Below are 288,358 nucleotides of genomic sequence, written 5' to 3'. Positions count from 1 at the left end.
CCACATACTCTTGTGGCCAATTTTTGCTTTTTTAGTTTATTTATATCTTAATGTCCACTTTTCTATAAAATTTCAGCAGATCTCTAGTGTGGCAAAATAAATTTATATATTTTAGAATCTGCCTAGTTGATTCTTAAGATCAGCTAATTTGGGAACCACTACAATAAATACCACTTTGCATCAAAAGTACATTTAGCCTCATAGTGAATCCTGTGGTTATCTTTCTTTCTGTTAATTTGGTAACTACTTTAGGATTGGAACACTGTGTTGTTATCTATTGATTTATTCCTAACGTACTAAAATTGTAGTCTCCTACATATGATGGATGTTAACTAATTACTTAATAGAGAAAAATAGACTGTAAATATATAGATACATACATAGTCGAATTCAGAAACAACAGTTGGAATGCAGATTTTCAAATAATTAAGTAAAATTTGCAATGTAGAGTCCAGTATCTGGGTATGAGTTTATAAGAGGATACCTAATCTGAAGATTTTTATTATTTTCAAGATATCTTCTCTCTCCCTTAGTGATATTCTTAGCCTTAAAGTGTAGAAATAAGGTCTTTGATCCACATCCTCACGTTGACCTACTTCCTCAATTATTTCTTATGAACCTAAACTTCTGTTATTTCTGTTTTCTTTTAGCACCTCTTTCTAGTCAAATCTCACTTTATCTCCTCATCACAACTGTTTCCTCAGCTGTCACCAAACCTTTTGATCTAAGGAGTTCAATTTACGACAAACAATTTTTCATCGTCTAATAGCTCCTTTCCAAAGCTGCTTCCAAAATGCATACAAAATATAATATACGACACCACAAACTGGAAATGAGTAATTAAAAGTACTTTACTAATTAAGTTATGCAACTAATTATATATTGTAATAAACCCCAAATCCTACACCCAAATTTAACAGAATTAGTTAGATTGGAAATTAAACAGATGTTCCTTTTGTGTTGGTCTTCAAACATGACAGTGGTCACACTGCTGTCTTTTCATAGACACAGGCAGTGAGAATCTGTGCATTTAAAGAATAACGACTTCCTTTTCTTAGGCTGCTCAGCGTGTCCGAGTGAAGACACGACTACAGAGCAGTGGCCAGAAACTTCAACAACACAATCCAGTATGGAACGCAGCATTCTGCCTCCTCCACTCCCCCCATATTCTCTACATTCTCTATGTTGTTTCTCTATGTTCTCTTTAGTCCTGAGTGCATCCCTTAATCAACACATTTTTAAAGCACCTATTATGTGCTGCATAGGGTTACAATGTTAGGAAAACAAAGCATTTGTCCTTGAGAAGTTCTCAGTATAATGGGAGATATAGGAATAAAAATGCTAATTAAAATGCAGTTCTTTCATTGCTAAAAAGTATGTCTAAAGGATTGTGACTGAAAAAATTCATTTTGATATGATTCACTTTATCAAGAATTTTCAGAAAAAAAAAATCTTACGCCTTATGATCACAGTAACTCTTTGAGGTGGGCACTACTTTCACCACTAGTTTCCACATGAAGAAATGGACATTTAGAGCAATTCAGATGTTTTTGCAGATTTATATGTCTAGTGAATGAAGAAAGTTAAATATAATTCCCAAACTGTTGAAATCTAAGTCCAACATTCTTTTCACTTCTACATTGGAGTTGTACACTCAGAAATATTAGTTTAACTATCCTAGACTTCCAGTGAAGGACGTAGGGAGGAGTTACTTTGGTGCACACACACCTATAAGAATGCACACATACACACCACATTTCTGAGAATATGACTTCTTATATAAAAATCAGAATTTAGAGTAGTAAAATGTAAACCCAAGCTGTTGAGAAAATGTAGGATTACAAGGAAATTATTTAATTTTATTCAACAAATGCTCATCAATTTTAAAAACTGTCTACTTTGCTAGACACCAAGGTTTATCCCTTCAACATTTGTGCAACAAACTTGCACAGAGAAAGTTCTTGACCAAAAGAGGAAACAAACAAATTTATAGAAATGTATTATAATAAATTCTATTAACAGGCAGACACCCTACAAGCAAATGAAGGATAAGGAAAACCATCTTATTCCGTTCAGGGTATAGGGAGTGGGAGTTAGGCAAGCTTTCGCAGAGAAGATAGTACTTACATGAAGTTTTGAGAGTATAACAGTGAAGAAGAGTTACTTATGAGACAAATGAGGAAATAATAATATTATTCTAGGTTATATCACATGCAAAACAAGGAACTTAGCTCAATTGGTAAAAATATAATTTATTGAGAGTATTTGCCATCACTTTTAAATGATCAGTTAGTCAATTTTTGAGAAGCTGAGAAGCCTCCAAATAACTTATATGCTTAATGTTGAACTATCTTCATGTAATTTTTAGAAATTTCACCTTGTCACTCAAATGACAGAAAGATGATTGTTAATTGCCATGTCCCCTTCACTGCTGCCAGTGACACCTCACGCTATGGAATAGTTGGCAGATAGCATGCTCATCATAGCTGCCAAGAAGTTCCAGAGCTGGAACCGGAAGATCTGCCGCTGTCATACCGATTATTTATTCTCTTCTTTTTCTTAGAAGTCATTGGTCAGGGATCACAACTACTCAACAGCCTACCAAAGTGGAAAGCATACTCAGCCTTCTGATTTCACAATCTTCCTTAGTTCTCAAATAGAACATTTAGCTGGCTAATGGATTTTTCACTTTTCAACCAGTGGTTCAGAGGTCATAGTCACAAAATGCATTTTTGCCTTGGTGGTTAACACATGGTATTGTACCAGCAGCATTCGGCCATTCAGGAATGTTATTTTCCTTTCTGAGTAGGTTACCTGGCTCCTATTCCTCTTGTTCACTGGGGAAGAAATAATTACTCATCTCCCAGCTCCTTTGATGAGTTAACAGGACATACATTGTAACCCCAGAGACCTAGACAACTCTTATTTATTTCCTTTGCAGGTCAAGGCACAGTTCTGCATGATGTGGAAGTTAAGTCACTACTTAAATTACTTCTTGTAAATAAGACTCATTAACCGTGGTGACCTGAGAACACTTTCAATTTAAGATGCTGCCCAGTGAGGAGAGGCCATAGATTAATCCTGCTGCTGCTGCAGATTCAGCTTCTCTCTGCTTTTTACTCAGACACTCACGTTTGGCTCCCTAGCTAAAAGAGAAACTCTTTCACCTTCCTCCACATCTACTTACTTCTTTTTATCTGAACCTGAGATTTGATGTTTACGTTTAAAAACAGAAAGAGGAAATGATCAAGAAATGTGGGTTTGGTGTTCTGACGAACCATGGGAAAAGGCCATAGAAATTAACTTCACAGGTGCCAAAATCCGTGGTGAGGTATCATTCTTGGGAACCACTCAGGAAAACACCTCAGCCACATAATTCTGAAATAAATATTTCAATTTTAAACTTAAAAAAATACATAATTCAATTTTTAAAGTGTCCTGAAAAATCTCTAAATGTAGAGTAATTTATTTTAATAACAATCAAACTCAACTTATATAACTTATGCATATTTTATTAGAAGAGACAAATTTTCAGAGTGGAAAAATCTTTCAAATTTCTTGTCGAAGACAGAAAATAAGGCATCTTTGTGTTTACAAAACTGATTGACACAGATGTTCTTTTTGTATATTTTAATGGACTGTATGTAATAGAAAGGTGAAATTGACCTGGAAGCCAAAATGCTTTGGACTGAGGCAAAAGAATACCACAAGTGAAAACTGGAATTACACTAACAGCAACCCTTAACTGCCATTGTCATTTCCAATCTTTTCCTGAGAATAACATGTAAAACCAGGTGTGATTCTTATAGACAGGAAAATAAAATAAAATAAGTACTTGTTTATGCTAGGACCAATTCTACAGGATTGTAAATCTATTTCTTTCCCAGTCCTCCAAAAAGTTTTTATTTGTATCAAGTTATAAAAATACCCTAGACATACCTATATGTTCTAATGCAATATTAATCTTTTACCTTTGAAAACATCCTACAACAACACCAAACACTAGGTGTAAATGAGTCACACATTTCTGGAAGTTGTGATGTAACTCCTGTCTTGGCTGGAGAAAGAAGATTTTCTGCCAAGACGATAAGAAGAGTACTTTCTGAGAGTGGTTTTATAGTGATCAGCCTTGTTGAGGGCAAAAAAATCGTGTCTAAAATGAGCATGATCAGAAAGAATATTAACTAGAAGAGGTGGATAGCATATGGTGTGTTTTCAGAGACGCTGCAAACCCCAGATTACCAATATACTTGAAATTTCCTCTATGATAGCTTCTCTTTGGGATAAATCATTATTCTTCATCTCTGGGAAGATCAAATGCTAATCCGGGAGATATTTATAAGTAGACATCAAATTCTAAATATCTGTAAGTATCAAAGTACTCATATATATGATTCCATCTTTTACCAGGTTTACCAGCGTGCCCAAGAGGCAGAATCTAAAATATATAAAATAATTGGACAATAATCACATGTTAAACAGTGTGAAACTCAGGACTGTAAAGAGCTCAGATGTAAAAAATACTATCCTGCACTAGCGTAGGCATAGGAAATTGCACTTGTAAATAATATGTAGGATTTACACAATCCAAAAAGACTAAAACCAGAATTTCAGGAAGACGAAGTAGTATTAGTGGGAGAAAAAATGGTTACAGGAACCCAGAATATATGACAGAAAGTAAGCAGACTTACTTGACCAAAATGGAGTTTTAGGAGTTAAAATGTTTTGAAAAATACTGGGAAATACAAGTCACATTCAAAGCTGGTGCTAGAGAACTCTCATGTAAACATATGGGATGATTTTAGATCTTTACACTAGTGTGTTTTGACAAAATTATCCAGAAGTGACATGGAAGAAGGATAAGACAGAGGGAGTGACCCAGAGCCAAAGTAACAAGGTAGATACTTTATACTAATCTGGACCATGATTATTATTTTCATTGTCTGGAAACCAGAACAGTGTCTGCCTCATCATAATTCTTAAATAACATTTTTTCCTTTTGAATTAATAACAAATGTACATGTCCTTCCTGAGTCACTGGGATTTTGAAAGAACCAAATTGAAAATGCTTTCAAAACCGTAAAGCACAATCCAAATATGAGTTGTCATTGTATTAAATAAAGAATAAGAGGACTAGATGTGGAAGTTAACAGTAGAGCCATCTCAAAATTTGTTAAATGAGAGAAGACAAAAGCTCGTGTCCTTGCAAAGTAGTATAAAGTGGGCTTGTTTTGATGAGATCAATGAGAAGCAAAATCTTTAGATCTCACAAGAAATAAGAGCATATCTCATGAAGATGTTTTATGGAGTAAAGCGCAGGTGAGAGATCCGAATATAAACAGAGATGAGAGTAATAGGAAATATTCACAGTTTAAGATATGCCAGGTATCATGACAATTACATTAATATTGCGTTCATGATGTTAATTGTGTCCTGTAGTTCTGACACAACTTTAAGAGGTGGATATTGTCACTTATTGTCAACATCTCCCCTAAGGTTCCAGCAGCTCTAAGAGGTGAAGTTAGGATTCATGACTAGCCAGTCTGATTCAGAGCCTATGCATGTGTCACTCCACTCAAATAGGGATGGTTATAATAGTGGGATTAAGCTCACAAAGATAATTTGATACATGCAGAGAGTAAGCCAGATCTGTAAACATGGCCTCTGTATTCACCTATTATTTAGGTTCTTAGAAAAATAAGTATCAAAAAGTCAGGGAATAAGTGCTTAGGGAAGAGGAGGGGAAAAATGAGGAGAATACGATGCCTTGAAAACCAAAATGCACTGCGTTCATTATAGCCTGCTTGTGTATAACATCCTTAACAATTATAGAGGTAATCTCTTCAGAAAGGTAGGCTAGGGAATTGGGAGACTAGACAGGTAGATCCTAATGAGCATGTAGGTTGTATAAATCAGTGGTTCTCAACTGAAGCAATTTTGCCACCCATGCAATAGTTAGCAATATCTGAGGATGCTTTTGATTTTCAAAACTTGGGTGGGGGAGTTACTACCATCTTGTGAATAGAGACCAGGAATGCTGCAAATATCCTACAATGCATAGAGGACAGCTCCATAACAGACGGTGTCCATGCCCAAATGTCAACAGAGCCAGGTTGAGAAATCTTTCTATGGATGCGTCTAAAGTCCAGGTAGCAACTCACAGAGCAAAAGTGGAGTGTAACACTGAAATACCCTGGGCATTTAGGAAAAGATTATGGAATGTGAGGGTCACAAAGTGCCAAGTCTAATGTGTTGTCTATACCAGACCTACCTTAGGCAGCTCTGGAGCTTCTGTTGGCCACATTTCTCCCTAACACTGTGTTGCTTTGCTCAGTGATATGTTCTGGTTCTGTGCCCTCACCCAAATCTCATCTTGAATTATAATTTGAATTGTAATCTCTGTGTCTTGGGGAGGCACCTTGTGGGAGGTGATTAGATCATGGAGGGGGTCGCCCCATGCTGTTCTCATGATAGTGAGTGAGTTCTCATGAGATATGCTGGTTTTATAAGGGACTTTTCCCCTTCACTCTGCACTTCTGTCTCCTGCTGCCATGTGAAAAAGGACATGTTTGCTTCCCCTTCTCCCATGATTGTAAGTTTCCTGAAGACTCCCCAGCCATGTGGAACGGTCAGTCATTTAAACCTCTTTCCTTTATAATTACCCAATTTCGGGTATTTCTTCATAGAAGCATGAAAATGAACTAGTACACTCAGCCTTAGCTGATGCTTAAAGATAATTAACTTTGTTTAGTCTCTTCAGTCTCACTGTCTGTGGCTGGCCAATATCATTCGCCATGTTTCTAGCTCATCTCTGCACTTCCTCACTGTATAGACTCCCATGCCATAAGGCAGTGTCTCTGTTCTCGAGATGATGTTGAAGGCAGCACACGTGTGCTTGCTGGACACGCAACGGGTCATTCTATAGCCTCTCGTGAGGCAGTGACCAGCATAATGATGTGGGACCTGCATTGCTCCCCATGCTATTCTGCCTCATAACCCCTACTCTTGCTATCCTGGGGTTCCACCTTCCACTGAAGTATGAGTAATAAAGCTTAGTCTCAGTCGCTGCTTTCTACAGGTCTTAGGCTAAGAAAATAGTCTTCAAATTCACCGAGGAACTTGCAAGGTATAGAATATATTCTGCATTTCAACTTCAGAATATATTGGCAGTTATTAAATACATGAAGACTCATTTTTTACATTTTAATGGTCAGGTCAACTAGCAAAGATGGAGAAAATTTAATAATTTGACAAGCTGTGAATCCCAGCGAACATATAGAAATGTTGTATTAGAATTCTAGAAAGTGATGCTTGAAAGAATGGGAAATAATGGTGGAGCTTCCCTGTTCAAATTACCAACCAGAACAGACTTAGTATGTCATTTAAAGAATATAGACTGCCCAAAACCCTCAGATATAACCTTCTTAAACAGATATTTGTAACTTCCAAAGAAGAGTATTCTGCTAGGGCCACTAAATAAGCTTGAACCAGGTTATATGAAATAATATGATAGTTCTACCATAGGTACTAGTTTCAGTAATTTCTTATTAGAAATACGGAAAGCCGTTACATCAAATATTTGCAATCAGTATTCATTCTTGTATATAAATAGGAAAATATCCTAGCATTTAAAATAGGCATTATAGAATCATCTGCTTATAGAATATATCAACTGTTGTCTTTAACATTGTTGCCATTTTACATTTCTCATTTTACTGTCTGGAATAAGGCAGTTGTTGCTTAATCTACAAACATGGTTATAGTATTCAACTATACCTGAAAGAAAATTCAGATAATCAATTTAGCTATAATAGGGGAGGATGATCCTTCACATAATTAAAGAATGATATTTGTTCCAACCATGCACAATTTTCCCCACATACCGATGCAGACTGCATTGTGCCTTTGCCCCGCAAAGACAAGATTGTCCATTGTTAAACATTATCTGTAAGTATTAATATATTAAATGTTGAGTGTTTATTCAAGTCATCTGAAAAGTCATGTGTTTTCCTGAGAAAGCCATTAATATCACTATGCTACATCTAACATAAAGGGAACATAGTCGTTGATGTTAGGACAAAACAGTCGGTGATGTTCTATCCAGGAGGAATATGCATATACAGAAAACATGATTCCTTTAAATTAATTTTGGCCAATTACTCAGAGTTAAAAAATACAAACTGCATGATAGTCCTAACAAAAATTAGCTGAGCATGGTGGTGTGCACCTGTAGTCCCAGCTGCTCTGCAGGCTGAGGCAGGAGAATTGCTTGAACTCAGGAGGCTGAGGTTGCAGTGAGCCAAGATCACGCCACTGCACTTCAGCCTGGGCGACAGAGTGAGACTCCGCCAAAAAAAAATTTAATTAATTAATTAATGATGAAGATTATCATGTTAGTTATTAGGTGTGATATTTATTGAAACTTCAGAGCATAAAACAGGATAAAAGTAAAATATTATTTTGTTATTTTTTCATATAAAGTATTGCTAGTCAGTGTGGCTTCTGAACCACCAGAATCACTCTCAGCACTACTTCTAATTTCTTTATTTCTCTAGTATATCTAACATTGATGAGTTCAAATATTTTATGTAGTTATCTCCTATTATAAACAGAGATAGATGATAGATAGATATAGATACATGTCATGAAATTTCCTCATTTATTTTAACCTTCAATTATCAATAATGATGCCTTAAAATGTTTTAGGAAGTGCAAACATTTTTTGGTATGTGTGTATATATATATATATATATATATATATATATATATATATATATATACATATAGATTTTACAAATAGACTTATACCATTTTGGAGGAAATGTTTTTTAATGTAATTTTCAGAAAATTCTATATATACTTTATTACGACTTCTGAATTAAAATCCTGGCAAAATTCTACATCTCACTTCACATTCACACATCATTATTTTTCAGAACAGACAATCTCCTTTTCATAGATTCATATAAAGCAATAACTATGAAGTGGAAAAAGTATATCTATTTAAACATGCCAAATTCAAAATAATCAAAATACTCAGGCATCCCAGGCTGAGGTGAAGAAGACCTGAACAGCAAGCAGGCTTTGTCATCAAGACCCTGCTCCCCCCATTCTGCCTCATTTCTCTATTTCTACAAGTCTGAAACATTTGGTACCCAATACCTTACTTCTCTCTCACATTTTGGCTGTGATATAATCACAAACCTTCCATCAAAATATTTTTGTAACCCACGCTTACAATGTGATAGACACAGTGAGTGACACTCTCAGCAAGGTATTTGCAGTGCCACAGATGCCAAAGTCTGAAGTTCAGGAAAACTTTCTGAAATCAGATGGAGAAAGAAAAGTTACTGATTCTTCATATTGTTGTTTTAAATTTTGTTGAATTCTATTATTTTGTTTCTGGTATGTAGGCAGATCAATTGGCCCTGAATCAATAAGACTTCATATGAAAGATACCATATCTAATTTTAAAAATAACAGTGATTAAACTGGAGAACTGAAGAAAAACACAATAAAAATGTTCTACTTTGAGACATTCAACCAGAAACAGAAAACCACGTCGCAAATCAGCAATTATTTTGCAACATTAAAATTGTGTGTTAAAATATTAGAATTACCGTCTCTTTTTTTTTCAGATTTTTTCTCAGTGTAGTCTCAGTATAAAGATGGATTTTCTATTCATTCAAATAAACAAAATTTTGATTATTCAACGATAATCTTATAAATGTTTTAAATGACATTTAAATAAATATATTTAAAAGAAAATATCAATATGTAATTAATCATAATCCTTTGCTTTGGAAACATCACAAAAGTGATTTCATTTTTCGTGTTTCTGGTAAAAAATTAAAGTCAAAATTCATGTCTAAATATTTAGAAATATCTAGTCACATGTGTGGCATATTCAAGAAGTGAAAAATATAGAATTAATCATAGATTGCATCATGAATCTTAAATTTTCATTTGTTTCCATATTTCTAATAGCCTTATTAAAGGGAAATTTTTGATTTATAATAATTGTCATTATAACCATGTCAGCTCTGAGAGCTAAGTATCCTTTTGGCATTTCAGCTATTTCCCTTTCACCTTCAAATGAATTTTATCTTGATTTTCTGGTTTATGTAGGAAGGTAGCAATATTTTAAATAGACATGACAAATATTTACTCTTTGAATGAAATCAAGATATCAATGTAGGTATGCCTTCATGCTGTAAAGTGGAATGCATGTTTGACTATGCAGAAAATAATTTTTCACACACAAATTGAACATGAGGTATTGTGACAAAATATTACCCATTTTCAAATATCTTCCTTTTTGTCCAAACACCATTCCTATTGAATCTATCAGGAAATATGTTGCATGGCTTATTTGTTGTATATTACTAATGTTTAAAACTTAAGTCTTGCTTCATATCTGGAATTTAAAAGACAATAAAACTACAAATCAGTGCATTCCAAGGATGTTTCAGCCAAACAAAAATGCAAAAACTCAAATAACCTGTTTGATTTGCTTGTTGCCACATATCCAGTTTTATTAAATGTGAACACTGCCTGGTTATATATGGATTTTTATATATAGCCCATCTTTTGAGCAGCCCAGCCTGAATAGAACAGTGTGTGTCTTCTGTACATGTGAGAATATCTATATAAGCAGGGATTTGTCACTGTGTTTTTATTAATGGAAATCATTTCTTTAGGTATAAAAATGTTAATCTCAGTTCAAATTGAACAAAATATTAATATCCACAAACTGCTAGTTGTAAAAGACAGTGGAATTTAGATTCAGTTTTCCCCAAACAATGAATGCTGAAAGTGTAAATTTATTTAAGGAAATATTGAATTCAAAGGCATGAGTTTGGGACTGGAAACACAAAAGCTGATAAAAATGTGAATGATGTAAAATAAAGCTCAGTGAATAAAATATAAATTCTCATGTTATTTATACACTACAAATTCTGGTCAGGCGCTTCTAGTTTAACTTTGTGTGGTTTTTATTTGAAAGTTGCTAACTTCTCCTTAGCATAGGAGAAGCTGCCAGATTTAAATCAGATTCTCCTTATTCTTTCCTAAGCAAGAATGCTGAAGTGCCTCCTTCAGTTGTGTACATGGAGGGAAAGTAGTGACTGTTTTCAAGGGTGATTTTGTGGCGGGACAATTTTCTGTTGAGACTTCGCTTGGGCTGTGTCTTATGTAGTGCTTGATGTAGAGTTCAAACATTTCTGGGAGACATGGGGGCATGTGGACATGAGCTCTTCTTTACCAATCCAGCTGCCACGGTCTGAATGTTTATGTTTCATCAAATTCACATATTGAAGTCCCACCTCAACAGGTGATGATCCTAGGCAGGGGGCCTTTGGGAGGTGATTAGGTCACGAGAGTGGCGCCCTCATGAATGGGGTTAGTGCTTCTTATAAAGGGGACCCTTGCCTGTTCCACCCTGTGTGAACACAGGGAAAGATGATCACCCATGAACTGGGAAATGGGCCCTCACCAGCCCCTGAATCTGCTGGTACCTTGATCTTGCATGTCCTAGCCTCCAAAACTGTGAAAAATAATTCACGTTATTTATAAGTCACGTAGTTTTTGGTGTTTTGTTACAGCAGCTCGAAGGGATTAAGATACCAGCCATTCTAGGGTGGTGAGTTTTCTTGTGGATTTTTCCACATGCAAGGATTAAACACCAGACCCACAATGGGAACCCTCATACCCACAAGGAGTGGTGAAAGAGAGTATCCTCTCTCTAGGAACCATGGTCGTGTGTTCAGAGACAGGTGCTAGCACTTGCACATAAACTGCTGCAACATGGAGAAGCTCAATGCCTGGGCAGAGAGCAACCAAGCCCAGCCCAAGATTGGTGACAGAGACGCCTCTACTTCCTTCACAACTTCCGGCAGAAACACTGTAGATCATTACTAGAGGCTGCAGGCAAAACCCAGTTGTTGGTGTCTGATGTTTATCACGGTGAAGCTGTGTCACAGAGTGGAGTCCCTGGAAGCATATGTTAGGAAAACTGTGACTTTAAACTGTGGCTTGTCCCTGGGGCTGTGCAAGTCCCCAATTTTCTGGACAATTCAATATAAGAGTTAGACAAGACCGAATGATTAAGAAAGTATGAATTCCTGCTTACTCTGGCATACAGAGGATGAAACATTAATTTGAATATTAAAAACAAATATGAATTTGCTTGTTTCCCATTCTGAAGATGTGGATATTCCATCTGTAATTATAATTATCTCAAGAAAGATACTTAGAATTTACATATTCACCTGAATTCTGTTTCTCAGTCACTTAAAGAGGGAAAGACTGAGAGCAGTGTACATATATTGAGTCCCCATTATTTCTTACCATGGTGCAGAGTTCTCACATTTTTTTCAATAGGATGTTAATTTGTTTGAATATTGTGCACAATGTCTGCCATAAATATAAGCCTGGATGGTCAGACTAAGTAAATAGATTGCAGCATTTTATTCTGTCATTTTGACACAGACACCATCAGAAATGAAGAGAGACATGATTGCATGCTGTTGCTGATGACGGTCGCTTCACCAGGACTGGCTCAGGATGTTGTCGCCTACTGTGGCAGAGCATGCGTCTTCATCCACATCACAAATACATAGGTGCTGCTACAGATCTTGCTTTCAGAAGGACATTCCTTGTGATAGAAGCTTGAGGTGGGGAAATTAGACCGTGATGAAGAGGCTGTAAGTTTGTCCTTGAAATGAGTTTTACAAAGCAACATGTTTCTCCCAGCATATTTCGGCCAATGTCGTTTCATGAATACCGTGTGTATTAGTTCCTACCCAGGCAATTGCTCTTTGAACACTGTCCCATTTTGGTTACTAATGAGTTTCTCAAGGAAAACTAGTACAGCCAGATGCTATTTACATTTTTTAAATCACAGAATGTAACTATCGGATGTGTTTGTTAATACTTTTTAAATCGGTTGAATTTTATAATGGAGATATCTGTCCGTTAATTTAGATTTCAGATAATGTTTTTACTTTGTACGCATAAATCAAGGCCTACACATTTAGCTGAATTGGTACTGAATTTCTTGTAATAATCCACTCTGAAGAGATGGAAGAGTGACTTCAAGAAGACATTTGTAAAATCAACTAAAGGAAAAAAGGTGTAGAGAGCTCAAACATTGAAAAATATTTTATTTCCTGTTCAAATTTGAGGTTTGCTATGTGTAGTTTGTGCAGATAACCTACAAAGTTAAACTATAAACCATAAAGTTTAATATCTGATTTTTAAATTTTTCAGTAATAATTTTTGTTAAAGATAAGTAAGGTTAAATATGGTGGTTCTGATGAGAGACAAGGTGGCTACTAGACTCCAGTTACCTTGGGGAAGTAACAGTGTTTAAAGATTCACTATTTCAAAGAAAAGTGCTTTGACCTCCTTATTGATTTATGCTAATTTAAGAATAGACTTTCTTGATAACTTAAGCCACTTTAATTTTGGTGTGATTTTATACTTTACAAAGAAAGGTCTTTGAACTAAAATATATTACTAAAATAATATATCCATTGTTCCATATTGTTGTCCTGTATTATTCATGGGTCACTCTACCTCTGTATATATTTGTGCTGAGGTAAAAGAAAATCTATACAGGCTTATCCTTACATTCCCTTTAGCCGAGTTTAGGAATCAGTGCCTACTAAAGAGGCCGTAGTTAATCTGCATGTGCTCTGCCTGTGTGTGTGTTTCCTCGAGTTGTAATTAGGCTGGATGTCGGCAAGAGGAGGTGGATAGCATGATGCTGGAGAGCAAAAGTGGTGACTGGTTCCTGGTCAAAAGTCCAAATATCCACAAAGATGAGAAAATTGGATCTAACAACAACTAAAGCTTATCAGTTAGAAGCTCTGTGGTACGTCATCAGGTATGACACACATAGAAAGATGATGAGATGATAGATAAATAGGCTGGCCATTTAGTCTGATATTGCTAAGTAAGCATGGGTGATTACTTTAAGTCACTTTTAATAGAAATTGTTCTAGAGTGGCCGGGCGCGGTGGCTCACGCCTGTAATCCCAGCACTTTGGGAGGCCGAGGCGGGTGGATCATGAGGTCAGGAGATGGAGACCATCCTGGCTAACAAGGTGAAACCCCGTCTCTACTAAAAATACAAAAAATTAGCCGGGTGCGGTGGCGGGCGCCTGTAGTCCCAGCTACTCGGGAGGCTGAGGCAGGAGAATGGCGTGAACCCAGGAGGCAGAGTTTGCAGTGAGCCGAGATTGCGCCACTGCACTCCAGCCTGGGCGACAGAGAGAGACTCTGGCTCAAAAAAAAAAAAAAAAAAGAAAGAAATTGTTCTAGAGTGATTTTACTACATGTATGTATATATGTTTTTAATCTTTGAAAGTTCAGATTCTAATTAAAACCTCATTTGGTATAAAACTGAGTTTTTCAGTATCTGTATTGTCATTTTAATTTTGTATGGTGCCATATTTATAGCCATGGTCAGCCAACATTCACAACATGAAATTGATTATGCCAAATAAAGAATATGTATTCTTCTTGGTTTATAAATTTAGAATATTTAAAATCAATTAATATTCCAAAATTAATTAGAATGTATTTCATAGCTCAAGAATCTCACAAATAAGGCCCTCATTACAAGAAAGACATAATGAGGTATTCTGGTGACAAGATAATCAGTGCATGCTCTATCGGCTTTGTACTTTGTAGCAGAATAATATTTTAGTATCCCAGGGAAATGTGTTTCTTGGGTAGGTTTTACTTATGGAAACCCAAAGGAGAGGCGTTGGTTTGTCAGGTATGAGAGAAATTAACCACATCATTGTGAGTCAGAGTCCTCGGGAAGAAAGTCTATTTTAGACTCTGAAAGAAGTTATGGCATAATTTAGACATGTACCTGAAGGGTAAAATCTTAGGAGTCCTGTGGGAGATTGTTTTCCCCAATGCCGTGATAGTCACTCTCCAAACATGGTTTCTGTCCTTCGCTTCCTCTCTGCTGGTCCCGACCCTTGCATATGTGCTGGCCCTTTTACTGCTCTGACAAATAGAATCATTTCAAAGTTTCCTGAGCCCAAGCCTTAGGATGATTGACAGAATGCACGTCCTTCCCGGAAAGCTCCTTCTTAGAATCCAGCCTCCTTGTTGGAAGTCCAAGCAGCCAAATGGAGAGGTCCCAGTGGAATTCCCAGTGAGCAACCAGCAGCCAGCACCAACTTTTAGTCATCTGACAAGGTGATCCTGGTCCTTTTTGCCATGGTAATGCTGTAGCTAACACCATCTGAAGCAGAGGACATATCTGTCCAATCTGCAGAGTTATGATATATAATACATTGTTGTCATTTAAAGCTACTAATTTTTGGTGATGTTTGTTACACAGCCAGAGATAACAAAGCATCTTTTTTCTTTATTATGATACTTTAAGCTTTAGGGTACATGTGCACAATGGGCAGGTTTGTTACATATGTATACATGTGCCATGTTGGTGTGCTGCACCCATTAACTCGTCATTTAGCATTATTCACAATAGCAAAGACTTGGAATCAACCCAAATGTCCAACAATGATAGACTGGATTAAGAAAATGTGGCACATATACACCATGGAATCCTATGCAGCCATAAAAAAAATGATGAGTTCATGTCCTTTGTAGGGACATGGATGAAGCTGGAAACAAAGCATCTTGTGTTATAAAGAATGCTCAGTTTAAACAGAGGTGTTTCAAAGGTTAGATTGTTTTGTTAAAAGAAAATTATTTCATTTATTTTGTTCATTTTTTATATTGGTCATTTACTATAATACAAACTATCTTAGGGGATTTAAAAACTCATACTAGATCGTATTCTAAGGAAGAAAAAAATTATGTAGTGATGTCCTAGATTTGAGAATCAAGCACTTCAAGAAACAGCAGTTTTGAGGGAGAGTAATCTCCAAGAAGCCCTGGGAGAGGTTCATTTAGAGAACAGAAGCAAACCCAAGAGAAGTTTTTAATTTAGAGACTTGGTAATCCCTTGATTGAGAAATATGTACATTCTGGGATACTTTTTGGTGAGGAAGGAGGAATGCAGAATTATGAGGATAATTCCAGAAGGGACAGAAAAGAAGAAAGTGGCTCATCTGTAAGGGAATTGCATTTGACATTAGTGCAGATGTGCCAGCTGTAGTGGGGTGCCTGTGTGGAGTCTGAAATTGGACCAAAAGAGAGACACATGTCTTGAAGGGAACTCTGTAATAAAGACTAAAGAAAGCTAGGAGGCCGCCAGAGAGGACCTGCTAAATCACGTGCTATATGCACTTCACTGAGGAAAGCTCCACATGGCTTTGAAGGATAAACTGCCCTCACTCACTTTTTTTTACCTCTGTAATGTATGCTTACTTTTCTCAGTTACATCTGTAAATACATATGCTTAAAGATGCATATTAAGGTGGCTTTTTATTTACATCAAACGTAAGAAATATACCATAATGTGTTCCGTCTTTTGTTTAGCAGTTCAAGTGCTAATAAAATCTGCAGCAATTTATTATTTCTCTCCTAAAAATGATGATTCACTCTTATACGTACAGAGCAAATGTAGGTTTCAACATATTTTATACTAGATAAAAATCTCTCAATAGCTTAGCCTTCCCCCAATTTGCTTTACCTGTGTCTTTACAGAATATAAAAGTATTTTGTCTGGATGAGATTTATTAACAGCCCAAATAAAATGAAATTACAAGGCACTTTACATGTCAGTGTTTTCAGTTGTACAGTCTATTTACCGGGGCAGATAAAATCTTCTCTTTCAATGAAATTTCATAAACATTATAATAGTTATATGCTGGACATAAAAATAAATTTGTAAGAGTGAAATAGACATATACTAACCGCACTATATTGTTAAAAATTAATTTTCTGAGTTTCGACATTTTTTTCAAATATATGTGCTATATTTTATTTAAAATGCCTCATCAATAGTGGTTATTCAATGAATGCTTTGAGAAGTATCATCATTTTTTTCCTTACCTTGGACCCGTGATAGCCAATAATATCTTCTGCATACAAGTGAAATTATTTTAGCTGTGATCCCTACTTAACCCCCTCTACCCACTAGTAGAAAAGCAGGCTTGACAAGGAAATTACTAGCTGGATTGATTGCAGTCTTAGAAGTTCATGTTCCAGCTTATATTTGCTAAGTGGCTGCAGGGTGAAAGGAGTGACTATAAAGTATGTAATATAAACATGATCTTCAGAAAACAAGATTACACTCACCATAAATTGTAATCCTTTACTCGTGGACCACCAGTCCTAAAACCGTTCACTTTCTATTAGTTAGAGTCCTATCATTTTTGCAGGAGTTATTTTAAATAAATGAATTTGACATTATGAAAATATTTTATTCTGATTATGTGTTCACTTGTTTAATTATATAGTTTCTTTAATACAGTATGACCTAGAGGATTTTTTTTTTTTTTTTTTGAGATGGAGTCTCGCTCTGTCACCCAGGCCAGAGTGCAGTGGTGCCATGTCTGCTTACTGCAACCTCCACCTCCCAGGCTCAGAGGGTTGTCTCGCATCAGCCTCCCAAGTAGCTGGGATTACAGGCGCCCACCACCAGGCCCAGCTAGTGTGTGTGTGTGTGTGTGTGTGTGTGTGTGTGTGTGTATTTTTAGCAGAAACGGGGTTTCACCATGTTGGCCAGACTGGTCTTGAACTCCTGACCTCAGGTAATCCACCTACCTCGGCCTCCCAAAGTGCTGGGATTACAGGCATGAGACACCGTGCCAGGCTAGAGGAAATTGTTAAAGATGTTTTTTGATACAAAATGTAAAGAGAAGTATTTTGTTTGAGACAGAAGTATGTTGAATAAATAAATAAAATCCATTCATTTTAGAATTGAGTGACAGCCCTGAGTTTCTTTCTAGGCTTGGACTAATGAAGTATACTCGATGCTAGAGAAACACACACAAAAAAGATAATTAAAGCTTTGGCCATTGAGAAGCTCATTCCTGCAATCTAGGAAATGAATATGTTACTCTGAATTTTAAAAGAGAGAGAAAGGAAGCTGATAGAGTTGCTAGCCCTTAGAAGGGATGACAGTTCTCTGGTAGTTTCTGACTTGAAGACCACTTCACAGATTTGAAACTGGAGAAACATTAACAAGATTACCATGAAATAATCAGTTGATCATTATATAATTTACTTGTCTCTATAGGGAAAACTAAGATGTCCTCAGACCTGGCCTAGGCATAGCCTGAGATTGTAAGAAAATCTTTTGTGCTACTGCTATTTGGAAAAAATAGAACATCCATCTAAGGTGTTTCAAAATGGCATCTTCTCAAGGTGGTGTTCCTTAGTTTTCTCACTTTGTGAAACAAAATCCATACTGCAACAGTCAGGCACCTCCCACTCATCTCAGCTGTCTGTGCAAACACCCAAAGAAACTGTTTAAAATAGAACTTTATAAAAATGGCCAAAGAATATGTCCAAAATGATTGAGTCCACAGGGCTTGCTATAGAATTTGGAGATGGGAAGATGAAAACTAATCTGGCAACTATATTTGGATAATTATGTCCAATTGCTTTTGGAAGTGGTAATGAGGAAGATGTCAAGATAAACATTGGTACCTATGGGAGAAAAGTCATGGACAGAGCTTCTCCTTTTTTCTTAGAATTCTGGAATTCTTCAAGTTCTGGGGTTTTCTATTTTCCATCTCAGTGATGACAGCTACATGTATTTATTTGACAACAAATATATATGCTGGTATACATACAAAGGTAGGAAGGACATATTACAATTTTAAAACTACCCCTGACTTATATTTTTCTCCAGCCGTAATAGAGGAAAGAAAAGCAAATTAATTGAACTCTTAACAAACTTCTCTATAAACTGGCCTGAGCAGGATGATCTATGACTATTTGATCTAAAATTATTTCATCTGTGTTCCTGATCAAAATTCACTGGGCATATATTCCATTTTTGGAGCTCCTTATTCTTAACTGTGCTTAGAGCTTGTAATCATTGACAATATGTCTGTCAATGTTAACAGTTGACAGCTTAATGTGTTAGCCTTCTAGTGGGTTTACATTTAAGTAAAACATTATTGCAATCATCTTTTTTTAAAATTGGAGTAAATCTTTACAATTTGAATTATTGGTTTCACCTCAATAGAGACAATGGGGAGAGAGATATGCTTTTTTAGATAGGATTTTCCAGCCACTACTTTCTATATCGTATTAAAAATTGATATAATACAGTGCTTACCAGCCACCCACCCAACAAAATTATCTTATATAATTTTGCTTGAGTACTCCAGGCCCTTTAGCATAAGTATAGAAGTAAATGTGCCATGTTATAATTCGTATTGAATTCCAATCAGCGTTTCCTCTCTGCATTGCTATCCCTTATCAGAAGAAGAGGATATTTTAGAATAAATAATCTTTAAGATTCATTAAAACTCTCAAATTCAGAGATTTCAACAGAGGCTATAATTTCATGTTCTAAAAGATGTCTTTCCAAGCTTTCTTTCCCAAATCTTGATTCTACCTATCATCTATTGCATTAGTCTTTCATTCCAGCTTTGTAAGGTAAAATTTTGATAATGCCAAATGTTGACATTCGAGGTTCTAAAATTCTGATGATCCTGTAAGTGATGATGAAAATACAAAACAAGACTTGGTCAAGGACAGAACCCTCTGGAGTTCCAACTGGACACTTGTTACAAGAAGTAGTTTCCTTTATTCCAAGAATATTAGAAATCTATACATTTTAACCACATAGCAACTCCAGTGTAGCTACATGTTACAAATAGGAAAATTGAAGTTCACAGAATTTAAGCAAATTTTTAAAGAAATCTCAGTAAGCGTTAGACTAGGGATTCAAATTCAGATCTTCTCTACTACAAAGATTAAGATGTTTCTAGAACACAAATAGTTTATTATTTGTTCCATTGAGATTCATCTCAGGTGGAAATAGACAGGCTGTGACTGGAAGACCTAGAAGGGAGACATCTCTATAAATCACCCCTTCACTAATCAATTAGTTCTACTTTCAACATATATAATACATAAATAAATTATATATATATAATCTCTTTATTAATTAAAGCTTTAATGTGTTGAAAAGGATCTATCTGTTAAAAGTCACATCAGTCAAATATCTTACTCAATATCCAGATTTTTCACAATTTCAAGGACACAAGTAATTACAAAATGGGTCTGGGACTCCCAGTGCACATCCACAGAGCCATCCTCCCCACAGAGGGCAGTAGCCTAGGCTGTTTTTCAAGGTCCTTAAGTAATACGAGCAGTCACATCACTGACACACAAAATACAGATTTGGATAATTAAACAGCTCGGTTTTATACTTGGAAGATCAAATAATTTACCTACATTTTCCAGACTGCCAGGCTTCATCAGTCCATGCACTTCAAGACCTCACACAAATTTTACAAATCCTACGTAAAGCTTTCTATAAATTCATTCTGTAGGTTGCGATGAAAATACAAAACAAGACTTGGTCAAAGACAGAACGTTCTGAGATTCCAACTGGACACTTGCTATAAGAATTAGTTTTCTATGCTCCAGGAGATATGTTAGAACGTTTAAATTTTAACCACATAGCAATTCCAGTGTAACTACATGTTACAATTTGTAAAATTGAAGTTAGTGAATAGTTTGTTAGTAAATACTTTTCAGTAAATAGTAAATAGTTTTTAGTGCATTTGTCAGTTTGGTCAAGAGCAAGTTTCCAAGGAATTTAACCGGGTCACCCCGTTTTGTTCTTTCCCAGGGAAATTTCTTCCCCTGTAAAGAGACAAATCGGGAACTTCCACGGTGCTTCTTAGCACTTTCTTCCCAGTTTCTAAAGCTGAAGTAAAAATGTGAAAACCGTCAATATCTACAGATTACATAAAACCTTTAATCAGCACTCATTTAGCCAATTAAGCCTTGAAGTTTTAATATTATTACTTTTATTTAACCCATTTTTCATCCTCTTGTCAGACTTGTCCACCAAATATAAATGTTTTTCCAAATGAAATATAATTCTTTTTCAATATTTTTATGTCTAAGTGTTTCAGCATTTTCTATGAATAGCAGAGGAATATGGATTAAATTATTAATACAATATAATAGTTATCATTAGCTAGTACAACTCATCAAAATATTCTCACACTATCCATTTGATAAGTTCTAGAAATTTTCCATAATTTGGCATCAGCCTATATTTTCAAGAATATTTTCTTTCTCCCCTCTAACAATTGGGATATTACTTTACTTCCAGTCTATGAGCATACCTACTATTCTGTAAAAATTTCAAAAGTGGTGGTAGCTCAGTTATAAATCTTCAATTTTGCTTAATGCCATGACATATAATTAGACTATATCCAGTTGAACCTATTCACTAAAAAGATAAATGTATTCTTGTTATTTTCTTAATCTTTTCCCCGTTTGCCCCAAGAATATTTGCAAGCAATGATTGCAGCTGCACCTGAGATAATTTTGCCACAAAATATCTCACTTTTATTGTTATTTTCATATCACTCTAGTATATTGACATTGGAAACAAAAGACATCATTCTATTTCTAGCATTCTGTTTTTAGTAGTGATATGTCCTTTTACAAAATGTAGTAATTTTCAATTGCTGAAAATGTCAAATCCTAGTAAACGTAGCAATCCCACCCATGACGTTAACATATTTCTCTAACACTTGTTGGCAGAAGATTTGTTTGAAAAATCAGATTTTTTTTCAAAGTAGATGATTCTGATGATTCAGATGATTCTGATGTCAGTTTTGATTAGAAATAACTCCAAGAACAGTTTTTATATTTTATTTTCATGTTGAAAATCAGTCAGATTTACTTCAGCCTCAAAGAATGTGTTTATGTAAAATTAAATGAGTGCTGACAGCATGCTGCATCTTTATTTTTCTCAACAGGAAAATGGTTAACTACCTTAGGCTACAACTTCCATATTTTTAAAAATTTTGGTTTGATTGTTTTATTTAATATGAAAGGAATATTCCCACATAAAGAATAAGAAATGCACAAAGTTTTTCTTATTTAATTGCTTTTTAATCCAAGAACCATTGATTTTTCCCCATATTTCTAAAATGACAATATATAGTACAAATTCATCGGAAGGTCACATATACAGATATACTGTTGTTTTATAATTGTTACTGTTGCTGTTTTTCTTACTATTTTCTACTTTTCACTTTTGTAATTTTTGCTGTTTTATACATACACACACATATATGTGTAACATCATATATATATTTATAAAACGTGTGTATATGTGCACATGTGTGTCTGTGTGTGGATTCTTACAGAATCCTGACTTTTTGGTATCATTTACTGGGCTACTTGGATAACTGTTTTTAGCTGAATCGCTTGTGTCTTCCAGTTTGCTAAAAGTGAGTCTAAAATGGTTATTTTACTTTTTTCTTTTTTATTTATTTATTAATTATTATTATTATTATTTTTTGAGATGGAGTCTTGCTCTATTGTGCACGCTGGAGTGCAGTGGCATAATCTTGGCTCACTGCAACCTCTGCCTCCAGAGTTCAAGTGATTCTCCTGCCTCAGCCTCCTAAGTAGCTGGGATTACAGGTGCACACCACTACGTCCAGCTAAATTTGTACTTTTAGTAGAGATGGGGTTTCACTGTGTTGGCCAGGCTGGTCTCGAACTCATGACCTCAAATGATCCACCTGCCTCGGCCTCACAAAGTGGTGGGATTACAGGCATGAGCCACAGCGCCCAGCTTAAAGTGGTTCTTTCTTTCTTTTTTTTTTTTTGAGATGGAGTCTCGCACTGTCACCCAGGTTGGAGTGCAGTTGCGCAATCTTGGCTCACTGCAACCTCTGCCTCCCAGGTTCAAACGGTTCTCCTGCTTCAGCCTCCTGAGTAGATGGGATTACAGGTACCCGCCACCACACTCGGCTAATTTTTTGTATTTTTAGTAAAGATGGGGTTTCACTATGTTGGCCAGGCTGGTTTCGAATGCCTGACCTTAAGATCCACCAGCCTTGGCCTCCCAAAGTGCTGGGATTACAGGCGTGAGCCAGCGTGCCCGGCCTGAAGTAGTTCTTAAGTACAGTGTTTATTTATATGTCCAGGCTGCTCATACCCCCATAAGATGTTTTCAAGATACAATTCCATTGTCTTTTATACACTTGTCTCATGTCATAACACCTATTTTATCTGTGGTGTACTTTTTGATACAACATTAAGAAAATTTAGTTTTTTTTTTAATTTGTCATTTGCAATAGTCTGATAAGCAAAAATTTTTGTGATGATAAACATCTCTATATTTTTTTTTCTACAGTAACATTGAGAAATTAGTACTCATACTGACATTTGCCTTAAGTTTTCATTAGGTACAAAGCAACACATCAGCCTATTACTATATGGACAGGTCTTTATAACTCTTCCATCACAAAAGCAAAGTAGTGTTGATGCTGGATTGTATCTAGTGTCCTTGATACTGTGTACTCAGCACGTTTGTGAGTATTTTAGCGATTCATTTCTAAGACGACAAAAGGAAAAGGTAGAGATGAGACAGAGAAAAAGAAAACAAATATTTTTTAAGTTATCAAAGTTTGAGTATAAGCTTAACTTGGTATAATTGAAAAAATGTAATGTGGAATGGCAGGACTAAGACAATGATTTAGGTAAGGTGTAAACTGATTTGGCTGAAAATATATCAAAACTCTTCAATTTTGTTGAAACATGCTTTACACATCTAACTAAAGAATTTTAAGTACTTATATTTTGTATTATCTGGGCCATTACAATTATAGTGAATTAAACCTTATGAGTTATATTCATACATATGAAATATAAATTTAGAAAATATTAAAATATTAGTGTATATAATTTTAATAGAAAAAAGTAATACAAGGTTTCATTTAATAAAATAATGAACAAAAATTTATTCTTGCAAGGATACTTTACTGCTATTTGATGACAGACATTGGTGTGTAGTTGAAACAATTGACATAAACGATGCATTTTTTATTCCTTTGAGAATATAAGATTTTACCCATGTAACTGATATGAGCGAATTCAAAACAAGGTGATATGTCTGGTAAAGAATAGAAAATATTAAAGTTCTTCGTTAAAATATCCTGTGATATTAATATAAATATCTTATATTTTAGAAAGTTAACCAGTTTTTGTTTTTACAAGCAAAGTTTCAGAAGTTCAGAAATTTTTTACAATGTTCAGGAATAACAAATACACCTCAGACTTCTGTCAACTCTAAGATTAGCTCATGTATTGCTCATATGTTATGAGGCATATTAGTCATCCTATTGATGAATCAGTACTCTAACCTTATGGTAAGCTGAATTTTCTATGAGTTGCATTGATTGGACAGTATCATTAATCTGAATGGTTATACATCCTTAATTCAATTGCCAACTCATTAAATGAGCCTAAGCACTAATTCCACTTAACTTCATTGTGATTAGCAATCATATACTTTTAAAAATGTTCTTTGTGCATACAGCAAAAACCACTTTGGGATAAAGTAATGGTTAGGAGACAACAGCAACAAGCACAAAGCTTTATAGTTTTATTTCAAACATCTTTAAAGCAACTAGAGGTTTATATCTTGGTCACAACCTCTCTCTGTGGTTGACTGCAATAGGCTAAAGGATTTCAGCAAACCTTACTCTCAAAGAGGGCATCAGATAATGAGAGTGAGAAAATCACAAATGGCAAAGCCAGTCTGAAATTCAGGCTTGCGTGTGTGCTAGGCTCTTGTGGTTAACCGACCAAGTTTCAGTTATAAGTTATGTGAGAGAAAGTTATCATTTACACTAGAGTAATAAATCTACTTTGTCTCTGACTCTCTTTCCTCCCTAATCCATCACTCCCCATTACAGGAAAAAGAAAAGATTACTGAAGAAATTCAAAGTCATATATTTAAAACAATCTATTACATTTTTTTGATGGGGACTTTTCTTAAGGTTTGCAGGGAAGATGAGCCAAATGCTTAAAAACAAGCCTCTGATAATCTTCTTCTCTATTAATTAATTAATTATAAAGCTAACTTTAAGACACCAATATTGCTAAATAAACAAATGATTCAGCAAGTTTTTAATTTTAATATTATCTTTCTCTAACTTGTTTTTTAAATAATTATAATTATATATTTATTCAATTATTACTTTATGCAAGATATTATTCCCCATGTTTTTAAAAAATTATTACTGTGGTAACAACTTCATGAGATTTTCCCTCTTCACAAAATTTTAAGTGCACAATATGGTATTGCTAACTGTAGACACAATGTTATATGGCAGATCTTTATAACTTATTCATCTTTAAAAACTGAAATCTTGTATCTATTGAACAGCAGCTGCCGGTTTCTCCTTCTCCCTAGGCCCTGGAAAACACCATTCTACTTTGCTTCCTATGAGTTTGATTAAGTGGAATCAACAAATCACAAAGAAAGACAGAGAGAAAAAGAGACACAAATAATTACAAAAGACATTGAAAACTATTAATAAAATGACAATGAGTTTTAAGCTATCAATAATTACTATAAATAAAATGGATTAAACTCTCTAATAAATAGATAGAGTGGGTGAATGGATAAAGAAATAAGATCCAGCGATATGCTGTCTACAAGAGACTCACTTTAGAATCAAAGACATGCATAAGCTGAAACTGAAGGTATAAAAAAAATTATTCCATGCAAATGATGACCAAGAGATAGTAAGAATGGCTACACTTAAATTAGACAAAATAGACTTCTTGTTAAGAACTGTCACAAGATACAGAGAAGGTCTACATAACCCTGTCATCTGTATAAGGAACAGCATAATAATAAAATTAATAATCCATCAGGAAGATAGAATTATAAATATATCTATAAATATGTAAGCACCCAACATCAAACACCTAAATATATAAAGCAAACATTGAAAGATCTGAAAGAACAAATTGGCAGTACTACAATAATAAGAGACTTCAATACCCTACTTTCAACAATCAATAGAACATTCAAAAAAAATCAATAAGAAAAAAGTGGACTTGAACAACACTATACACTAAGTGGATCTAACAGACATCTGCAGAGCACTGTAACCAATAGCAGAAGAAAACACATTCTTCTCAAGTGAACACGTTCCAGGATAGCATACATATTAGGTCACAAAACAAGTTTCAACAAATTTAAGAAGATTGACATCTTACCAAGTATTTTTTCAACCACGATAAAATAAAACTAGAAATTAATAGCAGAAGAAAACTAAAAAATTCACAAATATGTGGAAATTTAACAATAAGGTTTTTAAAAATCAAAAGGGAAATTTCCAAAGTATCTTGAGACAAATGAAAATGAAAAGACAACATACCAAAACTTATGGGATGCCACCAAAGCAGTACCAAGAGGAAAGTTTACATAATAAATATATATCTTAAAAAAGAAAACATCTCTAACTCATTCTAATTCCAAACAATGGATTAGGAAATGAATTTAAAATGAAGGAAAATTAGTTACACAAGCCACACAAGTAATAAAACAGTTAAATGAGAAAATCTTAGGAACCTAATCCACCAGACAAGAATATGCGTAGCAGAAGCAAGTCTTTGGAGAGAGAAGAAACAGTGCTTGATGGTAAGAGAGTCTTTCCATACTACTCAGGTAGTTGATGAGGAAAATGAAAAATCAAGTCATATTTGGAAGAGCAAACTATTTGAATATATACTATGTATTTTGTTGTTGCTCTTATGTATGTAGTAATTTACAAACATTTTCAAGCATTGTTAGAGAAAGGCATCTAAAAAAACAGTAAATTTACCCATGGCCAATTTGGAAAGAAGAGATCATGAACTCTTATGATTTACAAATCACTGACTCTGGTACATCCTATTTATATTATTTACATCTATTAAGATGTAAATAATACTTCAGTGTATGCTGGTTAATTAGGATCTATCTTAAAGTTTGGATAAAAAGAGATGAAATATTCTGAGGGGAGAAATGAACATATTTGGCATACAGTCAGTATTTGTTGAATAATTATAGTATCCAAAAGATGTTATTGGTCAGATCGTATTATAACAACAGAAATCTGACCCACATACTCTGTAGCTCTGTCCAGAAAGCCAAACCACTGCTTTTGCAGCAATCAACCCAGAATAGTCAGGACTGTCAGCTCCCCTGTTCTTTTGTCCTTCTTGCAAGCCAGGACCAACTAGAGAAAAACAAGTGTAATTTCAAACCTAACACAAAATGCCCAGCTTCCAGTTAGCTCACCTCCAGCTTCTGCATGCAAACAACCTCTGATCAGAGTGTATTAGAACCATTACTTTTTGTTGCTGTTGTTCACTCAATGTATTTCCTTCCAACATGCATCCTTTGAGTCTCTGCCAATCACAAGTGGCTGACTCCCTTGCTATGGCAAGCTCTGAATATATATTATCTGCTGCTGTCATTTGGATGGTCTTTTTTTTCTTCCATATCTGTAATCAGTTACTCCTTTTATTAGGTTTGCTTTGCAAAGAAATACAATAGTTGGTTTGGAGCATAGAAGGTGTATAAATCTGTTAACCTAATGCAATGGAATCTATAGTCCTGAGCTTCCCTGCAGTGATTGAATAGCTATCACAAGCAGTCCCAGGCAGTTTAGGATAGATAATTTTTCTTGGTTGAGTTATAAACATTTTAATTATCTCCTAAATTTTATATTGTCTCATTTTTTAGTTATGAACTCCATCTTGAATAAAAGTTTCCTTTTTTCTCAGTTATTTAAATGGCTCTGAATTATCCTGTGCTTAGCCATACATCAATAACAAATATAATAATCTGTGCTATTCAAAATATTTAGAGAATGGGCAATTATTATATGCTACATGTTTTTGTCAATAAGATATCCCACTTCCCCTATACCGCATACAATTTAATCATTCTCAATGATTGAGAAGGCATTTCCAAATTTGTCTTTTTTTCAGAATTCATGTTCAAAATGTGACTACCAATTCTAGTAGTTGCATAAAAGTGCAAAATATATTTTAAAAAACTATAGAAATCCCTGCAACAGAGAGGGAATGCAACATTGTTTGCAAATACATGGCTAAGGGATCTAGTGATCAGATCAGATGAGAAGTAAATCTCCAAAAAATCTTAACAGTGCTTTAAGCAGCACAAAAGGTTACTGAACAGTGGTGCATCTGAACCACTTCAGATAGGTAACATCTCTGTGAGCTTCTCAGCATGCATATGAAGACCAACAAGGACAGTGATACCAGATTAAGCAATGCTAATACTAAGATGACAACAATATCACATTAACAGCCACTATCATAGCTATTACAGCTTCTGTGTCTAAAAGAACAAGTAAATAGCAGGAGATGATAAAGGAGTTTTTCTCATATCATTATGCAAAAAATATATATGAACACAATCTAACATAGCATAATGTATTTTACATATAAGAAAATAATTTTAATTATTTTTAACAAATGTTAGCGTTTACTTCTCTTTCTTCACTGAAGTTGTAAAATAAAATAACATGGTAGAAAACCTCGTATTTAAACAATGTCAAGTGTAAAAATGGAAAAGTGGAGCATAAGCTTTCCCATCACTGAACCATATAATATGGGTGCCTTCCTTCCCAGGCAATTGCTTGACATTAGGTAGTCATTAAATACAACCGAAATTCTGCTCCTTAATGCTAAGTGTTCTTCACTGCAGGAAATACTATCCAAGCCAGAAGACAGGCAGTGCTCTCAACCTAAATTGCAGCCGACATTAACATGGGATTACATTCAGAGACATTTATTTTATAGTACAGTATATTGCTTTAAACATAATTTCAGGCCACAATTTAAAAACACACATATGGTATAGTTCTCATTAAAATGTCATCATCTAAATAAACCAGGGTGGGAACAGACATTCATGGGGGATGTGATCATGAGGAAAGGGGAAGCAGGGAATGTGGACCAAGTATAGGAGATTTTTGTGGTCTAACGGAGATTAAAAGCTACTCTATCTGTAAATGTGCTGATTCAAATCATACAATTTTATTGTAGAATGAAAATACCTTAATAGCTCCAGGTATATAAATGGAAAAAAGGTGAAGCTATGACATCTGTCTTCTCCATATCATTGATTGACAATGGAAAATTAATCATGTGGTATTTTCTAAAAGCAAGAGAATTATACAGTTATAGATCTACCTAATTCCACTTCTTTTTTCTCTTTTTAGACACATAGTAAAATGACACATTACAGCCTCCCTGAGTTCTGGTGGAAGGAATGTAAGCAGATACTATATCTGCTTACTTACCCATGCTAGGTCACAACAGTTGTCTGTAACCCTCCAGCTCCATTTCTTTCTTTCTTTGAGACAGAGTTTTGCTCTTGTCACCCAGCCTGAAGTGCAGTGGTGTGATCTCGGCTCACTGCAACCCCCGCCTCCCGGGTTCAAGCGATTCTCCTGCCTCAGCCTCCCCAGTAGCTGGGATTATAGGCACCCACCACAACGCCTGGCTAATTTTTTTTGTATTTTTAGTAGAGATGGGGTTTCACCATGTTGGTCAGGCTGGTCTCGAACTCCTGACCTGAGGTGATCCGCCTGCCTCGGCCTCCCAAAGTGCTGGGATTACAGGCGCGAGCCACCATACCTGGCCCCCTCCAGCTCCATTTCTATGCCATCGAGACCCTGGACACCATATGCTGAGGTGACTGCAACACAAGGCAATGGGGTTGGCTATCCAGGAGGAATGTGCACCTGGGGAGACAAGTAAAACCTTCTTGTTGATCCACTAAAATAATTGTAATTATTATGTTACTGCCACATAGTCTAATCTATAGTATAAATTAGATCATGGAAACCTCTACCTTGCATATTTGCAACTTCTTTTAAATAGGCATTTCACAACCTCATGTTATTTTAACATGTAGAATTTACACTAAGTTGTAGTTAGGTAAAACCCTGAAAACAGAAAAATTGCTTTTATAGATTCTTTATGCATCAAAATGTAATTATATACCTAAGAAGACTGATGATTTAATGAAATAAAACTATCTTTTATTAAACTTTCATTATCTAGAGGTTCTTGTGACAGATATTCAAAGATAATTTTCATAGAAAACATTCAAGAAACTGCTTATAATGTGATGGAAATAAAACCACCAAAGTAATTATGTATATTCAAATCATCTTTATTTTCAGGCTCCACGATTACGGGATAATTCATTTTAAAAACTAGAATATTAGAAATACACCCGTGACTTACAGGAAAAAAGTGGAAGGAACTGCTTTTGAATTTGACACAAAGGAAAGCCAAGTCTTCAAGTATATTGAGTTTATTTTCCATCATTTAAATAATATATTAGATGTAAGTCTTTCGAGAGTCCATCTACAGTAACAGAAAATATACCTTCCATGAGCTGAAAACCATTGTTTCAAAATTATAATACCCGTTGTTAATATTGAATAACTACCGTGTGCCTGGAAATGTGATTAGTGCTATAGTATTTATTTCTTTCCTTATTTATTATAAAACGGTGGCTGCCAGGATCGGTTAAGGGAAAACTTTATCTGTAGTTCTCTGTAAAATATATGCATTATGAATTCAAAGTACTACCATAATATAATCTTTACCATATTTGTATAGAATTCTGATTTGTTTTAAATTTCTTCTAGGCCAGGTGTGGTGGCTCATGCCTGTAATCCCAGCACTTTGGGAAGCCAAGGGAGGAGGATCACTTGAACCCAGGTGCTCGAGACCAGCCTGGGTAACATGGAGAAACCCCATCTCTGCAAAAAATACAAAAAATTAGCTGGGCATGGTGGTACGCACCTGTAGACCCAGTGACTCAGGAGGCTGAGACAGGAAGATCACCTAATCCTAGGAGATGGAGGCTGCAGTGAGCCATCATGGTGCCACTGCACTCCAGCCTGGATGATGCTCTAGAGTGAGAACCTGTCTCAAAATAAATAAATAAATAAATTTGTTCTAAAATTATAGTATCTGAGATCTTTAAAGCCTGTAAAAGATAATTGAAGTAATGATGTTAAGTATTATCAATGCATCAACTTAAAATACGCATCAAGACGTAAACAAACTAACCCAACAGAGCTTAGGTTGTCTACAGTTACATCTCAGCTACTGGCAAACACCATGTTTGAGCTACAGTCTTATTTGTGATCCACCACTTGTTCTTTACAGCTAGCTGCCTACTGTAGAAAATACTCTAATTTCATACTTTCTGTTGGCATTTACACTAATAAAGCCTACATTTTAATTAAAAATATTTTGATAGCCTCATAAAAACTGTGAGAAGATATCTTATACAAAAGATTTCCAAAAGTGAAGAATTTTTTGACCACATAAAAAAAAATGTTGGTGATTAAAAATGCCTAAAATACCAAATATATATTTAATATATTAATATAAGTAATATTAAGATGTATTTCATTGCCTAAAATAAGGCTTCAATGTTTATTTTGAAACAACTGTGTTACCCCAAAAATATGATTATTCCATAAATAATGACATCTTTAAACAGTGGGCTTGCTTTTCACAGATCATTAGATCAACTTGCTTGAAAATAACTTCTTATAAACTAAAACAATATTATCATATTCATGACTGGCAAGAAGGGAAACAATTTGATTTGGAAATTTCATTCAACTTTATCCATTGTGAACCTTGAAAAAACTATTGAGTGAGCAGAGAAAAGTGTATGAGTGAATAAATGCATTTGTTCCACTTTTCTTTCAATCATTTATTAAAGAATATTAACTTAAAAAGGGAAAGAATTAGAGTATCTTTTGAAGGATTGAAGCTCAAGAAAAGTGAATGCTTTGGACTGAATATGTCCCCGCCCAAATTCATATGTGGAAGCCCTAACCCCGAATGTGATAGCATTTGAAGGTAGGACCTTTGGGGGTGATTAGGTTAAGGTGCGATCATCAGTGTAGAGCTCCCATTATAAGAGTGGAGCTTTTATAAGAAGAGGAAAAGATCAGAGTGCTCTCTCTCTCTTTACCGTGTGAGGACCCAGCAAGATGTGGCTACCTGCAAATCAAGAAGAGCCCCTGGCCGGGCGCAGTGGCTCACGCCTGTAATCCCAGCACTTTGGGAGGCTGAGGCGGGTGGATCACGAGGTCAGGAGATAGAGACCATCCTGGCTAACACAGTGAAACCCTGTCTCTACTAAAAATACAAAAAATTAGCCTGGCGTGGTGGCGGGCGCCTGTAGTCCCAGCTACTCGGGAGGCTGAGGCAGAAGAATGGCGTGAACCCGGGAGGTGGAGCTTGCAGTGAGCCGAGATCGTGCCACCCGCACTCCAGCCTGGGCCACAGAGCAAGACTCCGTCTCAAAAAAAAAAAAAAAAAAAAAAAACAGAGCCCTCACCTGACACCAAATCTGTTGGCACCTTTATCGTGGACTTCCCAACCTCCAGAACTATCAGAAATAAGTGTTTGTTGTTCAAGCTCCCAGTACCTTGTATTTTGTTACAGCAGCCTAAACTGATTAAGACAGTGGGGAACTGTTAAGACAATGCTTTGTTCTTTCAATAAATATACTTTAACTTCACATTACTAGGAAAAGGTTATTCACCATAACAGGAAATGTAAATCTTTAAGAGAAATTAGGAAATTATTAATATAACAGAAAACTGAAAGAGAAATATCACTATTTTCAAAAGAAAGAGTTTAGATATTCTTTCCTTCTTTTGAAAATAGTGATTCAGCACACTGATTTGATGTTATTTGGTGAGAAACTTAAAGTTACATGCCTTCTAAAGAATGTATCCTGAAACATTAGCACCCCTGAGAGCGTTGAGGGAGAATGTACCCAGAGTTTTCTCTGGTAAACTTGGTGTTAGAAATTCCATATATTATGCAAACTGTGTAATCACAGTAGACATATACCATAAACAATATAAGAAATTCTGTTAAGGAACATTCTCTTAAATATATATGATGTATTATATTATTAAATATATAAACACATTTGTTTACATATGAAAAATTTATACGCACACAGAAACACACAATCAACCCATCATATCCTAGGGTTCCACATCCACTGATTCAACCAACTACTGACTGAAAATATTTGAAAAAATAATAATGCAACAACAAAAAGTAATACAAATTTTAAAACAATACAATATAACAACTATTTAAATTTCATTAACATTGCGTTAGGTATTATAAGTAATCTAGAGTTTATGGAAGGATGCCAATATGAGGGATTTGAGTGTCTGAAGATTTTCATATCTGCTGGAAGCAATCCGCCTTAGATACAGAGGAACAACTGAATATTCCTTTGTTGGTTTATTTATGCTGGTTTTTAGTGATTTCCAACTCTTGTTTCATGATTGACACACCTTTTTTTAATTAACTCAACCACTTTTAAATCTAACTTTCCTCACCTCCACCCCATCAGCTATGGCTGGAGAAAAACAATCACCAATCATGCTAAATGGCTTTACTTTAAGTTCACAGCAATCAGCCTCAATTAGTCCCTTGTCATTGACAATCTTTTTTTTTTAAATTTTTTTTATTATTATACTTTAAGTTTTAGGGTACATGTGCACATTGTGCAGGTTAGTTACATATGTATACATGTGCCATGCTGGTGTGCTGCACCCACTAACTCGTCTAACTGCACCCACTAACACACTAATACATCTAGCATTAGGTATATCTCCCAGTGCTATCCCTCCCCCCTCCCCCCACCCCACAACAGTCCCCAGAGTGTGATGTTCCCCTTCCTGTGTCCATGTGATCTCATTGTTCAATTCCCACCTATGAGTGAGAATATGCGGTGTTTGGTTTTTTGTTCTTGCGATAGTTTACTGAGAATGATGGTTTCCAATTTCATCCATGTCCTTACAAAGGACATGAACTCATTTTTTATGGCTGCATAGTATTCCATGGTGTATATGTGCCACATTTTCTTAATCCAGTCTATCATTGTTGGACATTTGGGTTGGTTCCAAGTCTTTGCTATTGTGAATAATGCCGCAATAAACATACGTGTGCATGTGTCTTTATAGCAGCATGATTTATAGTCATTTGGGTATATACCCAGTAATGCGATAGCTGGGTCAAATTGTATTTCTAGTTCTAGATCCCTGAGGAATCGCCACACTGACTTCCACAATGGTTGATCTAGTTTACAGTCCCACCAACAGTGTAAAAGTGTTCCTATTTCTCCACATCCTCTCCAGCACCTGTTGTTTCCTGACTTTTTAATGATTGCCATTCTAACTGGTGCGAGATGGTATCTCATATTGATGGGACATATTTCAAAATAATAAGAGCTATCTATGACAAACCCACAGCCAATATCATACTGAATGGGCAAAAACTGGAAGCATTCCCTTTGAAAACTGGCACAAGACAGGGATGCCCTCTCTCACCACTCCTATTCAACATAGTGTTGGAAGTTCTGGCCAGGGCAATTAGGCAGGAGAAGGAAATAAAGGGTATTCAATTAGGAAAAGAGGAAGTCAAATTGTCCCTGTTTGCAGATGACATGATTGTATATCTAGAAAACCCCATTGTCTCAGCCCAAAATCTCCTTAAGCTGATAAGCAACTTCAGCAAAGTCTCAGGATACAAAATCAATGTGCAAAAATCACAAGCATTCCTATACACCAACAACAGACAAACAGAGAGCCAAATCATGAGTGAACTCCCATTCACAATTGCTTCAAAGAGAATAAAATACCTAGGAATCCAACTTACAAGGGATGTGAAGGACCTCTTCAAGGAGAACTACAAACCACTGCTCAAGGAAATAAAAGAGGATACAAACAAATGGAAGAACATTCCATGCTCATGGATAGGAAGAATCAATATCGTGAAAATGGCCATACTGCCCAAGGTAATTTACAGATTCAATGCCATCCCCATCAAGCTACCAATGCCTTTCTTCACAGAATTGGGAGAAACTACTTTAAAGTTCATATGGAACCAAAAAAGAGTCCGCATCGCCAAGTCAATCCTAAGCCAAAAGAACAAAGCTGGAGGCATCACACTACCTGACTTCAAACTATACTACAAGGCTACAGTAACCAAAACAGCATGGTACTGGTACCAAAACAGAGATATAGATCAATGGAACAGAACAGAGCCCTCAGAAATAACGCCGCATATCTACAACTATCTGATCTTTGACAAACCTGAGAAAAACAAGCAATGGGGAAAGGATTCCCTATTTAATAAATGGTCATTGACAATCTTAAAACCTACTTATTGTCTTTCCACTCCCCAAGTAACCCGAAGAATATGTCAAGGCTTCTCCTCTCCCCACAAACAGATAATAACCCTCCTGCAACTCCTCCTCACTCTCAACTGAAAAACAGGAAGTATCCAAAGAGAATTGCCAAGCATTCCCCACACAGTCCTACTGTCCACCTGCATCTGTGCCTCTATCTTCTGTCTCACCTCCTGATTGGATTGGTTACCTCATGTGCTTCCAACCGAGGCAGTTCCCTATTGTGCCCCAGATTTGATCCATTGCTGACTACTCAGTGATTTTGCACCCATAATTTTCTCCTTCCTTCTCTTCTGCAGCCATCAGTGGAAAATTTGTCTTTTATACCATTTTAATCAGCATGGAAACATAACGTGGAACCTGACAGCATTAAAAATAGAAGGCTACAAATTGGGTTCAGTGTATATTGCTTGGGTGATGGGTGCACCAAAATCTCACAAATCACATGAGTAAAGAATTTACTCATGTAACCAAATACCACCTGTTCCCACAAAACCTATGGATATAAAAAATAAAATTAAAAAATAACATAAATAAATAAACAAAGTCTCCTTTGGCCCCTAATTCCTCTCCAGTTACCACTCCATTTCCTCCAGTTTACAGAAAAATTCATTAAAGAGCTGACTATACTTACTGCCTCCTAACATGAGGTGCCTTGTGAAACTCTCAGCAGAGACCTTAGTGGAGCCCACCTGGACTCATGATCTACCGAGCTGTGAGATAATGGGTGATGCTTTAAGCTGCTAAATTTGCGGCGATTTGTTTTGCAGCAACAGAAAACTAATGCAAGTGGGGGAAGAACTGTAGTTTTTAAAGGTATAGCTGTGGAGGAGACATGAGAACCATCTTTACAAAGCTGAAGGACCTAATTTGGTGGATATTTGGGTAAGAAGGTTCTAGGCAGAGAGTCAGCCAGTGCAAGGGAATAGGGCCAAAGCCAGGAAGCTGGAGGATGAGCTTGGAGGCCAATGTGGCTGGAACAGAATGAGCAGGGGAAAGCCGGGAGAGAAGGGAGCAAAAGAGGCATCCGGGGCAGATCATGTAGAGCCTGAGAGGTCGTTCTAAAGACTTCAAATTTTCACTAGGTGAAATGGGAAAACAACCCAGGATTTTGTGGTGGAGAAACGTGGCTGCCTTTGTATAACTACCGTATTGCACAGGAGCATGATAGAAGCAGGGAGAGCAATGATAGAAGCAGGGAGAGCAATGATAGAAGCAGGGAGAGCAATTGCAGTAACTCAGGTGTGAAGGAGATTGCATCATGGTAGGAGCAGAGGAGGTGGAGAGAAGTGTGTTGGAATGTGAAAAATTAATCACTGACATTTGAAATTCAACCAAACAGAAGTGGCTCACTGCAGGCAAAGTAATGACTGGGTGGTGTTGCTTTGATCTCATGCAGGATAGTGGTGATTAATACTATATGTCCACTTTGCTGGGTGACAGTGCCCAGGTATTTGGTCAAAGATTATTCTATATGTTTTTGTGAAGGTACTTTTTAGGTGAAAATAACATTTAAATCAGTAGACTTTGAGTAAAGCAGATTGCCCTCCATAATGTGGGTGGGGCTCATTAAATCTGTTGAAGGCCTTAATAGAAAAAGACTCACCTCTGCCTCAGAAGTGGGAATTCTGCCAGTAGACAGCCTTTGGATGGAAATTGCAGCATCAGCTCTTCCCTGTGTTTCCAGCCTGCTGGCCTACCCCGCAGATTTTAGAGGTCACCAGCCTCCACAACTATGTGAGGCAATCTCTTAAAATAATCCCACTTTCTAAACACACACACACACACACACACACACACACACACACATTCTGCTATTTTTGTTTCTGTGGGGCACCCTGACTAATACAAGGGTCTTTGGTACACTGCAGATGGGGGCATCTGAATAGGCTGGAAACAATGAAAACCTTACCCTAAGTTCTTGCCATGTGTCAGATCTGGGATAGTTTCCCCGGAGATGGAAGGAAGAAAAAGAGGAAGAGAAGATCCCTGTCCAACTTCGACACACCATTCTGTCATTTTGGAAGCACTACTTAACAACCTAGATTTCAGGATCTTTGTCTAAAAATGGGCATATGACTAACCTCTCACAGTTACTGAGAAAATTAAATGCTTATAAAGTATCTAGTCATGTGCCAGGCTCGAATTGGGCTCTTAACAAATGACAGTATTATTATTACTGTCTCCCATTCAAAGGGCATTTTGTGGCTGTCATGACTGTTAATAGTACAGGTGATGAAGTGATAATAATAACTTACAGTGATTTGACTCATGTAACATTTTAAAGCACTTGCATATATTATTTTATGATGCCACTGGTAAGCTGTGTAGATTATTGTGCTTCTAATATCAATGGAAACCAGGAAAATGTTACATACTTTTATACTCAATCAAGTCTAGGGAAGTATCTGTCTGTAGGTGTAAATCTGGCACTCTGCATAGTGTGGATGAAAATTTATTTGGCTTTTGTGATACGTAATTGTAGTTGAAATAATTATTGCATCAGAAGCCAATAAAATACCCATGGAAAATTGTTTTCAAAAAGCATACATAATTGTTGTAGGAATATTTAAAGAAAAATCTGTAACCTTTTTATTGAATTTTTAAAATAAATAAACATAAGTTTTATGTATCTTAGCACCTGGTTGTGCGTATATTGTGTCTGTCTTTAATGGAACTTTACAAAATTTCATCAAAAACAATGTCAAATTTTCTTTAGGGATTTTCAAAGAGTTTTGCACTAGAAACTGTTTCATTATATTTTAGTTGTTTTCCCAAAGAATACACTGGGGGGAGGAGCCAAGATGGCCGAATAGGAACAGCTCTGGTCTACAGCTCCCAGCGTGACCGACACAGAAGACGGGTGATTTCTGCATTTCCATCTGAGGTACCGGGTTCATCTCACTAGGGAGTGCCAGACAGTGGGCGCAGGTCAGTGTGTGCGCGCACCGTGCGCGAGCCGAAGCAGGGCGAGGCATTGCCTCACCTGGGAAGCGCAAGGGGTCAGGGAGTTCCCTTTCCGAGTCAAAGAAAGGGGTGACGGACGCACCTGGAAAATCGCGTCACTCCCACCCGAATATTGCGCTTTTCAGACCGGCTTAAGAAACGGCGCACCACGAGACTATATCCCACACCTGGCTCAGAGGGTCCTACGCCCACGGAATCTCGCTGATTGCTAGCACAGCAGTCTGAGATCAAACTGCAAGGCGGCAACGAGGCTGGGGGAGGGGCGCCCGCCATTGCCCAGGCTTGCTTAGGTAAACAAAGCAGCCGGGAAGCTCGAACTGGGTGGAGCCCACCACAACTCAAGGAGGCCTGCCTGCCTCTGTAGGCTCCACCTCTGGGGGCAGGGCACAGACAAACAAAAAGACAGCAGTAACCTCTGCAGACTTAAGTGTCCCTGTCTGACAGCTTTGAAGAGAGCAGTGGTTCTCCCAGCACGCAGCTGGAGATCTGAGAACGGGCAGACTGCCTCCTCAAGTGGGTCCCTGAACCCTGACCCCCGAGCAGCCTAACTGGGAGGCACCCCCCAGCAGGGGCACACTGACACCTCACACGGCAGGGTATTCCAACAGACCTGCAGCTGAGGGTCCTGTCTGTTAGAAGGAAAACTAACAACCAGAAAGGACATCTACACCGAAAACCCATCTGTACATCACCATCATCAAAGACCAAATGTAGATAAAACCACAAAGATGGGGAAAAAACAGAACAGAAAAACTGGAAACGCTAAAACGCAGAGCGCCTCTCCTCCTCTGAAGGAACGCAGTTCCTCACCAGCAACGGAACAAAGCTGGATGGAGAATGATTTTGACGAGCTGAGAGAAGAAGGCTTCAGACGATCAAATTACTCTGAGCTACGGAGGACATTCAAACCAAAGGCAAAGAAGTTGAAAACTTTGAAAAAAATTTAGAAGAATGTATAACTAGAATAACCAATACAGAGAAGTGCTTAAAGGAGCTGATGGAGCTGAAAACCAAGGCTCGAGAACTACGTGAAGAATGCAGAAGCCTCAGGAGCCGATGCGATCAACTGGAAGAAAGGGTATCAGCAATGGAAGATGAAATGAATGAAATGAAGCGAGAAGGGAAGTTTAGAGAAAAAAGAATAAAAAGAAATGAGCAAAGCCTCCAAGAAATATGGGACTATGTGAAAAGACCAAATCTACGTCTGATTGGTGTACCTGAAAGTGATGCGGAGAATGGAACAAAGTTGGAAAACACTCTGCAGGATATTATCCAGGAGAACTTCCCCAATCTAGCAAGGCAGGCCAACGTTCAGATTCAGGAAATACAGAGAGCACCACAAAGATACTCCTCGAGAAGAGCAACTCCAAGACACATAATTGTCAGATTCACCAAAGTTGAAATGAAGGAAAAAATGTTAAGGGCAGTCAGAGAGAAAGGTCGGGTTACCCTCAAAGGAAAGCCCATCAGACTAACAGCGGATCTCTCGGCAGAAACCCTACAAGCCAGAAGAGAGTGGGGGCCAATATTCAACATTCTTAAAGAAAAGAATTTTCAACCCAGAATTTCATATCCAGCCAAACTAAGCTTCATAAGTGAAGGAGAAATAAAATACTTTATAGACAAGCAAATGCTGAGAGATTTTGTCACCACCAGGCCTGCCCTAAAAGAGCTCCTGAAGGAAGCGCTAAACATGGAAAGGAACAACCGGTACCAGCCGCTGCAACATCATGCCAAAATGTAAAGACCATCGAGACTAGGAAGAAACTGCATCAACTAATGAGCAAAATCACCAGCTAACATCATAATGACAGGATCAAATTCACACATAACAATATTAACTTTAAATATAAATGGACTAAATTCTGCAATTAAAAGACACAGACTGGCAAGTTGGATAAAGAGTCAAGACCCATCAGTGTGCTGTATTCAGGAAACCCATCTCACGTGCAGAGACACATATAGGCTCAAAATAAAAGGATGGAGGAAGATCTACCAAGCCAATGGAAAACAAAAAAAGGCAGGGGTTGCAATCCTAGTCTCTGATAAAACAGACTTTAAACCAACAAAGATCAAAAGAGACAAAGAAGGCCATTACATAATGGTAAAGGGATCAATTCAACAAGAGGAGCTAACTATCCTAAATATTTATGCACCCAATACAGGAGCACCCAGATTCATAAAGCAAGTCCTGAGTGACCTACAAAGAGACTTAGACTCCCACACATTAATAATGGGAGACTTTAACACCCCACTGTCAACATTAGACAGATCAACGAGAGAGAAAGTCAACAAGGATACCCAGGAATTGAACTCAGCTCTGCACCAAGCAGACCTAATAGACATCTACAGAACTCTCCACCCCAAATCAACAGAATATACATTTTTTTCAGCACCACACCACACCTATTCCAAAATTGACCACATAGTTGGAAGTAAAGCTCTCCTCAGCAAATGTAAAAGAACAGAAATTATAACAAACTATCTCTCAGACCACAGTGCAATCAAACTGGAACTCAGGATTAAAAATCTCACTCAAAGCCGCTCAACTACATGGAAACTGAACAACCTGCTCCTGAATGATTACTGGGTACATAACAAAATGAAGGCAGAAATAAAGATGTTCTTTGAAACCAACGAGAACAAAGACACCACATACCAGAATCTCTGGGACACATTCAAAGCAGTGTGTAGAGGGAAATTTATAGCACTAAATGCCTACAAGAGAAAGCAGGAAAGATCCAAAATTGACACCCTAACATCACAATTAAAAGAACTAGAAAAGCAAGAGCAAACACATTCAAAAGCTGGCAGAAGGCAAGAAATGACTAAAATCAGAGCAGAACTCAAGGAAATAGAGACACAAAAAACCCTTCAAAAAATCAATGAATCCAGGAGCTGGTTTTTTGAAAGGATCAACAAAATTGATAGACCACTAGCAAGACTAATAAAGAAAAAAAGAGAGAAGAATCAAATAGACACAATAAAAAATGATAAAGGGGATATCACCACCGATCCCACAGAAATACAAACTACCATCAGAGAATACTACAAACACCTCTACGCAAATAAACTAGAAAATCTAGAAGAAATGGATACATTCCTCGACACGTACACTCTCCCAAGACTAAACCAGGAAGAAGTTGAATCTCTGAATAGACCAATAACAGGCTCTGAAATTGTGGCAATAATCAATAGTTTACCAACCAAAAAGAGTCCAGGACCAGATGGATTCACAGCCGAATTCTACCAGAGGTACAAGGAGGAACTGGTACCATTCCTTCTGAAACTATTCCAATCAATAGAAAAAGAGGGAATCCTCCCTAACTCATTTTATGAGGCCAGCATCATTCTGATACCAAAGCCAGGCAGAGACACAACAAAAAAAGAGAATTTTAGACCAATATCCTTGATGAACATTGATGCAAAAATCCTCAATAAAATACTGGCAAACCGAATCCAGCAGCTCATCAAAAAGCTTATCCACCATGATCAAGTGGGCTTCATCCCTGAGATGCAAGGCTGGTTCAATATACGCAAATCAATAAATGTAATCCAGCATATAAACAGAGCCAAAGACAAAAACCACATGATTATCTCAATAGATGCAGAAAAAACCTTTGACAAAATTCAACAACCCTTCATGCTAAAAACTCTCAATAAATTAGGTATTGATGGGACGTATTTCAAAATAATAAGAGCTATCTATGACAAACCCACAGCCAATATCATACTGAATGGGCAAAAACTGGAAGCATTCCCTTTGAAAACTGGCACAAGACAGGGATGCCCTCTCTCACCGCTCCTATTCAACATAGTGTTGGAAGTTCTGGCCAGGGCAATCAGGCAGGAGAAGGAAATAAAGGGTATTCAATTAGGAAAAGAGGAAGTCAAATTGTCCCTGTTTGCAGGCGACATGATTGTTTATCTAGAAAACCCCATCGTCTCAGCCCAAAATCTCCTTAAGCTGATAATCAACTTCAGCAAAGTCTCAGGATACAAAATCAATGTACAAAAATCACAAGCATTCTTATACACCAACAACAGACAAACAGAGAGCCAAATCATGAGTGAACTCCCATTCACAATTGCTTCAAAGAGAATAAAATACCTAGGAATCCAACTTACAAGGGATGTGAAGGACCTCTTCAAGGAGAACTACAAACCACTGCTCAAGGAAATAAAAGAGGACACAAACAAATGGAAGAACATTCCATGCTCATGGGTAGGAAGAATCAATATCGTGAAAATGGCCATACTGCCCAAGGTAATTTACAGATTCAATGCCATCCCCATCAAGCTACCAATGACTTTCTTCACAGAATTGGAAAAAACTACTTTAAAGTTCATATGGAACCAAAAAAGAGTCCGCATCACCAAGTCAATCCTAAGCCAAAAGAACAAAGCTGGAGGCATCACACTACCTGACTTCAAACTATACTACAAGGCTACAGTAACCAAAACAGCATGGTACTGGTACCAAAACAGAGATATAGATCAATGGAACAGAACAGAGCCCTCAGAAATAATGCCGCATATCTACAACTATCTGATCTTTGACAAACCTGAGAAAAACAAGCAATGGGGAAAGGATTCCCTATTTAATAAATGGTGCTGGGAAAACTGGCTAGCCATATGTAGAAAGCTGAAACTGGATCCCTTCCTTACACCTTATACAAAAATCAATTCAAGATGGATTAAAGATTTAAACGTTAGACCTAAAACCATAAAAACCCTAGAAGAAAACCTAGGCATTACCATTCAGGACATAGGCATGGGCAAGGACTTCATGTCCAAAACACCAAAAGCAATGGCAACAAAATACAAAATTGACAAATGGGATCTAATTAAACTAAAGAGCTTCTGCACAGCAAAAGAAACTACCATCAGAGTGAACAGGCAACCTACAACATGGGAGAAAATTTTCGCAACCTACTCATCTGACAAAGGGCTAATATCCAGAATCTACAATGAACTCAAACAAATTTACAAGAAAAAAACAAACAACCCCATCAAAAAGTGGGCAAAGGACATGAACAGACACTTCTCAAAAGAAGACATTTATGCAGCCAAAAAACACATGAAGAAATGCTCATCATCATTGGCCATCAGAGAAATGCAAATCAAAACCACTATGAGATATCATCTCACACCAGTTAGAATGGCAATCATTAAAAAGTCAGGAAACAACAGGTGCTGGAGAGGATGTGGAGAAATAGGAACACTTTTACACTGTTGGTGGGACTGTAAACTAGTTCAACCATTGTGCAAGTCAGTGTGGCGATTCCTCAGGGATCTAGAACTAGAAATACCATTTGACCCAGCCATCCCATTACTGGGTATATACCCAAAGGACTATAAATCATGCTGCTATAAAGACACATGCACACGTATGTTTATTGCGGCACTATTCACAATAGCAAAGACTTGGAACCAACCCAAATGTCCAACAATGATAGACTGGATTAAGAAAATGTGGCACATATACACCATGGAATACTATGCAGCCATAAAAAATGATGAGTTCATGTCCTTTGTAGGGATATGGATGAAATTGGAAACCATCATTCTCAGTAAACTATCGCAAGAACAAAAAACCAAACACCGCATATTCTCACTCATAGGTGGGAATTGAACAATGAGATCACATGGACACAGGAAGGGGAATATCACACTCTGGGGACTGTGGTGGGGTCGGGGGAGGGGGGAGGGATAGCATTGGGAGATATACCTAATGCTAGATGACACGTTAGTGGGTGCAGCGCACCAGCATGGCACATGTATACATATGTAACTAACCTGCACAATGTGCACATGTACCCTAAAACTTAGAGTATAATAAAAAAAAAAAACATTAAAAAAAATATATATATATATATATATTTGTCACATATATAAAATAATTGACTACAAATTATATGATGAAATAATCACTTAGAATGAACTGATTTATATATATTGTTATGTAAATTATGTTATGTATTATAATATATGCTATTTTACACATATGTTATAAATAATGTGCGTAACATATCTTATATGCATATATTACATACATTATTATATACATATATTACATGTATAATATATACCTATTGTATTAAACTATGTTAATTATTAATATATTAATCATATTATTATATATGATATGTAATACATATATTAGTAGTAGTATATATTATATATAAATCAGTACTTTCTAAGTGATTATTATATATAATTATATATATATACACACACACACAAAAATCCACTCCAGACCCATTGGCTCATATACTTATATATATATATACTCATATATATATATATATATATACACACACATATATATATACACACACACACACACATACATAAAATCACTGGAAATGATTACTTAAAAGTATACTATTTCATAGAATTTTCATGTCAAATTCATCAATACCGTGGAATCAAATAAAAGGCTCAGCTTTCATGATTCTGAAGCTGAAGCATCTTAAGATGTACAAGAGGAATTGAATACTCTTCAGAACGTGCAAACAGGTACCAAACTGGTTGAACTTGTCTGTAAAATTGTTTCCAACCCGTGCATTCTTTTTTTCACAGGACTTATGTAATACACATCAGTGGAGTGAATGAGCACCTTATACATCGTAACCGCGAAAGCAGTGCTCATGCTGCCCCGCCATGTATGGTGCTCCCCTGCACACTCTCTGTCCTGTTTCTTACTGCCTCTGGGCTGTCCCACTCCCGAACGGAGGGGATGTTTAACTGAGCTCCCAGCCCACAGACACCTTCTCTCCATTGCCTTGTCACCCACAAGACTTCATGATGCTCAACTTATCTTTTCTCTCCAGTAATTTATAACCACTCTGTATGCACGGTTAGCCAAACACACAGTCGATGATACTGATAAACCACGTTTGTTGTTTGATGGATGTTTACGGACACAGAAAGGTATTTGATTTTCTAATGTTCACTCTAGGATGAGCCAGTATAAAGATCCAGGCTTGCAAACAATGGGAATCTCAAGCCAGAAGCAGCCATGTTTTGATTTTAGGAAATTCATTATGGAAAATAACCTACCAAGTGCTAATTTAAAGAGTATTAATTTTAAAACCGAATTACTCTGGGCTGTCCAGAATCTTACAGTCTAAAAGGAAGCACACCACATAGAAATAGGGACAATTCCAAACTCAGACAAACACACAACAGCAGGATAACTGCCATTTTTAACCCTTTGACTCATTTTTAAATTATTTAATATAATTATAGAATCTCATGGGAAATTTATCAAAAATATGCCTTAAAAAGATATAATATCAGCTGGGCATGGTGGCTCACACCTGTAATCCCAGCACTTTCAAAGGCTGAGGCGAGTAGATCACTTGAGCCCAGGAGCTCGGGACCAGCCTGGCCAACATGATGGGACCCAGTCTCTACTAAAAACACAAAAATTATCTGGGTGTGGTGGCGCATGCCTATAGCCCCAGCTACTTGGGAAGCTGAGGTAGGAGAATCACTTGAACCTGGGAGGGGGAGGTTGCAGTGAGCTGGTATCACACCACTGCACTCCAGCCTGAGTGACAGAGCGAGACTCGGTCTCAATATATATACATAATATATATGTAATATCTTTGAAAAATTATTTAGCCAACAGACAGTGCTCACTTTGCATGACTCAGTATTAACTGAAGCTTCCTGCTATTAGAGCAGTGCCCTCACATTGCAGAGCTGAAAGCCTGGGTAGAGCGTAGACCACATCTGCTCCCGACCATCCCTTGACACACTCAGACCCAGTTAAGGGTTAACTGTCACTGAGTCTTCTAAACCCTTGTAGCTGGATACAAAAAAAAGCCTCACCAGAGAGTGTTAACGGATCAAGTTATGCTTCCCACTGTTCCAGTTAATCTCAGGATCATATCTTAGAGTCATCCTCTCATTCTTCCTTCACTAACTCTGCATAACTCTCACCCTCAGCCAACACTTTGCTGATGGATGCTATTCGCACAGTGAAACAGTGCCTCAGGGTTTCTGCACCTGTTTATTATGTTGTTGGCCACCATTGCAGCAACTGCATATCTACAGTTATTTCTGGAACTGGAAGCCCACAGCAGGTACCCAAAGGACCTGCTGAGTTCCAGATACTTCTCCCTGCTGCCATCATGAAGGAGCAAACCTCTCTCCTCTTCAAAATGTCAGTCAATTGCCCAGCAGTATATTAACTCTTTCTCTGCCTAATGGCCCACTATCATGAGGAACCCAGCATGACCGGATCTGGCCATAACTTTGAATTTTGTGGGTCACTTTCTATGTCCCTGGGACCAGCATGTCTTCTTAGGGAGCCAGGACCCCTGTTCAACCAGAGCCTGAAGTTGAGAGGACAGGAAGCCCAAATTACCCAAATAGGCTTTTTCTGTTATCTTCTACTGGCTGTTGGGTCAAAGTATATTCTATATCTAATAAAACATTGCTCATAAAGCCCCACCTTCTTCATAAAGCAGATTTCTTTGTCTAAATGATGCTGGATGAGTTTCTGTGACAATTTTCCATCTGTGAGTATGCACACAGCACTGCATAGTGCAGTGGCTGGCTCTGCCACTGCAGGGAAGGAAGGCAATCCCAGGACATGACTCCTTCTCCGTGAGGACACACACTTCCTGCTGTAAGGTGGAAAGTGTCTGGCAAAAAAGACTATCATCACATGGCTAGCTGGTCTCCTCCAGGATTGGTGCCATATCAAGGATCAACTTGAGTCTCTGCTGCTGAATGCACGCATCGCTTTTCCATAACTTTATATCTCCAATCTTTCAACCTTGCTCCTTGAACGCTCCTGAATTCCCAGCCAAATCATTCCTCACTGTCCAGGAGTGGATTTTTTTTCCTTATCACATGTCCCTTCTCCCAAAATATGAAGCTGATGACAATGTGTATTGCTAACGTCTTTGCCTAGGGGAAGGATGTCCTCACCAAGATCTGTCAGGCTCACCTCTGAATGCAAAGTTGATGCTATACAGTGCATTTTGACCTGCAATTATCTATCTATCTATGGCTACTTATATCCCATTCTTAATTGAGGCTCGAGGTGTTTTCTATCAGGCAATTGAAGAGAACCTTCTCATCACCATAGGGCCAGAGGGGTGAGCTGAGTGAAAAATATCAGTGCTACAAGGGCAGATAGCATGAAGGTTTGGACTACCTTTTTGTGTGATGTCATTTTGTCCTTCAGCCTGCTTAAGCCTGATTTTGAATGTGCAATGTCCCTTGCATGAGGGATTCCTGTAGCCTGCCTGACCATCAAGTCATATTGAGGGGTGTAGCTGTAACCATCTGATGACGAGCAGCTCCAATTACACTGTCGCTTGGCTCCCTGGGGTGAGGAGTTCAGTCTCTTATTCTCTCTCAGGGCCTCATAGTCTGCCAGAAGCAAGGTTTGGAATGTACTCTGCTAAAGATGGCATTGTATATCTAGCTCCAGAATCATAGTGTCTGCATTTTAGCTTTGCTGTTTGGGCTTTCCAGAGATGCCACACCACTTCCTCATTACCACAAAATACCAGGATCTCCATTGCATCTGCTGGATCTAAATGCCCAAGTGGCAGTGTCATAGTCCATTTGGGCTGCTATAACAAGATGTCATAGACTGAATGGTTTATAAACAACAAATATTTAATTCTCACAGCACTGGGGCCTAAGAAGTCCTAGATAAAAATTCCAGAAGATTCAGTGTCGGCCAGGCGTGGTGGCTTACGCCAAAAATCCCAGCACTTTGGGAGGCCGAGGTGGGTGGATCATGAGGTCAAGAGATCGAGGACCATCCTGGCCAACATGGTGAAACCCCATCTCTACTAAAGATACAAAAATCAGCTGGCCGTAGTGGCACATGCCTGTAGTCCCAGCTACTTGAGAGGCTGAGGCAAGAGAATCGCTTGAACCTGAGAGGCAGAGGTTGCAGTGAGCCAAGTTCGTGCCACTGCACTTCAGCCTGGAGACAGAGGAGGAATCCTTCTCAAAAAAAAAAAAAATTGTCTAGTGAGGCCCCACATTCTGTATATAGACAGAGTCTTCTTACTGAGTCCTTTCGTGGTGGAAGGGGCAAAAGTTCTCCCTTGGGACTCTTTTATAAGGCTACTAATCCAATCCATTAAGTCTCCACCCTCATAACATAATCGACTCCCAAAGGCCACATCTCATAATTCCATCATAGATGCTGAGCATCTAGAAAGAGCAGTGGGAGCTTAGGGTACTCTGGCCTGGGGGTGCTTCCACACCTGCTCCCAGCTTGGCAGTGCCAAGTTTCTGCTAGGGCATGGCAAACAGTGAATAGAGCTGATTCTCTGCAATAGTTATCAGGGGCTGGCTCATTTGGCAACAAAAGGTGATGGCCATGCCCAGCAGCTCTGTCCATGGCAGTGACTTCTTGGAGGCAGGCAAGAGAGGAAGGGCCAAATTCTAGGCTCTGTTAGCCCGAGGTCACCTTCTCACTTGGAGCAAGCAAGTCTTGGCTGAAGCTGAGCACATAAACAGCCAAGACCAAAGGGGGACAAAGATATTCACATGCTTATGGCCTCAAGGTTTTGAAGTGTAATGCATGAGCAGACGAGACCTGGAAGGGCCCAGTGAAGGGTAACTGGGCCACTGAGTACTCAGTGCTCAGACGTTAGTTTGTAATACCATTCTAAAAAGAGAAATAAGAATCCTTGCAGAAATGGCTTGTTTTAGGGCTGGGGAAGAGAACATAGAATATGAGCCTGTAGCATCTTATAGTACCAGAAAAAAAGGAGTTGCTCAAGAAAAAAATACAATAATGGGGTTATGTCCACGAATAAAGGATCCCACAGAAAGGGGTTTTAACAGGCAGAACTAGGACGACTTGAGCAACACAACAAAAAATACTCTTGGGTTGCAACCCCAAATGTAAAATACGTATCTGTGAGTCTATGCTGATGAATAAATTGTAATTAAGTACATAAATGGGAGAGAAGAGATACATCACTCATGCCGGAGAATTCCTAATAGCTTACGTAGACATTCTGCCCTCAAGGTGGCGGGACCCAAATCTCTACTGCCTAAGTGTCAGTTGCATGTTAGGATTCTCTCCCAAAGTGGGCAATGTGGAAAGGAGGAAGAAGAGTAGCCACACACTGGATAGATCTGTCAGGCACTTCCTCAGCCAGGAGGTAAAGTTTAATATCAACAGCGATAAGGCTTGTCATTAGGATGTACCTGTGGTGTGAGGTGAGGAGAATGTGCTTGATTCCATGGCCTTCCTTCTGGAACTGACAACCCCATGTTTAACCACAAGGAAAACACCACGCAAACCTAACATGAAGGATGTTCTATAAAATAGCCGAGCAGTACTCTTCACAATGGTCAAGGTCATCCCAAACAAGGAAAATCTGAGAAACTCTCATGGTATAGAGGAGCCAAAGGAGACTTCATGGTTAAAGGAGATGTCTTGTACAAGATCCCGAAATGGGTAAAAACTGAGGAAATTTTAACAAAGTGAATAATTTAATTATTAATAATGCATCAATAGTAAGCTTATTGATTATGAGCAATGTACCCTATTAATGTCAGATGTCAAGAATACAAGAAACTAGGTATGAATTATATAGGAACTCCATTTACTATCTTGGCAGCATTTCTTTAAACCTAAAGATACCCTAAAATAACACATTTATTTTAAAAAATAAGTAAGGAAAGTTATACAGGAGGCAGACTCAAAAGAAGCCTAACTTTTTAATGTTTCCCTTACTCACAAAAGGTTCTGTCGGCAGAGGATGGAAGTCTTACTGGCTGGTCTAATTTCAGCACAAATTATTTCCGATCATTAGCTAACCCCTAGAAATTCCTACATAAAAGTAAAAATAAAAGTACATACAAATAAAAAAAAACTTATGGCTACTTATACAGAAAATGTATACTTCATTGCTTTAGCCCAGGCATGCTACTAAACAAACAGACACACAAAACAAAACACAACAATCTTCAGGAGAAAAATACCAGACTCCCTGCCTGCCTCCCTTCCTTCTTTCCTTCATCTGCCTTTTAATTTATTTAATTAAATGAAAATATTAAATTTCTGTCTTCTACCCCTTCTAGCCTGTCTTTCCTCCAAAGTTTCTTGAAAGGCAACTATATGCTCACTATAGAACTAAAGATTTTTTAGAAAACGATTGAGGCTTTTAGACCAATCAAAACTTGATTTCCAGATCCAAAGATAAGAAAATATTTTTTTCTGTAAATGAGTATTCACTTACTCAAAGCAATAGACTATTAAAGTGTGACTAATATAAAATCCAATTTTAACATTACCTCTTATTTCTCTAAACCCACTGGACAAGTTGGAAAGATGTCCTTGGCTCAAGGGCTTCCTTATGCCTCTGGCTTCTTATTAGCCTAGTAAAGACACGGCAGAGGCTGAGGCAGAAAAGAGGCTGAGCAAAAACCTAGCAGTTCAAATTATCCAACTCTAACATTTCATACGGTGAATGTGGCCAGAATTAAACTGGCGCATTACAGTCAAGTGCAGGCTTTTAATTTAAGGCCTAGGGATATCAGCTAATTTAAGGTAGGAGTGATAAAGTCTATTGCAAACTGACAGATATGCCAATGACACATCTTCTCTGGCCACAAGGACCTCACCATCTCATTTTAAAAGAAATAAACCAATGGCCACAGTACAGTAGGATCATAGAGACATTTCTAAGGCTTATGCAACCCAGAAGGGAATCTTCTCCTGATATTCAGGTGGAAGCTTGGGTTTCTACCTGAGTTCAAACAGGAACCTACAACTTATTATCACAGAGGCCTAATAATGGATTGTAGAAATCACAAAAGACAATCTATAGATAAACAGGAAGTAGTAATTTCTAACTGCAGAAGGGATGATTGCCAATAATTATGTGCTCAGAGTTTTCATCCACAATTGCTAATTGTATTAAATCTTCAATCTAATTATCATTAAACACATTTATTACACATTTAGAGAGTTAAGGATGCAAGAAGTGCAAGAAGTTAAATAACTTACCCAGGATCATGTGACAGGAAGAAAAAGGATTGGAACCCATGTCTCACTCACCTGATGTTGCAGCCTTTGTCACTGAACCACTCGTCTGGCAACCACTAAATGTAGGTAGTAGAGCTCAAATAGCACACTCTACATTCATGTACAAGATGCCTACCTAGCTATATGAAGCAGGGTCCAATTAGGACACTGAAACCATACCAGTTGTCTTACAATTTAGGGAAGAATGTCATATACACATACACGTTATTCAGCTTTTGAGGTCTGCAAAGGTTAAAAATAAGACATTAAAAAGTCATCAGGTGCAATGCACAAAGCAAAAAATCTGTAAAAGTTTGGAAGGATAAAAGGTAAATGTTTGGCTTATTTTTAGAATTTACAAGTTTGAAAGATATGCCTTTTAAGCAGGAACACAGATGTTTACTGAAATATCTACTTATGATATTATGCAGAAGCTCAAAGAAGGGATTCCATGTATTGGTAAAAGAAGAAATGTGGTTTGAAGAGGCCGGTTCTTGCATCCTAAAGCAAAGTGTATCAAGATGTATTTGAAGCTGAGGTACAGTAGCATAAAAATGGATATGGTTTGGCTGTGTCCCCACCCAAATCTCATCTTGAATTGTAGCTCCCATAATCCCCACATGTCATGGGTGGGACCCAGTGGGAAGTAATTGTATCATGCAGTGGGTTTTTCCCATGCTGTTCTCATGATAATGAATATGTCTCATGAGATACGATGGTTTTATAAAAGGAAGTTCCCCTGCACACACACTCTTACCTACCATGATGTAAGTTGTACCTTTGCTGCTCCTTCACCTTCTGCCATGATTGTGAGGCCTCCCCAGCCATGTGGAACTGTGAGTCCATTAAACCTCTTTTTCTTTATAAATTACCCAGTCTCAGGTATTTCTTGATAGAAGTATGTAAATGAACTAATACACTAAATTGGTACCAGGAGTGGGGTGCTGCTATAAAGATATGCCAAAATGTGGAAACAACATTGGAACTGGGTAACAGGCAGAGGCTGGAACAGTTTGGAGGGCTCAGAAGAAGACAGGAAAATGTGGGAAAGTTTGGAACTTCCAAGAGACTTGCTGAATGGCTTTGACCAAACTGCTGATAGTGATATAGACAATAAAGTCCAGGTTGAGGTGGTTGCAAATGGAGAAAAGGAACTGGTTGGGAACTGAAGCAAAGATGACTCTTGTTATGCTTTAGCAAAGAGACTGGTGGCATTTTGCCCCTGCCCTAAAGATTTGTGGAAATTTGAACTTGAGAAAGATGATTTAGAGTATCTGGTGGAAGAAATTTCTAAGCAGCAAAGCATTCAAGAGTTTATTTGGGTGCTGTTAAAAGCATTCAGTTTTATGTATTCACAAAGATATGGTTTGGAGTTGGAACTTGTGTTTAAAAGACAAACAGAACATAAAAGTTCAGAAAATGTGCAGCCTGTTGAATTGATAGAAAAGAAAAACCCATTTCCTGAGGAGAAATTCAAGCCAGCTGGAGAAATTTGCATAAGTAATGGGGAGCCAAATGTTAATCCCCAAGACAGTAGGAAAAATGTCTCCAGGGCATGTCAGAGACCTTCACGGCAGCCCCTCTCTTTACAGGCCTGGAAGCCTACGAATAAAAAATGGATTTGTGAGCTAGGCCCAGGGCCCCCCTGCTGTGTGCAGCCTAGGGACTTCGTGCCCTGCATCCCAGCCTCTCCAGCATTTGCTAAAAGGTGCCAAGGTACAGCTCAGACCATGGCTTCAGAGGGTGAAAGCCCCAAGCCTTGGCATCTGCCATGTGGTGTTGAGCCTGTGGGTATGTTTAAGTCAAGAATTGAGGTTTGGGAACTTCTGCCTAGATTTCAGAGGATGTATGGAAATGCCTGGAGGTCCAGGCAGAAGTTTGCTGCAAGGACGAAGCTCTCATCGAGAACCTAGGGTAGTATGGAAGGGAAATGTGCAGTGGGAGCTCCCACAGAGTCCCCACTGAAGCACTCTCTAGTGGAGCTGTGAGAAGAGGGCCACTGTCCTCTAAACTACAGAAGGGTAGATCCACTGACAGCTTGCCCTGTGTGCCTGGAACAGCTACAGACACTCAACACCAGTCCATGTAAGCTCTCAGGAGTGGGGCTGTACCCTGTAAAGCCACAGAGGTAGAGCTGCCCAAGGCCATGGAAGCCCTCCACTTTCATTAGCATGACCTGCATGTGAGACATGGACTCAAAGGAGATCATTTTGGAGCTTTAAGATTTGACTGTCCCGCTGGATTTCAGACTTGCCTGGGGCCTGTAGCCCCCACATTTTGGCAAGTTTCTCCCATTTGGAATGGGTGTTTTTATCCAATGCCTGTACACCCATTGTATCTAAAAATTAACTAACTAGCTTTTGATTTTAAAGGCTCATAGGTGGAAAAGACTTGCCTTGTCTCAGATGAGACTTTGGACTATGAACTTTTGAGTTGATGCAAAAATGAATTAAGACTTTAAGGGACTGTTGGGAAGACATGATTGGCTTTGAAATGTGAGAACATAGATTTGGGAGAGGGCAGGGATGAAATGATATGGTTTGGTGGTGTTCCCACCCAAATCTCACCTTGAATTGTAGCTCTGATAATCTGCATGTCATGGGTGGGACACAGTGAGAGGGAACTGAATAATGGGGAAAGTTTTTCCCATGCTGTTCTTGTGATAGTGAATAAGTCTCATGAGATCTGATGGTTTTATAAGGGGCAGTTGCCCTGCACATGCACCCTTCCCTGCTGCCATGTAAGACATGACTTTGCTCCTCCTTCTCCTTCTATCATGATTGTAAGACCTCCCCAGCCATGTGAAATTGTGAGTCTATTAAACCTCTTTTCTTTATAAATTACCCAGTCTCAGGTATTTCTTTATAGCATTATGAAAATGGACTAATACAAGAATCAACACACTCACTGCAGCTATATTTCTGGAATCTCAGATGCTCTCTTTGCAACTTGCAGAAATTTTTCTCATAGATGTGACTACAAGGATCACCACCATTACTGAATTTATCAGGAGGTGCAATAAAGTATTTTGTTCTCAGGTTGTCAAAATTTTCCCAAATAATTCAGAATGTAATTGATATAGTTTATAATTCACGGTAAATTTTACTTATAAAATGATAATTTTTATTTGCATTTCAAAATTAGTGCAGGGATGTTGGTATTTTAATCCACAGACTCATGACTGAATACAGTTCCTCTGCTTCAATCTTATATAAAATATTTACTTAAGTATAATTATACCACAAAAGCTTATTCAAATGCCAGGCTCCTCTAGGAGATTTTCACAGTTGTCTTAAATCTAGACATGAGGGTTAATCATAGTGTAATTATTCTGATATTAAGCCTCATATACCTTTTTATATACCATGCTATTTATAATGCATTTTGGCAGACTAGCCTTTCAAATGCATAGGAGTCTTTTAGTAAAATGGATTCTCATTATTCTCATCAAGAGTACGTAGACATCAGTAAGACACAGTTACTGGACATCACCTAAATGCACTGTGCTTTTCTAGAGACACAAAGAATTATAAAGAAGCTTGTAGCTCGCTATGAGCTCATATTCATGGAGACACACATGAAGACCTGACTTACAGTATTTAATTAGAAGAAGATACATGCTATAATCTTTAACTGCTACACACATTGAAAATAGAGAAAAAAAATTCCCTATAACACTCATTGAAGCTTTCCAAATGAAGTGGAATTTTAACTCAACCTTGAAGAATTATTGCTGTCTGCTCTCTTTCACAATTCACGCACTGACCACAGTAGCAGCACTTAACTTACAGTGTGTTGTATATGTCCTTTTCTCTTTCTGCCATAAATCTCTGAGTTATTCAGCGAAAGGGGTTTTGCCTTATCTATCCCTGAACATCTAGTATAACACGTATCTATTATTCAAATATTATATTGTAAGATGCTAGATAACATTAGGTTCAAAAAGCCATTAGCCCCTATTCTTGCAACCTGGTAGCTCAGAGTCTCACCAGAAAGAGAGGCATGTTCTACATTCAATGGCCAAAACAATGCAAAGGCAGTGTGCTACATGCTTTGGCAAAAATATCCACCCAAAATAGAAGGAACAATTTACCAAGTAAATTTATAGTATTCAACTGAGTGAGTTTGACAAATGTGTTCATCCATCAAAACACCATGGCAGTCAAGGTGCAGAATAGTTCCATCATCCCCAAAAGATTCCTCATGTTCCTTAGACCTCTACCCCACACTCTGCCTTCATCTATAGGCAACCACAGTTTTGCCCTCTGTTGTTATGCACTAGTCTGCATTTCATACAAATGGAATCATAGAGTATGATGTACATACATGTACCTTGTATGTATGCGATTTTGTGGTTTCTTTTATTCTTCACAATAATTTTCAGTTTCATCCATGCTGTTTTGTGTATCAGTAGTTGGTTCCTTTTTATTGCTGAGTACTCAATTGTATGGTTTATATGTCTTTTCAAGTGTTGATGGACATTTATTTTTGACTATTATGAATAAAGTAGCCATGAACTTTTGAGTACATGTCTTCCTATAGACATATATATTTTTTCATTTCTTTTGCATAGATACAACAGTTCCTTTTTTTACAGCACTATTGTTTCAGGCCATTCAGTTGTAGCAGCTGAACTGATATCCAAACAATATTGTTACATATTATTAATATAAAAGCTAGATCGGATCACTATGTATGAATGTATTAGAATTGCATTTCCACTTGAATCTTTTAAATATTTCTGTTGGTCATTCTTATTTTTAAATAGTTAATATTATTTTTGGACAAGCAGAGAACTATTTATGCATAAGAGTAACTACATAACAGAGTAGCTCAAAAACTAAATTTAAAAAATAGTTTTAGTTTTACAAAAATGTCTCATAATATTATATAGAAATTGCATTGAATCTGCCAATGGCTTTGTGTAGGACAAACATTTTAACAATATTTATTTTTGTATGTTGATTTTGTATCCTTAATAAAGTTGAAGAGAAAAGGAATACTTTATAAATTGATATTCAATATTAAATGTTGTTTTGAATAAAAAGCATCTAAGTGGGCAGTTATGGCACACAGCAGTAGAGTGGCATAGCTGTTCAAGCTGTAAGATTAGAATTGAGTTTATTTCAAATGACATTTTCTCTAGGTAAACTTCCCTATCTATTGGCAAACCAGTTGCCTCTACTTTTCTGCAAGCTATTAAAACTTCTATCATGACAGTTACCTAGATAGACTGTGTAATTGTCTGTTTACTTGTTTTTGTGTCTGTTAAATAAAAACCACAAAAGGTAAGTGATCTGAAAAGATCTGTGTAAAGAAGAAAAAAGAGATTAGGAATAAGTACAGGAAAGACCACAGTAACTGAATATTCCAATCACTCCCTTACATTTCTCCAGACTTCCTTGGAGTTGGATTTCAGTCATGCAACCCATTTGGGCAATGGTTTGTACATGGGGATGCTGTCATTTTGGGGCTGAGGGGTTAAAAATCCAGTGTTCTAACAGTGCCTGTAGAGGACTCAGGATGACATGACGAGATGGTAAAACCCCCAAATTAAAATAACCTAAATCCCTTTGAAAGTTGCCAAACCCATGTAGACTTTTGTGTGAGTCAGAAATACATCGCTATTGTGTTTAATCAATAAAATTTTGTGGTTTGAATGTCACAGCAGATATCAGTAATTATTCTACTTGAAATGCATATGTTACTGACGAGCTTAATGCTTGTTGCTATTGTTTGACTCTCAAAAATATTTAGAATCTTGGTTAGGGCAAAAATAATAGTTTGCTAGTACTAAAACTGAATATGCTAGTGCAGTTAATATTCATTTTTTAACTACCACCTCAACTTCAGTGTCATGTAGAGAATAATTATCATCAAACATATCCTGAATTCAAAGGTCAAGGCAAAAAATAAACTTATCTGAGTAGACATTTATAAGAAGGTCATGCAGCTAATATTACATGAATAATTTGAGATCTTGAACTTCTAATAATCCATAATGATATGTCACACAGTTAAGTAACAAATCAGTACTTCCAAAATTCATTTATGCGGCAATTCTTATTGATTTATTCTATGAGGGCTCAAAATATTCTTGCTGATATAAATTTAGCCATTATCTCTAATGTATCACAGGTATTACTAAATTTTTTCACAAAAGCACTTGAATAGATCTGTCACATTTGAATAGAATATTTTTAATAGTTCTTGCAAATGTATACAAAGAAGAAATTATTTTTTAAACCTGAAGAGTATTATCAATGCAGCTGAATTACTTTTGAGTAAAAGACTTGCTTTTGAGACCTCGGTGATCAGTGATGTATGAAGGAAAATTTCCTTGCCATATTTTGCTAATTACCTTTCAAAAAGAACTTGTTTCCTGGGTTTTACATTAAGAATTTTTTAAAATAATATATAACATAACAATACACTATTGTTTCTCTATCATTATTATAGTTGATGTATCTGTAATAGCTGAACATGAGTATCCCATGTGAATTGAACTTAAATCACAAGGGAAATAAGACCACAGAATCAAAGGGATCGTGCAGAAGAACGTTGACAGAGCACGCCTGAGGCTGCTCTCACTTAAAAAATCCTGCCAACAAGTTCGACCCTTGGGTGATGTCTGGGAACTCGGATTTCAGGACAATTCCCATGATTCCTTGATAAGGGTGACTCACTGTCCCTAAACTGTTTATGCAAGCAATATGGCTTCTCCTCAAACTGCTTTTCTTCTGAGAGTCTAGAATTATGGCATGTAGTACACACAGGATGGCTAAGCAACCAGCCCTATAAAACCTGGGGACTGAATCCTAATGAGCATCACCTGAAGGCATTTCTCATGTGCTGTCCCTCAGCATGGCCCTGAGGGATTAAGTGCATCTTGCGTGACTCCACTGCGAGAGGATTCTTGGATACCTGCAATTGGTTTCCTCCGACTTCATTCCATGCATTTTTGCCCTTTGCTGACTTTGCGTTGTGTTCTTTCATGGTAATCACTTATAACCAAGAGTTGAGCGTGTGAGTTCCGAGACCTCCTAATGAATCATGCAGTATGGGGGTAGTCTTGGAGACCCCTTGACACATGGAATTTTAAGTCATCTATATAAAACTTCAGGATTTCTGCAACAAAAGCTTATTATTGGAGTTTGTTGCTATAATGTTAACCAAAGTTGCTAAAATTATTCACGTTTGTGGGTACCTTTCTCTATGCACCTATTTTACATATGTGGTACAGCCATGGTCGTTGTTATGTACATGCTCAACTGGAAACTGGTGGAGGCCCTGAGGACAGGAAATAAAATTTATCCAGAAAAATAAAAACATAATTAAAGTGATTTCTCCAAAAATGAGTTATGTACAAAATAATCAATAGGAGGCATGGTTAGGGCCCAGCTTAGAAATCTGTCCTTAAAAAAAAATAATGCCCATAAATGTCTTCTTTTATATATCAATTTGTTGTTTTACAAGTCTATGAGCAATTGATCTGCTAGAAAAAAATATTTTTAAATAATATGAGCACATGGACTGACATGCGATTTGTTTTCAAGATATCTTTTAGTATGCATGCAATTTCTAGGCTTTTATTTTGCTCACTCCATCTCTTAACTTACATTGTAGGTGATGTTCAACTTCACAACTGAACTAAAAACCCCTTTAACTCAAAAGAAGTACTACTCTGACTTCAAATAAGGACTTATTTAACTGTAATCTACAAATTTGAACTTTGACTATAGGGTGGTTGAGAAATGAAATACCACATTGTAAAAGAATTCACAAAAGCTTTAAGTTAGTTATAATTTGTCTCTATTACCACATTGTCAGCTAAAAGGTACCAAGTACTGAATAATATAATTTCTCTAAACCCACCCCATACTATCATGTGCCTTATAAATGTTTTGTTGTTTTAAATTGTATGTCACATACATTTTATTTGCATTTCAGCTGATAAGTTTCTTAAATGGAAAACTCTGACATATTTTTTCATTTACTCAGCATCAAATTAGTAAAACTCAGACCATATTTTGGAGTAGGCTTTTAGTCCTAACTCTTTTACCACACATTCCAAGGGACACGTGAGTCTTTGACCACAGGACAGAGGACAGGAGGGTACAAATGTGGATCAGTCCACTTTGAGAACAAGAGTGCGTCTAGAGAAGTATGCCAATCTCTTAGAAGAGTAATGTGAGCGGACAAGGGGTGGGATTGCGGGGGGGGGGAATCTTATGGTTTTAGCTTTTGGACTCATTTGTTAATTTATACGTAATTTCCTATTATATAAAAATTATTATAAGGCCAATAATTTAAGCTTCCTCTTTTCATATTCACTGGGTCAAGTAATTGGCACCATTTAAGCAATCATTCACATGTACCAAGCAATTGTACATATAAAAGAGACCTGCCTTTTACTAAGAAAAAATAATTTATTATTAAAGCAATCACCCATCAGAAATGTGCTTAGTGAATTCATATCTTCCAAATTCTTACTTATTTTTATGTGTGCACAGTTTCAATAAAGAATGTCATTGCTCTAATTTATTTGATTTCCTAAAAACAAGTTATTTTTATTTTCTCTTATTTCACTACGTGATAGCTAATTTGCATTGCATGGTCTCCAAAATGTTGCCAGACTAACATGTATTATGTGATCTGGGATATATTGTTCTGGACATGATTATCAATTCCTATTTTTCTCATGCTAATTGAAAACAATATTTAAAGTACTTGGCATTCTTCTTCATGCATCAGTACTCAGTAGTTGAGCACCGATAAATTCCCGAAGCACATTGATCAAAATTCTACTCAACACTTCTGAAATGTATTTGTCAGTCAAATGAGGATTGAATACCTTTTTATCCTGGATTATTATTCTTCCATTTTATTACTTACACATTCTAACACAAATGTGAGTTTACTGAAAAGGAATAAGAATAGTGGTTAATTGACCTATTTTGATTGTTTTTTATAAAACAAATATTTTTAAATTTTATGTTTAATTCTAGAAGATCAACTGTCCCACTAACAACAGCTAGAAGAGCTATAAAAGCAATTTCAAAAATCTATTTATAGGCATCAGCACACCAACAAAGTGACCATGACAATAGGACCCATCGTTATGGAGGGAAGGAAGTCCACAGAGGGGCGTCCTGACCTTGGCAACATGTTGGTCTTTGGGGCATTTGCCCATCCTAACAAGCAGCTGGAATTGTGAGTAGAGCTTTCTGCAGTGTCAAAGAGATGCATCCATGGTAGGTCTTCAGACTGTCATCTTCATTTGTTGAGGAGTCATCTACATCATTAATTCAACATTTCTCTGGTTGTTGTTAAGATTCCTTCTTTGTCTTACATTTTCACAGTTGTACTATGAGGTGCTTTTGTAGTTTTCTGTTTTTATTTTGTTAGAGATTATAGAGGTAGAAGTAGAAATGGAATTGAATTCAGGATTCTGCAAGAAAATCTGCTTCACTAAACAAATCAGGCTTTTAGTTCAGATAAAATAATCACCACAGTAGGAACAGAAACAAACCCGGATAAGCCCGTTCTCATAAAAACTGAGGCCAGGTTCAAGTAGATCAATCTTTACTTGGAGCAAAATTACCTGCCCTTATCCTAACTGACTGCTGGAAGTATAAGTCCTCTCTTGCAGAAAACAACATCATCCAGATTCTTCAACTGTCTTTATAATTTTTCAGACACAGCTTGTCATTTAATCAGAAAAGGGTATGCATTAAAAAGATAGGCATTGACCGAATTCAAAAGATTAAAAATAAGGGGAAAAATAGAGCCACAGGACTTCACAATATTGCAGTTAACCAACAAGAACTTCAAAGTAACTGTGAGTAATATCGAATATTTTGAAAGAATAAAACACAGTACAAAATAATCAAGTGGAATTCTACAAGTGAAAAATAAAACAGAAATATGTGAGTACATCACTTTAACATTAGTTTAGACACACCTAAAGAGAGCAATAGTACACTAAAGCTAGATCAGAAGAAAATTTACACATCAAGGTATGGAGATAAAAGCAGGAAACATACAGAAACAAATGGAAGAGATAAATATATGGAAAGGTCTAACATAACTGTGATTACAGTCTGAGAAAAAGAAGGGAAAGCAAAAATGGGATAGAAGCAACATTTGAAGATGTAATAGGTGACATACACCTCAAAAGTATTAAAACTCTCAATGAAAATATTTGCAAAGCTCTGTAACCTCTAACAGAGTAAATACAGAAAAAAACCCCACAAAAGTACGTTATAGAATGTTAAAATGTAAAACAAAGAAGGAATCTTAAAAACATCCAGAGAAAAGTTGCCTTAAATGATGTAGATGACTCCTCAACAAATGAAGATGACAGTCTTAAGACCTACCATGGATTCATCTCTGCTCAGAGTCTATGATACTGCGGCCCCAGATGCCTGCTGAACTCTGCTAGCATCTGGAGTCACAAGCAAGTGACTTATGAAGGACAGAAGGCAATTGATACTTTTAATTTTTTCCTAATAACTGAAACTTCTGATATAAATTGTATGTGGATCTTCAGAAGACTTTTTCAGAATCAAGCTCTATTTTTCTACGTGGTAAGTAGTTAGGTAATTTACTCTTGTGCTAGGTTTCCTGCCTTTTTCCCTCTTCTAAACCTCTACTCTGCTCCCTAATATTACTTTCTTTTCTCAAGTTCCACTTTCAGGGGGACCCAGGTTCAGACAGGAGGAAATGAGCTAACTAGGTTTAGAAGGCCCTGTTCTCCATATTATTCATTCTACAACTTATCTTTTTGCTTTGTAGTAGCTATTATGAATCAATATTCGAGATGCTCTTTCCGGCAATTAAAAGAGTTCTAGTTTATTTTATCTGTTTATGTTAAATTTTATTGTTTATCTTAAAATATTTAAAGTTGCCTTGGTATCTCAGTACATGCACCATTATAAATATTTTGTGGTTACTAAAAAAAAGTGTTGTATGTTCCATGAGTGTATGTTATTGCATATTAAAGTAGATCAATTAGGTAAAATTATTTTGGATGGTGTCATCTTCTGTATCCTTTTTAATATTTTTCTCTGCTTAATTAATCAAATCCTGAAGATATGACAAAATTTCAAGCTGTTACTATAGATTGATCAATAATCCACATATAATTCTGTTTTTATTTTTAATTTACTAAAGCTATATTTCAGGTGACTACCTCTTCCTGATAGATTTTAATTTTTTCATTACTTAAGGAAATTTTTGATATTGTCATAACATTTGCCCTTTTTTTATCGTTTTGGCCTTATTTCCCTGTTTATTAATTATCTTCATGTGCAGTTTACAGTATATTCATTTTAAGTAGTATATTTGGCTTTTGTTTAATCCAATATTACAGTTTTTGGTTTCAGTTTTAATGTTTAAGACAAGTGCCAGTCCTAGACGTTTTATTTTCAAAATAGCCACTGAATTTCCTTTTTTTGGTGGGAACTGAATATCTACTCAAGTTATAATTCTGTAATTTGTTAAGAAAAGAGTACTGAAAGATTATAAACATGTATCTTCTTTGGGGCAATAATCTCTCTGTAAGATAACCATAGTCATCTTTATTCTGCTAAATGCAACTATATAAAACTAATTCTACTTATTTCTGCATGCCATTATTGAGAACCTATTGTGTGAAACAATAAGCTTTCCCACTAATTCTATCTTTCAAATTTTGACTGTTGGTAGAGATATCATGATTTGTTTAGGTTTCCAGAAATGATTTGAATTTCTACTTTAATTCTCAGAGCCTTGAGAAGTTACAAATAATATTTTTCACTTGCATAAAAACTTCCAGTAATCAGCTTTAAGTGTATGTACATATATGCAACCCATGCCAATATCTAATACATTTAGTTTTTTTGGACATTAGTGTATACTTACTACACTTATTTTCCTTATCCTTCTCTTTAATTTTATATACACATCAATGTATCCTTTAGAATTCTCTCTTCTACAAATTTCAGTACTTACTTTATTTAAACTTGTTTTTTAACACACAAAGTTTCTGTCTTTACACTCAATTCTTTTTTTTTTTTAATATACTTTAAATTTTGGGATACATGTGCAGAACGTGCAGGTTTATCACATAGGTATACACGTGCCGTGGTGGTTTGCTGCACCCACCAACCCGTCATCTACATTAGGTATTTCTCCTAATGTTTTCCCTCCCCATGCCCCCCACCCCCCAACAGGCCCCACAGTGTGTGAGGTTCCCCTCCCTGTGTCCATGTGTTCTCATTGTTCAGCTCCCACTTATGAGTGAGAACATGCGGTGTTTGGTTTTCTGTTCTTGTGTTAGTTTGCCCAGAATGATGGTTTCCAGCTTCATCCATGTCCCTGGAAAGGAATTATTCTTTAAATAAAAAATATTTAGTGATGTCTTTAAAATGTTTTGAGTATATTCATATCTTAGGAAATAAAAAGGATAATAAATAAAATGAAAATAGCTATGAAGTTCATGTAAACATAGAAAAGCCTATAGAATCTACAGAAAAAAAAACTGGAAAAATCAAAAATACACCAGAGACGTGAGGCACAAGCTAGTTCACGTTGCACTTGCTCTTGTGATAATACTCCTGAAATTAAAGCCTTCAAAATGTGTGACTCATTAACATTAAAATGAAATTTTGTATTATTGTGCTGAATTAGCACTTAAAGAAATCTAAACTAAAATTACTACAAAAAAGATCATGTTTCAGATTCAGTGATTGCTAAGTAATTTATAATCAATAAACTGAACATCATTTCTTATTCTATTCCATATACCCTACCCTATGTAGGAAATTACATGTGACTTATATTTTAATGACATTGAGAAGTTTTCTGCAGGATGTAGAGTCTTTACTATTTATTGTTTCCAATTAATAAAATGACTAATGTTAAAGATACTTTTAATAAAATTTAAAGTAATTATTTCTATATTATATCTTTACATTTTAAATAATATAAACTTTTTAAGGACTTAAAAGAAATACTTGATTGGGTAGGTGTTTCCTTACACTTTGTCAAAGATAATTTATTGAAAGATTTCAATCTACAAGTCATGGATATTATGTCTGTAATGAATTTCTATTTATTTATTTATTTTTTGACATGGAGTTTCACTCTTGTAGCCCAGGCTGGAGTGCCATGGTGCGATCTTGGCTCACTGCAACCTCCATCTCCTAGGTCCAAGCGTTTCTCCTGCCCCAGCCTCCCAAGTAGCTGGGATTACAGGCCTGTGCCACCATGCTCAGCTAATTTTTGTATTTTCAACAGAGATGGGGTTTCACCATATTGGTCAGGCTGGTCTCGAATTTCCGACCTCAGGTGATCGGACTTGTCTCGGACTCCCAAAGTGCCGGGATTACAGGCATGAGCCCCCGTGCCCAGCCTGCTTATAATGAATTTCTAACATTTACCAAAGACAATAGTGAAAGAGCATGGGACACTTCTTCCCGGGTGCCTCTCCTTCCTCCCCTCACAGCTGTCTTCTGTCCTAGGCTCCCGGCAGGGAATGCAGGGCGTGAAGGTCCCTCCTCTCTGCGCAAGGCTGGACTTCCTTATGTCCAACATGCTCGTGCTGGGACCTCTGACTCTTGATAGGTCGTTCTGTATCTTATTTACCACACATAAACAATGGTTTTTAGAGGGCTATAGGTTTTTAATGTTCTTTGAAGTTATAATTTCAAGTATTAAACGTATTAACCATCGACAACACTGAGTAGTGTAGAAAATAAAGATTAAAATGCTGTGAATGTTAGAGTATTACCAGATTTCTTATTTCCTGGGCTTATGCTCATAAACGAATTTTAATAGATATTCAGTAACTTCAGCTTGTAGTTGTATCACTTTGCTGTCCATTATTCCTGACTTCTCATCATATAAATAAAATGTTGTTTTTCCGTATCAGTTTTTTGGCCTGACATTGAATGATACAACCATGAGAGTGAAAACGAGCAAGTTCTTGGCTTGGCCCAATAGGTGAAAAGTTGTACTGTGTAGGTCTGCTCTGACTACTGTTTAGTGGATAAACCAAACAAATAGTTAATTTCTACAATGCCAGAAGAAGAGTAGAAATTTTTTTCTTTGCTTAATTTTTGTATTATAGGTTCTCACAGAATGAATGGTAACACCCTGTATAATTTTAGGGACTTTTAACTAAAAATATTTTACCTTCCTTCTTTTATCCTGAATATTTCTAGAAAACTATTGCCTCAATCTTTTGTCTAGGGATTTCACATTCTCAATAAAAATTGGTGTGTGTGTAAGTGTGTGTGTGTGAGAGAGAGATTGCATACACAGAGAATAAAATAACATTCTTCATATACACTAAATTTAATTTGATATTAGGTAACGTACAGAGAGCCAATGCTCCTATAAACTTCTGAGTAGGTACCCACAGTATACACGGGGACACTGGGCCAAATTGTCATGAAAGAAAACAGGAAATTCATTTTTGTGTGCTTTGCTTCCATTATAAAATTAGTGAGAATTTTCCATTGCTTTGACACATTTGATTATCCAAAACAAAAATCTATTTCTTTTTCCCATAGATTTGAGAAGACTTCAGCAGTATTTTTCAGTCTTAGCAAGTTCTGAAACCACTTAAGTGAGTATCATTAGCTCATAGAAGTTTAATTTTAGTGATTTGTGGAGTCCATTTTACATTTCTTACACTTATATATTGATGGGTTTATTTATTTATGTTGAATATAATTTAGGGGGAACTCCAAGCAAATTGGCAACTTCAACTATGTCACTTTTTAATACAAAATGTATATCCATATGGAAGTTTACAATTCAAAATAATTCATGATCAATTATAACAGAAAACTAGCCACATCATCCTACTTCTGAGAAGTTAACATGATTATTCTTTGAAGTTGAAATATTTTAAGCTGAAATTGAAGAGGTGTGGAATTCCTTAAGTTTACACAATAATATTCAACAAGGACTCTTGATTAAATATGCTATATACAGTCTTGAATATATGCTAAGACTTTTTATTTGTCCAACTAAAACTTATATCCAACTATCTTGAAATTCTTGTTGAAGTATTCTGAGTAAGCCATCACGTTTTCTAATCAAAATATCAGTAGTGTTTTAGAACTCATAATAGTCAGAAATTTAAAAGATATTAATAATGAAAAAGAAGATTCAGCTTAACCTATTGGGAAGTTGTATGGATAGTTTCTCTGAGATGTAGATTTCAGTTGGCTATAAAGGAGCTTTTATCAGGGCTAATTTTGGCTGCTACATCATGGAACCCAACTTAAAATCATTGCTTAGGCCAGGCGCGGTGTCTCACTCCTGTAATCCCAGCACTTTGGGAGGCCGAGGCGGGTGGATCACGAGGTCAGGAGATTGAGACCATCCTGGCTAACACGGTGAAACCCTGTCTCTACTAAAAATACAAAAAATTAGCCAGGCGTGGTGGTGGTCACCTGTAGTCCCAGCTACTCAGGAGGCTGAGGCAGGAGAATGGCGTGGACCTGGGAGGTGGAGTTTGCAGTGAGCCAAGATAGCGCCAATGCACTCCAGCCTGGGCAACAGAGCAAGACTCTGTCTCAAAAAAAAAAAAAAAAAATCATTGCTCAGCTCTCTCTGCCCTAACCCCATAGCAAAGTCCTCTTGGATCTGCCTTGATGGTGATATCACTATAGAATGATGGTTGACATTGGAAATGTTCTTCTGATTTTTTTTTAAGTCATTTCTTACTCAGTTGGAATGTGAGAGTTCTTTCAGTCCAGGTTACCTGCCACTGGCCACAATCCTTAAGTTGACTTCTAGATAGAAGTAGAAAATAGGGTGGAAGGCTAACCCATGACTCATGAGAAACGAGGTCAGCTCCCAGGAAAATGCAAAAGAGTGGGTGTCTTTGTTTCTTCCTGAAGTATCATCACCTTGTAGAAACCTATGTGTCCAAAGCCACTGAATCCATCATTCTTTTTAAGAATGCCACATAATACATTAAGAGTTATATGATGATTCTTTAACTAGACGTAACACCAAAAGAGAACATGCTGCTTTCTTAATACTAATTTAATGTCAACTGTTCTTGTGGACATATCATTTAAATACATGTAAATAATTTATATGGAGAGTTTCCTTCCTGTAGGTAGAGGGGCTGCAAATGTTCCCAAGACACAGTTCATATGGAAGAAAGTATTTCTTAATCATGGCATTACAAAGCTGTGATCAATGCCGTGGAATGGAGAATAAAGGCTTCAGAGGATATAAGTAAGAGAATGCTTCCCAAATAAAAATTAACTTTAAGAAATAATAGTGAAGAGTAGTAATTACCCAAGCAAAGGGGACAAGACAGGGCCAGAGGCAGGTGAGGTTTTGGTAAAAGTTTCATAATAGCATTAATCATAGTAGCTAAAACTTGTGTCACACTTACGATATATACTAGGCATTCTTTTAAGTACTTTTCATGATTCATAAGATAGGCACTATTTCCATTTCTATATTGCAGATAAAGAAGCTTAAACACAGAGATATCAATTAACTTGTCCAAAATTACACAGCTAGTAATTGGTGAAGCTCTCCTGAGTCTTGTTATGGCCATTGTCCCAGGGAGTAAACCTCACTGGAGTGCTAGACTTTTATTTTCCAACCGAAAAAAATCCTTTGCTTAAGGTACATGTGTATCCCTCCCATCTTATTAAAAGGTGCATTTCCAATGAAATTTTGCTCTTTATGCTTAAGTATTTACTAAGCATTTTATCTTTATACCAATAATAATAATAATGATATTTTGGTTATCCTTATAGAATAATAATGGTGATACTGTAATACCATTGGGCAGAAAAATTTCACAGCAATGTAAGATCACAAGAATATTTTAAATCATATATATATGCATAACATACATATATACATCTATTTGCAAAGAAACATTATAGATGGTCAGTAAAATATTTTCAAAAATAAAAGCATATTATATTATGATGTGATATTGTGGGGAAGATAAAATGCCATTAGGAATTCAAAAAGGAAAATGCAACAATGTAAACTTTCTGACTGCTGAAGAAGAGATTTTTTTCTGTAAATTTTACAAGGACTCTGGTATTGGAAATAAAATGGTATTGAATGACATTGGCATTTATTATCTATGGCATATATGTCAATAAGATAAAATAATTGTGGTTCATAATGTCAATATGTAACATTGCAAAATTTGCCCTTTACAACTATTTTAACTTGTGATAAGAAACATAAGATGCAAATTTAAATGTGAGGGAAAATATTTAGGTTACCAAAGAAATTAGCAAAATATTTGAAAACCAACGTTTGAGACAGTTGGGAAAATAAGCACTTTTCCGCATCTTAGGAACCATGGCCATGGCCAGGGCTGATGCTCTAGCACTTCACGAAAAGCCCAATTTCTCTCCAAAACTTAGAGTGCTTTCTTCCTGCCTCCTTCCCGTCACACTGAAGATACCCTCAGATTTAGTGCTGTCCAAGAAAAGGTTGCAACTAACCACCCAGAGGGTATTAGGAGAAATCCATTGCTCATGAGTTACTAATACGAGTTACTTAAGCTACAGAGTATGAGGAATTGACTCTATTTTGTTTTTTGGTTTTTTTTCTGAGATGGAGTCTCACTCTGTCGCCCAGGCTGGAGTGCAGTAGCGCAATCTCCACTCACTGCAACCTCTGGCTCCCAGGTTCAAGCGATTTTTCAGCCTCAGCCTCCTGATTAGCTGGGATTACAGGCATCCAACACCATGCCCAGCTAATTTTTGTATTTTTAGTAGAGATGGGGTTTCACTCTGTTGATCAGGCTGGTCTCAAACTCCTAACCCCATGATCCACCTGCCTCGGCCTCCCAAAGTGCTGGGATTAGAGGCATGAGCCATCGCACCTGCCTGACTCTTAATGGTTAAATTACAAATGTCTTTGATGCCTACATCTTTGCAGGGTACGCCTTGTTGAATCCTTCCAGCTTCTCAGGAACAATTCATATCTGCTGATGGGACATTTCAGCAAATGGTGTTTTAGAGAAAAAGACCCAAGAGACTTGTTCTCCTTTTCATTTTCACTTAACTTCAACAGTCGTAAGTCACTTATAAAAAGTATTTGGCAATGTATCTTCTAAGATCCTTAAGTGCTTTGTAATGTCTATGCCCTGGCTGGCTGCCAGATCAGTATTCCGGATTCACCAGATCAAAACGGGTTATGTAGAAAGAGCTACCCAAGAGTGACTTGATAATGCTGATTATGTGAAGCTGCTCCTGAGAGTTCAGTACACTCTACAAGCTGCTGTTGCCCCTAGTATTTGGTGCGACAGAACTGCTTAACTCCCTTGATGCTGTAATTCTAGAAGAAGTAATTGCTGCTTTCCAACAGTGGAACATTTAGTCGCTTCAACTCCACCTCATGGCAGAATCCTCAAAGAATAAAAATGGTTCCCAGAGCCACTGTCTTTTTTATTATTAACTCACAATAGCAAAGTAACCCTAGGTTAATAAAAACTTTAAAATTAAAAAATAAAAGTGATAATTTCAAAGTCCAACTTTCAAAATTTCTAAAAGCAAACTAAATTCTCTGGGTCAGTGTGGGACGCGTCGATGTTCTGAAAATGAGGCTCCTGGACCAGAGGCACCAGTATCACTTGAATTTGCTTAGAACAGCAAATTCTTGGGCCCCAGCCCTAAGCTATGGGATCAGAATCACTGGGGTGGGACTCAGCAGTCTGTGTGTTCAACATGACCTCCAAGTCACTCTGATGCATACTTAAATTTGGGAGTCACTGATAGAGAGATTCATCTGTGCTCTTTGGAGTGATCAGGCCCTGGATTTTAATCTCAGCTCTGATATTTACTGTCTGTGATGGTAAATACTGAGTGTCAACTTGATTGGATTGAAGGAGGCAAAGTATCCTTCCTGGATGTATCTGTGAAGGTGTTGCCAAAGGAGATTAACATTTGAGTCAGTGAACTGGAAGAGGCAGACCCACCCTTAATCTGGGTGGGCACAATCTAATCAGCTGCCAGCACAGCCAGAATAAAAGCAGACAGAAGAACGTGGAAAGACTAGACCGGTTTAGTCTTCCCATCTACATCTTTCTCTCGTGCTGAGTGCTTCCTGCCCTCGAACATTGAACTCCAAGTTCTTCAGCTTTGGGACTCAGACTGGCTTCCTTGCCCCTCAGCTTACAGATGGTCTATTACGGGACCTCACCTTGTGATCGTGCGAGTCAATACTCCTTAATAAACTCCCCTGTATGTATGTATCTATCTTATTAGTTCTGTCCCTCTAGAGAACTCTAATTAATACACTATGTGCAGAGCATCTGCTTACTTACTGATCTGTGTTTTAATTTTGCCATCTGTACATTGGAGACCGTACTTACCTAGACAACATTTTTGTCGAGAGGATGGTAGCAAAACACCTGTGAAAATGCTCCCATTGCTGCTAGATCACCGAAACTAGAGGAGCCATAGATTAGGATGATGAGAGTGGCACCTATTTGAAATCCTAGAGCAGCAGACACTCCATGAACAGAGTTAGATGTGTGGGTACATGCCGGGTTTGAGAAAGCAAGCTACCCATGGCAGCTGCTTTTCACAGATTGCCACCAACCCACCCATTCTGCAAGGGTGACGTTTCCAAAGATTGACTATGGACTTTCCCCACCTGTCAGGCACATTTCCTGAAAACAGCCTGGAATGTCATGTAAGGGACCCCAAGATTAAAAGTGTGCCCATCAGCATGGGGGAGATAGAACGGACAGTTTCTTTTCTTGTTTTCTTCATCAGATCAGGAACATAATTTTGTTTGGATTTTAGTGTCAATCGGTTTTTGAATTCACTTGAGTGGAGCTCCCTCTGCCCAGACACTGTAATATAGGATATGTTTGGGGACAGGTGTTGAATGTGTTGTGAGTATTTCTTATTCACTACTTCTCCAAACTGCTTATTGGAACAAGCACAAACTCAGCTAAATTAGTAACTATTTAGGATTTGTGAGTTAGCCTGGGAGCCCAACAGCTATTTGTTCTGTTTATTTTAAGAGAAAACATCCCATTTTCAGAAACAGCAGGTGATTTATTCAGAGACAAGACATTCAGAAATTGGGACATCTCTCTGGTCATGAAGAAAGCTCTTCCCAAATCAGCCTGATATCCTTTAGGAGTCTGAACAAAGCATGCTGCATCAGAAAACCTTTGCCCACAACTCTATTTCATATTTAACCTGCCTTTCCTTTATACCCCTTTTTCTTCTGCATTTTTCTTCATGGTACTCCCAATATCTGATCTTTTAAATGTTTATTACTAGATGCCTGTCCTTTACAAGGCAAGAACCCTGTGTGTTTCTTCACTGCTGTGTTGCTAGCACTTAGAAGAGTGTGTGAATATGGTAGCTGCTCAATACATATTTATTGAATGAATAAATGAATTAGGCTCCTTGCTATTTTTGCTAACATCTTGCTGTTAACCAATTCACATTTTTTCATTATATGATTTTATTCAAAACAGTCATAATGCTACTTACATTTTCTCTATTTTAAACACCAATGATTCAAAAAATTCTACATTATCAGAAACCTATTATTCTTATATGAGGGAAAGTTAAGGATCCCTTCTTAATTAGAATTAAGCACTGTAGCTCATTTTCTTTTTATTCCAAGCATTGCAAAACCACCACCTAAGGCATACTCTTTTGATTCTGCATCACCCTCTTCTCTTGATATTCAACATTTGAAAATAGAAAATAAGAGTACATGACACCAAAATACAGGGGAAGGCAGTTATTGTATTTTCTACAGTAAATCTCTATTTGGAATAATAAAAAAGAAAGTCATCAATGCACAGATCTTATAAAAAGAAACAACTAGGAGAAACTGCAGAGACTAGAGTATGACATCAATTTGCTTTACAAACTCTCCCACAGGACAGTCAAAGAACATCAAAAAAAAAAAGAAAGAAAGAAAGGAGGAATATAAGAGCAGTAAGGCCGTGCCTAAGAACTAGTGGCTCCGGAAAGAGGAGGATGTGAGAGTTGGCCCTATGGCGACACTGGGGTAAGTATAAATCACTGCCTTATTCAGAAACACACTCACAGGATGTTTCTTGGAAAAGTAGCCAAAAACCTATCACACAGTGAAGTTGTTCAAGAAAGAAGAAAAAAAAATCAAGGTTTATATTTATGGCTCTTCAGGCTGAGAAACATTTAAACTATTTTAAAGGAGAAAAAATGGAAGGAAATAAAGGCATGAAATTTCTGATTTTTGTTAAGAAAGGGACAGAAAGAGATTAACTTTCTTTCGTCTTCACATGGGTAATGTAGAATTTGTCACTGAAGTAATCTTCTTCCAGGTTTCTTTTATTTATTTTTTCCCAAGAATGTCAATATCTTATCCTCAAAACTATTAGAATGGGGCAGGGGAGGAGGAGAGATGTCTCTGAGACCATTGTTCACAGGTTTGTATCTTACCAATGATCCTGTCACGGACTTTGGGGGCCAGTTTGGCGGGCAAGGTGAGGTTAGGGACACGAGCTTCTTGAGCCTGAAACCATCAGTTTTATGAGCAAGAGTATGTATTAATTATCTAAAAGTCGATCAGGAAGCCCTTCCAAATCATTTTGCTTGGACAAAATCCTGTATTTGATTACCATATAGACATGATATTCCCCTAAACCATCCCCTCGCTTCGAAAACACAGCCTGGGTTTCCATAGGATAACCTCAGCCCATTCCACACTATAAACCATTGCCCACTGCAGCTTCATCATGCACACTTTCTTTCGTGGGTTGTATTTCCTTTACAGAAACTTTTATACACCCTTCTCTTTGATAGATCCTTCGATTAAATTTAAACTGCTTTAATTGGCAGATGCCTCCAGTGTAGCAAGCTTGATTAACAATATTTATTCTCAGTTTCATGCAGCTTGAGGATCCTTATTTGTCTGAAAAAGAATAATTTGGATATGATATTACATTTTTCATTCCTAAGCAAGTAGCGATCACACTCCATTGATGATGTTGAATAAAGTCAATTTATACAACAATAGTTCACGTAACTTCCAAAAACTTATGAAGGTTCTGGAAGCATATTACCATGTATGAGCCATTCATCTATGGAGCATACAGGATAAATCAATACAAATCAACAAGTAAACACTCTGTCTTTCATAATTTAGCAAAATATGTTTTGAATTAAAACTAGCATTAGACGTAATACAGGTGGATAACAATTCACAGTGAATTCACACTGTGAATTAATACTCAAGAAATAATAATCAGATCTCTGTTAATAACATAAAAGTTCAAAGAATTTGATAGATATTTTATAAATATTTTGTAAAAGTGAGAAGACAAGTGAGAACACAAAACATCTTCTATAGAAACCTTTTACTATGTCCAGAGATCTAATGCAAACTTTTGTTGCTCTCTATTGATCTCCTTCAACACCATTCTAATATCTACTCCCAATAAAGTTTGAATTAATAATTTAAAAAATTATGCAGGGCAGCAGACCTAAACTACAGTTCTATACTATTTGTGCAAATAATGTTGGGTTCTTGTGTTTGTTCTACAGGGTCATATTTATTTGAATATTTTATTGTAATATTAACACTGTAAAATCATCATTTAATCTATGGTGACAAGATGGATTATTCAACAAATGTTGTGACAATTTGGCACCCATTTGGAAGAAAATAAGAATGAATCACAAATTCACAAACCTTTACCAAAATAAATTCCAGAGGCATCAACTGTGCAAATCAACCAAAATAAATCATGAGATACTAAAGGAAAATACCAATTTTGAAAAAACACTGGAGTATAGAAGATCTTTGTAAGCATAAACAGAAATCAAGAATCAGTTTTGAAAGATCAATAAAGGTCATTACCTAAAATATCACCATTTTCTTCATGGCCAAAAAATCATCACAAATATATAAAACATGAAAAAAATGGGGAAAATCACTTATGACAAATATGACACTGTGATTTGATATTCCTGAAGATAAATAATAACAAGAGTTATATAAACCAATAGAAAAATAGCTAAAGGAAATGCCAGAGTTCTCTGAAATCAGAAATGATTTCAATCAACATAAAATGTTACTAATCTCATTCATAAGAAGAAAGAAATGAAAATGACAATAAGATACAATTTTACAGAGCAGTTAGCAAACATCAAACTATTTGACAACTGTTGTTAAAAGTGTGAGAGAGTGTGAGGAAAGAGGCATTTTTGTGTACCATTTTGGTTACTAAGATGTATTTAACAAAAGGACCACAAAACGGAGTGTATTGCAAAGGACTGATGTTTACTTTTTTATTGTGTCACCTCCACCCAGGTCAGGGTCATGATGCAGCTCTTCTCCGTGAAGTCACTCAGGGATCGAGGTTTAAAAGCCCATGTCATTGCTCTTCCACCCGCTAGGGAGAGGCCCTCCTCTGCACAGTAGAAGAGTCACTGCTACATTTGCATTCTCCTGGAATGGAGGAAAGAAAAACAAGTCCAGGGCTAATAATTTCCTCCTATCCCTGCTCAGCACTTTCACCACTCTGTATCAGAAACATGGGCAAACACAGGCATTAGAGAACACCAGAATGATCACAGAATAGCTGGACTGAAAATATCTGTGTATCCACCAAGCGAAGTAAAACACTCATTTTCCCTTAGAGTATGTCTGAACTCCCTGACCCTAAGCCAAAGAGAAGACAGCCAGCAAGTGTGATGAGTTTTCTCTCCACCTGAGACTGGGGTCGAGCTGGAGCCCAGGAGGCAGAAGCTCAGTTTTTTTGCCTGGACAGTGACCTGGAAGTCTCCTGACTACCAGCTCCTCCATTACAAGCCTCGGGGCAGATACCATCTACTATAAACCTCAAGGAACAGACAAGGAAATCCTACCATCAAAGAGTACAAACCTCACAAAATGCCCATAGTGACATAGAGTAGACAAAGGTGACATGTGACACCTACATAAACAAACAAACAAAAAAACAAAATTTCAAGAATATATATAAGGATTCAAGTACAGGCTCCATGAGCGATATTGTGGAAATAATTTTTCTAAAAAAATTATTTAAAAAATGATATAGTATACTATATACTATTTTGTGTAAGTGTGTGTATACACCTTGTGTGACTGTGGGTATATACCTCCTTAGGGAAAATTGATCATGCATAGTTTTGTAATTAATATCTTAATGGGTTTTAAAAAGCATAGATTTTAAACCATAATTCAATAAAACTAGAAATAACTAAAAATTTCCTAAATACCTTGATTATTGGAAACTAGAAACCTGTTTGTTGATAAGTGCTAAAGAAAAGAACATAATTGAAATAACAACCTAGCTAGAAAACAGTAAGAAATTATAAAAAGTAAAACAATTGAAAGAGCAATAAGAAATTGGAAAAAAAACAAGAACAAAAACCCATTAGACATCCAGAATTACATATATAATATACACAAATGATTTGTCATCTGTGTATTGCATATAGCCTATATGTCTTTTTATACAATATTTTTGAAATGAAAAATTAATCTAAAAGCTAATTATTTAAAAAGATTATTAAAATAGATACATCCCTTGAGGAAGTTAAGAATCAAGAAAAGAAAAAAGATCAACCTGATTTGGAGTGAGAAAGATTAGCCAGCTACAGTTATAGAAAATATTAAAAGAATAATGAAGGACATTATGTAAAATATTATTACAACAGAAATGTAATATTGATTTAACAATGACTTCAAGTGTATTATTTAACACAAAGAATCATTAATCAAATCAGATTAACAGGAAACACAATTTTACATGCGTCTTGATTTACTAGCAGTTTCAAAGGCAAGTAATCAGGAGAGAGAGCAAAGGAGGGAGGGATCTGAGACCATCAGCTGAGCTCTCCTCTGGCCTAGATGTACAATAGCAGTCTCTAAGCAAGTTATGCGTTTCATATCACCTACATAGAAGAAAGCTATTTAGTCATGAAAACATTTTATACTCAGTTACATAAGTTCTGTGAGCTTATGTGAGATACTTTCTAAAGAACCATGCCCCATCCACCCTCAGAATACAAATTTCTTTATTGTAAATAATCCCAGACATCCAGGTGTATCCTTCTTAAAGTGTTTCATGATAAGAACTCTCTTGCTAGCAAAAACTATTAGCTTGCTGTGAGAGGGTCCAATAATGAAATGTTTCCAAGGAGACAGTTCACTTGCCTTCTTTATTCCTGGGTACACCCACTGGTACTGGGAGAATTGCTGCTTAATCTTTCCATCCCAAAGAACCATATTTAATTGTCTCCAATTGTGTCAAAAATACCACCTACAATATTTTTTTCTTATGACTCACACAGGCTATTTGATTTTCATGTCTCTTTATTTTAATCAAATGTAGAGAAATACCTTGTATATTTGTTTGTCTTTTATGAAAATATTATGTTTTTAAAGTCCAACTCAGTTGTCCTGCAGACTCTCCCACATTCTGGATTCTGGATTTCTCTTCTTTGCTTTCTTCTTCATTTTTAGAAAACAGGTAAAATATTGTTGGCATGAACACTACATAAGTGATATTGTACAATATGATTTTTTTTACTTTTGTATTCCTAACCACTTAATTTATTATTAGCTATTGTTAGTAGGATGCACAAGAGATGCTAGTGCCTGATCAAATTGTAAATGACATGAATTAATCATGTTGTAGTAGGTTATTCATTAATACAAAAAAATCAAAGGAACATGGATTTTATATACACCTAAATGCCTCACCAAAATCATGATTATTTAGTTATGCAGCTTTTCTTGGACAAAGAATCCTTATTCTTGTGACTCTAAACAAACTCTGGATTGATAAAGTGATGGGAAAAGTACCTACGTAAGGTGAGTAGTGAGTATGACAAGTGTCATTCAAAGTTTGATTGACATCTCTGAACTGTTTTAAGGAAGATAAACAAATGACTTTCTGGTTATTTCCTATCTATATAGTCCTTTTGCTCTAAAATCTATATAAAGATTTGTACAACCTTGGAGAGAACACTGTATTGATTTTGTGAGCATGTATGTGCCTAGGAGTGTCATGAATTGCTATTTTACCATCTTATCATTTTATTAAACTTTCAGATCATATTTTTGGGGATAATCATAGATTAACCATTCCTCCAGATTTAAAAAGGATTTATTTTCATTTTTATTGAAATTTTATGTGCGTGTCTAAATTGAATGTGAGTCCCATTGCTTTCTGTCCCTTTCTTTCAGTGAATTCTTCAGAGTAGGGTGCTGTGATGTCTTCTTATGACTATAATTCTTATTCAACCCATTGTATTTTTCCATAATACCAGTTGGCATTAAGATTTCATGATTTTGTTACATTAATAATTAATTTTCCAGTGAAAGTCTTCCACATTTCACACCTATAGTTTTGGTCTTTCACTCTCAATGTCATTAAGCCCTTCTAATTTCACTGGTGTATGGCCAACAGGGTCTTATGATACTTTATGCTTTCTCAATATGAGACCAAAATTGTGACGTGTTTGATGATACAAATGTTAAGTCATAATTTTCTGAGAGTAAAGATAAGTAAAGAATGGTATGGGATGTACTATACTGACATTGCCCATTATTATGCATATAAATTACCCAAGATGATAATTCCAGCAGTTATGTTTTTTAACCAAAAGTGAGTTTGTATAATTGGAGTAGGTATTGAGTATTTTTGTTGTTGTTGTTGAAATGCAACTTTTGGTAGAAATATAATTTTTTCAAGTTGTAGAAAATGAAATGCTAAAAAAAATTGTATTTTGGTAGTCTTAGAGGGAATAATTCTTATCAGTTAAGGTCACTGCATTAAAATATAACTTCTTAACACTTTTAAAGAAACATGAAGGTGAGAGGCTATGAAACATTTCTAAAAATGTGACATCTTCATTATTTCCACATTAATACCCACTGGATAAGACTTGTAATGTAGGCAGCTTTCAGAATGGAAAAATCTACTGATAGGATATGGTTCTGAGGCAATGGAGAGGGGCAGCATAAGAATGTAAAGAAAACCCACATTTTGAGAATAAGCCACAGAATGAAGAATAACTTACCACTGGGGATGATGACTGGAGTATTTTGGGATGGGAAACCAAAAGAAAAATATCCACTTGAATCTCACAGCCCAGGACATTATTACAGCTCCTTGTACAGTATAAATTGTGGATAGTCAATTTTCTCAGGATTATGTCTAGGGACATATGCCCTTTGGTGACAAGGTGAGTAAAATTATATTATTAGATTATTTTATCCTTAGCATAACTATCTTCATTCATTCCAGTCCATTTTTATTTTTCTAAAACTTATTGATCAACACAGACTTCAGCATTCAAAATTTAGGCACTAACATGAAACTTTATTTTATAAAAGATTCTAGAAGTCATAGTTTAGTTTGATTACTATTTGGTTTAGTCTCATAATCTCTTCTGTTTGAATGTAGTTGTCACAGGATAAAACTTGCCACACTAGTTTAAAACTAATTTTTATATATTTTAAAATACTATCTAAATTGAGTTTGATTCAATTTCTGCTTTTTGGAATCAAATATTCTATCAAAAAAGCATTTTAAAACCAAATTCCAATTCAGACTTTAAATTTTGGGATCTGTGACAAATGTGTTAATTTGTCATATGAATAACCTCTTAAATGACACAAGGTTGTAATTCATGATACAGTGTGGTTAAGTGACACATTTCAGCACAGCATAAGTGATTACACCCCAAAACTGGTAACAGTTTAGAATATTTGAACAGGTTCAATGCATTTTACTGATAGCTTTCTTTGGGAGGTTAATGGGTAAAATAGACAAGTGAAGTCAATTTCTGACTTTACAGATGAAGTACGTCAAGAATTTTTCCCATTTTATTATTGCGTGACTAAAGAAAAGCACCATATGATCCCTCCTCTTCAGAGTTAAAGTCAGGAGGAAAATTATCTTCCCTAAATAACTTATTATGATTCTCCTTCTCATAACTAAAAGTATCTCTCTTTTTTGCCCTGGTTGCCAGGAAACTTAAATCCATGATATATTTACATATATATAATTTTACCAAACTAGCCTGTATATTATATAACATTTTATAAAATGTGTCTATTTACATAGCTATGATAGGAATCGTTTGTGTTTATATTTAATTGATGTATTTTATTTGTTATTTCTTGCCACATTTGTTCATAAATTAGTTAAAATATATTTATTTCCTAGGACAAAAGAATCTTCATTAACAATAAACCCTATAATCTGAAGCTTCTCTATTCCTGTTCTCAAAAAATAAATAAACAAATTACCCGTTTTAGTATTATAACCTATTCAGTCACAGGCAAGCAAACTCTAACTCTGTAGATGGGAAAATATAATGTGTATAAAATATATTGAAATATATTTTGATCGTGATTTTTAACAGCACTAGAGAAGCTTTTTTTGTAAAAAATAAGAATATGAGATTATTGGCCAAAACCAAGGAGCCAAAAATGGGAAAACTATGGCCCCACTCTCAGTGTTATCCTCCAGAGATTTTCCCAATTCTGCAGTTTAAGTACTGTTTATAGCCTTGTTTTTACCAACCTGAATTGTAATTTCTAATCTAAAGGATAATTGGCTAATGAGTAATTAATTCTGAGTTATTATTACATTTCTGGTTTTCATAAACTGCTATTTGATTTCTCATTGGGAAAATAAAATGATTTTAGCCTTAAAGAATGTTAAATGAGATGCATATGAAACAGTAAACTGGATAGGAAACATAAGCATGAATCTACTATTTTACTCTGGAAAGGGGTTAGTACTAAAGGCTCTGAGAGAAGACACTGGGTCTGAACACAGAAATATCAAAGTTACAGTAGGAACATCTAGCAGCCAGCAGAGATCTAAATATGCCACTGAGTATAACACAGTGGTGGCAAATATCAAAGTTACAGTAGGAACATCTAGCAGCCAGCGGAGATCTAAATATGCCACTGAGTATAACACAGTGGTGGCAAATATCAAAGTTACAGTAGGAACATCTAGCAGCCAGCGGAGATCTAAATATGCCACTGAGTATAACACAGTGGTGGCAAATATCAAAGTTATAGTAGGAACATCTAGCAGCCAGCGGAGATCTAAATATGCCACTGAGTATAACACAGTGGTGGCTCCTTGGGTCTTCATGTCACAGAGTTCACAGGCCATGCTGACCCTTTTTGTAGTCTGGAATCACCCCTTTCCAAAGAATGTTTGGGAAACAAATTTGAATAGAGAACTGTCCCAGATGTGAGAAGTCATGGAAATGCTTAGTTATTTTTCATTGCTCAGCCTCAGATAAAAAGTTTCTCTCTTTCTAGCTACCATCTGGAGGAATCCTTTTGTAAGCCTTTCTGTTCAGCCCATTTAATTTTCTCAGGTGTATAGTATGTCCATCCGCTGACATGGATGGAGTATCAGGTGTGATTGCAGCCGTCAGTAGCATTAGTGGTGGCCTTGGCTACTCTATCTGCCAGGGCAGTTACTCTAATAATAGAGATGCCTCTCTTTTGGGTTTCCCTGCAATGACTAACTGCTGTTTCTTTTGGGATTTGGAAAATATCTAAAAATGTGACGATCTCAGGGTGATGATTTGTGGGGGACCCCTTGGCTGTTAATAGTCCTCTTTCTGACTATATGGCAGCATGAGCATGGAGTAATAAAAACCCATATTTAGAATCAGTAAATATATTGACTCTTAAGTCTTTTTGCAGTTGGAGGACCCTAATTAGAACCATTAATTCCACTTTTTGAGCAGAAGTCTGGAGAGGTAAAGCTTTGGCATCAATAATACCTTGTTAGCCTTGTGTTTTTTGTCTGTAAACCACTTAACATTAGGAATAGGCTGGGGTTCATCTTTAATGTCATTCCTGCAAGAGTAGTTCTGTTCCATAGTTCCCCCACAGGAGTGGATGAATTGAGGATGTTTCTTGGGTTGTGGGGTCCAGCAACAGGGTAGTAAAGTTTAAAACTTGACATACTTTAAGGTTATTGTCTGGGATGCCAAGAAGAAAGGTGTGATATTTAAGTAACTGGCCCCCTCTTAGCCACTGATGTTCTTTTGCCTCCAGAACCCAACACCCCATACTTGGTGGGGAGGTCATAACATCTAATTGTTGTCCCAAGGTAAACTTACTGGATTCTTCTACCTATAGAGCAGTGGCAGCCAAAGCTTGCAAGCATGCTGGCCATCTGGCTGCCACCTGATCTGTTTAGGGAAATAAGCCATTGGTTTAGGAATATTCCCGAGCCTTTTTGTTAAAACACCTGTAGCTGTCCCTTGTTTTTAGCCACGTAGAAGGTGAAAGGTTTTTCTAAGTTTGGGAGTCCCAAAGCAGAGGTCATTCTCAGTTTTCCTTTTAGGGTTAGCAATACCTATTGGCAGATTTTATCCCAATTTAAAGGCTTGTGATCATTCCCTCTTAGAGCTTAATAGAGTGGTTTTGCTAGGATTCCAAACCTAAGAATCCAAATTCAACAGAATTCTGCCACTCCCAAGAGATTCTTAACTGTTTCTTAGTCTTAGGGGATCTGGAGTGCCAAGATGGTCTCTTCATTCCTGGGCCAGGATTCTTGTCCCAGAGTGAACATGTGTCCCAATTATTTAACCTTTTGAACAGAAATGTAGGCGTTGTGGGTGGATACCCAATACCCTCCTTTTCCCAAAAAATGAAGAATCTGAATTGTATTCTTATCAGTGTCTTAGGGCCAGAAATCAATAGGCCATCCACATATTGTAGGAGGGATCCATTTGTTAACAGTAGTTCCCTTAATTATTTTGTCAATGCATTCCCAAAGAGATGCATTCCCTAAAACCTTGGGGGAGGACATTCCAGGTAAAGTGAGATGTAGCATGAGTATCTGGATCAGTCCATTCAAAAGCAAAGATATTCTGGGCATCCAGGTGTAATGATATGCAAAATAAGCATTCATCAAGTCTAATACCATGACCCAATTAGCATCTTCAGGGACTTGGGTCAGTATTGTCCAAGGTTTAGGAACTATTGTGTAGCCTGGGGCTACTGCCTCATTAACTGCCCTCAGATCTTGAACAAATCTGTATTCTCCATTTGGTTTCCTTACATGCCGGATGGGGGTATTACATGGGGACTGACAAGGTTGTAATAGTCCATATTTTCGAAAGTTCTCTATCTGGGGCTGTATGCCCTGTTGTGCTTCAGGTCTCAAAGGATGTTGTTTTTTCTATGGGTAACCAACACTGGGTTTCAAAGTGACCTGGACTGGGGGTAAATTGGCAGCTGTACCAGGAACTTCTATGTCCCAAACAAAAGGATCTACTTGAGAAGTAATATGCAGTGGAAGAGAGGTCGTCTCTATCGGTATCAAGTCAATCATTTAGAGCTAGAAGTAGTGTCCCTTATGGTGAGGCTCTCCAAATTGAACTGTGGTCTGTAACTAAGAAAGTGGGTCCCTTCCCAGTAAAGGAATAGGGCACTCAGGAATAAGCAAGAACCATGGGAAAACTTATGGTTCCCAATGGTACAGCCAATGGGGGTGAGTGAACCTCCTAATTTTTGGCTGGCCATCAATCGCCATTATGGTACAAGGGTGAGGAGGCATTAGCCCTGAGAAATGGGTCAGAACTGAAAGGGTGGCTCTGTATCCAGTACAAACTCAGTATTCTTTTTTTTGTTTGTTTGTTTTTGTTTTTGTTTTTTTGAGACAGAGTCTCGCTCTGTTGCCCTAGCTGGAGTGCAGTGATACAATCTCGGCTCACTGCAACCTCCACCTCCCGGGTTCAAGTGATTCTCCTGCCTCAGCCTCCCAAGTAGCTGGGACTACAGGCACCTGCCACCACGCCGGGCTAATTTTTTGGATTTTTAGTAGAGACAGGTTTCACCGTGTTAGGCAGGATGGTCTCGATCTCCTGACCTCATGATCTACCCGCCTGGGCGAAAGTGCCGGGATTTCAGGCATGAGCCACTGCTCCCAGCAAAACTCAGGATTCTTACCTGCCACATCAAAAGTTACCTGAGGCTCCTCTGTGGAGGTGATAAGGTGTGCTGTGGGAGCCATGGAGGATCTCAGGGCCAGTCAGTCCTCTGTTCTCTTGGCCATAATGGGTTTGAGTGGCTCAGGATCCCTTTGGAGCCTGGGGCAATCCCTTTTCCAATGGCCCTCTGGCTTACAGTAGGCACACTGATTCTAACCCAGGGGCCACTGGGTCAGGGGTTCTCATCCGGGCATCCCAGACACTGATCTCTTGCCACTTTCTCAATAGTTAACCCTGAGGCAGGGGGAGACTGACGATTGCAATTTCTGCCTATTTCTTTTGGTTTTCTCTGCCTTCTCTGTGCTGTCCCTATTGTTGTAAACATCAAAGGTCATGTTTAAGAGCTGGGTCATGGGCAGAGTTTGAGCCAACTCAGCCTTGTGTAGCATTTCTCCTTCTGTAGCTTCCTTCCTAACATCAGTGGCAGATTGAGTAATAAAATGCATACCCAGGAGAGTTCACCCTTCCAGGGGATCTGGGTCTGCATTAGCATATTTCCTAAGTGCCCCATCAAAATGGCCCGGAAACAGAGTGGAATTTTCGCCCTTCCCCCGAGTTACTTCTCTAAAATTGTCACAATATACTGGTTTAACTACACAATTTTTCATACCTTCTGTTAAACAGGTTACAATGTGATTTCTGCATTTGAGATCTTAGGAACCCCTAGGTGTTTCTAGATGTGTTTTGTACACCCCAGCACTCATCCGTAAATACTTCCCAGGTGATTCCCCACACTCTGTCTTTCCCTTTCTGTTGGAAGGATGTCAACATCAAGGTGGCCTGGGAAGCCATCTGTTGAGGATGGCAAAGTTGCCATTAGCAAGATGACCTGTATGAGTGTCTGGGGAAGAAACAAGCCCACTCCCTGAATGTCAATTGTACTTGACATGGGCAAGTAATAAACTTCAATGTTCTTAATCTACTGAGACTTCAGTTCTCTTTTAAAGAAGTTACCATATGCTTTCATGCAATACCTCAGTGTTAGCAGTGATAGGTAGAAAGCAAACTACTCAAATCCTATTTTGTTTGCTTTTTCTTGCAGGAAAATGTTGTTCAAAATGCAAAGGGCAGGACCAACATAAAATGGAAGTACATGAGGGTTAAAAGTACAGCCAGATAATACTAAGGCATTATGAGCCTTATTAGTATCTAAATTAAGTAAAGACCCTCCCCCCAAAGAAAAGATTATAGAAAAGCAAAAATGAACAAATATTTGTTAAAAATTACAACAAAAGAGGTTAAACATAGTTCACTGTTACTTCAAGTTCTAGTAAAACTCTTGAGATAATTAAAACCAATTAAAATGAAGAGGAACCATAAAATATTGCCTGTAAAACGTATTGAAAATTAATTTTATTTACTTTTTTTTTTTTTTTTGAGACAGAGTCTCACTCTGTTGCTCAGGCTAGATAGAGTGCAGTGGTGTGATCTTGGCTTACGGCAGTCTCTGCCTCCCTGGTTCAAGTGATTCTTCTGCCTCAGCCTCCTGAGTAGTTTGGATTACAGGGGCCCACCATCACGCCTGGCTAATTTTTGTATTTTTAGTAGAGATGGGGTTTCACCATGTTGGTCAGGCTGGTCTTGAACTCCTGACCTCAGGCGATCCACCTGCCTTGGCCTCCCAAAGTGCTGGGATTACAGGCATGAGACAACATGCCTGGTAATTTTATTTACTTTTTAGTGACTGATGCTAAACCAGAAAACAAGTAAACGCCCTGGTCAAAGTTTACATTACACAAATTAAATGCCTGTGTATAACAATGGAAAATTCCAGCCTGTGGTTCATAATTGTCTTTTGTTTTCCCTACTCCCAGAGATGAACTCCAAGGGCAATCATTTAATGGGACTTAGAACAACCTATCTCCTAATTCACAAGTCAGATAAAATTGTTGTCCTTCCAGTTTTCCTGAAGTCAACCTGATTACTTGGCACCTGTGTTGTCCTTTGGTAGAGTTCTGCCTTTCATTTCTCTCAAACGGCTATTGGCTCTAAGACGGTAGCATGTTGCCTGTTGTCTTAACCATTCTTTCAGTCAGGGACACTGCCTCAGACTTGTTGTCCCCAGTTACCACTGCATACTAATATGGTTTGAATCTGTGTCCCCACCCAAATCTCATCTCCAATTGTAGTCCACTCATATCAGGGGAGGGGCCTGGTGGGAGGTGATTGAATAATGGAGGTGGACTTCCCCCTTGCTCTTCTCATAATAGTGAGTGAGTTCTCAAATGATCTGGTGGTCTGAAAGTGTGTGGCACTTCCTCTCTCTCTCTCTCTGCTGCTGCCATGATAAGAAGTGCTTGCTTCCTCTTTGCCTTCCAACATGATTGTAAGTTTCCTGAGGCCTCCCAGTTATGCTTCCTGTTAAGCCTGTGTAACTATGAGCCAATAAAATCTCTTTTCTTCATAAATTATCCAGTCTCAGGTAGTTCTTTAATAGCAGTATGAAAATGGACTAATACAGAAAATTTGTGGCAGGAGTTGGGCACTGCTACAAAGATACCAGAAAATGTGGAAGTGACTTTGGAACTGGGTAATGGGTACAAGTTGGAACAGTTTGAAGGATTCAAAAGAAGACAGGAAGATGTGAGAAAGTTGGGAACTTCCTAGAGACTTGTACCAAAGTGCTGATAGTGATATGGACAATGGAGTCCAGATTGAGATGATCTCAGATGGAGATGAGAAACTTATTGGGAATTGGAGTAAAGATCGTTCTTGCTATGCAGAGACTGGCAGCATTTTCCCCCTGCCTTAGAGATCTGTGGAACTTTGATGATATATGACATCTGATGAAAGAAATTTCTCAGCAGCAAAGTGTTCAAGATTTGGCCTGGCTGCTCCTAAGTGCATAAAGCTATATGCATTAACAAAGAGATGGTCTGAAATTGGAAGTTATGTTTAAAAGGGAAGCAGAGCATAAAAGCTTGGAAAATTTGAAGCCTGACCATGTGGTAGAAAAGAAAACCCATTTTCTGGAGAGCAATTCAAGCCTGCTGCAGAAATTGGCATAAGTAAAGAAAAGCTGAATGTTAATCCCAAAGACAACAGTGAAAATATCTTCAGGGAATGTCAGAGATTATCACAGCAGCCCCTCCCATCACAGGCCCAGAGGTCTAAGAGGGAAAAATGGTCTTGTGGGCAGGGCCTAAGGCCCTGCTGCTCTGTGCAGCCTCAGGACATGGCACCCTGAATCCCAGCCATTCTAGCTCCAGCCATGGCTAAAAAGGGTCAAGGTGCAGCTCAGGCTGTGGCTTCAAAGGGTGCAAGCCCCGAGTCTTGGTGGCTTCCACATGGTGTTGGGCCTCCAGGTGTTGGAAGGCAAGAGTTTTTGAACCTCCACCTAGATTTCAGAGGATGTATTTGCATCCTCTGAAACCTGGATTTGCAGGCAAAAGTCAGCTACAGTGGTGGAGCCCTCATGGAGAACTTCTGCTAGGGCAATGCAGAGGGTAAGTGTGGGGTTCAAGTCCCCACACAGAGTCCTCACTGGGGCATTGCCTAGTGAAGCTATGAGAAGCGGACCACCATCCTCTAGACACCAGAATGGTAGATCTACCAACAGCTTGAACTGTGAGCCTGGAAAAGCCACAGACACTCAATGCCAGCCCATGAAAGTAGCCATGGGGCAGAGTCACAGGGCTGGAGATACTCAAGGCCATTGGAGCCTATCCCATGCATCACCATGCCCTGGATGTGAGACATGGAGTCAAAGGAAAGTTTTTTCAAATTTTAAGATTTACTGTGTACCCTGCTGGATTTGAGACTTGCTTGGGGCCTATGGCCCCTTTGTTTTGGTCAATTTCTCACATGTGGAATGGGAATATTTACCCAATCCCTGTACCCCCATTGTATCTTGGAAGTAACTAACTTGCTTTTGATTGTACAGGCTCATTGGTGGAAGGGACTTCCCTTGTCTCAGATGAGACTTTGGACTTGGACTTTGGGGTTAACTCTGGAGTGAGTTAAGACTTTGGGGGACTGTTTGGAAGGCATGATTGTGATTTGAAATGTGAGAAGGACATGATATTTGGGAGAGGCCAGTGGTGGAATGACATAGTTTGGCTCTGTGTCCCCACCCAAATCTTATCTTGAATTGTAATCCCCACATGTTAGGGAAGGGACCTGGTGGGAGGCGATTGAATAATGGGGGCAGACTTCCTCCATGCTATTCTCATGATAGTGAGTAAGTTCTCATGAGAACTGGTTGTTTGAAAGTGTGTGGCACTTCCCCTTTTGCTCACTCTCTCTCTTCTGCTGCTGCCGCCATGGTAAGAAGTGCTTGCTTCCCCTTCACCTTTCCCCATGATTTAAGTTCCCTGAGGCCATCCAGTTGTGAGTCCTGTTAACCCTGCAGAAAAGTGAGTTAATTAAACCTCTTTTCTTCATAAATTACCTAGTCTCAGATATTTCCTTATAGTAGTGTGAAAATGGACTAATTCGCATACCTTATTTTTTATTACTGGAGTTTTGCCTTATAATATACACTTTTCTTCCTGGGTTTTTTTCTTTGATGATAGTCTATGAGATCTCACAATTTCTCTATTTCCTTATCAAAGAGGACACTCCATTTTTCTTATAAAAAATCAGAAAGCATCCCTTTCCTGCATGATGCAGAGTTTGCCGCAGCCTTGGGGTATTTCTCTTGCTCCTACGGATTATTTCTGTACGTCTAACTCAGACCCTATATCAATTCCTACAAATCTCACTTCCCAGTACCCTCTCAACTCTTCTGCAAAAAGCTGCTAAATTCAAATTCTTTCCATTTTTTCTGAGTCTTCTCTGCAGCAGATCTCTGAGCCTTTATATTTCTATGCCTTCATCTTGAAATATCATCAATATATGGCTGAGTAATAGCAGATAGTGGATATTTCAAGAAAAATATGCATTCCCTAAGATTGCTGTTTGATGTGCAAGAGCGTCATCCAGATGGGCTCTGTCCTTGGCTCTTTATTTTAATATTTTATCATTTACTTCTAGGATGTAAAATGCCAGTTAAACAAATACTTTGATAGTAGAAAACTAGTAGGCCGTCATGTAGAATTGTAACAAAAGTATTTGTAATGCTCTTTGAAAATGAAAATGAAAGGCCAAATAAGAAATAGAAAATGTAATAGGAAAGAAGTGTCTAATCATATATAGATAGTGTATGTTTTAAGGAAGAAATATGTGCAGGGTTTAAGAAAGTAGACTCCGAAGTAAAATAGGCCTGGGATCCAGTCAATGAAAGACCGCTATTACTTTTGTGACCTTGGTCAACTAATTTTCTAAGACTCAGTTTTCTCTTTTTAAAATGGCAATGTGAGCAAGACAGGATGCAGAAAGTGTTTAGCATGATACATAACACAAGGTAAACACTCAAGAAATATTAGTTACTATTATAATTATCATCATCGTTATCATTGTGTGGAAGAGCCTGATAAAGTAGTGTATTTTTCCTTGTCTGCCACGTATTAGAGAAATAAGCAACTTACAGGTACTTAAAGATACGATTTTTTTTTTTTCACTTTAAGTTCCTGGATACAAGTGCAGAATGTGTAGGTTTGTTACATAGATATACATGTTCCATGGTGATTTGCTGCACCTATCAACCCACCATCTAGGTTTTTAGCCCCACATGCATTAGCTATTTGTCCTAATGCTCTCCCTCCCCTCGCCTCTGCCCCAACCCACTGGCCTGAGCATGTATCCCCTGTATCCATGTGTTCTCACTTTTCAACTCCCACTTATGAGTGAGAACACGTGGTGTTTGGTTTTCTGTTCCCATGTTAGTTTGCTGAGGAGGATGGCTTTCATCTTCATCCATGTTCCTGCAAAGGACATGATCTCATTCATTTTTATGGCTGCACAGTATTCCATGGCGTATATGTACCACATTTTCTTTATCCAATCTGTCACTGATGGGCATTTGGGTTGGTTCCATGTCTTTGCTATTGTAAATAGTGCTGCAATAAACATACATGTGCATGTGTCTTTACACTAGAATGATTTCTATTCTTTGGGTATATACTCAATAATAGGATTGCTGGGTCAAATGGTATTTCTAGTTCTAGACCCTTGAGGAATCGCCACACTGTCATCCACAATGGTTGAACTAACTTACATTCCCACCAACAGTGTAAAAGCATTCCTGTTTCTCCACACCCTCACCAGTATCTACTGTTTCTTGACTTTTTAATAATTGCCATTCTGACTGGTGTGAGATGGTATCTCATTGTGGTTTTGATTTGAATTTCTCTACTAATCAGTGATGTTGAGCTTTTTTTCATATGTTTCTTGGCTGCATAAATATCTTCTTCTGAAAAGTGTCTGTTCATATCCTTGGCCCACTTTTTGATGAGGCTTTTTTTTTTTTTTTAGATGAAGTCTTGCTCTGTCGCCCAGGCTGGGGTGCAGTGGTGTGATCTCAGCACACTGCAACCTTCATCTCTCTGGTTCAAGAGATTTAATGCTTCTATATTACCAGCATTATTTGTATAAGGTGGCAGGGACCAATCAGAATATTTACCCAATGTTCATCTTCTCTCTTTCCGAAAACCATGGCCAAAATAAAACCACAAAAAGGGTGCTGAAAGAAAGAGTAATTGAAGAGATTGGAAGTTGTAAACATCATACAGTGAGTGATACATTTAATAAAAAGATTATACTGAAAAAGTCAGTGCAAGATGGCTACATAGAAGCTTCCAGTTATAGTCTCACTCATGGGATAACCAAATTGAATCAGTATCCACATGCAAAAAAACACCTTTATAAGAACCAAAAATCAAGTAGGTGGTCATATGGTTTTAACATCATATTAAAGAAATTGGCATGAAGGAGATAGGAAAGACAGTCTTGAATCATCTACACAACCCCTTTCTCATCCCCTGGCAGTGGCCATGTGGTGTGGAGAGAGAATGTGTACACTTATGGGAGGGAGAGCACAGTCATTATGGGACTTTGCATTGGAAATCAGTGCTGTCCCATTACAAAGGAAAACAATACACAGCAGAACTCAGCTGGCTTTCACAGACAGAGTATTTAAACTAGTCCTAGCCAAAGGGGAATCATCCATCTGAGCAGTCGAAACCTGAGTTTCAGCAAGCTTTACCACAATGGGCTAAAGCATTCTGGGGTCCTAAATAAATTTGCAAGGCATTCTAAGCCACAAGGACTGCAATTCCTGGGCAAGTCCTGAGGCTGTTCTGGGGTGGGATCCAGTGAACTTGGGGTGCATGCAACCTAGTGAGACACCAGCTGAGGTGACCAAGTGAGTGCTTGCATTACTTCTCCCCCAACCCGTCAGTGCAGCATGCAACTCCGGAAAAGAATCTTATCCTCTGCTTGAGGAAAGAAGAGAGAATAAAGAAAAGTTCTTTTGCAACTTGGATACCAGCTCAGCCATAGTAGAACTGGACAGCAGGCAGCATTCCAAGGCCCCCATTCCAGCTTCTAGCTCCCAGGCAACATTTCTATATACACCCTGTGCCAGAAGAGAACCTGCAGCCTTGAAGGAAAGGACCTAGTCTTGGTAGGATTGATCGCCTGCTGACTAAAGAGTCCTTGGGATCTGAATAATCAGCAGTGGGAACCAGACTATATTGGTCACAGGCTTTGGGTGAGACTCAGAAGTGTGCTGGCTTCAGGTGTGGCCCAGCACATTCCCAGATGTGGTGGCTACAAGGAAAGTCTCGTGCTTGAGGAAAGGAGAGGGAAGAATAAAGGAAGGGGATCTCATCTTGCAACTTGGGTACCAGCTCAGCCACATTGGGATAGAGCACCAAACAGGCTCCCAGCGTCCCTGATTCCAGTCCTTGGCTCCTGGATGGCATTTCTGGACCTGCTCTGAGTCAGAACAGAGCTCACTTCACTGAAGGGAGAGACTGAAGACTGGTAGCATTCACCAAAAGCTGACTGAAGGGCCCTTGGGAGTTGAATGAACATTGGCAGTATCCTGGAAGTACTTGCCATGGGCCTAGGGTGGTGGTGGCCACAGGGGTGAACTCTCTGCATGAGGAAAGGAGAGGAAAGAAGGACTCTGTCTTGCAGCTTAGGTGTCAGCTCAGCCACAGTAGAATAGAGCATGAAGTAGATTCCTAAGTCTCCCCCACTCCAGGCCCTGGGTCCCAGGCAGCATCTCTGGACCTGCCTGAGGCTGGGAAAAAGTCACCACACTGAAGGGTAGAACACAAACATAGCTGGATTCACCACCAGCTGATTGTAAAGTTCTTGAGCCTTGAGTGAACACAGGTGGTAGCCAGGCAATGGTCATCATGAGCCTTGGGTGACAATCAGTGTTGTACTGTTTTAAAGTCTAACTCAGGGCAGTCCCAGTGCTGGTGGCCACAGAGATGCTTCTGTCACCCTTCCTCCAACTCCAGGTAGCTCAGCACAGAGATACTTCATTTGTTTAGGGAAAAGTAAGAGAAGAGAAAAAGGGTCTCTTCCTGGTAATCCAGGGAATTCTTCCAGACATTACTCAATACCAAAAAGGCATCTCCTCTACAAGTCTGTGAAAACCACAATGTTGCTGGGCTTAGGGAGCCACTAATGCAGATATGGCTGCAGTAACCAAAAACAGATCACAACGCCCATGACCCTGTGACTACCTGGAAAGCCATCCCAAGAAGGACAGGTACAAAACAGCTCAGACAGTGAAAATTACAATAAATACCTATACTTCAATGCCTAGACACTGTTGAACATTCACGAGCATCAAGACCAACCAGGAAAACGTGACCTCATCATACAAACTAAATAAGGCACTAGTGACCAATTTTGGACAGAGATATGCAACTTTTCAGAAAGATAATTCAAAATAGTAAAATTTCAGACAACAGAAAGAAATTTAAAGCCTTACCAGATAAATTTAACGAAGAGACTAAAATAACATAATAGAATCAAGCAGAAAGTATTCTGGAGCTGAAAAATGCAATTGACACACTGAAGAATGTGTCAGAATCTTTTAATAACAGAATTGATCAAGCAGAAGAAAGAATTAGTGATATTTAAGACAGGCTATTTGAAAATAGAGGCAGAAAAGACAAAAGAAAAAGGAGTAAAACAGAATGAAGCATGCCTGTACCAGAGAAAATCACCTTAACTAATAAGGTGAGAGATAAGTCTATCTCTCTCTCTCTATATATATAATACATACTGGAGATTTAGACACTCCACTTTCACCACTGGACAGATCTTCCATGCAGAAAATCAACAAAGAAACATTGGACGTAATGTGCACTATAGAAAATATGGACCTAATAGATATTTACAGAATATGACATCCAATGGCTGCAGGATACACATTCTGCTCCTTAGTATGTGGATCATTCTCAAGGATAACCAAATGTTAGGTCACAAAACAAGTCTTAAAATTCTTTTTATGTATTGAAATTATGTAAAGTACATTTTCTGACCACAATTGAATAAAGATATCTATAACGAGGAATTTTGGAAACTACACAAACACATGGAAAGCAAACAATATGTTCCTAAATGACCAGTGGGCCAATGAAGAAATTAAGAAGGAAATTTCAAAATTTCTTCAAACAAATGAAAATGGAAACCCAATATAATAAAACCTATTGGGTAGAGTGAAAGAAGTACTAAGTAAAGTTTATAGCAATGAATGCCTACATCATAAAAGTAAAAAAACCTTCAAATAAACATCTTGATGTATCTTAAAGAACTAGAAAAGCAAGAGCAAATCAAATTCAAAAACAGTAGAGAAAAAATAATTATCAGAGCAGAAATAAATACAATTAAAACTTAACAACAAAAAAGATCAGCAAAATGAGAAATTGCTTTCTTAAAAGGATAAAGAAAATTGACAAACATTTAGCCAAACTAAGAAAAAATAGAAGAAAAAATAAATAAAATCAGAGTTGATAAAGAAAACATTACAACAGATGCCACAAAAATTTAAAGGATCATTAGAGGCTACTATGAGCAACTATATGCCAATAAATTGGAGAACCTAGAAAAAAAATGGACAAATTCCCAGACATATAAAACCCATGAAGATTGAACCAGGAAGAAATCCAAAATCTAAACGTCTTGACCCCTCCAGTACAGCAGGTGTTTGACCTCGAGGGGCCAGAGAACAAATTCATGAGCCTGGCCCTAGGCCCCCAGGGTTACACCATGCAGACCAGGAGTGCTGAGCTGAGCCTTGGCCCCCAGAGAGCATCCAGAAGCAAAATCAATTGACTGAACCCAACGTATACTACAGTCAAACTCTCAATGGCATCAAAGAATACAAAAGTAAAAAGCCTCATTGAAAGGATGGTAACTTCAAGGATTAAAGGAATATCAGCCCACAAAGATGAGAAAGAACCAGTGCAAGAATTCTCACAACTCTAAAAGGCAGAGTTTCTTTTTAACTATAAATGATCACACCAGCTCCCCAGCAATGGTTCTAAACCTGATTGAAATGGCTGAAACAACAAACACAGAATTCAGAATCTGGATGGCAAGGAAGTTCAAGGAGATATCGGAGAAGGTTGAAACCCAGTCCAAGGAAACCAGTAAAATGATCTCAAGTGGAAATACAGTATAGCCATTTTAAGAAAAAAACAGGAGATCAAAACCATCCTGGCCAGCATGGTGAAACCCCATCTCTACTAAAAATACAAAAATTAGCTGAGCGTGGTGGCTTGTGCCTGTAGTCCCAGCTACTCGGGAGGCTGAGGCAGGACAATCGCTTGAACCTGGGAGGCGGAGGTTGCAGTGAGCCAAGATCATGCCACTGCACTCCAGCCTGGCGACAGAGGGAGACTTCAAAAAAAAAAAAAAAAGAAAAAAGAAAGAAAAAAGAGAAAAGAAAAGAAAAGAAACGAAGCAGAACTTCTGGAAATGAAAAGTTTGCTCCAGGAATTTTATAATGAAATTGGAAACATTAATAACAGAAAAAAACAAGCAGAGGAAAAAAATCTCAGAGCTCAAAGACTGCTCCTCAGAATCAACACAGGCAAGAAAAAATTTAGGGGAAAAAAAGGGATTTTAAGAAATGAACAAAGTCTCCAATAGCATCACTGCTAAATTTTTCCAAACGTTTAAAGAAGAGCTAATATCAATCCTACTCAAACTATTCCAAAAAAAAAAAATAAATAAAATACAGGGGAAGGGAATACTTCCAGTCTTATTCTATGAGGCCAGTATTACTCAGATACCAAACCCGACAAAGACACATCAAAAAGACAGAACTACAGGTTAATATTTCTGATGAACATTGGTGAAAAAATATTCAACAAAATACTAGCAAACTGAAATCAACAACACATTAAAAAGGTCATTCATCATGACAAACTGGGATTTATCCCAGGGATGCAAAAATCGTTCAATATATACAAATCAATCAATGTGATACATCATATAAACAGAACGAAAGACAAAATAAGAACAAGACATACGGTCATATTACTTGATGCTGAGAAAGCATTTGATAAAATTCAACATCCCTTCATGATAAGAATCGTCAAAAAATGAGATAGAAGGATCACAACTCAACACAATAAAAGCCATATATAACAGACCAACAGCTAGTATCAGTGAATGGAGAAAAACTGATAGCCTTTCCACTAAAATCTGGAACAAGACAAGCATGCCTACTTTCACCACTGTTATCCAACATAGTACTGAAAGTCCTACCTAGAGCAATCAGAAAAGAAAGAGAAATAAAGGTCATCTAAATAGGAAGGGAAGAAGTCAAATTATCCTCATTTTCACATGATAGGATCTTATATGTAGAACAACCTAAAGACTCCATCCAAAAAAACTATTATAACTGATAAACAAATTTAGTAAAGTTGTAGGATACAAAATTAACATACAAAAATTAGTAGTATTTCTTTATGTCAACAGTGAACAATATGAAAAAGAAATCAAGAAAGTAATCCCATTTAAAAGAGTTACAAATAAAATAAAATGCCTAAGAATAAACTTAACCAATGAAGTGAAAGATCCTGACAATGAAATCTATAAAAACATTGATGCAAGAAATTGAGGAAAAAACAAAGAAATGGAAAGATATTTCATGTTCATGGATTGGAAGTATCAATATAGTTAAAATGCTGATACTATCTAAAGAAATCTACAGATTTAATACACTCACTATCAAAATACCAATTGCATTCTTCACAGTAATAGAAGAAAAAATTTCTAAAATTTGTATGAAACCACAAAAGACCCAGAAGAGCAAAAGCTATCCTGAATCAAAATAATAAAACTGGAGTAACCACATTACCTAACTTCAAATTATACGACAGAGCTACAGTAAACAAAAGCACAGGGTACTCGCATAAATACAGATACATAGACCAACAGAACAAAACAGAAAACCCAGAAGTAAATCTGTACATCTACAGTTGACTCATTTTCTACACAGGTGCCAATAACATACATGGGAGAAATTACAGTGTCTTCAATAAATGGTACTGGGAAAACTGGACATCCTATCCATATGCAGAAGAATGAAATCAGACCCCTATTTTTCACTGTATACGAAAATCAAATCAAAATGGGTTAAAGACTTAAATCTATGGCCTCAAACTATGAAACTACTGAAAGAAAACATTGGGAGAAACTCTCCAGAACATTGGAGTGAGCACAGACATCTTGAATAATATTCTGTAAGCACACGGCAACCAAAGCAAAAATGGACAAATGGGATTACATCAAGTTAAAAATTTTCTGCACAGCCAGGGAAACAATCCACAAAATGGAGATACGACCTACAGAATGGGAGAAAATATTTGCAAACTATCTATCTGACAAGGGCTTAATAACCAGAATACATAAGGAGACCAAACAACTCAAAAGGAAAAAAAAATCTAATAATCTGATAAAAAAATAGGGAAAATATTTGAATAGACATTTTTCAAAAGAAGACATACAAATGGCAAACCAGTATATGAAAAGCTCCTCAACATCATTGATCATCCCAGAAATGCAAATCAAAACTACAATGAAATATCATTTCACTCCAGTTAAAATGGCTTTTATCCAAAAGACAGGCAATAACAAATGCTGGCAAGGATACGGAGAACAGGAAACCCTTATACACTGTGGGCAGGAATGTAAATTAATACAATCACTATGGAAAACAGTTTGGAGTTTCCTCAAAACTAAAATCAGAACTAACATATGATCCAGGATCCCACTGCTAGGTATATACCCAAAAGAAACGAAATCCATATACTGAAGAGGTATCTTCACTCTCATGGTTATTGCAGCACTACTCACAGTAGCCAAGATCTGAAAGTAACCTATGTGTCCATCAGCGGATGAATGGATAAGGAAAACTTGGTACATATACACAATGGAGGACTATTCAGCAATAAAAAGGAATGAAATCTGTCATTTGAAACAATATAGATGCAACTGGAGGCCATTCGGCTAACTGAAAAAACCCAGGTGCAGAAGGACAAACTTCACATGTCTTCACTTACTGATGGGAGCTAAAAATTAAAATAATTAAATTCATTGAGATAGGGAGGAAAATGATGGTTACCAGAAGCTGGGGAAGGTAATGGGTGGGAAGGTGAAGTGGGATAGTTAAAGGGTACAAAAATATAGTTAGAATGGATAAGATTTACTATTTGCTAGCACAACCGGGTGACTACAGTCAACAATAATTTATTGTACATTTTGATATAACTAGTATAGTATAATTGGATTGCTTGTATCACAAAGAAAGGATAAATGCTTGAGGAGATGGATACCCCCATATTAGGGATACCCCATAACAATCACCCTGATGTGATTATTATGCATTGTGTGCCTGTATCAAAATATCTCATGCACCCCATATTTGTTCACCTAGTATGTACCATAAAACTTTAAGTCACTTAAAAAATTAGACGAGTTATATTAAAATGTAACTATCAAATAAGCTGTCAAATTAAGTAGTTCTGCTATAGTTATCTAAAAATAATTGTAAAGTAGCTCTCAAAGGCCTGAGATTAAGAACTGAGGATAAGCAGCACTGACTGGGAGTGAAGTCTAGGTGGTGTAATCCACACACTAGACTGTATGCTAGCTAGTGTCACTGACTGCTATTGGGTGGTAGTACCCAAAGTGGTGAGAATTAGAAAATTAAGAACTGTAAATGTTCTTTTTGAAATGGAATCTTTCAATTCTGGATTGTATGTAGTAAAAGACGTCATTTAAGAAAGTTTAGCTATACACCAAAATATGGCCATAATAACTTCCTCCTTATCCAAGTAGGTTGATATTCTGAATTGTTTTGTTTTGATTTCTATTTTGATACAAGGTTGTGGACAGATTCGTATTCTTTTTTGGCCTTCATCCCTCATTATTCTCAAGTCAGTTGAATCATTGCAGTTTATCTCATCTTTACTTAGTGTCATGAGGTCTGAAATGATACTTGTGTCAAAAAAAGACTTGTGACCACACAGGAGGAACTGTGGCTGAAGAACTTTACTGTGAACCCAGATTTATTACAGAGTATATTCTAGGATTCCATGAAAATAGGAATGCACTCTTTAAAAATACATCAGTGCTCCTTGAATCCATATGATGGTGGGATTAATGCAAATGGTTCATGCTGCAGACTACAGATAGCTTATTGAAAAGAAACATACACACTTGAACTAATAGAGCCCTCCAGGGTCAGGAAAAGGTGAAAACAGGAAGTTCCCTGAATTCATCCTTCCGGAGCATCTTTTGAAGTATAAAGACAATGTAGGTAAGTCTTCCTTTCAAATAATGCCTATGTCAGACAAATCTGGACAGATCAGGAAAATGAGGTGGGGGTGTAGAACAGCGGAAATAATGCTAACTCTTTCAACTTTTCCTTTTTTGAAAAGAACAAAATACATAGCAGCAACTGTTTCACTGAAATGTACTGTGTGTTATTGAAAGAAAATAAGTATAAGACCTTTAAGATTAGCATAACTTACCCTTAAATAAGCTGCTGTATGCAGAGTGAAGAAGTCACTAAATATATATTTTTAAAGTATCTATCTACACAACTGTCCTTTCTATTTATTACAGTTTGAAACTGTCACATTCTAAAATGGTATTTATTCTATTCTAAGAAATTAACGTGTAGATATCGACTTGAAGCGTGAAAAACAAACACATGCCTACAAATGCCGAAATGCTTGGTCACTGGTCCTGAGAAGGCTCTGAGAATGGTTTTGCACTTAGAAATAGATGTTATGCTTCTGTCTCAGCATTTAATAGTTAGCCTTTCCATCATATAAAGTTGATAAACTTTGCACTGCTATTTCAATGAGCAATTGATCCTTCCCATGTAACACAAACATAAGAAATCTCTCAGTTTTAAATTTAGATGTAACTCTGCAGTAAGAATGATGAAGACAAAATTTCTCCTTGTATATAATAATAATTTAAAGCTGAATTTGTTGAACTACAGTCTTCACACCAGGTTTTTAAAAGTAGTTAGAGTTTCCATTATAATTATCAAAAGTCTAAAGGTTTTGCTTCAAATGCAAAAATTTTGAAATTTGTAACACAAATATGTGGATTTTTAGTTGACTCTCTTTGAATGTGACAAATGTGACTATTATTTTCTACAATAGGAAGTGTTATGTAGTAAAATCACTTGATTTTTAGAACAGTTATTCTTGTGAAGGTTAAACAACTGAATTATTCCCCTGCATTTCACAGATTTTTTTTTAAAGTCACTTCTAAGATTTTATATCTGAATATAATTAAAAAGAAAAAATTTTTCAAAGGGAAATGTCAAACACATAATAGGGGAGATAAAAATAAAGCCTATTGAAGAAAGAAATTTTTTATATTATTACAATTTTTCTGCAGTATCCTATTCTTTAACCTAAGGTCTTTTATTTAAATTGCTGTATAATGTGGTCTTGCTTGTAACCAATTATATGAAGACACATTTTAAACTTCCCTATGAGAATCTATTTACCCAAATTCATCATGCTGTAAATGCAATGTATCCAATATTTAATCCTGGAAGAAAAAAATAAAAGGCCTTAATGGGAGCAATAAATCAGTGAAATGTAAATGAAGTGTAGACTGACGTAGTAGTAGTGTGCCAATGTTGACATCTTAGTCATGATGAAGTGTCATGGTATTGTAGGGTGTTGTCATTTGAGTAGACTGAATGAGGACTGGATTGGAACTCTGTACTATCTTTACAACTTTTCAGCAAGTCTAAAATTATTCCAATATAAAATGTTTATTAAAAATCTCAATACTTCAATCATATATTTCTATACCACTGTTGTGGAAATTGCAGCTATTCATGTTGCTACACTTTCCTTGATTTTTATAATTTGTAGTAGATATAACATTAATTACATGTAAAATCAATTTGTCATGTTTTATCCAAAAAATTTGTTAAAAATAAGGGTTTATATTCTTGTCCTGCTAAATTGTGCCATTTTGATGATAGAAATGTAGATGAGTTCACTAGTTATGAGGAGCCATTTTTATACTTTCATTTGTTTAGTAGACAGTATTTTCTATTTAATGTATTTTATAATATTTTGAATCCATAATACAGCAATCCATGACAAGGTAAAAAAGGGGAAAACATTCTACTGAAAACAGGCTATTCCATACCTCAGATTCTAGAATGAGGATAATCACTTTCAATACTTCACAGCTACAGAAAGTATCACAAAGATCGTTTGACTCACATAATGAAAATACTTTATGGTAGTTTTTGTTTTTAGATCAAATATTGCTACCACAGAATGGTGTATGTACCACTTCCACCCACCAAACAAAGATTACCAATATTTGTCACAGATAATATGCTTTATTTACCAGATGTTAAAGGATTAAATTCATTATATGGATTCTGAATTGATTATAGCCATCATGCTTTAAACTCACTAACTGTCAGGAAATAGACAAAGAGTTGAAGGTTCAATGAATCTGCAGCCAGAACTCTTAAGGGACACGTTAACTTTTACTAACTGTATTTCCAAATGTAAAGGATAGCTGCCTGATTCTTTCTTAAGATCAGGACTGGGAGACATCAGATATGAGCTGAAAGTTTGAGGAACTAGGACATTACTACGAGTATTTAAACTGCCGTGCCAAAGAATGGTGATAGCATAGTGAGGTCACCAACAAAAACAGAAAGAACTTTGGGATGGGCTGGCAAAGACGCAGTTGAGCACAGCTTGGGATCGGTCAGGGCCAGTTCAAAGCAGAGGAGAAAAGAAAAACATATCTCTGTTCTCACTGTATAATAAAAACCAGGCCTATTAAAAAATTTTTATAATGCAGGTCAAATATTCCTTATTTGAATTGCTTGGAGCCAGAAGTGTTTCTGATTTCAATGGTTTTTTTTTTTTTTGGAATATTTTCATCTAAATAATGAGATACCTTGGGGGTAGAATACAAATCCAAACATTAAATTCATTTACATTTTAGATATACTTCATATACATAGTATGAAGGTAATTTTGTGTAATATATTTAGCAATTTTGTGTGTGAAACAAAGTTTGTGTACACTGAGCCACCAGAAAGGAACATATCACTATCTCAGCCACCCGTGTAGATGTCTGTGATTGTTTGGCATTGCCATTATTCCTGACTCTGAATTTAGATACTACCAATAAGCAATCATCTTCTCATACTTATTTACACATAAGTAGTTAACAGTAAAAAATATGTCACACCTGCCAGGTGTGGTGGCTCACGCCTGTAATCCCAGCACTTTGGGAGGCCAAGGTGGGCAGATCACCTGAGGAGTTTGAGACCAGCCTGGCCAATGTGGTGAAACCCCATCTCTATTAAAACTACAAAAATTAGCCGGGCGTGGTGGTGGGCACCTGTAATCCCAGCTCCTCAGGAGGCTGAGGAAGGAGAATTGCTTGAACCCGGGAAGTGGAGGTTGCAGTGAGCTGAGATCACGCCATTACACTCCAGCCTGGGTGACAGAGCGAGACCCCATCTCAAAAAAAAAAAAAAAAAAAAGTCATACCATTAAAACAGTGAGAATAATGAGTTCAGGGTAACTCAGCAGCATAGTAGCGTCACCACAACACCTGTATCAGGTGCTAGACAAGAGCAACAACAAACAATGCAGGCTTCCAGTCTCCACCTACGATGCTGTTATACTTAAAAGGCTGCTGTGCATGGTGTTTATTATTAATTAATTAATTATTGATTGATTTAAGGGAGAAGAAACATGGGAAGCAGTTGAGGGACTGGGAAGTCGATCCTCTAGGGATGAGGAAACGTTCTGCTGCATGGCTTTTTGAAATGTTTCCTGCAGTCATCTGCTTCATTGACAGTGTATTTTGTCTTAGAAGTCTCTCTTTGATTTTATAATCAGACATGATTCCTTGTTCTGTTCCAAATACATTCTGCTTTAGTCCTTCAATACACCTATCACATATCACCATGTCGTCTACCGGCACTTTTTCTGCAGCGTTAATGCCATCGTCATCATCACTGTTATCATAATATCCTTGATTCAGAACTATTTGCTAAAGAATTAACAACTGGAGCCTCATTATTGATATTAACAACTCCCTCAATAACTGCTTCTTTCAGCTTATAGATGAACTCTGAAGGTATGTTTTTTGCGTACGTAAGAAGATAAAGCATTTTTTTTCCTCACTGGACATACAGAATTCTTCAGAGTCACCACCTTGTTCACCATCAGCACTGAACACAGTTGCAGGCCAGAGGTTGTGCCAGGCATCCACAACTGTGTCTTTAGTTACTGTGTTCCAAGCATTGACAACAGCATATATAGCATCCTTCAGGCTAAACTCCATTGGGAACCTTCCACACTCAGACCTCTGCTTACTGCTGCTAGCATGCTGTTCAAGAAAGTGTTTTAATATTTATGGATCTAAGGATACACTGGTCACATGGCTGAATAATGATGCCACATTTGCAGAACAGCACCTGGCATAAACATTATTTTTGATGAGCTATTCCGCTGAAGGATGAGCAGAACAGTTGTCAAGGAATAACAAAATCTGGAAATCTGGCAGTCTTCCAGTCCTGCTTCCCTGCAGTAAGCATGAGCCACTGGTATAAAATGTTTGTAAAACCAATCCGAAAATATTTCCCTGGTCATCCATGCCTTTTTGTTAGCATAACACAGTAATGGACTGGTAAGAAATTCACTTCTTACAGACAGCAAGGAGGCAAACTTTTGCCTATCATAGTAAATTTATACACTTACGTGTGCCTGCTGCTTTAGCACATTCCCACACAGTTATTCTGTTTTTGACATCCTTAATGCCTGTAGGGTTGTCTCATCAGCAGTAGCCAGTGTTTGGGGCACTAATGCCAAAACAAGGGTGTTTGATCTGCATTATAGACTCGTTCTGGTGTCAGATTTTTATCAGTGATGACCTTGGCACAGCTGTTAATGATTTTCTCCTCTGCTTTGTGATGAGCAGATGCTCTATCACCACAAATCGTTAAACATTTAATGCTATGTGATTTCTTAAATTTCAGCAACCATCCTGTTGAATATTCAGTTTCCTTTCATTTTCAATTCATCGTGATAGATCTTTGCTTGTTTCATGATCAGCAAAGCACTAAGTGGCCTGTGTTCACTTCAATTCTAATGGATCAACTTTTTCAATAAATTATCAAGATCTTCATTTTAACTTTTATGTAGTTTCTTTCTGTTTTTCTTTCACTTCTGTTCATCAGTTTGAACATAGAACTTCAACAGCTCATCCTTCCGTTTCTTCAGGTCCTATACGGTGGCCGTTCCAAAACCATACTCTTCTGTAAGTGGTTTCACACACCCTGTTGTCCAGTTTCTTCAACAGTTTGACTCTCCATACTATATAGATCAACATAAATGCTTCTCCCTTGTTATATCACTGTTCCCCATAGGGATATCTTCAGGCCTCTTTGACATTTTCCACAATATCATTACACTGCAGAGCAGAAAATAGGCAAAAAACCACAGTGAGTATTGTGATAGGTCTTGGCTTCATAGGGCATCATGGGGAACCTGCCATCAACCATCCTGCCTACACATGTGCCATTTTATTACCCTTTGTGGGTGCACTTGCCTGGGGGAACTTGGTCATGTAAGGAAAAGATGCATCATAGTGGAAAAGAACTGGGAGGGTCTTTTTTCCCTTGGGGATGCTGAATACACTGTGTGGTTTGCACCTGCTTTTTGACTGTGACCTGTCACATGAGATCAGGTGTGGAATTTTCCAATCATTGCATTATGTTAGCACTCAAAAAGCTTTAGATTTTGGAACATTTCAGATTTCATATTTTTGGATTGGGGTGCTCAACTCGTACAATGTAGCTGAGCAGAGAATTACGATGGGTACATGGAGCTCAGTGAAGATAAGCTTGAGAGGCAAGAGCCTGTGGAAGATTCACTGCAGGTGCTGCTGTGCAGATCTTGAGTTCGAGAGCAGCACAGACTTCAGGCTCTTCATTGCCGCACGGCATCTCTGGTATCTATCGCCACATGTCTGTGTTCAGAAAGTGATCAATAAATACTTTGTGAATTAAGTTGGATTGAACATTTGTTCATTCCTATAACATATTTTCTTAGAGAGACTATCATGTATAAGATATTACCTTAGTGAAAAGGATATATCACTATATTAATGCATGCCCTGGAGTTGTTATTCCAGTGGAGAGAAAAATAAGGAAGACATGAACGAATAAATATACAGCATGCAAAATAGTGGAAAGGACTCCTGTCAAAAAGTAAAGCAGGATGAGGGCAATAAGAAGGGGTAGAGGGAGCTGCTTTTATGTATTGGGTGGTTAGGTCAAGCCTTACTAATAACATTTGACTAGAGATTTGGAGAAAGCAAAGACTTCCTGAGGGAAAAACTACCAGCCAGACTGAAAAGTAAATACAACAGACCTGTTGTACTTACAAAAGGTACTTGGGCCTGTCTGATGAAGTGAATGGATAAGCAAGAAGTGGGGAAATAGGAGTAGGTAAGTCAGAGAAGTTACAGTGCTTTGCTCAACAGGATCCCTTTTGAGAGCAAAGTTAGAGACCAGAATATTAGTTAAAAAGGAAAGCCAGTGGGGTAGTCTGGCCAGGGTGAAAGGATTTGACGTGCCTAAGTATTACCGGTTACAATGTGGAGATCACACCATTCGGATGTCAGATGGCATCAGAAAAACCTTTCAGAAGGCAACTGGATCCACAAAGGCAAGGAACGAAGGTGGGACCAAGACATTGTTAAAGGCGGAAGGAGTTCTTCTCCGAGTGGAATTGAAGAAAGGCTCACAATGTGTGTTGATTGATTGGATGAGGAGTATGAGGGACATAAATTGAGGGTTACAGCCAAGTGTTCATTTGACCAGCTGAAACAGGGAATTTCCATTTGCTCTGATGGCAAAGACAGGCGGAAGGGGAGAGCGGGTTTGGAGCTGTCAAACAGGCAATTTGGAAATCAGAGGAGAGGTGTGAGCTATAATTTAAATGAGAAGAGTAATAGATAGTATGTAAAGCCATGAGTCTTAATTTGGGTACTCTAGAAACAGAGAAGAGTTAAAGATTATGCACTAATACTTTTTATTTGGAAGGTGATACCCCAGGGCAGCAAAAGGGAAAAAGAAAGTGAGGAGTGAGACAGGGAAGGGTGGGGAACATTGCAATGAGAAAGCACACAGAGAGTGTGTGCCCCATCCTGGGACTCCTGACAGAGAAGAGAGCTTGAGGAAGTACAGCCTCTTCTTTGTAAAGCTCATATGGTGGAGAAGGAACAGGCAAAGAAAACACCACAAGAACAGCCAGCCAGAGAACAGCCAGGAGGAAGTGTGGTCCCTTAAGGATGAAGGATAATGTGGCTAGGTCAAGTGCAATGGAGATAAAGAGAATGGGTGGAAAATAAGAAACAATGATAAGGAGAAGAAAGGAACAAAGAGCTTTTCAAAGAAACATTATCACTCCAAGGTGACCCACTCTTTTCCTTCTTAAAAAACAACTTATTTATCAGGAGCATAAATCCTGCTAATTTGCAGTTTATTCAAAGCAGTTTTTAAAAATTGTCAGTTGTTTTCTAAATATGTGAATGCTAATTTTTCACAAACATGCAAGGAACATTCAAACAGTTAAAGCACAGTCATATTACACTTATAGTCATGTTTACCTAGGAATCTAAGAAGAAATTGATTGTTCACAATTGGAATCATCTAACTTCCTAAACTCATAGAAATATTCAATTGTTAAAAACATACACTGACACAGGAATATTTCTGAAAGACTTTACATGGTAACCATAAAACAATAGTAGACAATTAAGCTTGGCTTTAAAATATCATCTATAAGATATCCAGATGTAAAAATAAGTATATAAGAAATTAAATCTTCATCTAAAATAATCTCAGTTAAAATATAACTGCATTTCTTTTTGTTTTTGAGTATATTCTGCATTTTAGAATTTAAAATTGATCAGAAATGGACAGTTCTTTTAGATCTGGACCTTCAAAAATCTTTTAGGCATGGACTTTCAAAAATCACAGAAAGTTGTGAATTAGTGTAGAGGTGGGAAAGATTCCTAATTAATACATTCATATCAGCTTGTGTATCCTTTTTCTTTTTGAAATCAACTGAAAGTAGACGCAAAATATAAATACTAATTAATATGCCCCTCTATTAGTTTCTTGAAGCTGCCATAGCAAATTACTACAAATAATTTGGGTTAAAACAACAGAAATTTATTCTTTCACAGTTCAAGAGGCCAAAAGAGCAAAATCAAGGTATTGTCAGAGCTGATTCCTTCTGGAAGCGCTGAGGAAAAGTCTATTCCATGCTCTGCTCCTAGCTTCCGTGGCTGCTGACGTATCTGGTGTTCCTTAGCTTGGGTCTGCCCTCCTGTCTCTGCCTCATCTTCCTATGACCTTCCTCTCTGTGTCTCTGTCCTCTCCTTTACTGTCTTCTCTAAGAACATTCATCACTGGATTGAGGGTCCACTCTACTACAGGATGATCTCATCTCAAACCTTTAATTACCTCTGCAAAGACCCTTGCTTTAAATGAGGTCACATTCTGTGGTTCCCAGTGGACTGGAATTTTGCAGGGGACACTATTCGACCCACTACAGCTCCCACCGATATACATTTCTTAGCTTGTGGTAAATTCTGGTAGCTTCTTTTGCTCCTTTAATAATTGCCTACACTTCTTTCCTAATCCTCCTTGACTAGTGTTATTTATACTTGGGGCTTATTAGGTAGATGGATTTAAAACAGTAATATGCCTTTGTGACTTTTTTATGACCAGGAGAACTCTTAGCAAGTGTATAGGTAGTGAACAGCAATCCATTAGTATGTATAATTGTTTTAATTAACACAGCACTTTATTATGAATTTCAGAAGCAATTATTTATTGTACTACTTCTCAATTTTATTAGCATAGTATTTGGTTTGTAGTAAAAGAATAGGTAAAACAATGTGCTGTTTATTTTGAGTAATGTATGCAGAATGCACTGAGTCAATTGAATTGTGATTAGTATGCCCAAGAGCACATTGTACACTTAAACATAAAAGTCTGAAATGGAAAAGTTGTGCACTTGAGTCTAGAATGAAAATCACTTAACATCGAAATCTAACCTCATTTTAACATTAACAGTAAAATGATGCTAAATTCCACTCTGACCAGGACTTAAAACATCATTGATTACAAGCTTGCTTCTCTGGAATTAGGAATATTCCATCTTACTAAAAGAATCTTCCACGTTGGGAAAAATTTACAGAATTTACAGTTTCATGAGTTCACATCAGAACCAAATGAATGTTTTCTATGTTAAGAAAAATATCAATTCCTCTTTCTCAGATTCAATGTCATGAAAGCTGTTAAATACTCATAGACTTATCTCAGCACAATTCACAATAGCAAAGATATGGAATCAACCTAAGTGTTCATAAATGGAGGATTGGATAAAGAAAATGTATTACATACATACCCCGGAATAGTATTCAGCTATAAAGACGAATGAAATCATGTCTTCTGTAAAAGCAACATGGGTGGAACTGGAGGCAATTATCTTAATTGAAACAACTCAGAAACACAAAGTCAAACATCACATCATCTCACTTCTAAGTGGGAGCTAAATAATGTGTACAGTTGGACTAGAATGTGGAATAATCAACATTGGAGAATCAGAAGAAGGGAGGGTGGAGGAAGGTAAGGGGTGATAAATGATGTAATAGATACAATGTATTATCATGGTGACGGTAATGGTTATGCTAAAAGCCCTGACTTCACCACTGCACAATATATCCCTGTAACAAAACTGTAATTGTATCCATTAAATTTATACAAATAAGAAAAATACTTGGTGTTTCATGTTATTTACTTGGGGGAAATATAGTCTATGGTATGTAAATATTCTGAAAGTTTTCATTGATATCCATTTAAATGTTCAATTCATTCAAAACAATGTAAACTCAAGTAATTTAATCAGAAGATTGCCCTGTAGGCTACTGAAAGTCCTCCTCTTAAGGGAAGTAGCTATAAGATATGCTTGATACATTTTTAAATATTTAAAATACATTAATTTCACTAATTCTTAGTTTCAGTCAAAATTTGCATTATAATCTTAATAATTAATGTCAATGTCCCATGTACCACATAGTATATTACTGTAAACCTAAGGAGATTACTGAAATTAATTATCAATATTTATAAAGTAGCATTTTGACAAAAGCTCAGAGTTGAAAAGTGGCTAGCATCTTTAAAGATAAATAACATAAAATAGATTTGATGCATATTCTGATAAGATTTATTGTTATTTTTATAAGCCTATACCGTTTCCATAGATACAGCATGAAGCTCGCAATCACCTCTTTAGCTATAATATGCTAAAGGATAACTATAATATTTCTGACAACGTATAACTTTTAATGAATAAACTCTCGTTTAAGTACTATTTTTTATTTTTTTTTTAGATGGAGTCTTGCTCTGTCGCCCAGACTAAAGCACAGTGGCATGATCTCAGCTCACTGCAACCTCAGTCTCCTGGGTTCAAGCCATTCTCCTGCCTCAGCCTCCCAGGTAGCTGGGACTACAGGCATATGCCACCACGCCTGGCTAATATCTTTGTATTTTTAGCAGAGATGAGGTTTCACCATGTTGGTCAGGCTGGTCTCCATAATAATGCTTCATGTTTTGGCACTAAATATGAATAATAATTCTTCGTGTTCATAGGGGTTCTTATTAAAGCAAACTAAAGGAAAGAAAAAGAAATAAAATAATTTAGCTTAGTTGATTTTATCTTATTACAATTATGTAATTTCATTTTTATTTATGTTACTAGAAGGCCACCCGTTTATTTATCCAAATCAATGCTTGAATATTAGCGTACAATTTGTAGTCTCTTACGTCAACTGAGACCTATTGCGTCTTTAAAACAGTGAACATTTGACAGAAGTTCTTTGAATGGTGGTCCTTTCTTTCCCTCCTCTCCCACAGCTCAAATCTCTGGGTAGAGTTGAAATGTCCTCCACTCTACCTTCATCATTTAATTCTACGTTTGTCGTGATTAAGTCACTTCACTTTTCCAGTCTTAACTTTCCTCATTGAAAATGCAGGGAAGACAGAGAAAAGTGCTTGACTTCTCCCTAGCAAAGACAGGAAGACGAAAAAAATAAGATGTGGTGAGAATGAATGAAAATGCAGCTACAAAGAATGTTTTATGCTTTTCAAAATAATGATCATAGCATATATCAGGTTATTTTAACTAATTCTTCAATTTGAGAGGCATGTACAAAAATAGCAAACAAAGGTAAAGAAACATCTTGGTCTAAAAACCAATTGCTAAGAATTTTTATGTTGAACTTTTTCATTCCCATTTTGCAGATGCAGGTTCAGAATAAGATGAATATATTTGCTGCAATTACAGACTTTGTTGAATAACTGTGAATCAGCCAACTCTTCACAAACCATCTTCTACCTATGTCTGCCAGAAATCTTCTCACTGCTTTAGAGGCTAACGACTAATATACAGCAGTCATCTGTTGTACTGCAAAGCCCTATAAACAGATTCAACGTCATTGTTCTTTAATGAAAAAGAAATATGGTCTCTATATGCTGCTTTCATTCTCTTGGGGTAAAAAGATTTTGTTCTCAATTTAAAACAAAATGCTATCATCAATATCCCCTGGAAATTCCACTTAATTAAAATGCTCTAGTCATACAATCTGCCAAATAAAAACTTGGTTAATTTTTCAATTAACTGCATTTAATTAGAATTTTATAATACGGAGGAGATCTGCTTGTGTAGCTTATCCTCATCAAAGAGGTTGTACTTTGGTCAAAATGAAGAGAACATTTAAAACATAATGGATATCAGTAGGATAAAATGTTCTTCTTCCAAACTAATTCCTCATCTGGCTGACACAACAAGATAAAAAAACTCGCACACTCGTTGAATCTGTATGTCCTGGATGCATTCTCATGACTCCAGCCTGCTGCGGCCAAATGCCTGCATGCCTGCAGCTACATGGTTATGGCTCAGATCACAGGGCTGCTTGGTTTCTGCATCCTTTTCAAACCTATTACTAGCTCATTCCTGTGGCACCTACCTGAAAAAGGAAAAGTTAAAACCAAACGAAGACAAAATATCTTCCATGTAAGTCACATCGTTTATGAATTGTCTTTCCTTCAGTTCAAAGAGACAAAAAAAGACTCTACTAGCAATTCAATAACAATGTAACAAGACACTCTCTCAATGTTTAAAAAGAAATAAACAGCTTATGCTATTTGGAAAATTATGTGATCAAGGTCTGTCATCGCCTTTCTCTTGGATGTCAGGGTAATCGTTTTCATGTACGTTGGCAATTCTGAGGCGGGAACATTGTCCCCAGGTGAAAGCACACTACTTTCTGTGCAAATAACATGTATGAGAAAACATGGAAATGGAATGGCCAAGACATTTCACATTTATAACCATGAACTAGTATTTATATATTTGAAAACTTTTTATGTTCATAAAAATCTTGATTTTTCTTTAGAGTGGGAGCATTACTACTTGTTGTTCAAACTAAAGATAATGGGAAGAATAGGATTATATAAAGTAGATATGAAGGCTTCAAGGTTGTGTTTGATCTCACCATGGACAATCAGGTTAATTGGGGAATTTGACAGGAAAAGGAAGAAACCTCATGGCTGGACCTAGGTCAAAGGGAGGACAAGAAGCGCAAACTCCTACAGTATAAAAGTATTCACTCCTGTGACTTAATACAAGTCATTACTTTGACTTTTGAATATGAAAACCATTCTTTGCTCATCAGTCATCCAATAACAAGCCAGGGACCCACGGCTGTAGCCAGCTTACCCCAATTTAGATCCTTAAAGTTGGTGCTAACTTCTGTCATCCCTACTGCTGCAATGCAGTATAGTTTTGATCCACTATCTTGACTTAATTTAAATATTTATCTATTTGCCTGTTTTTGATTTCTTCATATTATTTCTTCAATTGAATTAAATATATTTTAATTTTTTCTATTAAAGTAATACTAACTGCTATATTATAAAATCAGAGCAGAAGTTTATGAATTACTGCAGTCCAACTGGTGACCATTATAAAATGACTTTTTTGGAAGTGGAAGCTGAGATCCAGTGTGATGTGGGAGATATTTATTAGGGATCAACAGCCAGCAGTGCCAGAGAGAAGATGGTAAAGCAGATTGCTCAGAGACAAAAAGCGAAGTGTGATGCGAGTTCAACAAGCCTTGGGGCCAGCTGGAGCATAGCCAGCTAGACAGAGTTGTCCTGTGCAGGCTTGAAACGGCCAAGCCTTTATAACCTGGCTTTAGATTATTTATTGGATGTGGGCTACAACAGGAGAGGCAGCTCACTGCTGCTGAGGCAAAATCCTGAATGAGGTAATAGCTGGATATTGTCTGCTGACATCATCCTCTTTTCTGATGGAACAGGAACTAATATATTTGACCTGTCAATGGTAGAATGGTGTGTAACTGTGCCGTGTTTATCTGCTCTAGCCATTGGGGTTAATATTTAGCAGGGTCCACAGCAGTGCACTGTCACCCTCCAGGATCCACCATTTGTCTACATTGACCAGATGGTCAATTAAACAGAAATGTGTTGGGGTCTTGAATCATTTAAATCAGGGTGGCAGAGTCATTTTTCTGTAAAGATAAATAAAAAAGTACATATTTTAGGCTCTGGGAACCACGTGTAGTCTCTGCAATATATTCTTTGTTTGTTGGTTTTTACAATTCTTTAAAAGTGTAAAAATCATTCTTCACTTGTTAGCCCCACAATAAAAGACTCACGGCCATAGTTAGTTTTCCCAGGATTTAGATCCTGAAAATCAGTGCTGACTCAGCATCCCTATGACCACAGTGCAATATTATTTTATTTGCTCTCTCGGCTGACAGTGGAGGGGAGTTTCTCAGACTTCTGCTTGGACCACCCTCAATAAAACCCATTTATTATCTGGCTCCCATGTGCCTCCATTCTAACTGGGGCCATGATTAAGCTTGGGGTCTTCAGATTGCAATGTTGACAAGTGCCCTGTATCCAGCACACCTCACAATACTTGTTATCAGTTTTTTTTCCAGTATTAGGGGTTGAATTTTGGTCCTCCACAGAATTAATATGTTAAAGTCCTAACCCCAGCACCATAGATTTTGACCTTATTTAGAAACAGGGTCATTGCAGATGTAAAAAGTTTAAATGAGCTCATGCTGGTGTAGGGTGGGCCCTTAAGCCAATATGACTGTGTATTTATAAAAAGTGGAAACTTGGACACAGTTACACACACCAAGATGACCCAATGTGAAGATGAAGGCAGAGAAGAGGATGATGCTTCCATGATACAAACGAAGATGCACTAAAGATTTCAGTGGCCACCAGAAGAAGAAAAGAGCCCTACAACAGATTCTCCTTTGCAGTTCTCAGGAGGAACTGATCCAGGCACCTTGATTTTGGGACTTCTGTCCACCAGAACTGCGAGACAATACATTTCTGTGGCTTATTTTTTTTTCTCACCCATGGATTGGGGTTACTTACATTTCTGTGGTTTAAACATTCCAGTTGGTGGTTGTTTGTTACAGTAGCCTTCGCAAACTAACATGCTGAGTAGGCATTCACCCAAGGAAATGGCTATGGCCCCTGGGCAAGGCCTGCGGACTCCTTACCAAGCACTCTGATTGTGATGGTGTGGGTCCTTCCCTCTGGGAACATGGCTTCCCCTGCAGTCAGTGAGTTCCAGTTCATAAAACTGACTCAGATCCAGAAATCAAGAAAAGGATGTTAACACTTTTGGGCAACTGCCTTCAGAATTTTGGTCATATCTCCTCGATTTCTCCTGACAGTACAAGCTCAGCAGCACCCTGCTGGCTTTCTACCCATGCTGTTTTCAGGGTTGCTGTGCTCTATCATCTCCACAACTTTCAGTGGATCAGATTTTTTGGCTACTGCCCTCCTAAACCATTACGGTCATTGTGACCTTCTAATCACCTGGTCTCTGTTGTTCTAGGGTCCTCTTGTTCCCACTACTATCAGTTTGCCTAATTCTGTAATGACATTTCTTACCATCTGCCTTGGTGTGAAGAAGAGAGCCACAACCAAACATTCAGAGATGCTGGTGCTCTTGCAGCAGTTCATTCCATATAATATAGTTATCCTGCAGGCTTTCTGGTGGATCATAACCATCTGCAGCTCTTCCATTCTTACACAGTGTCCGCCCTAGCATTTTAGCTTTTCCATCCCTTCTTCCAGTATCTGACCCTTCAACTTTACTTAGTGCCACAGATGCAAGGTACAAAGAGGGGTGGAACTTCATCAGAACTGAAAAGAGGAGAATTAATTAAGTCTACACATATGACTGTATGCTGTCATTCTCCATCTTCATGCACAGAGGTTTGCCTGCCTCATGTCTATCTCCTTCCCATTGCCCAGACATGAAATTTAAGGTTTCATCCCTGGGGAAATTAAACTGTCTTCTACAAAAGCAATCCACAGTCTGAAATTTGGTTATTTCTCAGAATATTTACATTTATCTTGCTTCCAATAATTCTAGAACAAATCTGACAATAGACACATCTTATAAATGTACCCAGATGTCCTACTATCTTTTTCTCACCTTATTGTTAGAAATATAAAACAAACTATGGGCAAACAAATATATGAGTAAGTTTTCAACTGGAAGTACACACTGAGATACTTTAGCTAGATGAAGAAAAACTAAAATGTAACAAAGAGCATTCTCATCAAATTTCATGTAATCTGGAATATTGAGAGCATTTTGAACACTTCTAGAAATTTAAAAAATGCAATTACACAGAATAAAGTCTAATAATATTTTAACCTTAACTCTGAAGTACCTTAACTCTAAATTCTTTCAAAATGCTGTGAGAAAATTATTTTTAATTTAAGATTTTATACCTCACCAGACTATCAATGAAATCAATATCCACTAAAGGATTTTCCAGTCATGGAAGAACTCAGAAAATTTCTCGCCTTGCAACCTTTTCCCAGGAAATTACATGATATTTGTTCCAGATAAACAGCCAATTAAACCAAAAAATATTAGATCACATGTATCAATTAGGTCACTTTTAACTCTAAATTACTGAAAACCAAATACAAACTAGCATATGCAGTTCATTATAATCATCAATATCATCATCGAAATGGCAGGAAAATTCTTTATTGATTTGTGTAGTGTTTGTTTTTGTTTTTGTTTTTTGAGATGGAGTTTCGCTCTGTTGCCCAGGCTGGAGTGAAGTGGCTTAATCTCGACTCACTGCAACCTCCACCTTCCAGGTTCAAGTGACTCTCCTGCCTCAGGCTCCCAAGTAACTGGCATTACAGGTGTCTGCCACCACGCCCAGCTAATTTTTGTATTTTTAGTAGAGATGGGGTTTCATTATGCTGGTCAGGCTGGTCTCAAACTCCTGACATCAAATGATCTGCCTGCCTCGGCCTCCCAAAGTGCTGAGATTATAGATGTGAGCCAATGCGCCCGGCCTATTTGTATAGTGTTGATGTTTAGGGGCAAGTTTGGTTTGAATTTGAAGCAATTCCACCTACAATTGATTCTTTCCATCTTTTGGCTAACTGTCTTCTCATTCACTTCTTGACTCAGTTCTGTCTCTTTTAATCTTTCGACTGCAAGTGAATGCAACAGACACAACACAACATCTTCTTAGCCTCGTGTTCATGAAAGGCAAGAGCTTCTTTCCCACAAATATATATATATTTTTTCATATATAAATATATATAAATCAAAACAGTTGTCTAAAAACAGTAGTCTAAAGTCTGACTTTTTCTTTTCCTGGCCAAAGCTAGTAACTTAGGCAAAAAAAAAAAAAAAAAAAAAAAAAAGAGAGAGAGAGAGAAGGTGAATTAGCTAGAGTAAATAATTTTAACTATCCAGATTCCCCTTCTTGTTATGAAGTTTGGGGCAGTTCCATAGAAATTACATTATGTTAAAGTGAGATAAAAGAATTTCTTGGAAAAAAAAAAACATCATGGATAGAGCTAGGGATGAGAAGGAAGCTGGGAGAGCAGCAAATGCCAAATGTGCAGTACACACAAGAAACAGGAAACAGAGGGTCCTTTTAAAAACCAAATGGGTGAATGGGCAAAATAATGTGTGCAGGGGAACTCCCCTTTATAAAATCATCAGATCTCATGAGACTTACTCACTAACACCAGAACAGCTGGGGAAAGTCCCTCTCTTATGATTCAATTACCTCCTACCGGGTGCCACCCAGGACCTGTGGGAATTATGAGAGCTACAATTCGAGATGAGATTTGGGTGGGGACACAGCCAAACCATACCAGTCAGAAACCCTAGTGAAAAGCAAAAATTTTTAAGTGAAAGAAATGTAATCATGATGTAGTATTTGACTTTTCAGTGAACACTATTTACACAATCATATTGTTTTAAATACTAAATATTCATTGCTTGTTTAATTGAATATACTCTGTATCTCACTGAAGGATGAAGCAGGGGAGGCGGTGTGTGGTGAACAGTAGCTAAATTCTTGTCCCTCATAGCAAGAAGCAAATAGGTAGTGTCAAAACTTGAGATATCAATATATAGTAATCTGTTTAGCTTTAAAGATACGTAACTACCAAAAGAAAATCTAAAGGATGACAAATCTATTGACTCAAAGGGAAAGAAACATAGGGGAAAAGAAGATGGGGATATTTTAAAAGGCTTTCAAGATTAATTTAATTTTTATTTTATTTATTTCATTTTATTTTTGAGACACAGTCTTGCTCTGTCCACTAGGCTACAGTGCAGTGAGACACACAGTCATGGCTCACTGTGGTCCTGACCTCCTGGGCTCAGGTGATCTCCCACTTCAGTCTCCCAAGTAGTTGGGACTACAGGCACATGCCACAACACCAGGCTATTTTTTATTTTATTTTATTTTATTTTATTTTTTGTAGAGACTGGGGTTTCACCATGTTTCCCAGGTTTATCTCAAACTCCTGGGCTCAAGTGATCCTTCTGCCTGGGCCTCCCATAGTGCTGGGATTACAGGTGTAAGCCACCGCAGCACCTGGCCTATTTTTATCTATGATCATGTATTTTATGGATAAAATTAAATATATTTTTAAAGATAAGTTCAAGGAAACTCTCTCTTTTTTAAAAAAAATTATACTTTAAGTTTTAGGGTACATGTGCACAACGTGCAGGTTTGTTACATATGTATACATGTGCCATGTTGGTGTGCTGCACCCATTAACTCATCATTTGCATTAGGTATATCTCCTAATGCTATCCCTCCCCCCTCTGCCCACCCCACATCAGGCCCGGGTGTGCGATGTTGTCCTTTGTAGGGACATGGAGACTCTCTCTTAATGGAGTCCCAGATCAACTGCAGAATCACAGTCTTTCAAGTTAAGAATTATCAAATGTTATATAAAGTTATATGAAGTTTCCAATAACTGGAATAGATATTTGTCTTTACTTTGTTTTCTAGCCAAAAAAAAATTTGGAAACAGAATGCCATTTTCTTTCTTACATTTTATTCATTCCAAGTTCTCACAATGGACTAGTCTCATCAGTGGTCCAAAGTTTGTTCGGTCCAAATTTTAGTATAATTAGATTTTGATATAACAGATTAATAACTGAACATAGAACATGGAATGGATAAATGCAGTTTTGAGCTGCTACATTGTTGCAGTCCATGCATGACTTCTGTAGTCTGTGAAATTAAATAAATATTCAGTTCTATCATTCATCTTCTCACCAGATATGAGAAATTGTCCTTAGGCAATAGTGACAGGGAAAGAAAATAAAAGAGATCAAAATTAGCTTATCTGCTTTTTTTCATTTTTACACTTCAATATATCTGAAATGAACAAACCCAGTAATTTTAAATGTGAAAATAGGAAGGCATTATGTCATAAACATGAGCATATTTCTTGAGAGTGAATATGAAAGAGAGAGGAAGGAGTTTTGCAGCTTGCTCCCATCCTACCCATGTTTCTCCTGAACACACATATGTGAAGGCCTCAGCCTGTTTTAGTCCTGACTGGCGGGTTCCACCTCCTTCTCCTCCACCTGTTTCGCTTCTCCAGACACCTGGTCCCTCTTCCAGCAAGTCTTTGCAACATGCATCCTTCAGAAGTGACTCCGTTTATAACAATATTTTTACCATTGAAAATTCCTGAAATGGATGTTTTTTAAAAAGGGAAGGGAAGAAGGCCGATGTGACTTCTGGTATTACCAGCTGCAATGAATGTATTTGATGTTTTATTTCTCTAATGCATAACTCACTTTTTTATGGGTTTCATGGGTTAGTTCCTTAAGGCACCTATGTGTCTGAAGTGTTTTTTTATTACCAAAAGTTGAATTTCCATACAGATGAATCTAAACACAACCTTTTAAACTGTACAATCAGATTTAATATTTTAGTGTGCATTGGAGAACAATTATGCATTTTATGGAAAAATAACATTTGACTTAAGCAACAGTAGCATATTTTATTCACTTACTAAAAATTCTAGAGTTAATTTCAACAGCCCAACTGTTTCATCAACAATCAGAATCTTTCAACCTTTCCATACTGCCATTCTCAGCATATTTTTATCCTTAAATTTTTCCTCTCATGTTCAAAGTGGCCATGAAGCCATCTTTTTATACATGTCTTTATAAATATGGATATGAGAATACTTATATTTGCTGTGGGTTTGCCTCCAGGCAGATATTATAATAACAAAAATATAACAGACTATCGTCTCATGCCTCAAAATTGAGTGTTCCTATTTTAAAAAAGGCAATTATTCATCAATCACCAAGACTTAGAGATACTTTATCTCTTGAAATAAGCATATAATGGAATTTCCTTCTGACTTACATAAAGGATATTTTTGTTAATTCAATTTTCCAAAATTGGTTCTTATTCCCAAAATATTTCTAAATGGAAATTCTATTAATTGAATATTTGAAGAGATAAACGTCACTTCTAAGTCGTATTTTATTATAATCTCACTACTCTTTTCACTCATTTAACCATTAATTCATGCATACATTAATACAGTCATTTATTTATTTAATTAAACAAGTGATAATATTGTGGAAAGACAATGTGATCTAATCTTTAAATATATTAATTCTGCAGCAAAACTGCTTTTGTTTGAATCTGCTTCTTGGTATATCACTCAATCTCACTGTGCCCAAGTGTTTTCATCTGGAAAATTTGAATAAAATACACATACCTCACAGGGTTATCATTTTTATATGTTAAGATACGTGAGTTGCTTAGAAGAGTTCATGGTTTCTAATAATTACTAAATGATTTCAATACAAACAAATAAATATATGCTATTCAAAAGAAAGATACTGCTTTCATAAATGCTATATGTAGTTATTCCTGTATAAATCAAAAGCACAGGAAATAAAAGAAAAATAGAAAAGCATGACTGCACAAACTGAGAAGCTTCTGTGCAACAAAGGAAACAATCAACAGAGTGAAAAGGCAACCTGTGGATTGGGAGAAAATATTTGCAAACCACATATCTGATAAGGGGCTAATATCTAAAATATATAATTTAGATATTAAATTTGTACAATGCAACAGTAAAAAAATACCCTACAAATAGCCCAATTAAAAATGGACTAAGAATTTAAATAGACGTTTCTTAAAAGAAGACATACAAATGAACAACAGGTATATGAAAAGATGTTCAATATCATTAATCACCAGAGAAATTCAAATACAAAATAGAATAAAACATTACTTCACACCTGTTAGGCTGGCCATTATATAAAATAACTTTTTTAAAAAAGGCAGAAAATAACATTGTTGGTGAGGATGTGATGAAATTGGAACCTTGGTACACTGTTGGTGGAGATGTAAAATGGTATCTAAGCCAACCAGTATGGGGTCTCCTCAGGAAATTAAAAATAGAACTACAGTGGGATGTGGCAATCCCAATGCTGGATATTTGTTCTAAATAATTGAACACAGGATCTTAAAGAGATATTTGCACTCCCATGTTCATTCCAACAATATTCACAATAGCCAAAAAGTGGAAACAACCTAAATGTCCATGGACATATAAAAGGCTAAAAAAGGATGCAGTATACATGCAATGGAATATCATTAGGCCTTATAAAATAAGGAAATCTTGTCATATGCAACAACATGAGTGAAACTTGAGGACATTATGCTAATGGAAAGAAGCCTGTCATGTAAGACAAATTCTGCATGATTCCACTTACTTGAGTTATCTTAAGTAATCAAACTCATAGAAGTAGAAAATAACGGTGGCTACCAGAGGCTGTGGAAGGAGGGGAAAATGGGAGTTGCTGGTCGGTGGGCATAGAGTTTCAGTTATGAGAGGTAAAAAATCTTCTAGAGATTTGCTGTACAACGTAGTGCTTATTGCAAAAATACTGTACTGTACACTTCAAAGTTTGTTAAGAAAGTAGATTTGGAGCTTCATATTCCTTTCCACAGTTAAAAAAAATTCAGTTCAAACAAACATTTCAAACCCAGAAAAACAGGTGAAAAAAAGATACCACATAACACAACAACCAATGGATTATCTGTATTCTTCATTTTCAAGTCCACCTCCTGGCAGGACAGAAACTAGAGTTTAGACTCTATACTACAACATCTGCACAACATGACTGCGACTAGATTTTATTAGACAAAAATGCTTTAAATAGTGTTAAATCAGTTAGGATTTCTTTCCTGTGCAAGTAAGGATAAATCTGTGCAAACTAACTTTTTAAAAATTGGACCTATTAAAAACTGAAATTGAACCTATTTTAAAACTAAAAACGCAGGAATAGACTTTAGGCACAATTTAATTCAGATGCTGAAATTATTTGGAATGATTTTCTTGCGTTCTGATTTTCACTACACTGGTTTTACTCTGCCACTCCTTGCCATCCCAGGCTTGTTCCTTCCTCTGTGACAGCTTGCAGCCTCAAAAGCTGCCTGCTTCTTTTCAAGCCAACCTATATTATTAATATCTCATATGATATAGCTTTATAATCTAGTGATATAATGTCTTTTCATAACGAAATAGTTCAATAGGTCCAATAACGCTCAACAGACCATTTAGATATATAGTAAAGCCCTAAGATAAACATCAGTTTGGCTGCTATTTTATGCAGATACCTGGACCAATGGCGTCGATCTGAATATTTGATAGAAATAGTGTAAATAGTGTCATTATATCTCATTTGCCTGATTTGGTGGCATGTTGTGATCAGTTACTTTAACCATCAAATTTAATGCATTAGTTGCATGACCACAAATCCATGTAACCATGGAATCAGGAGTGAAACCAAATTTCTACAATGCTTATCGAATAACAATGGGGAACATGATTCCTCAGAAAAACATCAGGGTGCTTTTACCAGGAAAAAGATGAAAGGATATTGAGTGGCAAAATCCACAGAGGACAACTGTAGTAGCAACTTACTTCACTCTTTTGCCCTCTTAGCCCTAATAAGTGAAATCTAATTCAGATAAAGCCCGTTGATCTAAGTATCTGCATAAAATAGGAGCGAAATGGAGGTTCACCTTAGGGCTTTATGAATATAGCTAAATGCTGCATTGAGTATTATTGAACCCAAAGGACTATTTGCAATGATAATTGTATATTAACCAACTATCTATTTCGTATGCTAGAAAACTACAGTAACAGACTATAAAACATATGTCGGTTTTCAACTCTGCCCCTTATTTCATTTCCTGTATAGCACTAATACCAACTGAAGTTATCTTGCTCATTTATGTGATTATTTTTTGTTACATCTCTTTCTAGAATGATCCTTCTGTCTTTTCAACCACAGCAAACACTGCATCTAAAACTGTACCTTGTGCATGGAAGATATTCAGTAAATATTTGTTGAAGAAATAAATTCTAGTATCACTCCTTGATATGATTTGACTCGAGTCCCCATCCAAATCTCACCTTGAACTGTAACAAGGTGTCCCAGTCTGAAGGAAGTCAGGCAGGAAGAATTTTCTCTTTCTCAGGGGAGAAACGGTCTTTTGTCCTATTTAGGTCTTCAACTGATCAGATGAAACCACCTCACATTAGGGAGGGTAATCTGTTGTTTCAAATATCTACTGATTCAAATATTAATCTCTTCCAGAAACACTCTCAAAGACACAAAGTATTAGGTCATCTTGCATTGCTATAAAGAAATACCTGAGATCGGACAATTTATAAAGAAAAGAGGTGTAATTGGCTCACAATTCTGCAGTCTGGACAGTAAGCATGATGCTAGCATCTGCTTGGCTTCAGGTAAAGCCTCAGGAGGTTTCAACCATGGTGGAAGGTGAAGTGGGAGCAGGCACTTCACATGGCAAAACCAGGAGAGAGAGAACGAGTATATGCAGGAGAGGTCTCACACACTTAAAACAGCCAGAGCTCATGAGAACTCATGTACTATTGTGAAGACAGCACGACAGAGCCACAAAGGCTCTGCCCGCATAACCCAAACATCTCTCACCAGGCCCCATCTCCAGCACTGGGGATTACAGTTCAGCATGAGATTTGGGTGGGAATAAATATCCAAACTGTATCACACTCCCAGAATAGTGTTTGCCAAATATCTAGGAAGCCCATGGCCTAGTCAAGTTGATACATAAAATTAGCCGTCACATCCAGGATGTCAGACTGTGGAATACAGACTGTGTCAAATGACTCTAACTACATTATAATTATAATATAACCTTCCTGCAGGGGATGGAGGGAAAAGGAACTGAGTTGCTCAGTACCGTGGGGGTGGGGAAGGATTCGAGATAAAGAGCAGAAGGCTAATATGAACCCTGTGACACTGGATTAGAGTTGGAGACATCAGTATGGACGCTTGTTTAGCTCAATTTACATACAGATGATTAGATGCGGAGGTTGTAGGGCTGTGTATACAAGGGATACCATATACACAAGGATTTTTGAGTCTTGTCCAGTGACAAGACCTAGAAGAATCGGCATCCCAATAGCAAAGAGCACATTTACTTTCATATTTGGGATTCTAATATCCTTCTCCAATGAAATGAACGAGCTCTCTCTTTTTTTTTTTTTTTCCTTCTTTTTGGAGACGGAGTCTCACTCTATCGCCCAGGCTGGAGTGCGGTGCGCGATCTCGGCTCACTGCAAGCTCCATCTCCCGGGTTCACGCCATTCTCCTGCCTCAGCCTCCCGAGTAGCTGGGACTACAGGCGCCCGCCACCACGCCTGGCTCATTTTTTTGTGTTTTTTTAGTAGAGATGGGGTTTCACCGTGTTAGCCAGGATGGTCTCGATCTCCTGACCTCGTGATCCGCCCGCCTCGGCCTCCCAAAGTGCTGGGATTACAGGCGTGAACCACCGCGCCCGGCCGAACCAGCTCTCTTTAAACAAACAACTGATTATAGGACTAGGTCAGGGAGAATCCACGATGGAGCTTGAAGCATCTTCTTCCAGAAAGAGTAGAAGTATTCGGAACTAGGAAAGGAAAGTTAAGTGCATGTCAAAAAGACAAAGAATTCAACTTGAGAGAGGTCCCAGTAGTGAAAGGTGAAGTGACATAAGAAACACAATGAATAACACAGTATTAAGTTATAACTTGAAGTATAAATTAAATATATGCAAAACACAAAATAAAAAATTGAAAAAACAGTTAAACGTAGATAAAGAGACAAATCTCCCTTACAGAAAAATTCCAAATAGTATAAGTAGCTATTCCGCTTCCAGAAGGAGCTAAATATTCCCACCTGCACTCTTTGAAGGTGGGCAGAACTTAGAGGCTCACAAAGAACAGAGTATGGAAAGAGGGAAAATAATAACTTTATAGTGAAGAAAACTGAAAACGCTAAGCAGTTTAATAAAATTAAATGTTACCATAACAAATTAAACATTACACATAAGACATGTTGTGTGTCATGCATCCCTTAATATGATGTGGTAAAAATGGCACCTCACCTCTGGAATTTCCCCAGAGCCATAACTTCAGTGAGATCATGGCAGAAAACATCAGACAAACCTAAATTCAGGTGCATTCTATGAAATCTCTGACAAGTGCCCACCAAAACTGTCAAGGTCCTGAATAACAGTCTGAGAAACTAGCACAGAGAATAGAGACGTGATAATTAAATGCAACCTGGTATCATGAACTGGATTGCAGAAGAGAAAAATGGCATTCTTGAAGAACTATTAAGATCAAATGAAGTATAGAGATTGCTTAATATTAATGTACCAATACTGCCTTCTTAATTTGGAAATGTATCATGGTAATATATAATGTTAAATTAAGAAAAATTGGGTGAGGACAATGCAGGAACTCTTTATATTGTCTTGGTAATGTTTCTTTAAATCTGAATCCATTCCAAAAGATAAAGTGCATTTTTTGAAGAGTCTGCTTCTTTTTGTGGAAGTTTGTGATGTTTAAAATTTTTTTCTTCACATGAAGAAAATTTTAAACTAAAAGTCAACTATTTCTTGAATATTATATAAATCTCCTCATAAAAGTAGCTGAACCTAATAAATTATTTTGGAAAGGAAGAGACATATTGAAAGAGGATAATTTTTAACAAACTTTTCTATTTTTTCTCACTTTATTGGCCTATTCAGCTTTGTAATGTGTTTTCGGACCATATATGGTCATTTATATTTTACTATGCAGTCTAGATTTCAGATTTCCAGTCCTAAGGATGCTTTTCTTTTTCTTTTTTTATCTCTAGCTTTTGTTTTTACCCATTTTATCTCATAATTTGCATATTTTATTATGTATCTTCTGGTTTGTCAGAATGGTCAGTTTTGACTGAATTTCTGGCTATTTTAAATTTAAAAAATCAGTTTTGCTGCTCACTTTTACTATACTTTTGTCAAATTACTTTAGTTCTGCTTTGTCTGTAGTAATACTTCACGCTTTTTCCCACTTTTTGTGATGTGAATATATTTTTATTAAAGCATTAAACATAATATAGACAGAATGAAAATAAATATCCAGATCAATAAATTATCACAAAGCAAAACAGTATTTATTTAACCCTTGATATAAAAAAAAATATTGCCAGCACCCCAAAAACCTCCATTACATTTCTTTGATTGCCTTCATCCTGCTATTTGGAAACCATTCTCTGGCCTTGTGACTCTATGGGAAATTTTTATTCTTTCTGAATTTTACACAACTGGAATCTTAAAGTGAACATTCTTTGGTGTCTGGCTTCTTTGGCTCAACATTGCTAATGAGATTTGTCCATGTTTTTACTCACAATTGACGTTCCATTTTATTGCTGTGTATCATACCATTTGAAGAATAGACCTAAAACTGTTTACTCATTCCAATATTTTCTTTTTTAATTTTTAAGGTACTTTTTTTGTATTGAGACCTACCCTCTTAACAATTTTATTTTTAAAAATTTTTTTATTCATATATATTGGGGAGAGATCAACTTTCTTTTTATTTTCAGCCTGTATAATTAGCACCATTTTTTGAAAGACTCTTAATTTTCTCCGTTTTTGTTGTTATGTTTGTTACAAATCAACTATACCTTGTGTTCATGGATCTATTCCTAGACCTTATTATTTGTTTCATTGGTACATTTCTCTCTTCATGAACTAAAAACACACTGTATCAATTATACAGATTTATAATAATCTTGATACTTATACTCTCCCACTTTCTTGTTCTTCAGGAGAAACTGGAACATTCCTGGCTTGTAACACTTCTATTTAAATTTTAAAATCAGTTTGCCATTGTCTCAAAATAGTTGAGATTTTCGTAAGGATTACATTGGATCTATATATAAAGTTATCGGCTCCAATTAATGTCTTCACAAATTGTCTTCTAGTCCATGAAAATGTTAAATATTTTCGCTTAAAAAATCTTCTTCATGTTCTCTCAATAATATTCTATCATTTTCTGTGTAAAAGCCTTGCATATTTTTTGTCAGGTTAATTCCTAGATATTTTACATTTGTGATGCTATTAAAACTGTATCTTTATTATGTGTGTGTACATGTGTGTATGTGCAAGCATTATGTTACTTGCAGACATACATACACATATATAATTCTAATGTTGATTTTTATAGCCAGTGACCTTGTTTTACTTTTTTTTTTTTTAAAGACTGAGTCTCACTGTGTTGCCCAGGCTGGAGTACAATGGGCTTACTGCAACCTCTGCCTCCCAGGTGCAAGTGATTCTCCTGCCTGAGCCCCCACAATTAGCTGGGACTACCGGTGCCCGTCACCAGGCCTGGCTAATTTTTTTTGTATTTTTAGTAGAGATGGGGTTTCACTATGTTTCCCAGGCTGGTCTTGAACTCCTGACCTCTTGATCCACCTGACTCGGCCTCCCAAAGTGCTGGGATTCCAGGCATGAGTCACCACCCCCAGCCTACTGACTCTTCTTAATTGTCATACTTTACTGGTAAATTCTTTTGGAATTTCTATACACACAATTATATTGTCATCAAATATTGGTAGTTTTATTTAACTTTGTCTAAATCTTACATTTTATTCTGCTTGCCTTTAGTTAGACTTCCAGCACAATATTGAACTAGTAGAAAGAAATTATTTCAATAGTTTTTCATTAGGAATGCCAACCACTACAGTTTTATCATTAATATATTTATTGCATTAAGGAAGACACAGTTTACTCCCAATTTGCTCCCAGTTTGCTTTTACTGGGGATAGCCTTTGAAATTTTCTTAGTAATTTTTATGCTTCTATTAAAATAATAATAATTTTCCCTTTTTTCGTTAATGTGAGAAATTGCACTGATTTGTTCAAAGATTAAACCAACCCTGCATTGCTGTTTCTGATACAAGTGTCTGTTGCTTTATTTTTACTGACTTGAGCATTCAAAGTATAAATTAAAGCAAACCAGGTACTTGTTTCATTTAAGTAATTGAAAATATCTTTTGTTGGTCTACTTAACAGATTTTAAATGAGGTCTATAGGTGTTCCCTTATGGTGGTAATATTAGCAAAATATTTTTGTATTTATACAAATGCTTTTTTGCATTCATTTTCTTCTTCAATATTTTAGTTAAACCAGATAAATAATTTCTTCATATATATGGCCACACATTTTCCATGTGTGCTATTTAGAAGTTATTTTTATCCTCCTCTCCTTTGACAAAACTAATTTCCATAGTCCATTTAAATAAACAGATTAGTTCTATATAAAGATTATAGATTCTCATTTGGAATAGAGATTATAAATTGACTGCACTTTATGTTTCTCCTAATTTCTCTTATTTTGGCGACAATAAAATAATGGCCTTTAAATGCTACTATCTCCATATTTATAAATCTTTGTGTACTACTTATGTATTGACTAGATGTCAATAAAAATGTCATTTTAAATACATGTTGTCTAAAAATAATGTTTTCATGTTTTAAGTGATTAATTCTGTTGATACATAAATTTAATATAGCCTCATTCTAGTGGACATATATATACACTGACAAAAGAAACTTCTAAGCCAAAAGGCAGATTTTGAATATTGTTTTGAGGATTACAGTTTTGAAACTTTTAGTTAAATGTAAAAGAAGATCCAGCTAATCACGACTTAAACAATAGAGAAATTTTATCTTTTTTTAATAACAGGAAATTCAGGGATCCGGCAGCCTCCAGGTCCCCCATTCCTGGGCTCTGGGTCATCATGGATGTTCTTCTCTTGGCTTTTTCCTCTTTCCTCCATATGTGGGTTGGATCTTCAGACTCAGGATTGCAAGAGAACCATAACATTATTGTTGGAACACAGTTGAAATAGCATAAGATTCATATAATAACAGTTATGAAAGAGAAAGTAAATCTCTTTCTAGTTTCTCTAAGATCAAGGTAGACTTTTCCTAGAAAAATTACAATCGTGTCCAGCACAAACATTGGCAGCAGTTAAAGCATTATCATCATGAATTTTAATATTGTTTGTGCTGAAATTCTAAGCAAAGAAATAAATACCTTCAAAAATTGGGGTTGAATTAGCACCTACAAAGTGAGCAATTAATGACTATATAGTAACTATCAATGCCTATTTCGACTTCCCTTTAGATATTGATATGGTTTGGGTGTGTCACCACCCGTAACTCATCTTGAATTCCCATGTATTGTGGGAGGGACCCTGTGGGAGGTAATTGAATCATGGGGGCAGGTCTTTCCCATGCTGTTCTCATGATAGTGAATGAGTCTCATGAGATCTGATGGGAGTTTCCCTGTACAAGCTCTCTTCTTTTTGCCTGCTGCCATCCATGCAAGACATGACTTGCTCCTCCTTGCCTTCCACTATAATTGTGAGGCTTCCCCAGCCATGTGGAACTGTAAGTCCATTAAACCTGTTTCTTTTGTAAATTGCCCAGTCTTGGGTATGTCTTTATCAGCAGTGTGAAAACAGAATAATAGAGATATACAGCATCCACTCATACCCTTCATCCTATACATACATTAAAATACATGTTTACAATAAATGCACTCATCCCACACAAAATCCCCATGTTTTCACCCTTTTACTGCTTCAGCTTCAAGTTCGGGATCTCATGGCTGTGTATAGTTTGCTCCATCAAATTCCAAATTATTCGTTATACTTTGCTTTCCCTAGGGGAAACAAGACAAATTATCCACTCTCAACATACCCAGGATGCAATGGCAGGGAAAGAATAGGGTAACTAAGTAGAAACTAACATTCATTAAGTAGGAAATGTGCAACACACACATTAATTACTGGACCCTCACCTACATCAGCTCCTGTCCTAAACGAAGAGCGAAAAACCCCTGGACAGAGAGGAAATGGATCTGATTTTTCTGCCACTCATCTTGATTCTTCTTCCCTGACCAGGGACTAATTTAGGCAGGAGTATGTGACTCAGTGATTGCCAAGGAAAGGTGAGGAGGAGCTCACCTCTGTGCTGAGAAGCTTATGCCAATACTTTTCCTCACTGACTCAAAACAGACGATGGGTAGAAATAGAAACTTCTGACACTGGCACATGTATACATATGTAAGTAACCTGCACATTGTGCACATGTACCCTAAAACCTAAAGTATAATAATAATAAAATAAAATAAAGAAACTTCTGACACTTTTTTGGGGTTGGAATGCTGTCTGCAACTGCTAAAGACATACATGAACAGATACATTTCACTTTCTATCATCGCAATTAATATGCTAATTGTAGACCATTTTAAAAGTGCACATAGGCAAAAACAAGATTCATAACATAAACCAATCTGAGGATACATCTTCCCAAAAGTCAGGAGTTTCCGATTGAAAGATGTTGGGGAACTGCATTCTGAATAAAATTGAGAAACGCCTTAAGGTCACCACAGGGAAAAGAAACAGTTACTAAGCTTTAGGAATCAGCACGAAATGTTAGTAATAACTGAGATCTGGACTACAATGAAAAATCAAATTTCTACACAATTATAGTGTAGAATTATATATTTAGTCCAAATATTACTTGAAAGTTGAGAGTAGATGCAGTATTTTAAAAAATAAAAGTTATCGAAAATATATCCATCCTTTGCACGTTTAATCAGAAATCTGTTAGACACTTAATTCTGCAATTTAGAATAAAATCAACATATTAGTTTTTCTATAATTTAATGAAAACAAAGGTTTTTTTAAAGGGCATACACCAGCACCTTTTAGGACAATTTATCAAGAATTGTATTCACCCACTTAGGATAGATTATTAAGCTATTCTGATCACTTAAAACATCTTCCTGTTTTACTTTATTATCTTTAACTAATTGTACCTATATGTTTAAAGTGGGGTAGGTATATCAACCAGTTATGGAATTTATAAATTTTTGAAAGTTACAGAAACATGTAATAAGATATCATGATCCTTGAAAACTGGCATCCTCATAAACTCTCTTCTAAAAGTGAGTTTACCTTAAGTGCTCCCTACCCTAAGTCTCTCTTGGGATGTATCATGATCCATTTGTTTTATGTCAAGACGAATCTAAATGAGAAAAATAATTTGATGAGTTTGACTTTTATTGATTTCATGTTTTATTCCATTGATAAATTTAGTAAGCTTCTTTGTGTGTCGATGTGTTATGTCTTAGCTTTCTTTATCAAATGGAGTTTCCTACAACAAAGAACAGCCAAATCTGATTTCATGCTACCTATTTTTCTCTGATGTACTCTTAAAACTTATTTAAAAAGATGACCTGATAGAGTTGCTAACAAATTCTTATCTCACAGAGTAATTGAGCACCTGGAAATTCTCTCTCCACCTAAGCATGGATAACAGTAAATAAACTAACTGACTTCAGAAGCACAGTCAGACTTATGCTGAGTTATATTGAGGATCATAATTGTAAGAAGAATTGACAAATTTCATAATTTCAGATATTCCTAGAATGTATAGCATAGACTTATTAAATAGCTACTACAAAGGACAAGAGTTGAATGAGTTTGGGTGTTTCTATTAAAGGGATCCCCTTAGGGAACACAGTTTTGTATATAATTTGCACTACATAAATGGGAGTTTCACTAGAATAAAACCAAAATGACACAGAAGACATTTTCAAGATTATTAGCTTATCCAAAATAAAACAGAATTCAGTATAAATCGAAGACTTTTTTATTGTTTAAGCAAAGTACAGACTCATTATATTTTAACAATGATTTTAAAAACTATATTGCATCTTTTATTTTTTTCTCCAAATTCTGCTTGTAGTCACTTTAATTTTGCATTTGGTATTCCAGAAGGGCAGATTTTCTGTTCATGCACTTCTATCCGTATATATGTAGTTATGAATCCTAAGTTGTATGCCTAAAATAAAAGAATATGAGTTAAAGGTATACATTAAGAATACATAATAAAAAATACTTATTGCAGAGGGTAACAAGAGCAATGCATTTTATCTTTAAAGTAATGTAAGCTGGGCATAGTGGTGCACACTTGTAATCTCAGCTATTAGGAAGGCAGAGGCAGTGAGCTATGATCACACCACTGCACTCCAGCCTAGGTGAAAGAGTAAGAACACGTTTCTTTTCTTCTTTTTAAGTAATACATAAGTTTCCTAAGTAAAGATAAAACCTTTATTTCAAAAACATGGATAGGACGGTACTTAGTAAATGCTAGACAAATAAGGTATTAAATTCCAACATAAGATTATTTACTAGCTCTTTATCCACATCTATCATCTATCTTTACACCTATATTTTCATTTAATTCTTTTCCCTATTTTACAGACCTAAATTATCAGAAAACAATATTTTAAAAAAGTAATCTGTACTATGAATATTCCTATTTAAGTTGGTCTTGGTTGTGCAAAACATATTCTGTGGCTGTATAAGAAATTGGAAATCATCATTCTCAGTAAACTATCGCAAGAACAAAAAACCAAACACCGCATATTCTCACTCATAGGTGGGAATTGAACAATGAGATCACATGGACACAGGAAGGGGAATATCACACACTGGGGACTGTTGTGGGGTGGGGGGAGGGGGAGGGATAGCATTGGGAGATATACCTAATGCTAGATGACGAGTTAGTGGGTGCAGCACACCAGCATGGCACATGTATACATACGTAACTAACCTGCACAATGTGCACATGTACCCTAAAACTTAAAGTATAATAAAAAAAAAAAGAAGTGTATTTTTGTACAGCACACTGACTCTACATGAATTAACCCAACTGTATAAGTCCATTTTCACACTGCTATAAAGAATACCAGAGACTGGTTAATTTATAAAGAAAAGAGGTTTAATTGACTCACAGTTCTGCATGGCTGGGGAGGCCTCAGGAAATGTACAATCATGGCGGAAGGTGAAGAGGAAGCAAAGCACGCCTTACATACCAGCAGGAAGGAGAGCTCAGGGGAAACTGCCACGCTTAAACCATCAGATCTTGTGAGAACTCCCTCCCTATCATGAGAACAGCATCGGGAACATAATCGGGGAAATGGATTCCATGAGCCAATCACCTCCCACCAGGATCTTCCCTCGACATGTGCATGGGGTTGACAATTTGAGCTGAGATTTGAGTGGGGACACAGAGCCAAACCATATCACCAACATTCTCTCACTTCCTTGCAAATTTACTTTGTTTATTCAATACAGAATATTATTGAAAAGAAAAGATAAAACTAAAAAAAATATTTTATATATGAGCTTTGTTCTTCCCTGGATGACTTTGTCACTTTGAAAAATAATTCAGGAGAAACCAAAATAACAACAAAAGATAAATACCTACTCACTAAGGTGAGTGTTATGACCACAGATTCCCACAAATAATGTATTGGGCATTAATTTGACCATCACCCGGAATTCTTGAGAATCTTCTCTAACATGTGCTATAAACTTCTATAGATGTAATGTTACAAATATTTTCCCATTTTTAAAGTTGAGACAATTTTTCAGATTGTATATAAGGTTTCATGAGGAATTGTCATGCCAGCTATCTAAATTTTATGAGGAATGCCTCATTGAACTTTGAACGTAACATTGTTTTGTGGGGCAAAAGGAGAAAACTGTGTGTGAATATAATAAACTATGTGTTCGGCGTGAGAAAGTATGACTAGTTCTATTTTCCTATTTCTGAACTCAACTTGATAGTAACAGAATTACTATTAATAGCAAAACCTAGATATAAAGGCAGTTACCAGGCTGGGATACAGGGGTGGTGGGGACAAAATATAGGCATCAGTAAGATATTTTTGATGTTGGGGAACTTGCTTGTGACTCAGGATTGAATTAAGCAAGGACACCTGAAGTACGTAAGCACTAATAATAAACTACTATTAAACTACTGGGAGGTTTCCTTGAAACTTCAAGAAAATAATGGCTCTCAGTGAATCTGCTAGAGATGCTGGTTTTGAATGCATATAGCACCCACAAGATCCATTCTCAGGTTCTGCTAATAATCTTTATTTTTTCCCCAGACAGAAACAGAATTTCCCCAGTGAGGACATGCTGAGACTTGAACCTCATAATTGGTTTAGAATCAATCAAGGGAGGTGAGGTCAGATCTTGAGGACAGCAAGTATAGATTATCCTGTATGGCTTTTGCCTTAGGATGGGGAATTACTGGGTTTGAGATGAGGGGAGGCTGCTATTCTCTAGCAGGTGTAGATGAGACACTTGTGCTGATGCAAAGGACTTAGGGGAATCTGAGCGTTCAACATTCTCAAGCACAGCCACCCTGGAGTCTCCACCCCAGGTCTTAACGTCCTACTTCTTCCCTATCAGAGTCTGACTTTAATATAGAAACACTAGAGATAAGACATAAACCAGGGCACACTGTTCTATTTTCTATCCCAGTTTTCCACAGGCAAAAGCCTTAGCAATTGTGATGGGATAACATGCCGGGGCACTGCTGTTCCAATAATCCCATCAATGGAATGCCTGCTCTATACAGGCAGGGAGTGGTCCACATCCAGAATCCAGCCAGGCAATCTCCCTCCTGGGAACACTTTGGGTACCAATTGCCTTTCCCAAGAAAAACAATGACAAAAACCCTGGGATAAGAATTAAGTATAGTTTTTTCGGAGGTTCTTCCAGAATATACTAGCAGAGACTATTGGGAACTGAGACCAGGACAGGAAGACAGCCATGTAACTGTTTGTTATCAAGCACATCAGTACTATGCAAAACTAGTCGGTCACCCTGCTGGGAACTCTGGAGGCCTGCACTATGTGATGGGTGAGGGAGACAAAACCCCAGCAGTCATTGTTTGAAGGTTGTTGGCACTTCTCCCTGCTGTGAGGCTGAGTAAAGTGGGCTCCAGCAGCTAGAAGAAGCCCTTAGAAAATGTCTGCAGTTGCAGGCCATTGGAGATCAGGTCAATGGACCTTGACATATGCCCAGGAGGATAATGCTGGACACAACACCAGAGTTCGGTGCATCTCATTTTGATGCCAAGGCTACACCACCTTCTTGAAATTAGTGTTACAGTTTTTCCTCTTTTTACAAAATTTTCTGGAACACCTTGTAGGCAAAGGGGATTATCACATCCTTAGAAGTACAACATGTCATAAACTTTAGATGTAATATATTTTTGTCCAGGGACTCATTCATTTGTGTATTCGTCCATTCAATCAGCCTGCAGTCACTCGTTTAGGTATTTATTTTGGTGGAGTGAGAGGTAGTGAGCAGAATCAGCAATTCCATTTATTTACGGTTATGGGTATATCAATAAATTATTTTTTTTCTTCAGGAATGTTTGCACTTTACAGTTTTTTTTAAAAAATAACTTTATCCATTTCATCCTGGTTTTCACATTTGTTTACATGCAGTTGCTCATATTCTCTACGCTGTTTTTATCTCTATTTTCTCAGCATTTCATTCTTTATGTTGTTGGTAGGACTTCTATTTTTTTATTGCTCCTCATCATCTTGCTACAAGTTTATCTGGCTAATTTTTTTTTTCAATTAACTAGAATTTACTTTTAATAAATATTCTTCTTCTATTGGTCTGCTTGAGTTCTAGTAATTTCTTTATGTATTTTTCCTTTTTCTTGAGTTTACTATGTGTTCTATACCAAGTATTTAGTGCTGTTGTATTAAAAACTGAAAGTTTTCGTCTAAACCTTACTTTATAACAGGCCACAGATTCAGACATCTGTTGATGAAAGATTTAGATATTTGTTATTATATACTTGTCATTAAACTATACATAGCAAACTTTCACAATTTCATATTTGATCTAAGAACCCTGTATTAAATAACTGTATTATTGTTGTAAGCACTGTTGAATTTTCAGACCTGTGACATTAAGCTTTACTTTGGATATCAGTTTCTAATATTATTATATCTCATAGGATATAATCTGTATGTTAACTCTTTGAACTTACACTTCTTTTGGCAAAAATATATTTATTTTAAATAAATGTATTATAGGAGTTTAAAATGTGTTTATTTTTGTTGAATTTAAATCCCTACTTATCTAAAATAAACTGACTTTTACTCGTATGTTCTTAATATTTGCTAATTTTAAAACCTGTTTTAGTCAGTTTCTGAGAGGACTGTGTTAAAAATTTCCAACTACAATTATTATTTAACACAATGTCTGTTATTTTTCACTCTAAAAAACAATTCGAGGCTAAACTTTAGCTGCATATGTATTTGGGACAATTATATCAACTTGACGTTTTTCCTGACAGTGTATAAGGACATTTTTTTCTTATAATTGTCTTGCTTTGATGCTATTTGCCTAGTATATAATTGTCACCCCAGTATACTTATTTGACGTGGATGTCTTTTCCAAGTCATATATTCTCAATATGTCTATATGTTGTGTTAAATACATACTTTACACAAATGTTCATGAATTTTATTTTAGTTGATAGCTAATCAGAAATATTTTCTCTTCTCACTGAAACATTTAACCCATATAGGTTTATGATTATTTGTATCATTTTTTCATGTTTTCTGCCAGCATACTTTTATTTTTTAAAAGTTTATTTTGCTTTCATGCTTCATTTATTATTATTATTATTTTTACTGGCATATTCCATTGGGCAGGTTAAGTTTTCCTTAGCCAACACGAACATGTAATATTCTGTTTTATTCTCAGATCAGTCACCTAACTTACTAACATACAGCTACGCTAACACTCTTTTCCAATATCTAGTGATATTGAATATCTACCTTTTTTATCCAAGCAAGACAAGAAATTTACAACACATCTCTCCCTTTTCTTCCCATCTTACCCCTCACAATATATATCAATTATTTAGACAATGAATTTTCATAAGACTTTATTCATCTTTACTTCCAGATTGCAATATCCTCCTGAAGTCATCATTCTTCTTGCTATAATATATCATCTAAGTATTTTTTTAAAATTGAGTATATTAAAATATCTTTCTTTTAAAATTTAAGCAATAGTTTACAGGCATATAAATAAATATTAGGTTCAAAAAGTTTTTCTTTAACATCCTGACAGTACAGTTCCATTGATTCTTTTGTGCCCAATGTCATTTTTCCAAAGATGGTTGTCAGTCTAATTCTTGCTCTTTTCTGAAATAATCTGTTTGTTGTTATTACCGTCTTCTTTTCTTTCCATAATCTTTAAGAATTTTTCTCTGTCTTCAATTTTATTAAATGTTATTATCGTGATTCTAGTCATGTATTTTTTGTACAAAATATTCTATTTAGTCCTCTATGCCTGTTTTTGTTTTGAAGTCTTATGATATTGTATAATTATATTATGAAATATCATTAAGTTGAAATATTCCTTTTCCTTTTTCGTTATTACTTTACCCTTATCACTCTGAGATGGCATTATTACAGAACTATCTCTCAGAACGTCCCCACTTATAGCCCTTAGCCTTCTCCAGTTTCCTCCACCAAGGACACGATTCTTCTGTTTCCTACAGAGATTTTCACATTTTTCGTATTGGTTATTGAGCTTGGCTTTGAGGCATATGAACCTTTCTTGACTTAGGTCTCTATCAGCATTGTTATATTAAACTATAAAAGACATATGCTTGATGATGCAGATAGAGACATAAATACAAATATAGGTGTAGACATAGATATTGAAGTAGGTATAGGTACCTGCATAGTTCTGGGTACACTTATAGATATGGATATTAGCCATCTCTAGGCTTGCATGGAACAGCTTCCATATGCTGCTGTTCACAATCATGGGCAGTACTGACCGTGTTAACAAAACATAAATATTTATTTATATATGCTACCACTGTGCTCAGTGCTTTTGATGTCTTCCCATTTAAACTCTTAAATAGTCCTATGTGTTATTAGGACTGTCTTACAGAGGAGAGCGCATAGGCTAAGAAAGTTTAAGTAATTATTATATACCTAGTAACTGATAGACCTGGTATTCAAACAAAATGTTCTTGACTTCAATGCTCTCAACTTCTACACATCATGTTTTAACATTAAGGATTTAACATCGTATTAAGGAACTGTCGCTTTTCTAGGAGGTCAAGTTATTATTATTCAGCTAGGATATTATATTCCCTTTCTACTCATCTATTCTCTCCTTATACTGCATGTGTGTCTATAAATGTGTGTGATTCCAGTAAGACTTTCAATAACTTGATAATCTCTGCTCTCTCTCATTTTTACCATCTTCATGCCATGGGATTTCTGATCCCTGTGCAGTTCCCTACAATGAATTTGCTTTATTTTTCCCCGATAATTGCCCTTTTTTAATATATTTTTTTCTTTTCTTTTTGGGATCAACTGTCATAAAGCTTATTACATTTGGCAGTGGCCTCGAGGCACTCACACTCTGGCTAGAAGTGAGTGACTGGCAACATGCAGAAAGAATGAGGGCTTTCCCTTGAACTCCGGTGAAATCATCTATGTAGCTTCCCCCCCCGGCCCACCTCGCCCCCCTCCCCAGTATGGTAGAAGGTCTTGGATTCTATCAGTTATGGAGTTACCAAAAAAAGTGGCATTATAGAAATCACTGCACTTCTTTTGGCCTCATTTTCTTCATTTAAAAAATGATAAGATACGATAAGATCAAGGATTGCCAACGGAAATACATACATAGGCAGGGCAAGTAAGACCTAACAAATCACAACTATATCCTGTGTGCTAATTAGTAAAAACTGGTGTCTTAAGAGTTTTGATAGAGATGCAAAACTTCATATTAGTGCAAATGAAATGGAAAGTAGTGTGGATATTCCCCCCCTACCACCCCTTTTTTTTTCTGAGGCGGAGTCTTGCTCTGTTGCCTACACTGGAGTGCAGTGGTGTGATCTCGGCTCACTACAACCTCTACCTCCCAGGTTTAAGCAATTCGCCTGCCACAGCCTTCCAAGTAGCTGGGACTACAGGCATGCACCAGCACACCCAGCTAATTTTTGTATTTTTAGCAGAGACAGGGTTTTACCATGTTAGCCAGGCTGGTCTCGAACTCCTGACCTCAAGTGATCCACCCACCTTGGCCTCCCAAAGTGCTGGGATTACAGACATGAGCCACTGCGCCTGGCTGGATATTTCCTACATAGTGTCAGGGAGTTAGTGAGCGTGTTGGAAATTGTGGTGAATTATCGATTGCTTGTGGCTCACGCCTGTAATCCCAGCACTTTGGGAGGCCGAAGCAGGTGGATCACCTGAGAACAGGAGTTCAAGACCAGCCTGGCCAATATGGTGAAACCCCGTCTCTAATAAAAATACAAAAAGTGGCCAGGTATTGTGGTACGTGCCAGCTACTTGGGAGGCTGAGGCAGGAGAATCACTGGAACCCGGGAGGTGGAGGTTGCAGTGAGCCAAGATCGCGCCACTGCACTCCAGTCTGGGTGACAGAGCAAGACTCAGTCTCAAAAAAAAAAAAAAAAAGAAAAGAAAAGAAAAGAAAAAATATATATACCAAAAATTAACTGCATCTATCAATTATAAAACTATAATAGAGAATATTTAAATAATAATTTACTAAAAAGTAAAATATATTTTGCCTTAATTTTTGAAAATTATTGTAACTATAACTATTTGGCAAAAATTCTGCTGCTATATACATTGCTACTTTCTGAAAATATATTATTTGTAAATTTATCTAACCTAAAACTGAAAACAAAGTTAGTTTATGTTTCATATCTTGTCTTGCAAATGTAAATGGAAACATGGTAGGACATTTCCTTACACATATTAATTATAACAGAGAATGGACACTCAAAGAAAGAATAGGTAAATCAGGTAATTAGTGTTTAAAAAAGGAAGATTTTCATTTAACATTTCCCTTCATGCACAAAAGCTTGGTACTCTCCTCAAAATGTATTTAAGTCAGGTAAGTCCTGGATGTTAAGTCCTACCTTAACATCCAGGGTTACTTTCACCAAGCAAATCATGGCTTTTGTTAGTTTCCAAATCCACATAATAATATATCATAATAAGATTAAAGTATGTGCTAAATAGCCAAAGTTATTAAGTTTATGTGATGCTATTAACTTATATAATTATGAAAAAAGGCTGGGCGCTGTGGCTCACACCTGTAATCCCAGCACTTTGGGAGGCTGAGGCGGGCTGATCACCTGATGGTAGGAGTTTGAGACCAGCATGGCCAACATGGCAAAACCCTGTTTCTACTAAAAATATAAAAAAAAATTGTGCGGGCGTGGTGGCGCACACCTGTAATCCCAGCTACTCTGGAGGTTGTGGCAGGCTTGAACCCAGGGAGCAGAGGTTGTAGTGAGCCGAGATCGTGCCACCTCATTCCAGCCTGAGCAACAGGGCGAGACTTCAACACACACACACACGCACACACACACACGCACACACAAAGTATGTCTAACCCATGAGAAACTTTCACATGTCTGATTTAGCACACTGAAGTAACATTTTGTTTGTATTTATTAATGGTTATTTTGACATGGAATATGTAGATTTACCCTTTAGTTTAGCTTATATTTTCCAAATATGCCGTCTTCTAGGAGTGGAAACTTGTTTTTTCCCTGAAATAGCAGTGCGTGGACTTTGTGGTACAATACTTATACTATAAAGGTGGCTTCTGTACAGAGCCTTTACACTTTTAATCTTGGGGTGTATCTTCGTAAATGTTCCTGAAGTTTATGTTGATTTATAGAGGATGAGCTTATAATTAGTCGAGTGATCATAAAAATAATTGGTATTATTTTTATAAGCCACTGCGAAGTAAATATCAATCAAAATGAAAATTTTTTTTCTGAAGTTTTGATATGGATTGAAGGATCATGTATCTGAAAGTGCTAACTGGCAAAGGAAGTGCTATGAAAGTTCTTTCCCACAAGAGGCAAACATTCTTGTGCTGCCTAAGAATACAATATATTTGTACTTCTAACAAAACTATATTTTATTTTTCCCTAGTGGTGATCATAAAATATCCTGTTTGGTTTAAATGTAAGATTTCAGAGATTTTGACAGGTCTTCTATTTCGTGGAGACTTTCTACTGCGTTAGGATACTCCTATAGATTTTTTGAAGAGAGCTTCTTCAATATTGCTTAAAACCAGCTTCATGTTAGACTATTTCAGAGAATTTTCAAAAAACATTCCTATATTTACCAGCAAATTACTTGTTTTTGAGAAACTAGTATTATGACATATATTGTTAAATGCAAAAACCTTTACACTTCACAACCATGTAAATAAATTATGTAAAAATCAGAAAATATTATTGTAATATGGATGTGTCATTAGCACTATTACATTTGAGTTATTTTTTGTAGCATCACCTCTTTTACTGATAGACAACTTTTAAGATGATGCCAGTACTGGAGATTAATTAACAAAGGAGCCCTGGTAGAACTGTAGCTTTATTTTTTCCTATAGAGAAGTACATGTATGTAGACAAATACTATGTGCATTTGAATTAGAAGGGCTTGTACCCTACGCCAATTCTTTTTAGGATTTTGGAAGTCCATATGATCTTTCATTGTTAGGAAGCTGCAAGCTGAGAAATAAAACCAACTTACTAATGACACCTTCATTGGGTTCAAGTGGCTTTAATTCTGCACCATCTTCTATAGTAGTCACTATTTCAATGCTAACCTTGGGGAACTGCGACAAAGCACCATCTTCCAGGATGGCACACTCAACTCACAAAAGCTATCAGTTTATATGCTCTTCCTTTCAAAATAACGACATCATCTTGTAATTTGACCATATGTTTGCGCAACCTTTTCTGGGAGAAACTGAACTTTTCCCATATGTTGTTTTTTCTCAGAAAGAAAAATCTTATGGGTCCCTATTAGGGAGGTAGCATTACTCAGCAAGTGTGGATTCTGGAACTCAAAAATGAGAAGGCAGCTTGCCAAGTAAACAGGATGTAGTGGATGGTGAAAAGCGTGTATGGGTGTGTATGAAGAAAAATGAATGGAATTGTCAATAACAATGCTACACTTGCAGCCTGGAAAGAGTAGGAGAGTGCAGCGCGGGCCTCAGCATCTGTGTTGGCCCAGTCTCTTGGTTGATTATCAGAGCACCTGAGCTAGCCAGGCCTCTGTCCTGTCCTAGGTCCAGAACGTGCACACTCACTCCCTCAGCACTGAGGTTTCAGCAAAATTTAATGCCTCAGCCCCACGCATTGCCCGAGAAAGCACTGGGCATTAAAGATCAGCGGGAGGCCACAGGATCACTTTTGGCCAGGAGTCTGAGAACAGCATGGGTAACATGGCTAGACCCCCTCTCTAAAAAATATAAAAAATAAAAGAATTAGCCAGGCATGATGGCCTGTGCCTGTAGTCCCAGTTACTCCAGAGGCTGAGGTGGGAAGCTCAGTTGAGCCCAGGAAGTTGGGGCTGCAGCAAGCTGTGATCCAGTCACTGCGCTCCAGCCTTTAATTCATTAAAAAAAGAAAAAAAATGGAGACCACTGTTTATGCAAGATATTTGATTTCAAATACAGGCGTGGACAAAAGGTTAGGACCCTTTCACCTTCCTTATGAGTTCCTTCCTAATTTCCTGTGTCCCATAAAAGGACTACTTGTTTAGCAACGTAGCCCCTTCCTTGGCAGGTTACAAAATCCCAGTGTCCTGGGAAACTGTTCTGGGCAAAGAGGACAGAAGAGGGCAGGTGAATGAGAGCATTTATGGTAAAACCAAGTTTTCTCTGCCTTCAAACTGTGATTGAGAAATGCAGTAACTTTCTACAAATAATTTTAAATGTTGCCACTTTCTTTGTAGAACTGTGTCATCTTCACGAATAACGCATATTTTGGATGTAAAGAAAGTGCCATCCAACCATAAGAAAGATTCCAACATTCAACTGTCAACTCTTGCGACTGGTCCTTTTGCAAGACCTCCACCCTCTCCTCTATAGATGACCCGGATCCCCAAAAGCGTTTTCCAAGCATTCTGTCATCTGCATATCCCTCTGTTGAGCAGCCTCACTGATCTTTGAACTCTTTTGCTTCCTTAAGGCTGGAGAATTTCTTCCTCAACTCCACGACGAACATTGCCCACCACCTCCCACCCCGCGCTGGCACGAGCACCTCACGTGGGTCACAGGACTCCCGCGGGACCTTCTGCGTGTTTCCCCTTGATCTTTTTACAAGTAGGTGCGTGGGCGGATACTCACCAATCTCCCTTCATCCGCTCACCTCTCTCCCTTTGCTCAAGCTTGCAGCTCCTCTCACAGGCCTCCAGCTCTGCTGGACTTGGCGTATTCAGAGGCGCGCAGCCTCTCTGTCCTCTTCCCTCTCCCCCATTTCTTCTGTCCTCCGCCTTCTCGTCTCCCTACTCTCTTCTGTCCCCTCATTCTCTCTCCTGCCTCTCTTTTCTCTCCCCGCTCCTCTTTTCCCTTTCTTCTCTCTCTCCTTTCTCTCTCTCTTACCCTGTCCATGTCTTCCCCCTTCTCTCAGCTTTCTCTCTTTAGGTCTCCATCTCGCTCTACTCCCGGGTTGACCCATGACCCAACTTTCATTACACGGATGCACAACACGCGCGCGCGTATATGCGCGCGCACACACAAACACACCATCCCCTTTGCTCGGTCACTTTACCCCACCCTGGAAATCGAGGAACCAGCACTTTGGTGTGGTGGTAGGAGGCTTGGGGGCGCGTGTGAGACTCTGAATCCCTTCCAGACTTGGGGGTCACCTCATCGTCCCTCATCCCAACTTACTGGCAGGAGACCTCCACCCACTCACAGCCGCTGCGCTAGGCGTGGGCAGGACTGCGACGAGCACCCAACGCCCCGCGCAGCCCCGCGCGCACGTGGGCGCCCCAGCAGCAGGTGCCGGGAAGCGGAGGCCGGGCCAGAGCCGGGAGGCAGCCCCCCGGCCTCGAGCGCTCGCCAGACTCTTCTCATGGCCCTTTCTCCTTTCCTCGGCCTTTCGGGGCCACCCTAGTCTTCACAGCTCAGCGTCTGCTGCTGACCCCCCGCCCCCCGGCGACCCCGCCATTGCCATTAGCTCTTCCTACCCCGGCTTCTTCGCCGCCACAGTCCCCAACCCAAGCCCCAGCCGCGGCGCGGGTGTGGGTGGCCGGACGGGATGGCTTCCGTAGTCCCGGGGTCCGGCGGGCTCGGCTGTGGTCTGCGTGGGTCGCGTCCGCAGAGGCCGAGGGAGGGCGGGACGGAGCCGGGAAAGGGAGGAGGTGCCGTTGCGGCGCCCAGGGAGGGACTCCCTGCACCCCCGCGCGCTCCAGCCCTTCCCGGCGCTGCCTCGCGGTTGCCCTTATTTCGTATTCATTGATTCGCATTTTACAAGCCCGGGCTCTTCCGGTGCTGTTTCCCCGCAACTCGTGTCTCCCAGACTTTAACGCGCCGCGCGAGCCTGTAGGAGGAAGTGGCGCGGGGGAACGGGGGTCCGTGTGTGCCTTGGGGTGGTTTTAAATACCTCGAGGTGGGGGGCTCAATTGCAAGAAGCCCGCGTCTTTGCAGGAGTAATTTGGTGGGGGGACTGGACATCAGGCCCAGTGCTCAACCGCGAAACTTTTACGGCCGCCTTTCCCTGGGGCGCGCCCCTGCCGTGTCTCCCAAGCTGAGCGCGGAGTCCGCGGCGAAACCTGCGCCCCAGGGAGGGAGGGAGAGGGGGCGCCCAGTTCCTTTACGCGGATGGAAAAGAAGGGGTGGGAGGCAGAGAGCCCGCAAGGTCTAACCTTTAAAAAGTGAAACACCAAACCCCACAAGGGATTTTCACACGAAGGCCCCTCCCGCTTCCACGCCTTCCGTCCGGCACGAGGATCCGGCTCGGGATTTGCGGCTGCATCCTCTCTCTGCGCCCTGGCGGGCCGAGCCGCGGATCCCAGCCGGGTCCTCACCCCCTCCCCGCCCCTCCCCCAGATCCGCGCGGCTGGGATGTCCTTGCTGCCGCCGCCGCGGCCCCATTCTGCCGCGCACCAGCCCCGGGGCGCCGGCCGCGCGCAGCCTCGCTATCCCACCCAGGCTCCGGGCTTCCAGGAGGGTCGTGGAGCCCCAAGCCATGACTAAGGAGCCCATTTGGTAACTCTGCCCTCTTCCGGCTCCTTTCTCCTCCCTCCCTTCCCCGCCCCCCGGCCCCCCCCCCGGCCGCCCCGCTCCCCTGCACCGCCCTCCAGCCCGCCTCCCAGACGCCCACCCACCCGCTCCTCTTTCCGCAAGATAGCAGAGGTGGCGCGCAGCCCGGCGAGCCGATGACGGACCCCTTCTTCCTGCCTTCAATGCCTCAGCGGAAGATCCCCAAGGGCTGGAGCGAGGAGCGCTGCCGCTGGACATCCTCCCGGGGAGGCTGCTCCGACCTGCTGCGCGGCGCGTCTGAGACTGGGGACTGAGCCACCCCGCCGCCGCCGGCGCCGCCGCCGCCGCCCGCTCCGTCGCTGCCGTCGGTCTGGACTGGCCCCCACCTCGCTGCGCCCTCTCCCCGGCCCCGGCCCCGGCTCGGGGCGTCCCGGGGCTCGCCCTGCGACCGCCGCCTCCCGCGCGCCGCGTCCTCCCGACCCCGCGGCGGCGACGATGCCCGGGAGGAGGGTCCTGACGGCGGCGGCGCGGATGGTGGCGGCCGGCGCCCGGGTGTGATGCGAGCGTCACGGTGGGGATGCTGCTGGCTGCGCGGCGCTGAGGGCCAGCGAGAGCGAGAGCCCGCCCGGGGCGGAGGACGGACTCATCCGGATCTGGCTGCAGCGTGGGCTCGGAGCTCCCCCTTCCTCTCGGTCTCCCTCTCGGCCCCCCTTTATTTCCTTCTTGCTTTGCGTCTTTAACACCTCTCGACCCTGTCCTCCCCCCGCCACTGGAAGTCTTCCCGTCTCTAAATGGAATTAGTGGAGCCCGGAGCCTCTGGTGTAACGCACAGACATGATCCATGGGCGCAGCGTGCTTCACAGTGAGTACCCTCCCCGCCGCGCCCGTGCGCTCCCGGAGCCAGCCCTCCCGCCCCTTTCCCGGGGCCGAACGCGCAGGAAAAGCCTCTGCGCCGCGCTCCGGCGGACCCTGCAGTCCCGCGCGGGTCGGGGCCGACGTAAACTTTCTGTATTGCAGCATCGTGGAACCGGGCGTGGGGGCGGCGCGCGGTCAGCCGTCGCCGGATCCCAAAACCTGCCGGAGAACGGTCTTTCAGTGCGCAGGAACCCCCCGGGGGTGGAGGATAGCGTGCAGTTCAGGGATGGACACGTGCGGCAGAGATTGGCCCAAGCGAGGGCGCAGGTGGAAAGCGGGAGAGCGCGGATGATACCTAGTGGGGCCAGAGGAGTCTTCCTCTTCTAGGGGCTCCCGGAGCTCGGCGGGCCCCTGTTCGCAGTACAGGAGGTAGCAGAAGGCACACCTGAAGCCAGCGCTGGAGGGAAGGGCGAGGGTCAGCTTCCACCCCTTTCCGCCCTGGAGACCGCTGATGTCGCTTTATGGGTGTGTGGTAACGCGGGCAGTGTAGAGGTGGGAAGGAATGAGAGGAAAATAGTATCACGAGTCATCGAGTAAAAGGCAGTATAAGAAAATGTGTGGTGGAAATGTATCATTACTAAGCAAAGATGAGAGTGTTGATCGCGGGCCACGCAGTTGAGAGGGGTTTGCTGCTGAGTTAAACACAGTACGTGGTCTATAATGTGATTTCATCAAAACAGGAAGAGCGGAGTAAACAAATACACATCCTGATGCTGAAGGATGTGCATACCTGTGTGTTCTGGGTGTGAGCAGAATCATGACAAATTAAATTGATTTTTTTTTTCCTGTGGAAACACACAGTAACAACAGCAGCCAGTGCCTTAATTTAAAATGCAAATGAACTGGCTAGAGCATAAAGTAACACACAATTGACAATATTTTAAATATTAATATCAAGACCTAGATACGTTTCTTAGAGTGATGTTTAAGTATAAATGTATAAGCCTGTGGTGAGCTTTAATTCAGGAAATATTTGTGAATTGTTCTCTCCCCCGAATTCATTTTAAGTGAAAATGTGAAAACATAGACCTTTTATGTCGTTGGATGACAAAATGAATAAGAAAAAATAGAAGAAAAATCAAATTATGAAGACTAGCTTACTTACTATTTTGCTAGTGTTTTGTCTTGTAAAAATGTTGATTAGATCAAGAATACGGAAGTAAAACAAGTTTAGATTATAATGGCATTGCAGATTTACTGTTAAGTTACAGATCACAGTCTCTTTGACACTGGAAACCTGACCCAATATAATGCTTTCGGAAATCACGTTTCTCAAATTAATAATCAATTTCTATATATTGATTTGGTATTAAATCAAGTTAAGGTTAGAAGAGATTAATTTCACAGCTTAGAAAGTGCTGAGGGACGGGGTTACTTGGAGGTTCAGAACATTTTTGTAGGCAACATTCCAATAATGGTGCTTAATGCCCACAATCCACATTAATCTGTTTCTTGCTTATTCTCCTCCTCCACAGTCTGTAGGATTTGTCTAAGTATTTATTTTCTAAAATACAGCCACACTGCAGTATGTCAGGAACAGTCATGGAGCTGTTCTCATTGTTTGCCTCTCCTTTTCCTCCTTTTTACCTTCTGGCCCCTCTCTTCATTCAGAGATGCTGGCAGAGCCATTCCCTAAGGGTAGTTTAGATACAGTGTGACTCCTGTAGTCCCACTGTACTGTGTGTGACATGAGTAAATTGACATGTTGCCTTTAGAGTGAATGATGTATTTGCCTTAGGAGTTTGGGTCTCATCCATTCTTAACTTGCATTAGTTCCTTAAGGGAGTCCCAAGGTTTCCTGATTTGTACATTTCAAATTGGTTTTTGCAAGTTCTGAATCGACTTCTAACAGTTAACAATGAAAAAATTAATCTGCTTTGATATTATTTTATCTTGAAATTATGTTATGTTTTTATGGGATTTGATCATTTCAGTGTATTTTATCTCTAATTTTTCTTTTCTGTTTCAGTTGTAGCAAGTTTAATCATCCTCCATTTGTCTGGGGCAACCAAGAAAGGAACAGGTGTGTTTACTTAGAAAAATGCTAGTGGAAGACCTCGAATTATTTTGTATTTTCCTATTTTCCTCCTACTGTTAATATTCCAGAATATCTGAACCTGTTATAATATGTATAATTGATTGGTTTGGCTAAGACAACATTTAAAAATTAATTTACTAATGGATATTATAAGAATGTCCTCTATTTTTAGTACAATAGAAAATTGGATGATGGCTCTTTTTAAAACTTTTTTTTTTTTTTAACAGAAAAGCAAACCACCTCAGAAACACAGAAGTCAGTGCAGTGTGGAACTTGGACAAAACATGCAGAGGGAGGTATCTTTACCTCTCCCAACTATCCCAGCAAGTATCCCCCTGACCGGGAATGCATCTACATCATAGAAGGTAAGGGGAGACAGTGCCAGAGTTAAGAAAGCACTAAGCCAAAACCTTGCCATCTCTGTGCTTTGGATGAAGAATATGCGTATAGGCATTACAAAATTGATCTGGAGATCATGCGCAAAAATATCTCTTGAGTGAATCAATAACTGTAAAATCTGGAATCAGGCTAATTATTGAGATTAACTAGTAGTGGGTTATGAACAAGCAAATTCTGTGCAATAAAAACAGATGAACAACTTAGGAGTTTATTTTGCTGTTGGCTTAATTGATTTAGAGTTCTCATGCAGTAGAATGGACGCATAGTTGGCACAATATTAACTGTGTAAGTGTGAGAAACTAGCATTTTTTTAGCTCAACAATTAGTAGAATAACTTGCATGTTACATTTCTTTAGTATTATAAATTACAAAAATCGTATTAATGTCAAAGATGAATCTATAATCACATTTTCTAAACACCAATCTGAAAGATAGTTACCTTATTTGTGTTAACAAGTGACATCTCATTTTGAAGTCAAGGTCAGGATTGTAAATTATGACCCTTTATTTCATGACTTTTTTCCAACATGAAAGATAAATGGTGTTGGAAAGAGACTTCTCTTTGAACGTTTCCCATTTACACTAACCTTGTAAACACTTTTTTTTTTTGAGACAAAGCGAGAGTCCCCTGAGTTCCAGCGATTCTCCTGCCTCAGCCTCCCGAGTAGCTGGGATCACAGGCATACGCCACCATGCCTGGCTAATTTTTGTATTTTTGGTAGAGACGGCACTTCACGATGTTGGCCAGCTGGTCTCAAACTCATGACCTCAAGTGATCCACCGACTTTGGCCTCCCAGAGTGCTGGGATTACAGGCGTGAACCATGGCTCCCGGCCAACACCTCTCTCTTAAGTACAACGTTTAAAATGTAGAAGCATTTCATCTGGTGATGGAAGTTTTCAGTATTCCAACTGTTAGTACCTAAATAGCCTAAAACCTGGAAGCACCCACCTTCCCCCCACACACACACACAGGCAAGACTGTCTTAATGATAAAGATAGATGCACTTTCTACTACTTATAAATGGGGACACATTTATTTGATAGATTTTTCAAAGAAGCAGGCTTTCTGTTCACCCAATTTTAAGACTCTCTATTTAGAAATGATTTTTTTTTTGGTAATTATTGGGCCAAAGATCTTCCCCCACCCTTACTACTTGAAGTTGAATTTTCAGCAAAGATAAACCACACTGTAAGAAGGCAAAACAATTAGCTATGCTATTAAAAGGATAACACTGAAAACCTAAGGTCTGGCAGTGCAAATTCCTTTTACAACTGATAGAAAAGGTACTCGCTACCTGCCTCATAGGACTTAACAATATTCTCTGGGGACTATGTCCCTTTTTGTAAACAATCTAAAGGGGCCCTAGGATTAGCACAAAGTAGTTGCGACGGGGAAGCCAAAGAGAAGAATACAGGGAAGAAGAGATGCTCACCTTCATTTCTGAAGAATGTCCAGGGAAGGCATTATTCTCTACATAGAGCAGCGTATGCGGAAGTTCAGAGCTATGATATGGTTGGGGACCTTCGTGGCGCATCCTAGGGCTTCTGCAGAATCTGAGGAAAATACAGCAGGAGGCTGAAGAGGGAAGCAGTCTCAAAGAGGTACCTGGTATTCCTTCTGTGCCCACTGGATAAAATCTTGAACATTATGTTGGAGACAATGAGGTGCCATTGAAGTAATTTAACTTGAGGAATAATGTGAGATTTTGATGATGAAGCAACTGAAGGAAAAGAACATAAACTAAGAAACAATTCCAAAAGTCCAAGTAAATCATAATAAATACTTATACTAAAGAAGCGGCATCAGTGATGGAGTACATGAAAGAACTGAGAGGTATTTAAGAAACTGGATCGCCAGACGTGGTGGCTCACACCTGTAATCCCAGCACTTTAGGAGGCCGATGTGGGCGGATCACGAGGTCAGGAGATCGAGACCATCCTGGCCAATATGTTGAAACCCCGTTTCTACTAAAAATACGAAAAATGAGCCAGGCGTGGTGGCGTGCACCTGTAGTCCCAGCTACTCAGGAGGCTGAGGCAGGAGAATGGCGTGAACCCGGGAGGCGGAGCTTGCAGTGAGCCGAGATCGCACCACTGCGCTCCAGCCCGGGTGACAGAGCGAGACTCTGTCTCAAAAAAAAAAAAAAAAGAAAAAAAAAGGATCATGAGTGGCTGGATCAGGGGATCAGAGAATAGGGTATCCTGGGACTGTTCTAATATTTGTTGCTCGATAACTTGTTAGATAGACGGAATTGCCATCCCAGAAAAGAAATATAGACGGGAAAAATTGGTTTAAAGGAAAAATAATGTGTTTAGTTTGTGTTTATGGAGATGCTCCACAAAAAGATTGGATACATGTAGCTCTAGCTCAGTGGAGAGATAGATGTGTGCTGAAAATGTATATATGTACGTCATAAATATAGAGATTGTTGTTGAGATTGTTAGTATGAATAAAATTATCCAAGAGAATATTTGGAGCACTATTTTTCAACTGCTCTTAAAAATGCAGGTGCCTGGGCCTTTCCCCAGGAATTCTGATTTAATTAACCTTAGATAGAGCCCCAGCCACCATTATATTGTAGTAACCTTCCATTGGAATGCCCGTGGCACCCCGGTGTCTTCATCTAAAATGAGAGAACATAAGATGTAGAATAAATTTTCCAGAAAATAACACATAAGAGAGGGACAGAGTATGGGGAAAAAAGTAATGGAATGAGTAGGAGAAGCCAGAGAGTTAGGCAGGAGGGTCAGGTGCGCACGATGCCACAGCAGCCAGAGTGGATGGGGTCTTGAGAAGCAGGGAGTAGTCAAAGTGCCAGTTGTTACAGCAAAGAAAAATAAGTGAAAAACAGAAATGCATCTGTTACATGAAGCAATTAAGAGTTTGTTAGTAACAACGATGAGCACTCCCATTGGCATAGTGGAGATGGGTGGTTTTTTCTCTTTTAAAGGGGCAGATTGCACATATTTAATTCTAAAATGAATATTCTGTAGAGAAAGGTACATTTAAAATAGAAGAGAAAGAGGGATACATAAGTGGTCAGATTTCTAGAGGTATGACCCATTGTGATGAAGAATACAAGCGAGGTCCCAGTCACGAAAAAGAGGATCCCTTTTTGACTGTCAGGTGGCCTAAACATTCCCTCAAAATGGAGGAAATATTCTGTATATATGTGCACTATCCAGGTGAAAGTGCTCATAGTTCTCAGTGCGTCTGAAGATTCTCAAAGTGGTTGAGACCTCTCATGAACTAACCTCAGTGTTAGATCAAATATAACTTACAGAAATGTTAAAAGGAAGGGCAGCTGTGAAGAAAATTCTTGAAGGTGAAGCAAATTGAAGTTGAGAGAGTTAGAGAGCTTCAAATAGTTTCTATGTGCCATAATCACTCATTTTTAATCTAGCACAATAAGTATGTGGCAAACTTAGTTTTAAAAAGTTATTTCACTACCTTCTAAAATTCAGCTATGTAGGTTTCATTTCTGGTTGTGTGTCATTAACTTCAACATGCTGGACCAAAAGAAAATAAATCATCCACATACAATGTTGCCTACCAAAAGCCATAATGGCGGAATGTTTCCTGGGGAACATCGAGAGGTTGACTCAGCCACAGAACTTATGAAATAATAAGAGCGAAGGTATGGAGAAGTGAATTCATGTTAGATGGCCATTATTTCTTAGTAGGGGAAATTGGTGAGTGCGTGTTAAAAGATGACAGATAGAGTTCTAAGTAAATTAGCTAAGGACTGTCTTCATTGCTCTATCTTTCCCTAGCCTTACGTTATTTAAATTAACCTACAATCCGAAATAATTTGTTTCATCATAAAACTTGTTATACTGATTTATTGTGAAATAAACTGGTACATACATACTATAGGATGATAATGTATGCAAGCGCTATACTTAGTACTGATACATAAATGGGTCTAACTCCTTCAGATTTGCCTTTTTGTTTTAAGGCTGGCACTTTAAGCATAAAACATGGTTAGTCATTTCTTTGGGTACTTTCAAATTTCCAAAAAAAAGAAAAGAAAAAAAAAAACCACGTCATTGAAACTCCCTCAAATCTGTCATTATTGTGGTTACTCATTTGTTCACCTTTTTCATACAATTTAGTGATAGATAAAATATTTTTCTTGCATGAGTTATAAATGTCTCTTTTCAATGTATGAGTCTGAAACTTTTTTAGAAATTAAAGATTATTCATAAAATAATTCATTTTAAAAATGAATTGCCTTTAAACTGTTGATATTTAATTTTATACCTGGGGAGCATCAGAGTTACATTTTATTCTGTAGGTCTCCAATTTCCAAGTTATACTGTGTGTCTCAATCTTACATACATTTTTGAAAACCACGCATACCAGAGTTTACATTTTAGGTCATCATGGATGATGTTCCGTGTATATTTAAGAAGCAATGGGGTGTGGACAGCCACCATTCTGCATAGTTGCTGACCGTAGAGGGAGCAGGCCCGACTGTGCTAAGTCTTAACTTTCAAGTGTCTACAGGGGCTTAGTCCCTGAAAAGGGCCAAGTAGCAGGGAAGCACTCAGAGGGCTTCAGGCAACAGCTGTTTACTAACCGGGATACATATATGTTGACATTTCAGCAAATTTTATGGCCATTCTGGAGTATCCTGGCTGAATGTAAGTCTGAGATGCCAGAATTTTGGACTGTTTTGGACGTACCAGGGGAAGAATGAAAGACCATTAGCAAAAGCATTCATGTGGTGCTGTATAGAGTTGCCAGCCCTATAAAGCTTTCCCTGATTCTTTAGAGAGCTGTAAAAACATTTATGAATATACACTCATTTATAATTTACTGAAAGACTTTTTTTTTTTGGAAATTTTCGATGACAAATACTATGCTAAGCTCTGAGAAAGAAGGTGAGTGAGATATGGTTCTTGTCTTTCAAGATCAGATTTAGAGAGGAGGCTTCTTTAAAGCAAGTCTTTCCTGTGTAAAGAGGAGATAATGTTGGGTATGTAGATATTCAAAAATGTAAGAAAATCCATGAAAGTGTGAAGGAGCTTACTTTCTTAGAAGACAAGACATGTCTGAAGTGGTCTGAGCTCAGGCTCTCTGTGAGGGGATAGGGTCCTGGACGCAGGATATTCTTAACGGATAATGTGTGTTGAATGCATTGATCATGGTCCAGCTGCTGAGGTTGAAACCTGAGAGGGATGTGATCAGGTTTGTGTTGTAGAAAAATTACTCTTAATGTCCTTATATATGCATTTGGATCTGATCTAGACACATGGCTTGGATTATTTGAAAGATTATATTTAATATAACTCTATGCCAAACAATTCTCAAGTGATTTGTTACCTTAAACCTGAGTATTCCTGGAAATATGAGAAAAGAGACAGAAAAATATTCCTTGACCTTCTAACTCCAAGTTAACAGCCTTTCATAAAAATACTGTGCTTTGTTAGTCCTGCGCAAAACGTCAAAATGGTCATCTTGTATCAGAATAATATTTTATGCAACATCATCGGTTTTAAGTTTCACTCCTTAGACATTTTTATGAAAATTGTGTCCCGTAGAATAGTATCATATGCTTTCTTTATATTTCTATGCATATCATCCATAAAGTTTGAGAGAAGATGTACAAATAACATCTGAAATAGAATCAGAAAACATCAACCTGAAGATGTAAGAAATGACCTCCTAGACACAATCTTTCTTCTTTACAGCCGCTCCAAGACAGTGCATTGAACTTTACTTTGATGAAAAGTACTCTATTGAACCGTCTTGGGAGTGCAAATTTGATCATATTGAAGTTCGAGATGGACCTTTTGGCTTTTCTCCAATAATTGGACGTTTCTGTGGACAACAAAATCCACCTGTCATAAAATCCAGTGGAAGATTTCTATGGATTAAATTTTTTGCTGATGGAGAGCTGGAATCTATGGGATTTTCAGCTCGATACAATTTCACACCTGGTAAGTAAGTACTTAAAAAAAAAATTTCTTTTTCTTCCTCATTTTTCTATCTTCATAGTACAAAATCTTGTGTAAGACAACATTATACTTTCTCAGAGAATGTTCCAGTTCTATTTAAAACCAAATCTACAGTGCTTTTTCTTTTCCCTACACAAATTCTGAAAGGAAAAGATGTTTTCCTTAAAACAGCCTATACTAGAGGTAAAGAGTAGTGACTCAAGGCTCTAAATGGGCATCAGCCACATCATCAAGTGGACTTTTGTTATGATGGAATGTGTAATTGGAGAGACAGTCTGTGATAAGGAAACTATACATAGGAGCTGAATAAACTTGAAAAGACAATTGTAGTATTATAAAATATATCCACCAAAATGATCTTTGGGGAACTTGAATCAAAAGTTTATTTGTTCTGAAAATTACCGTGTTTCAATCAAATAGATCCTACTTTAGGAAGTAGTCTGCTCTCTTTTCAGGAAAGCAAATTCTTAAGAGTTTTGATGAAAGGAAAACTGAGACCTGTAACAGCCAAATACTCATTTACAAGGTCTTGCAGAAATTGTGTGCAATTATCAAATTATGCAATCTGTATCAATTTTCCTTTTAACTCGCTAGAATTAAAAAGATCCTGTGTTGTTGCCTGGCCCACTTGATTAAGAGTTACCATTCATTACAATAAAAATAGGATATCACATTTTTTCACTGCAAGAACACTACATGCATTAATTTAAATGGAAAAATGATTCAAATTACATAAAGCCCATTTTTTATATAGTTTGTTTTCAGTTTGTATGTATTGTTTTATTTAAGTTAGGCAATAGCATAATTTCAAATATATGTAAAGTTGGTTGAAGTTTGTATTCCATGTTAAAGAAGTAACATCTAAATACAGCTTTGATACTCAGTTAAAAAACTAAAATTTTAAAAATTATTAATATAAGTTTAATGATGACTTTCATTATGACATCATGGGGTATGTTAAATCAAGTATTTACTGTAGCATATATATTAGCTTTAAGCATTAGGAATGTTTTTAATAATATCACTAAAGGATTGTGGTTTTAATTATGCTTTGCTGATAATGGATTACTCACAGAAATCATGGGTATTTCATGTGCTACAGTCGAACTAATTTGAAGTATTCCCAAAAGGTACAAATGTTAGCTTAATTTGTTTGTTCAGATTATTAGTGCTAGAGTTGTAAATGGGAAGGTAGGTATTTTTTTCTTAACTGATAATTTTGAATATAACCTGTACCTAGAGACAGTGACATACGGCATGTTCTAGGTTTCATAAGTTATATTTTCATTCTGGTTTTGGTGATCATGAAAATAATGTCTTGGATTTAAAATTGTGGTTTCACAAAGAATGTAGTGTCAGCTGTCATGCTTTGTCAACATAAGCAATGCTATCCATGTTTCTGGCTCTATTTGAGATGACATAAATGGTGGCACCCAATCTGTTCTTCTAGGTTTTAAAAAACCTTTTTGTTCCCTGGGTTTTGTTCTTTGCTTTTTGTTTCTTTAGAGCCACCATACTGCATTTATAGAATGAGATTTCACTGCTGCGAACAACTGAATCAGAACGGAACTCTTGGAGATTTTTCCATGAAGTAGGACAGGTTAAGGATGGGCTGAGGCTTCTGTTTTTACTCAGATCAACTAGAGCAAAACTTCTGGGGAAACCTACATTTGGCATATGAGGGAAAGCTAGGACCATAAAAAGGAGACTTGGAAAACTTACATGACAGCAAAAGTTGACATTGTGTGGCCCAAGGCCATTGCCTGAGTGACGTAACCATCTACACCTCTTCTAGAAAGAGGCAGTATTAAGGAAGCCAATTACTTATTGAAATAGGAAGTGGGAAGGGATTAGTAATAATTTAGATAGCATTTAGGGAATCTGAAGCCAGGCAGGCTATAGTTGTCATTTTGGCTTAATTTTTATTTAGTAGTGTCATTCAACTGGTGACCTGGGGAAATTGAAGGAGGAAGAATTTCTCAAGTCAGCTTAATGATTTATGTTATGAAGCGTTACGAGAATTGCCAGGGCTCTGCAGTGAACTCACATTGGAGATGAAATTCCGCCTACCAGTTCATCTTAGAGAGATGATGGTCTCCAGGACAGCTGCGAGGAGCACTGAATTTGAAACTAGATCTGACTTCCAGTTCTGGCTTTTCTTTTCTTTGCATCACGTAAATTTTGAACACGGTCCTTTATATTCTATCTCTCAATATTTTTAATTATAAAATAAAAATAATATTGAGCAACTCACAGAATAGTTTGAGACAATTAACAAATGCATATTTATGAATTTCTTGAGTGCCTGTAAGAACTCAACTATCGATAGCTGTTGTTTTTATTAGTTTTATCATGTGCTTTTTAAAAACAAAGCATGCTTGGTACAGGTTATTGGGAAAACAAGTGTCTCAGACTTAAAAACAGTTCCTGAAATTTTTAGGTGGGTGCACAAAATTCCTACCTATACTACGTCACTTTTTTTAGTCTATGAAATTTAGTTACTTTAGATGAGCCCAGACTTCCGAGTAGGAGTTGTAGTTATTTCTAATGTCAGTCATAGAAAATGTCAAGGCAGTAATAGCAGCAGAAAGGCCTGGTGGTCCCTATTATTTTAATGAATTTATCACAATCTGGAATCTAGATGTAATCTCGCAGTCTCAGAAACTTTATGTAAACACATTGAGAGTGTACCCATCTCTTAGAAATGAATCACATTTGCCAAGCTAACAGGAATGAATATACATATATACACAATATTTATACATATGTATACATACTAAATACACATATACATTTTCATTAAGAATTCTGAGTATTACAAAGTCCATTTCTTCCTGCAAGCAAACATACCTGGGTGGACAGATTATAATCAAAACACTTCAGAGTAGTATGGAATCCAGGTATTGAAGTTGAGATGTATAGCATGCATATTTCATAAATATTGAACCAAAGGTTTGATAATTCATCTTCCTAACACAGGTTGTTTCTTCCAATGGTGGTTTAGCCCCCACACAGCCATGGGTCCCAGTGTCCAGTCTCCTGGTTCCATCTTGCCTGACTGGCAAACTAATTTGTGTAGGCTTTTATCGCCAGAATTTTTTTTCTATTTCTTTGTATCTGAGTCTATGACTTTCTTTCCTACTGAACTTAAAATAATAGCCTTTCAGTCCCAAGCTCTTGCTGTTCATAGTAGCTGTGCTTCTGAATTCCCATTTGTACGTGGGAACAGCCCAACTGGAGGTCCCGCACGGATGTGGAGGATACGGAGGCAGAGCGAGAGAGAATAGAAATGGGCTTAAAGGAGGCCCTTCTTTTTCTCCTGGCACATTTTGATGAATCCTCACTTTCTGGTTTGCTGACGGTTATTTTTACAGACTGTGTCATTACCCAGGTCCACAGTGCAGCGGTGAATCACCTAGGATTATAGTCTAGCATGCATAAGAAGGATTGTGAGATTGAGCAGTAATCAAGGAGAAATCAGCTGGTTCAAATCCTGGGTCTTCAAAGGATAAGAGTGAGGCTTGTAGAAGGGCCAGGGGGCGCAGAGCCTTGTGAGCACCCTGTGGATGATGCCCTGAAGAGTTCTCTTCTTTCTGTGTACTGAGCCTCTCCTCTGCAATATGCTATCCCAGTTCAGAAAAAGAAATAAGTGCAGAATCACCAAGAATGTTAAAAGTTACGCCATGGAATATTTGATAACTCAAACAATTTAATAAAAAATAGAAGACATATCAAAAGTGTTTATTGTATTAGAATTATATTGTTTTCTCATTTAAAAAGAGTCTTTAAACAAGTTTTAAATCAAGTTTGGTATATAAAATCAAATGACTAGAAAATATGTTGTGATAAAAGCAATTTAAAACAATAACGGTTACCTCAGATAAGGGATAGCAGGAAGAGGGGAATAAGGAGGATTTTAGAGGCCAAGATGGAGTAAAAATTGACTCAACTTTATTGATAATGCTTTAATTTTTGAAAGAATAAGATATTTTGGTATTACTTGTATAAATTATTTAACATCAAAAAACAAAAAAATAGAAAAGACTATACTTGATAATATTTAATGAATTTTTAGAAGAGGGAATACCACTTTCCATATTTCACAGACTTTTTTACTCAAACTAAGAATGCCTTTTGAGCAGAATATAACACTTCCCTGCAGCCAACTGCCTTGCCTAAATTTTCTTTGCACTTGAAAATGTAAGGAAGAAAATGTAACAGTATCTACTGTACTCCTCATTCCACTGGCATGACCCAGATCATTCAGATGCTCTGCTCCTGGAGAAGGTGGCCCTTCCAGTCTCTTTAATGACAGGTATCTTTTGTTGGTCTTATAATTTACTTCCTTGTGGGGAGATTTTCTGTCATTTACAGACATAGAATGGGATGTTTATGGACTTTTCCTTTTCAATGATAGTTTTCCTGTACTAGTTTTAAGGAACAAAGTTACACACATCCCACTGGAGAAATTGAAATTAAGGAATAGACCTCAAAGTACCAAATAGGTGAGGACTGAGTTAGGCATTGACATTGAAGTGAGTGGAGTTGTTAAATATATTGAAATTATTACGATATTTTGTACTTAAATAGCACCTTTCATCTGGGGAGCTCAAAGTGTTTTAGGGACTTTTTGCCCAACTCCTAGCCACCTCTCAAGCTGCATGCTTTGATGGACTTCAAAGGCAAAGGGAGAAATACACTGCACTGCAGTGATTTAAATGGAGTGTTTTAAACGGATTTCTATGCATATTAAATGAAATATATTATTAAAATAAAATATTGTCATGGATTCAATGTTATTTCAAATATTCGGTGCAATATTTTTCCTCTTTGGATCAGAAACGTGAATATATATGTATTAACCATTTCGAAAGTTTCTAAATTTTCTTAGCTAGATAATCAGAGTTCTGATAGGTGCTCTGGTAAGAAAGAAAAAAATCTTCGTATTATTTATTCAACAACTAAAGTTTCATTTAAATTTTGCACAAAAATATGAAAAATTAGAAAGTTTTAAAGGCTGAGATTAAAAGAAGACTTTTTTCTTTTTTTTTTTTTTGACATCTCACTCTGTTGCTCAGGCTGGCGTGCAGTGGTGCGATCTTGGCTCACTGCAACCTCTGCCTCCGGGTTTCAGTGATTCTCGTGCCTCAGTCTCCTGAGTAGCTGGGATTCCAGGCATGCAACTCCACGCATGGCTGATTTTTATATTTTTGGTAGAGATGGGATTTCACCATGTTGGCCAGACCAGTCTTGAACTCCTGGCCTCAAGTGATCCGCCCACCTCAGCCCCCCAAATGCTAGGATCACAGGCGTGAGCCACCACATCCAGCTAAAAGAAGGACTTCGATTTTTTTTTCCACATAAAAATAAAAGATTGAAAAAATTTAGGTCAGTATGTGTTGTCTTTTTAACTATGACTTGGTGCAAAAGTACTTGCGGATTTGCCATCACCTTTACCTTTAATGGCAAAACTGCAGTTACTTTTGCACCAACCTGAATGTTCTGTTTATACTACTGACTCAAAATATTCTCATTTCAGCCCTAGCAGAGGCTCTTAAATGGAAAAGGTAAGGAGCATAATCACATTTATTCTTGAGGCATATTTTTCAAGAAATGAATTTAAAAACTTGAAAATCACAGAGAATCACAGCACTGAGAAAATTACCAATGTGTGACAAGGTGCGGTGACTCATGCTTGTAATCCCAGCACTTTGGGAGGCTGAGGCGGGTGGATCACCTTAGGTCAGGAGTTTGAGACCAACCTGGCCAACATGGTGAAACTCTGTCTCTACTAAAAATACAAAAAAATTAGTCGGGCGTGGTGGCAGGCGCCTGTAATCCCAGCTACTCGGGAGACTGAGGCGAGAGAATTGCTTGAATCCGGGAGGTAGAGGTTGCAGTGAGCTGAGATCATGCCACTGCACTCCAGCCTGGGCAATAGAGCAAGACCCTGTCTCAAAAAAAAAAAAAAAAAGAAAAAGAAAATTATCAATGTATTGATATTTTTGAATAATCAAGATATTCATGTGAAGGTGATTTCTTCCATCTCTCACTTTTCTGGCCAGTCCATGACTTGGCTTACCTTATCTGTATAATAGTGGGCTCAGGAGGAGGGATGAGGAATGAAGAGAGACAGAAATCTTGTTTGGTCTAGGTGGGTGTTCAGGAGAAAAGCTGAGAGTGGGAGAGAAAATTTCCAGGATTAGCTCCCATCTGTGCAGAGAATATTGAAAGCAGTGGCAAAGGAAAAGGAAGATTTTTAAGAAGTTTCCCATAAAGAAAGAGTGTCTTCCGGCCGGGCACGGTGGCTCACGCCTGTAATCCCGGCACTTTGGGAAGTTGAAGCCGGCGGATCACGAGGTCAGGAGATGGAGACCATCGTGGCTAACACGGTGAAACCCTGTCTCTACTAAAAATACAGAAAAATTAGCCGGTCGTGGTGGCATGTGCCTGTAGTCCCAGCTACTCGGGAGGCTGAGGCAGGAGAATCACTTGAACCCAGGAGGCGGAGGTTGCAGTGAGCCGAGATCATGCCATTGCACTCCAGCCTGGGCCACAGAGCGAGACTCCATCTCAAAAAGAAACAAACAAACAAACAAACATGAAAAGGAAGAAAGGTGTCTTCCTCATCTTGTTTCCTGGAGAGGTGGAGAAAAGAAGAGTACTTAAGTGTGTTTATATTTATTTATCGGCTAATCGCCGGACTATGTTTTAAATAGAGTACATCTGAGATTGGAACACATGGGGTCCTAGATATATTTCCATTATTGATATATGTTTTCCTTAGATTAGAAAAGACCTTGGAATTTATTTCCTTCAACCTTTCTACTTAAAAATCAAGAGAGCAGAGTGCTAGAGAAAATGTGTGGCCTGGGTTCAGGTACTCTGTAAATATTAAATTACTACTTGTGTATCAGTTATATAAGCACGGTGCTGATACACCTTCTACAAAGTGTTGAGATTATAACTTTAATTACATCACATATTGCAAGTAATTTTAGTACGGTTATATTAAGAAATTTAATTAAGGGATAATACTATATATATCACCCGCGTTTCACCATTAACTGATACATGATTTTAAAATTCATCTTCTCCATGTTGTTTGAAATGTTTTTCCACTCGCAATGTCCAAAGAAAGGATGGTTTTTCGTCTCTCCTTCTACCTCAATTGTAAAATTGTGCCTTCTCAACCCATCTGAGCCTAAAGTGCATGATTCATTTCCTGTTCTTCTCAAATACCTATTATTACTGACATAGTCTTCTGTGTGTACCGTGCTCTCATTAGTTGAAACTTGTGGCTCACATGTTAAATACTCAAGGGGAAAACTTTAGTTTATTTCTCCTAGATCTCCCACGAATTTTGTTTTCTTTCTTTCTTTTTTCTTTTTTTGTTTTGAGGGAGTTTCGCTCTTGTTGCCCAGGCTGGAGTGCAGTGGTGCAATCTCAGCTCACCACAACCTCCTTCTCCCGGGTTCACATAATTCTCCTGCCTCAGCCTCCCTAGTTGCTGGGATTACAAGCATGCGCCACCACGCCAGGCTAATTTTGTATTTTTAGTAGAGACAGGGTTTCTCCACGTTGATCAGGCTGGTCTCGAACTCCCGACCTCAGGTGATCCGCCAGCCTGGGCTTCCCAAAGTGGTGGGATTACAGGCGTGAGCCACCATGCCCGGCCGATCTCCCACGAATTTTCCTGCTCCCTAACACCCAGGTTTCTTTGGGTTTTTCCTGTGATGCCGGTTCCTTTCGCTCACCTCCCACTCCATCCCTCTATTCAGGGCTGCTGATCCCAGCAGTACACAGGAAAGACACTCAGTTGCAGCACAGAAATGAGCTCGTTCCATGCACATTCAGATTCCCCAGAGCAGGGCTCCATCCAGAAGTGGGACTGTTGGCTAATCTACAAAATGTTGTTTTATGGAATGGTAGAGGCCTTGCTTGGGTCAGTCCTAAGGTTACCTCTATGTCGAATCCCATCATCAAATGACCAGCACCCACACCCCTCACTAAATTTCCCTAAAGATAAATTGTATCACTTGACAAGAGAAAAACTCAAGAAACATGACAAAAACAAAACAAATAAATAATTCTTACACTCAATCTCCATTTTGAACTTTCATGCATCTCAATGTCTTTAGTTACTGGGCTTCTTGGTAAAATCTTCTGAAATCTCTGACTAACATTTAACTCATTATTGTATTCAAGAAACATGCTTTTCAAATTACTAAAGCCCTGTATATTTTTCCTAAGAAAATATTGACGAGTCTATTTATTCTCCTAAACATTTCCTTTCATAACAATTTGCAGACAATTTGAGGCTTATTTTTATTTAATTATTTGAAAACTAAATCAAGGAATTATAAACAACCCATAGTGTTCTTTGTCTAGACCAAAACATTTTTCCTATTATATTTTATAATTTGCATGCCATTACAACTACTTGAGTATAACTCATGTTAATATTCTTAAAGTGAATGCACAGAAGACCTTGATTTCTACTAGGTGATATTAGCCACCTACACTTATTTAACAACTGTTTATTGATCCACTATGCTAACACTGTAGAAATATAGTATCTGCAAGACCCTAGCTTTCATACAGTGAGTTCATAGTCTGTTAAAAACTAGAAGCCATGTATAGTAGCCAGATAATATACCCTCCCCACAAGATGTCTATGTCCTAATTTCTGCAATCTATGAATATGTCAAGTTCTATGGCAAAGAGATGTGAAGGTGGAAAGTTGTATTAATAATGCTAATAAGCTGACTTTAATAAAGGGAGATTATCTTGGATTATCTGGGAGGACCCAGTGTAATTACAAGGCTTTCTCAGTATGTAACGAAGGAGGCAGTAGGGTCAGGATCGGGTGATGGGATGTAAGAAACACTCCAGCTGCTATTGTGGGCTTTGAAGATGGATGAAGTGGCAGCAAGCCAAAGAATGTGGACAGCTTCTAGAACGGAAAAGACCAGGTATGACTTGTCTCCTGCAGCCTCCAAGGAAAGGAACACAGCCCTGCAAATGCCTTGATTTTTAGGCCAGTGAGACCCATTCAGATTTCTGACATCAGAACCAGAGATAAATTCCTGTTGTTTATTAAGGTTCTAAGTTGTGGTAATTGTTAAAGCAACAAATAAGAAACAAATACTTGATTTTATTTCCTAAAAGTGAAGTGCTACAGTAAAATAAATAAATAAAAACCTTAAAATTTGGAAATAGTTTTGGAATTAGGCAGTTGGCAAAAGCTGGAAGAATTTTGAGAAGCATGTTAGAAAAACGTCTATATTGCCTTAAACTTACTGTTAGTAGAAATATGAATCTTACTGACTCTGGCACAAGGACACAGAAGGAAGTGAGAAGCATGGTAGAGAAAACATGCATGTCTTAAAGAATACCTAAATCTTCATCAACAGACTATTTGTGGAAGTATGAAGTTTATAGGTGCTGATGACGACAGCTCAACAGAAAATGGAATATGTGTTTGGAAACCGACGGAAAGGGTATATCTGTTATGTTGAATCACAAAGCTTAGTAGAATTATATCCTGGAGTTATATGGATAAATAAAAAAGCAGAACATTATGCAATTAACTTGGATATTTAACTTTAAGGAATTTATTGTCAATTAAAATGTAAGCCCCTTGGATGAGATTGGAAAAGCATGCCTTAGAGAATAAACTGAGCTGGACAACTTTTTGCTGATCCCCTAGAAAGATCAAAAGATCAGAGAATTCAGTCTCACAAAAGGCTCTTTGAAATGATTAGGAGTGTGACTCATAAAGCTCTTCAGTCAGTCATCTCAGCAGAATCCAAAAATAGGATGAGATTATCTAGAAAAAAAATTCTATGAAGAAAATCTTTGGCTAATGGAGTGAATCTGAGGACATACACAGGAGACACACATGGTTCTTGAGAATGTTCCATCAGCATAAAGGTTGCCATCTTGAACTAAAGGAGACAGATATAAAGATTGAAATGGAAAAAGGGCGTCAGAACTTTCAAATGCCTACAAGCAAGAAACATTCTTATGTAACTATTCAGCTGCAGGTGTGCTACTGTGTCAGTAGGCTGACTCAGGAGGCAGAAACCTCAAGTCCACAGGGTGGGGAGTTAAGTCCAGAAGGTAGAGCTCAAATGACAGAGTACAGTCTCAGCCCTTGAAACCAACTGGAATTTGTCAACTGTATTTCACAACTGCTTGGAACTGGTGAATTTCTTTCTTTCTTTTTTAAATTCTTCTACTTTTTCTTATTTTGAGCAGGAATATCCATAGATGTTATTGTTTGCCTGCCCTACCATTGTGTTTTTGGAGCCGGTAACATATTTCTTGAATTTTATGGCTCAACGATGGAGAGAAATTGTGTCTCAGAGTGGATCATGCCCAGACCCTCACTCATACCTGATTTTAATGATGTAGATGGTGTGATGTGGGACTTTTGAGCTGATGAAATTTGGACTTTGAGTTGATGCTGTTGAGACTTTTGGGCAACATGGGATGGGTGAATTTATTTCATCTGTGGGGTTGATATGAATCTTGGTGGCCAGATTTAGGATTGGTAGGAAGAAAAATGACACATAATGGTGTCTGCATTTTGAGTCTGGAGCCTGTGAATATGTTATGTTACATGGCAAAAGGAAATTAATGTCGCCATCAAGTTGACTTGATGATAGGGACATTATCCTGGCTTTTCTGGGAGGGCTTAGTGTAATATAGGCAGCCTTCAATATGGAACAGGGAAGTAGAAGTGTCAGTGCCAGAAGGCACAATGTGAAAAAGACTCAAATTATCTCTGTTGGCTTTGAATATGGAAAGGCCCATTAGCCCTGGAATGTGGGAAGTCTCTTGATCCTGAAAAAGGCAATGGAAACATTCTCCCCTAGGGCCTGTAGTAAGGAACACAGCTCTGCTAAAACTGTGATTTTACCTCAGTGAGATACATTTCAGCCTTCATATCACTTTGAGGAGTGATACAGAATGTAAATAAACAATGTAAGGTTTTACTGGTGGATGGATGGAGAACATAATAATTTGGGTCTACCAGTCCAAACTTTGAAAATACCTTCGTTCCAAATGCACCAAATGCAGGATACACAGTTCTCCGTTCTGGACTTTCCTACACTTAGATTAAAAATCTATATCTAGATAACTGTATGTGTATATCTTTTTATATCATCTGATTTTATATGAATGCCATTTTTATGCATAAATATGGCTAAAACCCCAACAGAATAACTTGCAATCCTTCCCAAAGATGTGCATGGGACAGTGGTGTTTTTGTTTGTGGCAATAATAGCTATTTGTAGAACCTGGCACTCTTTAAGGCTCTGCCTCTTCATGGCATATTTGCCTGATGCCTTTGCTTCAAAAGAGCTATGCTGTCTGTTCTCACTTGCTCAGCTGGCTCGCTTCCCACCATTCCACAGCTCTGCTGACTTGCTTGAAATTCAGCTTCAATGTGTCCTCATGGCATTTTCCCTTTCCAGCTACCTTCAGACACCTCACTTCCACTATACTACCCCAAGAATCACAGAGTGATTACACTAAAGTATGACTGTTCACAATCAGCAGGGCATGTGCCCACGAAAGAACTATAGCTGACTTTTTAAAGCAGGAGGATATATTAGTCATAAATATGTCACTTCTCTTCTGTTTTCTATTCATCATACCCCAAATCAGAAGACTGTTCTATTCCCTGGGAACTTTTCTTCAGAAATTTGCACTTCAAAGCCCCAAGAGTTTTCTGTAAGTAATTCAGAGAGAAATGCAGTTTTACAGGTGTGATAACAAAAACCAGTGCAACCTTAAAACATTCTCCAACTTCCGTTTTGCTTGCCCATGCAGTCTGAAAGGAATGCGTACTTCCTTTGGCAAATTTGGCGCGCAAACAAAGTAGAATTTGTGGAATGGTCAGTGGCTGTCCCGATGAAATAGGAAGGCACAGATGAGGGTTGCCATGGCAATGATAAGTAAGATCTAAAACAGAGAGAATTTCCATGGGCATAAAATGAACTGGTCTTTCAGAGATCTGCTGTTGTAAATAATAGGTTAACTGGTGGGAAAATTATTTCTAGCTTTTTTGCACGTGCACACGACTTTCTCCTAATAATCATCCTTAAGTAATATCTGCGTCTCAATTTTAAATAAAAAAAGATTATAAAAAAATACAAATATGCTTATTTTCTGTTTATAAGTGTTTTACCTTTGACATTATTTCAATTTTGTCCATTTTATTCTTTCTTTCACTTACATAAGCAGGGGCTATGCATCTTCTTTTTTTTTTTTTTTTTTTTTTTTTTTTTTGAGATGAAGTCTCACTCCATTGCCCAGGCTGGAGTGCAGTGGCACGATCTTGGTTCACTGCAACCTCCGCCTCCCAGGTTCAAGCGATTCTCCTGCCTCAGCCTCCCCAGTAGCTGGGACTACAAGAGCACGCCACCATGCCCAGCTAATTTTTTAATTTTTTTAGTAGAGACGGGATTTCACCATATTGGCCAGGCTGGTCTTGAACTCCTGACCTCGTGATCCACCCACCTTGCCCTCCCAAGATGCTGGGATTCCAGGTGTGAGCCACAGCGCCTGGCCGCATCTCTTTTATTGACAACTCCTAGGCTGTGCCTCTTCCGTGGTCTCCTGCTTGCTCCTCTTGGCTCTGAATCAACATTGTATCTTTTGACCCAGTCAGCCCCAATCTTTATTTTTTTGGTTTGCTCTCACATTTTCTGGAAAAAAATCCAGATACAGTTTCTATCTGAACTGTTTATGAGCCTTCAGCGTAGGAGATATGTAGTGATTATACGAATAGACAGGGTATTTAGTTTCCTGTTAAACTTGCTGGCACTGACATTTATGTTCATTGTGCTAGACTTTTCAGTCTCTAGCTTGAATTGGAAATAGCTTTCTATTCTAACAACAATGTATATATTCTCTTCTAGACTGCAAAGTAATACGCCATAAGGGCCAACTCTTAATTTAAGACAATATGATTATAAACATGTGATTTGCTCTGTTGTTTGCAATATCTCACATTTAGTGTATGGTTTGGATGAAATATTCTTTTATACCATGTTCTAGAAAAGTTTCTCAATGGTTTGAAGTTATTTTCCTGTAACCTATACTTCCCCAGAAGGGAAAAATATTACTAATCATTTGAGGCCATACTTCACTATACACATTCCACTAAAAATAATTTTGTTTGAGTTTTGCCATTAAAATATGTTACATGATGCTCGGTTGTTTTGAGACATACTGACCAGATGCCAAATCATTGTTGTGGTCTATTTGTGTAGGTCTTCAGTTTTTCATATTTGTATAAACTTAGATTTTTAGTTTCATATAATATTAAATATTACTATCATATATCATTTATTTTTCTATACTGTATATGTTATATATACAATAGTTGCATGAAACATAGTTAAACATGGACTACAGTGCTAGGTTGTCTGAGGTGGAATTCTGGCTCAGCCACTTTCTGGCTATGACTTTGAGAAGCAGCAATCGACTTAATCTCTCAGAGCTCCAGATTTCTCATGGGATCAGCACTTGACAGATAGCATTACGGATTTTTCTCCCTAATGATACAGTCAGGCTACTTATATTACTTCACAGGTGGTCACATGAGATCACATTGAAACCTCTGCTTCATCATTTCACAGATTCATTCAACAACAGGTTATTAACCCATACTTGGTCATTAAATTATTACTGTATACAAAATGTTGAGATGTTAGAATGGTTGAGATGCAGCATCTGCTCTTGAGCTTACAGTGTGTTTATACCCAGTTTGGTGAGCGCCATGGCATGTGCGTAATGTGGGGTGCACCTGGAGGAGAAGTGGGTAACACTTGATGTCACGTTAAGACCTGCGCTTCAGTGCTGCTTCCCACAGAGCCCTCACTGTGTCCTCAGGATGGATGAGGTGTGTGACGTGCTCACGTAGCCACAGCTCCATCACACCCTTGTGAAGTGCACTGCAATCAAACATTCTTTCTCTATATGGACACCAAGCTTCCTGAAAACAAAAAAACAAACAAAACCCAACAACCTCGGTTTACATCTTTAAATTTCCAGTGCCTCATCAGTGTTTAGCCACAACTGATGCTTAATGAAATTTACCTGAATGACTATCTAAATGAGTCAACGAATGAATAAATGAATAAAATGAAATAAAGCATGTAGAATGAGTGAGACGCCAGATACGAAAAAATCTGTTCATGCGTATCTGGTAGACAAGACCATTTGAAAAGTAGGTGTGTAACTTTGAAAGGAGAGGAGGTTAGGTAAGACTGAAGTCTGATTCAGATTGCGAACAACTCTGGAAATCATGCCAGTGATTCACAGACAATTTTAGAAAGTGTGGGAAGTATATTAATGTTTTAAATTGAATAGTGATGTTTGAGACCTCCATTGGAAGAGTGCGATGTATCAGAATGTGGATGATTGAGCAGAGAGAGAACAAAGGAACAGAAAAATAAGACGATTAAAATACAATTAAAAATGATGCAATAAGAAAGTGTTAGAAGCAATCTTACAGTAGTGTCTGTGACAATGTAGTGAAAGAAGAAACTTGGTATCAATAAAATTTGGTGAGATGAAGTCTGTGTGTTGAGAAAGAGAAGTAGAAACGACTGTGGCTGCTGTTCTTAGTAATTTGGTGGTTGGTTAATGTCATATATTTTGCTGGAAAAATAAAAGAATGTTCTGTTTGCTTTTAAAGACGTTTCAAGAGACGTAACAATGAGATACCTTTGTGAGCATGTCAGATATTTAGAACTGAAACAGAGAATAGTGACCAGAAAAGGTGGAGAGAGGAGCTTGTTGGAGAACTAAGTACAAAACTGCAACTACTGAGACATCCGCATATTAAAATAGAACATTATATGAGTTTGAGCTAATACGCTTATCTAAGCAAATTAGAACACGGTGTTGTGTATTTTGGAATTTTACATTTTATTCAGTCCTAGCCTCTTATCTTACAAACAATCTTAGCGAGTTACCAATTGGCACCAGTTTTTTGGCGGGATAGGTAGACTGACCCTAAAAATACGCTTTATATTTTAAGGTAAGGGAAGAGTTTTTCTTTTGTCCCATGCTTGAAGCTTTCTCCTACAGAGGGACGTTTTTTTCTGAATTATGGCGGTAGCTACTTTCCTGAGGCTGGTTACCAAAAAAGGAGCTTTCTTGGTCTATTTCTGAAAGGCACAAGGGTACACATGAGCTACACCGCATATGAAATGACCAGATCATGTACTAATATTGGGTTTAGTAGTTCATTTTTTTTCCGGTATAACTTTGTCATGCTTCCTTTTAGGAATGGCCTCATTTATTTCTACCTACTTTTGAAAATATCATAGTATCTCTATTATCAGGATGATTTCAGATGTCCTGCAAGATTTGAGGAAATACATTTGGTTCAGCTTTTAAAAAGGAGGGTGGTAGAGAAAAGAGTAACTTTTTTTCTATTCGTTATTTCCTTGTCATTTAGACAATATTTGCTTTACTCCTCTATCTGTTGTTTGATTCTCTCTGCTAGGATTTACACTAATTGCAATTGCAAGCCATAGCACAGTAAAGTTAACAATATTAATGACCGTTGACTACAATTTAAGTGATCGGCATAAGAACGGGTAAAATATTTTGGAAAGCATTTTTGATACATATTCCTACATGTTTACAAAAATAACTTCTTTCTTATCAAGCATGTTTGGTTTTCTTTATTAGATTAAAACATCCCCTCCCAAATTTCCCCATAAAATTTTCCAGCAGAATAATATGTGATAAATTAGGTACTCAAAATTAATTCAAGTGAAATAATGGTATAATGAGGCAGTGATTTCTGCTTTCTAAAAATGCCGTTATAAGAAATTCATCTTAATAAAAGTAATGAATTATTGAGCTCTTATTATATGCCAAGTATTGTTCAAAGCACTTTGTACGCATTGTTTCATTTTAGTTTATAGCATACCTATGAGGTATGCTATACCTATGAGGTGTGCTATACCTATGACGTATTATTGCCATCCTTATTTGGGATTAAAAGACTTAAAATGTTTAAATGAAGAACCCAGATTCATCTCTCTAGCAAAGCTGAGATTTTTACATGTTGAGCTATCCCATTGTCAACAAGTAAATGCCTATTGGCTTCAGGCTTAACTTCTCAAAGACACCAATTTGTTCAATCTTTGTGATTCTATTGGGATGATTTCAGTTGTTCTCGGTGATTCTAGAATTTATCTTTGCTTTATGCTCTTAACATCTTTGATACAACATTAATAATTGTCCCTATATCATGATTTAAGCAAAAATTTCCCCTGGATTTACAAAACCTTAATTATGGTATTATTGACTTCATCATTGGTGGCATCATCATCATCATCATCACCATCGCCATATTAGCCATCAAAAATAATAATCAATATTAGCAATAACAGTGCTTATAAATTATATCCCATGAGTTTATTCGAAACTCGTAACAATAATATTCTTTGTTGTCATACATGTGTATACATATAATATATAATATTTACAACAGGAAAATAATTCCCTCAATCGATGTGTTGTCAACTAGTGGAAAAAAATGAATAACAGTTTCAAATACTGAGGTAATAATTGACTTCAGCCTTCTTTATTTTGAACATTTCCCCCCACAGGCACTACTCTGCATTTTTGCATACCTTAAAACAATTAATTTTGAAATAATATTAAACTTACAGAAAAGTTGCAAATACAGTGCAGTATCTTCCCTCCCTCTCAGGAAACTTCTGTATACATTTTATTTATTTGTTTTACTAAGTGGAAAAATAGCATCATTCAGCTTTACCTTTTCATAAAATTTCAGAAAGAGCTAAATGTCTTTTTTCTTAGTCACATTTCCTTGGCCATGAATTTCAAGGTGGCACAAGCCCTTGGTGTAGTTGTTGCTGGCAGGTGGCAGAGCATGTGACACAGTAAAACAAACACAGCAGATAAAGGAAAGCAGATTTGGAAAGCAAGATGGACCTGTGATTGTTCCATTTCGGGCATGCTCCATCAGTGAGAATAAAGTGACTTTTTTTTTTTTTTTTTTTTTGTTGAGGTAGAGTCTCACTCTGTCTCCCAGGCTGGAGAGCAGTGGCACAATCTCAGCTCACTGCAACCTCCGCCTTCAGGGCTCAAGCAATTCTCTTGCCTCAGCCTCCTGAGTAGCTGGGACTACAGGCGCACACTACCATGCCCGGCTGATTATTTCATTTTCAGTAGAGATGGGGGTTTTACCATGTTGGCCAGACTGGTCTCAAACTCCTGACCTCAGGTGATCCACCCGCCTCAGCCTCCCAAAGTGTTGGGGTTGCAGACGTGAGCCACCGCACCCGGCCAAAATGGCCTTTCTGAGCTTGATTTCTCTGCCAATTGCTCGTTATACTGCTTGATCCAATTTCTCAAGGATTAAATAAGATTCTGTAAGTGTAACCTGTTCGAAAGGATCCTGTGCAGCTTCTTCTCTCACCGTGGACCTGTTTATAGACTGGTCTCAGAAACCATTTCATCCTGCCATCTCAGAAAACACAAATATAATAGCAAAGTCATTGATCCACAATGCAAATTTTGTTCAAGCTTCTCAAGAACCTGGGTTAGGTAATTACTTCAAATACCAAAAAACACATTTCCTAAATATATTTTTTAAACACAGTCTGGCCATCAGCCTGGCTTCAGCTTCCTCCTCTCCATTCCCCTGAAGACCAAAACAGCAGCTAGAAGAAGAGTAGTCACCAAAACAGAAACTTGGCAGTTAAATAAACAGCTGTTGTTCTTGAGGCTTGTGCTGCTAATAGGGGCAAGGAAAGAACTCCCTCTTTTGAAAATTATGTAGAAGAGTGCTCAAGACTACATGGGTTAGTGGGACTCTGCAAATGGTAGTTAACAGCCTTACATTTAACTATCTGATAGTTGACGTTCACCTGTTCTGCTTAGTGTGTACTAAGATTTTCTTTACTGTACTATTGTGATCATTTCTAATATCAGTCACTCTACCTGAATCCCTAAAACAAACATTGACTGGTCTCACTAGGAAATTTACCCTACTTCACCTTACTTTAAACTTCAGTTAGCCACAATCTTTTATCTGAATGGTTGGTTAAGTCTAAGAATATAATTTCCAAGAAGTTCTTTCTTTTTAAAAAAAAAAATCTCTGAATTTCCTGTTGGAGCAAATTCAAATTTCCTGTTGGGTTATATAATGCATGATTTGTGGAAAATTTCTCTAGGCTACTAACAGGCTTTTTAAGATCTTTATAAATCACCCTCAGTAATTGCCCTCCTATTGCTCATATCGTTGGAAGGATGATGCTTGAAATGTGAGATACTTGACTGGCACTCAGCGATTTGTTTGTTGCAGTGTTTGTTTGCCTTTAATTAGTGCTCTGATCATGTGGATGATAGCTTCTGGGCTAGGTCACCTAACTGCCCGCATGTAGCAAATGGAAAGGAGGAACTGTGGTGAGCCCGTGGGTAGCTTCCATTTCTGCACTTCCTCACTTGTCTGCCAGGCTTTCCTTTTCCTCAGTTCTCACCTCAGAATCTTATCTGGTGTCTCAATCATGCAGACATTATTCTGAGCTAGTGTCCTCACTGGAGAATGTCCCTGTCAACCAATCCTTACTGATGAGGAATTTTACATAATGAGGACTTTTATTCACTCCAGCTAGGGCAGTCTGCATTTTAAATGAGGATTCACAAAGACTGAAAACCATACTGTTTTCAAAGGAATTAAATGTGGAGGATATACTTCTAGACTATAAGACAAGCTACAGAGAGGCAGAAACAACTGACCAACAGCATCGCAGCGTTCTTTAGCTCCTATAGTTCATGCATTTATTAACTGGATGTTCATTGAGTACCTACTGTATATTAGGCACTGGAAGCAATGGATAAAAAGTCTGTCCCTCTTCTCCAGGAGTAGCAGACAAACAGAAAATATAATTATGGTAAATACAAAGGGCTGTGGTTAAATTTAGGACAAAAAACTTATAACATGTCTTAAACATGCTTGAAAATTTGGATCACAGGAAAAGTTTGCCTCTTCCCATTTTTCTGTTCCTTTCATGTAGATATTACTCTATTTACACTCTATCTATACCTTAGGGAGGGTGTCTGCACCTTTCATGTGACAACAGTTAAAAGAAATAGGCATTTTAGAGGCAAATGAGTTTTATTGAAATAAGAGAAAGTTATCTCACCTTCAAAGCCCATGTTCTGATAGGCCCTGGATCAAGAACTTGTCCATGTGACCTTAGGAGTCCTTTAGGCACTTAAACCTCCAGTTCTCAAAGAGATGCATAGAACTTTCTGTCATCCAAGAGTGTTGCAGCTTCAGTGTTTTAAAATTGTAAAATTGTTCACTGTTCCATTAAAACTGCTTTTAAGAACATTTATCCCTTGATTTTTCAAAACAAAATTGTATCGTTTTTCCTGTGTTCCTGTTGTATAGATGAATCATTCAAATTTTGGAGTAGTTAAGTGGCTTATGCACATTGATACAACTAATAACTGGAGAGCTAATATCCAAACCCACTCTTTATAACTTTAAATTCTTCTTGCTTCTTTTTACTCATACTGGGATTCAGATTCTTCATTTCATACTCAGTAGAGTTTCTCCTTGATACCCAGTTCTTAACAACAGCCTTGGGATAAAAAAATTGATCATTTATTTTATTAACTTTCTTTTGACATTAAGCAACAGTTTAAATTTGTTAAAGGTCAAGCGGTTGTGAATGCTTAGTGGTACAGTAGGAAAATAATAATAACAACGGGCAAAATCTTTTTAGATCATTTATGCTTTATCTGTTTTAGCTTCTAAAACAATCCTGAAGGATGAATAATTATCATGAGTATAGCAGAGTTTAATTTTCCCTGTTGCTCCAAAATTTTAATGAAAACTTTACGGTTGAGAGAAATAGGTAAATAAAAAAACTTCCTAAAATTCTAAAGACAATTGTTGAATAAAATTTAAGTAAATGAGTTTGTGCTTCATATTTAACTTTTAACTTTCCAATAGGCTTTATTAAATGGAAAACTGAAATTTACAAAGTCTTAGAGTAGAAGCATTTTTATCCTGGCTAGGGATTCTCTAAGAGAACCAGTAGCACCAAGATGCACTGGAACAGTGCAACAAGAGAGTTCATGCCTTAGGGTTTAGAAGCATACAAGCAAAGGGAATGGTGCCCACTTCTTACTAGAAAAATTTCACAGGCTGGAGTCTGGGCGGAGGAGCCTGGGATGACAGTAGAAGTGTGCAGGAAGCACTAAGTCAAGCCTGTACTACCACCTCTTGGTTTAACAATAATGTATAAGTTACCTACAAGCCAAGTGGTCACTGCTGAAACCATCTTGAAAGAACCTGCCCATCCAGGTGGCATATCAGGGAGATGAAACCTAGAGATGTCACAAGACTCATCTTAAGATGTCAGTCAAAGAGAATTGGTCAGGAAGGAGTCCAAAGTGCTCACATAACTATGTCCTCTGAGTGAGAACCGTGATGTAAATACCTGCCACTCACAATGTATTCATCTGAAGCCTAGAGTTAACCACAGATATCACCAGCTAAAGGTACAAACTTTTTCTCCTTTGTCTTTAACCTCTTTCTTAGCTAGGGAGTTGCAGAAGATGAGAGGGGTGAGGGAACCAGGAAGAAGGAGGACAGGCTTGTTTCCTTTTTCTTTCTGTAGGTCTCTCATAGAGATACCTGTCATAGGGGATGGTGATGGGGACGGAGAATGTTTTGTGTGGCTATTGTAGAGATACCTGTCATAGGGGATGGTGATGGGGAGGGAGAATGTTTTGTGTGGCTATTGTAGAGATACCTGTCATAGGGGATGGTGATGGGGACGGAGAATGTTTTGTGTAGCTATTGTAGAGATACCTGTCATAGAGGATGGTGATGGGGAGGGAGAATGTTTTGTGTGGCTGTTGGCTCTTACGCAGCTTTACTATCAGAAAGTGAGTCCTAAAAGGTTTTTGTTGGTGGTGGTGTTTGTTTTTTAAGAACTGAAAATCTATAGGATCCCCCCAAGCTCTCATTCAAGGACAAGGAAAAGGAAATTCTACATTAGCCAGAGCATATAATTGGAAATAAAGTAATATTATTATTCTTTGAATACCATAGAGATAAGTTCAGTAAATCAGTTACATATATAACTATATTCCTATATTATAATTAAGAAAATAGAAGCTTGGGAAAGCTAAGAAACTTTGACCAAAAATCAGCCACTTTAAAAATTGCAGCCTAAAAATTTCCATCTTGTGTTGTCTGACTCTAAACCGTTGCTGTTAACTTCTGTGCAGTTCGTCCTATGAAAATCAAAATGATTAATTAGGTTTAGTCACAGATATTGTCACCGTAAGGAAGAATAATACTTTGACTCAGTTTTTATTTTACTGACCAATGCAATGATTACTTTTTCTTATATCCAGACCACTTGGCATTCGCTTATTTATCTTACTGCATTTTCTATGGAAATTCAATTCAGAATTCAGAGCTATGTACCAGGAATTCCCTAGATGTACCCTGCACATGTTTATGATGTCCAAACTTGCGCTCATTTGCCCCAGATCCCCAAATGAATGCCACATTCTGAAAAATACCCCAAGCACAAGTTTTTTCCTGTTTATTGAACAATAGCACAATATTCTCTTGTGAACAATAGAATATTATTATTCTGTTGAACAATAATACATCTTGATTTATTGAAGATTAGCACAATATTTACACGGAAATTCAAGTCCACATCACACGAGACATATTTGACTTATCCTTTTCCTTCTATCTTCAGTCAATCACGGATTCCTGGGGGATCTGCATTCTAAAACTTCTCATGTGCTTTTCCTTTTCTCCATTCCTACAGGCATTACATTTGTTTTTGTACCCAGTATCTCACCTGATCAAATTTAATAGCTATCTCCTTTCTTTCAAACATCTTTTCTATTGATGTAGCAGAGTTAGATCCGAGATACACGAAACAAAAATCTGATTGTATCCATCCCCGGATTAAAATTGCTCAGTAGCTTAGTATACCGTTTCTTACCATGACAATCAAGGGCTTTAACACTCTCATCCCTGTCTGTACAACCAGCCTTCCTTCAGTATCCTCCCTCTGAAACAAGTCCTCCATTCATGCAAAACGATTTGCAATATAAATATTCTGTGCTTTGGTTTATGTTTATCCTGCCTGTGATGTCCTTCTTAACTCGTTCATTTATTTATACATTTATTAATCAGATAAATATTATGTACTTGTTCTATGTAAGCTTCTACTGTACTAGGTACTGGGAACACGGTGAATATCCAGACCAATGTGGACCTCAGTCTTAAGAACCTCAGTTAGAAATATTAAGTCACATATTTAAATCATTAATTAAAGTTACAATAAGTGGGGTAAAGGAGAAGAAGAAAATGTATAAGGAGAGTATGACAAGTGTACCTGAACTAACTTATGAGATAAGTATAAGACTTCCCTGAAAAAGAGACTTCAAGTTGAGGTTGATAGGTTGATGGAAGTCAACCACGCAGAAGAATGGTGGATCACGGGCTGGCAGAGAAAGGGGGAGCACCCTGGGCAGTGGAAACAGCCTGTGCAAAATTTTTGCTCAGAGGTGAGAAGCAGCAGGGCACGTCTGGGCTCTAAAAGAAGGCGGTGAGTCTACAGCATGGGCTGTGCTCAAATCCAAGTACTGGAAGATGGCCTACTTGAGAAATTCTGTCTTTTATGAATTTTCCCTGAATACTACTCCTTGAGTCATTCCGTTCCTTTTACCCCTTCCCTCTTCCTACGTCAAGGCCAAGAAGCTGCCCCGTCTCAGTGTTATCACTGTAAGAGATATGCATGTTTCTTGTTGCCCTCTCACACTGTGTTGTAATTATCTCTTTACGTATTTATTTGTTTTCCTCTCACGACCCTGTGGGATTTCTAAGGAAGTAACCATAAATCATATGTGTTTTCCAAACATTAGTTATAGTGTCGACACGTGGAAGAATATACATGAAATATAATTTTCTTCTCACCCATTTATTTCTACAGTTACTGCAGTTTTTACTTGAATGTCCCATTTCTTCCTCAAATTTAAGAATATCAATATTTTTGCAAGAAGGTAATGCTTTTGTTCTGCATTTATATTTGGAGTAATGGTTCTGCCAACTTCGGGCTCACCAAACAATAAACCGTAGAAATACCCATCATTCTTCCTTCTCATTTCACCTCTACATCCTTCAGAAAGGCTTTCTAATTATTCCTTGAATCTATGTCTTAGCTTTCTACCTCAGCACTAATTCAGGCTTTCCTAATTTCATACCTGAGTTACTAGAATAGAATAAACAGGAGTTTTAACTTGTATTCCTACTTTGGATTTGCTCCTCCTGTATTACCCAAACAGCTGTTAAAGTGGACTTCCTACAATTCATGCCTGATCATATACTGGTCTAATTAAACTTCTTTAATTACCTCTTTGCCTCCAGAATAAAAGGCAAACTCCTTAGCAGGATCTACAGAGTGTTTCGTGATCTCTCCTTCTCCATCATCTCATCTCTGGATGCTGTGGTGCCCAGAACGTTGATCTAACACCATCTTGAAGCACACATGCTGATCTCCAGGTGCACCACGATTTGTGCCCTTGAAAATGCTGTTTGCTCAATCTTTCTGGAGAAAGTTTGCCACATATTCGGACTTAGTAAATTAGAACTCCTACCTTGAAACCCAGATGAAGGTTCAATTTTCCCCAGGATTCCTTTCCTCACCATTCTCCTATGTGAGGGACTTCTTGTATTATAATCTTTTAATATAATATTATATTTTATGTAATATTGTGTTAAATTATATTGTTTTATGTAATATATTATTTTAAATGTTATTTTATATATGATATTAAAAGATTATAATTATATAATCTTTTTCGATAATTTATTCTTGTATTACAATCTTTTTATTATAATAGTCTCCACTCTCCCCAAAATATTGTGAATTCTTCAGCTGAGGAGTTTTGCTTTAGTTTCTTATCGCCATGGACTGGGAATTAACATGTATTTAACACATTTTGCTCAAACAATCAAACAGTAAAAGCTGAAGAGAGCGTATTATTATTCGCCCATTCCGAGAGAAAGTTGAAGATGACTGAAGAACTAAAAATACATAAATGAATTAAGTAATTATAAACATAAATTTCCTGTAGCTCCAACATGACTTTGATCTGAGTAATAGTGTTGTGAAATAGATTACTACATGATTTTCATTGCTTTTATATTATATATAGTAATTAATATTCAGAATAGTTGATTAACTTTCTTAAGTGTCACATAATTTAAAAATGAAATTGCTGTTTGCCCCAGATATGTTTTTCTGTGTTCTTTTTAAATTTCAGTGAAATTTTCTTATACTCCCTTCATTAAATCTATTATCTGGTTTCTAAACCTTTACCTATTTAATGTCTCTTTTCCTTTCTTTCTAAAAAGTAACTGGTTAAACTACAGTTTTGTCATTTATGAAATTTTTTCTGTTATTATTGTAGGGATAGTCAATATTATCATTTTAAGGATAGTTAAAACTTATTTTGCAATTAATACGTATTTTACAGTACACTAATATGCATATATGTTGTATTTTATTAAAATATTAAAATGTTTTTTAAACAAAAATATTGTCCGAAGCTCTAAATACCAGAGTATTGATTTTAAAGTCTGCCAAGACAATAATACAAGTAACACAACTAAGCCTTTCTTTAAATAATAAAACGAGTATCTAAATGAAAATATATCTGTCTCTTGTAGGTTGGGTGTTAAAATGTTGTATTCACTTTGGACTTGCTAATTTATCATAGGAATGTTAAAGAGGTGGAAGTCGTAAGTGTGAAAATACATATTTTCAAGAAAGAAATTGAGCTAGTTAATGAGATATATAATAATGTTTTGTATGGGGATGCTACACCAGCTATTTCGTGCAGGGACGTTTAGAGTCTTCAGTTGTACACAGTTGTTTTAAAATGAAGACTAGTTTAGTAGGCCCCCAAAGAAGGCATTAATTTTTCAGTTTTTGAAAGTCAGCGGATATATGCACGACAAAAATTCCATGCCATCCCTGAGTCATATCCTCTTCTGGTTCTCACCCCACTACTGAGAACCTGAGATAATAGGAGAGTATGAGCAATGTGGCAGGCCTGTAGTTGGGTTCGGGGATGTCGTGAGAGTCAGAAAAGCATTGAGCAACAGGGAGTTAGTGAGAGACGGTAATGGAGTCAGAATTCATTTACTAAACCAGTTTTACTTCAGAATTATTATGGTGCAAGCATGGTTCAAAATAGGGCAGATTAGAATGAAGAAGATAGAGCTTGTAGTTTAGTGGGAAATGTGACATTAAAGTAGAATAAAGCATTTGGGGTCATACTGGAGAAAATAGGATGATATCAGAGAATACAGCAAAATAACTTAACGGCCTAGAGGTCAGAGAAAGTCTTCTTGAAATATTAGCATTCAAGTACAGATCTAAAGTAGGAGGATTTAACCAGGTGAAGTGCTTAAATGTCAGAAATATCTATGACTCAAACAGCTTGGCAGTGAAAAACGGTAGATTCATATTTTGGGAAAGCTGTTTTGTATGGATGTATCAATATACAGATGCGTCAAAGTTTCCTCCAGTTCTACCGATGATTACAGAGAATTTAAATAACATATATATGGAGTCTTTAAGTTGAATTCACAAAAGTAATAGGTTAGAGCTGTGTGGAGACTATGGAGACTACAGTCCATCTCTTGAATTGATGACCCATTTTTCAACTGAGTGTTGAGAATATGAAGAGCATTAGAGACATTTACATAGCCTTCTAAAAATGTCATCCATTTTGGAAATAGAAGCCTGAATTCTAGACTATATAAATTATGAGACAATTTTTTATAAAGTGTATCTGTCTGTTCAGAAAACATGATTATGATTAATTTGTGTATAAATCTGTATGTTTATTACACTGCTCTACTATACATGTGAAAATATGCATATAAACCTCAACACTATAAAGTTTGGTACTAAAAAGTGAATTGTAATCAACCATACTTCAGCCTGTCCATTAATAGCAGCCTATACAAATGAGAGCAGCAGGCAGAATAAATTGGGTTAGTCTAGTCAAACATCAATCCCTTGGATGACACTAAGAAGCCAGAAAATGTTGTGTAACAGGACTTAGACACATCAACTACCAGATGTTACCTAGAAGCTCAAGAGACAGAGTCGTAAGATCTGCTTATTGCAATGTATGGGTTAATAAAATCTAAAGAGGACTACTTGGCTATTTTTTAATTCTTTTGAAGTATTATTTAGAAGTGGTTTTTCCTGAGAGATAAATGTAGGTAAATAAAATCTGAAGGGTTTATATCACTGAGGGGGAAAAAGAAAAAAACTTGATCTTTATGAGTGTAATGCACCTTTCTCTAATTTCAGACCTGAGACTTACTAACTGTTACAAACAATAATGTTTTTCCCAAAATATTTTGAGTCATATTAAATTTTTTAGAGTGCTGTTGTGGAATTTTTAAATAAATTTTAGGGTGATTTTTATTCTACTTTTTTAAGAATTACAAATTATTTTATATGGCCTCAAATTTTAAGAATTAGGAAATTGGAGAATTAGCAAGAATTCTGAATATATCATCCAATTCATCTATCAATTATTCATTTACTAATGTGCTAAGCACTAGAGTTAACAAATAATTGAAAATCAGACACTATTTATATCCTACTTAGGGAAACAGGGAGTACCATGTGATTTTGTCATAATAAAGATAAGTACATCACTTTAAGGAAGTAAGGGCCTTTAACTCAAACTATGCTACAATATAGAATAACACTTTCAAGAGACAACACCAACACTTATATTGAAGCACTTAGAAGAGTTACCTAGGAAGAAGGCATGAAAGGGAAGTTCTAAACTATATGACTACAATACCCAAAGACAAATACTGGCATTGCTTTTCCACCACAAAAATTGCAAGTGATTTAGTTTGCGTGAAATAAAAGCTTTGCACAGAAACGTAATGAGGAATATGTTTGGAAAAGTTATACAAGATGTATGTGAGTGTTTTTTATGCTAATCTAATTGAGTTTAGTCTTGAAACAATGAAACTGCCAAAATATTTTAGATACGAAAATTATCACATTTGAGACATAGAATCACCATTGGATCACAAGATAGAAAGTATATTGGGAGAGGGTGGAATTGTTGATGAGTTGGGAAGCTGTAAAAGATGTCCAGGTGAATTAAAGTACTAGTGGTAGCATTGAATATGCACAGGGAGATACAGCTTCAGAATTACAGAGATGTTAAAATTTATAACATATGCTGTCTGATTGTCTGAAGGAAGAGACAGTGAGTTATATTGCTACATCTTTCATTTGAGGTACCTTTGAGATATGGAAGTGGAGTTAACCCAGTGTCTTTTATCTGACACACCAGACTGTAATTCTATGAAGAAATAGATCATTTTCATTCATTGTTGTGGCTTCAGTTGTTAAATAGGATTTTACATTGTTAGAAGATGTGGTCTGTGGAATCAGATGTGTTAGTCACTGGTATGGAGGTGGTGGTAGAAATCATGGATGTGGATGGTATTGCTCAGCTAAGAAATATCGAGAAGGACGAAGACAGACCATCTGAGTAGGTTTGCTGGCAAGTGAATAGATGGGCTGTTGTTTGAGGAGCCAGAAATAAATACTGAAATGGCTGGCCAGAAGAGCACAGTGAAGTATCAGGTAGTGGGGTAAGGGGGTCTTGAAAACCAAGAGGAAGAGACATATTCTGTTACCTTGATGAGGTAATAGTATACCTCATCAAGAAGATTTTGCAGTCAGAAGGCATAATTGACAACCCTATCAAGTACAGTTTTTCCTGCAGTGGTAAATGAAAACTCAATGTTCAGAGAAGAAAATAGGGGATAAAAAGTGAACAACTGGAACCCATAAGTGTAGCATAATCTTTCGGAAACCTTTTCTGTGAAAGGAATCTTGTGATGGAAGGATTAAGAAAGAGGAGATGGTGAATTTGAGGGAAAATGCAGTCAAAGTGGAGGTGGTTAAAATTCATCTTTTGTTGCTTTATGCAAGACTCAGTTCAACTAGGAATCAGGATTAAGACAGATTTTCATATGCTTTGCCTGTAACCTGGAGAAATCCATCCCCTCCCCACCACATCCTACCTCCACACCAAAAGCTGCTCCTAAAAAATTCTGGCAGTCTTCTGTAATACATCTGTTCATTGAGGAATTGTAAGCCAACCCTCAGACCTTATGATCATTGTTATTTTTGTCATTTGTGTTTGTTTTTTGGACTCCTTGTTTAGATGCCCTGGTCCCTTTCACCGCCCAGCAAAGGTGATCTCACAAAATTTTTCTGAAAACACATGTGGCGCTACTGATGTCTCTGAAGTTGTGGCCTCCCTGCCAACCCGTTTCTGGGGTTTGGACGCTGTCCAGGGTGCTGAGTGTGTGGCTGCAGCCTCAACAGCCTTTGCCAATTTTGTTAGCACCATGCCTACTCTCGCAAGCCGGCACCAAGATAGCACTGCTGTTCCCGTCTCTTGGGAGGGCTGCTTCCTTCCCTGTGCCGCCGCTTCCTCTATGCTGTGGACGGCTTACATGCATGATCCTCTATGATGATAAAGCCATAGGTTTTATAGTACTTCCTTCATATTTCAGCCACATAGGTAGATGTGGGCCTGAATTGAGGCAATCTCACAGACACACACTATGATCCACCCCAAATCCCTTTATCTTGAACCTTTATTTGTATAACCAAGAGTCTGTGTCTCTTTTTGTGAGTGAAGTTTATTATTTTCCTCTGTGGATACACTGCGAATATATTCAGAAGTGTGCCAACCTGCTGAGTCAATCCTAGGGTAATGCAGTTTTGTCTGAAGCCAGAACTTCATACTTATATATGGTGTGTTGCCTTTAGAGATGCACTGATATGACAGAACAGGAAAGCAAGAGCAGCTCTGTCTCGCACACCCAGCTTAGAGCACCAGCGTGAACACTGTACTCCCTCCATTTAAGAGGTGCCCCCAAAATATTATTTTGTTACTTAGAGTTTTTATTCTGTTCTTATTATTCCATATTCTTTCAGTTTATCTTTTGGCAAAGGAGCAGCTAATTAGCTTGTATTCTAAAAATTAAGCATATATTTGGGGTAAACCAAGCATAGAACTATTTTAACAGCTACTGTAGAACCTAATGTGATATACATTTAAATATACATTTAAATTTCATAGTGTTCAGAAAATGCCAGGTGTGTCCAGGTAAAGTTGTTAAGATTGTAAAACTGCTATCATAGCAGTAATGATAATAATGATACATAATATCATAATAAGATTGAATAACTGATTGGAGTATATTAGATATTTTTTTCTCTTTATCCTGAAAACAGTTAATAATTAACTTTTTAAGTTTCTTTAAGGAAAATCAAGATTGAGATTTTGGTTGGTCTATAGATCAGCTTGAGGAAAGTTTGCATTTTTAGTGTTTTGAGACTTAAATTTCATGAACAAAGTAGATGGTATGATTATTCGCTTATTTAGATGTTATCTAATGCCTTGCACTACCATTTAATCCTAAGTCTTTTAAAATGTCTTCTTCAATCCATTCTTTTTTTATAATGATTGTGTTTTTCAATTTCTGAGTGAAATTATTTTTGTTTATAATTTCTAATATAAGTTGTGCTGTAATAAGGTAATTGGAGTGTTCCTTTTTCCCATTTCATTTGGTCACTCAAATGAATGGTCTTTCTTGCATTTGAGACTGTTAAGGGGTAATTTTCTTTCTTAAGATTTTTTTTTTAGAACAGTTCTCTTGGAGACTAAATTCTCCAGTGTTTGCTTATTCTCTAAATATCTTCCCATTTCCCCTTCAACTGTAAGAAATAATTTTGCCAACTGACAATTCTAGGTTGACAGGTGTTTTCTCCCAGATCTTAGTAGACCTTATTTGACTGTCTGTTGGCTTTCGTTTTCGCTGTTGAAATATCTGCAGTCATCCTGTCATTTCCTTTAATTGACATGGCTTTTCTTTCTGTGGCTTCAAGATTTTATCTTCATCTTCTGTGTTTAGCAATTCTATTGCCATGTGTCTAGGTATGGATTTCCTTTTGTTTATTTCTTTTGTAGAATACATTATACCTTCTAGATCAGTGACTTCAAATTTTTAATCACTTGTCAAAAAATGTAGCTACTATTTCTTTAAATATTGCCAACTTTCAATTATAGTTTGAAAAATTTTATTGAAAATTTCACTTTGAATATCTTTGTTTTTGTAGTTTCTTACTGTGTTACATTTTTGCAAATGTTTCCTTTTAAAACAGTGCATGTATATCTACAGTAGTATTCTGTGTTTGATAATTGCAAACTCCAAGATTTATTGTATGTTGCTTCTGCTAGCTCTCATGTATGATGATGTTGCTTCTGTTTTGGGAGCTCTTGATTTGCTTTTTTTTTTTCTTGAGATGCAGTCTTCTTCTATTGCCCAGGATGGAGTGCAATGGTGCGATCTTGGCTCATTGAAACCTTCGCCTCCTGGGTTCAAGCGATTATCCCCCGTCAGCTTCCCGAGTAGCTAAGATTACAGGCATGTGCCACCACACCTGGCTAATTTTTGTATTTAGTAGAGACGGGGTTTCGCCATATTGGCCTGGCTGGTCTCGAACTCCTGAGCTCAGGTGATCCGCTGGCCTTGGCCTCACAAAGTGTTGGGATTACAGGCGTGAGCCACCACGCCTGGCTGCATTTTTAATTTATTGCTCTTACGTGGACTAATTTTGGAAAATTTCCTCCAAATATGGCTTGTTCTGTTTCTGCAAGTAGCAAAAGATAACATCTGACCAAAACAACTTCAACATAGCTCACAAGTTTTGATGCAGAAAAGACCTCCAAGCCCAGCTTCCCTTTGGAGTTCTTTTCCAAAGTGCAAAATTCTCACAGAAGTATTGCTGTAGGAGTCGTAAGTCAGAGCAACTGTCCCTTTCAACATGCCCAAACAGCAAGGACAATTTCCTGTAATCCTTTTTTCCCCTTTCTTTTTTTTTTTTTTTTTTTTTGAGACAGGGTCTCACTTTGGTTGCCCAGGATGAAGTGCAGTGGCATGATCCCAGCTCACTGCAGTCTCGACCTCTGAGTCTCAGCTGATTCTCCCCACTCAGCCTCCCAAGTAGCTGGGACTACAGGCAGACATCACCATGCCCAGCTCATTTTTTGTATTTTTAGTAGAGAGGAGGTTTTGCCATGTTTCCCTGGACAGTTTCTTGCAATCTTGTTTCTCAAATTTTCTCCTGCTTTGGGCCTGGCCCCTTGCTGTGAGTTCCAGATACTGTACTGCAGGTCCCTCCAACCCAGGCTACAACCCTATGGAGGGGCTCCACGTATGGCCATATGGTTGTTTGGGGCTGGAGGGTCATTCTGCAGTTGCTGAGTACATGGAGGCCTGGACTGTAAAGAGACTACGGAAGGGGCAGCATGTGTGTTTTGCTTCTCAGATTCATTGTCACTCACGTTGCATAAAGTCCTCAGTTGTTTTTAAGTAATTGTTTTACTATGGATATATTAAACATACAGAATAAAAAAGGGAATAAACATACAATTTGGCAAACCCCCTACTGAGCCTTTAAAAATATTAGAAGGTTGATATTAAACCAGGTAACTTACGGATTTGGAAAAAAAAAAAAAAGAAAGCATTGAATATGGCTGGGCGGTTCTCTGGGGATCCTTGGGCAGACCCAGTTTGCCCCGATTTCTCACTGTAGTTTTCAAGAATAACTGTAGGAGGCGGTGGGAGTGCAGCATCCTGAGATAAGGGAGACAAGCCAGAACAGCGCGGGCACTGTTCCAGCCCCCCTAGAAATGGGTTGATCTTCAGTGCTTCAGCTCAGTGTGTCATGCTTCACCCACGATGTAAAAGCCTAGGATCGGAGGCTTCCCCAGGGTTCGTCAGCTGTGGCACAATAGGGCCCATTGCAAATAAGATTCTATTCCTGTCAGACAGTTTCCTGAGTTGTGGGGGAACACTCACCCTAGGCTTCTGTTGTCTCTTCATGCCTGTGTGTTCCTAATCAACTTTTTTGTGTAACTTGTTGTTTTTGAAAGTGTCACCAGCACACAGTGAACCTGTCTCACGGAAACAGAAATACAGTCCATAGTTTCCAAACCATCAGAGAATTAAAAGGAAATACAGAAATCGTTATCAATCAAATAGAAAGCAAGAAAGAGAAAAAAGGAATTGTGAAAAAAAAGTGGTATAAGAAAAACACAAAATATGAGGGTCAAAATAACTAACAAATATAAACAGAATAAATCTACCAATTTAAAAAAACACGAGAAAAGAATTACACTGAGGAAAAAATCCCAGCAAGATAGTGCTAATAAGAAACATTTGAAATTAAAACCTACAGACACACATGTAGGAGGGTTGAAACTTTTAAATATGAAAAGATAAGTGTTAAGTAAAAGAAAGCTACTAAAAAGCTAATATCAGACCAATTATAATTTAGGATAAAAATCATTAATAATAATGAAGGGAGTAACTGCGTAATGGTGATAAGAAAATGTTCAAATAAAATAACAAGCTGTAAGATATCAAAAATGCACCCTTAAAATATATTAATTAAAAACGTATTTAAAACAGGAAACTAGCAAACCACGATAATTGTGGAACACTTGTCATTTCTCTAAATGTACTTATTGTTTTACACTAATACAAGTAAGTTATATGAAAGACTTCAAAAAGATAATGAATATATTTGATCTAATCAATGTGTTTACAACTCTGCACTCAATAAAGGAAGTATATATGATTTTTAAGAATACACAAATTATATGCAATATTTCACCATATATGTCACAAAGAAAATCTCAACACTTACTAAAAAAATCTAGTGTTTTAAATCACATTTTATTTTTTAAACAGAATCAATGAAAAGATTTTTAAAAATTCTAAGTGATTGAAAACTCAAAATTTCACTTTTAAAGATCGCATGGTTACCAGGAGAAAGCAAGATAAACATGACAAAATAGAGTTTTGTGCTAATTCAAGTATTAACAAAGATTTGTGTAACACATCTTTTGGCCTGCACTCAAAGTAGCTGTTAGAACCTAAACATAATTCTCAATAAATAAGGAAAGTATTGAAGATTTAGGCATTATCTCCAAAAGTGAGAAAAATAATAGTAGAATAAATGTTTTTAGAAGTAGATTTATAAAGAATATAAAGATAAAAGCAGAAATTAATGAAATAAAACAAAGAAACTAAGAAATAATAATACATGGAAAATATGGTATTTTGAAAAGAATTAATAAAAATTGATCCAAAAATAAAGGTAAAAATAAATAATATTAATGAAATTACAATATATGAGTACAGTTAGATTAGAAAAGGTGAAGGGTTATCAACACTTTTTGCCAATATATTTGAAAAGTTAAAATAGGCCAATGTTTAGGAAAACAATTATCAAAATCACTTCAGAAGACATAGAAAACCAGCATCAGCTATTATTTGATGAAGTAGAAATCAGTAATACTTCAGGTGATGTGGAAAGCCCCAGGTTAGGGCTCTGAGATGTACATTCCAGTCTTTGAGTTTTCGCAGATTGTTTTTCTTTACGAAGTCACTTCCTTGTCTTCCTCAGGACTAACTCTTGCTAATCATGTTATAACATCATATCCTAAATTGTGACAGTTTATTTTATATCCTCTGTTTAGGATTTGTCTTTCTTGTCTATGGTGGTTGATTTATGAGTCCATGGCTGTAGATTTCTTGTTTTATTTTGCCTTCTACAAGAATAGTTAATAACTTTTCTTGTTCTGTTACTCTAAAATCAAGAGGAACTTTTATATTTAATCCCAAATCTCTTTATTTTTAAATTTTTATTATTTTTTGTTTGTTTGAGACCGAGTCTCACTCTGTCGCGCAGGCTGGAGTGCAGTGCAGTGATCTTGGCTCACTGCAGCCTCCACCTCCCAGGTTCAAGTGATTCTGGTGCCTTAGCCTCCGGCGTAGCTGGGACTACAGGCATGCACCACCATGACTGGCTTTTTTTGTTTGTTTTTTTTTTGTATTTTAAGTAGAGACGGGGTTTCGCCATGTTGGCCAGGCTGTTTCTGAACTCCTGACCTTAGGTGATCTGCCCGCCTCGGCCTCCCAAAGTGTTGGAATTACAGGCGTGAGCCACCACGCCCGGCACCAAATCTCTTTTATGGCAATTCAACTTGCTCTTCTAGTCTCAAGTAATGAAATAAATGTTTGGGAACTATTCTCATGTGATGATAGTCTCAACAGTTAATGAGTATTTCCCAGAACACTTTCTGTTGTTCAAAAGGGACTTTTAATTCTACTGTACTATGTATACAGAGCCAGATAATTATACATTCAATTTGGGATCATAATTCTAAGATAGAGGCTCACAAATGTATTAAAAGAAGAGACACACAATAATAGAATGCCATGGAAAGGAGACTAGAAATGAAGTTTACCTGCAGCCAAATTCCAGCAAAAGATTTGAATGTAGTAGTTCTTTAGTAATTATTCGATAAGTACCCACTAAATTTAGGAATTCTGGGAGCTCTATTTACTGAGATCAAAACAAACAAACAAAAACCCGGCTTATTCTCAAAGTGTGTAACCAATCTATTAGAAGTTGTGGATGAGTAAACATTATTACTTTAGAACAAAATGCTACAACACAGACATGCAGTTGTACAAGAAGTCAAGCTCTTGTTCCCAACACTATTTTCTACATAGCAGCCAGAGTGATGTTTGAAAACGCAAGTCAGGCCAAGTCACTTCTTTACAAGCCCCTCCAGTGGTTTTTCATTTTGTCCTGTTTGTCTAGGACATTGTGTATCGGGAGCTGCAAGCTTCTCCTCTGTTTAGGGGCAGAGAGTAGATATTTGAGACTTTGTGGCCACATGTCTCTGTGGCAGCTACTGGGCTCCATCTTTGTGGCAAGAAGGCAGAAATGAGTGCCCATGGATATGTTCCAGTGAAGCTCGATGGACACAAGCATGTGAATTTTATATTCTTTTCTCATGTCACCAAATATCCTTCTTTGACTATTTTTAAAAATCTATTGAAAAACATAAAGAACATGTTTAGCTCATTAGGTGATGGAGAATCAGGGAGTCAGGGGAATTTTCTGACCCTGGCTCTTCACCACCTGCCCTGCCCACACCTCCATCCTTTTAACTCCCGTCTTCTCACACGGCCGCGGCCACTCGGGGTTCACTGATGTCCCTTTGTTGAACGAGCCTTGAGGTCTTGAAACATCCTCTTCCCTCTACCTGGCAAACTCTTCCCCTTGTTCTCAGGCTGGTTCTCCCTCTTCCCTTAGGTCCCTCACGTGATCTCAGAGGCCTTTTCTGCCCTCTCTGCCTTCCCCTGCTCCGCTCATGTAAGAGTTACCTCTTTCACACCTCTCCTACCTACTACCTACCTACCACCCACTGACTCCTTAATCCTAGCTAATTTTCCCAAAGCACTCATTGCTTATCACTGCATGACACTTCATATTGTCTCTCACTACCAGACTATTAATGCCATGAGGTTAGCAATTTTTTTTAAATATTGCATCCTCAGTATCTAGCATAATGTCTGGAATACGGAAAACAGCCAATAAATATTTATTAAGTAACAAACAAATGGGAAGGACATGAAAGAAGTCAGAAGACTGTGAGATACGTGGGAGGCTTTTTGGGTATCTGTATCTTGTAAAAGTAATGTAAGCGCTTAAGAAGTCAAAACATACAGAGATGCTTGAAGGAAAATATTAAATCTCCCAAACTCCTTGTACTCCCACTCATTTGAGACATTGTAACGATTTGGTAGGTAAAATATTCACACTGTTCTTTGTGCTCAATAGATATGAGTACAATATAAACATATACACACATGTATATGCCTCTCCCCATACTCTCTCTTTTATTATTTTAGAGAATTTATTGCTATTGCTTCTGCTGTTCTTGTGGGGGAAATATGATTATATGTACAAACTTAACAATTTATAAACAAGATTACAGAACAGTGTCTACCGCAAGTGAAGTCTTCAGCTTTTATTCCTATGACAATCCACTTGTTTTGAAAACAACAGCACAATTGATGTATGTTTTACAATTACAAGATGTGCAAAACCCCAGAATAGAAAAATGTCATTCTCTTTTATGTCTGAGCTCACGATTTTGCTTGGCGGTAGGAAAGTTAAACTTATCTAGCGAATTCTCTCGTTTTTCAAACTCAGATTTAAGCTTTGGTGAGTTAGATTCTTTGAAACTGCCCCTGCAAATGGCTCCCGCTCCCTGCTCCGCCTCCCCACGTCCTGCGGGGGGACGGGACGGTGGCGGTGCTCCTGAGCTGTCCTTCTTGTTATCTGTTCTTGTCTGACCTGTGGCATGGTGCCGCCCAGTGCCCGCTTTCCCAGGCAGCTTCCTGGCTTTGGGAGCCCATATGGAGTCAGGCTTCTCACCCAGTCCACCTGCCCACCTTGTTGGCAGCTGTCCCACTGAGCCCATCCTTTCCCAGCCCCTCCACCCTCTGAGACTTGAGCCCTAGTTAAGCTCTCAGATAATTTCTGCCATCCTTTCTGTATCCGTGGGTCACACACAAATTCCACTACAGCTGTAAGGAAAAGTCAGGGCTGATCCAAGACCTTCGTTCCTCACTCTTCAAAGAAGCCTCCATGGTTATCTCGAGTCCCAGGCAACTGTGACAACAGAGCTGTCCAGGAAAAATGCCCCTAGAGCATCACACCTCAGAGAGGGAATAACATGTCAGCTTCTCTGCTCCTCAGTGGCCCCACTCCCACCTGCATAGGGCAGTTTTTGAAAATTAACAAAAAGCCAAGTCTGTAACCCAGTTGAGTGCTGAGGAAGACATCCCATGAAGGCCCCAGGCTTTACCCATTATGATTCTTTTATGTTAAATTTTAGAAAGACATTTTAATAGGTCAGATTATGGCCCTTAGGATAAGATTACCTGTATTCATACTCTGACTTTGCCACCTGCTTGCTGTGTGACCTTTACCAATTTTATCAGTCACCTCAACGTCTCACGTTCTTCAACTCTAAAAATTGAGATGATAGCCACCCTATGCAATGAGTATTGTTTTGAGATTAATGAGATCATCAGTGTTACATTTCTGACAGAGGGCATGGTGTACTTGCTAAGTAGTACATGATTCTTCTGGAGAGGATTCCTTTTTTTTTTTTTTTTTTGAGTTTCACCCTTATTGCCCAGGATGGACTGCAATGGCACAATCTCGGCTCACCGCAACCTCCACCTCCTAGGTTCAAGCGATTCTCCTGCCTCAACCTCTTGAGTAGTTGGATTATAGGCATGTGCCACCACGCCTGGCTATTTTTTTTTTCTTGTTTCTTTTTTGTTTGTTTGTTTTAGTAGAGATGGGGTTTCTCCGTGTTGGTCAGGCTGGTCTCGAACTCCCGACCTCAGGTGATCCGCCCACCTCGTCCTCCCAATGTGCTGAGATTACAGGCATGAGCCACTGTGCCTGGACCCATTTTTTTTTTTTTTTTTTTTTTTAGTTAATATGAAGAAGAGAATGCTTAGAAGAAAAAACTGCTTCAGGAGACAGAAAACGGGGCTAAGGAGAGGACAGGATATAATTTGTCAGCCAGGGGAGGCTGTTCCAAGATTAGGAAGCTGAAAGAGCTGTTTCCCAGGCAAGAGATGGGCAGAAGAGATACGCAGGAGTAGATCATGAAGGCCTTTGTGCCTTTTGTGTATTCAAGGTTCTAATTAGGAGATTTTCTGTCTGCCTATTTGTCTGTCTATCTATCACCTATAAGTCTATCTATCTATCTACCTAGAGATTTATTATGAGGAATTGGTTCACACAATTACAGAAATTGAGAAGACCCAAGAGTTGCAGCTGACAAGCTGGAGGCCCAAAAGTGTAGTTCCACTCTGAAAATCACCCGACTCAAGACCCAAGAAGAGCCAGTTTTTCAGTTTGAGTCCGAAGGCATGTCAAGACCCATATCCTTGCTCAAGCAAGGAGGGAGGAGGAGTTCTCTGTGAGTCATTTTGTTCTATCCAAGTCTTCAGTTGAATGGATGCCGCTCATCCTCGTTAGAGAGGACCACTTGCTTCACTGAACCCACTAATTCAAATGTTAATCTCATCCAGACGCATCCAGAGTAACGTTTGGGTACAGGTCCAGAGATCACCCCCCGGCCAAGTGGCCCAGTCAAGGTGATACCTTTTACCATCCTGTAAGTTTTCAAAGCTATAGTAAAGTAGTCTGATGGCTGTTGAACAAACAGCTCCAATAGCAGGAGATTGAATGGGGTGGAGTGGAGAAGGGAAGAGTTGGTTTTATAATATAGTTATGTAAAAATAACAAAGGAGAATGCGCACTTGTATATTCCATCATTGATTTTGCTTTCCAGTCTGAATGGTTTCCAACATGTGAATCTCTTCGTTTAATTGCTCTACATCTGTGTACATTGTAATCATTTGAAACTTTAGAAACGTGCTTATAAATTTTATCTGCATACGTTTATTGTTGGTTTTTCCTAAAACAAGCAAAGTAAAAATTATTCGTCCTCCTCTCATTGTCTATATATAAATTAAATGAACATTAAAGGACTCTCCATGTGTCAAAAGACCATTTTAAAATTTTTTAGAGTACCTTATGAATTTGAAATTTCTAGTTGTGTAGCTTTCATACAAAACATATTCTTCATTTCTTTTAGGTACAAAAGCAAAATAGAAACCATTTTATCTTTCTGGTGCCAGATGAGTGCCATCTACATGTTTGATTTTTCATTGCATGCATCTCTCACCAACAAAATAAATTTTGCAACAAATTGCAAATTATTTAATAAAATGAGCTAACAGAAATCAGGTCTTAATATAATGTCTGAATGTAATATCCTGAAATTAGAGGTTCTTTTCCATTCTAAATATAAATTAACATTATTTTATGCATTTAAAAAGTATATATTTTTTCACTTTTGGTAAGTTTTACTTAGAACTTTCTCTACATGTAGTGTTTCTTTTTGTGTTTAATATTATTTTTTGGTATTTTTCTCTTACTAGGTGGAAATTTTAGAAAGTTTCCAATAACAAATTTCAGGAGAAGAATTTTAAACATGCAAATTCAAAGATGAAATTGCATTATATTAAAAGTTTTTATGCTATTAAATATTTCAAATCAAAGTTTTTTAAATCCAGATTTCTTTACATATTTTAGTGTCGGCATTATTAGAATTAATTAAATGCTTGATGACTAGGGCAAAGCTTAGGAATGTTATGAAGCTATCTCATTTTGAAATAAATCCAGTATCAACGTCAAATATTTTTGAAATCATAGAATTATCTAATTATAAAATACTAATCAGTTCTCAGAATTTCAGCAATTATAGAGCTCTTTAGAAGCCCATCCTTTTTTGTAACACAAGGAAAGGCAGATATATGTAAAGGTTTGTTATCAATATATATACACCATTCCAATGAAATGTGGTACAGTTTTCCTGAATAATTACATAGGTGGCAGCACTCCCTTATCCTGAACATGATGCCACAAAACAGTCAGAGGCTGTGGGCTTCCACCTAAACTAAGGTGGAAGGAAGTTTGAGAGAGGGAGAGAGAAAGAGATAAACAGTAAGACAGTAAGACAGACAGAAGGTGGGAAGGGAGGAGGGATAAAAGGGAGGAAGACATGGACTTAGATTCACTCATGGCTTTATAAACTAATGTTAGATTAAAAAAATAAAGGACAGCTCTATAGAGTTTCTTATGCAAAAACATTTTCATCTGAAATTTGTGGAAAAATGTAATTCATTTTAAACGTGTGTGTTTTAGGTGTAGAATACACATATACGCCTAACTATATTTCCATTTTGATATATTTAGCTAATTTTTAATTTTTTGTGCTGTTAAAATTGGAATATTATACATATAATTGCAGTGACTATTGTGAGAGTTTTAAAAGAACATGTTGCTTGTTTCTATAATTTAATAGATAAACGAAAAAATGTTTATATAAAGTTATAATGAGCATGATATTTTATGATATGTATTTTTCCCCAAGAAAGATTATATTTCAAGTACTTTTATTATGAAGCCAATCATAACATCTCAATAAGCAGTGGATTTTCTGGGATGAAAATGTCTCGTGCTTGACTTTAAAATCTGGAAAAATAAGGTTGCATAAAATCTTATTTTCCAAAGAATAGTCGTGAAAATGGTAAAGTGAATATTTTTTTCTAAAAATGAAATCACATATGAAAATTTCGAGGAAGAAGCATATGACAGGCTTCTACACCTTTTCCACTGTGCTAGTGTGACCCAAGGTTAGAATCCTCCACAGTGAAATGTCCTCAGCTGCTCATTGTGCCTTTGTAGCGTTTCTTAAATATAGGAAAGCCTGTTGCCATAGGCAGAATCTGTTTTATGTGATACTGTCAATATTTTTCTTAATATCTTGAAATCGCAAGAGTAAAGCACACAAAAGAATTTGGAACATTTCCACTTGCAAATGTTATTACTTTAGGATTCTTCTAACAGTGAATAGACAGCATGGTCAGATTCATTTTATTTAGTACACTTGCAAATTTACAATTATCACTCTATGTGTAAGTATCTTAGTAGTTTTGTTTTTACTGATTGTATGCATTTTTGATTAATAGTAACTACTGAAAGTCAAGCAGTGCAAAGGTTACGAAAGCTGATCTTATTTAACACCAAAAGAAAAAAAAGATGGATGATTTCATGTGCAAGATTTTTATAAGCCCGAGTTGCAATCATCTCAAGGCTCACCTGCATGAGGATCCACTTTCCAGCTCATTCACAGGGCTATAGCAGGCTTCAGTGCTCACTGGCCGTTGGTCAGAAACAATATTTCCATTCTATATGGGTGTCTTCACTGGGCAGTTTACCGTGTATGAACTGATGTCTTTTAGAGCATGAGCATGTTGGGGTGGGAAGGAAAAAGACAGGTCTGAGAGACAGACAGAAACAGACAGAGAAAGAACAAGACAGAAGTCACAATTTTTCCAACCAAATCTTGGAAGTGACATCTAATCACTTTTCTTACTTTCACTGGAAGTGAAGCACTATTTGTTAGAAATGAGTCACTAGGCCTAGCTCACGCTAAGAGGTGATTAGGCATTCGGTATTAATACTTGGTGCTACCTTACAGGCTCCTTCCTATAGGGCGGTTTCTGTCTCCATATGTAGGTTTTTGAATATCAGCAATCTTTTGGTATTTGTACCGAATCTTTACTTTGTTGGTTTAAAAAAAAATCTCTAACATTTAGTGGCTTACACAGTGACAATGCATTATTTATCACATCTTTGTTGGTTGACTAGTTGGTTCTTCTCCATTTGGCAACAGCCTGAGCACTGGAATGGCTGCGGGGCCGATGCTCTCACTCCCATGGTGGGCTGGTGTTCTTGGCCATAGCTGGGAATTAAGCTGAGGCTGTGGGCTGTGGGACTTGATTCGTTTCCATATGGCTTCTGCATGTGATTGATGAAATTTCTTCACGGTATGTTTGCTGGGCTACAAGAGGGAGCATATCAACAGTGAATGTTTCAGAAGGTAGCAGCAGGAACCGCCATGTCTAGTGTCAGAGGCTCAGCATGTTGCTCCATTCTATTGGTGAAAGAAGTCACAGGGTAAACTCAGGTTCCAAGAGAAGAGGAATAAACTCTGCCTCTTGATGGGAAACTGTCATCCCTATAAAGGGAGACGAGGAATTGCTGGAGAGCATCTTTGAATATAGACGTACCGGAGGGTGCCCCCTGGCTGTAATAACCCATATGCCTCCCACAGGCTGCATGCACTCACCCCCTTCGAAGACTCTCACAAGTGTCTTCTCATCACGACATCATCTTAGAGTCTTGTAGCCATCATCCTTACTGGGTCCAAGTGTAGATGGACTCCTTGGCAGCAGCCAATTGGTGCAGCTCTTCAACTGTGGTTTTCTGAATGCAGACTTGAGAACTAAAAAGGCAAGCTCCCCACCCCCAGCCAGCCCACAATGGGAAGATGGTGGGATGATCATAGTAGTCACTCCTACCAGGAAGAGTTAAAATAGGCCCACAGTGGGGTGGGGACCCACGGTGATGATTCTAAAATCCATCCAGGCACGGTTGCCTTTTCCTTTGACGCTGGCAGCAGGAAATTCTCCTTGCTGCTGCCTGGAGAGGTTCTCCATTGCCATTGGTGCTATGCCCTGAATACTTGGCTCTGCTGTCTGATTTACCCTTCCTCCCTTTCCCCCGCTCCCAAATGGCCCATGTTGCAGGTCAGGAGCTTTCCCAGCCTTCTTCCTGACTGTAGGAGGTGGAATGCTAGGGACTTCTTTTCATTTTGAATGGTCTCTGTCCCTTTAGATAAACGCTGGTGTAACAGCCTTTGAAATTTTGTGGTTTTACCAAACAACATAAGTAGTCCAGTTCCTCAGGCATTTTCCAGCGTGCTTTGGGATATCTAAGATTTTTCAAACCTAGTTGAGAAGTTGCATGAATGCTTCTTTTTTACACCTTTGTGTAGCTGTAACAAAGTATTTTACAGCTTTACCTTTGAATTGTTTGATTTGATCTTCCTCTTAAGGCCACACTCAGCTCACTCTCAGCACTCTGAAATTCATCTTTGTCCCCAATTCCAGGCTGGAGAGATAGAGAATTGCAGGGGGAGGGGTGGAGGAGAGGGGGAGAGAAGGGGACAGAGGGAGAGAGAGAGAGAGAGAGATCGATCCTAATTCTGATTAAAAATTCTTCTTATGTTGATCTCTATATGTACCTTACCTCTATCTGTACCTGTCTGCACCTAAGAGAAGACTTTTGACATTTTCAACATTCTGTTGAGTACTCTCATTAGTAAAATGTACAAGTCTATTGTGGATATTTCCTGTCTTCTACCCAGGAGTATTGCCAGACTTTCTGCCACTAAATAACACAGCTGTGTTATATCCAGTAGGATTTTCTTACCTGTTCTCCCAGCCACAACTGATAGTTTTCTCAGGAGTCTTTCAAACCCTACTCAGTCCAAAATCTATGCCAAAATTCGTCCTGCATATGGTTGCAGTAATGTCCACTAGTGTCAGCAGCGGACAGGAGTTTTCATTGTTCCACATACACGTGAAACTCGATGTCGTCAGTCTTACATCCTTTTCTGTTTTGTTGGCTGCTTAATGGGATCACACGTTGTTATTTTAATTGCATTTTGTTTATTATTAATAAGATTAAATGACTTGTATTAAACGTTTTAGAGGCTCAAATTTCCTCTTGTATGAAATACCTGACCAGGACTTTTGCCTGTCTTATGTTGTGTTGTCTTTCTTTTGTATGCTGATTTATGGTAGGTCTGTATATATTCTAGATATTGGTGATATGAAGGCTATAAGTGTTGATAAGGTCTTGCAGTGTGTGGCTTACCTTTTTATTCTCACTCTGGTGTCATGTGGAGGTTGAAAATTCCTAATTTTAATTTGTTTATTACTTTTATTTTTCATATTGTGACTTAATGAATCTTCCCTTATAGAAATCATAAAGCGATTCTTTTTTGTTGTCTTCTAAATACTATATTTGCTTACTTTTCAGATTTTGATTTTTACTGTGTGGTGTGAAGCAGAGATTGAGTTCCGTTCTTTAAACACATGAATACTGAGTTATACCAACATGAGTAATTAAAAATAGATCACCAAGATAGATGCTGCCCAAAATAGTTGAGCATTTTTGCCTTTTAGCACAGGGATTTAAAACTGTAAATATCCCTGTAAGTTCTGCTTTAGCAACACCAAACAAGTTGTTTTTGTAGTATTTTTATAATAATTGTTTTACTAAATAATAATAATTTTAAATTTTTTTTTCTTTGATAAGCTCTGTCCCTATGGTGGTAGATTTTTATTTCTCTTTGAATCCTGGAAATATTTCATTGATGCAATGATAACATTGTACCTATGTTATTAGGTATATATACATTTAAAATTCTTGTATCTCTCAGAGAGTTGAATCTTTTGGAGTTTAAAAATAACTCAGTTATTTGTAGTAATGCTTTTTTCCCTGAAGTTTTTCTTTATTCCTATAATTGCCATATCAGATCTCTTTGGTTTTGAATTTGCATAATTCTTTTCCTAACATTTTAAACAGTTACGTTTCCCTAAATTAGAGATGTTTCTTAGGAGCAACACATTATTAGATTTGTGTTCTAGTCCAGTTTTCTGGTCTTTGTTACTTAAGATTGTGTTTAGTTCATATATCTGGGTTTAGATCAATCCTACATTTTATGCTTTCTATTTGTTCCTCCTTTGTTTTATTTCTTTTTTTTCTTTTTTAGTTTCTACTTTTCTTCTTCTTACTATAATTTCCTCATGCAATTTGTCTGCCTTTATTTATTTTTGGAATTAAATTACTTTTTCCCCTGTCCTATTAGTGGTTACTCAAGAAACTACAACATATACATTCTCTTCTCAAAATCTGCTGTCATTATTCCCTTGAAAAACACAGAATCTTAAGATGTTATCTTACATTACTGTCTCATGATTTATCTGTTATTTTTGCCTTACTCTTATTATTGGATTCAGTGAGTGCCCATCTGTTTACCCACACATTTCTTATTCTTTATTCCTTTTTGCATCTAAAATTGGGGACCTAATATCACTTACCTTCTGCTTGAACTGGAGACTTCAGACATTCCCTTAGTGAAAATAGATTTTTGGCAGATAATTCTAGTTTTCACTTCAGCTTCATTCTTGGATGTTGAAGTCTGGATGAGCATTTTTTTTCAGCTTGCTGAATACATCATTCCAGTCTCCCGGGTGCCACTGAAATCAGGTATCAACCTAATTACCACTCCTTTCATGAGTGTGTTACTCTTTTTCTCTGCATAGTGTATAGATTTTTTTCTTTTTCAACAGTTTTGAAAACTCTAAATAATTATCTCTTTAAATATTTCATGCCCTTCATTTTCTGCTCCCTTTCTAGAAACCTGATAAGATTAGTGTCTCACTGTGTCTTGCCTTTTAACTTCTCCTTTATTTTCTCACTCTTCATCTGTCTGTGCAATGCACTGGAAATTTCTTCGGGTATCTTTGAGTGCATCCTTTATAGTCTTATTAAATCTGTCTATTGAGTTTTTTATTGCAATTACTGTGATTTTCATTTCTACATTTATTTAGTTATTTTTCAAAAACACTGAGGTATTTTTTGGTAGTTTCCTATTCCCTGCAGATATTTTCAGTCTGGTTTGTAATGTCTTAAAACATGATAAACATTGTTCTTTTATGGTCTGTGCATGGTAGTTCTACTATTTGGAATCTTTCAAGATTCATTTCTTCTCTTCGTTTTCACTGTTCTTCCCTCAGGTCTTATGCGCCTGTGATTAACTTTTTGCTGTAAACAACTCATTTTCTTTGGAAAATTATTTGGGGGAATTGTTTCGGGCCTAGAATGAAGTTATATTCCTGCAGAAAGTAGTTGTATTTATTGCAGCCCATGCATAATCCGTGTAACCCTTGTCACTTAAATGTATGGTTTAAGATATTTGGATAATCCGGGTCTTACGTATTTGAGGTGCAGTTCTCCTGTAATGACAAGTGTTGACTGAAAATTCTCTCGCACATTGTCACTCCTCACTCTGCTCAACAGCAAGGCATCGTCCCTCTTATCATTTTCCACAGCCCCTTCAGTAGAGAAGGAGCTGGACAGTCTCACATTCAGCTCACGTAAGTGGTGGTGAATCTCCCTGTTTCAGCTTCATGGAGAGTGGCTCTCTCATCAGATTCCCAGCCTTGGTTAGACATCTGAGGTCCTAAAAACAATTATTATAAAAGTACTATATAATCAATATCTTTTATTACTTTAAAGTAAATCCTCAAAAATTGAATTGGTAGTTATACACAATTTATGTGTCATAGGGAATATGTTATGGTGATGAGAGGTAGTTTGTTCTGACAGGGCTGTTGACTCCAAGAGAAAACTTAGGAGATGGATCTTGAATTAATGTTAGGAAATGTATCTAGAACTTCAAGTTTTATGAGTTATTTATAGGAGAAACTGAATATTTCGGAAGAAGTTGGCAGCATCAGAGGTACATTCTAGAGAGACCGGATTGAAAAATGTTAAGACTGAAATTAGGAGGACTAGGTGGAACAAATGATTGGCTCTAAGCATTACTAAAAAAGAAAATATACCAGGAATTGAGAATAAAAAAAGTAATAAAGGTCAAAACTTCCAAAGAAAGGAATTGATGTGACCTTGGTCATTTTGAGGTAGATGCAAGGAACTGTTAAGAGTGAGGAAGAAACCAAAAAGTCACTAGAGTCTAAAGCCTGGATCACTTAAAATTCAATGATGACGTTGGCGAAAATCACAGGGAAAAAGTGGAAGAAAGATAACTGTGTAAATTTTGGACGTGTTGGTCCTGAAGTGGTAAATAAATGTTCAAGCACAAATGTCAAGACTAACTAGCAGTGAAGCTGCTGCCTCTTTTGGAGGTTTATTAAGTCCATGGTCACAGCTGTGAACAATTGTGCAATCAGACAGACTGTGTTCAAGTACTGACTCTCCACTGACTAAACAGTGCCTTTGAGTCACTTTATAATCTTTCGTGAACTTCCGTTTTCTCCTGCCTTCAATGAGAATAATTGTACTTATTTCATATAATGCAGTGATTTCACCACTTAAACACCATACAGTGAATGTAGGGAAGTTTTACCCACAGTTGTTCCTCAATGAAGATGTTAGCATCACACTTACAATTGCGGTTTTAAGGCTGCAGTCACTGTGGGAACACCAGATCTCTTAATGATATTTGTGTGCTCAGAGCTGCTTGCTTCATTCCCACACACTGTTGAACTAGGAGTCCTCTCCCTGGTACTGAAAGCATGGATGTAAACGAGACAGAGAGCCAAGAGAAAGGTCTCCAAGAACCAAAAGAAGGTTTCAGAACCCCAAATCCATGGATTCATTAATGAGTTACTTTTTTTTTCTTTCTTTCAGACAGGGTCTCACTCTGTCACCCAGGCTGGATTAAGGTGGTACGATCACAGCTTTCTGCAGCCTCGAACAGTTGGCTTCAAACCATCCTCCTGCCTTAGCTTCCCAAGTAGCTGGGACTACGGGCACATGCCACCACACCCGGCTCGTTTTACTTTATTTTGTAGAGATGTGGGTCTCACTGTGTTGCTTAGGCTGGTCTCAAACTCCTGATCTCAAAAGATCCTCCTTTTCTGGTCTCCCAGAGAGGTGGGATGACAAGCACGAGCCACCCCACCTGGCCCTACTTTTTGAAATAGTCTGTAAAAATTTTTAATCATTTAATTTGTAGCAATGTCACTCATTGAAATTATTGAGATCAATGAAAGGTAGTTTGTATTCCAAAACATCCAGAAGAAAGCCATAGCTGATGGGAGTTTCTTTTGGAATATGGAAGCTGGAGAGTTTCTGAGTTGAGAGGAGGCTGTCTGTGTAAAATGGAACCGTAAAGACAATAAAGAGAATCATTGGTAGAATGAGAGTGCAGAGATGAGTCATGGGTTTCACGTTACAGAACAGGTGGTGCCGTTAGGGTGAGTGGGCACAGAGTGAGATACTCAGATCTGGACGTCAGAAAAGTGAGTGCCAAAGACTGTAGGATGGAGGGGCAAAGGCATGGAGACGGTGAGTACTGTGAAGCCTGAGGGTGAGGAAGGCCGTGACAAAGAACACCATGGCGGATATGGAAAGGGAAGGAGGTAGTAGAGATTTTACAAAGAATAATTGCAAGCTCTTGGTATCTTTCTGATGAAGGGAAAGTGTGAGGAAGTAGTCACATTTATTTTGTTTTTGCAGTTTCCAGCTCAGGTTAATGATAGAACAAAATGAAAAGTCTAAAAGCAGTAAAGCAGAAGGCATCCCATAAATCTTCCTCTCTAACTAAATAAGAAAAACCCATTCTTTCCTTCTAACATCACCGAACCTAAAAAATATGATATTGATTTATGTTGCTGCAGACCATTACTCTGGGAAAGCCTCGGATTATTTTTCTCACCTCTTAATGAAATCACCTTCCATGCTCTTGTTCTTGAATGACAGAAAAACGAGCGAGGAACTACAGATTGAGCAGGTATCTCATAAACAGCTGTGTCTTAAGCAGAATTGTAGGAGCAAGTGCACCATTTCAGAGTGCTTTTGTAATGCAGTGCCTTTTCAAAATTACAGATTTTCTAAATGCCAGTGGAAAGAAGTGGTATAACACTGTTAAAAATTCTAAGACTTCCATTTTAGCACTATTTCCAGTTGTATTTGATATGGGCTGTAAGTGGTCTCCATTCTTACAGTCCTTAAGAGATGATACGTTTGCATGCCAAATGCACCCTGGCAGTTAGGTCTGGAGGTCCAGGAATAATCATTCTTCACATTCCCCAAGATGGAGACTATGCTTTCTAGAGATAATTCTTTCAGAGGCAGAATGTGGTCCCAAACTAGCCAGCTGACATGATTACTTCCATTTTCGAGTAGAGTCCCCATTAAAATTACTGGTTTCAGATGCCCGTTCAAACCTAAATTACTGTAATAATTGGGAAAATAAGTACAAAGGAGACAAATACAAGAAATAGAGATGGGAAGATTTGAATATTTTGGTAATCATGTACTTAGTCTGTATTTAAAATGGACCAAGATTACTTGATATTGTAGAATGCAAATAAATCCTTTAAGCTCTCAGATAGTTGTACACTTCCAGGAGATGACCTCTTAAATTGCAAACAGTGACATTAGACACAATGTTTTATTTTTTTAGAAAAAGTTTCATACATATTTAGATTAGCTTGGTTTTACCATTATTTACACTGAAGGTATTATTTTCGAGCTAAATAGACGTAAAAGGGACTTGCGCACCTAGCATATGATGCTATATATTAAAGGAAAAGTGGCTATCTTGGCATGTAGCAAGTATCTATCATCACTTTGATATTTGCAGTATGCAGAAAAAACTATGTTAGGAAATTTTCTGAGGGTATTTTCCTACTGATCTCAGGCATTTGAAGACATACAGTTAACTTCTCTTTCATCTCAACATTAAATGCTATCTAATAAAAATAAGTGCAGTGTGCAGAATAGCCAATGAGGCTACAACAACAGTATTTGATTTGTAAATAAATTTTATAGAGCAGTAATCATATTTGAGATATTCTTTGAATTAAGATAATTTTTATTCATGTATCGAAGAGGTTCGAAATCTGAATTGTACATGCATGGGATAATTTATTTTTACATAACATTTTATACTTTAGCAAATCCATATCCACTCTATTAACTAGTTGATACGTGCAAATACTACTGCTTTGTACCAAGCCTGGTTGATATTTTTTACCCCAGTCTCTTAGAAGCGAGGCAATTGATGCCTTAGAAGGTAGAATTCTGTCAATAAGTGTTAGTTACATACAGGTTCAGCATATTAAATTTTCCTCGTCGGTGGCTTTTTAAGAAATTAAGTATTTGACATACTTTTGATTATTTTCATTTGGGTTTTGAGTCTGTTTTGTTTAACATAATATCATTACAAAAGCTTTTTATCATTTATTTATTGCTTGTCTGGCATATATTTTTTTGCCTTTTTAATTTCTACCTATCTGCGTCAGTATATGCCTTATGTGTGGCTTTTATAAAAAGTGGGTGGCTGAGTTTTCTAGATGTGACGAGCAGAGTGATGGCTAGAACTTACAGATTCTGCCCTTGGTAAAGGAATGAGAATCATAACTTAAAAGGACACATTTACTTTTACAGAATATGATAACTTTACCTCTTTTCCAGACTGACAGAAATTCATGCAGTGCAAACAGCTTCTCCAGGATTGACCAAGAGGTGCCTCATGCATGCACCCGTGCCAGGCTCCTGGCAAGGCACCACTTGGCATTCTGCATTTGCTCTCTTGGTCCCATGATGGATCCTCCACTTGCCATGTGTCCCACTGCTGCCTGGCATGAAAACTCCAGTGTCCTTGCCAAGGGCACCAACAGAGAACACTGCTAAAGTTTCCAGCAAGAGGCTGCTCCAGCTCTATTTAGAAGGGTCTAATATTCATCAAATTCACTGGGAGCACAAAAGGTCTTGTCTTGAAGCTCCGTTAGCATGGCTTGTACAGCTTTATTGTGTCCTTATCTTATTTATGTGGCTGTAACACACAAGGCTTTGCCATGATGCTTAAACGTACATCTTTAAATAATTTTGAGAAAGCATAACTTTTCTTGTAAAATATTTTGCTTCTTGATTTTCATTGACACCATTTATTTAGTTTACAGTGGCATAATTGGGATGGAAGAGGACAACGTGAGATTAATGCCATCTCCTCACCACACACACACTCCACACACACACACACACACACACACACACACACACAAATCTGCAGTGCCACCACTGCTTCCAACCTGTGTGTAGCAGAGACAGCATTTTCCTCCTCTGCAACCTATGTCACGCTTGTAAGCCTGGGTCCCAAAGACTGCACTTCGTTATTCCTAGACACTCATGTAGTTCTTAGGAGAAGTTATGTCTTCTCACTTTTCTGGGCATAAAAGCTCAGCCCCAGTCTAATATCACCTGCCTTGGCATCAGCTCCAGAACCTTCTGTAGCCTGCTGTTTCTCCCTCCTCCTGATTAATTGCCAGTGGTTTCTGTGCTTATCAATAAGCTGGAATTGATAGTGGGAAAACAGTGAATGTGGCATAATTGAGAAAAGAGGATAATAATGGAGGCGTTTTATTCACTAATAGCACTGGCACCACATTTCTGCCAACAAGAAATGCCCTATTAAACCAGTTCTAGTGAAAAAGATGGCTCAGGAGATGGGCTCATGTATTCTTTGTGTGACTTAGGATGAGCAAATAACAGCATTCTGAGAGAATTAAGGGGCAGGGATATTGCTAATAACCAATCAAGAGCGTCCCTGGTTGCCCTTGGACAGAAACAACAACAGCAACAGCAACATACAACAACAACAAGAACAACAAAACTTATTCTATGACAGCTAATTCAAATGTGCAAACTCCAGCATTTGGACAGTATGGGTGTGTGTGTGTGTGTGTGTGTGTGTGTGTGTGTGTGTGTTCTTGTCTTCATTGTTCTGTTTCTGCCCATTTTTGATCGTCTGATGATTTCTTCTTCACTCTATCCCCCACATCTTTCTATGATTATGTTTAGTAAATGCATATTTTCTCTGTAGAACAGTAGTATTGCCTTGTTACTATCTATCAGAAGTAAACATTGTAAAAGCCTACTTAATGTGAACACAAACAAAATCCAACTTCTGTGTACTCGTGTTATAAGAGTTACGTTTTCTCAATTTGTTTAAAAATGTGAATACACGCACCATGAGGAAACTTCAAATTACAGCTAAATAAATAAAATAAGGGAACAAAAAAGCTTTACAAGCCCAGCACATATCAATAATATTTTAAAGGGCTTGAAAATTTTCTTCCTGTAAATCTTGTAAGTTTTGGTTTCTTAAATTTATATATGAATAAAATTTATGTTAAACTAGAAAAGAAAGTCAGGTTATATATACTCTGTGCCCACATGAAAACCATTAGGTAGACAGACTCAAAAAGAGAAGCTATAATTGTCAACCCCATACTTAGAGAAAAGAGTATACCTTTAAAAGAAGTTTAAAACATGGTGATATGAATTTTATACTAGAGCAATGCTGCTTCTAGACGAGTGAATTAACTCAGAGTATTAAAACAATATGATTATGCAAGCTATTCTTTACTCTGCTGTTAAGATTTTTCTGCCATTGATATTTAAAATGGCACTTAAAGTTTGTTCAAATGATTTCAAAAACTACAAACACTCTGGTTTTCAACCTTGAGTAAAAAACAAGGGGTCCAACACCTGTTGCAGACAAGTATGGAAGGATGGAAATAAGAATGTCCCCATTGAAGGGTGTGGTTAGTTTCAAATTAGACATTGTTTCAGTAAAGATGTGTACACAAACATGATGGGACTTTCAAAAGTGAGTAGGAGATTGGATGTGAAGATTGATTATGGATCGCAGGTCTAAGAAATGGAAGTCAGTCATCTGGGAATTGAATGAGAACAAGGAAGAGTGAGTGGACAGTGGGAAGCAAGGTGAAGGAGGAGTTTGCGTTGTGTTATTAGCTAAGAAGGGACTTGAGCAGATTTATTGTCTGAAAGGTTGTAGATAATAGAAGGTAGTTTAAAAATTTTAGGAAGATAATTGATGTGCTCACTACTATGAATAGGGGTGATGAGAAAATCCAGAAGATAGGTAGAGAATTCGATTTAGAGAGATTAATTTTTCAGAATTGGAGGAAGATAATTGATATGCCAACTACTATGTATAGGAGTGATTAGAAAATCCATACGGTAGGTGGAGAATTAGATTTAGAGAGAGAAAGTGTTGGTAGATAGGCAGTAATGACAGTGGATCTGGATGAGTTTATAGGTTGAGAGTGGGAAGTTGAATAACTTCCTAGCTCATGGAGTCTTTGTTGATGTTAATGAGAAAACTAAACATTGTCCCTGATTGTTTTCTCCTTCACTTCCCACACCCAATCCATCAGTAAACCTAAAATAAAGTGATTGGTCATTGAATGTTAACTGTAGGGTTTGTAAATTTGATCAACTTGCTTGAACCCAAATATGATCATATGCTTGGAAGAACTAATCACAGAATTACTGGGCTTCAGGGTGAAAAGGACGTCGTAGGTAATGTCGTCTACCAACCCACCCCCCACGAAGCCTACACAAATACTTGTTTCCTGGGGCAGCATTTAGTACACCTCATCATTAGCTTTCAACACACAGCTCTAATTTATTCCTCTGTAGGACAAATGAAAAAGATTTACTTACGTGGATCTTGATCTCTGAAATTCATTTTTGAAACATTTTGAACATATTTGTGTTTTTAACCATAGCTCCAACATCATACTCAAACATATTTTTCCCCTGCCAAAAAAAAATTGTATTTTATCTGTTTTATATATAAAATTGCTTTAGGTTACGTCACTCCCAAATCAAGAGAGAAGGAAGAACAGCCACATGGAGAGTCCAGACAGGCCCAGTAGACCAGATGACATTCTTAGCATTTACAAGTCTGTAATGAATTCAAATAGAATGTGACAATATGGAAATCTGGAGGTCGACTGCCTAATTCTGATTTCAAGTCCTACCATTTACAACTGTATTCTTAGGCTAGTTACTTAATCTCTCTGTGCTGCCTGTTTTCCTCAGCTATAAAACAAGCATAGCACTGTTATCTACATCATACAGTGTTAAGGAATAAAGGACTTACTATATTTAAAGTAATTAAAATAATATCTGGTACATATTAATTATTGCAATGGTATTAGCTATTTTCGTGGATCTAACTAAATGAAAATAAGAATTAAAATGAGAAACCAGAAAAAACCCTTTTAGTCACGTAGATATATTTCAAACTTGTATTCTTTTCATTTGTGTAGAATATTTGAGAACTCTGTCTCATAAAAATTTGATTCATTTGTATTTTAGTTTGTATTATAGGAAAATTCTTGAAGATTATAGTGGAGTGCTTAAAAATACAAATTGATTCTAAAGTCTGCATTCTCTTTTGTAACATAAATACTAATTTCTATCAAAATACTGGATTCATTTTTCTATGGCCAATTAATAAATGGTTTGCAGTTAAATATTGGTGCTGCATGTTAGCTCATTAAATTTTTGAGGTTTATGAACAACACTGTAACATGGCTTTAGTTTTTCCACATTTTACTTATCATTTATTTGATAAAAATGTAACAGTCAAGACAATTTAAAAATTCTGGCCAGTTATTCAAAGCCAATGCAAATAATAGAGATTGTTAGGTAACTTAGGAAATTAGTAAAGATTTTATTTGATGCCACTTTCAGTGTCTACTTGTCAGTAAAAAGGAGAATATTAAGGATGAATGACATAATTCAGGATGTCTGAGATTGTGGAAATTTGGGGAAAACTATTGTTTTCTAAGACTATCCTGTTAGGTAGTCGAGCTGTGCGTTGAAAATATCACAGTATTAAAGCTGATTTTTATAATCAGAAGGTTTGTAAACATAGTTGTGTCACCTGGTCAGGAAGTGACGTGTGCTCATGACCTGTTCTGGGAATACCACTGTATTCTGTGATATAATGGCATACATGAGTTGTAAAAACCTAAACCAACAACATTCTTATTTCAGTTAAGGAAAATAAGACTCAGAAATATGGAATGATTGGTTCAATGTTCTAGAGACAGCACTGAAGCTGTTTAGGTCTTAGATCAAAACAAGTTGTATTTTTCTAAAGTTGTCAATTCCCTATTTCTTTCATTTATAAAATGAGGAGGCCTCTGATATGATTCAGTTATAATCTAATCAGTTAACAGTAGTTTCCAGAAAGTTCATCTGCAATGTGGCTAGCAGTGTGAAATTTCATTGGATTATGAAATAAATACATCGTGCAAGCCTGAGCTATTAAATTGTAATTTAGAGTTCTTTTAGAAGAAGGTACCCATGATACAAAGATAAGGTTGGTCGGGGCAGACGTTCTGCAGCTTTTTAGTCTCAAAACTCCTTTCCTCTCCTAAGAACTATTGAAGAACTCAAAATGCTTGGCTTATTGGCTGTATCATTCAATATTTATTATATTAGCCATTTAAACTGAGTATATTTTAAATAGCTATTTATTAAGTAATATTCAAATTATACCAATAAACCAATAATGTGTTAAGGTAAATAGCATACTATATTAAAATATAAATTAATATGAAGATATTAATGAATATTAAAATATTAATTAGAAGAATGGCATTATTTACATTTTTGCAAATCGAGTGTCAGGTTTATTATGCTGGATTATCACCCCTGCTTATGCATTAAATCTGTTATGATGTGTTGTTATGGTGGAAGTAGATGAAGAGAACCCAGTCTAACAGAGATATATATGTAGTTGGAACAGCAGGAAAGAGTATCTTTTTTTTTTTTTTTGGTACGGAGTTCCGCTCTTGTTGCCCAGGCTGGAGTGCAATGGTGTGATCTCGGCTGACTGCAACCTCAACCTCCCGGGTTCAAGCAATTATCCTGCCACAGCCTCCCGAGTATCTGGGATTACAGGCATGTGCCACCACACCTGACTAATTTTGTATTTTTAGTAAAGATGAGGTTTCTCCATGTTCGTCAGGCTGGTCTTGAACTCCCAGCCTCAGGTGATCTGCCTGCCTCGGCCTCCCAGAGTGCGGGATTAAAGGCATGAGCCACCGCTCCTGGCCAGGAGAGTATTTTAAGAGCCTTTTCAGGGAGGGGTGATTATTCTTTTGTACTACACCAAAGCTCAACAAGTGATAGCTTCTTAAAGGTTAGTTGCAACAGGGAATATCAAACCGTATTGATGAATTTCTTTGTATTCTGTTACATTAACATCCATTAGTGTATTTTCCTCTTCAAAGGGCTCTGTTCCACATGCATCCTTGTTTAACTTCATGCATTATTTATTTGGCAGTTATTGGATTACTATTATGCAGAACTGCTAAATGTTGACACAAATCAAAAATCACATTTGTTCCCATCAACAACAATCTCATTTAAAAATTCTCTCAGCGTTGGGAAGCTGTCAAGTGCACTCTAGCAAATACATCTCCTTCCCTTGAAACTTGAATTTTATCATTGGCAACAAATATTGTCGGTTGTTTTTCTTAAAAATCAACAGATTCATTTTGTTCATTTTCAAGAAAATATCTGCCAAACATCCAAATCTAAACAACTGTAATATGCTTTTCAAGCAGAAATGATGCTCCATGAGAAAAATGAGTAACTCACACAATTCAAACAACTACAAGGTGCTTGTTCTTAAGAAAAACAGGAAACAATTCAGTCTGCAGCAAAAGTGCCTTATCTGTACTTAACATTTCCTCTTACAGAATATTAAAACTGTTACTCTAGACTTCAGAATCTAAATAATTGTTTTTAATGCTTCATCATGATGATGTTAAGTAAAATTCTTTTTTATTTTCCTGCTGTGCAATTGCATGGCAGTGAATTATGCAGTGAACACTAGCTGCTAAGGTTTGGTGCCACAGTCCTGATTCATTGCTAAGACACCAGCAATTCTCTCCACCATTGTTTTTGCACCATCAATGCAAATGTCAATCAATCCAGATGTCCCAGTATAAACCGTAGGATTGGAAAGTTAACCAAAAATTTGAATATTTCAACACTACTTCCATTTGTTGTCAAGCATTCACATAAAAGATGATCCTTGATCATTGGCCCATGCTGACATTCAGCGAATTCAAGCAAACTAAGGAAGCCCAGCCAAGTTTGTACATCCGTTCATTTTTTAGACAAAAGTAAAATTCTCCAGACATGGCATTAACTCTGTCTTCTTGTCTAAGCTGAAACTTTAATCAGCAAGTTACTGTGTGATGGGAAAGTGGCAGTGTCCTGGTTTCTTTTACCGACTTTTCATCCAGTAGGCATTCAGCAATGGCAGGTGTAAATGGTTTCATTAGCCTCCTGTGAGCTTCTCGACCAAGGTCTCACAATAACTGTGAGACATTTCAATGAGTTCACTATTTTGAGTTTGAAAAGTGACATTTGGCTTTTAGAGAGCTAATGATGTCTACGTTTAAAAATATACTGTTTTTTTTTTTTTAGAATTCTTATTTTCTCAACTCTTCAATCAAACTTTCAGAATAAAATCATTCAAAAATGCCTATTTTTCTAAGTCCTATGAAATTATTAACATCTATAAAGTGGAGGAAAAGATACATTTTCTCATATTTTCATTTTTATTTACAGGTTTGTTTGATTTTATTTGGAATAGATTCTTCCATAAGAAACCTGTTTGAAATGTCAGGTTCATCTTTTTTCATAATTTAGAAATAGATGGTGTGACTGTGGTGGAGACAGTGAGTCTTTTCATCTCCCCTTTCTAAGACAGATGTCCATCCTTCACCATAAGAAAAATATGGTATAACTATATTTTCTTTTATTTAAGAGGAAATATTACTAAGCCGTATAATTGTTATATATCTAGATAAAAGTTAAATACAAAAGATTTCAAATTAGATAGATAAGTAAATAGATTTACAAAATAAAGCAGCAAACATACTTAATTCTTGCTGTGCTTCTGTGTAACCTCAGTAAACATTTTGAAGTTTAAGAATAACATTGTATTGAACAAAAATCGGGTTACTGGGATTGTATTAAGAACTGAAAATAGCCAGTAAGTGTCCAGTAAAATCACGGAGAACAAACTAAGCTAATCTCTGAAAATGTATGTTATTTACACCCTAAACTTAGAATATTTGAAAATACATTCACATACTTTATTAGTCATAGTAGTGTGCCATTGTCATGTAATATCTGGAAAACTCTTCCGTATATTTTTGAGAAAATGAGAATGCAAAAAGACAAATAGATTTTTAGTATTATTATGAAAATAGTGACCTTTGGATAAAGGAACACTCCTGGGCTCATAGAATAATAGTTGCAATAACATTTAAAAAACTTTAGTAATTTCACATAATTGGAGTATATTATTTACTGAGGAAGAGTCTAATCAGAGTCAAGGAAAATGCTGTCTATACTCCACGTACTCATTTATAAAATGAAGCTGACGGAGTTTCGCATTTCCAATGCATGGCTTTTGAGGTAGACCATGGAAGAAAGACAGAGTCTGTAGGAATTTTTTAAAGAAGATTGTAAGCACCCAGCCTGCGAGTAAAAATTAACTTTTGTCTGCATTTATTTGCCAGAGTTCACTTCCATGGCCACATACAATTGCAAGGGAGGCTGGGAAACATAGTCTAGATGTGAGCCTAGAAAGAAAAAGAAAGACAGGTTTGTTAAACATGAGGCTGCTCTCTAATAGAGTGTCTAATGTGATACATTTACTGTGAGAACCTGTGGATTGGACAAGTGTTAAGTATAAGCCTTGCAATTATATCAACATATAATAAAATCAAGTTGGGGTAAAGTAACTGTATTATTTACAGGAAGAGACATGTTAAATTCAGTACTGAGTATGATCACCTATTATGCCCAAGCACTGTTCTAGGTCCTAGATAGAGAGGGTCAAGAGACACAAAGTCCCTTATAGCACATTTTTAGCACCAGGGACCGGTTTTGTGGAAGACAATTTTTCCATGTGCTGGGGTGGGGGATGGTTTCCAGATGATTCAAGTGCATTACATTTATTGTGCACTTTATTTCTATCATTATTACATAGTAATATATAATGAGATAATTATACAACTCACCATAATGTAGAATCACTGGGAGCCCTGAGCCTGTTTTCTGCAACTAGACGGTCTCATCTAGGGGTTATGGGAGATAGTGGCATCAGAAGTGTGTTGCTTATGTCCAGTCTACTCTCTGATCTCATTTCGGTTACTGTCACTGCAGAAAACCCTGCTTCACAAAGATAGGATGTAGGAAGTGGAAGCAGGCTTTTCAGTGCATTCTGTGGCAATCTCAGGATATTCTGCCTTGACTTTAATCCAGCACGTATGGAGATTTGAAGTTGTCTCAAACACACGTTTAAAGTCACCATCATTTGCAATATCAGGCATTTGATCCTCTTCTAGCATGGCTAAAGTCCATTCACCTGGCTTATTCACAAATGGGTCACAGATCCATTCCTTCCCAGTTCCGGGGCCTTCTTTGGTTAGGAAGTAACACTCAAGCTCTTCTGAAAGCTGAGATGGGTGCTCATGCACCAGCTGTGAGAAAGAAGGCCCTGGCTCCATCTCTCTCAAAATCTCTGCTAATGTTTGAAAGATGTCAGAAATTCCGTTGTTCACTCCCATAATTCCAGTTTGGCTTTGAATGCAGTCACTTTATTTGCTGACTTGAACACAGTTTTTGTTCTCCCCTGAAGTGACAGATTGAGTTTGTTGAGCAGGTTGAATGTGTCGCACAAGTAAGCAAGTTTTGTAACTGAATCTGTGTTACTGAAATGTGTTGCCAGGGAGACTATTTGTCTACAAGAAATCTCTGGAGTGGCTCTCTTAACTAAAAAACTCTGGCCAGTGATCTACATTGGGAAAGCCATCTCACTTCTGTGTGTAAGAGAAGACATGTGTGTTCAGCATCCAACTCCTCAGAGCTGCGCAAGCAGATGTGAGTTAAGGGCATGTACTTTAATGTGGTTGATAGTTTTAATCACATCCTGAAAAATGCTAAGTACACATGACATTTTTTGGCTAGCCAGCACAGCATTTCTGTATGGCTGACACAGTGCATAGACTCACATTCCCTACCTTTGACCAAGGTAGGGAAACAAGAAAGCCGTCCAGTCATGGCAGCCACTCCATTCATGCATATACAGACACAAAATGACTAATTCAGTTTTCCTGATATGTAATCATTCAAAGACTTGAACAGTTCTCTAGCTGTGATGTTGGTTGGCAATAAAAGTGCACATAACGTATCCTCATGCACATCATCTTGAAAAATACACCATACAGAAACAGATATTGTTGACTCGTTGTCAGTACTGGTAGACTCGTCATCCCAGATTGCATACCATGGTGACTCATTAATCCTAACAATTGTGCATCAGTATCTTCTGCCATTTCATCAGTTCATCTAGTTATGGTGCTAGCTGAAAGTAGCTGTGTTTTGAACTGCAGCCTCTCCTAAAAGTTCATGACAGATATCCTTAGCAGCAGGCAGGATCAACTTTTCACCAATAATAAAGGGCTTCTTAGCTTTAGCAATGAAGTTAGCCACTAAGAATGATGCTCTCAGTGCAGACACATTTGATGAAGTGATGGTTTTCAACAATTGCTTCTGTTCATTATGTTTTTGTTTTCTTTTAAATAACGCTGAAGTTGTGTCTTTTAATGCAGGGTGCTTGGTCACTATGTGGCAAAGCAGTTTTGTTGGTTTCATGACTTCCTTGGATAACTGGTCACCACACATTGTACAGAGTGGTCTTGGAGAATGTGAACTATCTGTTGCAATGAACCTGTAATTTAAGTAGGACTCTTGGTATTCTCTTTAAATGCAGCTTTCTTTTTGTTGGCAATCTTAGGGTCTTCTGCTGTCTCATCATTGGGTCTTTAACCCTTTTCAAAGAAGCTCTCCGATGACATTTGATTTTTACTCATTTTGGCTAGGCTTAGCTTGTGGGCTTACCAAAACTGTGACTGAGACAAGTGTGCAGTGTGGGAAAGACGCATTGATGGAAGTAAATAAAATAATGGGTGTGTCACATGCGGACTAAAATAAGTGGCGGATTTTGACTTAAAGCCTGCCACCACATGCAGCTGTACAACTGAAGTACATTAACTCACTTGCCACTACAAAGCCTGTCACCAGATGCCGCTTGTGACACTTGCCACTCACTGATAGGGTTTTGATATGCATCTGGAAGTGATTGCTTTATTATGGTCTCTGTGCAGTCAAACTTCTTTGCTAATGTTCATCTGTATTTCCAGCTGCTCCCCAGTGCTAGCATCACTACCCCAGATCATCAGGCATTAGATTCTCATAAGGAGCGTGCACCCTAGATCCCTCGCATGCACAGTTCGCAATAGGGTTGAAGCTCCTATGAGAATCTAATGCTGCTGCTGACTTGACAGGAGGAGGAGCTCAGGTGGTGATGTGAGCCATGGGAAGCTGCTGTAAATACAGTTGATGCTTCCTTTGCTGTCCTGCCTCTGCTCATCTCCTGCTGTGTGGCCCACAGCTGGTTGGGGAACCCATCCTTAGAGAAGTTCTTGATTATGGAGCAGTGGAAGTAGACGGTAAAAAAATATACAGACAAATAGTTAAATAATTGTAAATTGTAATTGTAATAACATGAGGGAGGTAAAATTAGGGACGTTGCTATTTTAGAGAGGATTGTCAAGGAAGGCGTTTCTGAGAATATAATATTTGAACCAAAAACCAAAGAATGAGAAAGATCCAGCTCTCCAAAGCCAGGAGAAAGTTATTGCAGAGAGACAAAAGGACAAGTTCCTGGTACAGAGGATAGGAACAGCCTGGGGTGTATGAGAAATAGGTGAATGTGATCAGAGAGAAGAGAGTGGAACCAGCAGCATGGAGCCAGGGACCAAGGTCAAGAACTCACAGGGCGTTAAGATGCATTATAAAGATTGATGGTCTTACTCTAAGGGCAGTGGAAAACCAGGAGAGTTCCATGATTCGATTTACATGTGTAATAGTTTATTTAGGTTGCTAAGTAGAGAACAGGCTGAGGGACAGATCCAGAGTGGAAGACTAGTTACCAAGTCCAACGTTATCGTGTGTCTGCCTAATAATTCATGTCCTCATCCACAAACAACCTTGGCCAATCAATCTTTATAATCTTAGTTCAATTTAGGCTGTTTTTAAAAAAGAATATTGTTTATTTGTTTGTTTTTGCAGGTCATATGGCCCATCCATTATTGTGATATTAATACAAATGGAATTACAAAAACATTTTTTTCATAAAGTTTTGTTTTTTAAACTATCAGTGCTATCACTATTAATACAAAGACAAAAATAAATTTTCAGTTCCCAGAACTGGCATTTCTCTCTACATTGCCTGGCATGAGTTATAAAAATGACAAATGTTAGCCTTCAAACTAGAAAATAGAGTATCAACTATATTCCACAAAAATTGTAGAAACAGGCACATAAGGCTGAAACCTTCTAATCAAGAAGGAGATAATGAGTATTAATTATGAATATAATTAAGCATTATTCTTAATAGTAAGAAGGATACAATGAATAACAAAAAGTCTAGATAACAGGTCATCAAGGTTGATGGAAAAATAAGGAAGAATAGGGAATCTTGTCAATATCAATGGAACTGCTTGATGAGAACAACCAATTTTAGCAGTGCTATGCAAAACATGGCTTTTATTACACAGTAGGTGTTAAATATGTATTTATTGAAATAATAACTATATATCTATTGATTTAGATGAAGAAACAAATTTCTACTAGGAAGCATCTTGTTCCAAATGATCTATGATGTCCCTATTTTTTAAATGGAGATTGCTTACAGTTTTTTTTTCCTTTTTTTCTAAAAAGATTTTTTAAAATCTATTTTCGGCCGGGCGCGGTGGCTCACGCCTGTAATCCCAGCACTTTGGGAGGCCAAGGAGGACGGATCATGAGGTCAGGAGATCGAGACCATGGTGAAACTCCGTCTCTACTAAAAGTACAAAAAATTAGCTGGGCACAGTGGCGGGCGCCTGTAGTCCCAGCTACTTGGGAGGCTGAGGCAGGAGAATGGTGTGAACCTGGGAGGTGAAGCTTGCAGTGAGACGAGATCACTGCGCTCCAGCCTGGGCGACAGAGCCAGACTCCGTCTCAAAAAAACAAACAAAAAAAATCTATTTTAAAAACAGCTTTGCAAAGGCATCTGTAACTTGTTTCAAAATTTATTAACACTTTCTAATAGTGTCTGTAGTAAAATAAGTCTAAATAGTTCATATGATCAGATTGTAGCAATCCAAGCCTCTCAGTTTCAACAGAGCAGTTCACATAACTGTTTGACAAAGCAAGAAGCAAACAACAACAACAACAAAACCTTTAATGAAGATAACTAAACTAACAATCAGCCTGTAGTTACAGGTTTTGCATATCCAGGCACACAGACATACAAAGAAACGCACTTAGATACCCACATACATATTAGCACACGTAGTCTTAATATCCTAAACTAATCTCTTCCAGAAAGAATGCTACTTTTTATATTGCAGTCCTGAATTGTTGTTGAGCAATGTCTCATAAAATATTTCTAACTTTAAAAGATTGTAACTTACAGCTGATGCCATGGTAGTAGGAACAAATGCATTTCCCAGTCATCTTTTAAATCGTATGCCAAGTTCCTTTAACATGTAGTCATTGATGCCTTCGCCCACTCATAAGTCAAAGAAACCTCAACTCAAAGTGGCAAGGGCTACAAGGACGTGTGTTATTCAAAAAGCAAAAAGCCCAATTTCAGGTAGGCAGGAAGAATAATAAGTTCAAGAGATCACCATGGTAGCTGTAGTTAATAACAATATATCCTATAATATACTTGAAAATTGCCAGAATGTAGATTTTAAGTGTTCTCACTATGCAAGAAAATGATAGATACATGTGGTAAGACGTGAATTATCTTGATTTAGCCATTTGACAATGTACACATATATCAAAACGTCACGTATCAAAACATCACATTGTACACCATGAACATAAACAATTTTTACTTGTCAAATGGAAAAAAAAGAGTATAAATCTTGGAGAAATGCAACTCCAAGAATGTAACTTATGGAGAATAAGTTACTCCATAAATATATCCAATGACTATGTACTTGTAATAATTAAAAATTCAGAATTTTTTAAAAATAGGAATATATGTGCATCAAATAAGATAATACAATGTCTCAGTGACATCATTAATGACTCATAGTCATTATGCTCTTCATCACAGTTAGCCTTTTATTATATTAACACCTTCAACATTGAAAGTTGGCTAACGCATGATTCCACGACGTCCGATACAAGCATGACTGCAATGAGAGCCAGAAAAATGGTATACACCTTGTCTCTATTACGAGGAAAACTTTCTCAGAAGCTCTCTAAAAGGCTCATCTTTATATTTCATTGGCTGCATACCTACCTCAAAATCAATTCCAGGAACAAGAACGAGACCCCCACTTTGCCTTTTCACCATTAGAAAACATCTTAGACTCATGACACAGCAGGCTTCCCCTGAAATACATAAATTAGCAGAGGACAGGTGGCTGAGCCTGGGCTTGACTGCGAGGAAGACAGGGAGAGTGGGTGTTGAGTTGACAAACTAGAATACTGAGGAATGCTTTGAAAGTTAGCATAGTATGAAATGTTGCAGAGAAAGATTTGATGAAAACAGGATTGTTCAGTCCGCCAAAGGAGAGGAGTTCTAGATTTTACATCTTAATTTGTGCTTCAAATATTCTAGTTAAAAACTGTGTTACTACACTTTACAGAATATTTTGAATCAGAAAAGAGGATAGTATCTAGAACAAAGGGAAATTGCCTCAAACCTTGAATTACCTATTGATACTTTTTACAAAAACGTCTGTTCTCCTGTTATAGAGGATAGATAATATGACTAATTTAATTATTCTACCTATGGAGTTATAGGTAATGAGTAAGATTTTTATTTGATAATTAGAGGCAGGAAAGGCATTAGAAAAAAAATTTAAATAGTGTTTTTTGTATTGAGAAAAACCTTGTAGTAATACTAAATTAACATTTCAGTCCCAACATCATTATGCACTTTTTATTTAATCATTTACTTTTCCCTAATGTGTTTTTTACTTTTCCCTAATGTGTTTTTTAAGGTAGATTTCTGGAAAACTTAATGATAAATAACTTAAACTCACTGTAAGTAATAAATGTAGAATGGGACTAATTGTCTTTTTCTCAATTTTTAAGATCCTGACTTTAAGGACCTTGGAGCTTTGAAACCATTACCAGGTTGGTAAAATAGATATTTAATACTGTTCAGAAGACTTTGTTTTCTGCTATGAAATACACTTTTGGTTTATTATTCAAGCTCCGTTTTTGTGTGTTTGTTTGGCATTTTGTTATTTAGCGTGTGAGTTTGAGATGGGCGGTTCCGAAGGAATTGTGGAGTCTATACAAATTATGAAGGAAGGCAAAGCTACTGCTAGCGAGGCTGTTGATTGCAAGTGGTACATCCGAGCACCTCCACGGTCCAAGGTCAGTCTTAAGATGAAACCCACACTTGACAGCTGACGTTGAGAAGTGTCTATAACAAGCATTGCTTTGAAGCAACTGGACGTGTCTAATACATTTCAGAGTGCAGCCATCAAAGGCTATGATTTCATTTTGGTTTTTGAGATGTAACTTGTCTTCTCTTGTCCAATCTAAATTTGATGTCGTAAATAGCAATCTAGAGAGTGAGTTGAAGAAATCATTTGATAATTTAGACAAGAGACTTTAAGGTAAGTCGACCTCTCTGAAACATGGATTGAAATGGTATGCAAGAGCCGTGGCTCTTAGTGTAACTACACTTACGCTCTTATTGTCAATATCTGCAGTTGGTTTATTTTGTAAACTAAAATTCTATCTGTAGACGTTTTTCTGGGGCCTACAAAATCATAAATATCTGGCATGTAAAATACAAGTGTGGTAAGGGCTGGCAGCAATGGTAACAGGGCCTGGGAGATCCTGTGCCCATTTGAAGGAGACAGGCATGAGTTAGCTGCCCATGAAGCTCCTTGTGATGCTGTTATGAGAAAATGTGGGTCCAGCATTATCAAACCCTCCATTATTTCTCATAACTTGCCAAAAGTCTAGATTTTATGTTGATCACCCTGACTTTTGAGAGTTGGCAATACATTATAAAAATTAAAAGTATTACATGTATTAAACTATTGTGGGCTAGATTTTGACTCAGGACCCCATTTTGGAAACACTTCCATAGCACAACTATGGTGATTCTGTTTATGGAAATATTTTCCAAAATACAGAGGATGAGTCATTTTGTGCCAGCAGGTGTCACAGGTCTAAGATGTTATTTGTTCATTCTCCTGTTTTGGTTTATATTCCTCAGTTACAAAGTTATAAGAAAAAATATTGACTTACTAGATTTGTAGTCATTTATTTATTGAGATTGAAACTGTGTGCTATTTCATTAATTGATTTTGTGACTCTATAAAGTCGCAAGCACTCTGCCAGCTACACGAAAAAGCAGGCCAGGCCCTGTTCTCAGGTGCTTCCGTTTAGTTCTTAAACCAATATGTAACAGAATAACCTAAGCAGTAAGGTTAGATCATTGGGGTATTTGTAAGGTATAACAGAGAGAGAGAAAAGACCCCTTACACCAGGTAGGGGAAGTCAATGGTAGAATCGTACAGCTGCCAGGATCTTGGTGAATCTTAATGAGAAGTATTTTGTCAAGAAGACAAGTTGACAAGGCTCTCCAGACAGAGGGAATAGCATCTATGAGGCCATGGAATCACAGGAGAGAAGAGAGCATGCTTTTTCAGGAGTAATGTAATTGCACGTGACCACATGAAAGCGTGGGTTGAGAGGTGGTGTTGATTGCTTAAGCTAAAGTGTTCCTCAGGCCTCTCTGAAGAACTCAGCCTTCACCCGGAGTGCTTCAGCGACATACGGAAAAACAAAGCAGAAAAGTGATATGACCAGATTTGCATATTTGGAAAATTGTTTTTTTTCCTGCAAAGAAGGGACAGAGGAGTCAACACTGCAAGCAGAAGGTCAAGTGGGAAGCTGTGGCGGTAATTCCAGTGTTGGAAATTAGGCCATGGTGGTCCAACATGAGGGAAATACTAGAGAGAGATGAGATAGAATTTGGTGACTGGATATTTAGACTGAGGGGAAAAGAAGAGCCCCTCCGCACCGTTTTTGTTGTTTTTTATTTTGTTTGTTTTTGAGACAGAGTCTCATTCTGTCTCCCAGGCTGGAGTGCAGTGGTGCGATCTCGGCTCACTGCAACCTCCACCTCCCACCTCAAGCGATTTTCTTGCTTCGGGAATTACAGATGTGTGCCACCACACTTGGCTAACTTTTTTTGTATTTTTATTAGAGACGGGGTTTCTCCACGTTGGCCAGGCTGGTCTCGAACTCTTGATCTCAGGTGATCTGCCCACATCGGCCTCCCAAAGTGCTAGGATTATAGGCATGAATCACCACGCCCAGTGAAGAACCTTTTTTGAGGGCACTGGTCTTTCTTCACTTGACTTTTTTCTTGAATGTATCTCTAAGGCTTGCACATAAAGTGGAAATGTGGCACCTTTCCCCCAGCTTTCAGTTACAGAGATTCAGAGATCATTCTCCAGCTTCCAGCTTTGATGCTTGCATTTCTCTCTGCCTCTGAACAAATCTTAAAGTTAATTGCATTATGAAGAAAGACAGTTATTTTTCTTCTATATTTTTTTAAGTCAAAAGCTGTTGCTCACATGAAACCATAAAAACCCACTACCTGTATTACAAGAGAGCTAGGTTGCAGTTTATTATGCTGTTTTCGTAAGGTGTGGATTCACATGCAAGGGCTATTTATTTTTCTTAGACTCTATGAATGAAAGATTTTTAAAGACTTTTTAAAAAACAGGATTATATGTGCCCCACCTTACTGTCATAACCAGTACTTTTGTCACTGCAGTCTCAAGGAGAAAGTTTTCATGACAGTGTAAATGCACACCCTTTTCTTCCAGCTGGTAAATAGACTGTCTTTTGTACAATCCCAGAGCAACAATAACCGATGTACCTGTCTGTTACAGAATTTGGCATTCTGTGACCCAAAGGGGAAGCTGCCTGCAGAGCTGGACAAAGATGGCTCTATTGTAACAGGCTTTCTCTGTTAAATTAAAGGTTAGAGGATGGGAAGTGGCTTTGAATACTGTGGAGAAAAGCACGGACTGGAGATTACTGCCTATGTGGACTTTCTATTTTTATAGAGTTCCTAGCAGCTTATGAGAATAGACTATCAAAGCACAAGTTAAACTTGAAATGGCTCGTGGTGAATATTTGAATGACACCTGGTGACTGAACCATATTGCACAAAGAAAGTGCTGAATAGCTTACTTGGCTCTATTAAAATGTATACACATTATTTACTGCTTTACCAGCTTTTGACAAATAGAAAATATAATATCTGATGTCTCCTTTACTACAGAATATTAATCTAGATGGTCCCCTTTAATTAGAATGTGATTAATCTAGATTTCATAGAATTCGGAAAACCAGAGGCAGAAAGAACCTTGTTACTGACTAGATCATTTAAAAGATGAATAAACTGAGTCAGGATAATGCAATTCAATAGGCGTTAACAAAGGAGTGTAGACATATGCCTCTCTGAGCAAATACTCTGGGGTCTAATTCATAATCTGGTCTGGAAAACAGCCACCAGAATGAAATGATGGGAGACCAAATCATGGTAACTATTAATTTCATGAAGGCTGGACCATATTTATCTCCAGATACCCAGTGCCAAGCACAATGTCTGTGACTCAAGTAAAACTCATGGAATAAATAAACGGATTATTTCTTAAAATAAAAAAGGACATGGCAGCAATCTTCAAACATTTGAAGGACTGTCACATGAAACAGGATTAAGACTTAATCTTCAGGAGTAAGACTTTTAAGTACTGCGGTTTATTTGAAAGTTTGAAACTAGAGAAATAGCTGTTAATGTAACACAGAGAAGCCTTTTATTTTAATAACAGAGATTGAATGAGATTTCACCGGAGGAATCCAAGCAGAGTCTGGCAGAGATTTTGTATAATAGTTAAAAGTCAAGTAATATTTTGGCACAGATAACATGAAAGTCATCTGAAAACCAAATTTAATGAATCTATGATAAGTGACTTGCCCAAATATTTGGCTAGTTAGCAACAGAGCTGGAGCAAGGTTAACAACTCCCAATTCCTGGCCCAGTTCACTCTCACAAAACCACATTCTTTGAGGAAATGATCAAGGTTTTTAAAAATTAATTTTAAAATATTTTTAAAATTTATTTTTAATTGACAAATAATACTTGTTTATATTTATGGGGTACGGTGTGATGTTTCCATCATGGAATGATTAAATCAAGCTAATTAACAAATCTATCACTTCACATTCTTATCACTTGCTAGGACGGGATACGGGACAGAGTCAAAATATGTATAAAATACATAAATGAAGGTAATTTAATGTTTAATGTTTTTGGATAATAAAACTCTAGCTTACACAGTTTACTCATTTCATATTTAAAGTTGACTCAATTTGTGGTTAACTAATTCAAAAATACTTTCAGTCAAATTAAAATAAAAAATATAAACACTTGACAAATAGTCTCTTACAGTAAAGTGGTGATAAAAGTATTAAAGTTACTTATCTAATGAACACAGATTTCCAGCCCCAATTGCTGGGATTGTGAATATGATAAATGTGCCTATGTGATTAAGGTTACCAGTCAGGTGACTTTGGATTAATCAAAAGGTAGACTATCCAGGTGAGCGTAATCTAAGCACACGAGCCCTTTAAAAGTGGAGCAGATTCTTTAGACATGAATGAAAGGGGAAGTAAGAGAATCAGGGGATTAAGAAATGTGTTCTAGGAGTGAGGGTGACCCCAGTAAGCAGTCCTCAAGAAAATACAGACCTTGGTCCCAGAACTGTGAGAAACTGGATTTTCACCCTCATCTGCCCTCACCAAAGAACCCAGTACTTCCTACCTACAGAACTATTAATAGTAGATAGTACATGGGTGTTATTTAAAGCTGCTAAAATTGTGGTGATTTGTTACCGAGCAATAGAATATTAATGCAATAAACCAAGTGTAGTAACTGTAATTGATTACAGAGATAAGCATCAAGGGTTCTGAAGATTGAGCCTGCTTTTATCTCCAAAAAGTAAGAATAAAATTTGATAAACGAAGTAAAAATTTTAAATAGGTAGGTAAATACCAAAAAAATTGTACAGTTCAAGTTTTAAAATGGCATTTTTATACTCTCATATTTTCAACAGCTACTCAGGTGGACTTTAAATATTTTGGTACTTGTTTATATATGCCAGAAAATTATTTTTTATTGTTATATCAGGAATTGTGCTGTGCACATGTGTGTGTGTGTGTGTGTGTGTGTGTGTGTGTGTGTGTGCTTGTGTGTTAATATTTTATAAAGCATTAAGATGTTCTGGTTCCTTCTCCAAAAATAAAGGGAACATTGATACCGTCCAAACGGAATATTCTACATAAGTTTATAAACCTGACATGTCTGGTCAATAATAAAATAGAAAATTCAGAAATCCTGGGCTACATATTTTGTAGAATTTGATTTTATTTATAAAGGTGTCTAGTAGTATTGAAACCATGTACAGCATTTCTCAGACTGTGACAGATTTAATTTTTACTTATTAAGGAGAAAACTGTTCTGGCAAGTGGTAAATAATTGCCTCAAATAATGTCTATTTTCTGTATATCATTTTGATATGAGGGGAGAGGGACCTGGTTGAGCAGGTGGTATTAAATTTTGTTTGTGAATATATTACTTAGTAAATTGTTAGCTAGATTTATTTGCTTTGCATATAAAAAGGGGTTCTGCTTTCCATGTGATTTGAAAAATAGATATTACTAGAAATTATTTATATGTTTTGAAGTTTTCCATGTCCTGCTCAATAAATTATCTTGTCAGCTCCAACTCTTTATGATTGATTAAAAAGAATGCATCAAAATGATTCACTGAGAAGAGATGATAATCTATTTTACTAGTGTTATGTATTACTCTGTTTATCATTTTCTCTTTTTTTTTCAGTAAGTGACTAAAGAGCTTTCTGTAGTTTGCTACATTAAATAATTCTTTCTATTAGTATTATTGTGGTACAAGATTTAAGCTAATGAGATAGTCACTCAAATCATAATATATAGAGAGATTTTACATGACATATACTAGAGTTAGTATGGGAAAGCGTGATCACGTTTTCTGGATAATGGAATTTGGCTTTTGTACTGACAGCTCTGGACCCAGTAAAGTATATTCTCTTTTTCTATATGATAAAAAATCATTGCCATCACTAGATCATAGGTAAACACTACTGAATGCTTCAGACGTGATTACCTGGGATCTAGTGACGGCAGTGATTCACTTACTCTCTAATTAGTGTTCTATTTAATAAGAAGGTCCTTTATAGAAGATACTTAGGTAGCAGTGATTGCACTTCATGTACAAATGCAAGACAGTCACCTCTTGTGGAAAATATAGAACTGTCAAATGAAAAAAATATAGGGCCAATATGCAAATTGACTTTCTAACTATAGCAATATTCTTATGTGAAATATTTCTATTTTTAAAGAATTTAAAACAGCCATTTATTTTTGAGGGACACGTTTATTTTCTATAAATTTTATTTATAACTTGATAGTCAACATCTTTTCTAGCTCATTAGAAGAAGTGGATAGTTTTGCTTTGCTTATTTATTTGATTACTCATTTTGTTTTTGATTGTTTTCTTTAAGAATATAACTTTCTTTCTGGGCTATAACTCTGTGAGCATTTAAAAGCATTACATAAGGCTGCATAGTGTGATGAGTATCCGGGTGTTAGGCACATCTGACTTCGGTACCAGTCCGTTACTTCAGTGACATTACTGTGTCACTCTGAGAAAGTTACTTAATTTTTATAAACTTCAGTTCTCTTCATCTTAAATGATTATAACAAGTATCTATTGTTGTTGAGAGATATGAAATAATGCATTAGCAGTGTCTTAAGCTATCGTCAATATAACACGCAAACTTTCTTTTCCTAACAATAAATTAGTATTTTAAGGTGTGTTTCTACATGCAATGTTAGAAATTTTAAATATTTGTTGAAACACCTTGAGCCACTGAAACATTTCAACTTGAAAACATCAGGTGGTCTAATAGCTTTTTTTTGTATTAGCCAAACAATTATTTAAATATTTTTCATCCCGTGGGCTTAGTACTTGGTTTTTATAACTTTGTAAGACTATTGGGAGAGACGTGTCATTTTGTATTACACTTCAAAGGAGTGGAACGCACTCTTTACTTACCCTAATCTGTGTTCTCCTGCTTGTGACAATGTTTACTTCCAATTATAATTGCATCTTTTTTGAGAGCTGATTAACTTGTTGAATTTATTGCATAGAATTTTTAGAGTATAAGTACATATTTGAATTTTTGTTCCACTTAACATGTTTGTATAATACCTAGATTTTAGCTTTGATTTTTACAGTGTTTTCAGTTTGTTTACTTTTAGTCAAAAAAGTAAACAAAAGTAAACAAACTGAAAACACTGTTGTGACCTGATGAAAAGAAATTTAAATCCAGAGTGGGAAATTTTAATCCTTTTTAAGGTTTCCACATTAATTCACTTATGATCCTGGAGCAAGTTATTATTTTTTTTCTTCTTTGCTCCAGCCTTTTTTGTTTGTTTGTTTTGGAGATGGGGTCTCGCTCTGTCGCCCAGGCTGGAGTGCAGTGGCGCAACCTCCAGCTTTCTAATAAAGGTCATCTGAAAAAAAAATCTTTTTTTTTTAAGTCATGTTAACATTGAAAAAACAAACGAGTTAGTATAAACTTGGAAGTTTAACATTTTTAGATGCATATATACCTTCTTAAACTGGATATTTCTGAAATTCTCTGAATAATTTTAGAAATGAAATATTGTGTTGGGAGGAGAAATCACAGATGGACTGCATGAGTAATATCTGAGTTTTAGATAAAATAAAACAAAGGAATAACCTGGGCATACCGAAAATGAAGGCCTCGTTGGGGCATATGTCTCTCATAAGGCTGTAGCAATGGCAGGTAATTTAAATCAGCATCAAAGTATTTGGAAATTTTAGAATGACTTCCAACTTCAGTGCTACAAATTGCTCATGTATGAAAATCGTCCTACCTTGCAAAGCATACTACAACTCAAGTGCTTTCCACTGTTGTTCAGTTTGATTCATTTGTCCACATTTCTCTGATTTTGTTCTTTCTCATCAAATTGTGTCTGGATTTCCTCATTTAGAACTTCACATTCTATTTTCAGCATCTTACAAGTCTGCAACATTTCGTCTTGTCCTTTTATGTCATAATTTAGATCTATGCTATACCTTGTTCTGAGAATTATTGCATATAATTTCCACTGTATATAATAAAATAAGACTATTCTATGTAATTATCATTATTTATAACGCTTAAATGTCTGTCATATAGGTGCATGATAAATATGAATGCTGAACAAAGGAATTCAATAAAGAAAATGAAACTTCCAGTTAATCATTCACAAACATTTCTGGAGTGTTTACTATGTGTAAAATATATATTAATGCTTAGAATACAAAAATATATACCACTGATTCAGCTTTTCGAGAACACAAATTTATTAGAAGGGACATATAACCTATAACTATGGCTTTAAATATGTTCAAAATCACATGGAGGCTGTAGAGATTAAGTCTGCTGCGATTGGGGAGTGGGAGCAGTGAAAACCTTTCATTGGATGTGCAACCGTTGAACTGTCTTGACAAATCAGGAAGAGGTTCCTAGACAGAAGATGGAGAATGTGAAGCTAATGTCATGTTCATAAAGGGTGGATTTTTTGAAAATGGTTATAATGTTGGGAGATAAGAAGGATGTAAATTTGCTAGTTGATGTTTTTAGACTTTTTAAAAATTATACACCAGTTACAAATTTCAGCTATGCCTAACGTTAAATGACGAGTTAATGGGTGCAGCACACCAACATGGCACATGTATACATATGTAACAAACCTGCACATTGTGCACATGTACCCTAAAACTTAAAGTATAATGAAAAAAAGACTGTGATTATTAGATTTGTTTCTTAGAAATATAACTTTGGCTGGAGTAAACTAGTTTTTATTAGAGTAAACTTTGGGGCTGTAAGGAGAATCTGTACTTTGCAACTATCCAGGCTGGTCAGGAGAGTGTTGAAATATTATAGAAATGTGAATGGACATGGAAAACAACTAGTTTGAAGGTGAAATTGACAGGAACTCGTGCCCTGTTGAGTACGAACATGGAGGACAAGAGATACATTTTCACTAATTTAAATAGTGAGATTATAATATTTAGGATAGACGTACTGGATCTGGAAGAAATTGTCGTATCAGTTTCAGATTTTACGAAATAAGAAAAAAATACATACAGAATGATGAAAGAGATGGATGTTTGCTTGAATGCCATGTCTTTAGTTTATATCCATGTTAAATTAAGAGAAATGCATTTAAGAGGAAATAGCGTATAGGCATTCATATTAAAATAAAATGTAAAATATTCAGGAGATATCTGTATGAAAGATGTGTCTTTATTAGGAAACCATTCTAGGTATCCCTCTCAAAGTGCATGGGTCTTTTGGCTTTATATAATTTCCACTCTTTGACATTGTATCTTATTGTCATGGTTTAATTGACATACATTTTCGGCACTGGCCCTCATTCTTTTGTTCACTGTGATATCCACAACGCCTTGAACAGTGTCTGCAACAATCACAGGACAAGCTGTGGATGCCACTGAATCGATGGACGCATGAACAAATTATTTCTTTATAGACTTGTATTTGGTTGAATGAATTCTTGTGATTTTGAATGCACATTAGTAAAGAGTCAAATAATGTCTGTTGATGGAAAAGCAGTACACCTAAGGCAGCATAATGTTGTGAAAGAATTATGGACTAGGAAGTGAGGATGCTCATGTCTAATTTTCAATTTATACCATCTGAGTCTGAGCTTCTTCATCTGAATATGACAATAAAATGGGCCACTTTATAGAGTTGTTGGAAGTGTTACAAAATAACATATAAAGCAAGTTGCACAGTACATTTTACTCATAATTTTTATTTATGTAGCTTAGCTAAATGGCTTGTCTATATATGGCATGAATGGACAGAGACTAGCTTGGCCTTTTTATAAAAAATTATACTTCGACTCAAAAATGAAGCAGTGTATTTATGTTAAATAATTTGATTAAACAAATCAGAGAGACTGTCTTTCAGTATCATTTTTGTTTTTCTTTGGTATTAATAAAAATCACATATTTTTGTACATTTTTGGAAGTAAAAGGAAGCCATCGAACTGAAACAAGAATGTATCAGGAATACTTAAAATACATTTGCTAATCAAAGTAAAACAGTGTGTAAGTATGCAAAACTAGTAACTGATTTCCAGTAAGTTATGAGAAGACATAAAGCGAATTTGGGTAAAAATACTCAGCTCTAGAAAATGGTGCATTTAAGTAAAGAAAGGATAATAGCATTTGAAAAAAAATATTAAACACAGTTTGTTCTTATCGTACATCTTCTTTCTATTCACAAGGGAAAATAATAAGATTGATTGCAATCAAGATTGTCTTGTGAGACTGAAAAAGAGAAAAGGAGTTCTGATACTGATGTACATTCATATTTTGATATGTGGAAATTATTTTATTTTTGTTTTATAGATTTACTTACGATTCTTGGACTATGAGATGCAGAATTCAAATGAGTGCAAGAGGAATTTTGTGGCTGTGTATGATGGAAGCAGTTCCGTGGAGGATTTGAAAGCTAAGTTCTGTAGCACTGTGGCTAATGATGTCATGCTACGCACGGGTCTTGGGGTGATCCGCATGTGGGCAGATGAGGGCAGTCGAAACAGCCGATTTCAGATGCTCTTCACATCCTTTCAAGAACGTAAGATTCTCTGCACTTGACTATTTTTCCTTCGTATATGCCATATGATGCCAGTTTCATAAGCTGTTAATGGTGTTTTCTTCACACAGTGAGCACAGCAGGCTATTCTCTAATATGTTGTTTAAACCACTAAGGTCCTCTTTTTCTCATTTTGATCCATGACAGGAAAGAGTTACATATTACATTTTGCTTTCTTATTTCAACATATGCACCATAGCCTTTCTTAAGACAGTTCACACTATTCAACTGGGAAATGATGAATTTCATCTGTCTTCAATTTAGCTCTTAGGAAGCCTGTGGAACTGATGCAGCAGCTTCTGATGAAGTTTGGGTTTAAATCTTTAAAAACCTGCATAAAAATATTTGGTAGGTTCTTTTTAGTAAGCTTCTTTTGCAGTCCCATTTATTTCAAATAGGTTTCTGACTTCAGAGTTCCAATTAAAGTAGGTAAGGAGAGAGAATTGCTTGGGTAGATTGTAAATGAGAAAAGTTTCAGAAAATGTTTAAAACAGCACAATGGGTGATATCCAGAGTCAAGGGCAAATCACAGAAACTTCAGAAAGTTATGTTCTAATAAATAATGATTCATACCAATAGATATATTCTGAATATTTGTTAGAAACCCTGAATATTTCATGTGTTACAAATTTATGCAAGTGAAAAAGGATTCTGAGAAATTTAAGAAATAAGTACCTTGTGACATGAACAGACACTGAAAAGAAGAACAGACACTTCATGTGGCCAACAAGCATATACAAATGTTCAGCATCATTAATTATTAGAGAAATCCAAGTCAAAACCACAGTGAGATACCATCTCATACCAGTCAGAATAGCTGTTATTTTATTTATGTATTTATTATTATTTTTTTTTGAGATGGAGTTTTGCTCTTGTTGCCCAGGCTGGAGTGCGACGGTGCGATCTCAGCTCACAGCAACCTTTGCCTCCCGGGTTCAAGTGATTCTCCTGCCTCGGCCTCCTGAGTAGCTGGGATTACAGGCATGCACCACCATGCACAGCTAATTTTGTATTATTAGTAGAGATGGGGTTTCTCCATGTTGGTCAGGCTGGTCTCAAACTCCTGACCTCAGGTGATCGGCCTGCCTCGGCCTCCCAAAGTGCTGGGATTAGAGGCATGAGCCACTGTGCCTGGCCTCAGAATAGCTGTTATTAAAAGTCAAACAATAACAGATGCTGGTGACGTTGTGGGAAAAAAGGGAACACTTACGCACTGCTGGTGGGAATGTAAACTAGTTCAGCCACTGTGGAAAGCAGTTTGGCAAAACAGATCTACCATTTGACCCAACAATCCCAATACTGAGTATAAATCGTTCTGTCATAAAGACACATGCATGTGTGTGTTCATCACAGCACTGTCCCCAAACTGTTCCCATAGTAAAGGCATGGAATCAAATGAGATGCCTTTCCATGTTAGACTGCATAAAGAAAATGTGGTACATATATATTGTGGAATACTATGTAGCCATAAAAAAGAATGATACCATGTACTTTGCAGCAACATGGATGGAGCTGGAGGCCATTATCCTTAGAAGTCTAATATAGTAACAGAAAATCAAATACCGCACGTTCTCACCAATAAGTGAGAGCTAAACACTGAGTCCATATGGACAGAAAGAAGGGAACAACAGACTCCAGAACCTACTTGAGGGTGGAGGTTGGGAAAAGGGTGAGGACCATAGTACCCCTGTTGGGTACTATGCTTATTATATGGGTGATGAAATAATTTGTACACCAAACTCCCGTGACACACATTTTACCTACATAGTAAACCTGCACATGTACCCCGAATCTGAAACAAAAGTTAAAAACAACTTTAAATGAAAAGAAATAAGCACCTTGTATTTCACAACTATGCATTTTTGTATTCTTAGAAAAGACAATACAATATTTTTGAAATTTCAGTGATTTCTCTTATTGTCAGCAGCAGAGGAGCCAATACTGTTTTAAATTCGTAAATGTTAAGTGTGTTAGACAGTTATTTTGCATAACGAATAAATCGTTTGGGCTTTAAATTCCCTTTTAATTACCCAGTTGGGGAATTTTATGACACAGAAATACTGAATGTCACTCAGTCTTTCTAAGTCTTGACACCATCATCTAGCATGTCAAACATCTCTCCCAGCTTTATGTCAGATTAAAACAGTATGCTGTTATGTATTTGGTTCAGTAGTTGATTAAAATGTTAGAGGTAGTGCATTTTTATCTCAGCAAAATACTTGAGGAAAATTTTTTCATTTTATTGACAAGCATATGAGACTCAGGCTACAAGACAACACCCTTGGTGGCTCACTGCTGATTGATCTACCCAATTCAATGAATCATTCCTTCAGTGAGGGAATTTCAGGGTTCTATATTTATTCAGTATTCTTATCTGTCTTCGGGAATAACATACCAAGAACTCGTATTTAATTTAAATGATAAAAATTTGGAAGGGCAAGCTAATATATTAAATGATACAGTCCAGATTTTAATAAATAACAAAAATCTGTAATTTTTAATCAAAAGTATACCATAAAATATAATAGAGACATATGATAAAAGCATTATATTTCAAAAATCAATAACATAGAGGAACCCTGATGCCTAGGACGGTCCTGTGGTCTTATTTCATTCAAACTCAATGTGAGTCAATACTTTGATTATGACTGATAAAAATAATCTTAAACAACATTAGCCTGTATTAAAGTTAGTGGAGTAACAATGCAAAAAAAGATTTTAGTTTTATAGGAAGCTGCACCAATCAAAATGCAAAAGGCACAGTCTGTTCTTTCCTGACTCTTATTAGTGAGGAGAGTAACCACCTAGAAGAGGCTGACAAAGATGTAATGCCAAATAAGAAGAAATGTTTACTTTAGGATTTATTGTTGTTCAAAATGTGATAACTACCTCACACCTATGTCTCATGGGTCTCAAAGGTAATATTTATGTTTGAAAGTTATAGGGAAACTTTTGAGCGCAATTTAGGGGGAAAAATGTTCATCTTGTGAGTTGTGATATTCAAAATTTGAAAGAATGCCTATGAAGGATATAAAATATGGATAGATGGGTGATTGGATCTGAAAATGGATTATTATCTGGCATGAACGGTATAGAGGAATCATCTGTGTAGGTTAGGTGAAAAGACCGGCTAACATCAAAGATCCCTTTCAATCGGAAAATAGATTAAGCTCTATGAGTCTTTAAAAATCTGCATAGATAAGAAATGGTGAACTGTATATATGTTGCATATATTATTATAAATATGTCTATTTGAGACTACAAAAAAATAGAGTTTCAAGGCATGTGATTAAATTATCTCTAGAAGTCATTGAAGTGGGTTGACTTTTCAATGAGTAATCCAAAAGACACAGGGTGTTCTTCCTACAGAGGCACCCATCCCAATATGTTCTTTCACAGTGGACAAATAATCACTCTCTTCAAATGATGAGTTTTACAACAGCGTTCTCTGTGATCATCTCATAAATTTACAGGAAGTTTCCACGGAAACAGGTTTATCCTTTAGTCATGTTACCACCCATGTTGGTCTGAATGGTTCTGTGGCGCCCCTTCAAAAATTCCTGTGTTCAAAATCCAGTTGCCAAGGTGAGGGGATAAGGAGGTGAGGCATTTGAGAGGTGATTAGCTCATAAGTACAGCTCTCATCATAGGTGTTGGTCCTCTAATGATAAAGAGGGCCCAGAGAGCAGCCTTGCCCTTTCCACCAGGTGAGAACACAGCTAGAACGTTTCATCCGTGAACCAGGAGATGGGCCCTAAACAGACACCAAATCTGCCAGCACCTTGATCTCGGACTTCCTAACATCCAGAACCGTGGGAAACAAAACCCTGTTTTTTATAAGCCACCTAATTTATTGTAGTTTGCTGTAGTAACCCAAACAGACTCAGACGATGCCTGTGTATATTTGTCATAATGTTTTACTTTTTATTGCATTGGCTAAAATTATGCAGAATTCTACCATTATTTATACCTAAGATCAAAGTCATCCTATGATGACGTACATGGGTCTAGACTGTCTTTATTCATTGAAGTGAAAGTATTCCACGTAAGAGATGAAAACTTCAAAACAATAGAAAGTGGGCTTCGATCAGTGCTACTACTTGGAAATGGGTGGGTAGGAATCATTCTAAGGGTACTTAAGAGGAAGCAAAGATACTTTGTTTAGGGAGTTTCAAGTTCCTCAGTGGTATTGCTTTATTCAATATTAGTGGCTGAGGGAGAATTTTGGCTTACATTTTTGTTGTGGCTGATGATTTTGGTTCTTGTAGAGGGTGATAGTTAAACAGACTATTCATATATTTTTTATATATGGCTAATATATACAATTACATTAATGTATATTAGTGTATATATAATCTAATATATAATTATACATTTAATATGTAACTATATGTCTAATATATAATTATACACATCCAATATGTGCCTTATAGATGTATATATAGTTATATGTATTATCTAACATTTACTCCATTCATACACCCATGAAGTAAAAGTTGGAGATATAAAATCAGTGATCAGCTTTCGTCTTATTCAAGTAATAAGAAAGTACCTGGATATTTTTCCTGGTGCCTACACATTTATGAAATAGTATCCCCAGTTCAGTGGTGAAGTGCTTCGAGCGCGCTGGTGCCTGAATGTTATGTCCCTTCAAAACTAAGAGGTTGGAATTTTTAATGTTGTTTACAAGCCATCTAGTCTATGGTATTTTGTTCTAGCAGCCCAAGTGGACATACATAGAAAATTTATGCTGATCTGTGGGGATGTTGCTCTAACAAATACCTCAAAATAGGTGGCAGTGGCTTTGGAACTGGGTAATGAGTAGAGGCTGGAGGAGTTCTGAGGTGCTAGAAAACATTTACGTTGCCATGAACAAGACCATTAAGGCTGATCCTGGTCTGGGCTCAGAAGGGGAGGAGGAGAATCTTGTTAGATAATTCCTAAGTTATTCTGAACAGAATGCTTATAGAAATATAAATAGTAAGGTCGTTTTGATGAGCTTTCAAATGGGAATGAGGAATATGTTTTTAGACAATGGAGGAAAGTTCATCCTTGTTATAAATTGGCAAAGAATATGGCAGAATTGTGTTTATGCTCTCGTGTTTTGTGGAAGGTATTGCTTGTGAGGGATGAAATTGGATATTTTGCTGAGAAAATGTCCGGGCAAAGTGTTGAAAGAACGTTTGACTCCTGACTGCCTGTCATAAAATTCAAGAAGAAAGAAAAGATTTAGAGATGCAATTATTAATAAAAATGGAAGCAAAAATTAAAGATTTGGAAAATTCTCAGCCTATTCATATTGTAAAGAATGAGAAAACATGCTTACAAGAAAACACCAAAGGTGTAGCCAGGCAGGCATCTGATAAAATAAGTGTGGATTGGCCAACTCGGTGGAAATCAGGACCTATTGCTGAAGTCAGTGGAAGGATGACACTGAAGGTATGTCAGAGATCACTGCGCCTGCCTCTCATCTCAGCTCCAGAGGGCCAGTGTTTAGGGGGACAGAATGAGTTGAAGGAGAAAAACCACTGTCCACCACTACCTCGTATCTCAAACTGTTAACCCGGCACTTTCTGGCAGTAGTCTTCCTCACTGCACCAAGTGGAGGGTGCACATTTTGATCAGCAAAGCTGTGGGGGCATGGCTGCCTTCACCTATGTTTCAAAGGATGCTTGGAACCCGGACAGAGAGTATTTGCAAGGGGGCGCACTGCAGAGAGCCCCCACTAACAATGGCAAACCGAATCATGGGGTGGGGCCACCCCAGGTCAAGACCTTTAGAGACAGGGATATGTGACTTCAACCTACGAAGGCTGTGGCTGTTCCCAGAAAAGCAGTTGGGTAGACCTCTACCCCAGTGTGTTTAAAGGATAGAACACGAAGATAAAATTCTTATTTATTTGTTTGTTTGTTTATTTGAGATGGAGTCTCGTTCTGTCCCCCAGGCTGGAGTGCAGTGGCGCAATCTCAGCTCACTGCGAGCTCCGCCTCCCGGGTTCACGCCATTCTCCTGCCTCAGCCTCTGAAGTAGCTGGGACTACAGGCACCCGCCACCACGCCCTGCTAATTTTTTTTGTATTTTTTAGTGGAGACGGGGTTTCAACGTGTTAGCCAGGACGGTCTTGGTCTCCTGACCTCGTGATCCAACCCCTCGGCATCCCAAAGTGCTGGGATTACAGGCATGAGCCACCGCGCCCGGCCTTTTTTGTTTTTTTTTTGTTGTTGTTTTGTTTTTTTTTTTCAGATGGAGTTTCGCTCTTCTTGCCCAGGCTGGAGTGCAGTGGTGCGATCTCAGCTCCCTGCAACCTCCCCCCTCCCGGGTTCAAGCTATTCTCCTGCCTCAGCCTCCCAAGTAGCTGAGATTTCAGGCATACACCACTACACCAGGCTAATTTTTTTGTATTTAGTAGAGACTGGGTTTCACCATGTTGGTCAGGCTGGTTGCTTACTCTGGACCTCAGGTGATCCACATGCCTCGGCCTCCCAGTGTGCTGGGATTACAGGCATGAGCCACTGTGCCTGGCCAAGAAAATGATTCTTGAGCCTCAAGGTTTTGGGCTTGCTGGGGACCTGCTGCTTCTTTCTTATGTCTCCCTGTTGGACTGGGCATGACTGTCCTATGCCTGTCCCATCGTTTATTTTGTAAGGTTCATAACATTTTCATTCACAGATTTACAGCGTAAGAACGATTTGCCTCAGAATGTATAAGGAGCCTCACTCATACCTGCTTTAGATGAGATTTTGGACTTAGAGTTTTAAATTGACACTGAAACAAGTTAAGACTTTTAGGGCTATTGGGATAAAATGAATATATTTTGTGTGTGAGAAGGTCAAGGATTTGGGGGAAGAAGTTAGCGTTAGGGTTAGTCTGAAGGGTTATGTCACCTCAAAATATATATGGTGAGATCTGCACCTACCGAAGGTGATGATGTTAGGAGTTTAGACCTTTGGGAAATGATTACATTATGGAGCAGAGCCCTCATAAGTGAGATGAGTGCCCTTATGAAAGAGGCCCAAGAGAAACCCTTCACCTCTTCTGCCATGTGAGAGTTCAAGATAGTTTTCCATGAGGAAGCAAACCCTCACCAGACTCCACATCTGATGGTGCCTTAATCATGAACTTCCCAGTCTCCAAAACAGTGAGAAGTAAATTTCTGTTGGTCATAAGCTGCTCCCTTTATGGCATTTTTAGAGCAGCGCAAATGGACTAAGAGCATGCCATGGTTTGGTTTCTTTGTCTCCACCAATACTCCTGTTGAAATTTGATCCCCAGTGTGGTAGTATTGAGAGGGGTAACCTTGTGGGATGTATTTAGGTGATGGGGACAAATACCTAACGGCTTGATGTTGTTCTGGTAATGAGTGAGTTCTCACTCTCAAAAGACTGAATTTATCTGCTCAGGAATGGATTAGTTTCTACGATATGGGTTATGATAGAGCCAGGACGTCCCTCAGGTTTTTCAGCTCCTGTTTGCACATAGCCACTTCCCCTTGGAAACTCTCCACTGTGTTGCAACAAAGCATGAGATCCCTCGCCCAAAGCCAGGGCCATGCCCTTGAACTTCTCAGCCTGTAGAACTCTGAGCTACATACGTCTTTTTTTATTTTTTGTTTTTTTGGGAAATAAACTACCCCAGTATGCCTTTATAGCAACAGAAATTGAAACAAGACAGAGCATATTTGATAATATCCTAATATCTCTAAAAATTGCTTGTGATAGGACCATAGGATATTTTTAGGGGTTAGAAGAGAGTTTAGAGAGCGTCTATTTCAATTTTTCACATTTTCTGAATTCAAACAGAAAAAAAAAGGGTTCATTGAAGTTAATTGACTTTCCCCACACATACTTAACCCCATGCTTAATGATTTGTTAACAGAACTGAGGCAAGAATTAAAGACCTGACTCCTAATCCATGATTTCTCTTGTGAATATCTTTACTACTTTTGAGGCACTTCTGAGACAGAGCTCGAATGCTCTAAAGAGGATGATGATGATAATGATTATGAAAATAGATAACAGTTATTCTCATATGTCAGCATTGTTTTGAGTGATTACAGACTGAATTTTGATTCTTCTGTCCTATCCACTGCATTTTATGCCTACATACTGTGCTTTCACACCATAATCATATAGCATGCCACGTTCACATGGCTCTCAAGTATTAAGACAAAAGTACACTATAACGAGAGGTTTCTATTCTGAAACATGCTATTTTGGGGACTATATGAATGCATTTTTAGCCATCATATTTTTACATTTGTATCTGAATAAATTATAGGAAAAGGAAATAATGAGTGTATAAAGGAGGTATGAAGTTCTTACTAAAAAATTCAGCAGACGTTTAACTTGCAAGTGCACATTAGAAGCATTTTATAAAGCTTGTGTTAAATGCCAATATTTCTAACAAAATTTATCTAATGCCAGTAAAGGGGAGAGCATAAGGGCACTGAAAAGGGTAAGTATTTACTTGCTACTAGGCTTGAGAAGTACCACCTCTGCAGCTTGCTCCCATAGGTATAATACTGCTGCCTCGACCGACTTTGCTAACTCTTCACCTCTGCCTCTTTCAGTGTTGTCAAAGATTGCTGCCCTGATTTATGGCATCACAAGGCTGTTGGTTGCCCAGCTAAACTTCATTTTTTTGCTTCAGAAAAATAATATACAGACTTCATCCTATAAAGCAATTTTGAAACCCAGGGACAAGACAAAGAAAATCAATATTATCACCTAAAGAGAACTCTCTTCTTGACTAGATGGTAGGCTTAGTAATAAGCTAAATGGCACTTTGCATTTGAATCACACAAAATGTTTAGTCTACAATTTACCCGGTGGAGAAGAGCACATGCATGAGTAATCCAAAAAAGAAGACAAAACATTTAAGTATTATCTTTAGCATATATTCTTTAAGAAAGAGTATTTGTTTAACATTTAAATGTATTTTGAGGCTAACAGTAAAAACAATTAATTAATCAGTAATTAATTTAGTTTCATAGATGAAGAAGCCACAAATACCAAGAAACATATTTGCGATAAAGAATTCATCCAATTTGAGATATGCCATACATTGGATAATTCTTACATTGATTATTAGAAGTGTGCCGTATTTTACTTTATGGACTCAATTTAAGATTTCTTATATTATTATAGCTTTATACTTTGGCATCTTTTTTGAAAATTTATTGACTCTAAAGAATTACTAATTTTAAAGGAATGATTATATTTAGAATAATTTTAATTTTGAATACACATAGATAATTCATAACCAATTATGATAGGACTGTGTATTTGAATAACTGCCCAATATGAATAAACAGAGACCTTCGTGGAATATGCCCATTCAAATAAATCACCTGCTAAGTTTTCTGAGCCAATCTTATTCTTTGTTTAGAATATGAATTTGCAGTAACTGGAATGGATGAATGAGTTATAACTAGTTTTGATTTCTGAAGTTCTGCATTTAGCTGCTCTTCTGCTCTTCTTTACAACTTTTGCACCATAAAATATGAATCACTTAATATTTGATTGATGAATAGCATATTTCTGTTAAAAACAGACATATAAAATAGAAGAGGAAAAAACAAATTGTCCACATTATGGTCGTATGGAATTTATTTACAATAATTTGCTAAAATGAGATAATGCATTTAGTTTTATGTTAACTCGTGACAAAAGACTATCAAGTCTTTTGTCTATATTATTATAAATAAATAATTAGATTTATTTGTAATAAAGAAATATACATACAGTAACATTTAAGTTCCAAAAACTGAGTTGAAATACTCTGTGGAAGGCAGATTCTGAGATGAACCAAGACATTCTCACCTTGTATTAGTTTGTTCTCACGCTGCTAGGAAGAAATACTCAAGACTGGGTAATTTATCAAGAAAAGAGGTTAAATTGACTCACAGCTACACATAGCTGGAGAGGCCTCAGAAAACTCACAATCATGGCGGAAGGCACCTCTTCACAGGGCAGCAGGAGAGAGAATGCATGCCAGTAGAATAATTGTGAGACGCCTATAAAACCATCAGATCTCCTGAGAACTCACTCACTATCGTGAGAACAGGATGGGGGAAACTGACCCCATGATTCATTTACCTCCACCTGTTCCTGCGCTTGACACCTGGGGATTATTACAATTCAAAGTGGGATTTGGGTAGGGACACAGAGCCATACAATATCACAACTCTTGGTGTAGAACGCTTATGTAATCCCCTCCTCTTGAGACAGTCAGAACTTGTGAATAGCCTGGGATATCATTTGGTTATTAACTTACATTCTTTCTCTGTGAAAACTTATTTTGCAGATGTATATAAAGGCTCTTAAAGCTTGATTGACTTTGATTTAATCAAAAGAAGGGGGATTATCTTGGGTTGACCTGACCTAATCAGGTGAGCTCTCTAAAATTGAAGAACTTGAGAGAAAAATGCCCAAGCTTCCTTGGACAGGTGGTTAGTAGAAATCTGGATTTGGAGAACTACAGGTGATGACTCAGATGCAAGTGAGGAGGAATATGTTATTAGGAACTGGGAGAGGGGGGAATCCCTGTTTTGTAATAGCAGAAAGCCTAGCACAATTGTGTTCTGCAGGTAGGTGGGAAACAGAATTAGTAAGTTACTAATATAGGCTAAATATAGGCTATGTAGCTAAGTAAATTACTGAGCTAAATGTTATAGGTGTAGGCTAATTTCCTCAGCAGAAATACTGTGAACTTGGACAGGAAGAGACAGAGTACCAGAAATACTGGAATGCCAGAATTCTCACAGCATGATCAATCTGATGAAACTGATATATATATATATATATATATATATATATATATATATATATATATAGAGAGAGAGAGAGAGAGAGAGAGAGAGAGAGAACTATATAGAGATCTGTATATATATATATATATAGATATATATAGAGAGATGTGTGTGTGTACATGATACACACACGTGTATATCATATATATATGCCACCTTCCATGAGAAAGAAAGGCTGTCTCAGAGAACAGAACCAAGGGCAACAGAGTAGTCAAGAAGAATTTGAGTTTACCCTGATGGACTTCAGAACTGTTATGAATTCATTACTCCTGTTTATTCTCCATTCTTCCTTTTTTGGACTAGAATTCTATGCCTCTCCCACCACTGTGTTGGGAATGTTGGAGCCAGACAGCTTGTCTCTAGTTTCATGAACCCATACACGGAGAGAAACTGTACCCCCAGGGTCTGCACCAGATTTAGATGATTCAAACAAGGAGACTCTGGACTTTGAACCGATGAGACTTAGATGAGATTTGAACTTTATGTCATGGGGTCATGGGGTTATACTCTTGGGATCTTTATAATCACAGTCCCCAATCAGTTCACTTTGAGTTAAACAGGAAACTATCCTAGTGGGTCTGAGCCAGCTAAATAAAGATCTAATGGTTAGAGATGAAAGAAATCAGAGATTTTTAACTGTAGTGAACACTCCACCTGGCCATAAAGAAGCAGCCTGCCATATTATACAGAGAACTACGTGGTGGGGAATTTTGAGCAATCTTTAGAAGCTGAGAATGTCCTCAGGTTGCCAGTCAGCATGAAAGTGGGGACCTCAGTTCTACTATTCCAGCATACTGAAACATTCCAACAACTTGAACAAACTTAGAAGAGGCCTCCACATTTTTCATGAGAACCCAATCCAGACAGACTCTTGATTTTAGCCTTCAGAGACCCAAAGGAAAGAACCCAATTGAGCCCTGCCTGGACTTCTGACATACAGAACTGTGAGATCATAAAAAGATATTGTTTTAAGCTGGTGGGTAAATTTGTGATAATTTGTGACTCAGCAGTAGAAAATAATGCATAGTATTCCTATTGCAATGATGTGGGTTTTTTCAATGTAATGGATGATCCAAATATCAATTTTAACATATTACTTAAAAACATTTTTAATATATTGCTATTTATTAATATAGTACTAGTCCTACTTTCGGTAGTTCAGGAGATGGGGCAAGATATACTGTAATTGTAGGAAACAATCACTCCAGCATCAGATTGACACTAAAAGTTGAGATTCCACTAGCCTAATCATTAATAACTTTTCATTTTGATACATATTTATATTCCTCCTTTCATTCTTTTATTCCTTCATTAAACTTTCCAGGCATGGATGGCTCGAAGATGAATATGATGGTTGCTTCTCTGAAGGCACCGCACTTCCACACTAACTCAGATTCAACTCAAGTGTGTGACTCACTTCAGATGTTCATTTATATCTGGTATTCTGTGCCACACTCCCACCACATACTCCCTCATTTATTTTAGTAAATTACCCACGGAAGGTTGTACTCTAAGAAGCCTAATTCTCTTTGTGTGTAGTTTTTCTCTGCAGCGTTTGTTTACGTTAGCTGGATATTTGCTCTACTGACACAGTGATTGATTTTATTTCACTGTTCAGTTTTATTATCTTTTCCTGTCTAGAACAAGATATAGCCTGCCATCTGCCTTTTGTTCACATAATTTTCATTCTGTCTTGGATAATGCAAATTCTTAATTTTGTAATAACTAAGTAAAATTGTCATATAATCTCAGTAACTAAATTTAATGGATCCTAAGGGAAAAAATTATAAATTATAACTCAATAACCCTCTGAGATTAAACACCAAAATATCTTCAAAATAATCAACTTACTTTAATCCTTTTTAACTTCTTTCAGATTTAAATGGGATGAGTTTAAATAACTTTGTTAGTTATGGAAAAATAAATTAACACATTTTCCAATTTAGAGTTATTTTAAAGAATCAAAGAGAAGAGGGAGTTAAAAATGTAAATCCTCTCTCTTAATATTTCACAACACTGTTTAGTTTTTCCTCTAGAATAAGCAAGGCCAAACACAATTTACAAGTTTGGTGTAAATACTAAGATCAAAAGACATTCTATTCACTATATATTTCACCACGAAAAGAAAATGTTATGTACTGGAGAAAGCAGTGTTACCAACCGTAACTTAGGCCAAAGTGTAAATTGAAGTCTTACTATAAATCTTAATGCCGCCACCTTGTGAATTGCCATGATTGATGTATCTTAAAAGGATTAAGACCACTTTACTAATATAGGAAATATTTATTTATGTATGTCATATAGTAGCATAAATACCAGATGGTGCAGATTTAAATATAAACAATACACAACATATGCTGAGAAAATTGCTGAATGTGTGTTAAATATTGGCAGGTCTTCCTAAAATATACATAAAGCACACTATTGATAAGAAAAAAATCACCATATTCAAATATACATACATTTCAAATAGTTATTAATACAGAAACATCATAATCAAAATAAATATGGAAAAGTTGACCTGGAGAATAATTGGTAAGACAACAGCAGGCAACAGGTACATATTTGTATCTTATAAAAAATAATGATTATATTCAAAAATAAGAAAAAGATAAGCATTCTAATAGAAAATGGGGCCAAAATGTGCATAATTAATTCATAAGAGAAGCATAAATACCCTGTAAGCATAAGAAGCAAACATGTAAACATATTAGTAAACAAATACATAAATTTATAATTTAATGAGTCATTTTCATCTATCAAAATGTTAAAAATATGAAATAATGTTGGAGATGGAATCTTGAAATAAAAGCATATGCACTGCTTATAGGAAACAAAATATTTCCTGAAGGACAATTTAGCAGTATATATAAAAATTCCAAAATAGGGAACAAAGATAGAATATCACCTCTGAATCAGAAATACTACCTCTAGGAATATATACTGCTGATGAGTCCATATTTATAAGCATGGAAAAATGCTTAAGTAGATTGGTTAAATGGTTCTGGGAATGTACATATACTCTTTATTAAGATGATGTGGTAGATTGATACTGATATTTTACTGTGTTAAGAAACAAGAGGTTAGAAGCAAGTAGCGAACACGTGTACATTACATTTATACTCTTGTAACTACATGGGATAAACATTTAATACATGTCATCTATTATATATGTAATACATATATGTAAAAGACAATGGGATGAAGATATTAATGGTTATATTTGGGTGACGATATTTTTGCCTGTATTTTCTAATTTTTCTAAAATAAATATGTACTGGTTTGGTAAACACTTTTTTACAAAGCAACAAATAGGAATTTCTGAAAAGATGTATTAAGTCTAGGAAAGCAAGAGTATGTACATTATTTTCTATGTTGGGTTAATTGACTCATCTATAATATCAGAAAAGAACCCATCAGTAGAGTTTTAATACAGTTTTCGAGGATATCACATTGCCATATACTGACATGTTGTTTTCAGACTAAATAATAACTCTGCTCTGTAATAGAATTTCTCCACCATTTATCTTCCGAGAGACATTCAACTGATGACTGACTTACTGCATGACAGATCCTGACGGTAAGCCCACCAGATACAGTATTGGCCTTTCTCTCCCCTTGATATGAGTGCGTACACCCTTGAATTCACTTTGGTAACTTAAAGACAGATAATAATTAGAAAAAAAATGTAGCCTTGGATTCATTCCAGGACTAATTATGACACGAGTTGTCAGGGTATCCTGGCTGGAAACTGCCACTCTCCATCAGCAGTCTCATCTTAACTTTTCTCATCACTGCCCTCTCCTGTCCCTGCTTGCCGCGCTGTACAGCGACGGCCACTTTGGCAGAAGGCTGGTTAGTCAAAGTCAGATTGCCTGAGAAATCTGCTACTTGGCATTTAGTTTCCCATTGCTGCTGTAGCAAATTAGCATATGTTTAGAAGCATCAGATAACACAACTTTATTATCTTACACTTCTGGAGTGCGGATTCCTAAAACAGGTTTTACTGGGCTGAGACCAGGGTGTCAGCAAGGCTGCTGCCCCATAAGAGGCTCCAGTGTAGAGTACATTTCCTTCCTTTTCCCGTTTCTAGAGCAGTATTTCTTGGCTCATAGCCCTTCTACTTTGTCAGAGCCACCAGAGTAGCATCTTTGTGTGCCTTTGTGATTTGCTGTTACATCACCTCTGTGCCTTCAGTCTCCATCTCTCTTTACTTGTTATTGCATTGGGCTTAACTGGATAATCCCGAATAATTCTTCATTTTGAAATCTTTATTCACACCTGCGAAATCCCTTTTTCCATATAAAGTAACATTCACAGGATGTGGGACTAAGATGTGGACAACTTGGAGAGCCATTATTTATTTGACCACAGTAGAATTTGTATTTCTGTGTTGTTTTTGCTTGTTTGTATTAAGCTGATGGGGTCTTTGACTGAAATTCTGAAAGCAATTATTAAGTTGACTTTAAGGCCAAAGGTATACAATGTCAACTGATAAAGATACATCTTAACACAAGTCTGCCTTCACACCTTGCTATTGAATAAGTGTTCTTTTATATAAAGAATTTATTTTTAATTTAAATATTTTATTACTGTAGAAAAAAATAAAAAAGTTAATCTGTCCTAAAGATTTAAATATGACTTTGGGCAAGTATAGATGTGTTTGAAATTTTAAAATAAAAGATAAACGTTTTTAGAACCAGAATCACAAAGTAGCCATTTCAGAAAATTGTTTTGCTTTTGAAAAAGATCTGAAATGGAATTACAATGTGTAAGAGCACATGTTCAGTGTCAGCCAGTTCTTCCACTTTCTTACGTGTGATGCCTGGACTTTAATCTTCAATTTCCTTTCTGTAAAACAGAGAAAACATCACAGGGCAACTGAAAGTTTTAAATGTATGTCTGGAACGTAGCAAATGGTCAGCAGAAGGTGGCTAGTATTGTATCCGTTAGTGAGATAACAACATACTGAAACTTGGGTAGTTAACACTTTCAAATACAGTGAGGCTATTGAGCAAAGGAAAATGAAATAAAATTGTATAATCTACCAGAAGCCAACCAACCCTCCTTTCCTCCCTCATTTCTTTCCTTCCTTCCTTCCTTCCTCTTACCTCCCTTCCTTCCTGTTTTTTTTAAAGCTTTTGATTGAGTTTGATGGCACCATAAAGAAAACAACTGTCAAAAGTATTCTAATATTTGAAATGAATTATCGATGGACTTTTATTACTGATATGGTTACTTAAACCATTGAAGAAGTATTATGTGTACAGACATGTAGTTTGATGAAATACTTAAAATTTAAAGTTAATTTTCTTAAGTAATTTGACCAAAACAAGTATCTTAAGTAATTTTGCTTCTTTGCCTATTCATTGAGTTACTGAGAAAATATTGCAGAACTTTCCATCGAACCATTTAGAATAATTTTTTTAAATAAAGTGTGTGGGTCTGCAAGGAATCACTTGGACAAGAATAAAGGCAGGAAATTTCCTGTAATTTTTAGTAGAATCATTGGGAATAATACATATTAATGTGTCTGATTCTAGCTTTACAACCATTGTGGTTTATGTCTGCCCCTGAAAATACACAGCATATGTTTGTTATATGGAAACAGAAAATTATTATTTTTAATTGATAGCCTCTGAACTAGCAGATTTTTAAGCTTGAGGTCATGGTGATGTGTTTACGCTTGGCTCTAATCTTCATTTACTGCAGGCCCCCTTTGTGGGACTTGGCATGTTCAATGAGAGCAAGTATTGCACCTTTATAAAAGAATAATGTGTCTAAACTAGCCACCTGCTACTGACATGTACATATTATGAAAACCAACACTGGCCCACATGTCCAGGGCCTAATAGTAATCAGCATGCAGATGCCAAAGATATTTAATACCCTCCTTATTGTAATTGTAATGTCTAACTACACACATTGAAGAGATCATTGTGGGGCTGAATCAAGGCAGACATAATGGAAGTATAAAAGTATGTAGTAATTTCTAGGGAAGATAAAATAATGGATACATTATGATAATAACGGATAAATTCACCCCACATACAAGGAAAGATTTTTTATATATGGAATGTAAGTTTCCAATGAAGATGTGTTTCTTAATGTAATATCTCTCAGAACAGTAAGAATATGTAATTTTTGCACAAAGATTGGGGAGGAATCTCATAAATATGTGTGAGATCAAATTGAAATTTGTGAACAGAATTTCTTGTATAAAAACAGATTAATATATGTACATCTTGATAATACTGGATATTTTCAAAGTAAAAGTCATATTGGAACAGAGTTTTGAAAACATATTGATTTTTCAAAACAACTATGAAGGTGATAAAGGACATGAAAAAAAGATACACAAATCTATTTCTGGCCTCAAGTCTGGTCACCATTTTTCAAATAAAATGTCATTTCCTCTAATTACATAGCCTATGGGCCATTTTAAGTTTCAATGTGCTGACAAGGGAAATTTTTCCATTTGTTTTGGAAAAAAATTGTTTTGTGGGAAGTTCTGATGGCCAAATATATTTTATATATTTTTTATATTTTTGTTTGTGTAGAGTACCACAATTAAAAATGATAGTAGCAAGCTACACACACACACACACACACACACACACACACACACATATTTTTTTTTTTCTGAGACTGAGTCTCACTCTGTCACCCAGGCTGAAGGGCAGTGGCACAATCTCGACTCACTGCAACCTCCACCTCCTGGGTTCAAACGATTCTCCCCGCTCAGCCTCCTGAGTAGAGGGATTACAGACATGCACCACCACACCAGTCTACTTTTTGTATTTTTAGTAGAGATGAGTTCTCACCATGTTGACCGAGCTGGTCTTGAACTCCTGACCTCAAATGACCCACCCACCTCGGCCTCCCGAAGTGCTGATATTACAGATGTTAGCCACTGTGCCCAGCCAAGCTATGTATTTTTAATGACATTTTTGAAGTTTTTAAAAATTTGCATCTTCAGTTGATTACTCATAATTGATATCTCTAATGTTTTATTTTCTTTCAAGTTTATTTTTTAAAGTTTTGCTGTTATTTAAAAATTTAAGATCATTGTCAGACATTAATGAGAAGATGGCATTTAATATTCATTGTGTTGCTTAAATAATTTTTATTCTGGCCTGGCACTGTGGCTCACGCCTGTAACCTCAGCACTTTGGGAGGCCAAGGTGGGTGGATCATGAGGCCAGAAGTTCAAGACCATCCTGGCCAAGATGATGAAACCCCATCTCTACGGAAAATACAAAAATTAGCCAGGCACAGTGACAGGTGCCTGTAATCCCAGCTACTCGGGAGGCTGAGACACGAGAATTGCTTGAACCTGGGCAGCAGAAGTTGCAGTGAGCTGAGATCATGCCACTTCACTCCAGCCTGGACAACAGAGTGAGACTTCATCTCCAATTAAAAAAAAAAAGAATTTTTATTGTGATATATAGTCTGTCACCAAGTATTTATGAAGCATCTACAAAGTGGTACATCTGGTTGCCAGACTTTTTAAGAGGAAGCAACAAGGCACAGATAAGTTAACTCAAAGGGATCAGCCCAAGCCCTAGTATGTATTGTGGGAAAACCAACATGGGTGATGTGGTGGGAAGGATGAGGGCAGGATGACCTGGTGGTTATGGTGGGTGACATCTGAGGTTAGGAAGAATTCTATAAATGTTTAGGGTGAGCAGAGGCTGTGAGAATATAAATCACTTGCTGTGTACTAAGGGGTACAAGGAGTTTGGAAATTAACCTAACATTATTGGAAAGTGTTTTGGGGTGTCTTCAACAAAGTGAAATGTGGCCTGATTTATACTTTCAGATGGCCAAGGTCCCCATGGTTTCTGTGTCCCTGAACTCCATGTAAGATTGCTGTCAGTGAATGGTGGCCTGGCTCATTCACAGCAGTGGAGACCTCAACAAGAGCTTTGTATTGAGATAGAGCCATGCAAGAGATGGCCACTGGCTCAACGGTATCCGGGGAAGAAAGGACCCAAGGATGGTCTTGAGCCTTTCGCCTGAACACCTGAGGGGATGGTTGTGCCCTTTGTTAATGCCAGGAAGGTGTGGGAGGTGAGAATTAAAAAGGAAAATGTGGATAAGAGGAAGAGGGTGATAATCATTTTGCTTAGGCCCATCAGCCATATTCTGTTTGCGATGGTAATTACAGTTCCAAATGGAGACGTTAAGTAGGAATTTCAATATTCAGGGTAAGTCTGGATCTCACACAGTAGTCAGAGCTGGGGATGTAAGCCCCCTCGTTAGTGGGGGCTCTGTGTCTGATGAAAATTGCCGAGAGAGAGGACAGAGGAAATAAGGGACCTGTGACAGCCTCAGGGGGCTCAGCTACAGGGGTCTGTAAGACACTAGCATAGCGGCCTGAGAAGGCAGGGGGAAAATCACCTTAGTTACCTGAACTGATAAACATTAGTAATAAATAAAAGTAAGTATGCTAGATTTTGCTCTTCAATGTGAATTCATGACCTAACTATAGAATGTTGATATGTGTCATATTTACATATTCATGTAAGTGTTAAGCTTTGCTTCCATCCCTCACCAAACAGAGTAATAGATTCTAGACCATCCCAAGGGTTAGAAGTTTTAATTTAAAAAAGTAAGCTTTAGTAAATATTCAAGGCTGATAAAAGTTGAACCCAAGAAATAAAGCAAGAAGATGTAAATGTACTCTGATATGGTTTGGCTCTGTGTCGCCACCCAAATTTCACCTTGAATTTTAACAATCCCCACGTGTCAAGGGCTGGACCAGGTGGAAATAATTGAATCATAGAGACAGTTTCCTCCCATGCTGTTCTCATGATAGTGAGTTCTCATGAGAACTGATGGTTTTATAAGGGGTTTCCCCCTTCGCTGATTGTCACTTCTCTCTCCTGCCACCATGTAAGAAGTGCCTGTTTTGCCTTCCAACATGAAGACACTGTAAGTTTCCTGAGGTCTCCCTAGTCATGTGGAACTGTGAGTCAATTAAACCTCTTTTCTTTATAAATTAGCTAGTCTTGGGTATTTCTTCACAGCAGCCTGACAACGGACTAATACATACTCCAAGCTGTTTCCTCCCCCAGCTGCTTTTCCATACGTGTTTGTGAGCATTTCCATTCAAATTAAAGATCAGGGAATGATGAAGAATTAATAAAGAGCAGAAGTAGGAGACCTAGAGGTGTGACTGTGGCTGTGTGGTGTGTGTATGACTGTGTTTGAATGTGTGAGTGTGTGTGTGAATGGTGTGTGTGTTTGTGAGTGTGTGTGTGGTGTATGAGTTTGTGTGACTCTGTGTGTGAGACAGCCTGTGGCTGTGCCCACACAGGCCAGCACAGAGCTGGGTGTTTTAGACGAAGCTCAAAATTAAAGAAGTTAAAATAATTTGAGGAAAGCAAGAAGCAAGAATGTCTGAAGAGAACAAGATGAGTGGACTGGGGAGGGGAGGTGAAGAGAGCCAGACCCTAAGTCCAGGGAACATGTGTTCCAGTGGTGTAATGAGTCTTTAGGAGAATATGATCAAGGATCACTTCGTTTTCCAATTTTTCGTGATGTAATATGATGACTTATTTGACGTTGAACAAATTACCAATGATAGTTTTATTAACCATAAATCATGGATAGTTGAAACATCAGTGTCTCAAATCTGCCTGTTTTTATTTCAATGTGTTTTAATATTTCTTGAATATTATTTAGCAGATTTCTGGATTTCAAAAAAAAAAACGAAATCTAATAGAATAAGCGTAGTGGATTCTGCATTAAAGTAGCTATTATAAATTAAAAACCTTTAAGTTACAGAATTGAAACAGTGTTAATCCACATGAGATAAACACTAAAATCGGAGGTACATCTATAACTAGACCTTTCACATTAAAAAACAATGTGTTCTATGATTCTTTATTAAATACATTATGTAAATCTACCTTTATTTTGAGTGTTGTGGCTTTATTTTATCTTCTCCTACATGACTAAAATATGTAAGAGATTTGTCGTCCCCTGCTACATAATTTGCTTATTTAAAGAATTAGTAATGTATAGGTTTAGGAGTTACTGCACATGCTTTCATGGTTTATTTTAATCATCCCCATGAGGGAGTCAAAAGCTCCTTCACTGAAGTCTGATGTAAGTTCGCCACCTTGTGGTAATAATGGGAATAGATGAGGGTTTAAAAACAGAATTCAAGAGTAATGAAGCAATAGAGCAAAGCAAAGGTGCTATGTAAAAACTATTTTCCTGATTTAAAAATCTGAAAGAGAAAATTAACTTTTTTGATTAACATTTCGTATTTTTTCATGCAAACTTATGAGTTATCCTTTAATTACAAAACTTTTTTGTGTGTTTTTAATGTATATATACATATACTTATACATAAAAGTATATATGGAAAATTTCTCCAAAAAAGGTAAATATAATTTCAGTAAATCCTAGAAATCATCACTGCCAACATTTTGGCTTTTGCATTTCTGAAATAATTTACATAAGTGCATTGGTATGTGAGTTTTCATAAATTAAAAAGTGTATTCTCAGTTTAGCCGGGCGTGGTGGTGCATGCCTGTAATCCCAGCTACTCTGGAGGCTGAGGCAGGAGTATCACTTGAACCCAGGAGGCAGAGGTCGCGGTGAGTGGAGATCGCGCCATTGCACTCCAGCCTGGGCAACAAGAGCGAAAATCAGCCTCAAAAAAAAAAAAAGTGTATTCTAATTTTTTACCCAACTTTACATGTTAATAATCTCCCACCCTATTCTATGTTCTTTTAAGAATTAAGAATTCCATCACTATAATGATTTCTGGACACAATGGAACACTTTGCCAAGTTTTAGTTTTTAAAATTTTAAGTGGTAAACAAGTAAGATTGGAAATATTTGGATTAAACAAAGTTAAACAGGCATATTTTACCTCATGACTTCTTTGAATCTTTCAGTGGGTGCAAGGCCCTGAGACTCACCAAAACTAACATACCATATTTCTTAGTCTTAAAGGTCCTCTCCTCAGCAAAATATTGTACTAAATTTTGTTTCCAAAGAATTTATTATAAAGTATTTGAATAAATGTTAACTGAAGATTATTTTATTGGAATTTTTAAATTAGAGTTAAGGTACCCATAGATAACATCAAAATCAGGATGTATCTACTAAATTACTGTGAAGATTTTGTTACTAAAATTATAAGCTGATACTGTCCCTGTTATCCAAGCCTCAATTCTATCGGATCATTTACATGTCTGCAAAAACATTTCTTTTAGATTGCAGCCCAAGGTTGAGAGCTATTCTGTTCTACATATGGCCTGGCTTGCTTTTCCAAGATGGGATCTGAATGTCTCTCTTAACAATTGGATGTTAGAAAATACCTGTTATCTTGATGGTCTCATTAAACTGTTAAAAAAAGAGTATCACAGCTAAATATCTTACACAGCTAAACCTTCCTCCTATTAAGTAGTACAAACACATTCCAATACGTATTTGTATTTTATTTAATATGCATAATTTATGTTTTCTGCTTTTCTTGTAGAATTGAAACATAGTATTTCATATTAGACTTGGTTGTAGCAAAGGCATATTCTCCAAGGTACAAAGATAACTAGGAGGTCTTAGCTTCAGAGAACTCCTTGACGCGACTTTCAAATATGCATTCTCGTGTAGTCTTAACAAGGGATCTGTGAATGATTTTCTTCACTTTACAAATTAGAAAATTTAATGTCAGTTAAGTCACGTTTATATCATACATCTTAACATTTTATATCATACATCTTAACATTTTATATCATACATCTTAACATTTTATGTCATACATCTTAACATTTTAAGTTTTTTGTTTTGTTTCATTTGCTTTTGTTTTGGTAACGGTGGTGGTAGTTCAAGAACAGGTAACATTCTTTTGTCATACACCATATGACAGTATCTGTTATGGTTTTTAAAGATCTATCACATTTAATTCTTAAATTTTATGTAATAGTTATAATTATCCCCATTATATAGATATAAACAGAAACTGAAAAAGTTAGTGAATTTGCTCAAGATCACGTAACTCACGTTGGAAAATCAGGCATATTGATTCCACAGTCTCTGCACAGTACTCTCCTAAAACGGTTTACAATTCTGTCTTGTAATGTTTGTATTCATGCTGCTGACACTATACGGCATTCTGTGCATTATTAAGTCGCTTGGGTAAGTATTATCTTTATCCCCATTTTACAGATGTGGTAACTGAGCAACTTACAGGTTAATCAGCTCAAGGGCAAAGAGTGTGAAAGAGGCAACCCTGGGAGTCAGAGACCAGGTGGCCAGGATGCAAGGGACTTAATCACTGCACACCACACACTCTTATAAACCTGCTTTTGCTCACGAGGAAGCAATCTGTCCTTAAGGATTATCGCTCCTGACAGCCCAAATCACAGCTGGGCTCTCTGTCCTGTTGGCAGGACTCTTCAATCCCAGGCTGATGTGTGTGGAGAAGTACTCTCTGAGCTGTGTTTAATCTACAGTCTATTGCACAGCCACAAATGAATGCTTTGCACAAATGCATATGTATTGGTGTATGTGGGAGGAGGAAACAGTGAAGAAAGGTTCATTTTGAAGTGTTGTAGTGTCTACTTTCTAGGTGAGTGCTTTAAATCAAGAGCAATGATATGCTTATACACAGGACATTATTTTGGCTGACTAGAATATTTTGCTTCATTAATAGAAATCAATTTCCATCTTCTTTGGGTCGTTAGATCTGGATGATAAAATGGTGATGTCAATAAACCCAATAAAGTGAAATCAAGTTAGTTGGAGGGTCTCGTGTCTAAATACAATTTCAAGTAGTTCAGTGACAAAAAGCAATAGCAAATCGTTCCATCTATGTTCTTAGTGTTTTAACGTCAATGGGAAGCTCTATTTGCTATTCTGATAGAAACAAGTATAAAGTTGCGTGTCCCCTCTTGTGACCCTGGAAACTGTGTGAGGTACTTGGCATTTGGATTGTTACTTCTTTGGCTGCCACTTTATTACAAATAAATTTTGACTTTCCTTGAAATCACTAGGAAATAAAGCAGCTGGTTTATAAGGGACAATAGCTTAAATGATGAATATTGAATCTCGTAAGTAGAATAAGTCTTATGTAAATTGGTCGAGGAATATGTGCTTTGTCAGAAATAGTGAAAGAAGCAAAGACAGGATGCTGAGTTTAGTTTCTGAGAATACATGCTGCCCATAGCCACTACATGCTGCGTTGGAGACCGTGGCCTTGATTGGAAGACCATGGCCTTGAAGGTTAGTTCTCAACCAATAAACACATTTGTCAGAGTCTTCTGCTCTCTGGAATACTAAGGTATGCAACCCAGTCAGAGTTAACCTTTTGCTAAGTAATATTAATCAGTTAAAATATCTGTTGAATATTTACTACAAGCCTAGTAAGCTTAAGCCATTATGAGCGATTAAACATAAACATTAATTTTTAAAAAAGCATAGTCACAAGCCTCAAATATATACAAAAAAGATGATAAAATATACTCTTAAAACTTTAAAAATTACATGTGAAATAGGACTTAAGGAACAGCTAAGTTTTCTGATAGATTGGAATAATATTGTAAGACTGTTTAAGACAGGTTTATAGATTATAGGGTTCCGATGTGATTTGGATGGCAGAGTGGAGAAGGGGTATCTGGGGCAGGTAGAAGGAGGGAGTGGTGTGTGGACACGGTGCCGGATAGGTCAGGAGTGTGCTAGGAGCAATGGGCTACACACATTGGTGCACCGAGTGCACGCAAGTCGTCGAAAGAGCAATGAGAATGTAGGCTTGATTTGGTCTATTGGTGCCATTGTAGTTCTTAACCAGGAGAGAAATGAGAGTCTTTAGTGCATCATTGCATATATGCATTTCTGAGAGAGAGATTCAGACAATAACGAGGAAATTCGGAACCCAATATAATATTATACTTTGGGTGTCTATAAAACAAAATTTATTTTTGCCAAAGGTATGTACAATTTTATACATTGCTACTTTTTTGTTTGTTTGTTTTTGTTTGTTTGTTTTGAGATAGGGTCTTTCTCTGTCACCCAGACCCAGGCTGGAGTACAGTGGCGCAATCTCGGCTCACTGCAACCTCCACCTCCCAGGTTCAGGTGATTCTCCTGCCTGAGCCTCCCGAGTAGCTGGAATTGCAGGCATGTGCTACCATGCTCAGCTAATTTTTATATTTTTAGTAGGGACGGGCTTCACCATGTTGGCCGGGTTGGTCTCGAGCTCCTGGCCTCAGGTGATTCGCCCACCTCAGAGTCACTAAGTGCTGGGATTACAGGCGTGAGCCACCACGCCCAGCCTCTACATTGCTTCTTAACCATATCAGGATTTGCTTACTTGTTTTTATTTTTCATTTGCACAGCAATTCTTTATTAGCAAAAGTAAGGAAGAAAATACATGGAGAAATACCTAGGATATTACAAACACCCCCACCCCCCTCCTCCACACACACACACACACACACACACAAAGAAAAAAAAAGCACCACAAACAAAAGGGAGGCTAACTCCTAATTAACTGGCATATTTGCATAATTATTTAATGTGAAAAAGCATGTTAAAATGTGATTTATTGACATTCCTGAATTACTTATTGCATTCTTGGTAAAACCACTAATATGTAGTAACTGATCCTGGAACATTGATAGTTTCACAACTACCAAGCAGCAGAAACAGACACAATCCCATTTGGATTATTTGGAATTCAAATTTCAGTGCTCTTACCAACATACTAATGCACTTCACTCGATTACCAGAATGCAATGTTATTTTTATTTATATGTTTAAATTTTAAACTACCCCTTCCTATTTAATAATTATAATAATTTTTCCAACTCATAGAAGGTCGGTAAATATATAATTTTTAAAGGTATTTCCTACTTGATGGGTAATTATACTTTCAAAACGTATACTACAATTTGTTAGGTAATAAGTATTTTAAGCATTTTTACAAAAGCATTTTACAACCATTCTAATATAAACTTTGCCAAAATCTCCTTTATATGCTGCATACAAATTTTGACAACATTCACTATCTAATTAACAGACCTTATCAATTCTGCAAAAGCCATTATAGTCAGCTACAGAAATTCAAATTTAGTTGCTTACTAAAGAGCAGGTCTTTACAATAATATACTGGATTGTTAAATTTTACATTATGAAAGGTTTATACAGAACAGTACTTAACAAATCATTAGCAAAATAAAGTGTTAAGCGTGATACTTTTTTTTTCAAAATGACTACTACATATTTTCTACTCTTAATTTTCATTTTCCAAAATTACTATTATATGCTTTTTACTCTTTAACCAGGAACATAAAGTCAAAATGAACAGAGAGGGAACTGTTTGGGTTGGGGGAGGAGGTAGGGGATGAAGAACCAGGAAGAATCACATTGCTTGAATTAGCTATTTCTTTGCCTTACTTTTGGTTTTCAGAATTTGAGTGTTTTTTTTTAAAGGATTTCTCTCGGAGTATTAAAATACAGTAAGTTGCCTTAAGTATATTAAATTGCAAAGTATTGTTTTGACAGTTGTGGTTAGTGTAGCAAATATAGTAAAGAAGCTAACTCTAAAACTTATGTAATATACAGTTTTGAAAGTGAAAAATAAACTCATTATAACATGACTGCAGTGTCTAAATAGTACTGATCATTAATATATCTTCATTTGTCAATCATTGGAAATTCATATGTTTCATGTGCAATAGATTTTGCTAGAATGCCTGTCCTTAAAAGGATTGTAGAGCCTTTATTGAAAAAAAGAAACACTAGAATTGCATTTTATCTGATACATGGAGTGAATACAAAGGTAAAAACAAAAGTTAGCTTTAAAAGCACTTTCTGTAAGCAACCATCCACAATGCAATATTACTATAAAGACTGATCACTTAAAATATTCTGTCACTCCAATAATGAAAGAAATGTATTTTTCCTTATATTGAAATCATATCTAACATTTTACATTGCTATATTAAACTCATGTTTTCTCATCATTATTTAGCCATATTTTATACCTTCTTGAAGTTCATATTTTACCTCTCAGTCCCCTCAATGTGCATTGTAATCTGGAGATAATGATCATTGTACATCAAATCACTAGAATGTATGAAATACATGCGTAGTAAGCTAATTTTATCACCATATATATTAAATGTAATAAGCATAATATATTTTTTATGTTGTTCAGGATTAATTTTTTCATGATTCTGAATTTCCATGGCATTTTGTTTTTTCGTATTCTTAAGTAATGTTACAGGGTTTGCTTTAGTGTATGTTATTCATTAGTACTTGGTAAGTATATGTTTTTCAAAATTATTTAAAAATTTCTATTAGGTGTTTTTGCACAGTAAAACTAAATTTATACATTCTTTCTGTATAAAGTATAATTTATGCCCATGGTAGATGCTTCAGGTTTGCTAAATAAATATGCCTACTTAAAAAAATGTGGATAATGTTCTTCATTTTAATGATGGAAAATACCCTATGGCATTTTTACAAGCTGAGCCTCTCTAGAGGAATGCCAGCACTCTTAGTAACACAAGAAATAATTACCACTACGGCACCGTTTCTGAAAATCGCACGGCAGATCATTTATCTCAGTTTGTGGCAAATTATTCTAATCTTTTTTTTTTAGATTTGTAATGTGAGTGATTTACTACTGAATGTCAGTTATAACTTTCCTCCTTTGTCTTGTTCTTCTTCTTTTTAGCTCCTTGTGAAGGCAACACATTCTTCTGCCATAGTAACATGTGTATTAATAATACTTTGGTCTGCAATGGACTCCAGAACTGTGTGTATCCTTGGGATGAAAATCACTGTAAAGGTAATGATTAGTGCCTGAAATTTGAAAAAAATTTCCTCCCTGTGGAGTGGGGTAGAAGTTTATATGTATCAATCAGACAGTCTTTAAAATAAGAGTGTATAGTGCCTTTTATGACCACCGCATATGTCTTATAATTGATTTGTAAGCGTTTTTCTTAGCCTTTACTCATGCTCTGTCCAGATGTTCCGTTATTAGTGCACAGTGGACTATCCTCAGTACTTGAATTCTCATTAAAGACATCACCTTATTAGAGCCTGCAGAGCTATGAAAACGGGAGCTTTCAGGGGAGCACACTACTTTCCTGTCATGTGTGATGCTGTCTGCTTGTGGCTACACGTCTCATTCATTCCAGTTTGTCTTGATTGGACTTTGTGTACATACTCTAGAGATAAAATGTCTTGAACTAGCATTTGTACTTTCAGTTACTTCCAGCTACTTCACTCCACTTCAGTTTTGCTACGAAAATGCTTTTCTTCCTTTCCCGGGAACATAGCTCCCAAAGCCCTTGCCTCCTTCCCTTGTCTATACACAAAGGCTTGTTTATGTGAACAGGGATCGTTGGCTGGATTATGGATGTTGCATGTTTTAGTTAAGATGAAACTGCCATGTGAAGTATTTTACTGAGATCCAATATTAAACAGTTGACAAAAGAAGATAGGCAAATAACTCTTTCATGCTTGAAGTCCAGTATTATCTACTAAAAGCCTTCTGTGCATAGAAGTAAAGAAGTAATACCACAGTATTCATTGTTTCATACAGTCAGTAGGAGAGGCAGTTACACTATCAACTATTTTGTTGTTGATTACTTTCGTAATCCATTACTTTTGAATGGATTAGAAATTTACTAAGTGATCTTATTGCAGACCTGTTAATAATTCGTGGTCACCACTGGCTTTGTTTTGCCCTATATAAACGTGGTCCCATGTGTGTAAGAAATATTTGACATGCAACAAATGTGAATGGATGTGCATTATGAAAGTCCATATTTATTTTTTTCAGAAAGAAAAATGATTCCTTTAGCCTTTAATTCATTCTCTTGTGATAGGGGAAAAATTGCATTCATTTCTAGTTTATGGAGGTTATGCCTATGGCGAGCATGTAGTGTAGCCTAAAGTTTGTCCCATGTGCACTTGAAAAGAATACGTATTTGCTGTTGTTGAGTGGAGTGTTGTATAGATGCCTGTTATGTCTGCTAGGCATAAGCCTATAAACTTAAACAAGCTATAAAGCATTGTTCAAGTCTTCTGTTTGCCTTTGATTTTCTGCTATGTTTTATCCATTATTGAAAGTGGGTGTTAAATTTTTCAGCTATCATGGTTGAATTGTCTACTTCTCTCTTCACTTCTGTAAAATTTTTCTTTCATGTAATTTTAAGCTTGGGTGCTAAATTCATATATGTGTGTAATTGTTATATCTTCCTCATGACGCTTTTATCACTACAAAACAATCTTCTAGAGTTTAGTGCAGTTTTTTGTCTTGAGTTATATTTTTTCTGGCATTAGTATAGCCACTACATCTTTCTTATGGTTTGGTTTCCATTCTTCTTTTCCACGTTTTTACTTTCAGTCTATCTGCATGTTTGAATATAAAGTGTTTCTTTTGTAGACAGTCTATATTTGTATCTTATTTTTTATCCAGTCTGAAAATCTTTGCCTTTACATTGGGTTCTTTAATCCATTCACATTTAGTACTGTCATTGATATAGTTGGACTTATATATTCCATTATACTTTTTGTTTCTAAATGTCTCATGTATTTTTTCTCTTTTCCTTCTTTATTGCTTTCTTCTGCCTTAAGTTAGTATATTCTAGTCCAACATTTTAATTATTTTAGAGTTTTTAATGCATTGTTTTACTTTCTTAGTTGCTTTAGGACTTAAAACATACAGCTTAGCTTCTCAGAATGTATTAGATTTCTACTAACTTAATTATAGTGAGACATAGAAACATTCTTCCTATATAGCTCTATTCTCTTTTCCTTTTTCCAATTATATTTGTACCTATTACATTTTTAAACGTTACATACCCAACAATACATTGCAATAATTATTACTTTATATAACTGTATGTCTTTTAAAGTGGTTGGGAGAAGAAAGGACAGCAAGTATATTAGTGTAACTTTTTATATAATCCTTCTGATTTACTATTTCTGGTTCTCTTCATTTGTTTTTCTAGATTTGCATTACCCTGGTGTCATTTCCTCACCCAATAACATTTTAGCTCCCACCTTGTTTATACTATATTGTCACCAAATATATTGCATTTATGTAAGCTATAGTCCAACATTACGATTATATACATAGAACATTGCTTTTTTAAAAGAGTTAAGTGAAGACTGCAGAAGAAAGATGCCACTCTACTGTCCTTTGCAATTATTTACATATTCACTGTTACAGACCTTACTTGCTTCCCTGTTTAATTTAGTATCTGTTCAATTTTTTCATGTGGATTTGAGTTACTGTCTGAACTCACTGGTTTTCAACATGAACTCTCTTCCATATTTATTTTAAGGAAGCTCTTTTATCATTGAATTATCTTCATTTTTGCCAGTCTCACAATGTCTTTCATTTGTGAAGGCAGGTTTGCTGGATAATGGGTTTTTGGTTGACAGGTATCTGCTGGGGTTTTGTTGTTGCTGTTGTTTGGTTTTATTTTGTATTGCTTTTGCTTGCAGCACTGCATGTGTCATCATGTTGCCTTCTGGCCTCCACTGATGATAACTCAGGTGTTAATTTGATTGAGGCTCCTTTCTATGATGAGTTTTTTTTTTCCTCTGTTGCTTTCAAGGTGTTTTATTTATTTATTTTAATGTTTTCAATATCATATGCCTTTGTGTGGATCTCTTTGCATTTATCCTACTTGGAATTTGTTGAACTTGGATGTGAGTTTTCTAATTAAGTTTGGGAAGTTTTAGCTCCTCTAGTTTTTTGTTGTTGTTGTTTTTCCTGTTACTTTCCATCTCTCCTTTGTTTCTTATACTCCCATTACAGTATGTTAGTGTGCTTGTTGATTTGCCACATTTTTTTTTCTGAGGCTCTGTTATTGTTCTGCCTTCTTGTTTTGAAACTCATTTTCATATTGCACTATTCGCATGCCTCTGTCTTTATAAAGTTAGCTGATACTTTCTTCTTCCAGCTGAAATGTACTGTTGAGGCTCCAGGAAGTTATCATGTTAGTAATTGTACTGTTCAATTCTAGACTTTACATTTTTATATGATTTATATTTCTTCATTAATATTCTCTATTTGATGAGCATTGTCCTCATTTTCTTTAGCTTCTTCAGTCATAGCTTGCTTTAGTTCCTTAGACATATTGATTATAGCTGCTTTGAAATCTTTGCCAACTCCAATATCCGGCTCCCCAAAGGGTCTTTTCATTGCCTGCTTTTTTTTTTCCTATATATACACTTCGCTTTACTGTTTCTTTACATGTATTATAATGTTTTGTTGAAAATCACATGTTAGATTAGTAGCATCTCTGAATACTAACTCCTTCCTCCCAGGACTTGTAGTTTTTCTTGTTTGTTTCTAAATGTAGACTTGGCTGGACCATTTTAGTGAAGCCTCTGATGCTGCACCACAGAGGCCACCGCCTTGGACTTCGCACCATCAGCCTTGGGCAACACGGTTTTAACAGGGCTCTCTGTGCCTCTCTCATTTCCTGTTCTCTCTATTTAGCTATCACCTCTGTTGGTATTGCAGCCAGTTGTTAGTCTCCACCAATTGCCGGCTGATTGCTCTACTGCTTTTGACAGTGCCCAAGATCATAAATTTTTCTACAGTCTAGTCAATTAAATTTAATTAATTGCAAGGGTAGTCCTTGAGTCTAGCCTTTGTGAGTTGTTATAACCCAGGAGGACTCTCATTAGCTGTTACTCTCCTAGCTCGTTCTGTTAAACTTCTAGATGTTCTAAGGTTCGTCTTATGGCTCTTAAGACACTAACTGTCTCTTAATTGCATACTTAATTGCACACTGCCTCTTAAATGCATACAGCACTCGGTATTCCCAGGTGGTCTCCTATCCAAGTACCAGCCAGGCCCTCATAAAACACTAAGAGGCAGTTAGTGTCTTTAGAGCAATAAGACGAACTTTCGAATGTCCAGAAGCCTGTGCATACCACAAAATCTCCATAGTTTTTGAAATTATCATTAGGCTTAAGTTTCTCCACACACCATTTCAAATAAACTAACTTTATTTAGGGGAAGCTATAATGCTTTCTGTACTTTCAGCCTGACTCTCTTTCTGGGCACAGCTTCTTCTGGGTCGGGGCAGGAACAGTGGTACAGGTCTGTTTATGCACAGAGCACTTGGGTGAGGTTGCTAACATGTGGTGTTGTCAACTTGCCACTCCAGGCAGCTCTCCTGTGTCAGCAAACTTGGGTAAGCATGATCCAAGCCTGGCATTCTCCACTGGAGACACCTGGTGTTGAGCTCCTGCCCTCCAAGTGAAGGCTGAGAGGAGGAACCTCGGGAGCCCCAGACATCTCAGCCACTCAGGCCAGAAAAGAAGCATGTCCAACATGGACCTGGTTGGGCATTGAGAAATGCTGGTAGCTTTCCCCTTCTAAGGAGATTCCATAACTCACTTAACTGGGAGCTGCAGGGAGAGGGTGCCCTGCGTTCTTGTCCACACCTCCCTGAGTAGGGTTCCCATCGTGGTGAATCAAGAGTGGAGGAAGCAAGTCATGGCTCAAATGCCACAGACTCTCACTGGTCCTAAGGACATTTAGTAGATTGGTTTATATAAATATATTTCCACTTGATGTACATCATTAGGACAATTTCCTGAGTTTCATTAAACCAGGCTTTAATTGGTTGAGTTTTTAAAATAATTTTCTACCAGTTGTGATTATTTCATTTGGGAAAGAGTCCATGCCATCATTCCAAAAGTGTGTGTCTTCAGATTGAATTGAATTATCCTTTGGTATCAGAATATTGTTGTTACTTTATAGATAGATTGTGTGTGTGTGTGTGTGTGTGTGTGTATTTTAAGATGAGATGCTGGACGATGGGGAGGGGGGCTATTTTTAAGACTGGTCAGTGTATTTTTTGTGAAAAAAGAGACTTTGTATTTATTTTAAAATATTTTCTTAACCTACGATAGATTAGATAGATAGAGGATTGTGTGTGTGTGTGTGTGTGTGTGTGTGTGTGTGTGTGTGTATTTTAAGCTGAGATGCTGGGCAATGGGGAGGGAGGGCTATTTTTAAGGCTGCTCAGTGGATTTTTTTGGTGAAAAACGAGACCTTGTATTTATTTTTAAATATTTTCTTAAGTTATTATAAGCCTGTAAAAATTCTGTGCTCAGCCTGCTTTACTTTAAGTTTTTAATACACATTTTGACTATAATATTAATGTTTGCTGCGTTGCTTCTTCTTTTGTCCGTTTGTTGTTTTCACTCTCTCCAACCTATAGAGAAGAGGAAAACCAGCCTGCTGGACCAGCTGACCAACACCAGTGGGACTGTCATTGGCGTGACTTCCTGCATCGTGATCATCCTCATTATCATCTCTGTCATCGTACAGATCAAACAGCCTCGTAAAAAGTATGTCCAAAGGAAATCAGACTTTGACCAGACAGTTTTCCAGGAGGTATTTGAACCTCCTCATTATGAGTTATGCACTCTCAGAGGGACAGGAGCTACAGCTGACTTTGCAGATGTGGCAGATGACTTTGAAAATTACCATAAACTGCGGAGGTCATCTTCCAAATGCATTCATGACCATCACTGTGGATCACAGCTGTCCAGCACTAAAGGCAGCCGCAGTAACCTCAGCACAAGAGATGCTTCTATCTTGACAGAGATGCCCACACAGCCAGGAAAACCCCTCATCCCACCCATGAACAGAAGAAATATCCTTGTCATGAAACACAGCTACTCGCAAGATGCTGCAGATGCCTGTGACATAGATGAAATCGAAGAGGTGCCGACCACCAGTCACAGGCTGTCCAGACACGATAAAGCCGTCCAGCGGTCAGTATCAATAGATTTTTTGATGACAACTATAACCTGAAGACTGAAATACTTCCAGAGTATTGTCTTCTATTTTGTCTTCATATTTCAGTTTCCCTTTAATTAATGATTTAAACCCTAGTTTTCCAATAGTTTCCCTCTTCTTTTTCCTTTTCACTGCTATCCATATTCTTCCTAAACCTCATACATGTGCACGATATGTATGTGTGTGAACACACATGCACACAGAGACCAAAGATACTTTATTTATTTCTAAACATATACACATATTTATTTTATAAAATGATGGCTTTTAATTTATAATACAGATTTATAATGCAAACTTACTTCCATGTGACCATTGCTCCCATCAATATTTATATATTTTGAGATATGAAATGATATTTGAAAACGATTGCCTTACCAAGATGGCTCACCCATCTTGATGGACAATTTTAATCCCAAAATAACATATTTTTCAATATAATGTATTTATTTTTGGTAGGAACACAAAAATACTTTTCTTTCACATATTACATAATATTTATATTAGGAATTGCATAGGATAGTATAGTATATTCATCATTTACACTTAAATGTTGTAAGAAATAGTAGAAACATTTGATTTATTTTCCTTCAACTATAAATGCAATATTATCTGTGTTGTAGTATTAGCCTTAAAATGAGTAAAAGTTTTGAGAAAAAACATTTAAATTTAGGAAAAATTATTTTAAATTCCAAAATCTTGTCAACTTATACTTCGTTTTGCATGTTTACTAGCATTTAGTTTATTTTATAAATCGTGACATACTTTCTCCATTCATTACATTCTCAAAACCTAAAATACTTCAGTTGATTTGATATGTTTTGCATGCTGACATAAGTCTATTTCCACAGTTTTCTGAATTTTAAAAATGCTTTTGAGTAAATATTTGTATACATATTTTTTTGTGCAAATAGTACTTTGTTGAATGAAATAGCCATAACATTCCAGGTTCTGCCTCATTGGGTCTCTAAGCAAACATGAATCTGAATACAACACAACTAGGGTCTAGAAAGAAAATTCAAGGTAAGCAGATGCCCTTGGTTCCTTTTCCTACTTTGTCGTATTCTGTTTTGTTGCAACTGTCTTGTAGTTTTTTAGGGAATGTGCTATTTATCCATTATTTCTTGAGATATGTGTTTCATGACATTTCACAATTAGAAATACGATGGGTTCAGTGTTTATAGGAGAGATGATTCTCGGGATACATACCTTTAAAACAAATCTTAGTATTCTTAACATCAAGAATTGTACTAAAATGTAATTTAGAAGGACGTCAAATTAATAATCTAAACTTTACATGTTTTAAGGTAAAGTTTTAATGAACTATCTCCAAAGAAATACTCGAAAAAAACCAAGGTTTTTAAACTAAGAAAATAGAATATTCAGTCTCAGTATAGCTGAAGTTAATATTTAAAACTGGTAACTACTTTCTTTATGTAATTTGGCAACAATTGTACTCAAAATTCGTACACTAAATATTTTTGGTACTGACACAATTTATAGACTCTTATTTTTGCATGAATATGTAGCTCATCTCATCAAAATTAAATGCAGCATGTTAAGTCAAATTTTATACTATAAAATTTGAATGCAAAAGGTTTCATTAATCCCAGTTGTCTACGTGTACATCGATTTTGTCATCAGATATCACAATGGCTTTACTTTTTGCTCTTGATTGTTTATATCTATATTAGCCTAATTTGTCTCCAATTGAATCTGCTTGACAGCTAATCTCTTCTAAACTCCTCAAGCCTATCAACTATTCTTGAACTAGGTGAATGCATTTCCATGCTCTATATTACCTTAATAAATTGGTGTATTTGTATGCATTTTTCATTGGGAGAAAATGTTTTAACTGTTTTTTATTTTCAGAGAAGAACTATTTATACAAACATGGGGACTGTGAAAAGAAAATTCTATAGTGAATTGTGAAAAGTGGACATATTTCTAAATTCATTCCACTGCCTTTATCCAAACTTAAGAATTACAGACATTTGTTATTCCTTCGGCAAGACATCCCCGCTGCACACTGATATGTTCATTTCGTAATTTGGTTGCTGGCCACCAAGTGCTCCTTAGTTTTTAAATACATTTTGAGATTAACTGGAAACTTGAAGAAGAAATTAGTTCCCGATTAAGACTATCCCAACTTTATTTTTATTGTCAGTTTCACTTTTGTTTCTATGTTGTTTTATGTCTTTGTTATATAATTGTACATTGTGTGATATGTGAAAAAAAAACACGAATTTGGATGAACCTTGTGTTACATGTACATTGTTTTCATTATATAGACAGCTTGAGAATAGTGCGTTCCTGAATGATTTTGAACATGCTACAGTGAAAAGTGACAGTGTGGACCATGGAATCACCAGCTAGAGGTTATGGACTATACACACCTATTATTATATTCTGATTAAATACAGGAAAAAGTAACAAGTAAAATTACTAGATTGCAATAAAAAAATTCATTTTTTGGTCTTTCCTGTATACCCCTGATTTCCTTTTTGTTTTATATCAAAGAAAGTACTGAGTTTCAGAAATCCTTTTTGAAGTCAGGTATTTTACCATTCATACTCTACAGTAGAAATGTTTTTGATTAAGCACTCAGCAATATGACCAAATTGACAGTTTGAGAAAATACCCTGCATGTCAGTACTGGATATTTGAGTTGGGAAAATATCCTTTTTGTTAGACACATTGTGAAAAGCATGCATTGTCAAATACTGTTGTTACTCTTCCATTTCTTTATGTCATATGCTTGCTACTTACGACTTTTTATATAAATATATATAAAATGTATAATAATTTCCTAATTTGAGTTAAGAGAAATGTTTTCTTCCATTAGAGTGATTAAAAAACTGACTCACATAAATACACATTTTATGTCAACTCTTTCCACCTTTTAGGGTACAGGATGTCCTTCAGTATTGAGGTTTACTTCCCAAAATATTTGGCTTCTAAAAGTTTAGGGGAATATTTTCTTCTTTTAGAATAGGGAACTCTTTTTAAAACTGCTTTAAAATCACAAGCCCTTTTATGAATTAAACCACCATTATGAATTATTCTTATTCTCAGGTACACATAATACACCTGAAAGCTTAGTGATTATGATGTGTTTAACATAAAGTAAAATCCTAAAATATATTTTACTGCTATTAAATTATATACACACTCTGTAAAGTTTGATTTGGTGAGTGGTTATTTTTTAAAATATTCAATGTGTAATCTTACAAAATAAATTTTTAAAATAAGAATTACTATCAGTATATATGCTTCCCAACATTTTCAAAACTACTGAATTCTCCAGGTTTAAAGAACTCTGTCCTTCCACTAACAGAGCAGTCTGGTCTACTAAAATTTGGACTTTGCAATTCAAGCAGGCTTTGCAAACTAGATGAATTACTGTTATACTTCCCTACTAGGAATACAATGTCATATATGTTAAAAAATAAGCAAATAGAAAATAAATTTTTATAATAGAAAAGTCAAAGAGTTATCATAGCCATTATAAACACTCTATCTTGAAAAAATGTCAAGCTACAGAATCACTTCAATGAATTTGATAAACTAGGGAATCAGAAAAGGTTTTGAACATGACAAAGATTATTTTTCATTGTTATGCTACATAGTTTTATACACATTGCTTATGATAAAATGTACCCTTTTTTATTTGGCTTGACTGGTTTATTTATTACCATGGTTCCTTTTTTGCCCTTTAATTTAAAATTAATACACCAAAGATTTTTTTAAAGGATTAATCATATCTTATATTGCTTTCTCCATTTAGAAATCTTCAGAGGACTCCTTTCCCTTTGAATGATAATCTCAAAAGTATGATATAACTGTCAAGATTTTTTATTTGTAACAGCAATAAAAATAGTGAAATAAGTTAGGTGAACATTTTACTATTAATTTGTTCTATAACTGTCCGGCATGTCCGTCCCCTCCAGTTTCTCCTGAATATACAGAATGCTGATTCCCTGCTTAAAAGGTATTTTCACCAGAAATCTACCAATGGGACTTTAAAAAAAAACACTAAATGAAGTATAATAATAAGAATGAATAGCTCACATATATTTAACACACAGCAGCTTCATGGGAAAACAACTGTATTTTAAATGAAGAACAGGCCTCCTCAGTGATAACTCTAAAATTTCTCAACAATGTACAGACACAGACTAATCATGAAAGAAGATAATGACGATGCTGGGCAGTGTCTGGAGGTAGCCTTTTCTCCTGGCATTCACTCTAGATGCTCAAACTTGGGAGTGCAGCGCTCTGGCAGAGTTGGGAGATGTTCTCTGGAGGGCTCTGGCGGTGCTTATTTATCAGCCAGTATTGAAATTTGTCAATATATCAAAAACGATTTAGTAGCTATATCAGACCTTATCACCTGAATGCAGCCTTTGGCCCACATTCTAAAGGTGGTGACACACATAGATAAGGAATGAGATGTCTCAAGACTTATAAGACATGTTATTTTAATAAATGATTATATTTTTTGATAAAGTGAATTCAAATATTACCAACCCAAGTGCTTTATTGATTTAACAAGATGATTTCAAATAATGCATTAAGTTAGCCTGCTGTGTTAATTTCATAAAGCTATTCTTTTTCATTTTATTTTTTCAAGTTTTCATTCACTTTTCAAAATAATGGTAGCATATAATCACATGCAATGCCAATGAATCCCCATATTAAGCTTCGTACTTCTGTCCAAATGTATTGTAGTTGCCTAATTTCAAGGTTCTAATTTGGAAATCTGATTTATTTTGTATGTTTTTATATACATACCAATTTTAAGCATTATCTTGCAAAGTAGACATAGGTGGTGTTTGATTTGCCATAATTAACTTGAATTTGATTTTGTAACCAAAATGTGGCTGTCCACATAATTGGAGATCAGTGTCTTTGGGCTTTTAATGGAGAACAAATCACATTGTGGTGTTGCTGGTTTTTCTGTTTCACATTTACTTTTGCTCTAGAAGTATTTCCGTGAGTCTGATGACTCCATAAGTTATGATCCTCAGTGTTAAGTAACTTAGACGGTTGGCATTACTTTAATATTCACTTAAGCTTCTGTATCATTTTTTTCTGTATTTTTCCCTTAGGAATTTAATTCGGGTCTTCCTCAAATTTTACAGCTTTAAAAAAATTCCATGAATGGGTTTTCCTCAACCTCAGAATATCATAATAAATTACAAGATATGACCCCCTGGTTCCTATTACCTTGATTAAAGTGGCGGCAATTAATTTACTGATGTTTTGTCAGTGAAATAAATAATAGCATCTTATGAAGTTTGTGTATCTCTGATGAAAATGAGTCATGTCAGATTCCCTCTCTGAAGGGAAGTTAAATAAACAACATTTTTAAAATTCTTTGAATTCTAAATAAATATGCTTTGAAAAGTGAGTTAGGGTTTTGTCTAATTGCACTGAGGCGAGCTAGCTTCGGTGCCATTTTTCTCTGTGCCCTTTTCCCTCCATGGATTCATTTCTATCTATTGCACTCTAGCGTAAAGGACCCAGCCAAGAAATTGTAAAATAGATTCAACAACAAAATAAACAGGTCTTGAGTTAATTATCAATCTCTATGCACTTAATTAATATTTCCCAAGCCCATCTTAAAGGTGTAATAAGGTAGAAAAATAAAAGTACACTGTTAAAATAGCCAGAAATGTTTTTATAAATAATCCTGCTAAATAAATCTGAGGCCCTTTGTTAATTTACAATTATGATTCATTTTATTAATAAACTTGTTTGAATTGTACCACAAATTTAACTGAATTGTATCATCAAAATAAATAAAACAGGGTAATAAAAATAACAATTAGGGTGACTGATGTCAGACACTCATATCAACTCATCATTTTCTTGTAGCCTCTGATTCTGTACTTTCTTGTGTATTATTAAAGAGGTAAATGCTCTCTTAAAATGCCTCTAGTTCCTCAGAGGTAGGAAAAATAAACTCAACCTGCTTTGGACTTGTGTATTTACTTGGGTTGGTTTCCAGAATCTCCTTATTCCTGAAACAGTATGATCATGTAGTTAAACTACTCCTTTATATCTGTAAGTACTGTGCAGCCAACATGTTCTTTTTTGTCCCCAACTTCTGCCATCTTTCCAACCTCTGAGGCATGCTATTTTATAGTGGTTTGCTCTTTGAAAAATTGTTTTTGTGCCCTCTCTTAATAGTCACAGATACTGACACAAAACTTAAAAATGACCAGAAAACAATGTATAAATTATTTAAAATAAAACATTCTTTTTATATCACATTATCAAATTTGTACTCTTTATTCACTTTTCCATTAAGTGTGATATCAATATAGCTAGGCTGTTTTGAGCTTGCACAGTCTGTCTACCAAGCTCCTTCCTAAGTACTTTGAGGGTAAAATGAAGAAGGCAGTCTAGGAAGGAACACAATTACAGAGCCCTGTAGAAGGCAGACTGCTTACAGGAGCTGTATAAGGAAAATTAAGCCCAACATTATGTGCTGTGTTGGCCATCATGCAAAGCTGATTGCAAAGCCCTGGTTACCTCCTTCATCATCTTCCATGGAAGATAAAAATAAATTCAAATGTTAATTCAATAGACATGATGCTTTATAATGAAGAAGTTTGTAGCAGAAACCTGAGAATATAGGTATCTTCTTAAGATCAAGAGAGGCTTTGTGAATAACTGACCTTCTAAGCAGGTCTTGAAGAATGGAGACAATGGTCAAATAGTAGTGCAGGGAGAAATTTCCACCTAGAGTAATTAAAGCAGATGTAGGCTCAGAAGATCATCTAATTGAGCTGGTTGGAACATAGACAGGAGACATACTAAGTATATTTGACAGAGTAGGTTTGAGTTTACATCATGATTTCTGAGTGCATGGAATACTATCCAAAGGAATTTACACTTTATTCAAGGGAGAATATTTTAAGATCTCAGCAGAATGGAACTTAAGATTTCTACTTTCAGTAGAAGCCTCTGACAGGTATGTTTGCTAAATTGAATGGGAGTGAAATACAGTAGAATCAAAACAGTGTAGAAACAAGACATGAGAAAGAGTAACGGGCAGATTGTTAGATGTCCAGGAATATTTGTCTGGCTTTTTTACTTCTACTATACTTTATTGTTTCAAGGTGATGGTTGACTAGCGAACATACTGAGGGTCACATGCCAAACACCATTTTGAGTGTTTTACATGTAATTTTTTTCCTTGGTCATCTTAGCAATTCTATGACTAATTAATAATATTTGTTGTTATTTATTGTACAGATGAGGAAACTGAAGAGTTTTAGTAACTTTTTTAAGATTACACAATAAACAATGATGAATCAAGCTTTGAAGCCAACCTCACCAACCACAAGATCAACCAACACTCTTCACCAATGTGTAATATAACCACGTTAATATTCAACATAGTACGTACTGCTGAAAGAAGTTGATACTTATTCATATTAACCCCGTAGTTTTGTGTTTCCTCATCTGTAAAAGTATGTATTATAACACCTTCTCTCCACCTTACAGCGTGTGAGGTTCAAATGACCATTCATTGGAAGATATTTTTTATATCCTATAATGCATTATAAAAATAAATCATTTTTCCTAAATCATGTGTAGACTTCATTTTATGATCGACATGGAACAAAAGTATCATCTATAAAGAGTAACAATGTAGAGTAACCCCCCTCAGAACTTGTCCACCATAAAATATATGACTTTCCAAATCCAATGACTCTGTGTCTGGATGATATTTCTTCCAGTGCTGTTTTGTTGCATCATCATGTCAAAGTGCTGTTGTTCATCATCTGTCATTCAACATTGAATGCCAGAGCTCCTGAGTAACCCCCAAAGCACTCATCATGAAGTATACACAGAAATAGCAACACTGGAAAGCAAATCTTGTATTTCAGTCACAGATAATTGTTTGGCATAAATTCACGTAATAGCATCCTGGTAGATAAGCAAGGAAGTAGACAGCTGTGTTGGTAAATGCAGTTTCATAAGCAACATTACAATATATAAAAGTGGTGTACTGCAGTGAAAATCAAATTTAGTTTTATTTCTTACTATTTATGTGCTCTTTAAAAATCTGTTTGAATCCTCTGAGTTTCACCTTTACTTTCTCTTTCTTTCTTTTCTTTCTTTCTCTCTTTTTCTTTCTTTCTCTTTTCCTTTCTTTTCTTTTCTTTCTTTTTCTCTTTTTCTTTTTCTTTTTTGAGACAGTCTCACTCTGACGCCCAGGCTGCAGTACAGTGGGGCTATCTCAGCTCACTGCAACGTCTGCCTCCTAGGCTCTAGCGATTTTCATGCCTCAGCCTCCTGAGTAGCTGGGATTACAAGTCTGCACCATCACCCCTGGCTAATTTTTGTATTTTTAGTAGAGATGGCATTTTGCCATGTTGCCCAACTCCTAGCCTCAAGTGATCTACCCACCTCAGCCTCCCAAAATGTCAGAATTACAGGCATGAGCCAATGTGGCCCTCACCTTCTTTATTTGTAAAATTGAGGCTACACCTAGTGAAGAAGGTTTCTGTTAACATTAGAACTCGGCCAGACATGGTGGCTCACACTTGTAATCTCAGCACTTTGGGAGGCCGAGGCTGGTGGATCATCTGAGGTCAGGAGTTCGAGACCAGCCTGGCCAACATGGTGAAACCCCATCGCTACTAAAAATGCACACACACAAAATTAGCCAGGCATGGTGGTGGGTGCCTGTAATCCCAGCTACTCGGGAGGCTGAGGCAGAAGAATCGCTTGAACCCAGGAGGCTGAGGTTGCAGTGAGCTGAGATCGCACCATTGCACTCCAGCCTGGGCCACAGAGTGAGACTCCGCTTCAAAAAAAAAAAAAAAAAAAAAAAAAAACTGATATGCACACACAGGCAATATGACATCAGTGGGACCACAGTGTAGGCCATGGCCCCTACACTGGTGTTCTAGCAGTTTGCTCTCCAGAGCAGGAAAAATGCCTCATGTATTACAGTTTTCTGTACCTACAGCTCAGGCATTCCCAACAAAAATGATTGCCCTGTCTCAGTGATTCCAATAGCACTAGATAGTTCAGGAACAGACTTCACCTTTCAAAGACACAAATCAGTGAATATCAGTTTCTGAGAGATCAAGACACGACTAAATGGGAAAAAAATGTAGGGGCTAGTAAGGCAGGAAGGAACCAGAGTCAGACACTGCCTAGTACCTCTTAGTGTGCTACCATACACTGTAAGAGAGAAGATAATCATACTGGAAGAGGCGCCAACACAGGCTATCAGTAATGGGTAATTGAGAATTGCTAATTTCTAGAACATGTGCTCAGAGACAGGCATCAGAACAGACCAAGCTACGTATTCTTCAAAATAACAAGGTGCATTATACGTAATTGGTAATCAATACGTGTTGTTAAATGAGCGCAAATGAGTGGAAAAATTACATTCGTTAAATTTCTTTATTCCTCACAGAAGCTCATCCCTGACCCCAAGGCCTATTATCCATGTATAAACTATTATCATTATAGAGAAGACCAATTCTTCTATATCATGAGAACACATGGACATACAAAGGGGAACCATACAGCACTGGGGCCTCTCCGATGGAGGGTGGGAGGAGGGAAAGGATCAGGAAAAATGACGAATGCGTGCTAGGCTTAATACCTGGGTGATGAAATAATCTGTAAAACAAACACCCAACACAACAAACCTGCACATTTACCCTGAACTTAAAAGTTTTTTAAAAAGGAAATAGTGGCCATAGTTGTAATTTCAGTTGCCTTTTCTGTCTACACTCATTCAATATTTTTATAAATGTATATTTTTGCTTTCGTGAATTGCCATAAGTAGGGAAAAATATGGTATTTCCTGGAGATTATTTATCCAAAGCCTAGGTATAAAGTTATAAAAAGGCTTTGAAATTGCCAAGAAAGTTTTGTAATTTTAGTTGGTATTCACATTTACAATAATTTCTTTTCCACCTTTTTCTGTAAGTTAATGGTTTACAAGTCCTCAAAGACATATTTTCAGTCTTTCTTATGAATCTATATTTTGAAAACGGAATCTGAAAAGCGCAATATTAAATCACTAACTATTAACTTAGAAAAACAGAGAAGAGACCCATTTAAAAAATACAGCGTGTTACTCTTGTCATTTTATATTAAAATATAAGCCACAAAATAGGTAATTCCTGAAGTATGACTATCTCAATTATTTCCTAGTTATTTTCTTTTTTACTATTTTCTAGACATACAATAACATATTCAGCTCTCAAAGTGAATGTGGTTTTATTGTTCATCAGGTTGGAAAAAATCATTTTTCTAAATATATGTAATAAACATAATTCAAAATGAAATTTATAATATTTAATAACAAAGGATGCACAAGATTTATGTTTAAGCACAGAAAAGATGCATTACCACTAACAGTTTCCTTTCTCATCAGCATTATTACTCTAAGCAATTAATTATACAATTACATTTCCCTAAAATATCTACAATTTGAGAAGTTCCATCAGCTAGAATGCTATTCACAAATTACATATTAACATGATAATATAATTATTATTTTATTTATATTGTGGTCATACACTTTTTTAGTCAGTAGGTTGTTCAAATCATAGAGACATGCTCATTATAATGTAAAAGTTTCTGAGAACCCGCCCAAGCAGCTTTTTTAGCCATATGCACAATGATGGGTGGTAGGCAAACTCCAGAATCCCAGGGAATTTTAACAGAACATTGGAAATTGCACTTTTCTAGCATCTTTTGCATTCTCACTCAAAATGAGAATGATAATCTATTTATATACATTATATTCTCATCAGCCTGATAATCTGGCTTTAATCAATTTCAAATATACTTTATTCATCATTTATTTGTTACTTATTTTATTAAAAAATCAATGAATATTACTTTAAGAAACTGTACCCCAAAATATTATGAATTTATTTAATCTCTATTACTCTGTATTGTTACCTCCATGAGTCTTTTTTTATAAATACCACTGAAAACAGCATTTAAATAACGTGGGGAGGGGAAAGGAAGTTCAGGATGTTCCCAATTATTAATTAATATCAAAATTGTCTTTAATAATATAACTGTTTATAGCTCTAAAATTCCAGCTGTTAAAGGCAAAACACATCTTGGGACAATTAAAATTGTTCTTACATCATCATAACAAAATAAGAATATTGAATTTGTGCTAAACATAGTAGATACACACATAGAGTTTGGGAAATCACAAGCCATAATCACCAGCTACTGGAGGATAAATAAGAAAAATATTTCTTGTCTAATTGAAGTAGAATAAAAATTAAACCATTAAATATATAAATAGCTTATTGGTTCAAAATATTTTATTAAGGAAACAAAGTTCATCATTGCTTATCTGTATTTTTAACTAGATTTTGGATTCCAGTGGACTACTTTGTGACGTGCTTTGCCACATTTAGGTTACAATAATAATGTTCAACTAAAGACAAGAAAATCTCTCTCTCTCCTTCCCCCACTTCCTCCTTTCCTCCTTTATTCCCTTCCTGTCTCCCCTTTCATTTATTTTTAGTCCTTTAAAATAACAATTGCCTGTGGGTTTTTTTTTTTTTTGCTTTAATTTGCATGGGTATGTCAATTATTTTTTCGTATCAAGAAATGTTCATGATTTTATCGTATTCCTGACTGTATGCACTGATCCACAGCAGAGGCATTTTTGTTTGGCTAATTTTTAACTATTTTGAGTCCTGAGGCGTAAAGATTACTCTTGCCATCTACTCCAAGTAAAGTTACGGCATTGTCTTTGGTGCTGTTTTCACTGTAGAATAATTAGCATAATACTCAATGAATGTATATCCTTTTGAGTGTGTATCCTGTGCCTGATAAATGACACAGAATATGACATCTTCAGACTCATAAAAATTCTAGTAATGTGTGGAAGAGGCAAATAAAGGGAAAATACTGTTTCTGGATTTATTATGTGAGCACAGACCATGGTTCCTCAGGCAGAATTTTCAGCTAAGTTGTTGATGACTAATCAATACATATCATGGTCACTGCTATTTATTTATTATTTATTGTTTTGTTTATTTATTTATTTTTGAGATGGAGTCTTGCTCTATCACCCAGGCCGGAGTGCAGTGGCGCAGTCTCGGCTCACTGCAACCTCAATCTCCAGGGGTTTAAGCAATTTTCCTGCCTCAGCCCCCCGAGTAACTGGGATTACAGGCACCCGCCACCACGCCTGGCTAATTTTTTTCTATTTTTAGTAGAGGCAGGGTTTCTTCATGTTGGCCAGGCTGGTCTCGAACTCCTGACCTCAAGTGATCCACCCGCCTCTGCCTCCCAAAGTGCTGGGATTACAGGCATAAGCCACTGCTTCCGCCCACTGCTATTTATTAATAGATGCTTGGACCCACTTGCAAGTAAGTATTCAAGGTAAGAGCAAAGATACCTTAATGCCCACTTTCAAATATTCTCAGGTAAGACACTTTCAACTGTGATAAATTGGGCCTAAAATGTTTCAGTTGTCCTGAATGAATTCCTTGGATATGTGGGTAAATTAAATTATGTCTCTCTCATTTTACTATTGGAAGAAAAATAAGGTAATTGCAAAGTGCAAAAGTTGGATTCAGAAATTTCCAATGCCTGCCCCCATGAAGAAGAGGAAATCTCCCTATATATGCGCCTATTAAGATAACATTGAAAAAGTAATGAAATAAATCAGCTCTAAAAAATACAGAGCAACTCAGGAGATCGAGACCATCCCAGCTACTTGGGAGGCTGAGGCAGGAGAATTACTCGAACCCAGGAGACGGAGGTTTCAGTAAGCTGAGATTGCGCTACTGCACTCCAGCCTGGGCGACAGAGTGAGATTCCATCTCAAAAAAAAAAAAAAAAGCAACATTTTATCAGCATTTTTCTCTTGCACATGCTATTTATAACTTGTAAAATTCAAAATATGTGCTTCTTTCTACTGAGACTGCATATATAAATGGAGAATAAGTTTCATTAAAATTAATGAAATTGATTATCTTCATATTTATAATGTAATTATTTTAATTACATTATTTAGCACCTTGGGTACAGTGTACACTGCTCGGGAGATGGAGGCACCAAAATCTCAGAAATCACCACCCAAGAAACTTATTTATGTAGCCAAACACCATCTGTTCCCCAAAAACCTACTGACATAAAAATTAAAAATTTTAAATAAAATAATAATTTTTAAAAAAGAAAAAAGATATAAAGAAAATACACATGTGCAATGAGCCTTGCATCACAAATATTAGTAGTTTAAGAAGCACTAATCTGAACCTTACCTTCATTTCCATCACTTATACATATGGGTATGTAAAATATATGGCAATAATACATAGCACAGGACAAGTTTATTCCAGCATTAGTCAAGTTCTTATATTTTTCCAGAGTGGTGCAGTGTTAGCCCTAAGAAGACTATGGTCAGACAATGATGCACATTGTAAATATGAGAGTGGTATTTTTTTTAATAAAAAGAAGTGCAACTAAAAATCCAGTGGAGGATTTCAAATTTAATATTTAAAACGATTCAGATAACCCACATGAAGAAAGGAAAGGAGAAGTACACACTCAGTGAAAGAAATGGTACAAATAGAACAAATCAATACAGTGGACTTAAAAGCAAACAATCACATGAAGTTAAATGAACTAAACTCTTATTAAAAGGTATGTATTAACAGATTAGATTTTAAAAAAATGATCAAACTATTTGTGTCCTACAGGAGACAACCATGTATGACTCAGGTTGATAAGATGGAAAACAACATACATTGTGCAGGTAAACTTAAGGAGTTTCATGGCTATATGAACATCTTACAAAGCAGACTTCAAATTATGGAGTATTAGCAGGAAGAATAAGGATGATTTTCAAAATGAATAAAGTGTATAAACTTCAAAATCCATGAAGCATAATGACAGAACTAACAGGAGAAATAGATAAATTCTTCATCATAGTAGATTTTAAACAATCTTAATAATTGACAAAACAATGAAACAAAAAACATCAGTAAGAAGAATATTCGATATTGATCAGTGCTACAGACTGACTTACCCAACTGACACAATCAGAGCAGTGTGCGCAGCAGATTCACTCTTCTCAAGTGCACAAGAAGTGTTCACCAAGGTATTGTATAGGTTGTTCCATAAACGATTCCTAAATTTTAAAAGATTGAAATCTTGCAATGTATTTTCTGATCATTTTTGCATTACATTTGAAATCAATAACAGAAATAGATCTAAATAATCCCCAAATACTTGAAAAATTAACATCTACATTTCTAAACAACAAAAAAGGATGAATTAAATAGGAAATTAAAAGAGATATTAGGAATTACTCGAATTAGTTCAAAACTGAATGAAACTTCAAGAAAAAATAGAGGGAAATTTATACCTTAGAAGGAAACAGATGGCTTTAAATGGTTATATTAGTAACAAACAAATCAGTCATCTGAGTTTTCATCACAAGCTAAACGAAAGATGAGCTAAGTGAAATTATAAAATCATACTGCATTTCGAGGGATGGTAGAGAAAAATCAACAAACCCAAAGTAGTTTATTTTAAAATATTAATAAAATAGATAAATCCCTAGTAAGACTGATGAAGATAAAAACAAAGACAATATAAACAACTGTTAGAAACACATGAAGGAAAGTCATTAATAATCCTAAAGACTTATTTTCAGCTTTACCTCTTTTTTGTTTCCAGATATTGTTAAATGGCTTACAATACACATTATTATAAGTGTCTTCTTAGAGCTAATAAGTAATTAAAATAAGATAATAAACACATTTATGCTAATAAATTTAGGTAGAATGAACACATTTCTTGAAATATGCAAGTTTTCCAAACTACACAAGAAGAAATATAAAATCTAAATAGTTGTTTTAATCTATTAAAGAAATTGAATTAATAATAAAAACTTTTGCCATGTTAACAACTTCAGGCACCAGTAGTTTCACTGAATTATTTAAATGGTTTAATAAATAAATAACACCAAGTAAAACCATGTCTGAAAAGTAGAGTTGCAGATTACATTTCTGAGCTCCTTTTATAAGGCAAGAGTTCTAGATCATTTGTCAGGAGCTGGTGACCTCAAAAAACATGAATGAATTTGGGAGGAGTGTTGACAGTATTCACTATCTTGATGGCAGTGGTGGTTACATGATTATACACATCTGTCAAACCTCACCAGACTGTACACCAAAATGGATTTTACCATTTGTAAATTACATTTTAATAAAAAAACCTAAGATATAGAAGTCTTTCTCCTTTTTAAAAAATTTAATTAGCAGGGTGTGTTTCCTAAACAAAATTGTCACACTCAAAATACAAAAATTGGGAAGCTTTAAAGCACAACAAACTTAGAGTAACATTTAGAATAAATTACTTGAAGTACATGTCAATTCAGTATTATTTAGAAACCATAGATTTTTAGCTCCTCATATGGGCTAACTTTATGAATGAAAGTGTAATTTAAACGTTTTGGCTTTTTATAAGGCAGTTATTCTAAGTAGATCGTTGCTTAGGTGTATCTTATGAGAACATTTTCATTCAGTGTGTTTGCCCACCTTTCTGTAAGGATAATCTTCATGTATCAAGAAAGTAATTAACATGTATTAATTGATAATATTAAAAGCACTTTTTGGCTGGGTGGAGTGGTTTACACCTCTAATCCCAGCACTTTAGGAGGCCGAGGCAGGCGGATCACCTGGGGTCAGGAGTTTGAGACCAGCTTGGCCAACATGGTGAAACCCCGTCTCTACTAAAAATACAAAAATTAGCCAGGCATGGTTGTGGTCACCTGTAATCCCAGCTACTCCGGAGGCTGAGGCAGGAGAATCGCTTGAATCCTGGATCCGGAGGTTGCAGTGAGCTGAGATTGTGCCATGGCACTCCAGCCTGGTGACAAAGAGAGACACCATCTCAAAAAAAAAAAAAAAAAAAAAAAGCCACAAACTCTAAAAAAATAAAATAAAATAAAACAATAAAACCACTTTTTAAAATGTTGATATACTTAGGAGAAAATAATGTCTCTTTCTACTCCTTTTCTATAGCCCAGCTTTTTTTCTCAGCTACATTGAGATTTTTGCCAAATATATAGAACGTTTCTGACCAGATGGTTTTAGTTGCTTATCTGTATGTATTATATTTTTAAGGACCCTGTTAGGTAGGCAGATATTACACTTCACCTTCCAATCTACTGTTTGCTCTGAATGACTAGAACTGAGAATCTACAAACTCTTTCCTGTACCAGCTGACTGACCACTGTCAGGAGCTTCTAGCAGAGGTAGTGCAGCCAGATTGAAAGGCAGATGAGGACATAAAGGACTTGCCTGTTTATTTGCTTCCTATTCCTATCATGGTGGTCCAAGAAAGGACATCTCCAGGCAGGGGCAGCCTCCAGGAAATGTGATGCTCACTTCCCTGGCTCTTCAATCCACCTCCCGCCTAGGATGACCACTACTTCAATGCACCAACAAATAGTATAAAAACAATTATCCCTCTAGAGTGCAAACTCCATGTAAGGAAGGCACCATGTATTGTATGTCTTAATAACCACTCTTTGTATAGTGTCTAAAACAGGCCCAGGTACATAGCAGACTAGTAATATATATTTGATGAATGAATGATATAGATATGTGTGATATAGAAGGTATTATATAGATAAGAGATTTTGAAAAATCACAATTTATATTTAGTTTTTTTATATCAAGGAGTCAATAGGCATTTTGAATATTCTAAAATGACATCAGTGATTATTTACTTTAGCCTTGTGGTTTCAAGCACCAAGACTAATAGCTTGGCAACACTAAGATAGATAGGACCCATGAACTCAATGGCTTATGCAAACAAGCATTGATTTCTCACTGTCCTTACATATCAGAGGCTGCAGTTCCACGCCTGTGGCTCTCCCTCCAGATTCCTCATCTGAATCTATTCTGAAAGAGGAGGCTTTATTAAAGACATGCCATTCTCATCTGAGAAGGAAAGAGAGTTGGAGGAAATTCTAGTGATGTTTCTGAAACTTCGGCTGGCTCTTGGCTTATATCACATTTGCTGACCTTCCATTAGCCACACATGTAACATGGCCAAGCCCAGAATCAGTGGGGAGGGGTGGAAAATCATCTTATAGAGGAGAAGGGAGCAAATAGTTGAGATGAAAATATAAATCTACCTCACCTCTCTATAAAATTGATCCTGTGAAGCAGGTATGTTTTATAAAAATATATCCATTTTAAGTACGGATTTCAAGGACCAGAATTAGTTATTCAAAGTGATTACCTAAAATTATGAAAATGAGAAAGGTCTTTGCCATTGAACACACTAAATTTGAGATTTGCAACTAAAATATTTGTGACTTCTATAACTTTCATGGTTTTCTGGCCTTTCTGAATCTTAACGTTAGTACGGGAAAAAAATTGAACTAAAATACCTACCTTGTAGGACTTTTGTGCAAATTACATAATGATAGCATGTTAAAAAAAAAGTCCCAAGGACAGTTTCAGGCTTGCAGTGGAGCCCAGACTCTTTCTCTCTCTCACTTTCTCTGAAATCTCTCTCTTTTGGAATAAACATTTAGTTTTATTGCTTTGTTCAGTGACCTTTGGCTTTCTCAAATCATTTTTCTCTTAGCAATTTTAAGAAGTAAAAAACTTAGCTAACTTACCACCAACTGGATTTGATACCTAAAGCTGGAGATTTGGTATCTATCTGTAGGTTTTGAGGCTTCAGGTTGCTTTCTGTATCTTCCCTCAGGTAATATAATTTCCCAACCTACAGTATTAGATATAATTTAAAGAGCGGTTTTGTTTTTCCCATTTTAACTCTAGAGATCTACCAGGTCACTGTCATTCCTCGAGTCTTTTCCTGTGTCCTTCTTCATAAGAAAAGTGTTGAAAGACTTACATGAGAGCATAGTTACCAGGAGCAAGAAATCTCAGCTTTTCAATTCCATTCTTAAAGAACCTCTCTTTTCTCCCACCCATGCTCTTTCAAAACATCTCAGAATAAAGCGACTGTTTGTACTATCTCCTGAGCTTAAATAATTTGATAGATTTCTCCTGAAATGAATCTAAACTTAAAACATAAACTTTAAAATTCACAAATGTAGGTAATGTTGCACATATAAATTTTACCTAGTTTCATGACAATTTGACACTTCGTTGCACTAATTCTTAGGCTTCTAGTAAAAAATCAAAATTGTTTATTAGTTTGGCATTTGACTTACAGTAGCAGAAAATAGATATATTTATGGTAAATATTTAAAGTGTTATGGTACATATGGTTATATATGTACATATTTTATATATATAATGAAGTTTTATAATATATTACTTTGTGCTCATGTAAAAGCATGATCATTTTTATATTTCAAAAATATTTACAGTGTGTCCAGTTAATCCCGCAATCATAGCTTCCTACATTAAATAGTTATGAGTGGGTGAGACACCTATGCTAGGATAAAGGAACGTAAATATTAACATTCATGATCTCATAAGGAGCATATTAAATAGATAATTACGGTATAATTACAAGCTATATTGAAGGATAAATGTACTTGCATTTGTACCACTTTTTTTGTTGTTGTTGTTGAGACGGAGTTTCGCTCTTCTTGCCCAGACTGCAGTGCAATGGCGCCATCTCGGCTCACGGCAACCTCTGCCTCCCGGGTTCAGGCGATTCTCCTGCCTCAGCCTCCCAAGTAGCTAGGATTACACGCATGCGCCAACACACCCGGCTAATTTTGTATTTGTAGTAGAGACGGGGTTTCTCCATTTTGGTCAGTCTGGTCTGGAACTCCCGACCTCAGGTGATCCGCCCACCTCGGCCTCCCAAAGTGCTGGGATTATAGGCGTGAGCCACCGCGCCCGGCCATATACCACATTCTGTAAGTACAAAATCAGTATTGTGAAACAGAGAATTCTCCCGAAGAAAATCAAGAAGATATTTTCATACTTGCCTGCCATTGGGTTAATTGTTTTATATGCAATGTCTTTTTCTAACCTCACTAGCACAACTATCTTTTTATTTGGAAATGGAAAATACAGGCTCAGGCGAGAAGCTGCAATCCACATAATCCCACAGCCTGGAGGTGCCAGAGGCAGGATTCAAGTGCGGTTTACGTGGGTACAAAGCCTGTCCTATTTCCATGACTCTTAAACTGCGAGTCAAAGAAAAAAAATTAGATTTTTCCAGGCAAGGACGCTTACTGAGGGTCTTCCAAGCGGAAAGATGGCTGCTGCTTGTTGTAAAAAGGAACAGGGAATTCTAGATGTTCTGCCTAGGACGTGACACAGGACGGTGCATAGAGGCCAGGCTATCTCACTTCAATCGTGATGGTCTTGCTTAACCGACCCTCTTGTAAATTAATATATTCACTAAACATTCACTGCTTCAGTTCAAACTTTGCCATGCACATGGTAGAGAGACAATTGTGAACAAAAGAAGAATGCTTCTCTGACTTTGAAAAAGTTATGGTCTAGAGACCAGTGGAAGAGAAGTCCTTCACTACTCACACAAACCAATGCAAGAGTGTGGGGAGAACACGTTCAGATTCTATGTGTTTGGGTATCCTTGGGTTTTGGCTTGAATGTTTTTAAGATATTGAAAACGAGATGTAGATAGGTGGACGGATACAAAGGGTCTCTGGAGCCAGAGGAAAGTTGAGCTGGAAATAGAAATTTGTAATTCATAGGTCACCACTGAATGCAAAGATTTGGATGTCCCCCCTTTTAAGAGGCCACAGAACAAAGGAGAAGGCCAAAGCGTAGGACCCAGTTTTGAGGAACCGTATTTACCAACCAGATCACTTCTCTCACCTGGCCTCTCAGCTGGGATGCTTAGCTTGTGAGGTGATGGGGAGGGGGCCTCCTTAGGGGTTAGCCTCCAGTCTAGTTTGGCATCCCGTGGAGGCAGGTGCAGGAGTAAGCTGGGAAAGAGGATTCAGTGAGAAGAATGTGAGGTGATTGGAGGGGAATGTGGGGAGCAGGCTCTTAGAACAAGAGCTCAAATTTAATAATGATATGACTTTTTTCCCCCAGAGCCAAAATGATAAATGAGAAATCAATGAAAAATCAAAAACCTCAAAAAACAAAAAAACTCAAAAATATATAAATCAATTTCTTCCCTCTCCAAACGTTACAAAGATGTATAAGCATCTCAACAATACATGGGGCATTCAAGTTAAAATTGAAGTGAAACACTATATTGATTGGCTATGTTTAAACACCTCATATTGATTCATGAAAATAATCCTATGTATAAATAAAACATTTTTTAGAAAAGCAAGAGAATGATATGCCCAAAATCATGACAGTAGTTACCTTTGGGAGGAGGAAGGGTGTTACTGGAGTCTCTGTAATAGAAATGGTATATTTCTTAATTTGAGTGAGTAGATACTTAACCATTTATTTTATTGCGGTTTTACAACTCAAGTATATTATGAATTTGTATTTTAACATTCTACTAAAAAATTTCTTCAATAAAAAACCACTTCCTTCAAAAAAGAATAGCAATTTATTAGCAGTTTATGAATTAGAAAAGTCATACAGCCATCTCATTTAAGATAAAGAAATTTAAATGTCCTTGCTTAAAAATACATTTAAAAAATCAATGATTTAAACAAAAATTTTTTTAAATTGTTTAAAGCATGGCTTCATAAACAAGAAACAAAACTTCTTATGTTGGAAATGAAGAAACTCATACATGGTAAAATACTGTGTGTGAGCTCAAACTCAGGTGTGTATTCCGTCCAAAATTAGGCCCTAATTGGTGTTTTAAATATTCTAATTGGAGCAAAATATGTTGTCTTGAATCTGTAAAATGTGAAAAACTGGAACTGAGGCCCCAATATAAAGCTAGGACTATGAATGTACTGATAGGCACCATTATTAGGGTATTAGGATATTAGGTTAGAAATATTTCACCTACCAGCACACACAAAAAGCAGCAAGTTAGATGGGTTGATCACTTGCCTTTTAGGGCTCTTTAAAAAAAAAAGTCTGCTTTGAAAAATCTAAACCCAAGAATTATGCTATTCACGGTATGAGATCAAAATGTATGATTATAGTGTGAAATCTAAATAGATGTTAATGAAAAACATTTGTCCCAAATGCGTGAAACCCCTTGTTTACAAGGAAGAAGAAAATACGTTACCTCTCAGGGGAACACTTTCATAACTCAAGGAAATGGGATGTGCTGCTGCAAGTCGGGGAAAAATACCTAGAAAAGAAAGTGCAAACAACTGTAAATTAAAATCAGTGAAATATCCATTACATAAGGACTGGTGAAGAGACACAATTAATAAGAAGGTAAAGGACATAAGAAAAGAACAATTTGAAAGGAAATAAAAAAAGTATAAATATTCAACAGAAATCACAATAAGGCCAAGTAACTTTAAATAATAATAATACATTTAAAAAATATGTGTGTTGGTTGTGTTAAATATTTTCTGCAGAATACATTTATTAACTGAATAATAGATCTGAAGGAATTTACTAGAATTTGGCTTAGGGAGAAAAGAGGTGGGATGAAAAGGAGAAAGAAATGAGAAAATATGAAAATGGAGTAAAAAGACATGAAGGACACAGGAAACTGCCCAACATACTTATATTAAGAGGTAAAGATAGAAAAAATAAATGATGCAGAAACAAAAATATTAGATGATCTAATTGTGGAGAAATTTCTAGAAAATTCAAAATGAATAGATTGAAGCAACAGAATGTTCTGTGTAGGATAAGTAAAAATATACACATATCTAGATATGTTTTGATAAAATTTCAGATTTTCAAAAATAAACATTTTAAAAGGAGCTAGAGAGAAAAACAAACAAACAAAAAACAAATTATTTCCAAAAGATAAGCAAGTAAATTGACAGTAGCAAAGTTTTTATACCCAAAGCCCCTTGAGCCAGGTTTCCGTATCAGTCAATTATGAGCTGTGTCCCCTTCTAATTTCCATTGAATGAGGGGTTGGCAGTCTCTGTATATTCTTCACTGTGTGATGAGTATTAAATAAGTTAATAAGGCGGGGCGCAGTGGCTCATGCCTGACTCAGATAGGGTTGTTATACTCACAGTGGTAGCTTAATACAAATTAGTATCATCAGCACAGGGAAAAGGCATGTGGGGCTGGGAAAGCTGTCAGAATCAAAATGCCTGACAAATAGAGCCAGGGAAGGCCATAAAGGGAGAGTTCACATATACTAATGACTGACGATAAGAACTATCAGAAAAGAGCCTCGTTCGTCATATTACCAGAGTTGGTTTTCTCATTCCTTCTCATTTGAGTAGGCGCTATCAGAGAGAAGGTCTAGGGCTGAAGGCTGTTGTTCAGATTCTGTTGTCCCACAGGGTGTTTCTTTGATGTAGTACTCTCCCCCTTTTCCTATGGATGTGGCTTCCTGAGAGCTGAGCTGTAGTGATTGTTATTTCTTTTATGGGTCTAGCCACCTAGGAAGTCTACCAGGCTCTGGACTGGTACTGGGGGTTGTCTACACAGAGTCCTGTGATGTGAACCATCTATGGGTCTCAGACTTGGATACCAGCACCTGTTTCTGTGGAGGTGGCAGGGATGTGAAATGGACTCTGTGAGTGTTCTTGGCTTTGGTGATTTAATGTTCTATTTTTGTGTGGGTTGGCCTCCTGCCAGGAGGTGGTGCTTTCCAGAGAGCATCAGCTGTAGTAGTATGGAGAAGAACTGGTAGTGGGTGGGGCCCTAGACTTCCCAAGAGTATATGCCCTTTGCCTTCAGCTACCAGGGTGGGTAGGAAAGAACCATCAGATTGGGCAGGGCTAGGCGTGTCTGATCTCAGACTCTCCTTGGGCGGGTCTTTTGGCGGCTGCTGTCGGGGATGGAGGTGAGTTTCCCAGGTCAATGGAGCTGTGAACCTAGGAGGATTATGGCAACCTCTGCTGAGTCATGCAGGTTGTCAGGGAAGTAGGGAAAAGCCGGCAGTCACAGGCCTTTTTGTCCCACACAATCTGAAGAGCTGTTCTCACTCCCATCGTGCCCCCACCAATAGCACCAAGTCTGTTTCCAGGCAGTGGGCAAGCAGAGCTGAGAACTTGCCCCAGGCTACCCGCCTCCCAGCTGCAAGAGAAAGGGGCTTTAGTTCTTCTGCCACTTGTGCAGTCTGCAAGCCAGATTCGTGCCCTCCCCCCAAGTTCTGGACAGGAGGTTTTTGACCAGTTCAAATTGTTACAAAGTTCAGCTAGAGACTTCCTTCTCCCTGTGGCGTTTTTCCCACACCTCTGGCTGCCCTCTTGAAAAATCCCTGTGATGCCAGGCAGGAATGGCCTGCTTGGGGACCCAGCAAGCTCCCGGGGCCTTTCCTGGTGCTTCCTCTAGCCCTGTATTTCTCTCAGCTTTTTAAATTAACTCAGCTCCAGGAAAGGTTGGAATCGTCTCCCACAAACTAGAACTTCAGTTTCCCCAGTGGGGGTGTGTGTTCGAGGGTGGAGGATCTCCCTTTCCCACTTCTGCAGTTTGGGCATTCACAGTATTTAGGATGTCTCCTGGGTCCTACAGGAGCAGTCCACTTCCTTCAGAAGGTCTGTGGGTTCTCTCAGGATTCCTAATTTATTCCTGCAGTTGTTCTGGAGCTAAAATTCAGTATGCGAGCCTCGGCACGCTGCTCTGTCCATCTGAGTCAGAGCTGCAATCTAGTCCTGCCTCTCATCTGCCATGAAAACAATTCTAAAATGCTTATGTAACCAAAAAAGAGCCTGCATAGCCAAAACAAGACTAAGCAAAGAGAACAAATCTGGAGGCATCACACTACCTGATTTTGAACTATACTATAAAGCCATAGTCACCAAAACAGCATGGTGCTGGTATAAAAATAGGCACACAGACCAATGGAACAGAATAGAGAACCCAGAAATAAATCTAAATACTTACAGCCAACTGATCTTTGACAAAGCAAACAAAAACATAACGTGGAGAAAGGACACCCTTTTCAACTAATGGTGCTGGTATAATTGGCTAGCCACAAGTAGGAGAATGAAACTGAATCCTCATCTCTTATCTTACACAAAAATCAGCTCAAGATGAATTAAGAACTTAAATCCAAGACCTGAAACTATAAAATTCTAGAAGACAACATTGGAAAAACCCTTCTAGACATTGGCTTAGGCAAGAATTTCATGACCAAGAACATAAAAGCAAATGCAATAAAAACAAAGATGAATAACTGGGACTCAATTAAACTACAGAACTTTTGTATGGCAAAAGGAAAAATCAGCAGAGTAAACAGACAACCCACAGAGTGGGAGGAAATCTTCACAATCTATACATCTGACAAAGGACTAATATAAGTTAAACCGTTTACTAAACTCAGAAAGCAGAAGTCTGAACCAGTTAAATATCAGTCCTACCCTTGGCTTTGAAATCCAGAAATAGCCTCATTTTCTCTTTCTTTTGTTGAATTCATTTTAAAATTACATATATACTATCTTTGCTAACCCCTACCTCTTCTCCACCATCTCTTGTTCTGCAACCTTCAAAAGTTTCCCAATGCTTCTTGTAGCTTCAGTCAGTTTGGACTACAGTCGCCAACTGTCAACAAAATAAATTCCTGTTTATTCTAAGTATCTTTGACGTTTTTCAGGCCCTACCTTTCTGTATCATTGTGTATGTAATTTCCATCTGTCCCATTACTGACATTGTGACATATGTGTTTTCCAATCTGATATTCTAGATTAAGTAAATTATTATACATTAGAATAAACTTCTTCCACCTCAGTCTTATATCACAATTTTACTAAGTATTCCAGTCATGATTTCCTATATTTTTCCTTAAAAATGACTCTTTATTAACAATTAACAGGCATCATGTATGAGTAGACTTTCTTTAAAATCAATTAACCCAATGAACTGCATTACTGTGAGGGAGAGAGTGGTCAGGTCCATTTATTTTTCTGTCATAAGTATTCCAAGAATGAGATGGATGTGATGAGGTTTTTATCTCTTTTGGGACCTGGAAATTGAAGCAATAGCTGTCAGCAAGAATAGCAGAGTGAATTTAAATTAAACATACTTCTCTAAATTACTAAATTGTTAACTAATGTCAATACTAGTAATAATAGTATTCCTTTATATAAAGGTGATTAGGATATGCTAGGTAATAATAAAAATATGTGATTTTTTAAAATCACAAGAGACATGGCGTAGCAAATAAACAAAACTTTAATGTGAAAATCAACCTATTTAAGTCATATTCTTCTATTAAATAATTTTTTTCAATGATCTGGGTTATTAACATGATTAATTTTTAGTTTTTTGTGGGAATTTATTCTTGGAATGAATGGAACAGTGATAGATTCAAAGCATACTTTGAATTTATTTCAGAAAGAAAGGCAGTGATTATTCTTTTAATTAATTTACCTTACTAAACATAGTGTACTTTATTGATCATTTATTATCATATATTTTCAATAATTTTTTATTTCTACTCCATCACTGCTACCCACTGTTCCCCTCTCCACTCCTATGCTCCAGGCACTCCTTTGCTACCTCATCAGGATTACCACATTTATTGTTGCAAATATTTTCTACATAAAATTACATTTATAAGGCATTTTTATACAGTGTAGTTTTTGTCCCTTATTAGAAAGAAGTATTTAATTGCTTATATACATTTATAGGTATTTGGGGTGATTTAATTGCTGAAATTGAAAACTGTCAGTGAGTGACTCTAATTAATTACCATCAAGGTCTTACTGAGGGTCAAGTCCAGACATAAGCCAACATTTACACATTACTTTTGATTTTAGGCTATTGCTGAGATGTCACTGCCTTCTCAGTCTTCTTTGGGAATGAGTGGAGGTGAAGGTGAACACATCTTTGCTTTATAATGAAAAGAAAATATAACAAATGATCTACATAGCATAATGTGGGCAATTTTTTTTTTTTTTTGAGACAGAGTCTTGTTCTGTCTCCAGGCTGGAGTGCAGTGGTGCGATCTCAACTCACCGCAACCTCTGCCTCCTGGGTTCAAGTGATTTCCCTGCCTCAGCCTCCCAAGTAGCCTGGATTATAGGCATGTGCCATTATGCCCGGCTAATTTTTTGTATTTTAGTAGAGACGGGGTTTCACCATGTTGGCCAAGATGGTCTTGATCTCCTGACCTCATGATCTGCCCACTTCAGCCTCCTAAAATGTTAGGATTACAGGCATGCACCACCGCACCCAGCCAATGTGGGCATTTTTTAAAGACTATTAAAGAATGTATAATCAAGCTGTTACCGAATGGAGGAGAGTGTGTGTTAACTGAAGTAAGCTCAGAGTCATCTATTCCAAACTGCTGGTTTTATAAACAAAAAATTGAAAGCCAGGCAAGTTAAACTATTTCCCCAAAGTCTTTAAATAGATCACAGAATACAATTTCATTCTTCTAATTGTTAGACTGGGGCTGCTTGCATAATTTCCCAAACAGTCTAAAAAATCAACTCTATCAGGAAAAACAATATAGATCACAGTGGATCTGCAAAGTCGAGTTCAGTTTCAAGATGGTATTCTTCAAGGCTATCAAAATCTAAAAGGGGAAAACATTGCCTCTTTATTGAAAATAAAATACTAGGTCTCTTTGGTCACCATGTTATGGAATGTAATGATTTTTTGAAACATGCTGGAGGTGGGCAGCCTTGGAAAACCCAGAGGGAAGGTCCAGCCACGTTAGTGTTGTAATGTGATGGTTGACACGAATCCCTAGGTGTTGCCATTGCCACAGCAGATGAAACACATCCTCTGCCTTGTGGAGATTCTAATTAATGCAGTGGCTATATGCAAGCCTTCTTCTGGTTATTCCTAACTGGCAGCCTGAGACCCATCTGGGATTTCCTTAATGAATCTAATCCAGAAAACTACCATTTACATTAACTCTATGGTAGGACTAGCATGAGCATTTAGAGGGTTGTTAAAGTTTAGGAGAGTTATCTGCACCTTTGGGCTCTTCAAAATTAAGAATTGTTTTCAACCATTGCAGAAGTCAGTGTGGCAATTCCTCAGGGATCTAGAACTAGAAATACCATTTGACCCAGCCATCCCATTACTGGGTATATACCCAAAGAATTATAAATCATGCTGTTATAAAGACACATCACACATATGTTTATTGCGGCACTATTCACAATAGCAAAGACTTGGAACCAACCCAAATGTCCAACAATGATAGACTGGATTAAGAAAATGTGGTACATATACACCATGGAATACTATGCAGCCATAAAAAATGATGAGTTCATGTCTTTGTAGGGACATGGATGAAGCTGGAAACCGTCATTCTTAGCAAACTATCGCATGAACAAAAAACCAAACACCGCATATTCTCACTCATAGATGGGAATTGAACAATGAGAGCACGTGGACACAGGAAGAGGAACATCATACACCGGGGCCTGTTGTGAGGTGGGGGGAGTGGGGAGGGATAGCATTAGGAGATATACCTAATGTTAAATGACGAGTTAATGGGTGCAGCACACCAACATGGCACATGTATACATATGTAACTAACCTGCACGTTGTGCACATGTACCCTAAAACTTAAAGTATAATAAAAAATATACAAAAATGAAAAATTAAAAAAAAAAGAATTGTTTTTTAAAAGAGAAATGATATCCTAGGTTTCACTTAGAGTCTCCCAGCCTTTAGCCTCGTACTAATATTTCACCATGTTAAGGACAGAATCTCAATTTTGTTCAGAATATCAGTCTGTCTCCTTAGGTGATCACCTGCCCAGCCTGGCACAGACACCTGAACCAGTTCGCGTCACCGATGTGTGAGGAAAAGTCAGTGGAGGGGGGATCCTGGGAATGCT

The 288,358-nt window shown here is 37.1% G+C and overlaps 1 protein-coding gene, 1 long non-coding RNA gene, 1 other non-coding gene and 1 pseudogene across 18 annotated transcripts, besides 1 other annotated feature; 2 read left to right on the top strand and 2 right to left on the bottom strand.

Moving 5' to 3' along the window:
- Positions 1-129,176: 129,176 nt before the first annotated feature.
- On the bottom strand, positions 129,177-142,188 carry NETO1-DT (NETO1 divergent transcript). 2 transcript variants are annotated; one of them, NR_134647.1, is made up of 3 exons: positions 141,436-141,536; positions 130,342-130,489; positions 129,177-129,386 (listed from the first exon to the last, which is right to left on the bottom strand). It is a non-coding gene; the product is annotated as an NETO1 divergent transcript (long non-coding RNA). The 2 variants fall into 2 exon arrangements; NR_134648.1 differs by lacking the exons at positions 130,342-130,489; positions 141,436-141,536 and adding an exon at positions 142,114-142,188.
- Positions 142,189-142,588: 400 nt separating this feature from the next.
- Positions 142,589-268,262, top strand: NETO1 (neuropilin and tolloid like 1). Of its 15 annotated transcripts, none has more exons than NR_148694.2 (12): positions 142,589-143,312; positions 145,335-145,388; positions 145,631-145,768; positions 151,502-151,750; positions 216,172-216,213; positions 216,332-216,459; positions 226,670-226,898; positions 254,429-254,542; positions 259,956-260,514; positions 261,488-261,562; positions 262,267-262,313; positions 262,412-266,820. NR_148694.2 is itself a non-coding variant. In NM_001354018.2 (12 exons), exons 5-11 carry the CDS (start codon positions 210,846-210,848, stop codon positions 261,546-261,548), a joined length of 1,176 nt encoding a protein of 391 aa, NP_001340947.2. In that variant the 5' UTR covers positions 142,589-143,312; positions 145,335-145,388; positions 145,631-145,768; positions 151,502-151,750; positions 210,737-210,845; the 3' UTR covers positions 261,549-261,562; positions 267,806-268,262. The 15 variants fall into 15 exon arrangements, 13 of the variants coding, with proteins under 13 accessions (NP_001340947.2, NP_001188394.2, NP_001340946.2 ...); NM_001354018.2 differs by lacking the exons at positions 262,267-262,313; positions 262,412-266,820 and adding exons at positions 210,737-210,888; positions 267,806-268,262; NR_148695.2 differs by lacking the exon at positions 142,589-143,312 and adding an exon at positions 143,377-143,830.
- Positions 157,194-157,255, top strand: MIR548AV (microRNA 548av). Its single transcript, NR_049858.1, has one exon. It is a non-coding gene; the product is annotated as a microRNA 548av (primary transcript).
- Positions 161,556-162,057: an enhancer, noted in NCBI's record as "NANOG hESC enhancer chr18:70515754-70516255 (GRCh37/hg19 assembly coordinates)". NCBI's record gives its function as "activates a minimal SCP1, AML or CMV promoter by ChIP-STARR-seq in primed H9 embryonic stem cells {active_cell/tissue: H9 hESC(primed)}" and the evidence as "EXISTENCE:reporter gene assay evidence [ECO:0000049][PMID:30033119]".
- RNA5SP460 (RNA, 5S ribosomal pseudogene 460) lies at positions 258,525-258,624 on the bottom strand (annotated as a pseudogene).
- Positions 268,263-288,358: the final 20,096 nt, after the last annotated feature.

This window comes from Homo sapiens, chromosome 18 (assembly GCF_000001405.40).
Source record: "Homo sapiens chromosome 18, GRCh38.p14 Primary Assembly".
Taxonomy (NCBI): Eukaryota; Metazoa; Chordata; class Mammalia; order Primates; family Hominidae; genus Homo; species Homo sapiens.
The sequence above is the reverse complement of the archived record's forward strand: the minus strand, read 5'-3'. Positions and strand labels throughout refer to the sequence as shown.

Coding starts and splice junctions, on each gene's coding strand:
- NETO1 (NM_001201465.3), top strand. CDS start 143,285: ATGATCCATGGGCGCAGCGTGCTTCACA. Junction 145,389..145,630: donor GGCAACCAAGAAAGGAACAG/GTGTGTTTACTT, acceptor TTTTTTTAACAG/AAAAGCAAACCACCTCAGAA. Junction 254,543..259,955: donor GGATGAAAATCACTGTAAAG/GTAATGATTAGT, acceptor TCCAACCTATAG/AGAAGAGGAAAACCAGCCTG.